Raw genomic sequence first — 216,229 nt, forward strand, 5'->3', positions numbered from 1 at the left:
TGACCGCTAGTAGTGGTTAGCTAGCTGGTAGCCAGCTTCAGTTGAGGTATTCCAGTTCCGATGTAAGTAGAAATACTTTAGAAAAAAACCATATCCACACCACATTGTGTGAAGTGGGTTGCAGGAGAGTATTTTAAAGTTGAGGTTTGGGAAAAATATGAAAATGAATGCGAAGAAAAATATGTAAAAAGATATATAACATAAGACAAAGACATCTGACTGCTACGCCATCTTGGATTATGCATAGGACCACTTTAAGCTGTACACTACACCCAGCTGGGCTTTACGAAAAAGTGGCCAGAAAAAAAGCCATTGCTTAAAGAAAAAAATAAGAAAACAAGTTTGATGTTCGCCAAAAGGCATGTGGGAAACTCCCCAAACATATGGAAGAAGGTACTCTGGTCAGATGAGACAAAAATGGATGTTTTTGTCCATCAAGGTAAGCGCTATGTCTGGCGCAAACCCAACCCACCCAGCATTGTAGTGGCAGCATCATGCTGTGGGGATGTTTTTCATCGGCAGGGACTGGGAAACTGGTCAGAATTGAAGGAATGATGGATTGTGCTAAATACAGACAAATTCTTGAGGGAAACCTGTTTCAGTCTCCCAGAGATTTGAGACTGGGACTGAGGTTCACCTTCCAGCAGGACAATGACCCTAAGCATACTACTAAAGCAACACTCAAGTGGTTTAAGGGGAAACATTTAAACGTCTTGGAATGGCCTAGTCAAAGCCCAGACCTCAATCGAATTGAGAATCTGTGTTATGACTTAAAGATTGCTGTACACCAGCAGAATCCATCCAACTTGAAGGAGCTTGAGCAGCTTTGCCTTGAAGAATGGGAAAAAATCCCAGTGGATAGATGTGCCAAGTTTTACAGAGACATACACTAAGAGACTTGCAACTGTAATTGCTGCAAAAGGTGGCTCAACAAAGTATTGACTTTGGTGGTGGTGAATAGTTATGCTCTGTCAAGTTTTCAGTTTTTTTGTCTTTTTTCATGTTTTTCAAAGTGGTGGGCATGTTATGTAAATCAAATGATACAACCCCCCAAATGTATTTTAATTCCAGATTGTAAGGCAACAAAATAGGAAAAATGCCCAGGTCGTGAATACTTTTGCAAGCCACTGTAGCTAGTGCTCTCAAATTGTATCCTGATGTCGACAGCAGATCATAGCATTGTTAACTTAGCTAGCTACCATACATTTTGAGAAAACAAGTTATTTTAAGTGGCTAGGTAGCTAGCGTCAACAATGTTTGATGGAAAGAGCTCGCTAACCAACCAGCCTGGCAACAAAAAAATGAACAAAAGTATCATTTTGGATTTAAAAAAAATTGGATTAGCCCCAAAAAATACTCCATGAACAGATTCTGTATTTCAGGAAGTACCCCTGGTGCACTGTTCAATTATTTAGCCATTTATTTTTGGATGAAAACTCTAAATTTGTCCCACTGCCCTCACTGCTTTCAAGTGTTTCAAATATGAGCTTGTCCGAAGATTGGGACTTGACGACAGTTGCTATCCATTAGAGGACTGTGATTGGTCGCCCAAATTTCTGGTGTGGGGATGTTTGCAAAATATTCGTAATATCCCTTAATTACTGTAGCTTGCTCAGTCAAACTGAGCCAAAACAATGGATTATATTTTATGTTTTATTACACTCATATAGCAGTCAATAGAAACTGAAATCCATGAACATACAAGATGTTAATATGGGCTATTGTCAGCCCTTTCCTGGGTAGCTTATCAGGTATAGACATAATATGGAAAAGAGCAAACTAAGCAAGAGAAAAACATATGCATTCAGCAATCCATTTAATCAGTTAGTGTGTGTGTGTGCTGAGAGGTTGAAGGTACGAACCCATAGGCTTGACTCTCTCATCACTTCCAGGCTTTTGGGAGTGAGGGTGGACAATGAGCCTGTCATAGCAGATGTAAGCAATGTCCCCACGTGCTCTGGAACTTTCATGGCTGTGATAAGTTCTTTCCTCTTCTGGTGCACAGATTTAGGATAGTGCTCGTTGAGGAAGATTTGTTCCTCTCAAGTTCTTGGCTTTTTCAGCTACCTTGTCCTTGAACCTCAGGAACTTGTGGTCCATCTTCAGTTTCTCTGAGATCATTTCCCTCACTTTGTCTTCAGACTCCGTCCAAATTCTGCAATTCTGTCCACATCCACGTTGTTCCACCTTGATAGTCCCTTGAGATAATTGTATTTCTCTGTCATTGTTGTCATGTATTCAGATACAGATCTGATGTCCTCTCTCAATGACTTACAGATTGCTGTCATCTTGCCGTTCTCCTGTTTAAACTCATCGAGCTGAACCTGGGAGAACTGCAAACTGTTCTTCAGTTCCTGGACCTCTCTGGCCAGGTCGTCCATGCTTTTATTAGTTGACTCCACTAGTATTTGGACAAAACACTTGATGCAATTTTCTTGTTTTCTTGTTGTTGTTACAACTGCTTGTAGAACTATTTTTGTTTGCTTAAAAAATCCTTCACCTGTGATAAAGAGACACCAACAGTCTCTCGCCAGCTTTGGGCTTTGTCATGGTAAAAACGTAGGTTACGCTGTTACTCCTCACAGTTTCAGACAGGGTAGGTCACAGGGAAAATAGAAAACAACAACAAACAGCAGGTGTCTAGACAGCCACAAGCCCGGGACATGGACTGCGTTCAAGCCCTCAAGAAAACCCAACTAGCCCGATAGGCAACTAGCTAGAAGCTAGACTAGATGCTGCACCAAACAACTCCTCAGACCCGGCATTGGTCGGCAGGATCACTGGACAGATAGTAGCGCTTCCATCAAGTTATGCCAACCGCATCATTGGATCCAAACTCAAAAGTTAGCTAGCTAGTAACCAAACCAATTCAATAGACTTTCAAAACATTCCAAAACAACAAACCAAACTCTCTCTCTCGTTTCACATTCAACAGGAAGTGTCTGTATTTACACTTCTAAACAAATGCTATTGGTCACATACACATGTTTAGCAGATGTTATTGCTGGTGTAGGGAAATGCTTGTGTTTCTAGTTCCAACAGTGCAGTAATATCTAACAATTCACAACAATACACACAATACACACACACCTAAAAGTAAAATAATGGAATGAAGGAATATACATTTTTATATTAGGATGAGCAGTGTCGGAGTGGCATAGACTAAAATACAGTAGAATAGCATACAGTATATACATATGAGATGAGTAAAGCAAAAATATGTAAACATTATTAAAGTGGCCAGTGATTTCAAGTCTATGTATATAGGGCATCAGCCTCTAAGGTACAGGGTTACGTAACAAAGTGGAAGCTTGAGATAGAAGCTGTTTTTCAGTCTCTCGGTCCCAGCTTTGATGCATCTTTACTGACCTCGTCTTCTGGATAAGAATGGGGTGAACAGGCAGTTAGTCGGGTGGTTATTGTCCTTGATTATCTTTTTGGCCTTCATGTGACATTGGGTGCTGTAGGTGTCCTGTAGGGAAGGTAGTTTGCCCCCGGTGATGTGTTGGGCAGACCGCACCACCCTCTGGAGAGCCCTGGGCGCACTTGCCATACCAGGCGGTGATACAGCCCAACAGGACGCTCTCAATTGTGCATATGTAGAAGATTGAGTGTTTTAGGTGCCAAGTCAAATTTCTTCAGCCTCCTAAGGTTGAAGAGGCACCTTCTTCACCACACTGTCTGTGTGGGTGGACCATTTTAGATCGTCAGCAAATTGTACAAATATAACGTGAGTAGTGGAATCAATAGCATAGAACATCAGCATTGAACATCAGCATTGACTATGTGTGTTTATGGTTGTGTGTGTAAGCGTTGGATGTGTGGCTAGTCAGTGCAAATCATTTCTAAGGTGCATTTAGTCTCTCCGGTGGAAATAGTCTCTAAGTTGCAGCTTTTTAGCAGTCTGATGGCATGGTGGTAGAAAATGTCTTGGAGGCTGTTGGTCCGAGACCCTATACTCTGATACTGCTTGCCAGATGGTAACAGTCCTTGGCGGTCTTTCAGGCCTTCCTCATACTCGGCCTGATATAGATATCACCAAGTCATTGAATTTAGGTTCAAAGCTGGGTGGGAGAAAAAAAATTCCCTTATGTTAATGACCTTTTTACATTTATTCAACATCATCACATTGAATTATTTTGTTGAAATGACGTGGAAACAATGTTGGTTCAACCAGTTTTTTCCCAGTGGGTTCCTTTGAATATGCCACTTAACTTCACCTTGGCTCAGAGAGCTCTGCCAGAAGTCAATTTGAATGGAGATTCAAATTCACTTTGACACCCTTTTTTACTTACACACTTCTGCACACTTTTTTTATGCACGCTGCATTATGGATGATTTATTATGGATATTTTCCTTTCCCTTTAAGGTTATGGAAAAAGTTGCAGAGTGCACAAAGCGATTCCGCAATATTGCAGCCAAGATAATTTGCCTCTACTCGAACTCTGAATTGTATTCATATTTGATTACATTATGAATTGGATGAGGAATATAATTACCAAAGTAAATACACCTGTCCCGCCAAGCAAGAAATTGAGAAAATCCCACCGAGGTGAGCTTTGGGGACATCCAGCATCTTGGAGAGATTTGCAACGTGATAATCTGCCTTTGTCTTAGATTTGATTCAAGATGCCACCCTTTGAATGTCAAGTGTGTGCAAAGCTGTCATCAAGGAAAAGGGTGGCTACTTTGAAGAATCTCAATGTCGATGTGGATGGGGGTGTGCTCACTCTTCTGTCTCCTGAAGTCCTTCATTTTGTTGACGTTGAGGGAGAGGTTTTTTTCCTGGCACCACTCCGCCAGTGCCCTCACCTCCTCCCTGTAGGCTGTATCGTCATTGTTGGTAATCAGGCCTACTACTGTTGTGTCATCTGAAAACTTGATGATTGAGTTGGAAGCGTGCGTGGCCATGCAGTCATGGGTGAACAGGGAGTACAGGAGTGGGCTGAGAACGGACACTTGTGGGGTTCATGTGTTGAGGATCGGTATGGGTGTTGTTTCCTACCTTCACCACCTGAGGGTGGCCCATCAGGAAGTCCAGGACCCAGTTGCACAAGGCAGGGTTCAGACGCAGGGCCCTGAACTTAATGATGACCTTGGAGTGTACTATGGTGTTGAAGGCTGATCTGTAGTTAATGAACACCTTTTTAGCGTGGCCTTTAATCAATTAATTTAATGGGGGTTTTACCAGACACAATAAATTGTCAATATCTACAGGCTACAGTTACCAGTCAAAATTCAATTATATCCTGTTGTCTGGAGCAGAAACAAAAATGTTTGTGTTAATTAACAAGTATGATAAAGTCACACTCTACAATCTCACCTTGAAAAAACACTAGAATATCTTAACAGTGGAAAACGCAACATACATGCCATCAAAGCATGCCAATTCGTATCATCTGAGATTCCCAAATATTGGAAAGCTGCCGTGGTCATCCCCCTCTTCAAAGAGGGAGACACTCTAGACCCAAACTGCTACAGACCTATATCTATCCTACCCTGCCTTTCTAAGGTCTTCGAAAGCCAAGTTAACAAACAGATTACCGACCATTTAGAATCCCACCGTTATGCAATCTGGTTTCAGAGCTGGTCATGGGTGCACCTCAGCCATGCTCAAGGTCTTAAACGATATCATAACTGCCATCGATAAGAGACATTACTGTGCAGCCATATTCATCGACCTGGCTAAGGCTTTCGACTCTGTCAATCACAACATTCTTATTGGCAGACTCAACAGCCTTGGTTTCTCAAGTGATTGCCTCGCTTGGTTCACCAACTACTTCTCTGATAGAGTTCAGTGTGTCAAATCGAAGAGCCTGTTGTCCGGACCTCTGGCAGCCTCTATGGGGATGCCACAGGGTTCAATGCTTGGGCCGACTCTCTTCTCTGTATACATCAATGTCGCTCTTGCTGCTGGTGATTCTCTGATCCACCTCTACGCAGACGACACCATTCTGTATACATCTGGCCCTTCTTTGGACACTGTGTTAACCTCTTGGATTTAGGGGGAGCTATTTTAATTTTGGGATGAAAAACGTTCCCGTTTTAAACAAGATATTTTGTCACGAAAAGATGCTCGACTATGCATATAATTGACAGCTCTGGAAAGAAGACACTCTGACGTTTCCAAAACTGCAATGATATTGTCTTTAAGTGCCACAAAACTGATGTTACAGGCGAAACCCAGATAAAAATCCAACCAGGAAGTGCCAAAAAAATTTAAACCGCCTCATGCCAATGACTCCTTATATGGCTGTGAAAGAGCTACGAATGAGCTTACGTTTTCCACATTTTCCCCAAGGTGTCTACAGCATTGTGACGTCTTTTTAGGCCTTTCCATTGAAGAATGGCTGCAAGGGACCATATATAGTGGTCACATGGTGTCTCCCGCAGAAAACCTTGCGTAAAATACTGAGGTAGACATTTTTCCAATCGCTTCTTATGAGAAACCAATTGCCTCGATGGATATATTATCGAATATATATGTTAAAAACACCTAGAGGATGGATCCTAAACAACGTTTGCCGTGTTTCTGTCAATATTATGGAGCAAATTCTGAAAAAAGTTTGGCGTTATAGTTGTAGCATTTTACGGTCTATTTCTCAGCCAAGCATGATGAAAAAACGGGAGCTTTTTCCCCTACAAAAATAATATTTTGGGAAAAAAGGAACATTTGCTATCTAACTGGGAGTCTCCTGAGTGAAAGCATCTGAAGTTCTTCAAAGGTAAATTATTTAATTTGGTTGCTTTTCTTAACCTCCAGACAAGCTTCAATGCCATACAACTCTCCTTCCATGGCCTCCAACTGCTCTTAAATGCGAGTAAAACTAAATGCAGGCTCTTCAACCAATCGCTGCACGCACCCGCCCGCCCTTCCAGCATCACAACTCTGACTTAGAGTATGTGGACAACTATAAATACCTAGGTGTCTGGTTCGACTGTAAACTCTCCTTCCAGACTCACATTAAGCATCTCCAATCCAAATTTAATTCTAGAATTGGCATCCTTCATCCATTGCATCCTTCACTCATGCTGCCAAACATACTCACGTAAAACTGACCATCCTACCGATCCTCGACTTCGGCGATGTCATTTACAAAATAGCCTCCAACACTCTACTCAACAAATTGGATGCAGTCGATCACAGTGCCATCCGTTTTGTCACCAAAGCCCCATATGCTACCCACCACTGCGACCTGTACACTCTCGTTGGCTGGCCTTCGCTTCATACCTACTGGCTCCAGGTCATCTACAAGTCTCTGCTGGGTAAAGCCCCACCTTAGACTCTTATCTCCCTAACAAGCTTTAAACACCAGCTGTCAGAGCAGCTCACAAGTCACTGCACCTGTACATAGCCCATCTGTAAATAGCCCTCATCCCCATACTGTATTTATTTATTTATGTTGCTCCTTTTCACCCCAGTATCTCTACTTGCACATTCATCTTCTGCACATTCTACCATTCCAGTGTTTAATTGCTATATTGTAATTACTTCACCACCATGGCCAATTTATTACCTTACCTCCCTTATCCTACCTCATTTGCACATGCTGTATATAAACTTTCTTATGTGTTGTTGTATGTGTCGAACTGCTTTGCTTTATCTTGGCCAGGTCGCAGTTGCAAATGAGAACCTGTTCTCAACTAGCCTACCTGGTTAAATAAAGGTGAATTTAAAAATGTTTTAATAAAAACATTTTTGGATGTCATCATTCCACATGGGAATGGTTGGAAAATCCATGCAATGTTGAAAGTAACACTCAATGTAGACACAGTGTCACAGTGTCACGACCTTTATTTCCTTTGTTTTGTCTTCATTTAGTATGGTCAGGGCGTGAGTTGGGGTGGGCAGTATGTTTGTTTTTCTATGTTGGTTTTTGTGTTCAGCCTAGTATGGTTCTCAATCAGAGGCAGGTGTCGTTAGTTGTCTCTGATTGAGAATCATACTTAGTGTCACGTTCTGACCCTAGTTTTTGTGTTATTTCTTTGTTTTAGTTGGTCATGACGTGATTTGGGTGGGTATTCTATGTTTTGTGTTTCTAGGTTGGGTTTCTTGTTTGGCCTGATATGGTTCTCAATCATAGGCAGGTGTTAGTCATTGTCTCTGATTGGGAACCATATTTAGGTAGCCTGTATTCTGTTGGGGTTTGTGGGTTGTTGGTTTCAGTCTTTGTGTGTCTGCACCAGATAGAACAACTTTTGTTGTTTTGTAATTTGAAGTGTTCAGTTTTTTTTTATTATTATTAAATCAAGATGAACACTAACCACGCTGCGCTTTGGTCCTCTCTATTTCCAGATGACAACCGCTGCGCTTTGGTCCTCTCTATTTCCAGATGACAACCGTTACACTTAGGTAGCCTGGGTTTCACTGTTTGTTTGTGGGTGTTTGTTACCGTGTGAGTGTTTGTCGCCACACGGTACTGTTTCGGTTTTCGTTTTAATCACATCGTTTGTTTTGTATTTCAGTGTTCAGTTTCATTTTTAATAAATCGTCATGAACACTTACCACTCTGCATCTTGGTCCGATCCTTACTCCTCTTCAGACGAAGAGGAAATCTGCCGTTACACACAGTAATCAATTTAATTGGGAGGAAGATGGGAAATTCATGAAAAAAAGTTACACTTGCCCTGTTTGCAACTGTACTAACTTTCACTTATTTTGAACTTTCATATGCCTCACCTTGGTTCATTGTACTCCATTGCTGCATCTAAGAAGCCAACAAGCAGACAAGATATCGCCGAAGAGTTCATCAAGTTCCTATCAAATGCTAGTCAGCGATGGAGCATAGAGGGGAAAAGAGCAAATGTTTATTTTTCTAATTCTTCCAGGTTTGCTCTAGCTGCTCCCATCAGCCCGCCTCTAATCTGTAGGTATCTGGCGTGTACTTGACAAATACATTTGATTATTTTCTATGGGTATAGAAGCCCGAGTTCCGCTCTGAATGCTGCAAGGGGGATGGGGGTCTGTGGATGATCGACTCCAGTGCTGACAATACACTATTCCTGAAAGAGCTGCTGCAAAATGTTACAGTAATTGTAAAGGTTTATGTCAATAGGAAAAAGCTGACTAAGCCTCACGGCTATCAGATCTGGCAGACCATGTGTGTCGGAATGTTGCCTGCCACACTAAAGTCCTGCTTGACCAGGTTTAGCCCAAATGATCTCCGTTGTACTGACCTTAGTCATCATTCCTCCTCTTCCTTATGCAACCTAGGTTTATGTGAGTGTTTACATTCTAGTAAAACAACACGGGCAACACCGCAACAATTCCATCGATGTGCAATCTTAAGAGGTTTTGACATTTTTTAAAGGCATTGCTGTAGGAGTTACATACTGTATGGACTATCAAGCATAGCCTTGAAGAGAAACTCCACTCAACTTATATTTTGGTATTTTCTACATTAGTCCACTGTTGATACAATCCCAAAATGTTTTCCATGTCAGCAGCCAAGTTCTCAAGATATTGGACTTTGAAGAAGAAAGTGTCACCAGCCATATCAGCACGATATGCAAAACATTTTGAGACTGTATCAACAATGGACTAATTTTTTAAAAATACCAGAATATCAAGGTTCCCTTTAAAAACTCCCACACAACTTCAGGTCTTCCTTTTGCATGAAAGGTTGGAAATCTGACAGATCTCACCAGATGTTCGATAGCTTAACTGTTTGCACAGTGTCACAGTGGCCTTAGCCTGTAAAGGTATTGAACAGCATGGTGTGTCAATGTATAATAGTGTGTTAAAGTAAGTTCTACATGGAACAGAGGACCAGGAAATTAACTATTTTCTGTTGATTTGTGTGGGAGCACCATCCTGAGTGTTGTCTATATTTGTGTATTTGCTGTGGTTGCTGTATTTGCTGACGGTTGCATTCACTTGAAAGAGCATTTAGACAGCCAGGCTAGAGCACACATGCTAAAATGTTCACGCCTGCTCTTCCTCATAAAAGATCGTTGAAAAGAAAAATAATTATTTGTATTTTCTCGTACACTTTCAAAAGTTTGCTCGTCCCCCTAGAGTCAGGTAATTGAAAGTAAAATTAGAATAACTATCCCGGGTGTAGTTCAGTATCTCAGAGTTAAACATCTACCTCAGATATTCCATTATTTGAATTTCGAGCAGACTTCGACTGGATACATCTGCTTTTCTTAGAATGGAAATCAGAAGTGTTTAAGTAATTCCATCCCATCCCTCCCCTTTCAGAGCACTCTCAAATTACCAATGGAATGAAGTTTGGACTCTTACTTCTAGAGCCTCAGTAGTTTTACCAGCTAGGACAAGTGAATCTGAAGAAATTCTTCTCTAGGCTTGCATTATGGAAAATAGCTCTCAATCCAGCAGTCAGCAGGCTCTATGGAAAGATGTGAGTCTTAATTTCATTATTTTGTACTAATTGTTCATACTCTACCGACTGTAGAATATGGTTAGGATTAGGAGATGTTGGTAACAAGTGGCAATAAATTCAATATCTTCATTGAATTAATACATATCTTGATGCTTATGGACACATAATCAGTGTTGTAACATGGGGTCATTGGGTGTTATATTATTGGGTGATGAAAAGATAATGAATGCAATTAAAATGACAACAAATGTCAGTATTTTGTCATGCATATTGGGCAAAAACATCCTTTACAGACAAAATAACAATTGCAATTGGTATATTGTGAGTTTTAGGTGGTTTGAAGGGCTAAAAGATCATTGAGATGTTAAGAAAAAAATAAAATACTGATGTATTTCAAATTCCTAGAGTTATATCTGACATTTGCACTTTGAAATAACAATTAGAATGGGACTTGATATTGGTGTCTGCCTCAGTGCTTAGAGTATACTATTTTCCTCATCTTTCCTCTCTACCTTGCCTATCTTCCATACACTTAAGTTGTACAAGTTCACCTGAGCTACGGGACTTGCTAAATTCCTCCATTTTTTATCATCAAGCTATTATTTTGAATTTTAGTACCCTTATATGTACATTTTTGGGGGGGATAAAATATTGAATTTAGCCGTTACTACTACAACCCATAAAAGCACATTGAATTACACATTCATAAATGGAAAAACAGACAGTCCCCCAAAGAATCTCATGTGAAGATTGTGTCAATTGTTACAGCAGACTCACTGAGGGAATTATTATGATTCAAAAACCACCTGTGGCATTACATTTCTGAAGAAAATATTTAATAATAAAAAAGTGTGTATTGAATGTAAAGTGGACCACACTTAGTCCAGTCTTGTGGAATAATGTAAACTAGTCTTGTGGACTCATTCAAATGTTGTGTTCATGTGTGTTACCTTAAGCAAAAATGTCAATCACATTGGATGTACAGTACATTAGCTCTTGCAGTGTTTTCTTTTTTATTTCATTTTTTAAAGAATGCCCTCTATCCATCCCTCTCTCTTTCTGCCTCCTCAGAATAACAAGGGGCTTCAGGCTCCCCTCATCACAGACTGAGTCCTGCCATAGAGGCACCAAATACCTGCCTGATTGTCAACCCTTAAACCCGTTTAACACTGATCGACTGGCAGTTGTCTGTGTGCACACTCCCTACTCCTTTCGCTCTCTTCGCCTCTGCCTCTGCCTCCGCCTCCCCCTCCCCCCACCCCCTCTGTCTTTCTTTGAACAATTTATATTCTGTGCAGACAGAGCTTTGTCGTCAAGTGAAGTTTCCACTACATACCGTATGCAAGCTGTTGGAGAAGAGAGTAGACTTCGGCCACATTTATAAGGCCTTCTGTTTCCTATCCTCATTGTGAGGAGAGCTAGAGCCTTGAATGTTTATTGCTACAGTTATAGTTAATCACATCCAATGCCTTCGGAAAGTATTCAGACCCCTTGACTTTTTCCACACTTTCACGTTAGATAGAGCCTTATTCAAACGTTTATTAAATAGTTTTTTTCCCCTCATCAATCTACAGACAATACCCCATAATAACAAAAGAAACAGATATTTTTGCTAATTTATTAAACAGAGAAAACAGAAATATCACATTTACATAAGTATTCAGACCCTTTAATCAGTACTTTGTTTGTTGAAGGACCTTTTGGCAGCGATTACAGCATTGATTATTTTTGGGTATGACGCTACAAGCTTGGCACATCTGTATTTGGGGAGTTTCTCCCATTCTTCTCTGCAGATCCTCTCAAGGCGTACAGAGGCCCATTATCAGCAAACATCACTCCTGTGTTCCAATGGCATGTTGTGTTAGCTAATCCAAGTTTACAATTTTAAAAGGCTGATATATCATTAGAACACCCTTTTGCAATTATGTTAGCAGACCTGAAAACTGTTGTCCTGATTAGAGGCAATAAAACTGGCCTTCTTTAGACTAGTTGAGTGTCTGGAGCATCAGCATTTGTGGGTTTGATTACAGGCTCAAAATGGCCAGAAACAAAGAACTTTCTTCTGAAACTCGTCAGTCTATTCTTGTTCTGAGAAATTAAGGCTATTCCATGCGAGAAATTGCCAAGAAACTGAAGATCTTGTACAACGCTGTGTACTACTCCATTCACAGAACAGCTCAAACTGGCTATAACCAGAATTGAAAGAGGGGTGGGAGGCCCCGGTGCACAACTGAGAAAAAGCCATATCTCAGACTGGCCAATAAAAAGAAAAGATTAAGATGGGCAGAAGAACACAGACACTGGACAGAGGAACTCTGCATAGGAGGCCAGCATCCCGGAGTCGCCTCTTCACTGTTGACGTTGAGACTGGTGTTTTGCGGGTACTATTTCATGAAGCTGCCAAGGCCCATATCGGCGGATGGGGTGGATTGAGATGCAGTCCATGCAAAAACGTATATCTTAAACAGATTTTTATATTGTATATTATTATGATAATTGATTTCCATGGGGGCATGGACATCAACTCTAGGGGGTATTAATGCACGCAGCTTTTGCTCAATACATTTTTTTTTTATGTACCACACTGTTTAAAGTCCCCACTATTAATAGTATAAACACTATAATAAGAAATCCATTGCATATCAGACTTGGAAAGTCTAAGCTGCCTATCACACACCCCTGATTTTGCGCTTCAGCACCATTGAGAGCAGTTGAATTTGATGTTTTCTTTTTGGTGTCGCCATGGCTAGCAATAACATAATCAAAAAAGTATATTTAATGCACATGACTGTGGAAATATCAGAGCTGTGCCCATGGTAACCTCGTAAACAATTAATGTGCTAATGCCCGGCTATTAAAAGGGACAGGCAACTATTTGAGACTCGCCTTTTAATTGAATTTTGAGTACTTCAGACTCCAGAAATAAACATTTATAATTCTTTCACCCATTAAATCTTCATTCACCCCTCTAATACTTGTCCATGGGACCGGCTGACATTCACTCAGTCACACTACTTCTCTCACTCACATTCATGAACAAGATATTGTGTATGAACTACATATACCTTTTATAAATGGCACCCTTATTTTGTCAAACATTACCCAATCCACTGTAATAATTACAATCACAATAGAGACAACAAAGCTGTTTTATCATAGCCTTGCATGCAAGAAGATGGCCCAATTATTTTAAAGAACAACTTCGCTAATTGAACTTTGCTCCGATATCTTCTTTTCATTGTCCTCGGAGACCTTCGATAGCAGCAGTGTGAATCAGAACATTTCATTCCCTCACCACTGGAGCTTTGTGGGGGAACAAAAGCCCTTTTTTATTAATGTGTGGCCTTGAGCCCAGGGAATTGAGTTTTAATTTGAAGAAAAGTAAAATATACATGACCTTTTAGTATATCCGCAGTTCTGCAGATTTTCAAAATAATCATTATTTACTTTGTGCAGGCAAGTACACTACATAACCAAAAGTATGTGGACACCTGCTCTTCAAAGATCTCATTCCAAAATCATGGGCGTTAATATGGAGTTGGTCCCACATTTTATGCTATAACAGCGTCTACTTTTCTGGGAAGGCTTTCCACTAGATGTTGGAACATTGCTGCGGGAACTTGCTTCCATTCAGCCACAAGAGCATTAGTGAGGTTGAGCACTGATGTTGGGCGATAAGGCCTGGCTCGCAGTAGGTGTTCCAATTCATCCCAAAGGTGTTTGATTGGGTTGAGGTTAAACTCTGTTCAGGCCAGTCCAGTTCTTCCACACCGATCTCGACAAACCATTTCTGTATGGACCTCGCTTTGTGCACAGGACATTGTCATGCTGAAACAGGAAAGGGCCTTCCCCAAACTGTTGCCACAAAGTTGGAAGCACAGAATCGTCTAGAATGTCATTATATCCTGTAGCATTAATATTTGCCTTCAGCCCCAGATCATTATTCCTGGCTATTTGTTTACATAATCCTCCCAGCATTTCTGCAGCTTTATATAGTTTGACAGTTCACACTATGAATAGAGTATGGGTTCTCTTGAGGTCTGGTGACCGAGGCAAATAATTAATAGGAAAACCTTTTGTCATCACTGTGATGTAGTCAGATTGACTTTAGATGTAGGATAGCATCATCTAGCTAGCTAAGAATGATGAGTGCCAAAAGTTAGTTTTGACTAACTTTGCTTGCTAATGACAACATTTCCATCGATCTAAAGTCAATTCAACGACCTAATGATGACAAAATTGTTTCCTACTAATCATTGATTTACCAAGCCACTATAGTGTAATTTAGAAGAAACAGTAATCTGCACTCATTCAGAGTGACTGGGCACCATTTGACTTTTGTGCACCACTATGGCTGAGAGCATCTTGAGAACGTTGATATCAATGGCTTGATGCGACCGAGTGATGGAGGTGAAACCCATAAATAGAGGCTATCTAGAGAATTAACATATTTTTGTATGCAACATTAGGAATCTTGCATCTAATGATTGTCAGACATTATTTCACTTATGTCATGTTATAATGAGGTTATTACAATGTATATCATTGCTAATACCATTAGAATAACATATTTTCTCAGTGCAGCTGTAGTGATTTTAAAGTCATTATAGTTACTTAAAGGACAGTATGATATGTACATGAACCACTCTGAAGTGTGATTGGATAAAAAAATGCTTCTCAATTCATATGTTCTCCTTAGGTGGAGGTGGGGAAAGAGAAGACCATGTACCGGAGCTACCAGCGAGGAGCCCTGATTCTGGGGCTGGTTTTCCTGGTGTTGACCCTGGGCATCTTCAGCCTTAGACACCTCTGGAGCCCAAGTCTGGGGAGGGTAAGGCCTGGCTCAGTAACAGCAGTATTGCTTCACAATCATCTAGTAAACTAGAGTCACTGTAAATGTTTAGTCTAGGGGGGGTAAGACCTGGCTCATGTCAATAACAGGGGGATGTCATGACTGATCATATTGCTTCAAGATCAACCAGTTGACTAGAATCATGGTAAACATGGGTCTGGGCATGGGGAGGGTAAGGCCTATCTTATGTCAATAACTGTGGAATGTTATGATTAGGGCTGTGGTGGTCACAAAATTTCTTCAGCCAGTGTCTGTCAAGTAAATAACTGTCGGTCTCACGGTAATTGAGCATTAATTAACAGAAACACATTTAGCATCTCCTGGCTTTCACACATAGCCTGCTGATGCAGACCTTTGGAACATCTACAAGTCTAATGAATCCATGTAATATAGCCGACAACTTCACAACAAATCTATTTATTTTAGACAGGGTTAAAGAAGCATGATATGAAGAAAATGTAGTCGATTTCAGAAGAACAGAATAGCATACTCCGAGTTGTCCTTATGTTAGGTCCTGATGTGGCTATGCCAAATGGCTTTGGGCTACACTAGTTCATTTAGCAGACAAGATTTCTTTACAAATCTGTGGCATTATTCTATATTTTATTGTATGAATAATACAATTGAACAAAGCTGAGTTGTTATACAAATGTTGGGCTATATGTTTTGATAAATTAACACATTTTAAGGCTGCATGATGCGACTCTAATTGTGATTTGTAAAAAGTTGCTTGAAAGGCATGAGCGCTGCTTTGTTTTTCTTGCTCAGGCTGTACACACTTCATTAGTCTCATTCACAATTTGACAAGCACTTGATAATGCCTCGAATTTGACGGCGACGTTACCTTTGTGGCTGTAATGCACTCCATGTCTTTGTTGTGCCCTTCTCCCTGAGTGTTGCGTGCTCTCCATCACATTATCGGGTCTTTCTCAAAGGCTACAAGTGAAGACAGACATCGGGGACGCAACTGTGCGCGTCCTTATTGGATGAACTGTCCACATTTACTTTGTCAACCAACAAGATGAGTAGGCCTAATGATTAGCAAAAGCACTAGCCTATGTCAATCTACTATCCCCCATAGTACAAAAGTCAACCTATCCCAAATTAATACAACCACTAGCATCCCAAAAAAATTTAAGCAATGTGGCTGACACAACAGATCAGAACATTTAGCTTAAAATATTGATAAACTATTAGGTGTCACGTTCGTCATAAAGAGTAGAACAAGATATGGTATGTTTCTTTATTCATCCTTTATTTTGGAAATGAAAACTTCAAATAACAAAACATGAAGCTGGACTAATGCTCACAGGTCCCACAAAGCACAATGGGAAAATGGCTACCTAAATATGATCCCCCATCAGAGACAACGGAAAACAGCTGCCTCTGATTGGGAACCATATCAGGCCAACATAGATATACAATTCCCCTAGATAACGCACCCTAAATCTCACCCCGACCCAACCCACATAGAGAATAAACAGCTCTCTATGGTCAGGGCGTGACATTAGGCTATTTCTTCACAGTATAAGCGCAGCAATGGACACATGGCAGTAGTGTAACGGGATTCTTCTGTTGAAGGAGAGGACCAAATTGCAGCGTGGTTTAAATTCATGTTTGTTTTTTAATAAGAAAACTATACATGAATAAACTACAAAAACAAGAAACGTGACAACCCGAAACAGTCCCGTGTGGCACAAATACTGACACAGGAGACAACCACCCACAAAACCCAACACAAAACAGGCTACCTAAATATGGTTCCCAATCAGAGACAATGACTAACACCTGCCTCTGATTGAGAACCATATCAGGCCAAACACAGAAACAGACAAACTAGACACACAACATAGAATGCCCACTCAGATCACACCCTGACCAAACAAAACATAGAAACATACAAAGCAAACTATGTTCAGGGTGTGACAAGTAGGCTATAAGCGGGAATGTTCAATTAGCGTGCAAACACCATTTTCAAAAGTGACCGCAAATGTGATTATGCATGTAATGCTTTTATTATAAAGGTGCATTTTTATGGTAAATTATCTTCCCCAAAATTGAAACTCATGTGCTGCTTATGTATGCCAGTTAGGCTCTACACCCTTGTAAAGCGGGTTAATGTGCATAATTTTAAGAAGTTATTTGGCCACTTTAGATGTGATACAAACCTTATCAAAACATAAAGGCCTATGGCCTAGGCTACATGAGATGTGTGACTATTATTCGAAAAAGTTTCTTATTGCTGGGCATCATTCACAAGGGATAGGCTAATATTGTCACTCATCAGACTATTCTTAATTTAATCTTATCTTTACAAATTCTAAATAATGTGTGTAAAATGTATTTTCATTTAGACTGGACCATTATCATGCACCTGTCTTGACACAGGGGTGGTCGGAAAAAATACGTCATCTATGCACTTAAATAGCAAATGGCAGACGCTTTTCCCGTGATTAATTTTCATGCCAGCCAGGTAGGCTATACTCCTGTTGTAAAGATAAGCAATATGCTTAATTTTAGGAAAATTGACAAATAAATATAGCAGGCCTAACCTAATAGAAAGCTGATTGGATCCTCCTATTTTTAGTAGAGGCCATCGCTCTGTTTTCTCACGCAATTGCATAGCCTATAGAAATGTAATGCAACATGAGCACATGGGCTCTCATGAGTGTTTGATTTGATTTTTGATTACATTTGCATTGATGTCAGAGTGATTAGAGAGACAATAGAGTACTAAGTAGCAGGCAGTTAGCAAGTTTCGTAGGCTACTAATGACCATGAGCAGCATCAGAGCTTCCAGAAGCCTAATTACCGTGACTAACCGGTCACATGGAATTTGACTGCCTTTATGACTCGTGACCGCTGGTGTGGCGGTAATATGGTCATCGCAACAGCCCTAGTCATGATGACTCTTCATATTTCTTCACAATCAACCAGTAGACTAGGTTTCCATCGCTCTTATCAAACAAGCTCATGTCCGACGTTGAAACAGGTTAACAGTTACACATCTGCTCATTCTTCTCTACCTGCTCATAAAAAAGCTATATCGATGTCCTGCTACAATGCTGTATGGCCCAGCTTTTAATGGAACATTTGAATTGCTAGGACTCTGGATAAAAGACCCACTGAAGCTTTTCCTGACCAAATCATATCTATGACTTTCATGGAAAATGTGTAAGAAATGGAAAGAGATGGTCACACAAAGAGCCAAAGACAGCCTCAGTCTGCATTCGGTATAATATAACAGAGTATAATAATACACTAAATTAAAAGCTCTATTGGCCATCAAAAAGACAGGCATTTTGAAATGATTATTTCAATGTCTTGGCTGTCAAGTATGTAATTTCAAGAAGCATTTGTGTTAAACGATGACTTCTCTGGTTGACTGCAGCGTCATTTATCATTTTGTCTATTAGCTTCTCTCTACAAGCCGTGTAAATATGTTTAAGCAATTCGTGTTCCTGATACCTCTGTCCAAACAACCTTAATTGCTGTTGACCACATTGGCAGCACTAGAACTCAAGCCTCTTCATGATATAATTGGAGTAAACTCTTGTCCGATCCATTCATCTTGTAAAAATCCAATTCACTCACTTTTGATGGAGAGCATTTTCACTCCGCATCTTTCCCCCAGATTACCCAAGGGGGGTAGAAGCTAATTAACTCAAGACTATGCCCCAAAAAATACATCAATAATTTCTTCTCAAGGACAATTATCCAGTATTTTTGTTCCAGGCGCTACTGTGAATAAGAGAAAATGACTGCAAATGATTTTGTTTCTTAACCAGAAAATTAAGACTGATAATCAAACTACCTATATGCTATATTACTCAAGTTTGGGAATGTCGTCAAATAATTCATATTTATTCAAATAATTCATATTTATTTATAGTACTTATAAAAAATTAAAAAAGACAGCATTAGAGGAAGGGACAACTAATGCAATAATAAACCCCCAAATACAAGGAACTGGAACACAAAAGTACTAAAAAGCCAGAAATTAGGCAGGAATCAATGTGGCTATAGAAACAAAACAAACAGAGGACATATGATCTCCCTCACCAACTTCAAACATCTGTTATCTGAGCAGCTAACCGATCGCTGCCGCTGTACATAGTCTATCGGTAAATAGCCCACCCATTTCTACCTACCTCATCCCCATACTGTTTTTATTCATTTTATTTTATGCTCTTTTGCACACCAATATCTCTACCTGTACATGACCATCTGATCATTTATCACTCCAGTGTTAATCTGCAAAATTGTAATTATTCGCCTACCTCCTCATGCCTTTTGCACACAATGTATATAGACTCTCCTTTTTTTCTACTGTATTATTGACTTGTTAATTGTTTACTCCATGTGTAACTCTGTGTTGTCTGTTCACACTGCTATGCTTTATCTTGGCCAGGTCGCAGTTGCAAATGAGAACTTGTTCTCAACTAGCCTACCTGGTTAAATAAAGGTGAAATAAAAAAATATTTTAAAAAATGAGATACGGTATGTGAGTGAGTATATGTGGCGGAGGAGTACAGGTGTGTTTGAAGATGGGGTGCCTGAGAGTTTGTGGGATTGGAACAGTGTGATGAGTTGAAAGTCAGTGAGCAAAGAAAGTAGTTGCAAATGTCGGAACCCATTTGTGTCTGTGAGCAGAAGTTGTGACGAGTTCAGAGATCCACTAAAGCAGCCCAGTCCCCTCAAGAGTCTGAGCATAATATACAAGGATTTTCTCAAAGATGCTAATGAAAACCTTGACAACTTCATACCTTGCTGATGGTAATTCCGGTGGGGTATCAAGAATGGTCCACCACCTAAAGGACATCCAGCAAACATAACACAACTGTGGGACGCATTAGAGTCAACATGGGCCGGAATGCCAGTAGAATGCTTTCGGCACCTTGTAGAGTCCATGCCCTGAGGAATTTTGAGTCTGTTCTGAGGGTGAAAGCGGGGGATGCAACTCAATATTAGGAAGTTGTTACATAAGTATTCAGACCTTTTACTCAGTACTTTGTTGAAACATCTTTGGCAGTGATAACCGCTTTAAATCTTCTTGGGTATTACGCTACAAGCTTGGCACACCTGTAATTGGGGAGTTTCTCCCATTCTTCTCTGCAGATCCTCTCAAACTCTGTCAGAGTGGATGGGGAGCATCGCTGCACAGCTATTTTTAGGTCTCTCCAGAGATGTTAGATTGGGTTCAAGTCCAGGCTCTGGCTGGGCCACTCAAGGACATTCAAGACAATTCCTGCGTAGTCTTGGTTGTGTCCTTATGATTGTTGTCTTGTTGGAAGGTGAACCTTAGCCCCAGTCTGAGGTCCTGAATGCTCTGGAGCAGGATTTCATCAAGGATCTCTGTACTTTGCTCCATTCATCTTTCCCTCGATCCTGACTAGTCTCCCAGTCCCTCCCGCTAAAAAACATCCCCATAGCATAATGCTGCCACCACCATGCTTCACCATAGGGATGGTGCCAGGGTTTCTCTAGACGTGACGCTTGGCATTCAGGCCAAAGAGCAATCTTGGTTTCATCAGACCAGACAATCTTGTTTCTCATGGTCTGAGAATCCTTTAGGTGCCTTTTACCAAACTCCAAGCGGGCTGTCATGTGCCTTTTACTGAGGAGTGGCTTCTGTCTGGCCACTCTGCCATAAAGGCCTGATTGGTGAAGTACTGCAGAGATGGTTGTCCTTCTGGAAGGTTTTCCCATCTCCACAGAAGAACTCTGCAGCTCTGTCAGAGTGACCATCGGGTTCTTGGTCACTACCCTGACCAAGGCCCTTCTCCCCCGATTGCCTAGTTTGGCTGGGTGGCCAATTCCAGGAAGAGTCTTGGTTCTTCCAAACTTCGTCCATTGAAGAATGATGGAGGCCAGTGTGTTCTTGGGGACCTTCAACATTGCAGAAAAGTGCCTCGACACAACCCTGTCTCAGAACTCTATGGAAAATTCCTTCGACCTCTTGACTTGGTTTTTGCTCTGACATGCACTGTCAACTGTGGAACCTTATAGAGACAGGTGTGTGCCTTGTCCAATCAAATGAATTTACCACAGCTGGACTCCAATCAACTTATAGAAACATCTTGTCGTGACTTGACTTGAACATTAATCTGAGAACTGTTATTTATCTCATCAAGTGACTAACAATTAACTCATTATGATATGGGGCACCACGACAGCGGTTATTTAAAGAGTTACCATCTCCTTAATTAAAATCTAAAAGGTCTTTACCTATCTCATGTATAAACAGTCAACTTATTAATCATGACCTCATATTATATAATAATTCTGAACTGTCAAATACCTCGTTGCATCAGCACATTTGTTTAATTATTTACTTGCTAATTAAATGGTAATACAGGAAAAACATACACACTTAATATGTTAAGAACAGGTCCCTAGCAGACTGACAACAATATGTTTGCTTGTTACAAAAGACATGGAGAGTGAGAGAGAGAGAGAGAGATGGACAGAGACAATTAACGTTGGTACATTTAGAAACTACTCTCATTTATAGAACTCCAATACTTTGCACACTAACCCCAACCCGCTTGTAGTAAGAAATCATTCAATTATTTTGTGAAATTCCTTGGTTCGCCGTGTATCTCTGTCGGAACCGGGCCCTCTTGGAAAGGGGGGTTGGGTCTTTTAGCGGCACGCTTGTAAGGATCTGATGGAGCAAAAATGGTCCCAACAAGTATTCTACTGTTGTTCTTCTCTGCAGTTATCTGGTGTCCGGTGACTTGTCGTGTAGTCCTGAACAGAACTACAGAGTTGATTTTCCTTCCATTCACTCTGAAAGATGCCTCTTGAAGGTAGGCTATCCAGCTGTGTCAGGGCGGCAGGGTAGCCTAGTGTTTAGAGCGTTGGACTACTAACCGGAAGGTTACAAGTTCAAACCCCCGAGCTGACAAGGTACAAAATCTGTCGTTCTGCCCCTGAACAGGCAGTTAACCCACTGTTCCTAGGCAGTCATTGAAAATAAGAATGTGTTCTTAACTGACTTGCCTAGTTAAATAAAGGTCAAATAAATTAAAAATTAAAAAAGTGTTGATGGTTCCCAGTGGGGTGATGAGAGTAGAGTAATATGATGGTTTGAGCAGAGTAGTAGAATGGTCCCACTCAATTAGCTTTTCTAGACACTTTACTTAGGACAGTGATTGTCCGGGAGGTGAGTTTATCGTCAAACCACTTTAAATGTAAAGCTGCAGCTCTATGTCTCCCTGGTTTGATATGTTCATTCTTAACCCATCATTTTATGCAGTTTGTTCAAAATGGGTGGTTCCGTCAGGCTGACACACTCTCTGACCTCACTCAGGGATGTGACTTGTCACTGTGTAAAGCTTATGTAAAACAATTATCTCTTATAGTTTCTCAAAAACAAACAAAACGACATTAGTGTTCTGTAGATCGCCTCTGACCATTCCCCACGTTCTATGTTAGAAATATTGTTTTTGTAGTATAGTTTTGAATGTGTTAGAGTTTGGACGGGAAAAAGTATTCTTGAAACAAAGCACACTCCTTGTGTGAATTTGGAGAGGGAGAACAGAATGTTCTGTCCTTGATATACAACAGGGAGAGAGTTGTTAAACCCCCTGCAGTAAATGTGATATTTGTAATACATTTGCAAAAAATTCTAAAAAGCTGTTCTTGCTTTGTTGTTATTGGACATTGTGTGTAGATTGATGAGTGGGAAAAAAACAATTTAATCAATTTTAAAATAAGGCTGTAACGTAACAAAATGTGGAAAAAGGGAAGGGGTCTGAATATTTTCTGAAAGCACTGTACAGTACAACTGAGGCGATAGCGTTAGAAATGCTGTTGGCTGCTAATCTGGTTCTGTTCTGTAGGTGGCACTTTGTGCTCTTTTCAAAGGTTGGGTCCCGATCTCTGTGAAGCCCTAAGGTCTATGTGTGCAGGGGTGTGTCTGCCAGTCATGGGGACGACAATCCAACTAGGGATGGGGGGAGGTTTTAGCGGGTAGACTATTGGAGGACAATTGGAGTTTTACTCAGTCACAGCTACAGTATGCTTAACATTGCAAATATCATGGTACATCTACATGGACACTAAATCATCATGGTACTTTCTAATGGCAGGTTTACAAATATGTATTATGGTAACTACAATTGAAACTTGTATCTCCTTACGGTAAGCGGTGAAATAAGTATAGCTAGTTAAAATTGACATGGCTTAGCTAAGAAAAGATGTTAAGTCTTTACCTGCCTACAGGAGAAGGAATATAATATCTAATGTTTACAGGAAGCTCATTCTACATTTTTTGATGAAGTTGTGTGGATAAAGGACAGGGGGTGAAATATATTTCTCCCATGGACAAAGTAACTCAAAAGGGGTGATGATATTAATGAACAAACATTTAGATCCGAATGTGCACACTGTCCAAACAGATCCGCAAGGAAGGTGGATCTTTTTAAGTGTGCTATTGGACGATAAATATATTTGTCTCAATCTACTGAGAGAAACGTGGTGGACGCTCCATCAATCTAGTCGTCTTGGCTACTTTCTTATATCATTGTCGCTGGCACCAAAAGTTGTTAATTAATATGGGACAGAATGCGGTCGGGCCATCAAGTAATTGGCATACACATTACTCTTACGGTATTTCCACATAGGTGATGATATTGGAAATATCACAACTCTCTCTCTTGGGTGAGGATCATAGGCGCCAGATCAGCTCACCCTCTCTCACCAGAGTTTTATTACTTAACAATCGGATCGTAAATACTTTGCAGAAACTCTCCCTTCTGCTCCGCAGTATTTGGTTTTAAATATACTTAAGTATCAAAAGTAAAACTATAAATCATTTAAAATTTCTTAAATTAAGCAAACCAGATGGCACGGTTTTCTAGTTTTTAAAAATGTATGGATAGCCAGAGGCACAAACCAACATTGAGATATAATTTACAAACAAAGCATTTGTTTTTAGTAAGTCCGCCAGATCAGTGGCAGTAGGGATTACCAGGAATGTTTCTTTTGATAGGGACGTGAATTGGATCATTTTCCTGTCCTGCTAAGCATTCAAAATGTAACGAGTACTTTTGGATGTTGGGGAAAATGTGTGGAGTAAAAGGTATATTACTTTCTTTAGGAATGTAGTGGAGTAAAAGTAAAAGTTGTCAAATGTAAATACCTCCAAAAACAACTTAAGTATTACTTAAGTACTTTACACCACTGCTTTACCCTACATAACATGGGTGCAGCAGATCTCCTTTTTGTTTGGGACACTTCAAATGTTTCATTAGACCCCATGCAATTCAATACTCATTTTTTAAAATTATGTATTTCCAGTGCCTACAGAAAGCATTCATACCCCTTATCTTATTGCACATTTTGTTGTGTTACAGCCTGAATTCAAAATCATTTAAAAAATAATTCATCCCACCCATCTACGCTACACACAACACCCCATAAAGACGAAGTGAAAATATGTTTTTAGAAATGTTTATTCATTTCTTGAAAATGACATACAGAAATAGCTCATTTACATAAGTATTTACACCCCTGAGTCAATACATGTTAGAATCCCCTTTGACAGCAATTACAGCTGTGAATCTTTCTGGTTAAGTCTCTAAGAGGTTTTCTTACCTGGATTGTACAGCATTATTCTTTAAAACATTCTTCAAGGTCTGTCAAGTTTGTTGTTAGACAGCCATTTTTTTAGTCGTGTCATATTTTCAAACCACTCAGACATTAAAAAAATGTGATGGGGAGCATCCACTCCCAGCCTCTTCAGAGGGCAAAAATAAACTCTGTTTTTACAGCTGTACATTGTACACATTTTACATACATGTCACTTTTTTCTCTTTATTTCTTACAGTAGCTACATAACAAATTCATATAATATTTTAATATACAGTACTGTGCAAAAGTTTTAGGCAGGTGTGAAAAAATGCTGTAAGAATGCTTTCAAAAATAGACTTATTAATAGATTATTTGTATCAATTAACTAAATTCCAAATGAGTGAACAGAAGAAAAATCTAAATCAAATCCATATTTGGTGTGACCATCCTTTGCCTTCAAAACAGCATAAATTGGTGTAGATACACTTGCACAAAGTCAGGGATTTTGTAGGCATATAGTCAGGTGTATGATTAAACAATTATACCAAACAGGTGCTAATGATCATCAATTCAATATGTAGGTTGAAACACAATCATTAACTGAATCAAAAACAGCTGTGTATGAGGAATAAAACTGGGTGAGGAACAGTCAAACTCAGCTAACAAGTTGAGGTTGCTGAAGACCGTTTACTATCAAAAGTCATACACCATGGCAAGACTGAGCACAGCAAGACCCAAGTTAGTTACTGTATCAGCAAGGTCTCTCCCAGGCAGAAATTTCAAATCAGGCAGGGGTTTTCAGAGGTGCTGTCCAAGGTCTTTTGAAGACGCACAAAGAAATGGGCAACGTTCAGGACCGTAGAAGCAGTGTTCGGCCAAGGAAACTTACTGCAGCAGATGAAACACACAGCATGCTTACTTTCCTTTGCAATCGGAAGATGTCCGTCAGTGCCATCAGCTCAGAATTGGCAGAAAACAGCGGGACCCTTGTACACCCATCTACTGTCCGGAGAAGTCTGGTCAGAAGTAGCCTTCATGGAAGACTTCCGGACAAAAAGCCATGCCTCCGACGTGGAAACAAGGCCAAGCGACTCAACTACGCACGAAAACACAGGAACTGGGGTGCAGAAAAATGGCAGCAAGTGCTCTGGACTGATTAGTCAAATTTTTAAATATTTGGCTATAGCAGGAGGCAGTTTGTTCACCGAAGGGCTGGAGAGCGGTACACAAATGATTGTCTGCAGGCAACAGTGAAGCATCGTGGAGGTTCCTTGCAAGTTTGGGGCTGCATGTCTGCAAATGGAGTTGGGAATTTGGTCAGAATTAATCTCCTCAATGCTGAGAAGTAAAGGCAGAGACTTATGCATCATGCAATACCATCAGGGAGGCGTCTGATTGGCCCCAAATGTATTGTGCAGCATGACAACGACCCCAAATGTACAGCGACAGTCATTAAGAACCATCTTCAGCGTAAAGAAGGAGTCCTGGAAGTGATGGTATGGCCCCTACAGAGCCCTGATCTCAACATTGAGTCTATCTGGGATTACATGAAGACAGAGAAGCACCTGAGGCTGCCTAAATCCACAGAAGAACTGTGGTTAGTTCTCCAAGATGTTTGGGCCAACCTACCTGCCGAGTTCCTTCAAAAACTGTGTGCAAGTGTGCCTTTAGAAGAATTGATGCCGTTTTCAAGGCAAAGGGTAGTCACAAATATTGATTTGTCTTCTGTTCACTCACTTTGCATTTTGTTAATTGATAAATATAATCTATTAACATGTCTGTTTTTGAAGCATTCTTACAATACAGCACACCTTGTCACACCTGCCTAAAACTTTAGCACTGTACATTACATCTAGATAGATCGTACATATACATTAAATTGTGTTTTCAGTCAAAACTATTATAGAACATGAGCTTTTAAACCCACCTCTCAGCTACTCTCAGTAAACCACCCTCTTGTGATTTCTCTGTGCTGTTGTAACGGGATTCTTCCGTTGAAGGAGACGCGGACCGAAATGCAGCGTGGTTATAATTCCTGTTTCTTTAATAAAGAAACTATACATGAATAAACTACAAAAAACGTGAAAACCCAAAACAGTCCTGTGTGGTACAAATACTGACACAGGAGACAACCACCCACAAAATAGGCTACCTAAATATGGTTCCCAATCAGAGACAATGACTAACACCTGCCTCTGATTGAGAACCATATCAGGCCAGACATAGAAATAGACAAACTAGACACACAACATAGAATGCCCACTCAGATCACACCCTGACCAAACAAAACATACAAAGCAAACTATGGTCAGGGTGTGACAGCTGTGATGGTTTACATACATTCTGAACCTGTCTAATAGCAAAGTATCTACAGATTCTAAGTTAAAGATACATTTTTTATTGAAAGTATTATTATATTGTTGATGGATTGACACTGGTTTTCCAAATCTCACATTAATGCTATTTGTAGGGTTAATTTTAGATAAATGTTGAGTTTCCTTCCATTCCAGCAACTGAGTTAGGAAGGACGCCTGTATATGTGTAGTGACTGGGTGTATTGGTACACCATCCAAAGTGTAATTAATAACTTCACCATGCTCAAAGGGATATTCAATGTTGCTTTTTTTCACCCATCTACCAATAGGTGCCCTTCTTTGCAAGGCATTGGAAAACCTCCCTGGTCTTTGTGGTTGAATCTGTTTTTGAAATGTACTGCTTGACTGAGGGACCTTACAGATAATTGTATGTCAAAGGTAACCCTGAAGGAGCTGCAAAGCTCCACAGCAGAGATTGGATTATCTGTCCATAGGACCACTTTAAGCCATACACAACATAGAGCTGGGCTTTACGGAAGAGTTGCCAGAAAAAAAGCCATTGCTTAAAGAAAAAAATAAGCAAACACGTTTGGTGTTCTCCAAAAGGCATGTGGGAGATTACAAAACTTATGGAAGAAGGTACTCTGTTCAGATTAGACTAAAATTGAGCTTTTTGGCCATGAAGGAAAATGCTATGTCTGGCGCAAACCCAACCCACCCAGCATGGTGGTGGCAGCATCATGCTGTGGGGATGTTTTTCATCGGCAGGGACTGGGAAACTGGTCAGCATTGAAGGAATGATGGATGGCCCTAAGTACAGGGAAATTCTTGAGGGAAACCTGTTTCAGTCTTCCAGAGATGAGAGACTGGGGAGGAGGTTCACCTTCCAGCAGGACAATGACCCTAAGCATACTGCTAAAGCAACACTCGAGTGGTTTAAGCGGAAACGTCTTGGAATGGCCTAGTCAAAGCCCAGACCTCAATCCAATTGAGAATCTGTGGTATGACTTAAAGATTGCTGTACACCAGCGGAACCCATCCAACTTGAAAGAGCTAGAGCAGTTTTGCCTTGAAAATGGGAAGAAATCCCAGTGGCTAGATCTGCCAAGCTTACAGAGACATGCCCCAAGAGACTTGCAGCTGTAATTGCTGTAAAAGGTGGCTCTACAAAGTATCAACTTTTTTTTGTTGTCTTTTTTTTGTCTTCTTTCTTGTTTGTTTCCCAATAAATCATATTTTGCATCATCGAAGTGGTAGGCATGTTGTGTAAATCAAATGATACAAACCACCAAAATATCCATATTAATTTGAGGTTGTAAGGCAACAAAACAGGAAAAATGCCAATAGGGGTGAATACTTACAAAAGCCACTGTATATATATATATTTTTAATTAAGCAAACTGGATGGAATATGGGAAAAATGAGAATTAATCAAAAATAAATATTATTAAAATTATTCACAGAAATTTCCCTACATTAAGATTACAACCTCTCACTTTCGGTTATTTGATAAATTAATTAATCTACAAAATATCGCTATTTTTAAAATAAACCATGGAAATCTGGTTGAAATTTCAGTTTATTCCACCAGGAAAAAAAACAGAATAAATATTGCAACATATTATTGTTAAACTCGAATATACTAATTGATTTTTTTTAAATACATTACAAATAAGACACAGAAATACAGTTGAAGATTACATACACCTTAGCCAAATACATTTAAACTCAGTTTTTCACAATTCCTGACATTTAATCCTAGAAAATATTCCCTGTTTTAGGTCAGTTAGGATCACCACTTTATTTTAATAATGTAAAATTACAGAATAATGGTAGAGAGAATGACTGATTTATTTCAGCTTTTATTTCTTTCATCACATTCCCAGTGGGTCAGAAGTTTACATACACTCAATTAGTATTTGGTAATATTGCCTTTAAATTGTTTAACTTGGGTCAAACGTTTTGGGTAGCCTTCCACAAGCTTCCCACAATAAATTGGGTGAATTTTGGCCCAATCCTCCTGACAGAGCTGGTGTAAGTGAGTCAGGTTTGTAGGCCTCCTTGCTCGCACATGCTTTTTTCAGTTCTGCCCACACATTTTCTACGATCTTTGCCCCCATGTGCAGTTGCAGAGCAGTGGCTTCTTACTTCCTTTGGAGCAGTGGCTTCTTCCTTACTGAACAGCCTTTCAGGTTATGCCGCTATAGGACTCGTTTCACTGTGGATATAGATACTTTTTTACCTCTTTCCTCCAGCATCTTCACAAGGTATTTTGCTGTTTTTTGGGGATCTATTTACACTTTTCGCACCAGAGTACGTTCATCTCTAGGAGACAGAACGCATCTCCTTCCTGAGCGGTATGACGGCTGCGTGGTCCCATGGTGTTTATACTTCTGTACTATTGTTTGTACAGATGAACGTGGTACCTTCAGGCATTTGGAAATTTCTCCCAAGGATGAACCAGACTTGTGGAGGTCTACAATGTTTTTTCCGAGGTCTTGGCTGATTTCTTTTGATTTTCCCATGATGTCAAGTAAGAGACACTGAGTTTGGAGGTAGGCCTTGAAATACATCCACAGTTACACCTGCAATTGACTCAAATGATGTCAATTAGCCTATCAGAAGCTTCTAAATCCATGACATCATTTTCGGGAATTTTTCAAGCTGTTTAACCTGTTATGGCTGCAATCCCATTATCGGGATCGATATGACAACTACCAGTGAAAATAGAGGGCGCCAAATTCAAAACACAGAAATCTCATAATTACAATTCCTATAACATGCATGTGTCTTATATCATTTTAAAGCTATTCTCATTGTTAATCCCACCAAAGTGTCCGATTTCAAATAGGCTTTTCAGCGAAAGCACTACAAACGATTATGTTAGTTCTCCAACAAACCACATTTGGTGGAGCAATGTAGATGATAATACAAGTTATACACATGGGATTATATATATATACCGCTGTGTCAGATTTCCAAAAAAGTTTACGGAAAAAGCAACCCATGCAATAATCTGAGAAGGCGCTCAGAACAGTAGGCAAATTAGCCTCCATGTTGGAGTCAACAGAAACCAGAAAATACATGATACATGACTATTTCCTGTGTCAATCGACCCCCCTTCACATTAGAGTCATCAGACAGAAGTTCTATTGACTACTGACATCTAGTGGATGGCGTAGGAAGTGAAAACTCATCCATATCTCGCTGTAATTTCAATGAGACCTTGGTTGAAAATCTGCCTCCTCCAGAAAAAAAACAGGAAGTGAAATTTCTCAGGTTTTTGCCTGCTATATGAGTTCTGTTATACTCACAGACATAATTCAAACAGTTTTAGAAACATCAGAGTGTTTTCTATCCAATACTAATAATAATATACAAATATTAGCAACTATGACTGAGGAGCAGGCCGTTTGATACGGGCACCTTTTTTCCAAGCTACTCAATACTGCCCCTGCAGCCATAAAAAGTTAAAGGCACAGTCAACTTATTGTATGTAAACTTCTGACCAACTGGAATTGTGATACAGTTAATTATAATTGAAATAATCTATCTGCAAATAATTGTTGGGAATATTACTTGTGTCATGCACAAAGTAGATGTCGTAACCAACTTGCCAAAACTATACTTTGTTAACAAGAAATTTGTGGAGTGGTTGAAAAACAAGTTTTAATGACTCCAACCTAAGTGTTTGTAAACTTCCAACTTCAACTGTACCTTATTTACATAAGCATTCAGATCCTTTGCTATGATACTCGAAATTGAGCTCAGGTGCATCCTCTTTCGATTGATCATTCTTGAGATGTTTCTACAAATTGATTGTAGTCTCGTGTGTAAATTTGATTTGACATGATTTGGAAAGGCACACACCTGTCTATATAAGGTCCTACAGTTGACAGTGCATGTCATAGCAAAAACCAAGCCTTGAGGTCGAAGGAACCACCAAGACTCTTCCTGGAGCTCGTCACCCAGCCAAACTCAACAGTCAGGGGATAAGAGCCTCTGACAGAGTTCCAGAGTTATTTTGTGGAGATGGGAGAACTTTCCAGAAGCACAACCATGTCTGCAGCACTCCATTAATCAGGCCTTTATGGTAGAGCGGCCAGATGGAAGCCACTCCTTAGTAAAAAGCACATGAAAACCCTCTTGGAGTTTGCCTAAGACTCTGAGACCATGAGAAACACGATTCTCTGGTCTGATGAAACCAACATTGAACTATTTGGCCTGAATGCCAAGCATTATGTCTGAAGGAAACCTGGCACCATTCCTACGGTGAAGCATGGTTGTAACGCTTGTCGTCTGGGGAAGGAGAGGAGGACCAAGGTGCAGCGTGGTAAGTGTTCATATTGTTTAACGAAATATGCAACACTAGACAAAACAACAAACACGACAAACAAACAGCCCTGAAAGGTGAAACAAAAACACTAAACAGGAAACAGTCACGTGTGGCACAGACACTAACACGGAAAATAAACACCCACAACTCCAAAGTGAAACCAGGCTACCTAAGTATGATTCTCAATCAGGGACAACGATTGACAGGTGCCTCTGATTGAGAACCATACTAGGCCGAACACAGAAATCCCAAATTATAGAAAAACGAACACAGACAACCCACCCAACTCACGCCCTGACCATACTAAAACAAAGACATGACAAAGGAACTAAGGTCAGAACGTGACAATGGTGGTGGCAGCATCATGCTGTGGGCATGTATTTCAGTGGCAGGGACTGAGATAAGTCAGGATCGAGGGAAAGATGAACGAAGCAAAGTACTGAGAGATCCTTGATGTAAACTTGCTCCAGAGCGGTCAGGACCTCAGACTGGGGAAAAGGTTCACCTTCCAATAGGACAACGATCCTAAGTACACAACCAAGACAATGCAGGAGTGGCTTCGGGACAAGTCTCTGAATGTCCATGAGTGGCCCAGCCATAGCCCGGATTTGAACCCGATCGAACATCTCTGGAGGGACCTAATAGCTGTGCAGCGACACTCCCCATCCAACCTGACAGAGCTTGAGAGGATCTGCAGAGAAGAATGGGAGAAACTCCCCAAATACAGATGTGCCAAGCTTGTCGTGTCATACCTAAGAAGACTCTAGGCTGTAATCACTGACAAAGGTGCTTCCACAAAGTACTGAGTAATGGATCTGAATACTTATGTAAATGTGAGATTTCAGTTTTTGATTTTTAATAAAACAATTAACATTTAGAATAACCTGTTTTTACTTTGTCATTATGTGGTATTGTGTCAATTTTAGAATAAGGCTGTAACCCAACGAATGTGGAAAAAGTAAATCGGTCTGAATACTTTCTGAATGTACTGTATGTTACACATGCAGCTGACCAAAATATATTGAAATGTCTGCTCTACCAAAAACTACAAACAACTGACTGCAGCATTACAGCAACAAAAATGTAGGAGGAAAGTGGAAGGGGGAGAAGCTAAGGAACTTGTCTGTCGGCCCTGCATTAAAGACCAAAATTGGTTGAAAGAAATGTATGATTAATTTAAAAAAGTATACCAGTTATTTTTAAGGAGCAAAAAATTGACAGCTGCGCCATACAGGTTGCAAAATCGTTGGGTAGAGATTTTCGATGTACCGATTCAATGGCACATAGTTAATGAACTGATTTTACAAAACAACGCCGAGTTGTTCAACTTAAAATATAATACAAAATCTTGTAACCAATAGAAAGTTATATATATGGGGGATAGAACCACTCCAGCCCTGCATATTTTGCTGTGAGGAGACATTATCTTTAGATCACTTGTTTTGGTACTGCCCATATGTACTGTAGCTTGTTTTTGGTCTCAAGTACAGGAATGGCTGAAAAATCACAACATTTTACTTAAAGCTAACTCTGCAAATAGCACTGCTGGGTAATTTGAAAAGCCATAGTCATTTGATCAATAATACAACAATACTCTTACAGAAAAATGTCTTCGTTAATTGACAATCTGTAGAATCTATGAGAATAGAAAGGTTAACGTTTTTGAAACTTCACAACACAGATGAAAAATATATGGCAAGCAGATATCAAAACTGGATAGTTTTCAGAGATAGATGGGAAGAGTTTGAGGGTTGCTGGAGGGTAGGGGAGGGGTGAAGGGTGAAGGGTAGCTGAAGTGTGGGGGAAATGTTCGTAAAATTTATATTTTGTATATTTATCGCTTCAATTAGCGATAAAACAACAATTTGACATACCACGTCTACTACCACACTGTAAAAAATACTGTGCCCCTTTAACTTTAAAAAATGTTGGTCACTATTTGCATCAGCTTTATAAGTAAATCCAACAAGGAGGATCTTTTAAGTGTAATATGCTTCGCTTTTAGTGTATTACAAACTCAAATATATGAAGTGCAAACAACTAACTGGATCTCAAAAATTCCTTCCATTCAACTTAATTTTATCAGGTTTACAACAGTTTTTTGTTGTTTGACCTGCTTACATTCTTCAAGTCCCAGAACTAATGTTATAAGTTTGATATACTTCATGTAATCAGTTACAGACCTAATATTGTACATTTAATTTGCTGAATTTATTCAGTATCGTAATTGATATTCTATGTTTTATCTACAAATGTTTTTTTCTCAGTTACTTATGGTACATCTTGTCGTGTCGTGTCCCTTGTATATATAGTTTTTTTACATATTTTTTACATATTTTTCTTCGCATATCTTTTAAAACATTTTGCTAAACCTCAACTTCTAAATACTCTCCTGCAAAACGCCTCACCCAATGTAGCGGATCTGCTTTTTTTCTAAAGTATTTACATTTACTTCGGATCCGGAACCCCTCAACTGAAGCTAGCCAGCTAACTACCAGCTATCAGTCAGCAAACCATTGCTAGCGGTCTTCAGCTAACCGGTCATCAGCTAACCTTTAACTCGGAAAGCTCTCGCCAGTTCGAACAACGCGACTCTAACCAGAGCATAACGGACCTATTCTTTTTTTATCCCCGGATTCCCACCGCAAACGGAACATTTTCAGCTGGATCTTCACAGCTAGCTAACTAACTAACCGCAACCCCGGATGATTACTCCTGGCTAGCGTTTCCACCCACTTAGCTTGAAGCTAGCCCGGCCAGAGCTCCTGTGCTACCACCGAAGCATACTCCTAGGCTACAATATCCGGACCCACGACCGGTCTATCGATGTCACCGCATGAAGAGGCATAAACAGACTCACCACATCGCAACGTCCCCCAAAGGCTAACTTTCTAGCCCTTGCTATGTCCTTGCTTGCTAATTCGGCCTGCTAACTGCTAGCTTGTTTAGCCCCGGTCCGCTAACTGCTACCTTGTTTAGCCCCGGCCTACTAACTGTTAGCTTGTTAGCACAGGCCTGCTAACCGTCTGAATCGCCGCGTCCCAACCACTCACTGGACCCATATTTACTTTCAATCTCCTTTCGATTTTTAATTCGTTTATACCTTCCGGTAACCTGCATCACCTAATGTGATACGGAATCGCTATTATTTTAAATTTTTACACACTCAAGAACATCCAGAAGCTAACCAGCTAACTAGCTACAAGCTATTTAGTCATTGTTAGCCACTGCTAGCGGCTTTTACCTTTTACCTTCTGCACAGCCAGCCAGTTTTTTTAACCTGGATAATACTCGCCAGTCTAGCTTCCCTGCCCCATCCACCGCTGCCCCCTGGACACTGATCACTTGGCTACATAGCTGATGCATGCTGGACTGTCCATTAATCACGGTACTCCATTCTGGTTGTTTATGTTTTATCTGTCGGCCCCAGCCGCACTCAGGCTCTGTGTGTAGTTAATCCGACCCTCCCTGCCTAGTCAACGCCATTTTACCTGCTGTTGTTGTGCTAGCTGATTAGCTGTTGTTGTCTCAACTACTGTTTTAGCTACTGTTTTAGCTAGCTCTCCCAATTCAACACCTGTGATTACTGTAGGCCTCGCTGTATGTCTCTCTCAAATGTCAATATGCCTTGTATACTGTTGTTCAGGTTAGTTATCATTGTTTTAGTTTACAATGGAGCCCCTAGTTCCACTCTTCATACCCCTGATACCTCCTTTGTCCCACCTCCCACACATGCGGTGACCTCACCCATTACAACCAGCATGTCCAGTGATACAACCTCTCTCATCATCACCCAGTGCCTGGGCTTACCTCCGCTGTACCCGCACCCCACCATACCCCTGTCTGCGCATTATGCCCTGAATATATTCTACCATGCCCAGAAATCTGCTCCTTTTATTCTCTGTCCCCAACGCTCTAGGCGACCAGTTTTGATAGCCTTTAGCCGCACCCTCATTCTACTCCTCTCCTCTGTTCCGCGGGTGATGTGGAGGTAAACCCAGGCCCTGCATGTCCCCAGGCACCCTCATTTGTTGACTTCTGTGATCGAAAAAGCCTTGGTTTCATGCATGTCAACATCAGAAGCCTCCTCCCTAAGTTTGTTTTACTCACTGCTTTAGCACACTCTGCTAACCCTGATGTCCTTGCCGTGTCTGAATCCTGGCTCAGGAAGGCCACCAAAAACTTTGAGATTTCCATACCCAACTATAACATTTTCCGTCAAGATAGAACTGCCAAAGGGGGAGGAGTTGCAGTCTACTGCAGAGATAGCCTGCAAAGTAATGTCATACTTTCCAGGTCCATACCCAAACAGTTCGAACTACTAATTTTGAAAATTACTCTCTCCAGAAATAAGTCTCTCACTGTTGCCGCCTGCTACCGACCCCCCTCAGCTCCCAGCTGTGCCCTGGACACCATTTGTGAATTGATCGCCCCCAATCTAGCTTCAGAGTTTGTTCTGCTAGGTGACCTAAACTGGAATATGCTTAACACCCCGGCAGTCCTACAATCTAAGCTAGATGCCCTCAATCTCACACAAATCATCAAGGAACCCACCAGGTACAACCCTAAATCTGTAAACAAGGGCACCCTCATAGACGTCATCCTGACCAACTGGCCCTCCAAATACACCTCCTCTGTCTTCAACCAGGATCTCAGCGATCACTGCCTCATTGCCTGTATCCGCTACGTAGCCGCAGTCAAACGACCACCCCTCATCACTGTCAAACGCTCCCTAAAACACTTCTGTGAGCAGGCCTTTCTAATCGACCTGGCCCGGGTATCCTAGAAGGACATTGACCTCATCCCATCAGTTGAGGATGCCTGGTCATTCTTTAAAAGTAACGTCCTCACCATTTTAGATAAGCATGCTCCGTTCAAAAAATGCAGAACTAAGAAAAGATATAGCCCTTGGTTCACTCCAGACCTGACTGCCCTCGACCAGCACAAAAACATCCTGTGGCGGACTGCAATAGCATCGAATAGTCCCCGCGATATGCAACTGTTCAGGGAGGTCAGGAACCAATACAAGCAGTCAGTCAGGAATGCTAAGGCCAGCTTCTTCAGGCAGAAATTTGCATCCTGTAGCTCCAACTCCAAAAAGTTCTGGGACACTGTGAAGTCCATGGAGAACAAGAGCACCTCTTCCCAGCTGCCCACTGCACTGAGGCTAGGTAACACGGTCACCACCGATAAATCCATGATTATCGAAAACTTCAACAAGCATTTCTCAACGGCTGGCCATGCCTTCCGCCTGGCTACTCCAACCTCGGCCAACAGCTCCGTCCCCCCCGCAGCTACTCGCCCAAGCCTCTCCAGGTTCTCCTTTACCCAAATCTAGATAGCAGATGTTCTGAAAGAGCTGCAAAACCTGGACCCGTACAAATCAGCTGGGCTTGACAATCTGGACCCTCTATTTCTGAAACTATCCGCCGCCATTGTCGCAACCCCTATTACCAGCCTGTTCAACCTCTCTTTCATATCGTCTGAGATCCCCAAGGATTGGAATGCTGCCGCAGTCATCCCCCTCTTCAAAGGGGGAGACACCCTGGACCCAAACTGTTACAGACCTATATCCATCCTGCCCTGCCTTTCTAAGTTCTTCGAAAGCCAAGTTAACAAACAGATTATCGACCATTTCGAATCCCACCGTACCTTCTCCGCTATGAAATCTGCTTTCATGGGTGCACCTCAGCCACGTAAAGGTCCTAAACGATATCATAACCGCCATCGATAAGATACATTACAGTGCAGCCGTATTCATCGACCTGGCCAAGGCTTTCGACTCTGTCAATCACCACATTCTTATCGGCAGACTAAACAGCCTTGGTTTCTCAAATGACTGCCTTGCCTGGTTCACCAACTACTTCTCTGATAGAGTTAGGTGTGTCAAATCGGAGAGCCTGTTGTCCGGAACTCTGGCAGTCTCTATGGGGGTGTCACGGGTCAATTCTCTGGCGACCCATTTCTCTGTATACATCAATGATGTTGCTCTTGCTGCTGGTGATTCTCTGATCCACCTCTACGCAGACGACACCCTTCTGTATACTTCTGGCCCTTCTTTGGACACTGTGATAGCTAACCTCCAGACGAGCTTCAATGCCATTACAACCCTCCTTCAGTGGCCTCCAACTGCTCTTAAATGCAAGTAAAACTAAATGCATGCTCTTCAACCGCACCTGCCCGCCCATCCAGCATTCCTACTCTGGACGGTTCTGACTTAGAATAAGTGGACAACTACAAATACATAGGTGTCTGGTTAGACTGTAAACTCTTCTTCACCATTGCAACCTGTACACTCTCGTTGGCTGGCCCTCACTTCATACTCGTCGCTAAACCCACTGGCTCCAGGTCATATACAAGTCTCTGCTAGGTAAAGCCTCGCCTTATCTCAGCTCACTGGTCACCATAGCAGCACCCACCCGTTGCATGCACTCCGGCAGGTATATCTCACTTGTCACCCCCAATTCTTCCTTTGGCTGCCTTTCCTTCAGGTTCTCTGCTGCCAATTACTGGAACAAACTGCAAAAATCACTGAAGCTGGAGACTCATATCTCCCTCACTAGCTTTAAGCACCAGCTGTCAGAGCAGCTCACAGATCACTGCACCTGTACATAGCCCATCTGTAAATAGCCCATCCAACTACCTCATCCCCATACTGTATTTATTTATTTATCTTGGTCCTTTGCACCCCAGTATCTCTACTTGCACATTCATCTTCTGCACATCATTCACTCCAGTGTTTAATTGGTATATTGTAATTATTTCGCCACCATGGCCTATTTATTGCCTTACCTCCCTTATCTTACCTCATTTGCACACACTGTATAGAGACTTTTTTTTCCTACTGTATTATTGACTGTTTATTCCATGTGTAACTCTGTGTTGTTGTATGTGTCGAACTGCTTTGCTTTATTCTTGGCCAGGTCTCAGTTGTAAATGAGAACTTGTTCTCAACTAGCCTACCTGGTTAAATAAAGGTGAAATATATATATTTTTTAAGTAAGTCAAGAATTCCTATGTGCATCAAAATGGACCTTTTAACTTCACTTGAGGGATAGTACTGGAAGGTTACAGAGCACAGGCTAATCAAGGTACAGCGAAACTTTTTGTATGGAAGTCCGCCTTCTCTTCCTCCCTGCTCACCAGATATAAATCACCTTTGCGTCCGTCTTCTTTGTCCTTGTTAAGTATTTCATGCCGGAGGTGGAGGAGTCATTATTTCTACTTAAGTAAGCTGTGAACACTCTCACGTGGCACATAATACCTCAATCCCAAATGGCACCCTATCTCATATATAGTGCACTACTTTTGACCAGAGCCCTGAGGGCCTTGGTCAGAAGTAGTGCACTATAAGGTGAATAGGGTGCCTTTTGGGACGCAACCAATGGCAGAGGCTGCCCAGTCATTGGACATCAAACCTGTGGGCCCTCAGTTCCCCTTTAATGGGGTCTTGAGGGGGAGGCCTCGTTCTCTGGCCTCAGTGAGAAAGATGGAGCCACTTCAAAGCCCAATTACCTGTCTGTCTGCCTGATGGGAAGCCCCCTTAGACACACAGCAGTAAAATACACCGAATTGTATCCTCTCCAAGCCCATCTGGGTCCTGAAGGAGAGTTTGCACAGAGGATGGGAACATGTGTGTGTGAGAGAGAGAGTTAATTAATTAATAAATCAAATGTTATTTTCGTGTCAAATCGCCAGCTGGCAACCGATTGATTTATACATAAATAAACATTACAATAATTCACATTGATAATTTAGTCATTCTCCAGTGTTTTGTGCAGTGCGCACCACATAAAGAATGAAAAAGAAATCAATATATAATAGTAAATAAGGTTATTCAAGCAATAATAATTACCCTAGAGCAGTAAAAAGAATATAAAAGCAAATAAATGAAAAGGAAGGCGTTTGAACCCGGTCTGACACAAAGAGAAGTTTCAAGTGTGAGACAGGGCTACACACAATCTATATACATTCGTGGCCTTTGCTACATTTCTGTAGATAAAAATATATATATAATTGAATTATAGGTCGCCCTTTTTTCTTTTATTTCAGTCTTTATCTACAAATTCCCCAAATGGAAATAATCAATGGACAAAAAAAACAAGTACAAGCGTATGCAGTGCATTCAGAAAGTATTCAGACCCCTTCACTTTTTCCACATTTTGTTATGTTACAGCCTTATTCTAAAATGGATTAAAATACTATTTTCCTCATCGATCTACACACAATACCCTATAATGACAAAGTGAAAACAGGTTAAGAAATATTTGCAAATTTATACACATTTAAAAACAGAAATAGCTTATTTACTTCAGTATGCAGACACTTTGTTTTGAATATCGAAATTGAGTTCAGGTGCATCCTGTTTCCATTGGTCTTCCTTAAGATGTTTCTACAACTTGATTGGAGTCCATATGTGGTAAATTCAATTGGATGGACATGATTTGGAAAGTCACACACCTGTCTATATAAGGTCCCACAGTTGACAGTTCATGTCAGAGCAAAACCAAGCCTTGAGGTCGAAGGAATTGTCTGTAGAGCTCCGAGACAGGATTGTGTCTAGACACAATTTTGCAGCATTGAAGGTCCCTAAGAACACAGTGGCCTCCATCATTCTTAAATGGAAGGAGTTTGGAACCACCAAGACTCTTCCTAGAGCTGGCTGTCCAGCCAAACTGAGCAATCGAGGGAGAAGGGCCTTGGTCAGGGAGGTGACCAAGAACCCGATGGTCACTCTGACAGAGTTACTCTGTGGAGATGGGAGAACCTTTCATTAGGACAACCTACCCTGCTGCACTAAACCAATCAGGCCTTTATGTTTTTCAGCGGCAGGGACTGGGTGACTAGTCAGGGTTGAGGGAAAGATTTATGGAGCAAAGTACAGAGAGAACCTTGAAGAACTTGCTCCAGAGCGGTCAGGACCACAGTCTGGGGCGAGGGTTCACCTTCCAACAGGACAACGACCCTAAGTACACAACCAAGACAATGCAGGAGTGTCTTCGGGACAAGTCTCTGAATATCCTTGAGTGGCCAGCCAGAGCCCGGATTTGAACCCGATCAAACATCTCTGGAGAGACCTAATAGCTGTGCAGCAACGCTCCCCATCCAACCTGACAGAGCTTAAGAGGATCTGCAAAGAATGGAGAAACGCCCAAATACATGTGTGCCAAGCTGGTAGCATCATACCCAAGAATACTCTAGGTTGTGATCGCTGCCAAAGGTGCTTCAAAAAAGTTCTGAGTAAAGTGTCTGATATTTCATTTTTTAGTGTTTATATTTTTTGATACATTTTCTAAACTTTTTTTTGCTTTCTCATTATGTGGTATTGTGTGTAGATTGATGAGTGAAACAAACAACAATTGAATCTGTTTTAGAATAAGGCTGTAACGTAACAAAATGTGGGGAAAAAGTTAAGCGGCATGAATATGTTCTAAATGCGCTGTTTATCATGATAGAAATGGAAATAGAGGATAAAATGTATTTCATTCTCTATTTCTTCGAGGTCACAGTACTTACATAGCCTTTCCTCTTCAATTTCACCACAATACCAACCTGCTTCAGCTTCCATAGACAATGACAATAAGACCTGTAAATATGCAGCCGTTACAGCTTTAAGCAGGCACAACTTCACAGCCCCCTATAAATATTTCAACCACAATAATACCTATTTCATGCACAACCTCCTCTGCCTATGTGGATGAGTAATTTTTTTCTTTAGTTTTTTATCATGTCTTAAAAACTAACAGCTTGCCTTTCTGTTACCCTGTTAGCTCTCATTAATTATTACCTTGCTCTAGAAAGCTTTAACCCCTGACAAACGAATTAGAAGTCAGTACATAAATAGGGATGGAGATTTCCTCTGCCACTCCCCACTCTGGCAGGAGGCTCCAACACACTGGTCTCCTGTGCTCCGCTTTACATACACTGCCATGGAAAGAACATTTGTTCGGCACATTCTATTTCAATATGAAATGGGAACGAAATGGGAACATCTTTTAATTACTTGCAAACATACAGAACCAGTCAAAAGTTTGGACACACCTACTTATTCAAAGAATTGTCTTTATTTTTACTATTTTCTACATTGTAGAATAATAGTGAAGACATCAAAATTATGAAATAGCACATATGGAATCATGTAGTAGCCAAAAGAGTGTTAAACAATCAAAATAGGTCTGGGACAGGTAGCACGTCCGGTGAACAGGTCAGGGTTCCATAGCCACAGGCAGAACAGTTGAAACTGGAGCAGCAGCACGGCCAGGTGGACTGGGGACAGCAAGGAGTCATCATGTCAGGTAGTCCTGAGGCATGGTCCTAGGGCTCAGGTCCCCCGAGAGAGGGAGAAAGAAAGAAAGAAAGAAAGAAAGAAAGAAAGAAAGAAAGAAAGAAAGAAAGAAAGAAAGAAAGAAAGAAAGAAAGAAAGAAAGAAAGAAAGAATTAGAGAGAGCATACTTAAATTCACACAGGACACCGGATAAGACAGGAGAAGTACTTCAGATAACAGACTGACCCTAACCCCCTAAAACAAACTACTGCAGCATAAATACTGGAGGCTGAGACAGGAGGGGTCAGGAGACACTGTGGCCCCATCTGATGATACCCCCAGACAGAGCCAAACAGGCAGGATTTAACCCCACCCACTTTGCCAAACAAAGCACAGCCCCCACACCACTAGAGGGATATCTTCAACCACCAACTTACCATCCTGAGACAAGGCCGAGTATAGCCCACAAAGATCTCTGCCACGGCACAACCCAAGGGGGGGCGCCAACCCAACAAGTATAGACCTTACCATGCTTACTTTACAAGCCCTTAACCAACAGTGCAGTTCAAGTGGAGTAAGAAAATATTGACCAAATAAACTAATGTAAAAAATAATAAAAAGTACCACAATAAAATAACAATAATGAGGCTATATATAGGGTGTACCAGTACCGAGTCAGTGTGTGGGGGCACAGGTTAGTTGAGGTAATTTGTGCATGTAGGTAGGGGTGAAGTGACTATGCATAGATAATAAACAGTGAGCAGCAGCACTGTATAAAACAATGTAAATAGTCCGGTGGCCATTTGATTAAAAGTTTATTTGTCACATGCGCCGAATACAACAGGTGTAAACCTTACAGTGAAATGCTTACCATTTTTAGGGCCTTCCTCTGACACCGCCTGGTGTAGAGGTCCTGGATGGCAGGCAGCTTTGCCCCAGTGATGTACTGGGCCGTGCGCACTACCCTTTGAAGTGCTTTGGGGTCGGAGGCCGAGCAATTGCCGTACCAGGCAGTGATGCAACCAGCTTTCGATGTTGCAGCTGTAGAACCTTTTGAGGATCTCAGGACCCATGCCAAATCTTTTTAGTTTCCTGGGGGGGAATAGGCTTTGTTGTGCCCTCTTCACAACTGTCTTGGTGTGTTTGGACCAATCTAGTTTGTTATTGATGTGGACACCAAGGAATTTGAAGCTCTCAACCTGCTACACTACAGCCCCGTCGATGAGAATGGGGACGTGCTCGGTCCTCCTTTTCCTGTAGTCCACAATCATCTCCTTAGTCTTGGTTACATTGAGGGATAGGTTGTTATTCTGGCACACCCCGGCCAGGTCTCTGACCTCCTCCCTATAAGCTGTCTCGTCGTTGTCGGTGATCAGGCCCACCACTGTTGTGTCGTCAGCAAACTTAATGATGGTGTTGGAGTCGTGCCTGGCCATGCAGTCGTGGGTGAACAGGGAGTACAGGAGGGGACTGAGCACGCACCCCTGGGGAGCTCCAGTGTTGAGGATCAGCGTGGCAGATGTGTTGCTACCTACCCTCACCACCTGGGAGCAGCCGGTCAGGAAGTCCAGGATCCAGTTGAAGAGGGAGGTGTTTAGTCCCAGGATCCTTAGCTTGGTAATGAGCTTTGAGGGTACTATGGTGTTGAATGCTGAACTGTAGTCAATGAACAGCATTCTCACATAGGTGTTCCTTTTGTCCAGGTGGGAAAGGGCAGTGTGGAGTGCAATAGAGATTGCATCAACTGTGGGTCTGTTTGGGCGGTATGCAAATTGGAGTGGGTCTAGGGTTTCTGGGATAATGGTGTTGATGTGAGCCATTACGAGCCTTTCAAAGCACTTCATGGCTACGGACGTGAGTGCTAGTAGGTCTGTAGTCATTTAGGCATTTAGAGAGGTTGCCTTTGTGTTCTTGGGCACAGCGACTATGGTTCACAATCAGCTCCTTGTTCAGCAGTCTTATGGCTTGGGGGTATGAGCTGTTAATGAACCTTTTGGTCCTAGACTTGGCGGTACCACTTGCCAGTGATGTACTGGGCCATACACACTAGCCTATGTTTGGCCTTACGGTTAGATGCCGAGAAGTTGCCATACCAGGCGGTGATGCAACCGGTCAGGATGCTCTCGATGGTGCAGCTGTAGAACTTGTTGAGGATCTGTGGACCCATGCCAAATCTTTTCAATCTCCTGAATGGAAAAAGGTTTTGTCGTGCCTTCTTCACAAATGTCTTGGTATGTTTGGACCATGATAGTTAACTGGTGATGTGGGCACCAACGAACTTGAAAATCTCGACCCGCTGCACTACAGCCCCGTCGATGTAAATGGGGGCCTGTTCGGCCCACCTTTTCCTGTAGTCCACAATCAGCTCCTTTATCTTGCTCACATTGAGGGAGAGGTTGTTGTCCTGGCACCGCACTGCCAGTTCTCTTACCTCCTCTCTATATGCCGTCTCATCAATGTCGGTGATCAGGCCTACCACTGTTGTGTCGTCAGCAAACTTAATGATGGTGTTGGAGTCGTGTTTGGCCACGCAGTCGTGGGTGAACAGGGAGGGGGACTCAGGGTGGGACTAAGTACACAGCCTGATACACCCCAGTCTTAAAACCTCTTAAGCCCACCCGACACGCAGGCGTCCCATCTAGCCATCAGGAAATGCAAATGCGCCACGCCAAATGCTAATAGCACTCGTTAAAACTCAAACGTTCATTAAAACACACATGCAGGGTACTGACTTAAAGCTACACTCGTTGTGAATCTAGCCAACAAGTCAGATTTTTAAAATGCTTTTCGGCGAAAGCATGAGAAGCTATTATCTGATAGCATGCAACACCCCGAAATACCTGAAGGGGCCGTAAACAAAATAATTAGCATAGCCGGCGCTACACAAAACGCAGAAATAAAATATAAAACATTCATTACCTTTGACGAGCTTCTTTGTTGGCACTCCTATATGTCCCATAAACATCACTATTGGGTCTTTTTTTTCTTCGATTAAATCGGTCCATATATACCCAAAATATCGATCTATGAAAAGTGTGTGATCCAGAAAAAAACAGCGTTCCTCTCTTCCTCGTTTGACCAAGAAACAACCCCCAGGCAATTGACAAGACTGGCGACATCGTGTGGAAGCTGTAGGACTTGCAATCTCGGCCCCATCTAATTTGCTGTGCCATAGACAATACATGCAAGTGGCGCATTGATATTTTTTCCACTTTTTGGTGATCAGTTTTCCTTGGGCTTTTCGACGAAACGCACGTTCTGTTATAGTCACACCCGTGATTTAACCAGTTTTAGAAACGTCAGAGTGTTTTCTATCCACACATACTAATCATATGCATATACTATATTCCTGGCATGAGTAGCAGGACGCTGAAATGTTGCGCGATTTTTAACAGAATGTTCGAAAAAGTAAGCCCTAAGCTTAAGTGGTATCAGCGTGGCAGATGTGTTGTTGCTTACCCTTACCACCTGGGGGGTGGCCCGTCAGGATGTCCGGGCATCCAGTTGCAGAGGGAGGTGTTTAGTCCCAGGGTCTTTAGCTTAGTGAGGACCCTGGGACTATGGTGTTGAACGCTGAGATGTACTGTAGTCAATAAACAGCATTCTCACATAGGTGTTCCTTTTGTCCAGTTGGGAAAGGGCAGTGTGGAGTTCGATTGAGATTGCGCCATCTGTGGATCTGTTTGGGTGGTATTCAAATTAGAGTGGGTCTAGGGTATCCGGGAGGATGCTGTTGCCATGACCGGCCTTTCAAATCACTTCATGGCTACCGATGTGAGTGCTACGGTGCGGTAATAATTTAGGCAGGTTACCTTCGTCTCCTTGGGCACAGAGACTATGGTGGTCTGCATGAATCATGTAGGTATTACAGACTTGGTCAGGGAGAGGTTGAAAATGTCAGTGAAAACACATGCCAGTTGGTCTCCGCATGCTTTGAGTACACATCCTGGTAATCCGTCTGGCCCCACGGCTTTGTGAATGTTGACCTCTTTAAAGGTCTTGCTCACATCGGCTACTGAGAGCGTTATCACACAGTCATCCAGAACAGCTGGTGCTCTCGTGCATTCTTCAGTTTTGCTTGCCTCGAAGCGAGCATAAAAGGCATTTAGCTCGTCTGGTAGGATCGTGTCTCTGGACAGCTCGCATCTGGGTTTCCCTTTGTAGTCCATAATAGTTTTCAAGCCCTGCCACACCCAACAAGTGTCAGAGCCGGTGTAGTAGGATTCAATCTTAACCTTTCTAGGGCAGGGGTTCCGCTAACATTCCGCTGAAAAGGCAGTGCGCGAAACTCAAAAATATTTTTGAGAAATATGTAACTTTCACACATTAACAAGTCCAATACAGCAAATGAAAGATCTTGTTAACTTCTTATGGCTGGGGGGCAGTATTGAGTAGCTTGGATGAATAAGTTGCCCAAAGTAAATGGCCTGCTCCTCAGTCTCAGTTCTAATATATGCATATTATTATTAGTATTGGATAGAAAACACTCTAAATTTTCTAAAACTGTTTGAATAATGTCTGTGAGTATAACAGAACTCATATGGCAGGCAAAATCCTGAGGAGAAATCAAAACAGGAAGTGAGAAATCTGTGCTTTGTATGTATTCATCACAGTTCCCAATGAAATCCCCTTGAGATATTAATGATGTTGCACTGCCTAGGGGTTCCACTAGATGTCAATCATCTATAGAAATTTGAATGGGACTTCTACTGTGTTGTGGAAGTGAATGAGAGCAGAATCTATCAGGTGTCTGGCAGTCAGCCATTTTCTGATCACGCTTATTCCTCATGGTATCCACTTGCGTTCCATTGCTCATGAAGACACAAAGGAATACTCCGATTGGAACTTTAATGAAGATATATGTTAAAAGCATCCTAATGATTGATTCTGTACTTAGTTTGAAATGTTTCTTCGAACTGTAATATAACTTTTTGAAGTTTTTGTCCGACGTAACGCTGACCAGAATGAGTGTTTGGATATGTATACCAAACGCACTAACAAAAGAAGGTATTTGGACATAAATAACGGACATTATTGAACAAAACAAACATTTATTGTGGACCTGGGATTCCTGGAGTGCTTTCTGATGTAGATCATCAAAGGTAAAGTTATATTTATCATGTAATTTCTTGTTTATGTTGACGCCAACATGGCGGCTATTGTGACTAATTCTTCTGAGTGCCGTCTCAGATTAAGTTTTTTTAATTTTTATCAGACACAGTGGTTGCATTAAGGAGAGGTATATCTATAATTCCATGTGTATCACTTGTATTATCATCTACATTTATGATGAGTATTTCTGTTGAATGATGTGGCTATGCAAAATTTGAAATCGGACACTATGGTGTGATTAACAGCAAGATTAGCTTTAAAATGGTATGAGATACATGTATGTTTGAGAAATTTTAATTATGAGATTTTGATGTTTTGAAATTGGCGCCCTGCACTTTCACTGGCTGTTGACACCCCATCCCGTTAACAGGATTGCAGCCATAAAAAGTTAATCTACCCATTGTGTCTGATTTAAAAAATGCTTTACAGCGAAAGCACAACATATGATTATGTTAGGTCATAGCCAAGTCGAAAAAACACACAGCCATTTTTCCAGCCAAAGATAGGAGTCACAAAAAGCAGAAATATAGATAAATTAATCACAAACCTTTGATGATCTTCATCAGATGACACTCATATGACATTATGTTACACAAAACATGTATGTTTTGTTCGATAATGTGCATATTTATATCCAAAAATCTCAGTTTACATTAACGCCATACGTGCAGTAATGTTTTGATTCCTAAACATCCGGTGATTTTGCAGAAATACCCAAAATAAACATTGATAAAAGATACAAGTGTTATTCACAGAATTAAAGATAGACTTCTCCTTAACGCAACCGCTGTGTCAGATTTCAAAAAAACTTTACGGAATAAGCATAATCTGAGAACGGCGCTCAGAACCCAAAACAGCCAGAGCAATATCCACCATTTTGGAGTCAACAAAGTTAGAAACAACACCATAAATATTCACTTACCTTTGATGAGCTTCATCAGAAGGCACTCCCAGGAATCCCAGTTCCACAAGAAATGACTGATTTGTTCCATAAAGTTCCATCATTTATGTCCAAATAGCCACTTGTTGTTAGCATGTTCAGCCCAGTAATCCATCTTCATGAGGCGCAGGCACTTCGTCCAGACAAAAACTCGAAAAGTTCCGTTACATTCCTTTAGAAACATGTCAAACGATGTATGGAATCAATCTTTAAGATGTGTTTAACATAAAACATCAATAATGTTCCAACCGGAGAATTCCTTTGTCTTCAGAAAAGCATGAGACCAAGGCACTCTGCCAGACCACTGACTCAAAGAGGTCTCATGAGCCCCTCCTTTATAGTAAAATCCTCATTCAAGTTTCTAAAGACGGTTGACATCTAGTGGAAGCCGTAGGAAGTGCAACTTTATCCAAATCGCAATGTGTATTCGGTAGGCCAAGCTTTGAAAAACTACAAACCTCAGATGTCCCACTTCCTGGTTGGATTTTTCTCAGGTTTTCACCTGCCATATGAGTTATGTTATACTCACACATCATTCAAACAGTTTTCTATCCAATACTAATAATAATATGCATATATTAGCATCTGGCAGTTCACTCTGGGCACGCTATTCATCCAAAAGTGAAAATGCTGCCCTATATCCCAAAAAGGTTCATCCTGTATTGACACTTTGCTTGTTTGATTGTTTGTCTGAGGGCATAGAAGGATGTCTTCTAAGCTTCCGGATGAGTGTCCCGCTACTTGAAAGCGTCAGCTCTAGCCTTTAGCTCGATGTGGATGTTGCCTGTAATCCATGGCTTCTGGTTTAAATATGTACGTACGGTCACTGTGGGGATGACATCGATGATGCACTTGTGGTGAAGCCAATGACAGAGGTGGTATACTCCTCCAATGCCATTGGATGAATCCCGGAACCTATTCCAGTCTGTGCTAGCAAAACAGTCTTGTAGCGTAGCATCTGTGTCATCTGACCACTTCCGTATTGAGCAAGTCACTGGTATTTCCTGCTTTAGTTTTTGCTTGTAAGCAGGAGTCAGGAGTATTGAATTATGGTCACATTTGCCAAATGGATGGCGGGGGAGAGCATTGTATGCATCTCTGAGTGTGGAGAAAAGGTGGTCTTGGATTTTTTTTCCCCTGGTTGCACATCTGACATGCATGTAAAAATTTGGTCAAACTGATTTAAGTTTTCCTGCATTAATGCCGCCGGCCACTAAGAGTATACCACCCCTACCTTGTCACAACACAACTGATTGGCTCAAACGCATTAAGAAGGAAAGAAATTCCAAAAATGAACTTTTAACAAGGCACACCTGTGAATTGAAATGCATTCCAGATGAATACCTCATTCATCACATTTCAGGTAAGACCCAAATGCAGACTGTGTTCAAGCAACAATGTTTATTACAGCAACAGGGGCAGGCAAACGACAGGTCAAGACAGGCAGAGGTCAAAAATCCAGAGTGGGGGCAAAGGCACAGGACGGTAGACTCAGGGGCAGGTAGAGTGGTCAGGCAGGCGGGCCCAGAGTCAGGACAGGCAAGGGTCAAAACCAGGAGTGCGAGAAACTGAGAGACTGGGGAAAAACAGGAGCTGAGACAAAACATTGGTTGACTTGTCAAACAAGATGAACTGGCAACAGACAAACAGTGAACACATGTATAAGTACCCAGGGGATAATGGGGAAGATGAGCGACACCTGGAGGGGGCTGGAGACAAGCATAAGGACACGTGAGACAGATCAGGGCGTGACATGAAGCTGGTTGAGAGAATGCCAAGAGTGTGCAAAGCTGTCATCAAGGGTGGCTACTTTGAAGAATCTCAAATATAAAATATATTTTGTTTTGTTTAACACTTTTTTTTTACATATGTGTTATTTAATAGTTTTGATGTCTTCACTATTATTCTACAATGTAGAAAATAGTCCAAATACGTAAAAACCCTTGAGTAGGTGTGTCCAAACTTTTGACTGGTACTGTACAGTATGTTGCAATGGAAGCCTGCCATCGTTCTCTCTGCCAGTGTGCGTTTAAGTGTGCAGGCTGGGCTGCTTCCTACATCCTCTGTTGGCTTCAAGTACATTTCTGTCTCAATGTTTCCTGTGTGCTCATTATTTTTCAGGGGCTCCTAGGATCGCAGGGGATTTTGCTTCCTAATATACTGTTATTACCAATATCCAATGGTTATGCCCATGGATATTCTATAGTGTGCTTTTAGCAACTCATCAAGGGATTAACTGTGGTGAAAGATGTGTGTTTTTGATGCATTACAATGGATTATATCAGTTTTGGTATTGTGCTGTTATTTCTTTGGAAGGACTTATTGCAGATAATTCCTCACTTCTTAGGCAGTATTTTTTATCTTTCGCCTCACGTTGCTCAAGTGATTGCTTTGCTCTCCAAAGCCTCTTCAAGGCATGAAACAATTTGGGGGCAGAATAACTTCTCGGAAGGCAACTAGCCACAGAATAATTGTGAATCGAGAGTCGTTTGTGAACCAGTGACTCCAGGGGGAGCCCAAATAGCTCACAGGTGTTGGTGGCCCGGTATGGTGAAATTGCCTTAGAAACACAGGAGTGTCAGGCCGAAAGGAAGCACTCCATTATTCACGCTCCAATTGCATTGCTCACCTTGATGTCTCGCCCCAGTCCCCGGGCAGTCCCTCACTCGCCTCCCCTGATCGCCTCTTAAAGACTTCAGTGCCAGGCTGGGGTTGCCTAATGAACAGTCTTGCACCTGCTCTTTCTAATGGTCACAGGTGCAGGGCTTTCTACTGCCCTCCTGAGTTTGTTTGTTTACCGCTCGTGTCCTGTGTCTGTTTTGACAATCGCATGTTTTGTATTCAGTGTCATCCTACCAACCTATCATATGGTGACATTTTTTCAAGAAGGGGAGAAATGCTCACTCACTCCAAGTTCTCTTGGACCCAGTGTCTTCATCTCTGTCATGTCGTGTGCATGGAATAATTATTCTAATGGAGCAGTTGAGAACAGCTGCTTTTGGCAGGACCCACTGGGACCTCCTTGCCTTCAGCCTGTAATCTTTTCAGATTTTTACATGTCGAGCTCATTCATTCATTAAAATGTCCTCCCTGTGTCCACTTCTCCTCAAGCTGGCCTGCGAATCTCTCATCCTGAGATGATGCATTATACCCTCCATCAGGCAAAAAGCAGAGGTAGGGTAGGAGAGTTGAGGAGGGAGGGGAAAATGATTTTCCTTAAACCCTGTCCATCGGCGAGCCCAAGATAGTGACTGTGTTGTGATGTGTGAAGGGAGGCACGACGTGGCATGATCCCGCATTAGGGAACTGGGAGCGCTTCAACTGTAGCTTCTGCTGGGAGCATTGAAAACACTGCTACAAAGCATGCTGGGAACACTCGCCGAGGCCGTGTGGCCTTTCAATGCGTGTCTGTGCATCTCCCTCTCCCCAAAGATTTGCATTTCAATGGCCGGTAGTTTACTTCCAAATCTCCAGGCACCTTGTGTGACGTATTGTACAGTCTGTAAACTCAGTCACTGAGGCAAGGCTGGCAGGCTCATTCCCTCCATTCCACTTCTCCCCTACTCTCCCCAAGCTCCCCCATCTCTTACTAGAGCAATGGCAAGCAGGCTTAGTCTCCCCTCTGTTTTACAATTTGGAATCTGATTGAACTTTCACATCTTGTTTGGCTCTCCCAGTGAGTCTGGTCCTCTGCTTCTGTCACAGTGGATTCTCTAGCCGTGTGGAATAAGAGCACACATTCCATACTGTCAAAGTGTTATTACTGCTTTGCCACATCTGCAACAAGTCACAAAGGCCCAGGGTCTTGACATTGACAAATCTAGTTTGACATGGAATGAAATTGTATTCATTACAATGCTTTCCATTGTGGGGTTATACTAAGTAAAACTGAATTAACAATTATTTTTGAGTTTTGCATTGAATATGAACTGCGAATCGAAGCCGACAAAGACTAATGTTACATACATCTGACAGTAGCTCCTTCTCGCCTTATGTGTTGTGTTCCTATCAGGCTCTGTCAACATCCCTGCAATTGTATGCAACGCAGCATCTCAACTGGACTAAGCCAGATGCGGATGCTCTGTGGTTGTTTCATGTGGCGTAACTTATCAAAGGTGGAGTGAAAAAGTCCCCTTTGCCCGCCAGATGCTGGTCGCTTTGTCAGTCAATGTTAATAAAGCTTTGTGAAGATTTATAATTTGCTTCAGAAGCTCAAAGTATGACATTTATATGGCACCTTCCGAAACAAAGTAGACGTCTTGAAAGATAAGCATCAGATCTGGAAATAAATAAAACATCAGACGGCATACACAGAAGCACTCTCGGCAACAAATGTATTTAAATTGATTATTGCATAATTTATGAGCTCCCAAAGACTGAAATAAGATAAATATCTGTTTTTTGAGTGCACTTGAAATATGCAGCTTGCAATACGAATTGTCTTGATCGTATGAAGAGGTAACTATGTTGACTATTTTCGCCAATTTATTGAAAGATATCCAGTGTTCCAGTTTGACTAGACTACAGCTGCATATGCATATTAGCCAACACAGCATATCCCACACATATAGCATACCTTGTAATACAATCTTCTCTAAAAACAGATGGGCAAAATGTATACAATGTGGTCGGCAATCAGATGATCAGAGTTTGATGGAGTTGTCAAATGTCAGCAGCTGCCCAATACCATGTTGTGCGTACATAATGTTGCATGCTTTGCGAATGATGAACAGTCTGCAGGATCATAGAAAAATAATTATGGTAAATGAATGTTTTAGTTTCAATTACTAAATGTTCAGTGAATATAAGTACATGTTAGGTGGTTTAAATGATTAGTCTAACTTTCCAACTTACCTTCTAAAAGTTGACGGTGCCAAATTCTTGCCAGTCCATTATTCTACTACTAACTATGACTATTGCATGTTTTTTAATAATGTATGTTTTATGCATATACATTCGAACAAAGAACACCATCACATATAATATTTCACCATTTACTGAGTACAAAGTCAAATAGCAAAGGTGTCTCAGGCAGTATTTGAAGTAACTAAATATAACCTACCAATCAAAGAGAGAGAAGTGCGATGGCGGGGTCACAATCTTACAATGTTGCAGTCAAGAAATGCGTGCTAAACCATCTATGTCAAAAGCCTGAGCCTCTAATGGTGACAGTAGAACTGTCATCAACGCATGCTTCAGTATTTTCCCCTCTCTCCAGAAACATTTGTGTGCCCATGCCAAGCACTATACAAGTTGCCGAGGCACTATACAAGTTGCCGAGGTACTATACAGGTTGCCGAGGCACTATACAAGTTGCCGAGGTACTATACAGGTTGCCGAGGCACTATACAAGTTGCCGAGGCACTATACAAGTTGCCGAGACACTATACAAGTTGCCGAGGTACTATACAGGTTGCCGAGGTAGCCGAGGTACTATACAGGTTGCCGAGGTACTATACAGGTTGCCGAGGTACTATACAGGTTGCCGAGGTACTATACAGGTTGCCGAGGTACTATACAGGTTGCCGAGGTACTATACAGGTTGCCGAGTTGCCTGCCACCGAGGCAGAGGCAGGGTGTTGCAAAGAAGTATCAGGAGCTTTGGCAATTTCCACACTGCATAAAATCTTTGGACAGGAAACACGTCAGCATCGAACCCCCCCAAACACAGTGGATCCCAATACCACAATTACAAGGGCAACCACTCCATTGTGCTAATGGCTCTAATGGATGCAGACCGCAAATTTACCTATGTGGAAGTTGGCACCAATGGTAGAATGAGTGATGGGGGTCTGGACAACTGTTCCCTCAGCCAAGCACTACAGGAAAGGTCCCTAAAAATCCCTCAGCCATCTGCCCTCCCATCACGGAGTACACCTGTCCTCTATGTGGTGGTAGCCAATGAAGCTTTCGGCTTGAAGAAATCAAATCAAATTTTATTGATCACATACACATGGTTAGCAGATGTTATTGCGAGTGGAGCGATATGCTATTGCTTCTAGATCCGACAGTGCAGCTGTTGTATCTTACAGGTAATATCTAACAAATTCCACAACAGAACCTGATATACACAATCTAGTAAAGGAATGGGATAAGAATATATAAGTATAAAATATATGGATAAGCAGTGACAAAGCGACTAAGATGCAATAGATAGTAAAGAATAGATAGTATACAGTATACATTACATACAGTTGAAGTGAGAAGTTTCCATACACCTTAGCCAAAATCATTTAAATTCAGTTTTTCACAACTCCTAACATTTAATCCTAGTAAAAATTATCTGTCTTAGGTCAGTTAGGATCACCACTTTATTTTAAGAATGTGAAATGTTAGAAAAATAATAGAGAGAATTACTTATTTCAGCTTTCATTTCTTTCATCACATTCCCAGTGGGTCAGATGTTTGCATACACTCAATTAGTATTTGGTAGCATTGCCTTTAAATTGTTTAACTTGGGTCAATCGTTTCGAGTAGCCTTCCACAAGCTTCCCACAATAAGTTGGGTGAATTTTGTCCCATTCCTCCTGACAGAGCTGGTGTAACTGAGTCAGGATTGTAGGCCTCCTTGCTTGCACATGCTTTTTCAGTTCTGCCCACAAATTTTCTATAGGATTGAGGACATACCTTGACTTTGTTGTCCTTAAGCCATTTGGAAGACCCATTTGCAACCAAGCTTTAACTTTCTGACTGATTTTCTAATTTTCCACCCTCATGATGCCATCTATTTTGTAAAGTGCACCAGTCCCTCCTGCAGCAAAGCACCCCACAACATGATGCTGCCACCCCCGTGCTTCACGGTTGGGATGGTGTTCGTCGGCTTGCCAGCCTCCCCCTTTTTCCTCCAGACATAACGATTGTCTGGTCATTATGGAAAAATAGTCCTATTTTTGTTTCATCAGACCAGAGGACAGTTCTCCAAAAAGTATGATCTTTGTCCCCATGTGCAGTTGCAAACCGTGGTCTGGCTTTTTTATGGCGGTTTTGGAGCAGTGGCTTCTTCCTTACTGAGCGACCTTTCAGGTTATGTCGATATAGGGCTCGTTTTACTGTGGATATAGATACTTTTGTACCTGTTTCCTCCAACATCTTCACAAGGTCGTTTGCTGTTGTTCTGGGATATATTTGCGTTTCTCGCACCAAAGTACGTTCATCTCTAGGAGACAGAAGGAGTCTCCTTCCTGAGCTGTATGACGACTGCGTGGTCCCATGGTGTTTATACTTGCGTACTATTGTTTGTACCGATGAACGTGGTACCTTCAGGTGTTTGGAAATTGCTCCCAATGATGATCCAGACTTGTGGGGGTCTACTATTTTTTTCTCAGGTCTTGGCTGATTTATTTTGATTTTCCCATGATGTCAAGCAAAGAGGCACTGAGTTTGAAGGTAAGCTTTGAAATACATCCACAGGTACACCTCCAATTGACTCACATGCTGTCAATTAGCCTATCAGAAGCTTCTAAAGCCATGACATAATTTTCAGGAATTTTCCAAGCTGTTTAAAGGCACAGTCAACTTAGTATATGTAATATTCTGACCTACTGGAATTGTGATACAGTGAATTATACGTGAAATAATCTGTCTGTTAACAATTGTTGGAAAAATGACTTGTGTCATGCACAAAGTAGATGTCCTAACCAACTTGCTAAAACCATAGTTTGTGGAGTGGGTGAAAAGCTAGTTTTAATGACTCCAACCTAAGTGTATGTAAACTTCCGTTTTCAACTGTACGTATGAGATTAGTAATGCGTGGTACTGTATGTAAACAGCCATCAGAGCCAGCAGTGACTCGGATGGTTATCGTCCTTGATTATCTTTTTTGCCTTCCTCAAACCATTTGGAGGAAATATTTATATTTTATTCAGCTTTGTTCGATTGTATTATTCATACAATAAAATATTATAAAATTATGCCACGGATTTGTAAGGAAATCTTGTCTGCTAAATTAACTAGTGTAGCCCAAAGCCATTTGGCATAGCCACATCAGGACCTAACATAAGGACAACTCAGAGTATGCTATTCTGTTCTTCTGAAATAGACTACATTTTCTTCATATCATGCTTCTTTAACCCTGTCTAAAATAAATAGATTTGTTGTGAAGGTGTCGGCTATATTACATGGATTCATTAGACTTTTAAAAATGTAGATGTTCCAAAAGTCTGCATCATTAGGCTATGTGTGAAAGCCAGGAGATGCTAAATGTGTTTCTGTTAATTAATGCTCAATTACCGTGAGACCGACAGCTATTTACTTGACAGACACTGGCTGATGAAATTTCGTGACCACCCCAGCCCTAATCATAACATTCCACAGTTATTGACATAAGACAGGCCTTACCCTCCCCGTGCGCTCTGCTTTACAAGGGGTTTAGAGCCTAACTGGCATACATAAGCACCGTGTGAGTTTCAAATTTGGGGCAAATAATTTTCACCATAAAAATGCACTTTTTGATAATGGTGTTTTCCGCTATTGGAACTTTTGCGCTTATAGCCTACTGACGTGTGCGCTTTGCTGCACTTATTATGTGAAGAAATAGCCTAATAGTTTATCAGCATTTTCACCACCACGGGATGGGTGTCCCTAAACAGGGATGATTGTTGCTAACGTGACTAGAATTACATTGTATACAACAGCCAACTTTCCGGGACGTAGACATGTGTGATACGGGCAAAAGCTGACATTCTTGTTAATCTAACTGCAGTGTCCAATTCACAGTACCTGTTACAGTGAAAACAAATGCTATTGTTTGAGGAGAGCACACAACAACAAAAAACTTTTATCACGGCAACTAGTTTGATCAATTCTGAAGGTAAATAATGTACTTACATTCCGTAATCTTGCTCTGATTTGTCACCCTGAGGGTCCCAGACATAAAATGTAGCATAGTTTTGTTATATAAAATAACTTTATGTTCAAATGTAGGAACGTGTCTCTACAATTTGACCCCACTGCTGTCTCTGGATCCATACCCACGCCACCCAGCCATCTGTGAAAGTTAATGTATAAGCCAATGATCCATCATGTATGACATTCTTGGGAGTGTGTAAGCTGAAATGTTTTATTACCATAGCATGTTTGTATGTTCTCTATAGTTATGTACTTGAAAATGTATCAATTGACCAATTTGGCACATTTGGGCAAACTCCAGCCTGACAAAATATTGTGTATTTATGCCATATTTTACTGAATCTGTCAGAAATTACACTGCTGCCATCTGGTGGCCATAATCTAAATTACACCTAGACTCCTTTCTGAAAGTATGGCCTTTCTCTTGCCTTTCAAAGATGATAATATTTTACCTGATCTAATGTGCTATATTCTCCTGCATTAATTTCACATTTCCACAAACTTCAAAGTGCTTCCTTTCAAATGGTATCGACAATATGCATATCCTTGCTTCAGGTCCTGAGCTACAGGTGGGTAGATGTCATTTTCGGGCGAAAATTGAAAAAAAAAGGGTACGATCCTTTATGCTAAATGTTCTGATCTCATTGCGTAAAAACTTTTTTCCATGCTAGTGGTTGTATTCATTTCGGATCTAACGCATCCCACAACTGTCCCAGACTATGTTTGGAATATTGTGAAGGTGTAGGCTATATTATATGGATTTATTAGACTTTTTAACATGTAGATGTTCCAAAGGTGGAAGCCAGGAGATGCTAAATGTGTTTATGTTAATTAACAGTACAGACAGTTATTTGCTTGACAATCACCGGCTGACAACATTTTCTGACGCCACAGCCCTAGCCAGGTGCACCGGTTTGTGTCAAGAATCGCAACGCTGCTGTATTTTTCACACTCAACAGTTTCTTGTGTTTCAAGAATGGTCCACTACCCAAAGGACATCCAGCCTACTTGACACAACTGTTGGGGGGGGGGGGGGGGGGTGTAACTCAATATTATAATATTTGGAATATTTGTACACTCTGTGTTTAGAGCCACTCAATAAACTCAATGCATTATTAAAAGCTACAGAAATGCATGCAGTAGGTGATTGAGTATTGCTGGGATCAGGTGGGTAGATTTATTCAAACTGATTCTCATATCGTGCTTTCACAATCAACATGGAATCGTGTTAGTCTTTGCATCTGTGAGAGTGGGGCCACTGAGGACCCTTGTATGCCAGACTCTCCCATATGAAGGCCCAAGCTAGTGCTGACAGGTTGTGCCCACACACCCAGGGGCCATGGCAACAGATCAGGGAGTTATCCTCATCATCACCACCAACCATCTGCAGGGCCTCAGTCAATGACTTCCCTTTATTGCATCTTCAAGGCAGCGACTTGGTGTGAACAACTTTTGAACAATTATGAGGCTGTAAATCTCACAGTGGTCACTAAGGTATTGTCCCATACAGTCTACCTTGTTTAAGGGATAGCATGTTATGTAAGTAAGTAATAAGGCAGAAGTGAAGGTAGTGAAATATTCAGCCCTGTGGGGACTGTTGTGCTGAGAATATCGATAGCATTGTGGAACATTAAAGGAGAGAGAGATATTTGCTGAAAAGATGGATAGTCGAGCTGGTGTAGATGTTCAATGGAAAGACATTGGGAAGACAGTGTTTTGATAATCATCCAGTTTCTTTGAAAGTTTGAGATTGCCAAGTCGTGATCACATGTAATGTGTTGTGCTCCTCTGCAACACATGCAGTTGACAAGCTTTGGAGCAAAATATGTAACTCCCCTACCCCTGTGGAGAAATCCCTACTTAAAAGTTACAAACCTGCTTGCTAATGACTGAAGTATCTTTCACGACCTCGCGCTACCATACAGAAACGCTTCATTAATAGTTCCTCCTCTGTGGAGAAAGAATATCCGGTCCTACTTAGCAGCTAATGCTGTTCACCTGGCTGTGGCATGGACAGGTGAAGTCGGAAGTTTACATACACTTAGGTTGGAGTAATTAAAACTCGTTTTTAACCCTTCCACACATTTCTTGTTAACAAACTATAGTTTTGGCAAGTCGGTTAGGACATCTACTTTGTGCCTGACACAAGTCATTTTTTGTTTAAAAACAGATTATTTAACTTATAACTCACTGTACCACAATTCCACTGGGTCAGACATTTACATACACTGTTGACTGTGCCTTTAAACAGCCTGTAAAATGCCCGAAAATGATGTCATGGCTTTAGAAGCTTCTGATAGGCTAATTGACAACATTTGAGTCAATTGGAGGTGTACCTGTGGATGTATTTCAAGGCTTACCTTCAAACTCAGTGCCTCTTTGCTTGACATCATGGGAAAATCAAAAGAAATCTGCCAAGACTTCAGAAAAAAATTGTAGACCTCCACAAGTCTGGTTCATCCTTGGGAGCAATTTCCAAATGCCTGAAGGTACCACGTTCATCTGTACAAACAATAGTACACACGTTTAAACACCATGGGACCACACAGCCATCATACCGCTCAGGAAAGAGACGCATTCTGTCTCCTAGAGATGAACGTACTTTGGTGCATAAAGTGCAAATCAATCCCAGAACAACAGCAAAGGACCTTGTGAAGATGCTGAAGGGAACAGGTACAAAAGTATCTATATCCACAGTAAAATGAGTCCTATATCAACATAACCTGAAAAAGCTGCTCAGCAAGGAAGAAGCCACTGCTCCAAAACCGCAATAAAAAAGCCAGACTACAGTTTGCAACTCCACATGGGGACAAAGAGTGTACTTTTTGGTGTCCTCTGGTCTGATGAAACAAAAATAAAATTGTTTGGCCATAATGACCAGACCATCGTTATGTTTGGAGGAAAAAGGGGGAGGCTTGCAAGCCGAAGAACACCATCCCAATCGTGAAGCACGGGGGTGGCAGCATCATGTTGTGGGGTGCTTTGCTGTAGGAGGGACTGGTGCACTTCACAGAATAGATGGCATCTTGAGGATGGAAAATTATGTGGACATATTGAAGCAACATCTCAATACATCAGTCAGGAAGTTAAAGCTTGGTCGCCAATGGGTATTATAAATGGACAATAACCCCAAGCATGCTTCCAAAGTTGTGGCAAATGGCTTAAGGACAACAAAGTCAAGGTACTGGAGTGGCCATCACAAAGCTCTGACCTCAAGCCTATAGAAAATTTGTGGACAGAACTGAAAAAGCGTGTGCGAGCAAGGAGGCCGACAAACCTGTCAGGATGAATGGGCCAAAATTCACCCAACTTATTGTGGGAAGCTTGTGGAAGGCTACCCGAAACGTTTGACCCAAGTTAAACTATTTAAAGGCAATGCTACCAAATACTAATTGAGTGTATGTAAACTTTTGACCCACTGGGAATGTGATGAAATAAATAAAAGCTGAAATAAATTGTTCTCTCTACTATTATTCTGACATTTCACATTCTTAAAATAAAATGGTGATCCTAACCGACCTAAGACAGGGATTTTTTACTTGGATTAAATGTCAGGAATTGTGACAAAATGAGTTTAAATGTATTTGGCTGTATGTAAACTTCTGACTTCAACTATATTCATGGGCTCCAAGGGAAGTCAGTCTTGTTTTACCCCAAAATGATATAGAATACATAAAATCATTTCTTAAGTCTCTCTGTGTTTCATAATTTTCCTTCAATTCACAAGAGGCTGAATGTATCTCACTGGAGAAAGCATTCAAGTGAGTGAAACAGCGCCTTTCTGTCTCAATATGTGTAGCAGATCTATCTGATGCAGTCTGGTCAAAAAGAGTATGAGAGTGTATTGTTGCCACCCGTAGCATTGGATGCAAGAGAAGCCAGCTGTCAAGCCATGACCTTAGAGAGCCTTTTTTATTCTCTATTTGGTTAGGTCAGGGTGTGACTTGGGTGGGCAAATCTATGTTTCAATTATGGTTCCCAATCAGAGGCAGCTGTTTATCGTTGTCTCTGATTGGGGATCATACTTAGGCAGCCCTTTTTCACACCTTCAGTTGTGGGATCTTGTTTTTGTATAATTACTGTGTAGCCTGCAGAACGTTAAGTTAGTTTATCACACACAGAAATCAGTACCATGGACAGCCACATGATATTTAGCTTACGTTAATTGGACTACATTGTTTTTGGTATATTTTAGCTGTCACTATATTAGACTAAGCATAGGTGATTTGATGACATTGAAATGTTGAAGTTGAAATGGTGCTGGAATAGTGGAGGCAGTTTCTGTTTTCTTTGCTACATCGGTAACTCTCCGGTGTTCTAAATCAATAGTTAAGTAAAAAAAAATATATTAAACCTTTATTTAACTATTAACATTAACTTGATTGAACATGTTGTTGGTCATGTAACTGTTTGTTACATGCAAAACGCTTTGTGGACTTTACCAGACAGATGTTGCTCTCCAGTTTAGTGATGAAACAAAGGTGTGGTTGAATTTATTCTGCCAATGTCTTCTTATTCTCTCAACCTTAGGCCTATACAGTATATCACGGTGGCAAGGCATATGAACTACCACAACACATAGGTTGTAATATGGCTTTTTTTGGCTTCCCCAGTGATTTTAACCACGCACCGCTACTGCATCTGGCCAAATGATCCCATGCATCTAAGCGATCTAGAATACAGACTTACAGCTACTCACAAGCTGTTCCTAAATGCTGTGGGAGAGCAGAGGACACTCTTGTCGATTTATTTAAGATGTGGTGTGGCAAGGAACCAAACCAAAGTGACAGAGAGGCATATCCACTGTAGAGGTGACACCCCCCGATGGCTTTCCTAGGCTTATCATTCAGTGACTCTCGTGGACATTTACCTCAATATTTGGTCTGGCCAAGTTTGTTTGTCATTTATGGAAATGCATCAGTGTGTCAAAATCTTGGGGGGATGCCTTTGATGAATATTTCATGCTACATCAACTGTCCTTTTATTAGCAAAGATTGTAGGCTTTATTCAAAGAGTGGAAATCAGCAACAGTATTCATTCAATATGCTCCTCGTGAGGAAAATGCCACTCGCCGGCCATCACAGGTTAAAAAGAAAGCAAGAGAGAGAAAGAGAAAGTAGAGAAAGATTGTCAGTGAAAAAAAAAAAGAGAGAGAGAGAGAGAGACTGAGGGGGTAGAGAAGAGGAATGAAAGAGAACAGAGAGAGAGAGGATAATAATAAATAGTTGTTTTTTCTTAGATTTTTTGTTAGGATCATAAAAACAAGTAATGCTTTAGACAACTGTGTCACGGTCGCTGAGTTTGCCAAACAATAGTGGGCTGACCATGAAGAGATGGAATTGGTCCCAAAGCCCCCCTTGTTCTACCCACACCTGAACATAGCTCTATTACAGGCACAGTAGCTCGTATCAAGGTGATTTATTGCCAGAGAGGGCTCAAGTTGTTTAAAATGGCTGCTGCGATTAGTCATATATGTTCCAGAGCTGAAAAAATGTGAACATAGGTTCTCGTGAAAATTTAAAGCAGCTGTAAACGGTAGTGGACCACAGCAAACGTGGCAAGCGGCTGAGAGTCACTGGGGAACAAGGAGAAAAAGTGTGTCATTACACTCCTTTCAGGAATTAAGCGGGGAAGAATAGAGTTGCGTTCAACATCTAGAGAACCTGCACACCAGCAGCCAAAACACCCATTTCATTCCAGGAATATAAATACAGTAGAACAACATCATTTCTGAATGATGTTGAAATTGGTGAAATGGCTCTATAATAACCCTACATTTATTCTCTGAAATTGCCACATTTTTATTTGGTATTATATCTACAATTTTTCTTGGGTAAATTCTCAAACTCAATAGCCCTCAGCTCTAATTCCAGTCTAAATGCCACATTGAGCAAATTGAAACATTAGTACTTGTATGACTTCTAAATACACTAAATTTACCAATAATTCGTCTTAGGTACAGGAATGCTTGCAACCTTCATTAAGGATTTAGTACACTTGAGGATACATAGTAAATCACATTGGCTTTCAGGTGTTAGTCCGGATCTCCTCCATTTCTCTAAACAATGTTTGTTTGCTGAGCTTACTCTTAGGGTTTCAGTGGAGTGTTAACCAAAATAGCTAGAATAGACAGTGCTGTTGAAAGAACTTGGAGAGGTGCAACCTCAAGCACAGCCTTTCTTTTGTTAGCCTCCCTATATGTATCACCGCAGTTGGGAAGACCACAGAAAAGGTTATTAATAGAATGGATCTCAAGTGGTTATATTTAGATGATGCTCCTGATTTTGTATCCTTTCATTAAAGAAATGTTGGCAGATTTTTAACTGGTGTCCATTGAAGAATAAATACAATGTTTGATGTATTACTAGAAAGAGTGGAAATGGAACTGTTTGGTACAAATTTGGGTTTTTAATGGTCTAAGTTTGAACTGACTAAAGAACACAATATAGTAGTATAGGTAAATAAAGTTAAAAGACAGAATTACTATTTCAACAATGAGTATATCAAACACAATAAGATGTGTGTGAATAGAAAGACCACACTGGAATAGAAAATTGGCCCTGTAAACTTTCCCTTTGCAAGTTGTGACCATTTTTGCCAGTGGTGACTAAGTAACTATGTAAAAACAAATACTTTGAAGTACTACTTAAGTCGTTTTTGGGGGTTTCTGTACTTTACTTTCCTATTTATATGTTTGACAACATTTACTTCTCTATATTCCTAAAGAAAATATGTACTTTTTACTCCCATTGGCAGCCCCAGAGCATTCACCACTCCATTTATCCATATTCTCCAGGCCTTGGGAGCTGACAGCCCAGTAGGGCAAAACCTGGTATTTTTGACTTCTTATTCTGGTCACAAACTGGTTGAAATTGTTTTACTGATCAGAATATTATGTATTTTTCTGACCCCCATACAACCAGTTGGTCATAATTATGACCTCTATACTGACCAGCGGGTCATAATTCTGACAACTATAATATGTGCTATATTATGTAGCCTACTGGTCATAGTTAAGACCTCATCATAACCTGGTAAAGACCACCCGACTACAGCTTATTCCCTATAAACTCTTAGAAAAAAGGATTCCAAAAGGGTTCTTCAGCTGTCCCCATGGAAGAACCCTTTTTGGTTCCACATTGAACCCTTTTGGTTCCCATGTAGAACCCTCTCTGGAAAGGGTTCTACCTGAAACCAAAAGGGTTCTCCTATGGGGACAGCCGAATAACCCTAATTTTCTAAGAGTGTACTATAAAAAGTATTGCAGAGGATCAAGTTGGATATTGAAAACAGTGTTCATTACATTTCTATTTGTTTCCATAGTAACCAATTAAAGTTAACCTGCAACATATTCTTACATTTAAAATAGATCAAGCAATGGCAAAAACAAATCTGATCAAAAAAATGTATACATCTGCATAGAGTAATTGGTTCATAATTCACCCACAGAAATGACATGCATAGAAATACTGGGAGTATATAATGGCCCTCTTGAAAGGTTGTGTGATGGGTCTGATCTGCAGTTAAAAGAATCAGCGCATTACAACTTTATCTATTTGAGATTTTATAAGTAAACTAGAAAAGGCCAAAAACTTTGTGGAAATGTATTTCCATAGTACTAATTGAAGAATTCTGTGGCAGTTACAGATTAGAGATGTCTTTAAAAAAGAGCAAATTGCTCATATTCATACTTTGCATCCTTCTCCAATACGGCCCAGGAGCCTATTTCAGGACTTTCCAGAGGTCCCGCAACACATCAACCTCCTTAGTATTCTGGCTTTCCATGACATTTACTGTGAGCATAAAACATTTAAAATATACATTTACGCATAATGTGGACATGCAGGACACGACATCACAGTAACGCACAGTAAAATATCTTTAACAGTCAGGATCTACTGAAAGTGGTAGCAAAGGCATGTTTGCTCCTCTGTCCCTTGATATTGAAGTGGGACATTAATTCAATCTGAAAAATGCTAAGAAAGAGGATATCAAAATAAGACAGTAGTTGGTTAATGAAAATGTTTAACTCCTCTCTAAATGGTCAAGTTTAGCTTAAAGCTAATACATGCTGTAATATTCAAAGAACTTTTTATAAACACGCTCTCCATAATTCTGAGGACATTGTCCCGGACAGAGATTCCCCAATTGAGGACAGCGTGGCAGTCTTTACATTTTTTTTGTTAAATGCAAATATTAAATTGTGTGTAAAGAGGCAATAAAGAGACAATCAAATATTGTATTGTTCAAAAGTTGTCTGTCATACCATTCCTGCAACAAACAGTGTTAGAAATGGGTGTAATTGGCAAATCTCTTCCTCTTCTCTGCAACTGCACACGTGTGAGTTTGAGTGAGTGACAGGGAGAATGAGAAAAATAGGAGAAACTTTACATGACTCACCAAGGGAGGTGTTTGTTGAGTCAGGACAAGAGCGTTTTGCAGATGAAAACAAACACAGAATTAAAATAGGAGTTGATTTGCTTTACCACCTTATATTATTAGAAACAGTGCTCGTTCAATTGGATTGACAAAGAAAAAAGGGTTCCAAAAGGGATCTTTGGCTGTCCCCATAGGAACCATTTTAGGTTCCTGGTAGAACCCTTTTAGGTTCCATGTAGAACCACTTTGGGTTCCATGTAGAACCCTCTGTGGAAAGGATTCTACATGGAACCCAAAATAGTTCTACCTTGAACCAAATGGGGATCTTCAAATGGTTCTCCTACGGGGACAGCCATTTAAACCTTTAAGGTCCTAGACACCACCTTTTTTTCTAAGAGTGTAAGATCAGACAATCATGGGTAGCTGAATAGCTGAATAGCATGTTTCTTGGGGAATCCAGTCTCAGTGAGACCTGATCCAGAGAAAAAACGTTAATGATCATCTGCATAGCTAGTACAAGCCTAGCTCTTACAACGCTGGTTAGTAGGAATCAATACACACTGAAATCAGAGTATCAACATTTTGCACACAACTTACTGTCAATGAGTATGGATTTAAGGAGTGGTGGTTCTGGTCTCTCCTTTCCCTGGGATATGGCAGAATAGGTCACTCATAAATGAGTGGGTGGCCAAGAACTGCTATAGAGGCCATACATCGGGTCATTGACATGTTTCAGGAACTGTAAAGACAGAGATTAATCATGATTAACCATTACCTAAGGTCTTCACTAAATTAGACTTAGCCTAGCAAGTACATTGACTATGTTTCCCCTCGTCAATCTGGCAGTGAGACAGACAGATGGAGAGAGATAGAGAGATAGACAGCAAAGCATAGGCTATTTCTTAGTCATCTAGCTGGATCATTTCTGTACTCCTTCCCTTTGTTCCCTCCTCCATCCTTCCAAATCCAAGCTAGAAGATTCTTGCAAAAACAGAGAATCAAGAATTGAAAACTGCAGTTGAGAGGTGTAACATTAGATAGTGTGTTAGTCCAAATGTATGGTATTGTCAAATACAAAATACACATAAATACAAGGATATCTGATGAATCAAGAAAATCTTCACATCCATATTGGGGGTACAAGTTTCAAGAATTAGCCTAGCTTGCTGTCTTACACGCACAAACACTCAATCTCTCTCTCTCTCTTTCATACACACACATCTAGCATGACATGATGTCAATCTTGTGATCATAATCATCATCTCTCTCCCCCTCTCTCTCACACAAATACACAGTTAGCATGACAACGTTGACATTACAATGTTTTCTAAAGTCTCTCTCACCCTCTCACCACACACACACACATTTACTATCATTAACTAAACAGAAATCAAAATGCCAAAATGTTAGTTAGCTAGCTATAACCAACGCCTACAACAGCTAAAAATGAAAATGTACCATGTCCATGGAGGATTAGCCAGAGAGCTAACATTAGCTAGCTAGCTAAAATTAGCCGGTTAACAAGAATAGGGGAGATCTAGGGCTAACGTAAACTCACTCACTTTTGTACATCGCCTTGGTCCGTACAAATGACCTTATTTTAGCACCCAAAAAAACGTAATATTTCCAGATCAACTGTAATGTCAATACCATTGTAAAGCACAATTTCTCCCCTTTCCAACGAATCATTTACATGACCCCCACGCTGCACGTTTCTGCATGATTCAAGAAGGCAATGAGCCCTGTCGGGTCTTTTTTTAAATGGCGGGTGGGGAATCGAAACTAATGCGTGATAGTGAGAAGGAGAGATGTTGCGTGGGAAATTGCTTTTTTTCACTCGATCTGTCCAACTTATCACCTTAGGTGTCATTACATACCTATTTGAAGGTTTGTGTCGAATTTGAATCGGGTTTTTAAGGTGGTGCTAAAGTGATCTTAGAAGTAAACAGTGGCTTTGAGAATGATGATCGCATGCAATGATGACGCAAAAAATTACTAGGTATCCCCCTTATCCCCATCACTGTCCATTTCTTGTTTTTAAACTATGAGAGAAGTGCTCCACCTGGTGGAGAGAGATTGTAAGATAGAAATAGTTGCTTTATGCGTGGTGTACATTACGGCATGACACGTCACGATGTAACGGAGGGTCAGTTTTTTCAACTTTTCTCCAATACCATAGATCCATTACCATGTTGATCAATGCTTGAATAGAAACCTAGTTCACACCCCCGATTTTGAAGTCAACACAGTCGCTACAGTCCCATTACTTTTCTTTGTAGCCTCGTTTGAATGTTGCGGTTGTGCACATTTGTACGGAATGGGGTGAGTTTACGTTACCACTTAGCAGTCAAATATTTGACATTTTTATTTAGCTACTGAAATGAAAATACAATTACTGCATTGTTAATTGCTTAAAACCTTTAAGGAAAAATATAATTTTAATATTTTCAGGGTCAAATTAAAAAATTAAAAAATATATGCGATAAAAAAACTTTTTTGACAACTATTTGACCGCAGAGAAATTTGAGCTTTTAACTATGCATATGTTTATATAGATTGGTTTCTCTTAATTGAGTAGCTTTTAGACAACTGGTCAGTAGTTTAATCAGATTTCAACCAAAAAACAGATATCAACCAAAATAAGATGTATTTTTCATGAAGAAGATGTCTTAATCAAATCAAATCTACATTTATTTGCCACATGCGCCTTATACAACAAGTGTATACTTTACCATGAAATGCTTACTTACAAGCCTTTAATCAACAGTGCAGTTCAAGAAGAAGAAAATATTTACCAAGTAGGCTAAAAATAAAAAAATTAATAATAAAAAGTAACACAATAAGAATAACAATAATGAGGCTATATACAGGGGAGACCGGTCCCGAGTCAGTGTGCAGGGGTACAGGCTAGTTGAGGTAATCTGGTTGTGATCTGGTTGCATGACATCCCGATCAGATTCCAACCAGTAAAATACATCTTTATCACATGTTATGCACACTGGGGAGGCCTTGTAATCAATGTACACAAGCATAGCTCCCCATGTCTCATGACACCTATATGTAACCTGCATCTGGATTTCTCTTCCATATACCCACAAGGGTAATAGAGAGAGACAGCTACTGTGTGGTGTTATCTAAGGCTTTCCTTGAAAGACTGGTGCCATTTGTAGGTCTATCCCTTAGAGAAGAATTCTCTGAGATGGCAAGAAAGAATGTGTGTGTATCTGTCTGATTCATTGTACAATGTATGACAATGAAAATGTGTTTTGAAGAAAGCACCAGCTGTGCTGAAGTGAGTGTGCATTAGTGAGCTGATTTCCAATGGATGATCTGCGGGGACACTTTGAGGATTTACAGGAGTATTATTGCATTTTCAGCATTCTATCCGCCCACGGTAGCTGATTGGGTGGACTTTGACATGCATTCAACACATGTGAATGCCATCTGCACTCCTGTCTCCGCTGGATCTATAATGGTTGAAGTTATTTCCCTTGTGGTTCTTCATTTTCCAGCAATATGTCCATAGGTACCTGGTTCGACTTTTTTTCTATCCATCTCTCTTGACTGTTTAATTTCTTGTGTTTCTCTGAATCTTCTCTGGTTTGTTTTTTCTCCTCTCTCTTCTTGTTTGTCTTGCGGTTTCTACCCACCTTCTGGTTGAACATGCTGAAATCCCCCATGGGAGAGAAGCGGAGCTGTAGATTGAATTCAGTGTCTCTCATTTGAATCATTCTTAACCTCTTATGTCGACCCTCTACTTTTTTGAACATTCTGTTAAAAATCGCGCAACATTTCAGCGCCCTGCTACTCATGCCAGGAATATAGTATATGCATTTGCTTAGTCTGTGTGGATAGAAAACACTCAGACGTTTATAAAACTGGTTAAATCACTGCTGTGGCTTTACCAGAACGGCATTTACATCGAAAAGCACAGGAAAAACTGATCACTGAAAATGGGAAAATATATCCATGCGCTACTTGAACCCATTGATAAAGGTGAACCACAATTAATTGACTGAGGTTGCAGTACCTACAGCTTCCACACGGTGTCTAGAGTCTTGTCATTTCCCTTCGAGTTTTTTCTTGGTCAAACACATGCAGGGCACCGTATCTCCTATGGTCTAGGACCGGATATTTTCGTTGAGTTTCTAGCCGGACATTTTTCCAGACGGACAGCTAATGATCTTTACATCGCCTCCTGATGAATTTTATCGCGTATTAACGTTTACTAATACCTAAAGTTGCATTACAAACGTATTTCGAAGTGTTTTGTGAAAGTTTATCATCGACTTTTTGAATTTTAAAAAATGACGTTACGTTTTGAAACGATGTTTTTTTCGTTTATCACACAGTCTACATATAACGATATCTAGGCTTTATATGGACCGATTTAATCGAAATAAAGACCCAAATAGTGTTTATGGGACATCTAGGAGTGCCAACAAAGAAGATGGTGAAAGGTAATGAATGTTTTCTATTTTATTGTGCGGTTTGTGTAACGCCGTAATGCTAAATATTTTGTTTACGTCCCCTGTGGGTCTTTTTGGGTGTTACATGCTATCAGATAATAGCTTCTCATGCTTTCGCCGAAAAGCATTTTAAAAATCTGACTTGTTGCCTAGATTCACAACGAGTGTAGCTTTAATTCGATACCCTGCATGTGTATTTTAATGAACTTTTGAGTTTTAACTAAGACTATTAGCATTTAGCGTAGCGCATTTGCATTTCCAGAGCTCTAGTTGGGACGCAAGCGTGGAGAGCGGAGGAAGAGTTGGTGGTGTTGGTGGAAGGGGAAAGTGTCGGGTTTCCGTGTATAGAGGTTGTTTAAGTGGTTATTTTCAATGTCTCTAACAGATATGTCCATTTCCATCTGAGGAGGGGAAAACTCTAATAAAACAACATTGTGGAGAAGCGAGTGCAACCCTGGGGAGACATTTTTTAGTTCTCACGTGACTGGCCATGTGAGGCAAGAGTCTTGAGCTCAGCTAAATCACCATGCTGCAGTTTTCTGGAGGACAAGGAGCTAATGGTGGGGCCTCTGTGTGCAAAAGGAGAAAAGAGAAAAGCTATAAGAGAGAGCTCGGGAAGTTTCCATTCCGATAGCTCACTGTTGGCAACCAACAAAGGCTGAACACTAGACTCTCCTCTCTCTCTACTTATACAGCTGTTTTGACTTTACGCTCCACCTTGGAGGAGTCTGACTAATTTATCTACCCAGGAGACCATCTTCCGTAGTAGTAACTGTGTTGCTTATGTAATTTCCCATCCTTTTATACATCCACCCATTAAACTTCCTTCAGTAACAATGAGAGGTTCAAACGGCATGACTTGTAATTGGTGAGCTGCTGCTCACCGCTATCCTTCACAGGTCGGCCCTGTGCCACATGGAAGGCCTGCCCCCTGCGCCCTCTCACCCCTACAAGCCCCCCACACTAAGTGACAGGCGTCACGGTTCTGCTCAAGTGGAAGGAAGCCTGTATCTCACAGCCTTCAAGTACAACTAGGGGACATGTCGTCATCAGCAGCGCATACACACACTCATGCACAACACACACATGCACCCTCTCCATCCTTTGAGTAATGTCCTCTGGTGTCACAGCCAGATAGAAGCCCCATTCACACAGACCTTCTCTGGCCCCTTTTGTGGCTCTACGTTTGAAACCATCTGGGTAGAGGTTGTTGAGGACCACCTCGGAGATAAGGCCTTGCAGTGGTTAAATAAACAAGGCATTGTCAGGAAATGCTTCCACAATTCGCAGTGTCATGTTCATGCATTTCCCGCTGTGGAACTTTGGGTTTTGTATGTCAACTGATGATGGTGAGAGGCATAAGGATATGTGGGAAACCTGAGCCATTCTTAAGGTGAATGGGAGATATTGATGGTGGTTTTTGACAAGTGCAATAGGAGATCTAGCCCTCATACTCTGTAAAACTTTGATTCAGCAGGTTGTATGGAGTAAGGAAGGCATAATAATGTGTACTGTGACATTCATAGAATTAGGGTTAGGGTTAGACCACAAAATAATGTTTATAGAGCTGTTATCTTCCGAATAAACTCTTAAAGACCTAGTAATCTTTTACATCAGTAGCAGTCAATATTTAATCATCACTTTATTTAGTCTCATCTGAAAGTTATAAATTCTTGGTTATCTTCACAAACACTGGCTAACAAGTTGAATCGGCAATACAACATTTGGTTTAATCATTTATTTACTAAATACCTGAATAATCACACATAATTACATCTACACAGAATGGATCATACATTGATTACAAATTATGTCATAAAGGAAAACGTCCCTAGCGGACGGAACAGATATGACGGCTGGTTACACAAAGAAAGAGGGTTGGGTTTTGAATGAAACAAAGGGAGAAGCTATGCTATCGTAAATACAGAATCTTATGCATTCTAAATAACTGACCATTTAGAAAAAGGAAAATGCAATAAATATTTACTCTGCGCTGCGCTTCAATAGGTTGGTCGTAGATGGAAGGCCGGGTTGCCCAGCAGGGATCTCTTGTCCTCTGAAGAATGTCTCTGGTGGTAACCTGGAAAATGTTGTAGTATTGTTGTGTGTGTTAGACTGAATACGTCGTCCGTCCTTTCCTATCCCACGTTTACAGCTGCTGCTAACTCAACGGCTAGGAGGTATCACTTCTGGAGTGAATAAGAGTTCAAAGTTCATACCAATTTGCCATACTTTTAAGCTCCACCAGAGCTGTTGCCAGAAAATGGAATGCTAATTTTTCTACCATAAGCCGCCTCCAAAGCTGTTTTAGAGAATTTGGCAGTACGTCCATCCAGCCTCACAACCACAGACCACATGTATGGCATTGTGTGGGTGAGCAGTTTGCTGATGTCAACGTTGTGAACAATGTGCCCCATGATGGCAATGGGGTTATAGTATGCATGGGTATGGGCATAAGCTACAGACAACGAACACAATTGCATTTTATCGTTGGCAGTTTGAATGCACAGAAATACCGTGACGAGATCCTGAAGCCCATTGTTGTGCCATTCACCCGCCGGCATCACCTCATGTTCCAGCATGATAATGCAAGGCCCCATGTCGCAAGAATCTGTAAACAATTTCTTGAAGCTGAAAATGTCCAAGTTCTTCCATGGCCTGCATACTCACCAGACATGTTACCCATTGAACATGTTGGGGATGCTCTGGACTGACATGTACGACAGCGTGTTCCAGTTCCCGCCAATATAAAGCAACTTCACACAGCATCGAAGAGGAGTGGGACAACTTTCCACAGAACACAATCAACAGCCTAACGTCTAACGTCAGTGCTGAAGATTGCTGAAAGAGTGCTGAAAGATCTGATAGAATGGTTGTTTTTATTGGGGATTTTCAAATGAAACATTTTTTTAGAGGCATAAATAGGTACGTTTTGATTATCTGTTGTCAACACTGTTAGGGGCTTGTCAACTCTGTCACTGATGGAGTCAATCATTTTTTGTCAATATTCAGAAAAAGTATTTGAATCACTGTTCTGCAACATTTGCTTAAACAACTGATGTTTTTTGCTATGCAGACCTAAGGGACAATGTTTGCCTTATAAATATTGTTTTATGTTCTAAATCTAGAAAAACATGCCAAAATGCTAACACAATTATCCCTGGAGCATTTATAAAACAAAACAAAACTATAAAACAAAACAAAAATAAGTTGGAGATTTGTATTACCTATTTGAATAACCTAATCTTAGAAATAAACAATCAAGGCCATTAAACACTTGTTGGTCAATAATTGTAAAAATGAAATTATGTTTATGGTGTCTGACGGAGTTGACATGAATCCAGTTAGTTGCATTTTATGTTAAAAAAATATGTAATTAGGAGGTTGTTCCTTTAGCTGATACTTTGGTAGATCAAAATATACACTGCCGTTCAAAAGTTTGGGGTCACTTAGAAATGTCCTTGTTTTTGAAAGAAAAGCACATTTTGTTGTCCATTAAAATAACATCAAATTGATTTTAAATACTTCGTAGACATTGTTAATGTTGTAAATGACTATGGTGGCTGGAAAAGGCTGATTTTTTAATGGAATATCTACATAGGCATACAGAGGCCCATTATCAGCAAACATCACTCCTGTGTTCCAATGGCACGCAAACTGGCTCTAACCAGAATATAAAGAGGAGTGGGAGGCCCCGGTGCACAACTGAGCAAGAGTTGTGCTTTAGAGTGTGTAGTTTGAGAAACAGACACCTCACAAGTCATCAACTGGCAGCTTCATTAAATAGTACCCGCAAAACACTAGTCTTAACATCAACAGTGAAGAGGTGACTCAGGGATGCTGGCCTTCTAGGCAGGGTTGCAAAGAAAAAGCCATAACTCAGACTGGCCAATAAAAAGAAGATTAAGACGGGCAAAAGAACACAGACACTGGACAGAGGAACTCTGCCTAGAAGGCCAGCATCCCGGAGTCGCCTCTTCCATGCTCAAAGAGATAGTCAGTGTCTGCTTTTTACCCATATACCAATAAGTGCCCTTCTTTGCGAGGCATTGGAAAACCTCCCTGGTCTTTGTGGTGGAATCTGTGTTTGAAATTCACTGCTCGACTGAGGGACCTTACAGATAATTGTATGTGTAGTGTACAAAGATGATGTACTCATTCAAAAATAATGTTGAACAGCCTCCCGGGGGGCGCCGTGGTCTAGGGTACTGCATCGCAGTGCTAGCTGTGCCACCAGAGACTCTGGGTTCTTATTAAACTTATTTAGGCTTGTCATAACAAAAACGTTGAATACTTATTGAATCAATCATTTTATATTCCGAAAAACATAATTCCATTATGGGGTGTGTAGGCCAGTGACAAAAAAAAATCCACATTTCATACATTTTGAATTCAGGCTGTAACACAAGTTGTGGAAAAAGTCAAGGGGTGTGAGTACTTTCTGAAGCTACTGCATTTGATAGCATTTTATAATAACTCCACTTAATAAAACATTTATAATTGGTTAGAAAATAGTTTAGTCATTATCTATTAATTATTACTCCATTCATACGATGTTTAATGTAGGTCCTTATAAACCATTTACTAATCACTAGTTAAGTATTTTTGTGCGGCCTCATCTAAAGGATGGGCTATTTATACTTTATAAATACTTTATGAAAGGTTTTATAAATGTTTTGAGTGACCAGCATAATTTCTCACAAAATGCTAGACATGCCATTGATAGACATTCCAGCAGTACCTGATGCTCCTTAAGGTCTGAAAATGGCCTAGAACATACCAATTGTAAAAGAATAACCACAAAACGCAGGATGTTTAAGGAAATATACATATATTTTTGGACTCTTCAGATGAACTCAGGAATGGGGATGGAGACGGAGAAGTAGTTTTAAATGCAACGAGTTATTTACTGAAAAGTTCTACGCCTTTCAGTACTTTAGGAAGTAATCTAACAATTGACAGTGAACAGGATTGTGTTAATATTAAGGAAAATATTTGTTGGAAAAAAGTTGTCCCGTTTTTCAAGAATCCCTGAGCTCGAAAACAGCAACATTTTCTCTCAGCCTCATGGCAAAATGTGTAAAATAGTATGAAATTGGCGAAACTGTGCTCTACGCCACTGCATACAGTAAATTACAGTGCCTTCAGAAAGTATTCCTACCTCTTGACTTATTACAGGCTGAATTCAAAATTGATAAAAAAAAAAAAATTTGCCAACCCATCTTTACACAATACCACATTATGAAAACTGAAAACATTTTTTTAGAATGTTATGCAAATGTATTGAAACTGAAATATAGAAATATCGCATTTACATACAGTGAGTATTCACACCCTTGAGTCAATACGTTGTAGAAGCATCTTTGGCAGCAATTAGAGCTATTAGCCTTTCTGGATAAGTCACCAAGAGCTTTCCACAACTGGTTTGTGGGACGTTTGCCCATTATTCTTTTCAAAATTTTTGATCATTGCTGCACAATCATTTTCAGGTCTTGCCATAGATTTTCAAGTAGATTTAGGTCAAAACTGTAACTCGGCCACTCAGGAACATTCATTGTCTTGTTGGTAAGTAACTCCAGTGTAGATTTGGCTACATTTGGCAACATCGCTCCATCCACTGGTCTTGCAAAATCCAGGTCTCGGGCTCTCCGGCCAATCCCAGGGAAGCAGTGGTGCTAGGCTTGGCGTGTTTCGGATGGTTTGACATGACGGGCAGGATCTGGCTTGGGCTTCAATGTCATGGTCTAGTCCCAGCCACCAGAAATATCTACGTGCTAACTCCTTCATCCGGACGATAGCACAATGTCCAGAGTGCAGCTCGTTCAGGATAGGTTTCCACAGCTTTGGCGGTATGATGACACCCATACCTCAGAGTCACTGTCAACTCCTTTCCCCGTGAAAGGTAAGGCTGGAACTCCAGTGGCGCGTCAGCGATGCATGACAGAACGCTTCTCATCACTCGGTCAAACACTCTGGACAGTGTTGGAACTCCTCCTGTTTCCTTCTTGATCTGGTGAGCTGTCACAGGTGTGTTCTCCACCATGTTGAAATAGATCATCTTCTGTTCACTGCTCTTAAGGCAGTCATGCGGAGGAGACCTGTCGCGCGCTTCAGACCTCCGGTACTTGATGTCATAGTTATGAGCACTAAGGAGTAGCACCCAACACCGCATTCTGCTTTCTGCCAGAGTTGGTATGCTGGAGTACCAAAGATAGCAAGGTGAACCTCCGTCTGAACAGGTAGGTGTGGAACTTTTTGATCCTGAAGATAATACCCAAGCTTCTTTCTCAATCTGTGGGTAATTTCACCTCCACTTTGCCTCGAATCCAAGACGCAAAGACAATGGGATTCTCTTCTCCTGTTGGTCGGTGTGATATGTGACACGATGGCCCCAACTACATATGGGGAAGCGTCGCAGGCTAGTTGAATTTGCAAGGATGGGTCGAAGTGAGTCAACACTGTCTTGTCAATCAACATTGCCTTTGCTTTCTAGAAAGCAGCGTCACACTCATTTATCCACGATGAGGTATTGTTCTCTCTCTGAAGCTCATGCAAAGGCTTCAGCTGCGTCGCCAGCTGTGGGATTAACTTGCCGTAGTAGTTCCAGAGGCCAAGGAAAGACAGCAGCTGGCTGACATTCTCAGGAGCAGGAGTCTCTGCAGTCGCTGTCATTTTCGATGGGGATGTATGGAGACCGTTGGCCTTAGTACTCCACAGCTGGCTTGAAAAAGTCACACTTGTCTTTGCGAACCGTACTGTTTGTTTAGAGTCTTTTCAAGGTTTATCCGATGCTCCTGTGACTAGGATGTCATCAAGGTAACACTGTACCCCAGGGAGACTGCTCAAGATCTAATCCATGGCCCTCTGGAACAAGTCAGATGCCGACGTGATTCCAAAAGGCAAATGGCACTGTAGACTCCCCTATGGGTAGTGATGTGAGGTACTTCTGTGACTCTTCTTCTACATGAATCTTTCCTATTTTGTTGCATTACAACCTGTAATTTAAAATAATTTTTATTTGGTGAAGTGAAATAAAAATTCAACCCCTTTGCTATGAAGCCCCTAAATAAATCTGGTTCAAACAATTACCTTCAGAAGTCACATAATTAGTTAAATAAACTCCACCTGTGTGCCATCACATGATCTATCACATGATCTCAGTTCATATTTATATATATACACCTGTTCTGAAAGGCCCCAGAGTCTGCAACACCACTAAGCAAGGGGCACCACCAAGCAACCGGCACCATGAAGACCAAGGAGCTCTCCAAACAGGTCAGGGACAAAGTTGTGGAGAAGTACAGATCAGGGTCGGGTTATAAAAAAATATCCGAAACTTTGAACATCCCACAGAGCACCATTAAATGCATTTTTTTTTTAATGAAAGAATATGGCACCACAACAAACCTGCCCCTGCATCTCAATTTGGTTGAGGTTGGGTGATTGTGGAGGCCAGGTCATTTGATTCAGCACTCCATCACTCTACTTCTTGGTAAAATAGTCCTTACACAGCCTGCAGGTGTGTTGGGTCATTGTCCTGTTGAAAAGCAAATGATAGTCCCACTAAGGCCAAACCAGATGCAATGGCGTATTCCTGCAGAATGTGGTGGTAGCCAAGCTGGTTAGGTGTGCCTTGAATTCTAAATAAATCACAGACAGTGTCAACAGCAAAGTACCCCCACACCATAACACCTCCTCCTCCATATTTACAGTGGGAAATACACATGCGGAGGTCAGCCGTTGATCCACAGGTTGGAACCAAAAATCAGATCTAACGTCCACTGCTCGTGTTTCTTGGCAAGTCTCTTATTATTATTGGTGTCCTTTGGTAGTGGATTCTTTGCAGCAATTCGACCATAAAGTCCAAATACACGCAGTCTCCTCTGAACAGTTAATGTTGAGATGTGTATATTACTTGAACTCTGTGAAGTATTTATCTGGGCTGGTAAAGCTAATGAACTTATCCTCTGAAACAGAGGTGTCATGACGCTAGCCCTTTCAGTGAATTGGCTAGCAGAGATTTGAACACCCCCCCATTCTGTTAGTGGGGGCAATTTTCCAACCACGTTGTAAATTCGTTGTAAATTCCTTGCAGACACTCTTGTCTCCCTGACCATACAGTATGGGAGAGAGATGGTCACAGTAGAACAAAGGCACAGCTACAATCCGGTCCATTTTGTTTCATGTTTGTGACCTCATGAAAGACAATACAGCCACATTACCCTTACTATGTTTGTACAGGTTCATCAGTTATGAGGCTTGCATCTAATTCTTGTATAAAATGATTAAGTAAATATGAAACTATTTGCGAAATTATGTAATGTGATGTTAACCTTTAAAATGAGAGAATTGGCCTTCCATGTAAAGTTTAACTAAGTCTGTAGCCATGCCCAAGTGAATAGACATTGGTTGGAAATGATGAACCAACCTATTTTCCACTCTTGAATAAAATCCTCCGTGATGAAAAGTCACCTAAATTCTAAATACCGTGAGGACTTGTCCTCACATTTAAAAAGGGCTAATTCTAATTTCAACCATACAGGCCAGAAAATGTGAGAGCTTGCTCTACATGTGAAATGTTATGAACTCTGAACTATTGATCACTCAAGAAGAAGTCCAAGATTACAAACTAACAGACTGCAGCTGGAAAGGTTGCAAATCTAGTAAGAACATTAACCGATGCAGAAAACCACAACATCTCACTCCATGACAACCCAGAAGAATCCACAAAGGACAATGGCGACCTCGACTGGGCAAACCAGAGCCTCACACCACCAGCTCAACTATCAAAGTCAGCTTCATGCAAATACAATGCATTACCTTTCTCTGAATGAGCTATCGTTAGTGGCATATGTATCTATGTGAGAATAGCTTCCCATGTCCAGTAGAGACCAATTCCTTAGTCTTCCTTCCAAATCCCCCCTTCTCTTCTCTCTGAATATATCGTGTTATAACCAAACTGTTTGTGTTTATAGTCCACTAGGGACGATATTTACTGTATAATGTCATTATGTATTGTATATTCTGTATTTGTTGAATTAGTTAGTAAATTAATAATTGAGCCAATTTGTGTATAGATGATTCATAAGTAAAGGCTGGCTTTGTGCAGATAACCAAGAATTTTACAACTTTCAGATGAGACAGATATTAGGTAAAGAATAATTAATGACTGATTGAGTGCTTTTGATATAAAAGATCTTCAGATCTTTAAGAGTGGATTCGGGTGATAGCCGCTCGATATAAACTAATGCTTCCATTGTGCCATAGGTTATTAATGGTTTAATTCTTGCATGGTTTAATTCAATCATGTAATCAATTAAACGTTAGGTAACCAATTTGATAAAATTGCTTGTCATCACATTAATGAAGTCAGAGACACGACACAGGTAACTCTGGGTCTTCCACTGACCTTCATGTCTTAAAGTAATGATGGACTGTCATTCTCTTTGCTTATTTGAGCTTTTCTTGCCATAATATGGACTTGGTCTTTTACCAAATAGGGCTATCTTCTGTATACCCCCTACTGAATTTCTGCCTGACTGACAGGCCCAAAGTAAACTGCCTGTTACTCAGGCCCAGAAGCCAGGATATGCATATAATTGGTAGCGTTAGCATTGGATAGAAAACACTTTGAAGTTTGTATCCATTTTTTTTAAATGTATGAGACTATAACACAATTGATATGGCTGGCAAAAATCCAAAGAAAAACCAACCAGAATGTTTTTATAATGGAAAGCTATGGGTCCTATGCAATTCTAGCTCCCAGAATGCAATTCCTATGGCTTCCACTAGATGGCAAAAGTTTTTGTTTAAGGTTTCAGGCTTGTTTCTTCCAAAATGAGGAAGAATTTGGAGTTTTGTTACAAAGAGTCCCAGTGGAAAATCAGTCTGTCGGCGCGCCTGCTTATTTTACTTTTCTACTGAACATACTTCTTTCCGTATGAAATATTATAGTTTATTTACATTTTAGGGTACCTGAGGATTAAATTGAAACATAGTTTGACTTGTTTGAACAAAGTTTAGCGATAGCTTTTTGGATTCCTCTGTAATGATCTGCTTGTTTAACGAGTGGATAACTGAAATCGATGGCGCCAACTAAACAGACTTTTTGGGATATAACAAAATGACCATTCATGTTGTAGCTGGGACCCTTGGGATTGCAAACAGAGGAAGATTATTTATTTAATCGCTATTTGTGATTTTATGAAGCTGGTTGAAAGATATATTGATGTGGGGCGCCGTCCTCAAACAATCGCATGGTATGCTTTTGCTGTAATGCCTATTGTAAATCGGACAACGCAGTTAGATTAACAAGAATGTAAGCTGTTAAACTGTAAAGATACTTGTATGTTCAGAAGTGTTTAATATTACGATTATTTATTTGAATTGCTTACCCTTCAATTTCACCGGATGTTGTTGACAAGCCTTAAGAAGGAAATCAATTCCATAAATTAACTTTATAGAAGGTGCACCTGTTAATTGAAATGCATTCCAGGTGACTACCTCATGAAGCTGGTTGAGAGAATGCCAAGAGTGTGCAAAACTGTCATCAAGGCGAAGGATGGTTATTTGAAGAATCTCAAATATAAAATATATTTTGATTTGTTTAACACTTTTTTGGTTACCATGTGATTCCAAATGTGTTATTTCATAGTTTTGATGTCTTCACAATTATTCTACAATGTAGGAAATAGTAAAATAAAGAAAAACCCTTGAATGAGTAGAAGTTCTAAAACTTTGTGTATATCATGAGTAAGTATATAATTTGTATTTATTGTTATTTGTAAACCTTGCCATAAAATAAGCAGCAGCAGTACAAAACCATAGCTAGACTGGTACATTGGACGGCACATTACTCACTCGCCAGAAACAAAATTGTAGACCCGCACCAGGCTGGGAAGACTGAATCTGCAATAGGTAAGCAGCTTGGAAGAAATCAACTGTGGGAGCAATTATTAGGAAATGGAAGACATACAAGACAACTGATAATCTCCCTCGATCTGGGGCTCCATGCAAGATCTCACCCCGTGGGGTCAAAATGATCACAAGAACGGAGAGCAAAATCCAGGAACCACACGGGGTGACCTGCAGAGAGCTGGGACCAAAGTAACAAAGTTTTGAGTGAAAACCTCCTTCCATCAGCAAGGGCATTGAAGATTAAACGTGGCTGGGTCTTTCAGCATGACAATGATCCCAAACACACCGCCCGGGCAACGAAGGAGTGGCTTTGTAAGAAGCGTTTCAAGGTCCTGGAGTGGCCTAGCCAGTCTCCAGGTCTCAACCCCATAGAAAATCTTTGCAGAGAGTTGAAAGTCTGTGTTGCCCAGCAACAGCCCCAAAACATCACTGCTCTAGAGGAGATCTGCATGGAGGAATGGGCCAAAATACCAGCAACAGTGTGTGAAAACCTTGTGAAGACTTACAGAAAACGTTTGACCTCTGTCATTGCCAACAAAGGGTATATAACAAAGTATTGAGATAAACTTTTGTTATTGACCAAATACTTATTTTCCACCATAATTTGCAAATAACTTCATTAAAAATCCTACAATGTGATTTTCTGGATTTTTTTTCTCATTTTGTCTGTCATAGTTGAAGTGTACCTATGATGAAAATTACAGGCCTCTCTCATCTTTTTAAGTGGGAGAACTTGCACAATTGGTGGCTGACTAAATACTTTTTTGCCCCACTGTATATCCCAGACAATCCTGAAGAATATGACAAATAGACAAGTGAATATAAGTCTGTTATTGTGTCTGTAGCAGTTTGTATGAATGAAATACATAAAATACAATGGCTGCGAAACAGAGATAAGGAGTCTCTTGCTGTAATGTCAGGTAAGGTACCACTGAAGGCCCCAGTATTCAGTCTGGCAGCTGGAAGCATATGTGTCCCCATCCAGGTCCATGTCACAGCATGCATAGGCCTGATGGAGAGATGACAATAAATACATGATGTACCTTTCATCACCGAAGCCATGTTAGTATTTACTGCACATGTTGCTGAACAATCACACCATTCTGTTAGTGTCATTGATATAAATGGGCAATTGCCATACAATATCCAGTTCATAAGCATTGACTGTAATACCTCTAGAGATCCTGTGGCTGTCTGGCAGCGTTCTATTTTCTTGTCATCTTACTCCTTCTACCTGAAATGCAATAATAACAAAAACATGAATAACAATAAGCCTAGTCAGTAATTTGGCTAACTAGGCTAATTAGACACTTGTAAATATGCACAAGACTATTCAGCCATAATTATACCAAAACAATGCAGCCTATTTGCAGGAGGGGCAACTTTTTCAATCAATAAACAGGCAGTGTAATTAAGTAGTTTGTCAAAAGAGTTCAAAAGTCATTAAAAAAAGTATTTGAAATATAGCTAGCAAATATATAGTTTTAGTTTTTCTAGAATCCTAACATCATGATGTGATGATGGTGGGAGTTTTTCCCCAATTCTATACTGAACAAAAATATGAACTCAACATGCAACAATTTCAAAGATTTTACTGAGATACAGTTTATAGTGTAAGGAAATCAATCAATTGAAATAAATTCATTAGGCCCTAATCTATGGATTTCACATGACTGGGCAGGGGTGCAGCCATGGGTGGGCCTTGGAGGTCATAGGCTCACCCACTGGGGAGCCAGGTCCAGCCAAGTTTTCCCCCACAAAAGGGCTTTATTACAGACAAAAATACTCCTCAAGGTACACCTGTTCAATCAGCTTATTGATATGCCACACCTGTTAGGTGTGAATTTGTTTTCCCCTCGCATCTAAAGCTGCCTGATGAAGCTAACGGTAGCCAGTTGATAGTAAAGCTAGGATGAATGTCAGAAGCCAGTAGCTAAAGTTAATTAGAAATGTACCATTTATATTTCATATGATGAACAAACTACTGTTATGTGTTTTCACCCAAGAAATCCATGTACACATAAGAGATTATTACCTTCAAGTAGATAGCTTTCTTCTAGTACTTCAGGCCGAGTAGCGTTAACATTACTCTGTTCTTCTTTGACGGGGTTTAACGACGGTTGGCATCCATTGTTAAGGGTGCATTACCGCCACCAGCTGGACGGGGTATTGAATAAGAAATTTAATAAAAACTTTCCGGGAAAGGGGTAAAACGACATCATACATAGTGAAACACGTCAACTAAAAAACATAAAGAATAAGAAGGCTCAGGGGCCTGTGATGGGGCTACATTCACCGGCAGGATTCCTTGGACTGCCTCGGCTGTAAAATCGTGAAGACCCTAAAAAATGTTCAGCTACATTCACAATGATTCCAATTTTCTTAGACTTCTTCTCCGCTTCTGCTGTACAGTCTATGACCATTGCAATAAATAATGCAAAGTCCACCTTTTTAACATGTAACATTTCACTATCCCTCGGTTGATGAAAACCCATCACTGGTCTTGTTGGCTCTACTACCATTGCTTCTTCCCCGCCTCTCGTTCCTTCCAATTTTCTCACCGCCTCCAGATAGGAGACACGCTGGACACTCCTTACCCTTGCCACCTCACAGGGCACTCCAATAATTCAGGTGCATGTTCACCTCCACAGTTGCAACATTTCCCTTCATCTAGCATACGATATTCTTCCCTTCTGCACACACTTGACACATGACCAAATCTTTTACATGTATGACACTGAAGGGGCTTGTGCACAAAAGCTCTTACAGGGTATACAATGAATCCTAACTTGATATGAGAAGGGAGAGACTCTTTATTAAAGAACAGTAGCATGGATGAAGTGAACTTTTTTTCTCCATCCACCATACAGGTCAGTCGACGAGCACCAACCACTCCATCGATGTCTTCAGTTATATCCTCTGCCTTTATTTCTTGCGCCACCCAGGAAATAACCCCCTTTTATTTTTTGACCTTTATTTAACTAGGCAAGCCAGTTAAAAACAAATGTAAAAACGTATTTACAATGACGGCCTACCCCGGCCAAACCCAGATGACGCTGGGCCAATTGTGCGCCGCCCTATGGCGGACTCCCAATCATGGCCGGATGTGTTACGACACTGACTCCACACTTTATTCCAACACATTACAGGAGACGTTAGATGGATTTCTCCAGTAGCATTCATCCAAAACCCTGACCAAAAACGAGTCTAGTGGTTTCCTATTTACCAACATAGCTTTACTTATATGTTTCCCTTTTTCTTCACCACTGTAACCCACTTATTCTCACTTTCTGTACTATTAGCTTCACTCGACTCACTAGCAGTTTCAAAGAAAACCTCAGTTTCCACCATCTTCCGTCAACGAACGTACAGTACACTCTCTACTCTGGTTGCCTTTCATGGGTAGCTTACGACTTCTCCTCTTCAAGCTACTTCCTGAGATTTGATTGATGGGTCAATCCAGCCAATGGTGCAGCAATTGGTGGCTGTGGTTTTGGCTGATTGGTCAGGAGTAAAAGGTCCTGCTACCAACACTGCTCAAACCATTTTTTTTTTACTTGCGAATCTCTTTCTACAAACTTACAAAACTTTCTACAAGCTTTTGAACCTCTAGGTAACGTGACAACAATGGCGGAACTCAGAGCTTGCGCAGATAAAAAAAAGTTATATCTGCACGTTTCTTTTTGATTCACAGCCTAATATTCATAGTCGTAAATGGACTTCACAAGTTTGCGACCGTTTTGTTACATTTTTCACAAAACATCATACAAGCTTGCGAAATTAAATTACACATTTGTGAATCGAATGGTACTTGCAACAACGACGCTCAATGTGCGACCACGAAATTCAAGATACAAACTCACATGTTTCTGTCATTATTATCCCATAGTTTCTAAGGCTGAACCAAGCTCCTTAGCAAGTTAAACATTTTAGCTCTCTTCACACTAACGAATGTTGCCACTTTAATTCATCTTTATTGCCATTGGCTGTCACATCTCAAATGTTCTGTGTAGACACTCCCATTGCTCCACTGTTTCATCAAACTGACCAAATGCTCCTATTAAAGACACTTTATCACATTTCCTTCTTTGCTATCAGGTTTGCTAGTAAATTTCTTATACTATACTACTATACTATACTATACTACTTTATACTAGCTACTTCATCCTCCAGTTTTTTTAATGATTTTCTTCTACTTGTTAGAACTTTTACTAACTTTGACTTCCTGTTTCTCCATTTATTTTCATTCACTCTGTTGCAACTACACTCCACCCCCTTGAGGCTCAAGCACAATGCAGCATTCAGTCAACAAATGGCGGATTCAACGATGAAAGATCTTACTTTTATCACTGTCATCATCCTGGAAAAATGCAGCATAATTCCATCGAACCTCATCGCCAGTTCCTTTGTTAAATTTAGTCTAATTCAGGAATGGGGATGGGGAAGTCACAATATAGTGTGCCTCCCGCCACCTACTGTGCAGGATGGAAACACGATTAGCCCCAAAAATGTAAAACAAAGAAGAAAAATACGAATAAACTAAATCAAAAAATGTTCTGTAAAAAATGTAACCAATCTGATTTCTACACAGGGGGGAGCCTGGGAGTGCGGGCCGTCTTCAGATGTAAAATCCTTAAGTCCCAAAAACCTTTCTGCCGCAGCCACATGAATGTCCAGTTTCTCTTACTTCTTTGAGACTTGAGCCAAACAGTTTATAACCGTGGCAATGGAAGCCACAAAATCCACCTTTTTAACACACATGGTATCTTCTGGCTGGCAGCAAACACTTACTACAGTCTGTGGTGCATCTACTACCATACCTTGTTTTCTCAACTCTTTTAAATCGTCAAACTTTTGCCACCTCAATCTCTTTCACCCTTACAGGGCACTCCAGGAACTTGGGATCACAATTGCAACACCATCGTTGTTCTTCAGTATACTCCGTCCCTCTACACACACTTGAAACACGGCCAAATCCTTTTAAAATTGGTTTGAAGACGAAAGCTCATACAACATATCTTACATAACCGAGCATCACATGTGCAGGTTTATCAAAAAACAACAGAACCAACAAACGTTCATATTTTTCTCCATTCACCCAGCGGTACAGACGCCGGGCACCAACCACAGCACATCCACAACCACATCTCTTCAGGTATTTAACCTGAACACAAAGTTCCAGTCAGAAATTTTGACATAGTACCCCCCCCCCCCCCCCCTAAAGGTGCGAATTCCGGCCGCAAAATCTGAACCTATAGGGGAGGGTCCGTGTGGGCATCTATCTGCGGTGGAGGCTCTGGTGCGGGATGTAGACCATGCCATGGATCATCACTGGAGGCTTCGTGCCATGGATCATCACTGGAGGCTTCTTGCCATGGATCACCACTGGAAGCTTCTTGCCATGGATCATCACTGGAGGCTTCGTGCCATGGATCATCACTGGAGGCTTCGTGCCATGGATCGTCACTGGAGGCTTCGTGTCATGGATCACCACTGGAGGCTTTGGGCCATGGATCCCCACTGGAGGCCGGGTGCGTAGAGTTGGCACAGGGCTTACCGGGCTGGGCAGATGTACAAGAGACCGGGTGCGTGGAGCTGGCACAGGATATACTGATATACTAAGCGACTGTCTTGTTCCAGACTCCAACCCCTCCAAACTCTTTCGTCCCTCTCCATTGCCAACCACTCCTCGCTCAAACGGTCCAAGAATTCCTCCTCGTCTCGGACTCACCCCTCAGCGCCGACGCCCACGTCATCTGCCCCCCCCCCAAAAAAAATATATGTATATTTTGGGGCTGCCTCTCAGGTTTCCGTCGTGTCCTCTCCTCTTGACCACGCTGCTTGGTTCTTTAGTGGTGGGTAGTTCTGTCATGGCCGTCGAATGAAATAGACCAAGGTGCAGCGTGGTGAGCGTACATTTATTTTTATTTAAGATAAATGTCGCCAACAAAACAAGAAAACGACAGTGAAGCTAAACAGGGATAAGTGCCACAAACAATGTTAACTACCCACAATCACAGGTGGGGAAAAGGGCTGCCTAAGTATGGTTCCCAATCAGAGACAACGATAGACAGCTGTCCCTGATTGAGAACCCGGCAAAAACAAAGAAATACAAAACATAGAAAATAGAACATAGAATGCTCACCCCACATCACACCCTGACCTAACCAAATAGAGAAATAAAACAGCTCTCTAAGGTCAGGGCGTGACACACATCTACTCATTCAACGTTTTCTCTTTATTTTTTACTATTTTCTACATTGTAGAATTATAGTGAAGATGTCAAAACTTTGAAATAACACATATGGAGTCATGTGGTAACCAAAAACAAATCCAAATATATTGGATATTCTTCAAAGTAGCTACCCTTTGCCTTGATGACAATTTTCTAATTTCTTTCCTTCTTAATGCATTTGAGACAATCAATTGTGTTGTGACAAGGTACGGGTGGTATACAGGAGAACCACTGTGGCCCGGTGGAAATCTGTCCTTTGGTCTGATGAGTTCACATGATTCAATACGTGTTATTTCATAGTTTTGATGTCTTCACTATTATTCTGGTACTGTACGTCATCATCCCTGAGATGACTCCTTTGATGGGTGCTTTGCTCTGAAGTTCAAAGCACGATACATCTGTTGCCCTATTTGTTTCGAGGCCCATGACAATCTCCTCTGTTCTTCAGAAATACAATTAATCAGAATAAGACCACTCCTGGTCACTCTGATTGACTTCACTTCTCCCAGCGCATACTTCACCATTTCACACCTCAAATGGGTCTCCCACATATGCATCCTTACTCAACAAACTCATCCCAACAACAAACAATCCATTATATCATTCATAAACATATCCTGCACTCCAATTTTATACAATTTTATTTTTGTAAAAATGTTTCACACTACTGTTGTCCGTTCAGGACATTGATCTTCACCAACTTTGCTCAACTCGCTGCTTGATTCAAACTCTGTATCCACTTCCTCCATCTCTTCAGCTCTATCCACTGAGTTCTTGACTGAAAATTGGACTTCTTAAAATACTTCAGGAAGTCATCTAACAATTGACTTCAATACCCATAGGGCATAGCATTAGAACTACTGCTACGGAAAACCCCATGGGACTGTTGCAAGGATGTGAGGAAGAGTTGGAATGTGAGTGTTTTGCTAATTCTTTCAACCTCGCGAACGCAAACTAATCATAAAATAGGGAGATGTAGCCAGCACACAAAAGCTGTCCGGATGAGACAGTTTTTCTCTTGTGGATTTTATTCCTTGATTATTACTGATATGTGTTTGAGTTAGAAATGTTACATGTATGATTTGCAAGTAAGTATGTTCAACCAACTATCACAAATCAAATCTTCAACAAAACAAAGGAGACGTCAACAAAACAAAGGAGATGATCATGGACTTCAGGAAACCGCAGAGGGAGCACCCCCCCTATCCACATCGAAGGGACAGCAATGTAGAATGTGGAAAGTTTGAAGTTCCTCGGCGTACACATCACAGACAAACTGAAATGGTCCACCCACACAGACAGTGTGGTGAAGAAGGCGCAACAGCGCCTCTTCAACCTCAGGAGGCTGAAGAAATTTGGCTTGTCACTCAAAACCCTGACAAACCTTTACAGATGCACAATCGAAAGCATCCTGTCAGGCTGTTTCACAGCTTGGTATGGCAACTGTACCGCCCTGAACCACAAGGCTTTCCACAGTGTGGTGCGGTCTGAACAACGTATAAACGAGGGCAAACTACCTGCCCTCCATGACACCTACAGCACCGATGTCACAGGAAGGCCAAAAAGATAATCAATAACAACAACCAAACGAGCCACTGCCTGTTCACACCGCTATCATCCAGAAGGCGAGGTCAGTACAGGTGCATCAAAGCTGAGACCAAGAGATTGAAAAACAGCTTCTATCTCAAGGCCATCAGACTGCTAAACAGCAATCACTAACTCAGAGAGGCTGCTGCCTGCATTGAGACCCAATCACTGAACACTTTCACAAATGGATAACTAGTCATTTTAACAATGCCACTTTAAATAATGCCACTTCAATAATGTTTGCATATCTTACATTACTCATATCACATGTACAGTTGAAGTCAGAAGTTTACATACAACTTAGCCAAATACATTTAAACTCAGTTTTTCACAATTCCTGACATTTTATCCAAGTAAAAATTCCCTGTTTTAGGTCAGTTAGGATCAGAATGTGAAATGAATGTGAAATGTCAGAATAATAGTACAGAGAATGATTTATTTCAGATTTGATTTCTTTCATCACATTCCCAGTGTGTCAGAAGTTAACATACACTCAATTAGTATTTGGTAGCCTACACCTCCAATTGACTCAAATTATGTCAATTAGCCTATCAGAAGCTTCTAAAGCCATGACATCATTTTCTGGAATTTTCCAAGCTGTTTAAAGGCACAGTCAATTTAGTGTATATAAACTTCTGACCTGCTGGAATTGTGATACAGTGAATTACAAGTGAAATAATCTGTAAACAATTGTTGGAAAAATGACTTGTGTCATGCACAAAGTAGATGTCCTAACCAACTTTCCAAAACTACAGTTTGTTAAATTAACAAGAAATTGTATTTACTGTATTTAATTCCATCTACTGTACCTTGCCTATGCCGCTCGGCCATCGCTCATCCATATACTTATATGTACATATTCACATTCACCCCTTTTGATTTGTGTGTATTAGGTAGTTGTTGGGGAATTGCTAAACGATTATGTCACCAATAAAGTTAGATTTGATTCAATTTGAAATCACAAAACTTATTCAAAATCTGTGACAATTTTCTCGTGTCCACCAGACGTTTAAAATAATTTGTGTGTCTTTCACGATAATCTGTGGATTGTGTGTTGATAATGTTTAACCTTAAATGTTTCCAGTCCTTAGGTCTTCTGCTTTTAACCACACTATTTTCACACATGGCTTTGTTTGGCAGAACTTTAACTGGTCCTTTTAAAGGTAGCAACTCTTTAAACGTAATGGGATAGTTCAGTGAAATGATGTATTCAGATTTGTTTCCTTACCTAAAACAGTCCATGCACTGCTCTAAGGAGTTACTGCAATAAACACTTTTTTTTTTTGGTAGAACATTCACTGCCAAGAAATACTAATGTTAGCATTTTTGGACAACAAGCTTAACGTTACTTAGCATAGAGTGGGTCTGAAGTTACACATCACACTATTACAACAGTGTGACTGGCATTGTGAGACGTTCAGGAGCGTCAGGTACTTCTGGAATGTCTATGGCCTGTCCATCTTTTTGTGAGAAATTACTCTGGTCACTCAAAATATTTTTAAAAGTATATATTTATAAAGTATAAATAGCTCACACTTTATGAGGCCACACAAAAATACTTAACTACTGATTAGTAAATGGTTTATAAGGGGAAAGGGGGATTCCTCAGTCAGTTCTACAACTGAATACATTCAACTGAAATGTGTCTTCCGCATTTAACCCAACCCCTCTGAATCAGAGGTGATGGGGTCTACCTTAAACGACATCCACGTCATCGGCGCCCAGGGAACAGGGTCAGAACGACAGATTCGATCCAGCAACCTTTCGGTTACTGGTCCAACGCTCCTACCCTGCCAGGCTACCTGCCGTCTATAAGGACCTATATTAAACATCTTACGAATGGAGTAAAGATTAATAAATTATTTAACTATTTACTAATACATTATAAATGCTTTATTGCGTGGGGCTATAACTAATTGCTATCCATTTTTTTGCTTGCCTGAAACTGACAAGACTAATTAATTAACTTTTTAAAATTGTTCCTTAAACTTAATTTCATTGTTTTGATAAGTTATATTTCTTATACTTCAAGGATTTTAGGTATGTTATTCAGAACAGTTTCAATTGTTAAAACAGCGTTGAATCTGAACCTTCAAATTAATTATATGGCATTTCTGAATAGCCAACCCGATCGAGTGCTAATCAATATGACATTTCTTCAGGAGATCTCAGGATGTACTGAACAGAACCTTTATAATATGAGAGCCCAACAGTCTTTGTACCTGCATTAGCTACACCTTGAACTAATGTCCTCCCTGAATATTGGCCTCCCCGCCTACGTGAAGTCGCAGAGAAAGCTAATTAACTTTCACTATCATTACTTCCTTGCAACGTCTGGGTCTTTTGTGAGCCTTCGGTTGCCGAGCATGTACATCTGGAAGAATTTGTTTTTTGGTAATTGGTTGTAAAGGCTGAGCAGATAATAAAGTGAAGTTACAAGTGAAGGCCACTCTCGGTTTCTCGTGAAGACACTCAATGGTGGTGAGGATGACAGATACTTGAATATCATCTCCAATCTTCATTTGGCTGCGTCTTACGGTTTTAAAGTTTGGGTTCCTTTCTGAGCCAAGGCCATTGTGATCCATGTTAATGGTTATTTATATTGCAGAGCCATACTTCTGTTAAGAATTATATCCCATTAAATCATTATTGCTCCCCTATTCTAGAGCCTGGTAATAAGTGGGGCAGATCATTTAAAATGTCAAAAGGATTATGTGTTAGTGACCATGTTATAGAGCTTTAACTAGTGTTACTGTAGTCCATAGACCAACATATGAGCATCAGACAGGGACATTGTAGTCATAAACACCAGAAAGAAACTATATTTTTCACAGGGCTTGGGTTATTTTTGTTGATTGGGAATATTAATCTTAATTGATTTCATTGGCCACCTTCTTGTATCCATTAATCAACTCTCTCATTGGTACAGTATGGGGCGCTTTGTTTCACCACCACAACAGACGAAGATGAACTCAGCAACATGTATTTCTCATTATAACACCACACTCAACATAAATATTAATAGCATCGTTTTCAGCTTGTGGGCATGAATCATTTTTGTAGACAGGGAATTTTAACAGCCAGCCATGCATACCCATGAACAGTCCATAAGCAAGGTGTCGTGATAAACAACCAGTGCAAGTTACGTCAAAGTAAAAAATAAAAATAATATCCAAGCCACGTATTCAAAGTGCCATTTATTCGACGTAGCTACTCACAGAGTACTTACGCAGCCTCTATGGATGTGCAAATCTTAATTTGAACTTGCGGTTTGTCAATAGCAATGTATCAACAATGACTCAGTGTTATCTCTGGTCGTGCTTATGAATACTTTGGCACTTTACAAATGTCAGCATGTCGGACGCCGTTCACTGCCGTGGTGTATTTCTTGCATTGGTCATGTGTTGTGTGTTACTTTGGACACGATGCTTTGAAGAATATGACAGAAATCAATGTGATTGCATCAAGTGTGTATTGGCCTCAAATCTTTGTACTACAGTATTTATCTTTGGCTTATAACACCCTTGCCACCTATTTTAAAGGGGGGGTGACGGTGTATTTAGCCTGGTTAAATGCTATTGGAAGGCTACAGGTATATGAAGCAGTAGCGGTGCGTGGGTAAAATCCCTTTGGAAGCCAAGCCAGGGGAGGAAAAGCAATATTGCAACCTACAGTGGGGAGAACAAGTATTTGATACACTACCGATTTTGCAGGTTTTCCTACTTACAAAGCATGTAGAGGTCTGTAATTTTTATCATAGGTACACTTCAACTGTGAGAGACGGAATCTAAAACAAAAATCCAGAAAATCACATTGTATGATTTTTAAGTAATTAATTTGCATTTTATTGCATAACATAAGTATTTGATCACCTACCAATCAGTTAGAATTCCGGCTCTCACAGACCTGTTAGTTTTTCTTTAAGAAGCCCTCATGTTCTCCACTCATTACCTGTATTAACTGCACCTGTTTGAACTCGTTACCTGTTTAAAAGACACCTGTCCACACACTCAATCAAACAGACTCCAACCTCTCCACAATGGCCAAGACCAGAGAGCTGTGTAAGGACATCAGGAATAAAATTGTAGACCTGCACAAGGCTGGGATGGGCTACAGGACAATAGACAAGTAGCTTGGTGAGAAGGCAACATCTGTTGGCACAATTATTAGAAAATGGAAGAAGTTCAATATGACGGTCAATCACCCTCGGTCTGGGGCTCCATGCAAGATCTCACCTCGTGGGGCATCAATGATCATGAGGAAGGTGAGGGATCAGCCCAGAACTACACGGCAGGACCTGGTCAATGATCTGAAGAGAGGTGTTTGAGGTCAGGGCAGGGCTCTGTGCAGGCCAGTCAAGTTCTTCAACACCAATCTCAACAAACTATTTCTGTATGGACCTCACTTTGTGCACGGTGGCATTGTCATGCTGAAACAGGAAAGGGTCTTCCCCAAAATGTTGCCACAAAGTTGGAAACACATAATTGTCTAGAATGTCATTGTATGCTAGAATTCCCTTCACTGGAACTGAGGAGCCTAGCCCAAACTATGAAAAACAGCCCTAGACCATTATTCCTGCTCCACCAAACTTTACAGTTGGCACTATGTATTGGGGCAAGTAGCGTTCTCCTGGCATCCACCAGGATGTCGTACTGTCAGATGGTGAAGTGTGATTCATCACTCCAGAGAACGCATTTCCACAGTCCAATGGTGGCGAGCTTTACACCACTCTAGCCCGACGCTTAGCATTACGTTTGGTGATCTTAGGCTGCTCGGCCATGGAAACCTATTTCATGAAGCTCCCGACTAACAGTTCTTCTGCTGACGTTGCTTCCAGGCAGTTGGGAACTTGGTGGTGAGTGTTGCAACTGAGGACAGACAATTGTTACGCGCTGCAGCACTCTGTGGTTCCATTCTGTGAGCTTGTGTGGTCTACCACTTCGCGGCTGAGTCGCGGCTCCTAGATGTTTCCACTTCAAAATAACAGCACTTACAGTTGACCGGGGCAGCTCTAGCAGGGCAGAAATTTGATGAACTGACTTATTGGAAAGACAGCATCCTATGATGGTGCCACATGAAAGTGACTGAGCTCTTCAGTAAGGCCATTCTACTGCCAATGTTTTCCTATGGAGATTGTATGGGTGTGTGCTCGATTTGATACACCTGTCAGCAACGGGTGTCACTGAAATAGCCGAATCCACTCATTTGAAGGGGTGTCCACATAATTATATATATATACTGTATGCTTAGTCTAATATAGTGACAAATAAAAGATACCAAAAACTATTTCGTCTAATCAACGTAAGCTAAATATTTGGCTGTCTGTGGTACTGATTTCTCTGTGTGTGTGTGTGTGCGAAAGTAAAAAAAACATGTTGACTCACCAATCCTATCCTCGTCTCTTTCATGTTGCCAAAACAGTGTAGGACTCTGTCATACAGTAGGCTACACACTTTTAGTTTTTGTTGTCCTGGCTAAAATGTTTGCTCGCTAGCCTAACTTCCTTTCATGGGCAATGATGAGCCCCTACATATTGAACTTCAGACCAGGGACACAAAGTAGGAATTCATGGTTGGATCAGAATCACTGTTATAATCATTGCCCAGTATCGAGAATTAAGTAGAACCAGAAGTCCAAATCTCCATCTATGTATAAAGGGACAATTTTAGCAAGCTAGCTAGCCACTGGAGGACAACAAAATTAGATACAACAATTCATTTTTTTTCTGTCAATGACGTTTTGCTTTTGTTGTGTTGTGAGTGGTGTGAAGCCAAATCCAACCTGCGCCAGGACCATTCACAGTTGAGCTCGCTCAGATCCTTTCAATGCTGATTGGCTATTATTTTACTGTTTTTATCAAAGGGAGGCCAAATGCTCGCTGGCTTCCCTTGCATTCAATGCTACGGCGGCAACAATATCATACTCTTTTTGATCAGACCTCAATAGATAGATGGGCTACACATAGAGACAGATGGGTGCTGTTTTGCTCGCTCACATGCTTTCTCCGGTGAGATACATTCAGCCTCTTGCGAATTGAAAGAAAATGATGAAACACAGAGACGAAAGATAAATTATTTAGGTTTATATATCTTTATTGGTAAAGTTTTTGGGGAAGCCTGGCTTCCCTTGGCATCCATGAATACACGTCACTGATATTAAGCCTATTGAAATGCTGTAGATTTGAGCTAATCAGTTAAGTTGCCCCACCCTCATGTATTATTGGTTAAATGACCTGTCAGCTAGGTTGAGGATGTTTCTGATTGGTCCTGTGTCTCCAGGTGTACAACCAACATTATCAGGCCGTGCTGGATGGCATGGAAACAGACAGCATCATGGAGATTGACCCCACCCACCGCATTGAGATCTTCAGGATGGGCAACGGTAGCAATGAGGTCCTCGAGGTCCACGACTTCAAACATGTAAGTATTTACAAAATACACATTACGTACAGCATACTTTATGCATACTTCATTTACCGTCTCTTTTTTATTATTATTATAGTTTTTGTGCAGAATGATTGAATTTGTGTTTGAGCACTTTCGAAATTGTTCTTATATTGTGTAAAAGCATTTCTGTTCTCCTGAAATCATATCTTCTTCGACAATACCCTGCACTCTCTCCTATTTTTTTCTCTCTCTCACACAGAAAAAGCTGATGTGAAAATGTGTGTCATAAATAATACAAAATATCATAACAAGAGCTTTCAATTCCCTCTCATACACAATCCCTTACCCAACGTGCACACATACACACAAAAAAGTGCTTTCTAGAACCTAAAAGGGTTATTCGGCTGCATGTAGATTGTAGAACCCTCTTGAAAAGGGGTCTACATGGACCCCAAAAGGCCCAAAAGGGTTCTACCTGGAACCAAAACAATTTATCCTATGGGAACAGCTGAAAAACGTTTTTGGAACACTTTTTTTCTATATAAAACTAAATATCTAATAACAAGAGGTCTCAGTTACTTCTCATACTCACACGCAAGCACTTGCGTGCGCACACACACACACACACACACACACACACACACACACACACACACACACACCGATAGCATGCATATTGCTGGTTCCTCCTCCATTCCATCCAGTCTGAATTATTGACTTCTGTCAGTGAAGCAAATTCACCAAGAAAATGTGTTTGATTCCGGGCACTGCCACGGGAGATGGCGAAACAAGTGAGAGAGCAGAATAATTCCAGTGTGATTACAACAGAAAAGAAGAGAGTGGAGGAAAACACAAACCTGATTATAAGTTATACTAAGTGTTTAAAATAAAGGATGTTTCAGGTCATTCAAATTCAAAAGCCACCTTAAAAACTATCTCCGTCAAGCTCAAGGGCTGTGAATGAGGAATTGAAATGGGCAAGTAATGCCGCTTCTTTTGTTTCAGGTTAATACAGGGAACATGCTGCATGAAGAACCTAGGGAACAAGAAGTGGAGATAAGAATACCAGTAGAGACAGGACTGGCATTCAAGCATATTCAACAGTCTTTTGTATGAGAATAATTATGGTCACATAGTGCAACTACCACCAACACATCTAATGTGTTTCAATGTAGCTCTTCTAAAAAATATATATTTTGATGCAAAAGACAGCATCTATGTATTTTGAAGGTTACTCTCTTTTGTTAAACATGATATCTGGAACTAGAGTAAAAGCTCTAAATCATTCCTATTACACAATCAATTACTTTCAAACCATATCAAAATAAGCAATAATACAAGAATACATTTCAAATAATGATGTAGAATTAATTTGGGGGAAAGAGTACAGATGAGAGTAGGCCTACCTCAATTCCAGTTTTCCAGAACCTTGCGCTTGACATCAACACAAACTTGCGTTCTACAAATTGATTCAATCTAAGACACGGATCCCTTTTTTATGTGAAGTCTTCCAGGTTACCTTTATGAGCAACACACAGTACCTCGTCATATCAATCCAGATTCTATACTGCAATTATCTGCTTTACATTTAGTCATGAAATAATCTATATTTTCCTTACTGTTTCTCAGATATTCCAATATCCAAAGATTACATTGTTTATTGTTTACGGCAAGTGACATTAATCCTAGGTTGTGTCCATTAGGCTCAAAACAGAGGGAAATGGACTGAAAGAGGAAGGCACTACCTTTAGTTGTCCAAAAACAAACAATCATTTATATTTTCCATTGTGAAATGTTTTTTTCCAGTTTTGTGCCTTAAATGTCCACGACCCTGAACACGACTGTGAATGAAAGGAAATCACAAACAGAGGTTCAGCGACTCAGAGATAATATTTCATGGCATGGGTTTTAGGGCCCCCTTTAACAGGAGCTGAGGGGAGAGCGTGGAGTTAATAACTGATAAAAAAAATTCCTCAACACATTACCTGGGCTGACACTCACAAGATGCTAGATGCGGGAAGAGATGGTAATATAGAGCCCAAGTGACAATGAATCGTTCAGCGTCCCCTAACCTTTCTCTGCAATGGCAATGCAATGAGCCCTCCAATCAAATCATTGTTCAGTTGGAAAGCTTAAAGCTATCAGTATACGTGTAGCATGTTTAATCAGGGGGTGAATAGCGAGCCGGTATTCTGACATTATTTTATAAACCTTGCATCCTTTTCCCATTTATTATCCCCATAATGATGTGTATTTTCTTTCTTTTCTGGTTGACCAACTCTGTTAATTATTGCATCACATCCCGAGATTGTCCTTTTCCTCTCTCTGTAGTGGTGCTCGCCATTACAGTAAAATAAACAGGGGCTCATCACAATAAAGTCAGGCGTAAACATTATACTTCTGTGTCGGCGACAGTTTTTGTAGCGTTTTAAAGACAATTACAGACGAGGATTATGACAGGCTTCATATCGTGTCGTGGTGTGTGACCTCTAAAGACAATTACAGACGAGGATTATGACAGGCTTCATATCGTGTCGTGGTGTGTGACCTCTAAAGACAATTACAGATGAGGATTATGACAGGCTTCATATCGTGTCGTGGTGTGTGACCTCTAAAGACAATTACAGACAAGAGGATTATGACAGGCTCCATATCGTGTCGTGGTGTGTGACCTCTAAAGACAAGTGGAAGAGAACTTCCGTATTTCCCAGTTAAATGCTCATTTAAAGACGTCAGAAAGGTATTAGAGCTCTGCGCCATGTCGATGTAATTCAATTACGATTTGAATCGAGTCCATTTTCATGCCACCACTTATCGTGATACAATGTTAAGGCGAGCGTGGCCGGTGAAGATCCGGCACTCTATTCTCATATGCACATGACTCTGGTAGCCCTAGAGACGGCACGAGTTACAATCTCATATGCTTTCAGACTTATTCCAGCAGAACTACTTAGTCAAACAGATAATTGCACACAAAGATAATTAACAGATATGTCTGCTTTGTTGAAATAGGCTTTCTCCTGTCGTCGTCAAACTGAAAAGGCCCTGCATTCCACAAGTTGGGGGGGGTCATCAATGGAGCTGAAAAGAGTGGCTCTTCACTAGGCTGCACAGATTAAGAGAGTGACAGGAACCTATGACTGACTAATTCAGCGGGGGCAGCCTCCATAGAAACACTGGATGCATTCCAAATATCACCCTATGCCATATACAGTAACCTCAGAAAGTATTCACACCCCTTGACCTTTTCCACATTTTGTTGTGTTACAAAGTGGGATTCAAATGGACTTGCATGTATTTTTTTGTGTGAACAATGTACAAGAAAAAGAAGAAAAAAATATGAATCATAAAACACTGACTATATCTTGACTCGTTTTTTACTCAATCTCTTCTAAAAGTGAGGCTTGTGTTGTAGGAGATAAATTGTCTTGAATGTGCTGTAATCTAGAAGGAGGTAGAAAAAAGGTAGAAGGAGAAAAACAAAGCAAGAAACTCAAAAGGCACCCTCATTAGGTTCTAACTTCTGTTAGTTATTAAGAGCATAGGTTTTTCTTCAAGAGACTAAAGAAACATTTTGAAAAATGATATCGCCCCATCGCCATGCTGTTCCACATCACAGACAAAGTAATGAACGATACATATCAGAATTTTGTATTATTCCATCTCGCTTTTTCCGCTCAAAGGGAATCACAGGTATCCGGTTCGCCAAACATCAGAGGTGTTACATCAAGACCCAGACCAGGGAGCTTCCCAAAGTGACAGAGATGGCGACCTTGAACACAGAGATACCGGTACAGTATGAATATCTGCATCTCTCTGACTCAATGTGTGTGTGTGTGTGTGTCTGTGTGTGTGTGGAGGAAAATATGTATTTTGCAGGGGTAGGTATAAAACAGAGAAGATGAGTCGGAGAGCTGCGCTCAAACACTCACCCTGACCTCTGCCCTCTCCCGCTGAAGTATAATCTCTGTCTCCAGCACACAGGAAACCGTCTGAAAGCTGCCCGCAAACCCACCAAACCCCCTTTGTGGATCACATCAAATGGTGTTTGCTGTCAATCTTGAACTAATATACATTTGTAAACATACTCCTCCAAAGGCTTGACCAAAATAGCCTAAAGGGGTAAGTGTGAACGAGAACGTAAGAGAGGGATCTGAGGAAGAGGTATAAGCCATTAAAGGGTGCGTGCATTTCTTCGAGCGATTCATTTCACTTCTCCTGGCCTAAGAGCCGTATATGAAGTTCGGCAGATGAATGCCTCACAAAATATTTTCAGCCTCTACCATCCTCCACTCTCATTTACATTTTACAGATGGCAATTACCAGCTACATCATTAAAAAAAATGTTTTTAAATGTTGCTCCATCGTCATGCCAAGTAAATCCCAGATATCCCTTTCTGACTTTAGGAACACAAGCTGTTTAGACGGAGAACCAGACTGCATCCCCTTCTCTGTCATCTTTTGAATGTCTGGTCCCTGTTTACAGATAGTAATTGTCCAGCCTGCACCATATTCCCTTTCGTTGTTGTCTTCTTTTGCACATTGTGAAACCTAATTAAACTTCTGTGGAATCAATTAGATAGGGGCGTTGGCTTTGGTGAGGAGTAGACTGGGAAGAGAGAGGAGGAAGAGGGGCTCCAAAGGATAGTGAAAGATACTTGGTGTGTGATTAGAGCAAGGATGCACACACGCTTAATCTCACACACACACATAAGCGTGCAGACACACGTATGCTCACACACAGGGTTAGCTCACAATCACACTGGATTAGTCAAGAACAAGTCCCCATAATAATATTATACTGGTACGTAGCCTTTCTGCTGTGGAAATGTCAAGTTATGACACCCTACAGTACTGTGTATATGACACCCTTAAGTACACTGTGCAGTGCATTTCTCAATCCAATTATGTGTTCATGGACTTAACTATTAACACATTGTATATCTTATCAATGTATTTAGTCATAATTTACTCATATTAACTACTAAATTAGCTCATACTAATTCATATACAGTTGAAGTCGGAAGTTTACATACACATAGGTTGGAGTCATTAAAACTTGTTTTTCAACCACTCCACAAATTTATTGACAACAAACTATAGTTTTGGTAAGTCGTTCAGGACATCTACTTTGTGTATGACACAATAATTTTTTCAACAATTGTTTACAGACAGATTATTTCACTTATAATTCACTGTATCACAATTCCAGTGGGTCAGAAGTTTACATACACTAAATTGACTGTGCCTTTAAAACCTGTTAAGTCTACCCCCTACTTTTTCAAACATTCTGTTAAAAATCGCGCAACATTTCAGCGTCCTGCTACTCATGCCAGGAATATAGTATGTGCATATGATTAGTATGTGTGGATAGAAAACACTCTGACGTTTCTAAAACTGGTTAAATCACGGCTGTGACTATAACATAACGTGTGTTTCATCGAAAAGCGGAAGAAAAACTGATCACCAAAATCTGAAAAATATATCAATGCGCCACTTGCATGTATTGTCTATTGGAAAGCAAATTAGATGGGGCTGAGATTGCAAGTCCTACAGCTTCCACACGATGTCGCCAGTCTTGTCAATTGCCTGCGCTTTGTTTCTTGGTCAAACGAGTAAGAGAGAGCCCATTCCTTCCGGTCTCCGACAGGATGTTTTGGAGTAGAAATTTCTGAACATGATTTCAAGACGTGGAGCTATTGAATACACATCGCCCCGTGATCAATTTGATAGATTATTAACGTTTACTAATACCTCAAGTTGGATTACAAAAGTATTTCGAAGTGTTTTGTGAAAGTTTATCGTCGACTTTTTAAATTTTAAAAAATGACGTTGTGTTTTAAAACTGTGTTTTTTCCTTGATCACACACTCTTCATAGATCGATATTTAGGGTATATATGGACCGATTTAATCGGAAAAAAAGACCCAATAGTGATGTTTATGGGACATCTAGGAGTGCCAACAAAGAAGATGTTAATGAATGTTTTATATTTTATTTCTGGGTTTTGCGTAGTGCCGGCTATGCTAATTATTTTGTTTATGTCCCCTTCGGGTATTTCGGGGTGTTGCATGCTATCAGATAATAGCTTCTCATGCTTTCGCCGAAAAGCATTTTAAAAATCGGACTTGTTGGCTGGATTCACAACGAGTGTAGCTTTAATTCAGTACCCTGCATGTGTGTTTTAATGAACGTTTGAGTTTTAACGAGTCCTATTAGCATTTAGCGTAGCGCATTTGCATTTCCAGATGGCTAGATGGGACGCATGCGTGTCGGGTCGACGTAAGAGGTTAAACAGCTTGGAAAATTCCAGAAAATGATGTCATGGCTTTAGAAGCTTCTGATAAGCTTATTGACATAATTTGATTTATTTCAAGGCCTACCTTCAAACTCAGTGCCTCTTTGCTTGACATCATGGGGAAATCAAAAGAAATCAGTCAAGACGTCAGAAAAACAATTGTAGACCTCCACAAGTCTGGCAAGTCTGGTTCATCCTTGGGAGCAATTTCCAAATGCCTGAAGGTACTACGTTCATCTGTACAAACAATAGCATAAACAAGCATAAAAAAGCAAGCATAAACACCATGGGACCACGCAGCCGTCATACTGCTCAGGAAGGAGACGCGTTCTGTCTCCTAGAGATGAACGTACTTTGGTGGGAAAAGTGCAAATCAATTCCAGAACAACAGCAAAGGACCTTGTGAAGATGCTGGAGGAAACAGGTACAAAGTATCTATATCCAAAGTAAAACGAGTCCTATATCATCAGAACCTGAAAGGCCGCTCAGCAAGGAAGAAGCCACTGCTCCAAAACCCGCCATAATAAAGTCAGACTACGATTTGCAACTGCACATGTGGACAAAGATCGTATTTTTTGGAGAAATGTCCTCTGGTCTGATGAAACAAATATAACTGTTTGGCCATAATGACCATCGTTAATGTTTGGAGGAAAAAGGGGGAGGCTTGCAAGCCGAAGAACACCATCGGAACCATAAAGCATGGTGGTGGCAGCATCATGTTGTGGGGGTGCTTTGCTGCAGAACGGACTGGTGCACTTCACAAAATAGATGGCATCATGACAAAGGAAAATGATGTGGATATATTGAAGCAACATCTCAAGACATCAGTCAGGAAGTTAAAGCTTGGTCGCAAATGGGTCTTCCAAATGGACAATGACCCCAAGCATACTTCCAAAGTTGTAGCAAAATGGCTTAAGAACATCAAAGTCAAGGAATTGGAGTGGCCATCACAAAGTCCTGACCTCAAATCCAATAGAAAATGTGTGGGAAGAACTGAAAAAGCATGTGAGAGCAATGAGGCCTACAAACCTGACTCAGTTACACCAGCTCTGTCAGGAGGAAAACATGTATAAAAACAATATGGGGATGAAGTAGGTAGATTGGGTGGGATATTTACAGATGGGCTATGAAATATAAATCTCAGGCTTCAGCGATTTTTGCCATTCGTTCCAGTCATTGGCGGCAGAGAACTGGAAGGAAAGGCGGCCAAAGGAGGTGTTGGCTTTGGGGATGACCAGTGAGATATACCTGCTGGAGCGCGTGCTACGGGTGGGTGTTGTTATCGTGACCAGTGAGCTGAGATAAGGCGGGGCTTTACCAAGCATAGACTCATAGATGACCTGGAGCCAGTGGGTTTGGTGACGAATATGTAGCGAGTGCCAGCCGACTAGAGCATACAAGTCGCAGTGGTGGGTGGTATAAGGGGCTTTGGTGACAAAACGGATGGCACTGTGATAGACTGCATCCAGTTTGCTGAGTAGAGTATTGGAAGCTATTTTGTAAATGACATCGCCGAATTCGAGGATTGGTAGGATAGTCAGTTTTATAGAGGGTATGTTTAGCGGCGTGAGTGAAGGAGGCTTTGTTGCGAAATAGAAAGTCGATTCTAGATTTAATTTTGGATTGGAGATGTTTAGTATGAGTCTGGAAGGAGAGTTTAAAGTCCAGCCAGAGACTTAGGTATTTGTAGTTGTCCACATATTCTAAGTCAGAACCGTCCAGAGTAGTGATGCTAGTCGGGCGGGCGGGTGCGGGCAGCGAACGGTTGAAAAGCATGCATTTGGTTTTACTAGCGTCTAAGAGCAGTTGGAGGCCACGGAAGGGGTGTTGTATGGCATTGAAGCTCTTTTGGAGGTTAGTTAACAGTGTCCAAAGAAGGGCCAGATGTATACAGAATGGTGTCGTCTGCGTAGAGGTGGATCAGGGAATCACTCGCAGCAAGAACGACATCGTTGATATATACAGAGAAAAGAGTCATCCCAAGAATTGAACCCTGTGGTACCCCCATAGAGACTGCCAGAGGTCCGGACAACAGGCCCTCCGATTTGACACACTGAACTCTGTCTGAGAAGTAGTTGGTGAACCAGGCGAGGCAGTCATTTGAGAAATGTTACAACCGTGTGAACCACAGAGTGGTTCATTAAAAACAAAACAGCTTATGCTGCTGCTCAGCTCATCCAAGCTGCGGGCTATGTGAATGTGGGCTCAGTGGTGGACGTCTGGGGCCTCAGATTCTCAGAGGTGAGGTGAAAACAATGTCGCCGGTGAGGGATCTGCGAGTGGCTGATAAGGAAATAAAGCACCCGGGGAGAAGAACAAGGTGACAAACATGAATTGTTTGCCGCCGGTATCTTCGGCCATTTTCACTTTGCTCCTCGTATGAAATGATGGGAGGCTGTAATCCCTGAGCCTCCCCTAGTTTCCCTCCAGTCTTGAAGCTGATGAAATTCCCGTTGTCCTCCTCCTTCAGACAGTCGAATAGTGTGTTATTGGATATCTTCTTCCTCCTCAGGGTAACCACTTAATATGTATTGCCACAACCAACCTAGCTGGCAAGGAAACCTCCCACTCAGATAAAACACAAACAAATGCCAAACAATGCATGGAAAAACAACACATTCTTGGAATTATATGTAGGTAGGTAAATGTCATTTGACTAAAACAAAAAGTTGTGTGTCATTTTGAACATGCGGAGCATTCACATTATTAAACGTGTGGGTAACACTTTACTTGACACCCAGCGTCATAACACATTATGACACGGTCATAACCATGTCATGTGTCATAGCTGCTGACTTGTTATAATATGGTCATAAAACACTGTCATGACAGATATATTTACACCTGTTGTGACATATAGTGTTATTTTACGGCTGGTTATGACACCTACATAAGAGTGTCAAAATCCACAAAACCTACCACACATAACAAAACATTACATTACACCATAGCTTATGTCGCAACATTGTTATACAATTATTTATTTTTTGACCATGTGAAATTATCATTGTAATTGGCACACATTGTTGTCAGACATGCACCTACCCCAATGCTCTGTTGCTAATGACTGGGTTAAATGCAGGAGCAGATATCAGGAGCAGGTCAAGACACACTCTTTCTGACTGCTGACTGATATACGGTTGAAGTCGGAAGTTTACATACACCTTAGCCAAATACATTTAAACTCAGTTTTTCACAATTCATGACATTTAATCCTAGTATAAAGTCCCTGTCTTAGGTCAGTTAGGATCACCACTTTACTTTAAGAATGTGACATTTCAGAATAACAGTAGAGAGAATGATTTATGTCAGCTTTTATTTATTTCATCACATTCCCAGTGGGTCAGAAGTTTACATACACTCAATTATTATTTGCTAGTATTGCCTTTAAATTGTTTAACTTGGGTCAAACGTTTCGGGTAGCCTTCCACAAGCTTCCCACAATAAGTTGGGTTAATTTTGGCCCATTCCTCCTGACAGAGCTGGTGTAACTGAGTCAGGGTTGTAGCCTCCTTGCTCGCACATGCTTTTGCAGTTCTGTCCACACATTTTCTATAGGATTGAGGTCAGGGCTTTGTGATGGACACTCCAACCCTAACCCTAACCCTTAAGCCATTTTGCCACAACTTTGGAAGTATGCTTGGGGTCATTGTCCATTTGGAAGACCCATTTGCGACCAAGCTTTAACTTCCTGACTGATGTCTTGAGATGTTGCTTCAATATGTCCACATCATTTTCCTACCTCATGATGATCTATTTTGTGAAGTGCACCAGTCCCTCCTGCAGCAAAGCACCCCCACAACATGATGCTGCCACTCCCGTGCTTCACGGTTGGGATGGTTTTCTTCAGCATGCAAGCCTCCTCCTTTGCCCTCCAAACGTAACGATGGTCATTATGGCCAAGCAGTTCTATTTTTGTTACATCAGACCAGAGACATTTCTCCAAAAAGTACCATCTTTGTCCCCATGTGGAGTTGCAAACTGTAGTCTGGCTTTTTTATAGTTGGTTTGGAGCAGTGGCTTCTTACTTGCTGAGTGGCATTTCAGGTTCTGTCGATATAGGGCTCATTTTCCTCCAGGATCTTCACAAGGTCCTTTCCTGTTGTTCTGGAATTGATTTGCACTTTTCGCACCAAAGTACGTTCATCTCTAGGAGACAGAATGCGTCTCCTTCCTAAGCAGTATGACGGCTGCGTGGTCCCATGGTGTTTATGCTTGCGCACTATTGTTTGTACAGATAAACGTGGTACCTACAGGAATTTGGAAATTGCTCCCAAGGATGAACCAGACTTGTTGAGGTCTACAATTCTTTTTTGACTTCTTGGCTGATTTCTTTTGATTTTCCCATGATGTCAAGCAAAGAGGCACTGAGTTTGAAGGTAGGCCTTGAAATACATCCACAAGTACACCTCCAATTGACTCAAATGATGTCAATTAACCTATCAGAAGCTTCTAAAGCCATGACATCATTTTCGGGAATTTTCCAAGCTGTTTAAAGGCACAGGCAATTTAGTGTATGTAAACTTCTGACCCACTGGAATTGTGATTCAGTGAATTATAAGTGAAATCTGTCGGTAACAATTGTTGGAAAATTACTTGTGTCATACACAAAGTAGATGTCCTAACCCACTTGCCAAAACTATAGTTTGTTAACAAGAAATGTGTGGAGTGGTTGAAAAACGGGTTTTAATGACTCCAACCTAAGTGTATGTAAACTTCCGACTTCAACTGTAAGGGCATGCATGTGATAGGCATATCTGGCTTATATGATTATAATGGTCAAAATGCCTCTTGATCGTCTCAAAGTGTATGTTCATCACAGCATGACACCTAATGTGGCTCCGATCTATAGTAAATAAATAATTAGTCTGACATCTAATACAAAATATCTTTACTTAAGCAATGTCCAATATTAGATACAAGACAGCTTCATTTATGATATAACTGCATCATAAAATCATTATCGTCTTTGTACTTGTCAATTTGTATTTTTAAATCACTATTCCACACTAGCCGTGATAAACTTAAATATTTCCCAGAGAGCGGTCTCCCTTTGCAACTTATTGGTCTTGTGTCTCAGCTGCAAAGTAAAAGTCCTATTACAGTGCTCTGTGTCGTGACCTCCATTTCCTAATTTCGGGAAGGTTTCCTTAGTTGCTCCTCTTCAGCGGTTCTGCAGTCCAATTAGAGAGGTCTGTTTGTGTTTCCTGGCCTTCATTTTAATATCTGTAGTTCAGGAGGAGCAAACGCCGCCAAAGTCCCCCTAGTCCTCCTCTGAGTCGTCATTAGCTTAGCCCCACCCAGACCAGGCTAAAAATGAGCTGGGAAAAAAAAGAGTGAGAGCAAACTGTCAAAGGCTTGACTGCTTGTCTAAGCACAAACTAGCACTTGAGTGGCCACGCCGCTAAGCTAGGTATTCTTTCATCTGGCCGGAATGGGGTGCGAGTTCATCTCCGGAAGGTTCATTGATGTCATGTCACTTCACAACAAACAGTTACAGCGAGACTGTAGCGCAGACCGTAAATTAGAATAAAGCGAGAATCAGCGAGGGGTGAAAAGGGAAAGGAGGGAGAGTCGAGAGTGCACAACCTAATATAAATGATACCGGCTCCAACCATAGCCCGGGGATCCTACATCAAGATCAACTAATGTGCAATTAAGCTTCAGACTAGGAGAGAATCACCTTGTAAAAACATTTGTCAAGTAAACTGTTTTGCTGTTCTCTCCAGCTGCTAATTAACGAGGCACTGGGAAGAGGGGTTTGTTTGCCGACGTATTTACATATACATAAAGAAACACATCAGGCACGGTAGTGGAATGCGCCATTGCCAAAGCCCCTTTTATACATCTCTTAGATAGCAGTGACACGTATTCCCTGTCATTAAGCACTAATAGTTTACTTTACAGCTCATGAACTACAGTATAAACAAATTAAGCATGTCGCTAGTGCTGTGAGCTGAATGCGGTATTAAGGGGATGTGTGAGGGAAGAGGACGCTATGCTTTATTGTTGTGTCTGTCGGATTTAACGATATTGCAGCCTTTCGTGGCACAATAAAGTAGAAAGCACTACAAAGTCGTTTTCAAAGTCAAATCTATGCCCGTTGTTGGATTCTTGTGTTGTTGTTGTCAGGGAGAAAGGGCGAGGAGGAAGTCCAGGCTAGTGGGAGTCAGCAGGAAGCAGGAAGTGGCGGTACTCCCGGTGGGCAATAAGGACCGGGGTGGTGAATAAAAGGACGTGGCCAGGGCTTGTGTGCTGTGGCTCTGGGAAGAGGGGGCTGAGAATGCAGAGGGCATAGAACTGAGAGCTTGTGTGTGTGTGTGTGTGTGTGTGTGTGTGTGTGTGTGTGTGTGTGTGTGTGTGTGTGTGTGCGTGCGTGCGTGCGTGCGTGCGTGCGTGCGTGCGTGCGTGCGTGCGTGCGTGCGTGCGTGCGTGTGTTTCCTCTCCCTGGCAGGTGGGCAACATGGAGGGCATAGACATGCAGGTAGTGGGGGACTCCCAGGTGTGGGTGCCTGCTGAAGAGCCCATCGCTAACCCAGCTTTCCTCTTCAACTCCAAGATCTGGGAGATATGCCAGGAGCTACCCATCTACTGGATCCATCCCTCCCCCATGACAGGTACAGGGTCACCGGTGTCTCTCCACCCCTCTCCTCTCTCATTCTCGCAGCACTTTATAAATGGTGGGATGAGAGATTTGTTTTTGTAAAGTTGTATACTGATTGTAAAAATATGTTTTAGGCTTCTTTTTAGCGACCAGAAAAAGATGTCTACCTGGTTGTAATCTGGTTATCTGACCGTATAACAACCAAAATATGACATTGTTCCCAAGCACCTTGACGTTATTATTAAAATAAATTTTACCTGGTTGTAATCTAGTTATATGCTCTATTCAACCAGAATGGCATCATTATGACATCCCATGCCAGATTCTCTGTACTTTGTACACTGCAGCAGTTTAAAGAATGGTAAGCCTCTCAGAAAAACAGCCAGATTCATTTACAGTAGAAGGCAAGCTATTTTCCTTCAGATCGCCTCAAACAGGAGAAAAAAGTATGTTTCTGCTGTGATCTGGTAAAGTACATCAACAGCTGTTCTGTGTACTTCCTCCTTTTGGTGCAGATGCTGAGTTCCACGAGGTGGAGGATGATGAGGACATTCCTGATGCTGAGGTCGGAGGTCACCGCGTCGCCCGTGACATCCTGGACCAGGTTCCTGTCAATGACTATGTACGTACTGTACAGGGGCTGCATCTGAATTGGAACCATATTCCCTACTGTATATCATGCACTTGGTCAAATGTATACTGAACAAAAATATAAACGCAACATGCAGCAATTTCAAAGATTTTGCTGAGTTACTGTTCATATAAGGAAATCAGTCAATTGCAATAAATGTATTATGCCATAATCTATGGGTTTCACATGACTGGGCATTGACACTGCCTGGGAGGGCATAGGCCCACCCACTTGGGAGTCAGGCCGACCCACTGGGGAGTCAAGCCCAGCCAATCACAATGAGTTTTTCCCCACAAAAGGGCTTTATCACAGACAGAAATAAAACATTGGTGGCGGCTTATGATAGAGAAATGAACATTCAATTATCTGGCAACAGCTCTGGTGGACATCTCTGAAGTCAGCATGCCAATTGTACGCTCCCTCAAAACTCCCTCTGTGGTGTTGTGTGACAAAACAGCACATTTTAGAGTGGCCTTTTATTGTCCCCAACACAAGGTCCACCTGTGTAATGATCATGGTATTTAATCAGCTTCTTGATATGCCACACCTGTCAGGTGGATGGATTATCTTGGCAAAGGAGAAATGCTCACTAACAGGGATGTAAACAAATATTTGCACAAAATCTGAGATATAAGCTTTTTTGTGTATGGAACATTTCTGTTGATCTTTTATTTCAGCTCATGAAACATGGGACCAACACTTTACATGTTGCATTTATATTTTTGTTCAGTGTATATATAGGGCCTATACATTGAGATTACAACAATTAAAACTTCTTATGGTATAGGGGACGCTTGCGTCCCACTCTGCCAAAAGCCAGGGAAAATGCAGCGCGGCAAATTCAAATAAATGATATAAAAATCTAACTTTCATTAAATCACACATGTAAGATCCTCAATTAAAGCTACACTCGGTGTGAATCCAGCCAACATATCAGATTTTAAAAAGGCTTTTTGGTGAAAGCATAAGAAGCTATTATCTGATGATACCACAACAGTAAACAAAGAGGGTAGCATATTTCAACCCTGCAGGCGCTACACAAAATGCAGAAATAAAATATAAAACATGCCTTACCTTTGACGAGCTTCGTTTGTTGGCACTCCAATATGTCCCATAAACATCACAATTGGTCCTTTTGTTTGATTAATTCCGTCCATATACACTGCTCAAAAAAATAAAGGGAACACTTAAACAACACAATGTAACTCCAAGTCAATCACACTTCTGTGAAATCAAACTGTCCACTTAGGAAGCAACACTGATTGACAATAAATTTCACATGCTGTTGTGCAAATGGAATAGACAACAGGTGGAAATTATAGGCATCCCCAATAAAGGAGTGGTTCTGCAGGTGGTGACCAGACCACTTCTCAGTTCCTATGCTTCCTGGCTGTTGTTTTGGTCACTTTTGAATGCTGGCGGTGCTTTCACTCTAGTGGTAGCATGAGACGGAGTCTACAATCCACACAAGTGGCTCAGGTAGTGCAGCTCATTCAGAATGGCACATCAATGCGATCTGTGGCAAGAAGGTTTGCTGTGTCTGTCAGCGTAGTGTCCAGAGCATGGAGGCGCTACCAGGAGACAGGCCAGTACATCAGGAGACGTGGAGGAGGCCGTAGGAGGGCAACAACCCAGCAGCAGGACCGCTACCTCCGCCTTTGTGCAAGGAGGAGCAGGAGGAGCACTGCCAGAGCCCTGCAAAATGACCTCCAGCAGGCTCAAACGGTCAGAAACAGACTCCATGAGGGTGGTATGAGGGCCCGACGTCCACAGGTGGGGGTTGTGCTTACAGCCCAACACCGTGCAGGACGTTTGGCATTTGCCAGAGAAAACCAAGATTGGCAAATTCGCCACTGGCGCCCTGTGCTCTTCACAGATGAAAGCAGGTTCACACTGAGCACGTGACAGACGTGATAGAGTCTGGAGACGCTGTGGAGAACGTTCTGCTGCCTGCAACATCCTCCAGCATGACCGGTTTGGCAGTGGGTCAGTCATGGTGTGGGGTGGCATTTCTTTGGGGGGGCCACACAGCCCTCCATGTGCTCGCCAGAGGTAGCCTGACTGCCATTAGGTACCGAGATGAGATCCTCAGACCCCTTGTGAGACCATATGCTGGTGCGGTTGGCCCTGGGTTCCTCCTAATGCAAGACAATGCTAGACCTCATGTGGCTGGAGTGTGTCAGCAGTTCCTGCAAGAGGAAGGCATTGATGCTATGGACTGGCCCGCCCATTCCCCAGACCTGAATCCAATTGAGCACATCTGGGACATCATGTCTCGCTCCATCCACCACAGACTGTCCAGGAGTTGGCGGATGCTTTAGTCCAGGTCTGGGAGGAGATCACTCAGGAGACCATCCGCCACCTCATCAGGAGCATGCCCAGCCGTTGTAGGGAGGTCATACAGGCACGTGGAGGCCACACACACTACTGAGCCTCATTTTGACTTGTTTTAAGGACATTACATCAAAGTTGGATCAGCCTGTAGTGTGGTTTTCCACTTTAATTTTCACTTTAACTACAAATCCAGACCTCCATGGGTTGATAAATTTGATTTCCATTGATCATTTTTGTGTGATTTTGTTGTCAGCACATTCAACTATGTAAAGAAATAAGTATTTAATAAGAATATTTCATTCATTCAGATCTAGGATGTGTTATTGTAGTGTTCCCTTTATTCTTTTGAGCAGTGTATATCCAAAATGTCCATTTATTTGGCGCGTTTGTTCCAGAAAAAAACAGCTTCCAAATTGTGCAACGTCACTACAAAATATTTCAAAAGTTGCCTATAAACTTTGCCAAAATATTTCAATCTACTTTTGTAATACAACTTTAGATATTTTTAAACGTTAATAATCGATCAAATTGAAGACAGGTCTATCTGTGTTCAATACAGGAACACAACAAACCAAGCTACTTTTCAAGCCTTGCGCAACTCTCAACAATGTTACGCAGTTCCTAGATAGCCGTACTTCTTCATTGCACAAATGAATAACCTCAACCAAATTCCAAAGACTGGTGACATCCAGTGGAAGCGGTAGGAACTGAAAACACGTTCCTAAGAAATATCGTTTGCCAATGAGAACTCACTGAACAGACAGAGACCTAAAAAAAAGAAATTCTGAACGGTTAGTCCTCAGGGTTTTCCTTGCATAAGTTCTGTTATACTCACATACATGATTCAAACAGTTTTAGAAACTTCAGAGTGTTTTCTATCCAAATCTACTAATAATATGCATATCTTATATTCTTGGCATGAGTAGCAGGAAGTTGAAATTGGGCACGCTATTTATCCAAAAGTGAAAATGCTGCCCCCTATACCTTAAGAAGTTAATAACACCTGCTCTTTCCATGACTTAGACCGACAAGGTGATTCCAGGTGAATGCTATGATCCCTTATTGATGTCACTCGCTAAAATCCCATATTGATTACAGGTTAAAGAAGGATTTTTATGCCTTGAGACAATTGAGACATGGGTTGTGTATGTGTACCATTCATGGGCAAAAGAAAAGATTTAATTGCCTTTTGAACGGGTTATGGTAGTAGGTGCCAGGCGCAACGGTTTGTGTCAAGAACTGCAACGCTGTTGGGTTTCTCATGCTCAACAGTTTCCCATGTGTCAAGAATGGTCCACCACCGAAAGGACATCCAGCGAACTTAACACAACTGTGGAGCATTGGAGTCAACATGTGCCAGCATCCCTGTGGAATGCTTTTGATACCTTGTAGAGTCCATGCCCCGCCGAACTGAGGGCAAATGGGGGGGTGCAACTCAATATTAGGAAGGTTTTTCTAATGTTTGATATACTCTGTGTATACAGTAGTTCACTACTTTTGACCTAGTGGATGCACACCAAGACCACACTAGGAGATACGAGCCACGGTGGTGCCTGGTTCTCCTTCGTTTCTTTGTGCATGGAAATCGCTCGTTAATTGATGCTGACTTTCATGGCATCAAACGGACTTGTGTTTGTGTACCGCAGGGCATAGAAATTGCTCTATATATCTGTTTAAATGCACTTGCCTTGCTTAAGACTCCCTTAATGTCTCTCCATTACTGGAGAGGAATATCTAGCCTTCAAAGGCAGCAACTTTTTCCCTACAGTCTCAGCTGGAGCCTTTCTTGTCTTTTCTCGGGCGAAGGCAGGCATCTAGCGACGTACAAAGCAGCGCTCCCAAGGACACTCATTGCTGAATAGATAGCCTACATTTATTAATTATGCCTTAATTATCAAGTCAAGAAAGAAGAGTCTAGAGGCCAAAATGCCATATTTTTGTGCATGTGAGCGGCTTAGTAGTCTATGATTAATTACCCTTGACACACACGTACACGCAAAGGTAAACATACATACTGGACACACGCACAGACATCACAGTCAGGTGGGCCAGCATGCACGCACACACACCACAGCCATAATAGTAACCTTTATCAGGCTGGGCCCCGAAATACCTGCCTGCCTCCATGCACTCTCCTCCTATCCACCTCTCCTCCTCTATTCCTCTCCTCATCTCTGCTCATCCTCTATGGCTGCAGCTGCAATGCTATGTCCTGTAATTAAAGCATACCAGGAGATGAAACTCGCTCCCACTTTTTAAGGTAATACTGTACATAGCTAAAGCTCACCCATATTATGGCCACAGCCAGTCAGTGTTTGTGGGCCCGGAAAATAACAAAGACCTTTGTGACCAACGGAGGGGAGGCGATTCTGACCCCAGCACCCCTCCACCTGATCTGGCCTCCACCGTGGCCCCTTGCCTGTCCGCCAATGGAGCCCCTGATTTCGTATTTACACGAGTTATTTCGGTGCGGCATGACTTTTTATTTTTCAACCTGAATAATCATTCGAGTATCAGTCACAGAGTTGGGTAGATATATGGGGCCAACCTATAGCCAGGGCTGCCACGGTGGAGCATCCGCATGGCGCTGAGGCAGCGGCCCTGGATATCTCTCCAACTGAATAACTATCATCCAACATCGCTGGAGGAGCCGCATCACTGTCCTTGACCTAGATAGGGGAAGGATAAGTCTTCAAATATGATTGGGCAGCGGGGCTCAGTCGGTCAACCCGGCACTCACATGTTCTGGGACGGTTTTGGGCCAGTTGGAGGTTGGTGGTGGGCCATCGTGTGACACTGTACCTCTGCCCAGCCCTCTTTGGCATCCAAAGCTAGCATTGAAACAACACAGCTTCCCATGCATGAGTGGGCAGTGATGGTTCACAGGAAACCGAGGGTAAACAGAGGCTGTAAATACCTCCTCTGCTCCCTGACCGTAAGCTACACCAAACCGTAAACAGTTACTGCCTGGGCCTGTGTGGTTCAGCTGGTAAGAGCATGGCGAGTGGTGCGAATGATGCCAAGGTCGTGGGTTCATGTCCTACATACTGTACTCCTACTAAAAATGTATGCAAGTTGCTTTGGATAAAAGCTAAGTGGCATATTTTACTAATATGTTTAATATTACATTTCCCCTTGAGTTTAACCATTAGAGGTTTCACCCTTGCCTGCATAATGAGAAAATGTGGCTTTTCATGTGGATGATGAGACCACACAATTAGCGTTGGGAGTACAAAGCAGTACCTGCTTCATATTCGTCGTCGCGTCTTGATTCTCTTCCTCCTTATTATTGAATAACTGACTGAAAGTTTTCAACTTGACAGACTGATCAAACCTCTGATATGATGTTATGTGTGAGGTGCCGTTTCGGTGTGTGTCAAAAATCCGACGGAGTCGAGGGTAATGACTTTTACCCATGGTTAATGCTGCTTGATTGTGACGAGCGCAGATTTCCCAGGGTGCCCCATTCCGAACACCGTTGAAGAGGGGAATTTAAAGCCAAAATTATTAATATACGCTTTAAAAAAGGATGCCTCTGATTAATTTGTCTCAGACGTACAATACCAACCGATTGTCTGTTTGTTTTTGTAATCACCCATTATTTGAATAAATATATTTCGCTTCATTTTCCCTAACTGAAGCTCTGGATTTGGATTTCATACCGTCACAGTTTTAGCTGTGAGGTGGCTGACAAGATTATTGTCTATGTTGTTTCCATAATAGATTGTTGCCTCGCAGCTGATGACTCTAAACTTGACTAAAATCATCCATCAGTAATTGCCCACCAGCCTTTGTCAGAGTCGTAAATCAAACACACCTTTTGCATATCATCTTTTTTTTCTGAGTTGTTAGTCCCCCATGTTAAGAGTATGCAGTGTTAGTCCATTTATCATCTGTGACAGCAGTTGTGATGGCTGATTCGTGATTTGAATCCTACTTACTGCACTGTTTGTGTTGTGTATTTAAAGTGCTGGCTCCAAAAGTTATGGGAGCCTGAATGTAGCTTAACGCCAGCCACAAACACTACAGTCCACAACATCTGTGAGACCCTGGGCTATTTAGTGCCCTATAAACTATTTCCTGTGACTAATACTGCTTTTCTAGGGAAGTAGCCAAACAACTTCCAGTCCACACTGCCCATAGTTTATAGTAGAGGAGAAATTAGGGTCAGAGCTATGTGTTCCTATGGGTCCCAGGCCTTTTCAAGACTGGGGTGAAACAATGACCTTGCATTGTTCCCCCTCTCAATGGATTTCTGTGAAATTTTGTTTGTCTTCTGTTATGAAAGGCTGACTCATAAGGAAAGCATCAGGTAAAGTCCAAAGGGGGGACAATTGGTCTCTTTCATCAAAGCTATTTAACCAGACAGTGCTGGATTGTCTCTGAAGTTTTAGTCAAATTCACTCAATACAGGAGATTGAAAACGTTGTCAAATGCATGTATCTGTGCAGCTCTGGGAGGGCTTTAAGTGGCACTTCTCTGAGTCCAATTCAGAATTGCCCTCGATCAAAGGCATGGCACTCAGCCCTAACTCCGTCTGGAGAGGGCATGGGCCCGGGGGACTGGCACAATGGAAAAAGCTAAGGGCCATTAATTCTTCCCAATTTACCTTTCGTTTGGGTTTCATTTGGCCCTTATATTAATTCACACCCATTCAGCGCGAGCAAATAAAAGAATCCTTGTTAGTCGATCATTACTTTCCTAATTGCTTTAGGAATGTGCCATCCACTTAAAGTCAAGGTCAGGGGGAGGGTGCCCAAGATGAAGAGCCTCTAATTTGTAGGCTCTAATGGAGGGGTGGCGGCCATTTTGACTCAGCTCGCATGGGTCACAGCAGGGGGAGTGGGGGGTCAGAGATGAAAAAAATACTGTAAATTTCCCAGTAAACGGCAGTGTCAGTCACTTTGATTGAATATAGCCCTGGGACAAAGGGGCCGAGGACTCTTGGATGTGAGATGGAGCTTGGAAAGAGTAATGCTACCACTGACATAACAGAAAGGTCAAGGATATTATATCATGTTTTATGCTTCCTGATCGAGGCGGCCCCGCTTTCCAATGCTATCTTGATCCGTGTGTCACGGTCGAGCGTGGAACCATTTTGACCGTTCATTTCCTTGGACATCCATTTTAATCTTTCTCTTCTGTTTAGTTGCTTCATAGCTTTTTTCTGACCAACGACCGAAGCGAGAACATCGAGTCACCCAATCAAATCCTCTGTCCTGACTGTCCCTGCTCTGGGAGTGCTGCTATTCATCATGTGTGTGACCCTACTTTTGTGTTCTTCACAGGGAAAAGAAAAGGAGATTGATTTTGCTTGATAAATATTTAATTTAAAGTATAAGTGCAGACCTTACTGAACAGAAAATTCTGAAGCCAAAAGAAAGAGAAACATTTAGCACTTAATTTTCGAATAAGGAGCTACCGCAGAAGAATAAACCTTGCCAGTGCGGTGTAGACATTCCACACTCCACCTATACTTCCAATTAAATGTTCTCAAGATCGCTGTGTGTCTTTCTCTTTCCCTGGCTCTCCTTTCTTTCTATCACCTGCCCTTTGAAGCACTTCATTTCTTTCCTTCCTTTCATCGACTTGCCACTTGTCCTTCACAGAGAGACATTGGAGTTGAGCTGGATAACCGTCTAGATGACCGTGGCTACTGCTGCCAGCACTGTCGTCGTGGTTACCGCTATTGCCAGCGCTACTATGAGCCACTGGGGGGTTTTAACCCCTACCCGTACTACTACCAAGGAGGACGTGTCATCTGTCAGATCATTATGCCCTGCAACTGGTGGATCGCCCGTATGCTCGGGAGAATATGATTGGATGGTCAAACTGGATTCACTATGTTTCAGCTCACATGATAGGTGCATTCATGTTAGGCTGGATTTACACCACACGAGGCGTAGCGTCCCAGCAACCACTTTGTGACTTCACCATGTACAACACAGACTTTGGTGCTTGCCAGAATTTGTAATAAACGAATGCAACCCTTGCTACTCCCCAATCGCTATTCCAAAGCCTTTGTGATAGCAAAACATTTATAGTACACAATTGTAATCCATCCTGTCTCAAAAATAAGCAAATTGACTGGCAGTCTTGCCTTCGGTCTAAATTGAGTTTTGGGAGCGTCTGGGCGATATCTCTAAGATCTCCCGAGCTGTTACATTGTGAATGTTTACCTAGCCATCAAATTCTGGTTGTGTGGCCTTGTTGTGTCTGTGCACTGAAGTGCAATTTTGCTTTCAACATGTTTTCAATCAAAGTGCTACGTTTGGCTGTTTCTCTCATTGCTGCATTTCTTTCTCATTTAATTTTCCTCTATATGTTTATTATAGGTGGCATGTAACCGACATTCTCTTGCTTGTGGAGCAGACCTGGGTTTAAATAGTATTCGATTTTTATCAAATACTTTGAGCGCTTGATTGAGCCTTCCTCGAGTGACAAATAGGGAATGGTTTGCACTTTTTGGACTATCCCAGTGGTGCGCACTATAATCTCAGTCAAACTCAGCTTAAGTATTTAACAAAAAATTATATTTTAACCCAGGTCTGCTTTGAAATATGATAACCAATAATGTATATAGAACTGTAGCCTGCTCACTCTGTCAACCCTTTCTAGACTTTATCGGTTGAACAAAAATAACATAAGTCCTTTTTTTGTGAATTATGTATTTTGACTATTGTTACCACAGTTAGCATGTTACCTTGAAATAGTGTTTTTACTATCAGAATGAGTCTACTAATTATAATAAAGCAATAGCTATATACATGTATATGTGTCACAAACGTGTGTAGAGGAGGACCAAGGCACAGCGGAGGACAATATCCCACAAACACAGGTGTGAAACAGCTACTTAAATATGATCCCCAATTAGAGACAACGATTACCAGCTGCCTCTAATTGGAAATCATACAAATCACCAACATAGAAAATAAACTTAGAACACCACATTGAAATAAATAAACTAGATCACCCCCAGTGACAATATGCTGCATTCTTCTAATTTAACTTGATCATATTTATTTGATGTAAACACATTTTTGTTATTTTATGCAGCATTGTTTTAACTACAATGGCTGTAAATGACTGTAATAGTACCACAGTTCAATTACCATACAGTAATATAATCTTTGCTAATTTTCCCATTTGCTCAAGCTCACGATAAGTATGCTCTGAACAGTGATTCTACCAGCATGGTTAAGCCTACAAGAATAAGAAAGATTTCATGGCTTGACATGCTTAAGTGATCAACAAGTACATACAATTAAAATGTATCTTGAAACTAAATTACATCTAATACCCACTCATATCAAGATAAAGAACTGATTTTTACAGTCACCGTGAGTATGGCGATACGGCATCCATATTAAGACATTTTATCCAGTGACTATTGGAGTTTCGCCTGACAATTGAGGAACTTCCTAACTTCCTAATAAGGATGCCAAAGTAAGGTTTCAACTTGCTGAAATTCCAACATTGGTTGATAAAGGTCAAATGCTATACATTCAAATGGTCCAGTTCTGCAGTTCAAATAACCTTTTGATCTATCAGTTACTGTATGTCCTGAATCGAAAATTGAAAATATTCCACTTTGCTTCATAAAGCATTATACACCCTGTGCTCTATGGAAGTAGTTATAGATGTTTATGAGCGCTGTTATTAGCACCGATGTTATAATGTATTATAGAGGTAGTTCATAAGAAGTGTTACTGATATCCTTCCTCAAAAATAAACCTAAGTAGATGTTTTTTTAATCAAAACAATAAAAGAGGTAAACATGCAAACTTAAAAAGGCAGATGAGAAACGATAGAACCGGTTTCACTTTGATTCATGTTTTTTTGAAGTACATCCAATGCCTTTCTCTGTACCCTCCCTTCCAGGAATGTTGCTTTAAACATAGGTTCTCTTGATTATATCTCTACATTTACAATGTTGAGAAGAAAGTTAAAAAAAAACAATAAACCTCAAACTAATTATAGGTACAATCATCCCGTAGTCATGCAAAGATCCGCCATAAACTTGTCTCCTCTTCCCACACCTGCTCATAATCACAAAGTAGAATTCACCTGGGCTGTGTTCGTTAGGCACCAAAGGGAAGAAAACCGACTCAAACAGGGAGGAACTACCTGGACTTCTCCAATAAGAAACAGTCATTTTGGTTTTACTGCAGAGTGCCCTGCTGAACATGACCCTGGCCATACATATGTGGAGTGGATTTCATCTCGATCTCATCATTTGTTGAACAACAGATGTTATAAAATATTTTTTAAACAATCTAACCACTGATCACTTAAACCTTATTCATTACAGGTTAAATATTAGAAACTAGTAGAAATATGAAAAAGTGCAAAACTCACCTTAATTATGCAAATGTTTTAACAGGTGGAAGCAAAGAACTTGGAGTTCAAGCTGCAAACACATCGTATTTTCAAATCGGTTAACAAATCAGATAATTGCAAACATACTTCAAATGTGCTGACAGGCAGCTCCACCATGCCCCAAGGCGGTTCTGAAAAGTGCATGAAATCTGTGTTGATATATATTTTGTTTCTCCCTATATTTTTTCCCTTATCACGTCAAATGCTGCTGTGTTTACTGAAGCTGACACAATCACTATATTCTAGCAACAGACACGCCAAATGACTAAGAGAGAAGGGAAAGGAGAGGGGGGAGAGAGAGGCAGAGCTGTAGAGGGAGACTGAGAGACAGAGCAAGTCAAACAGAGAGAGGATGGCCTGACGGACTGACTGTGTATGAAATGATTAGGTCATCTGAGCACTAGCATTTAATTTTTTCCCCTTTTTCGTGATATCGAATTGGTAGTTAGTCTTGTCCCATCACTGCAACTCCTGTACGGACTCGTTAGAGACGGAGGTCAAGAGCCATGCGTCCTCTGAAACATGACCCTGCCAAGCCGCACAGCTTCTTGACATGCTACTCGCTTAAGCCGGAAAGCCAGCCGCACCAATGTGTCGGAGGAAACAACGTACAACTGGTCAGTGTGCATGCGCCAAACCCTCCTCTAACCCGGACAACGCTGGGCCAATTGTGCGCCGCCTCATATGGGTCTTGCATTGACGGCCGGCTGTGACACAGCCCGGATTCGAACCCGGGTCTGTAGTGATACCTCAAGAACTATGATGCAGTTCCTTTCGATTGCTTAGGCACTCGAGAGGCACCTGAGCACTCGAGAGGCCCCTGAACACCCCTGAGCACTTGGCTATTGTGCGGTTGTGAGAGTATATTGCCCATGGGAGCCTGGAGAGACATTTTCAATTGGCCGCCTCAACCAGACGGTGGAAGGTGATACAGATAGTACAGCGATAGTGTTACCAAGAACGTTCCACGCCTACTTGGGAGCCTTGGCCAATGAATAAAGAAGACCATGAAAGTCAATCTGTATTATTCACCTCACAATTCATCTTTCTGTTGTCCTCCCCTCATAAATTAGGATTTCTGAAGGTAAACAAGAAAGGTGAAGGTTGTTCTATTAGACAATGATTTGGTACATTTTCCCCAACTAATAATGAGTGTCTCGATGTGAATTTGGTCCATAACTGTCAAATTGGCCAAGAATAAAACCTCAGTTGTTCTCCATCTTGCTATGAGAGAAATACATTCGGATTAATACCTGATTCGTGAGTGATGATGGAAGAAGTTAACATTTTGAGAAGAGAGACCGTAGGCAAACTTTGTTCGGCTGTTGAAATTCATATGAAATGTGAATCTTCCAATTTGTGAGTAGGTGTATCGTTACTCAACAGATACCCACTCCAAATGACTACAAGCTACACATTAAAATGTGTATCTATGACTTTGCTCATACTGTAGTAAACATCAGAATCGGTAGTTTCAAAGGCAAACCCTCATGCCCATGGTCCTCATGCAAATTATTCAGCATCTAGGAAGAAAATCCCTGTGAGCTTGTTTAGCATTGCGAGCAGAGCAGGCATACAAAAGAGAAACAGTGCTCTAGGACCCATGCAACCAATAAATTCAGTCCACTAGGTTAACAGTGTCGAGAGGGATTTGCTTCGCATGACTGGCCCAAAGATTAGTAACAGGTACTGTAGCCCACTAACCCACACTTGTGAATTCTCTCCTTTTGTTATCTCAGAGCTAAATTCAGTCATTTTGCTACTTCAAAGCTGTTTATTTTGGTTTCAAGCATTACTTGTCCATTCATTTAGTTGTGCTGGGTTGTTCTTGGGGAAATTGATTGTAAACTTAAAGGCTATGCGGACATTATGAGAGAGGGGGAGAGCCGTATTTGGCTTGTCAGGTGGATAGTGTTACAGATGTATTGCTAGTGCCATCTTGTGGTGTCATGGCCATTTTAAGACATTACCAGTGTTGCTTTTATGTTATGACTACCTATAGGGGCCCTATGCTTTCACTTGTCATCTTGAGTACATAAATGCCTTTCTTTGCCCTTTCTAAATCAAACTTTAAAGCATCAGTAAAACTCAAACATATGTTAGTCTATGGCCACTGTGCTCTAAATCCTTTCATATATTCAGAGCCCAGTGGTCCCTCAGATGGCTATCAATATTACAGTCAATGCGGGTTGCTTGGCAGAGCACAGTGCATGGCAGTAGTACTACTAGGCCATGAGACAACAGATAAACACTACTATGCTTGGGCTGTATTGTGAGGTCAGTGCCCAAGGTCCGTGATGTACTGACGGTCTGGTGTTTGAATAATCTCTCCGCCATGGTTCCCAACACAGGCTGGAGGCTCTTCCATGTCAGTTGTCATCCTTCAACAGCTCCACACTCCGCTTGAGAGAGGCATGCGGAACGGCAGTGAACACTCACTAGCGCTAGCTAACTCGTCTCACACTGTCACTTGCTGCAGGTGACGCAGGAAATAGCCTTCTCCCCTCCCAGGACCCGGCTGGGCTGGATGGCTCTCTCTCTGGGCCTGTCTGACTCACTGCCAACACACACACACACACTAGCTCGCCTTTCATTAGCTTTATAATCCCACTAGATTCTTGCTGGGTTTGAATTATAGACACCACCACAAGTCTATTCAGGTACAGTGAAAAGGTAGGTAGCAACTCACTCTGTGAGATAGCATGAGACATGTAAAAGGGGACGGTTTTGAAGTATCACATCGATATGGACAACCTCCTTCCCTCAGTAAGAGCATTGAAGATGGGTCGTGGCTGGGTCTTCCAACATGACAACGACCCGAAACACACAGCCAGGCTAACTAAGGAGTGGCTCCGTAAGAAGCATCTCAAGGTCCTGGAGTGGCCTAGCCAGTCTCCAGACCTGAACCTAATAGAAAATCTTTGGAGGGAGCTGAAAGTCTGTATTGCCCAGCGACAGCCCCGAAACCTGAAGGATCTGGAGAAGGTCTGTATGGAGGAGTGGGCCAAAATCCATGCTGCAGTGCAAACCTGGTCAAGAACTACAGGAAATGTATGATCTCTGTAATTGCAAACAAAGGTTTCTGTACCAAATATTAAGTTCTGCTTTTATGATGTATCAAATACTTATGTCATGCAATAAAATGCAAATGAATTACTTAAAAATCATACAATGTGATTTTCTGGATTTTGTTTTATATTTCGTCTCTCACAGTTGAAGTGTACCTATGATAAAAAAATAACAGACCTAGTTTCCTGAAACAAGTCACCTATGGCTTTGCAGGAGTGTGTGGTCCACAGCTTTCTGGGGAGAGGGTGTGGGTGTCGTGCAAGTGTGTGCAGCAGCCAAACCCAGCTGCAGTAGGCCACAGCCACCGCTGTCCCCCAGCACAACTGGACTAGCCGCATCACACACATACTAATGTATTCATCTGCCAACAGCAACTGGAGGAGGACTTTGAGGTACAGTCCAATCAGTCCCTTCAGCCTGCTAAAGGCTTCATTCCAGTTTCATGTAAAAGGCCTTTTATTATCCTCTTCTTCAAATGCCATGTTACAGATTGTCCCCCTACTACACAGCACAGCACTATGTCTCTCTAACTTCAAAGCTTCGAGCCACTTCAATACCATTATGTGTACAATAAAATAGCTTTAGAAACCAGCAGCTCAGCTGCTTCTGCTATTATCTGGAACATACGTTTTCTGTCTGTCTGTCTGTCTGTCTGTCCGTCTGTCTGTCTGTCTGTCTGTCTGTCTGTCTGTCTGTCTCCTGAGAAAATCAAATCAAATGTTATTGATCACATACTCATGGTTAGCAGATGTTACTGCAAGTGTAGCAAAATGCTTATGATTCTAGTTCCGACCCTTCAGCAATATCAATAAGTAATCCAGCAATTCCACAACAGCTACCTAATACACATAAATCAAAGTAAAGGGATGGAATAAGAATATGTACATATAAATATATGGATGGGCAATGACCGACCTGCATAGGCAAGATGCAATAGATGGTATAAAATACAGTATACTGTATACATATGGGATGAGTAATGCAAGATATGTAAACATCATTATTAAAGTAGCATTAATAAAGTGACTAGTGATCCAATTTGTTAGTGGACAATAATTTAAGTCTGTATGTAGGCAGCAGCCTCTCTGTGTTAGTGGTGGCTGTTTAACAGTCTGATGGCCTTGAGATAGAAGCTATTTTTCAGTCTGTTGATCCCAGCGTTGATGCACCTGTACTGACCTCGCCTTCTGGATGGTATCCGGCTGAACAGGCACTGTTTTCGGTGGATGTTGTCCTTTTTGGCCTTCTTGTGACACTGGGTGCTCTAGGTGTCCTGGAGGGCAGGTAGTCTGCCCCCTGTGATCCGTTGTGCAGACCGCACCAGCCTCTGGAGAGCCCTGCGGTTGTGGGCGGTGAAGTTTCCGTACCAGGCGGTGATACAGCCTGACAGGATGCTCTCAATTGTGGATCTGTAAAGGTTTTTGAGGGTTTTAGGTAACAAGCTAAATTTCTTCAGCCTCCTGAGGTTGAAGAGGCTCTGTTGGGCCTTCCACACCACGCTGTCTGTTTGGGTGGACCATTTCAGTTTGTCCGTGATGTGTACGCCGAGAAACTTAAAACTTTCCACCTCCTCCAATGCTGTCCCGTTGATGTGGATAGGTGCGTGCTCCCTTTGCTGTTTCCTGAAGTCCAAAATTATCTCCTTTGTTTTGTTGACGTTGAGTGAAAGGTTGTTTTCCTGACACCGAGTGCCCTCACCTCCTCCCTATAGGCTGTCTCGTCGTTGTTGGTGATCAAGCCTACTACTATTGTGTCGTCTGCAAACTTGATGATCGAGCTGGAGGCGTGCATGGCCACGCAGTCATGGGTGAACAGGAAGCACAGGAGGGGGCTAAGCACGCACCCCTGTGGGGGCCCCTGTGTTAAGGATCAGCGAAGTGGAGATGTTGTTTCCTACCTTCACCACCTGGGGGCAGCCCGTCAGGAAGTCCAGCACCCAATCGCACAGGGTGGGGTTCAGAACCAGGGCCTCAAGCTTAATGATGGTCTTGGAGGGAACTATTTTGTTGAATGCTGAGCTGTAGTCAATGAACAGCATTCTTACATAGGTATTCCTCTTGTCGAGATGGGATAGGGCAGTATGCAGTGTGATGGCGATTGATTCGTCTGTGGACCTATTGTGGTGGTATGCAAATTGCAGTGGGTCTAGGGTGACAGGTAAGGTGGAGGTGAGATCATCCTTGACAAGTCTCTCAAAGCACTTCATGATGACAGAAGTGTGGGATAGTCATTCAGTTCAGTTACCTTTGCCTTCTTGGGTACAGCAACAATGGTGGCCATCTTGAAGCATGTGGGGACAGCAGACTGGGATAGGGATAGATTGAATGTGTCCGTAAACACACCAGCTAGCTGGTCTACGCATGCTCTGAGGACGCGGCTAGGGATGCCATCTGGGCCGGCAACCTTGCAAGGGTTAACACGTATAAATGTCTTACTCACGTTGGCCATGAAGAAGGATAGCCCACAGTCCTTGGTAGCGGGCCGCGTCGGTGGCACTGTATTATCCTCAAAGCAAGCAAAGAAGGTGTTAAGTTTGTCTGGAAGCAAGACGTCAGTGTCCGTGACGTGGCTGATTTTCTTTTTGTAGTCTGTGATTGTCTGTAGACCCTGCCACATATGTCTCATGTCTGACCCATTGAATTGCGACTCCACTTAGACCCTAAACTGACATTTGGCTTGTTTGATTGCTTTGGTTCGGGCTTTCAGTTTTGCGCGGATGCCGCCATCTATCTATGGTTTCTGGTTAGGGTAGGTTTTCAAAGTCACAATGGGTACAACATCTCCTATACACTTCCTTGTAAACTCGCTCACCGAGAGTATAAATCTATATTATTCTCTAAGGCTACCCGGAACATCAAAACTATCTTGAAGCCTGGATTCCGATTGGCCAGACCAGCGTTGAAGGGTCCTTGTCATGGGTACATCCTGTTTGAGTTTCTGCCTATAGGAGGGGAGAACCAAAATGGAGTTGTGGTCAGATTTGCAGAACGGAGGGCGGGGAAGGGCCTTGTATGCATTGCGGAAGTTAGAGTAGCAGTGATCCAGTGTTATGCCAGACTGTGTACTACAATCAATATGCTGATAGAATTTAGGTAGCCTTGTTCTCAAATTTGCTTTGTTAACATCCCCAGCTACAATAAATGCAGCCTCAGGATATATGGTTTCCAGATTGCATAGAGTCCAGTGAAGTTCATTTAGGGCCGTCGTGGTGTCCGCTTGAGGGGGATATACAGTGGGGCAAAAAAGTATTTAGTCAGCCACCAATTGTGCAAGTTCTCCAACTTAAAAAGATGAGAGAGGCCTGTAATTTTCATCATAGGTACACTTCAACTATGACAGACAAAATGAGAAAAAAAATCCAAAAAATCACATTGTAGGGTTTTTGTGAATTTATTTGCAAATTATGGTGGAAAATAAGTATTTGGTCACCAACAAACAAGCAAGATTTCTGGCTCTCACAGACCAAAGTAACAAAGCAAATCCTGCAGTGCCAGACGTGTCCCCCTGCTTAAGCCAGTACATGTCCAGGCCCGTCTGAAGTTTGCTAGAGAGCATTTGGATGATCCAGAAGAAGATTGGGAGAATGTCATATGGTCAGATGAAACCAAAATATAACTTTTTGGTAAAACTCAACTTGTCATGTTTGGAGGACAAAGAATGCTGAGTTGCATCCAAAGAACACCATACCTACTGTGAAGCATGGGGGTGGAAACATAATGCTTTTGGGCTGTTTTTCTGAAAAGGGACCAGGACGACTGATCCGTGTAAAGGAAAGAATGAATGGGGCCATGTATCGTAAGATTTTGAGTGAAAACCTCCTTCCATCAGCAAGGGCATTGAAGATGAAACGTGGCTTGGTCTTTCAGCATGACAATGATCCCAAACACACCGCCCGGGTAACGAAGGAGTGGCTTCGTAAGAAGCATTTCAAGGTCTCCAGATCTCAACCCCATAGAAAATCTTTGGAGGGAGTTGAAAGTCCGTGTTGCCCAGCAACAGCCCCAAAACATCACTGCCAACAAAGGGTATATAACAAAGTATTGAGATAAGTATTTGGTCAATAACAAAAGTTTATTTTCCACCATAATTTGCAAATAAATTCATTTGAAATCCTACAATGTGATTTTCTGGATTCTTTTCTCTCTCATTTTGTCTGCCATAGTTGAAGTGTACCTATGATGAAAATCACAGGCCTCTCTCATCTTTTTAAGTGGGAGAACTTGCACAATTGGTGACTGACTAAATACTTTTTTGCCCCACTGTACACAGCTGTGACAATTACCAACGATAATTCTCTTGGGAGATAATACGGTCGGCATTTGATTGTGAGGAATTCTAGATCAGGTGAACAGAAGGACTTGAGTTCCTGTATATTGTTACAATTACTGTTATTATTGTTACAAAATCCTTAGTTTCCTAAGGACTAGATCTAACGTGACTCTCTCTGTCAGCGCCGTCATACTTTCAGAAGGTACCAATTGGTTCCAAGCACGAATCATAGCCATTAGTTGCACCAAAGAACAGCTTATTGTGACACACCCAGTCCCTCATCAGAGCTCCCTTTAAGCAAGATGTTGATGGGCGAAAACTGGGAGAGTGTTTGGGGTAGTGTTAAGAATGTGCCGTAAGCTCATTCCACAGCAACCTTGAAATGTAGCCGATGGAGCTATCCAATTGGTACCTTCTGTATAGCTCAAACGGTTGGAACGTTGTCAAGGTGGATGGTCACGTGTGCTTGTGAGCAGAGGATCACTCGTTTGAGCCTGGTACAGGGACAGTGAAGGAAGATATACTTTAAACCCGTTTGGATGCCGGGATATCATATTGATAGCCTGCTTTAAAAAGACTGAGTCCCGGGCTGATGTTGAAAGTAAAGATCAGTTTGGATTCCAGTGTATTATATTGAATAAACACTGAAGTGAAATTGAAGCAAAATTTGTTTTATTATTATATTTTCTTTCTTTAAAAAAATCTAGTTTCAGCATAGGAGGAAGCCATGGAAAACCCAAGACAAAGGAAAACAATCCAGCACAATGATCGGACAGACAGAGTGGACATACCCCAACATCTCACATACAACAGTGCTTACAAGGAAAATGTTGGCCAGAACATACTTACATACTTACCTCCAATCACCCCCACCCACAGCTGTCAATGCAGTCAATTATCAACACTAAGACAGTTTTGGTCCTCTTTGTAACCCTAGAGAGCATTGATTGTCATAACTTGGCATCGCATTTGTACTGTACAGCGTTCAGATTGTCAATGCAGACACAGAGAACTCTGATTGACATAAGACTGATGCTCTGCAAAGTTTGTCTTCAGGTCCTGAGCTAGAGTGCGTCAGGTGGTCTGTTGTTCACTCCAGCTAGAGGTATGTCCACTGTTAAATGGGATGATAAAAACCAAAGCACATACAATACAATCTTTAAAAATTACACAGGTCAGGTGATATCTATAGAGATGATCATTTGCTTCAGGGCAAATCACTTTGAGTACAAAACAGAGAAAATGTCATCGTCAACACTGCACTGATTATATGGAATGCTAAAAAAAAATTAATATCAGCTTTTTGGAAGAAAAAAAATGACACCTGGTTATTTCATTTCATATACTTTGTATATTTTCCCTCGGGTTTTGCATATGTAAATAATAAAGAATTTAGACATTCACAAAATAAATACATTTGTGGCCTTAAATTGAACCTCAATTATATATATACAGTGTATATATATATATATATATATATATATATATATATATAGAGAGAGAGAGAGAGAGAGAGAGAGAAAGAGAGAGAACAAAACATGTTGGTCCCATGTTTCATGAGCTGAAATAAAAGATCCCAGAAATGTTTCATTGGCACAAAAAGCTTATTCCTCTTAAATTCTGTGCACAAATTTGCTTACATCCCTGTTAGTGAGCATTTCTCCTTTGTCAAGATAATCCATCCACTTGACAGGTGTGGCATATCAAGAAGCAGATTAAACAGCAAGATCATTACACAGGTGCACCTTGTGCTGGGGACAACTTTTTTTTAAAGGTATCTGTGACCAACAGATGCATATCTGTATTCCCAGTCATGTGAAATCCATAGATGAGTGCCTAATTTATTTATTTAATATGAACTGTAACTGAGTAAAATCAATGAAATTGTTGCATGTTGCGTTTATATTTTTGTTCAGTATATACTACATATATAATCAGGATTAAACGCCTTAATGGGGAGATAGGAGGCTAGTAAAATATGTTATATTTTTCCTCCGTATCTCTTTCTCTCTCCCTGCATCAATTCTGCGGCTATATACAAACAGGTTTGTGATTGGATTGTCCAAGGGAACAGGAAAGTGCACATTTCCATAGTAACACATTGCTGTAAGGCCATGTGTAATGAAGGGAATGCACACCTAATCAACAATGTGATAATAAGGGTGGAATCTGGAAGAAATTCCAGACAAGTCTAAACAATCTGAACTGTCATTTATTCTTCTCACAGACTTTACCAATCAAGAGTTTGAACCATTGTACCTTTCCGTATAAGGCACTCTTCAGAAAAGGTCTGTGAGGTACATTTCCATTGATCGTCCTTAGAAAAAGAAAGTGGAGACGACGTGCAGACAATTACACATTTTCTACTCAACCAGTCTGATTTCATTGCATTCTCCCACATGAGTTCCCATCTCCTGTTTTTAGGTTGCTGTTTTTGTCTCTGTTATAATTGATACAAGTCTGATGAGATGTACTAGTAGGTAGAGAATGGAGTAGTCTAACTGGCACGTGTGGTAGGGGAGATTCCTGGTTATCCAATGGCTATTCTCCTGGTGGGGCGGGGTTTAGGAAGGGGGCAGGACTACTGACAGTAGCAAGGTAGGTAGATAGTTCGATAGGACCTCAATAGAGTACCACAGTATGAGTCATAATACCCATAAAAGCTAGCGGTAAAACAAGGAAATGGTTCCAATCGTTTTTCCACCATACATCTTTCCCATAGGGAATTTTAGATACTTAAAATAAGGGCTGTGTTTTATGTAGGCTTACCCTGGCATGACGTTTTGCTAACTGTGTAAATCTCTCTATGACATGGTGACTTTTATCAATATATATGCCTGTATTTGCCCAATAAAAATGTAATGCTAATTAGCTGCTAATGTGGCTGTCATAAAGAACTACAAATTCCATGATGATCTGGACGAGACTGCCGAATCGAGGCAAAGGTAACATGTAGTAATGAATAAATTGCCAAAATGTATTTAATTTGATAATTCTGTGAACTGCCTTGTGCAAGTTTTAAATTGACACAATACCTGTAAGCAAAGTGTCAGCTAGAGATGACATGTAGGAGCTTGCAGGGATTTGTAGTCTTGCATGATGTCTACTTTGATGCAAATGAGCATTTTCAAGTCTGAGAGTAAATAGAACCGACTATATTGATAAAAGTCAACTTGTCCAAGAGATATTTACATGGTTATCAAATGTAACGCCACAGTACGCCTATACGAAACAGCCCTCATTTTAAGTGTTTCTAAAATTCACTATGGGAAAAATGGATGGTGGAAAAATGTTTGACTGCTAGGTTTTATGGGTATTATGACACCTCCACTGTGGAACTCTATCAGATCAATGGAGCCTTCAACAACACATCACAAAACAATCCCTTGAAGTTCAAATGTAGGCTCGTCACCAGAACAGCTGTGAGTATACAAAAATATCCTGCAGGGGCCAACATTTGGCCTGTTTGTCGCTCCATATTTTAAAAATCCATCACTTTTCAAAATCAGATTATCATTGGGATAAGGAAAAGGAAACTTAGTTAAGAAGTCTTTTTATGTTGATTCCAATAGTCCAGCTTTGGTGGGAGAGTCCAGTCCTACTAGGCCTCCGTGGGCTCTGTCTTGATCTGGATGAAGGAGGCCGGGAGGTGGACAGTGATCTCCGGCAGCTCCTGGAGCCCCTTGACCCCCAGCATGTGCTCTGGCTGCAGAGCCATCTCCCCACGCACCTCCAGCTCCTCCACAGGGGTGAGGCCCTCGCTGGGGCTGCTTCCCTGGGCAAGGTGTCCGTTCACTGGAGACTCGCTGCCAGTCTCCCCCTGGCTCTGCCCAAGACTTTGATTCGTCCCAATGATCACAGTCCTGTAGGTGAGCTCTGCTTCCCCTGCCTCCATCCCAAAGGAAGGGTCTCCATTAACCCACGACTGCAGGTAGTAAGGGTCCAACATCTCCTCCTTGATGCCGTGCAGGCCATGGAGGAGCTCGTCACCGCTCGAGGACTTCAGCAAGGTGGCGATGACTGTTCCTGGTTGCTGGGCCACCATGGGCTGACCAGTGGCCGTGTTGAGGGTAACTAGGCGGGGGAGACCATTGAGGGAAGCCGTGGTGGTGTTGATGACCCCCGTGGTGGCAGTGGTGGAGCCCAGACTGGTGACCAGAAACTGGGGTTGCTGGTGTTGATGGTGGTGGTCCTGGAGGTTGCCCGTCCCGGTGGCCAAGGAGGCAGTCTGGATGGTGAGGACATCCTTGCCCCCCGCAGTGGTGGAGGGGACAGTGTGGAGGATGATCCTGGGCGGGGAAGAGTTGCTGGAGGAGTCACCGTTGGACAGGAGGGGCTGTAACTGGCCGGACGATGTCAGAACCATGGGAACGGAGGTAGCCATGTTGATGTTCCTGAGGAGTAAGAGGAGATCAGGTCAATCAAATGTATACAATAAAACCCTTTTTGCATCAGCAGTTGACACAAAGAGCTTAACAGTCAGGTTCAGACTCCATTGGACACAGAATTAAATAGAACACTATTCTAGTATAATCTACTATAGTATAGAACATACTATGTTTAGGCACACAAGTAGCTTCCAGCATGTTACATACTGTCATTCTATATGAGCTTTCCAAGCTGTTTAAAGGCACAGTCAATTTAGTGTACATAAACTTTTGACCCACTGGAATTGTGATACAGTGAATTATAAGTGAAATAATCTGTCTGTAAACAATTGTTGGAAAAATTACTTGTGTCATGCACAAATGAAATTTCCTAACCGACTTGCCAAAACTATGTGCACGTACACCCAGGCCCATCTACTGTTGCTAGCCCCAATTCTGACTTGTGCTCTGACTGCTCTGCTTCACTGATTTCTGCTCTCGTAAAAGCCCGGATTTTCTGCACGTTAACCCGAGAAGCTTATTACCTAAAATGAACCAATTGAAAGTGTTGGTTCACAGCTCCAATCCAGATGTGTTGGTCATTACTGAGATGTGGTTAAGGAAGAGTGTTTTAAATACTGATGTTAACCTTTCTGGTTATAAACATTTTCAGCAAGACAGATCTTCCAAAGGTGGGGGAGTGGCAATCTTAACCAAGGATCACCTTCAGTGCTCGGTGGTCTCCACCAAGTCTGTCCCCAAACAATTGTATGTGCTGGTTTTAAACATTAAACTTTTAAATAGCTCTTTGTTGACTGTTGCTGGGTGCTATCATCCTCCATCAGCACCGGCCTGTACCCTACCTGCCCTAAGCTCTCTCCTGGCCCCTTACACTAAGTCTGAATTTGTCATGCTAGGTGACCTAAACCGGGACATGCTTAAACCACCTGACCAAGTCCTAAAGCAATGGGACTCCATAAATCTTTCTCAGACTATTACCAATCCCACAATGTATGACTCCAGACACCCAGAAAAGGCTACTCTCCTTGATGTTATCCTCACAAATAATCCTGTTAAGTATCAGTCGGATGTTTGCTGTAATGACCTTAGTGATCACTGTTTTACAGCCTGTGTTCGTAATGGCTGCTCAGTGAAAAGACCGGTCCTGATTTGTTATAGATGCTTGCCAAAAAAACAATAATGAGCAAGCCTTCCTTCATGAACTGGCCTCTGTAAAATGGTATAGAATCAGCTTGATCCCCTTTGTCGAAGAAGCGTGGACCTTTTTTAAAATATTTTCAGTGGTATTGTTAACAAACACGCCCCCATAAAGAAATTGAGAATTAAAAACAGGTTCAGCCCCTGGTATGATCAAGAATTGCATTTGGTGAAAGGCTCGGCACACGCATACTCAGGCTGACTGTCTCTTGTTCAGGCAAATGAGAAATAAGTGCACTCAGGCTATCCGGAAGGCCAAGTTAGTTACTTTAAGGAGCAGTTGTCTCTCTGTGGGTCTAACCCCAAGAAGTTCTGGAAAACGGTTAAAGACCTGAAGAATAAACCCTCCTCCTCACAGCTGCTCATGTCCCTTAATGTTGATTATGTGGTTGTGACTGACAAGAAGCATATGGCTGAGCTCTTTAATCACCACTTCATTAAGTCAGGATTCCTATATGACTCAGTCATGCCTCCTTGCCGTCCAACATTTCCTCATCTCCCACCCCTTCTAATGTGACTATTACCGATGCTTCTCCCTCTTTATCCCCTGCCCCGCTACAAAGTTTCTCCCTGCAGGCAGTCACTGAGTCCAAGGTGCTAAAGGACCTCCTGAAACTTAACCCCCAAAAAACATTTGGGTCAGATGGTTTAGACCCTTTCTTCTTTAAGGTTGCTTCCCCTATCATCACTAAGCCTATCTCTGACCTTTTTAACCTGTCTCTCCTTTCTGGGGAGGTTCCCATTGCTTGGACGGCAGCCACAGTTCATCCTTTATTTAAAGCGGGAGATCAAACATATCCTAACTGTTATAGGCCTATTTCTATTTTGCCCTGTTTATCAAAAGTGTTGGAAAAACTTGTCAATAATCAACTGACTGGCTTTCCTGATGTCTGTAGTATTCTCTCTGGTATGCAATCTGGTTTCTGCTCAAGTTATGGATGTGTCACTGCAACCTTCATGGTCCTCAATGATGTCACCATTGCCCTTAATTATAAGCAATGTTGTGCTGCTATTTTTATTGACTTGGCCAAAGATTTTGATACGGTAGAACCTTCCATTCTTGTGGGCCGGCTAAGGAGTATTGGTATCTCTGAGGGATCTTTGGCCTGGTTTGCTAACTACCTCTCTCAAAGAGTGCAGTGTATAAAGTCAGAAAATCTGCTGTCTCATCCACTGCCTGTCACCAAGGGAGTACCCCAAGGCTCAATCCTAAGCCCCATGCTCTTCTCAATTTACATCAACAACATAGCTCAAGCAATAGGAAAATCTCTCATCCATTTATATGCAGATGATACAGTCTTATACTCAGCTGGCCCCTCCTCGGATTTTGTGTTAAATGCTCTATAACAAAGCTTTCTTAGCGTCCATCAGGCTTCCTCTGCCCTTAACCTTTTTCTAAACACCTCCAAAACAAAGGTCATGTGGTTTGGTAGGAAGAATGCCCCTCTCCCCACAGGTGTGATTACTACCTCTGAGGGTTTGGAGCTTGAGGTAGTCACATCATACAAGTACTTGGGAGTATGGCTAGACGGTACACTGTCCTTCTCTCAGCACATATCAAAGCTGCAGGCTAAAGTTAAATCTAGACTTGGTTTCCTCTCTCGTAATCGCTCCTCTTTCACCCCAGTTGCCAAACTAACCCTGATTCAGATGACCATCCTAACCATGCTAGATTACGGAGACATCATTTATAGATCGGCAGGTAAGGGTGCGCTCGAGCGGCTAGATGTCCTTTACCATTCGGCCATAAGATCTTCCACCAATACTCCTCATAGGACACATCACTGCACTCCTCTGTAAACTGGTCATCTCTGTATACCCATCGCAAGACCCACTGGTTGATGCGTATTTATAAAACCCTCTTAGACCTCACTCCCCCCTAGCTGAGATATCTACTGCAGCCCTCATCCTCCACATACAACACCCGTTATGCCAGTCACATTCTGTTAAAGGTCCCCAAAGCACACACATCCCTGGGTCGCTCCTCTTTTCAGTTCTCTGCAGCTAGCGACTGAAACGAGCTGCAACAAACAGTTTCATCTCAATCTCTTCATTCAATGACTCAATCATTCAATCATGGACACTCTTACTGACAGTTGTGGCTGCTTTGCGTAATGTATTGTTGTCTCTACCTTCTTGTCCTTTGTGCTGTTGTCTGTGCCCAATAATGTGTGTACCATGTTTTGTGCTGCTACCATGTTGCGTTGCTACAATGTTGTTGTCATGTTGTGTTGCTACCATGCTGTGTTGTCATATGTTGCTGCCTTGCTACGTTGTTGTCTTAGGTCTCTCTTTATATAGTGTTGTGTTGTCTCTCTTGCCGTGATGTGTGTTTTGTCCTATATTTAGGAGGCCATTTGCCTTTTAGTAGGCCATCATTGTAAGTAAGATTTTGTTCTTAACTGACGTGCCTAGTTAAATAAAGGTTAAAAAAAGATATAAAAAATAAAAGATAGCAAAGAATATATCAAATTTTTCTGGAAACAATGTTCATATACTATTTTAGCCTTAGTGCTTAGAATAGCCAATTAATCATTTCATTTGTTTGGCCTCTTTTTTTAAGGCCTTGGGATCAACTTGAGGGTTAAATTAATACATTCTGGAAAATGTAGCATTTTCCTCATTTTTAACAAAATTTAAGTGATTCATGAAAATTTGAATACAGGTTTTGTTTTCCTTGATCATTCATTTGATGATTTTGTCCTGAAAATCAATTGTTTCATCATGGTCGTTCCACCTCAAAAAGCATGAGAAAGAGGATTTGACATCCATCTCAGACTGTTCTGAAATCCTTTCTGTTGTTAGTTAGATAAGATTACCATTCCTGCAACATTATTTTGTTGAAATATAATTTGATCTCCAGATCTCCTCTAGTGGTCAGGACCTGGTAATATCAGGATGTCGGACGGGACATAAACCTAAAAACCTAACAAACTCTCTGAACAGCGGGGGGGGGAAAACAAATTCACTGAGAATACATTACATAGAATAAAGAAACAATATTCTGAGTCGCAGCTCCATCCTACTTGTCAATAGAGAACTGATACTGTATACTAGTTGTTGGGTTGGTGGCTTTTGACCATTTCTTTGGATTACTCGTGTCAAACTCATTGTTAGAAAAATGGTTGGTCCAAATCGGATGTAATGTACTATATTTACTAAATATTTTATGAATCCTATAAATTAAAATGGCCAATTTGGGTGCAATCAATTTGCTTAACTTCTCAGAAATAATTTTGCAGGAATGCTATTCGTATCTGTTTCTAACCACAGAAAGGATTTTAGAACAATCTGAGATGGTGGGTGTCATGGCTTCCTGAAATGGCATGGAATGACCCAACAATATTTTATTTGCATGCATATAACAACATGTTTGATGCACAATATGTATATTTGTATAGACTATACTTCATGTAGAATAGACATTTGAATTTCACAGAATTCAATTATATTTACTTTATAACTCAAATTTCAATTATGTATCCTGTTTACTACTTCAATTCAAAAGGAATTTATTATGAGGAATTCTCAATTGAGCCCAACCCTGGTGTGAAACATTGTTGCATTTAAACTTTAGATCACTGGTTAGTTTGTATGCTGAACATTTTACATTTGAATAATTTAGCAGATGCTCTTATCCAGAGCAACTTAAAGTAGTGAGGGCATACATTTTACATGCTGGTCCCTCATGGGAATCGAACACACAACCCTGGTGTTGGGACACTATGTTTGCAATGGGAAATAATAGTTGTATTATGATTTGGAAATGATTAACCTAATGGTTCTGTTTTTGTATTCTTAGGATTTGAACCTACTGGCTTATTATGTCATAGTGAATGGGCTGCTTCTTCTTTAACATAATACTGTGTTTGTGTGACTGCTGTCTTTCCATTTGTCTGTGTTTTACAAAAAGTATATTCTCCTAAATGACGTGCGCAGGTACTGTATTACAGGCCCTGTCCTCTCAGCATCACGAGCCTGCCAAGCTCACATCCTTTGATGAGTCACTGTTGTTGTTTTGGTGATAGTGTGATAGTGGTGGCGTTAGGCTACCATAAGGTCTGTAAGCAATGAGGTTGTTGTCGCTGGTAATGCTAGTGCGGGTGCGGTCTCTGTTTTTCGAGATTTGGGAGTTTGGTACACTGTTTTTGGAAGATATTTTCCCAGGCCTAGGTCCAATAACCACGGTTCACTATGTTTCCTGTGTTTGTGTGTGCAGGGTTGCATGTTTGCATCTGCGTGTGTATGGATATGCGTGCGAGTGTATGCATGTGTGTGTGTGTACATATGTCCATCCATCTGTTACCTCGTGTTGTACGAGGAGGCCGGCACAGCCGCCCCCTGGTTGGGCTGCAGCACGTGGACTGTCTGGATCATCTGTTCTGTATGTGTCCCGTTGACCTCATGGTACAGCCTTCCATCCATATCAATGGGCTCTCTCTTCACTTGTTTTACCGATATAGGATGGCGCCCGTCAGCATGGTTTTTTCCGTGACCGCCTCTGGGGCCTCCACGGCCCCCCATTCCCCGGCCGTGATGGCTGGGGCGCTGACCCCCATAGCCAGCGCTGAGTTCGGGGCACGTGTCCTCATCATCGATTACCACTAGGTCAGGAGGCATCTCTTTAAACTGGTAGACCAGCCGCTGGCCCTCCACCTTAGCCAGGATACCGCGCTGGTAGTAATACCTTAGGAGGGAGAGTAGTCACCGTTAAGGTAAGATCATGATTTAGTTGTCCCTTTTGGAGGACATTTTGTCTGTGGTATTGAGTAAACATGTAACATTACAGACAGAATAATAATGGGCTAGGTTTTGAATAAGGTCCACCTTGAATACCTTGAATAAGGTGACACTGGAATAGATGATTGCTTTGCTCTATTTCTTTTATAACCTGGTCCTTGATAATGTTGACCTCATATGGGACTTAAAGTCCTGGTACAAAGGATGTCTGGGGTCCATAATAACCTTTTGTGTGGGCTCTTCTATTTATAGATGTCAGCCAGACTTGTCTGCCTGACACCCAGTGCCTTGCTCACTGTATTAAAACAAATTCTCAGTGTGTTTCATTGATGTTATAATACTGCCTTCGAGATGGGGGCGAGTTGAGATTTTGTTATTTCTGCACTTGAGGACGACACTATGTCGGTACAACACAATATACTGTACAGTATGTGCGGTTTGGCATCTATGTGATCTAGGAGCACTTATTATATTTTTTACTTTTTGTAGTGCTTTTTACTGCAACAGCTGCACGGGCATTTTAGCATGATACCCTTCTTAACTGTGCAGGCCAATTATGTATTTCTATTGTTATGATATGAGGGGTAGTTTTGTACAAAAGGCTGTGAAGTATCATACCAGAGCTGGTGCTCCGCCCTCCGTCAAGTGGGCGGAGCATTGAGAAGAAGATCAGCTCGAGAGAAGTCAAGTGAGAGAAAGCTCCAGTCATCCTTGTGTTTTCCCACCAGTTAGCTTTCATTGTGTTAGCCAAGGCCAGTGTGCGTCCTTGTTGATATACCACACACACACACACACACTTTGGTTGAAGCTAGTTAGTTGCCTACATACACTGTGCGGTGCTGTTCCATGCCTGTGCATCTTCAGCATTATTAAACCACCTCAACTGGAATCCTACCCGCCAGTCATCTGTGCCCTTACCAGCACACGGGAGCGAACACATAAAGTAACACTTTACCTAAAGAATATACAGTCCACTAAGTCCTCACTTACAAGTTTAGTGTTAGGATATAAACAAACACAATACCATGCACTTTCACAATGCATCCTCAGATGGCAGCACGAACTAGAGTCCAGAGCTGAAGTTAGAGATAGCGTTAGCGCAATGACTGGAAGTCTATGGGTATCTGCTAGCATGCTAGTAGATACCCATAGACTTTCAGTCATTGTGTGAATGCTAGTGAGCTTTGGCTCGCAAAACTACCTCTAACTTCCTTCATAATGGACACAAAGACATACAAATGTTATCCACGAGTTCATCTGACTCTGGGGAAGTAGATAAAGGGCATCATTGCCAAAATCCCGAAGTATCCCATTAAGTCCAGAGAGCTGTCAGGATGATTGGCAATCTGTAGGCCAGAGAACTTGGCCTACCAGTGTTTGATGCGGTTTTGTGTTTGTTAGCCTCTTTAGTTTAGGAATGATTCTTTGTAAGGAACGGCAGGTAGCCTAGTGGTTAAGAGTATTGTGCCAATAACTGAAAGATTGCTGGTTTGAATCCCCAAGGTGGGAAAGTCTGTGTAGGACACATTTCGTTTGAATGCATCCAGTTGTGCAACTGACTAGGTTTTACCTTGTAGTGTTCTTTTTGTATATATTTATTTTGGGATCACCACTTTAAACAAATACTAACCTGGTGGACGATCATGGGAGTCATGACTGTGCTGGCCCTGGGCCTAAGGTAAGGTGGCTGTCTCCCTGGGCACATGCATTCAATACCTGGTTGCATATGCTTACTTCTCACATTTATGATCACATCAAAATCAGGTTACAGACCATGTAGCTAGGCCTAAGACCCCCTAAACTTAACGAGTGCAGCAAAATCAGTAGGCTGGTTTCCTGAACACTATGATGTAGGCCAACACCATGTGTGTAATAACACTCCTCTCACCTGAGTGCCCTGCCCATGGTTTCATAGTTCATGTCAGGTTTGTTCTTGTGCTTTCCCCACAGTTTGGACACGGCCTTTGAGTCCACCAGCTTAAAGATGCCCTTCTCCCTCTGCGTCCACTTAATGTACTTGGGACAGGTGTTCTTGTCCTGCAACAGGGCCAGGAGGAACTCCCATAGGTAGATGGTGTTCCCTACGTAGGGGGGAGAAAAGAGGAATTTGCCATTTTAACATGTGAGCCTAATACTGTACATGTGAGCTTGGAGCTCTGCTACACCCATCCATAATTCATTAGGTTTTACCTAAAAAATGAAAAAAGAAGGCAGAGACGCAATTACAGCACTCCCTCCCCATAACCTAAATCAATTAATTTGCCATTCTCATTGTGTGTGTGTGTGTGTGTGTGTGTGTGTGTGTGTGTGTGTGTGTGTGTGTGTGTGTGTGTGTGTGTGTGTGTGTGTGTGTGTGTGTGTCTAGGGTTGGAAAATTGGATGGGGCTCTGAAAGTAGATTACTCATGTTTGGGAAATGGTTAGGACCAGAAGTGTTTAGAAACAGCGACCCCTCCAGCAGCCACTTGTATACGTGTCCGGCTGAACCAACCCCCTCTCCCCATCCCCTCTCTGTGCTGTGCAAGGGAACACACAGCCGCAATTACAGTTATTTCCCAGGGAGACACGCAGAGAGTACCCGATCAATTAGCAAGCTAAGGTCCAACCCAACTAGACTACATGGGCTGCTGGTTGCTGATTGCACCACTCTACAGGCAGAAACGTGCACATTAGCCCACAGAATAGGCCAAGAGAGAGACCTTGATTTCGATTGGCTGTTTTTTCAAGAGGCGAGTCAGTTGAGACAGGGCCAGGAGAGACCATGATTTCAATTGGCTGTTTTTCGAGAAGTGAGCTGGTTGAGAAGAACGCTCACCTTTGCCCTCCTTGCTCTTCTTCTTGAGTGGCAGGCTGGGAGTGGTGATGGGGGAGTATGGACGCACCGCCCGCGGCTTGCGCACTAAGACGGGAGAAGCGTTCAGGTCAAAACTGTGACACCAAATTAAGCACATCACTGTCAGTGGCTAAATAAAAACACAGTGAGCTAATAAGTCTGTAAGCTGTGGCTAATAAGCACATATATTTACCAATGCACTCCTGTGTTAACTCGTAAAAAATCTCTTTGAAGCATGAGTGTAAATTGAATATTTTAATCTAGAACGTTAAAAACAAGACTAAATAACATTGTTTGACAACCTAATGTTTTGTAACACTACAGTCCATGAGGACTCCCATGTGGTACCTTTAGTTTTCCTCTGTGGTTTGGACATGCTCTTCTGAGGGATCTCGTCCATGGAGGATGTTTCCTCGTCCAGCGATACATCAATGCAGCCATTGGCCTCCGGCCGAAGAGGGATGTAGGTGTAGTCAGACTCCAACATGGTCCCATAGGTGTGAACTACAACAATGGAGAAAAGTAGTACAGTCAATTTTACTCCCAGTTATGTAATATTATGAGACTGTGAACTAAAGCAACAGCCAGAGATAATTATGGGAATTAATGAAAATACTACAAATGAAACTGCCTACAAATAGCCTTCATCAAAAACTTAGACGTTTTAACAATGTTTTGAAAGTGGTAAATGCTTTGAGGTAGAAATTGGATTCAGTTAACAAACAAGTGGTACCAAAAGATTTTAAAAAATACTCCTTCCCCTATCCTCCCTCCTAGCAAGTAGCAACAACAAAACAACACAAATCGTACTCATGCGCTTCTCATCCAGGATGTTGTTTGGTGACTCCATGTTGAGAAGGGCTGCCGCAGCCTCGTTGGTCTCCATGCTGTCCTCTGTGCCCGACACCGTCGTTTCTATTGGCCAATCAGACAGGGATTGTCATCAGAACATGAAACAGACAGATTTTAAGACAAACTTGAAAGGATGTTACAATCACTAGGGGCGAATTCTAGGTAATACCAGGCCCTGTCTGGAAAAAACCCCTAGCCCCTATCCCTTAGGCATGCATGTGTAAAGTATAATCTCCTCCTCACCTGAGAGGCCCACGTCTCCGACCATAATGGGCTCCTCCACCACGTGTAGAGTGGTGTCCACCATGATGCCGTTGGCCACCTCGTCCGATTCCATGCCCGAGTAGACCTGCATCAGGTCAGTGGCGGGCACCTGCTCTACGATGACAGCTGGAAACACGGACGGGTCATCCAGCTGGACACACAGAGAGACCAACAGACAGACAGAGACCACAGACGTTAGATCACAGAATTACATGTGTATGTCTATTGCTTCGTTTTTATCTTATGGGCAATTACACGATAACAATATTACGCGGAGACTGATTTTTCAATTTAAAATGTATGCCAAACAAAAACCATTGATTTCAAAGTTTTACAAACCATACAGCTCTGTGCACAACAACTACTACAAACAATTTTCACAGGAAAAATAAAATAAAATCCTGGAAAAACTGTGCAGATGCAAAGTTTATTACAGTAACCGAATTACGGTAAAATATCCATCCATTTTATTCTGATACCAAATGTTATATCTGCACAGTTCTTCTGGTAAATGTGTTTTTGTTCAATTTTCAGTGGAGATTTGTAAAAGTTGTCCTTGTGCATAGAGTTATATTGTTTGTTAAACTTTGAAATCAATGGTTTTGTTTGGTATACATTTTAAAATGAAAAATCGGAGTCTTAACCATGGTAAAGTTCATGTAGGCCTACACACTGTGCTTTTACGGTTGTTCTGATATATCTCACACATTGGCTTTGTCCACATGCAGGTGAACAAAAAGGTACGACTTACTTGTAAATTATTCATACTCGTTTCACATACAGGGAGACAGACATGAGACATGGCAAGAAAACGTATGTGAACCCTTTGGAATTATCTGGATTTCTGCATAAACTGGTCATAAAAGTAGATCTGATCTTCATCTAAGTCACAACAACAGACAAACACAGTCTGCTTAAACTAATAACACACAAATTATTGTATTTTTATTGAATACATCATTTAAATATTCACAGTTTAGGTTGGAAAAAGTATGTGAACCCCTAGGCTAATGACTTCTCCAAAACCTAATTGGAGTCAGGAGTCAGCTAACCTGGAGTGCAATCACTGAGACGAGATTGGAGATGTTGGTTAGAGTTGCCCTGCCCTATTAAAAACACACACAAAATTTAAATTTGCTATTCACAAGAAGCATTGCCTGATGTGAACCGCGAACAAAAGAGATCTCCAAAGACCCAAGATTAAGAATTGTTGACTTGCATAAAGCTGGAAAGGGTTACAAAAGTATCTCTAAAAGCCTTGATGTTCATCAGTCCACGGTAAGACAAATTGTCTATAAATGCTGTCCAGGCCCTGAGGCTGCTTTGCTGCCTCAGGGCCTGGACAGCTTGCTATCATCGCCGGGAAAAATGTATTCCCAAGTTTATCAAGACATTTTGCATGAGAATGTAAGGCTATCTGTCCGCCAATTGAAGATCAACAGAAGTTGGATGATGCAACATGAAAACGACCCAAAACACAGAAGTAAAACAACAACAGAATGGCTTCAACAGAAGAAAATACACCTTCTGGAGTGGCCCAGTCAGAGTTCTGACCTCAACCCGATTGAGATGCTGTAGCATGACCTCAAGAAAAAGGTTCACACCAGACATCCAAAGAATATTTCTGAACTGAAACAGTTTTGTGAAGAGGAATGGTCCAAAATTCCTCCTGACTGTGGTGCAGGTGCAATCCGTAACTAGAGAAAATGTCTGGTTGAGGTTATTGCTGTCTAAGGAGGGTCAACCTGTTATTAAATACAAGGGTTTACATACTTTTTCCAACCTGCACTGTGAATGTTTACATGGTGTGTTAAATAAATACATTAAAAATGATAATTGTTTGTGTGTTATTAGTTTAAGATGACTGTGTTTGTCTATTGTTGTGACTTAGATGAATATCAGATAACATTTTATGACCAATTTATACAGAAATCCAGGTAATTCTAAAGCGTTCACATACTTTTTCTTCCCACTGTATCTACGTAAACCCATAATTCTCATTGGACCAACCTAGCAAGAATTGACGTCAACTGCTGGTAATCACGCTAGATCATTTTCAACTGATTTTGCACAAGACTGAGTGTTAAAAACATTATGAACACCTTCCTAATATTGAGTTGCACACTATTTTGCCCTGAGAACAGCCGCAATTTGTCGTGGCATGGAAAGTGTTCCACAGGGATGCTGACACATGTTGACTCCAATGCTTCCAACAGTTGTGTCAAGTTGGCTGGATGTCCTTTGGGTGGCGGACCATTCTTGATACACATGGAAAACTGTTGAGTGTGAAAAATCCAGCAGCGTTGCAGTTTGTTAATATATTTTTTTACTTTTAGCCCTTTTTTCTGCCCAATTTCTTGATATTCAATTGGTAGTCAGTCTTGTCCCATCGCTGCAACTCCACTACTGACTTGAGAGGTGAAGGTCGAGAGCCACGCGTCCCACGAAACACTGCTCGCTTAACTTGGAAGCCAGCCGCACCAATGTGTCGGAAGAAAATGCTGTACATCAGCTTGCAGGTGCCCGGCCCACCACAAAGAGCCACTAGAGCACGATGGGACAAGGAAATTCCATCAGGCCAAACCCTCCCCTAACCCAGACGATGCTAGGTCAATTGTGCACCGCCTCATGGGTCTCCCGGTCACGGCCGGCTGTGACACAGCCTGGGATCGAACCCGGGTCTATAGTGATGCCTCAAGCACTGCAATCCGGTGCGCCTGGCACATACTACCATATACCATTCAAAGGCACTTAAATATTTTGTCTTGACCCTTCCCTCTCAATGGCACACATACACAAGCCATGTCTCAATTGTGTCAAGGCTTAAAAAAACATCTTTAACCTGTCTCCTCCCCTTAATCTGTAGATTATTTTATTTATTTTTTCACCTTTATTTAACCAGGTAGGCTAGTTGAGAACAGGTTCTCATTTACAACTGCGACCTGGCCAAGATAAAGCAAAGCAGTGCGACACAAACAACAGCACAGAGTTACACAAACAAACATACAGTCAATAACACCACAGAGAAAGTCTACATACAGTGTGTGCAAATGAGGTAGGATAAGGGGGGTGAGGTAATAAATAGGCCATAGTGGCAAAATTATTGCAGTATGGCAAATTAAACACTGGGGTGATAGATGTGCAGAAGATGAGTGTGCAAGTAGCAGTACTGGGGTGCAAAGGAGCAAAATAATTCAAAGAAATAACAATATGGCGAGGAGATAGTTGGATGGGCTATTTACAGATTGGCTATGTACAGGTGCAGTTATCTGTGAGCTGCTCTGACAGCTTGTGCTTAAAGCTAGTTGGGGAGATATGAGTCTCCAGCTTCAGTGATTTTTGCATTTCGTTCCAGTTATTGGCAGCAGAGAACTGGAAGGAAAGGCGGCCGAAGGAGGAATTTGCTTTGGGGGTGACCAGTGAAATATACCTCCTGGAGCGAGTGCTCGGGTGGGTGCTGCTATGGTGACCAGTGAGCTGAGGTAATGCGGAGCTTTACCTAGCAACAACTTGATGACTTGGAGCCAGTGGGTTTGGCGAAGGATATGAAGCGAGGGCCAGCCAACGAGAGAATACAGGTCGCATTGGTGGGTAGTATATAGGGCTTTGGTGACAAAATGGATGGCACTGTGATAGACTGCATCCAATTTGCTGAGTAGAGTGTTGGAGGCTATTTATTAAATGACATCGCCGAAATCAATGATCGGTAGGATGGTCAGATTTACTAGGGTATGTTTGGCAGCATAAGTTAAGGATGCTTTGTTGCGAAATAGGAAGTCAATTATAGATTTAATTTTGGATTGGAGATGCTTAATGTGAGTCTGGAAGGAGAGTTTACAGTTTAACCAGACATCTAGGTATTTGTAGTTGTCCACATATTCTAAGTCAGAACCGTATAGAGTAGTGATGCTGAATGGGTGGGTATGTGTGGGCAGCGATAGGATGAAAAGCATGCATTTAGTTTTGCTTGCATTTAAGAGCCACGGAAGGAGAGTTTTATGGCATTGAAGCTCGTCTGGAGGTTAGTTAACACAGCGTCCAAAGAAGGGCCAGAAGTAAACAGAATGGTGTCGTCTGCGTAGAGGTGGATCAGAGAATCACCAACAGCAAGAGTGACATCATTGATGTATACAGAGAAAAGAGTCGGCCCGAGGATTGAACCCTGTGGCACCGCCATAGAGACTTCCAGAGGTCCGGACAACAGGCCCTCTGATTTGACACACTGAACACACTGAAGAGAAGTAGTTGGTGATCCAGGCGAAGCAGTCTGCCCGATAAGAATGTGGTGATTGACAGAGTCAAAAGCCTTGGCCAGGTCGATGAATACAGCTGCACAGTATTGTCTCTTATCGATGGAGGTTATGATGTAATTTGGGACCTTGAGCGTGGCTGAGGTGCACCCATGACCAGCTCGGAAACCAGATTGCATAGCGGAGAAGGTACGGTGGGATTCGAAATGGTCGGCAATCTGTTTGTTAACTTTGCTTTCGAAGACCTTAGAAAGGCAGGGTAGAATAGATATAGGTCTGTAGCAGTTTGAGTCTAGAGTGTCTCCCCCTATGAAGAGGGGGATGGCCGCGGCAGCTTTCCAATCTTTGGGGATCTCAGACGATATGAAAGAGAGGTGGAACAAGCTAGTAATAGGGGTTGTAACAATTTCGGCGGATAATTTTAGGAAGAGAGGGTCCAGATTGTCTAGCCCTGCTGATTTGTAGGGGTCCAGATTTTGCAGATCTTTTAGAACATCAGCTATCTGGATTTTGGTGAAGGAGAAATGGGGGAGGCTTGGGCAAGTTGCAGAGGGGTAGAGGGCTGTTGACCGGGGTAGGGGTAGCCAGGTGGAAAGCATGGCCAGCCGTAGAAAAATACTTATTGAAATGCTCAATTATCGCATATTTATCCGTGGTGACAGTGTTTCCTAGCCTCAGTGCAGTGGGCAGCTGGGAGGAGGTGCTCTTATTCTCCATGGACTTTACAGTGTCCCAGAACTTTTTGGAGTTAGTGCTACAGAATGTAAATTTATGTTTGAAAAAGCTAGCCTTTGCTTTCCTAACTGCCTGTGTAGTTGCATATCGCGGGGGTTATTCGATGCTAACGCAGTACGCCACATGATGTTTTTGTGCTTGTCAAGGGCAGTCAGGTCTGGAGTGAACCAAGGGCTATGTCTGTTCCTGATTTTAAAAAATGGAATGGGGCATGCTTATTTAAGATGGTGAGGAAAGCACTTTTAAAGAATTTAACAGGTGACATCAATAAGGGATCAAAGCTTTCAACTGGATTCACCTGGTCAGTCAGTCATGGAAAGAGCAGGTGTTCTTAATATTTTGTACACTCATTGTACAACAGATTAAAACCTACCCAAAACAGAAACCGTGAATAGATGGCAGCATTCGCACAAAATCGAAAGCACGAACCATCGCATTTAACCATGGCAAGGTGACTGGGAATATGGCCAAATACAAAAAGTGTAGTTATTCCCTCTGTAAGTCAATCAAACAGGCAAAACGTCAGTACAGAGACAAAATGGAGTCGCAATTCAACAGCTCAGACACGAGATGTATGTGGCAGGGTCTACAGACAATCACGGACTACAAAGGGAAAACCAGCCACGTCACGGACACCCTGGTCTTGCTACCGGACAAGCTAAACACCTTCTTCGCCCGCTTTGAGGACAATAGAGTGTTTACGGACATATTCAATCTCTCCCTATCCCAGTTTGCTGTCCCTACTTGCTTCAATATGTCCACTATTGATCCTGTACCCAAGAAAGCAAGGCAACTGAACTAAATGACTATCGCCCCGTAGCACTCACTTCTGTTATCATAAAGTGCTTTGAAAGGCTAGTTAAGAATCATATCACCTCCAACTTACCTGACACCCTAGATCCACTTCAATTTGCTTACCGCCCCAATAGATCTACAGATGATGCAATCGCCATCGCAATGCACACTGCCCTATCCCATCTGGACAAGAGGAATACCTATGTAAGAATGCTGTTCATTGACTATGGCTCAGCATTCAACACCATAGTCATCATTAAAGTCGGGGCCCTGGGTTTGAACCCCACCCTCTGCAACTGGGTCCTGGACTTCCTGGCGGGCCGCCTCCAAGGTGGTGAAGGTAGGAAACAACACCTCCACTTCGCTGATCCTCAACACAGGGGCCCCACAAGAGTGCGTGCTCAGCCCCCTCCTGTACTCCGTGTTCACCCATGAATGCGTGGCCAGGCACGCCTCCAACTCAATCATCAAGTTTGTAGATGACACAACAGTAAGAATGCCTGATTACCAACAATGACGAGACAGCCTACAGGGAGGAGGTGAGGTTCCTGGGACAGTGGTGCCAGGAAAATAACCTCTCACTCAACGTCAACAAAACAAAGGAGCTGATCGTGGACTTCAGGATATTGCAAAGGGAGCATGCACCTATCCACATTGACGGGACCACCATGGAGGAGGTGGAAAGCTTCAAGTTCCTCGGCATACACATCACTGACGATCTGAAATGGTCCACGCACACAGACAGTGTTGTGAAGAAGGCACAACAGCACCTCTTCAACCTCAGATGGGTGAAGAAATGTGGCTTGGCCCCGAAAACCAAACTTTTACTGATGCACAATTGAGAGCATCCTGTCGGGCTATATCACTGCTTGGTACGGCAACTGCACAGACCGCAACCGCAGGGCTCTCCAGAGGGTGTTGGGGTCTGTCCAACGCATCACCGGGGGCAAACTACCTGCCCTCCAGGACACTTACAGCATCTGATGTCACAGGAAAGCCAAAAAATCATCAAGGACATCAACCACACAAGCCAAGGCCTGTTTACACCGCTATCATCCAGAAGGCAAGGTCAGTACAGCTGCATTAAAGCTGGGACAGAGAGACTGAAAAACAGCTTCTATCTCAAGGCCATCAGACTGTTAAAGAGGCATCACTTAATAATGGAACACGAGTCACTTTAATAATGTTTAAATAATGTTTACATACTGCTTTACTCATCTCATATGTATATACTGTATTCTATTCTACTGTATTTTAGTCAATGCCACTCCGGCATTGCTCAATCTAATATTTCTATATTTCTTTATTCCATTCTTTTACTTTTAGATTGGTGTGTATTGTTGTGAAATGTTAGATACTACTGCAGTGTTGGAGCTAGGATCACAAGCATTTCACTTACACCCGCAATAACATGTGCTAAGGCCTCCCGAGTGACGCAGTGGTCTAAGGCATTGCATCGTATTGCTAGCTGTGCCACTAGAGATTATGGGTCTGAGTCCAGGCTCTGTCGCAGCTGGCTGCGACCAGGAGACCCATGGGGCGGCGCACAATTGGCCCAGCGTTGTCTGGGTTAGGGAAGGATTTGGCTGGCAGGGTTGTCCTTGTCCCATTGTGAGCTAGTGACTCCTGTGGCGGGCAGTGCACACTGACACGGTTACCAGGTGTGCGGTGATTCCTCTGACACATTGGTGCTTCTGGGTTAAGTGGGCATTGTGTCAAGAAGCAGTGAGGCTTTCTTTGGGGTGTGTTTCAGAGGACACATGGCTCTTGACATTCACCTCTCCCGAGTCCATACGGGACTTGCAGTGATGAGACAAGACTGTAACTACCAATTGGAAATTGGGGAGAACTTTTAATATATATATAAATAACATCTATTAAATATGTGAATGTGACCAGTAAAATGTTGTTTGCATTGGTTTGATTTGAGGGAGAGCTCATTTCAACAGTGTTTTAGTGGCCCACTGGGACATTCTTATTGCTGGGAATTCCAGACACACCCCCTCATTTCCAGCACAACATTTCTCAACACAGGAAGAGCTGAGGACATTTCTCAACTAAGGAAATTGCCAGAGCTCTGGCCAAACCGTATGAGGACCATATGAGAAACTGTTGCGTGTGGCAACAAAGCTCACTTGGCAACACTTTTCAACACTTACTGCGTCCACCAGTGTTACCTCTATCTTATTTTCCAGAGGGGTTGCAAACAAACATTCAGGGTCTATTTAAATATAAACATTTTTGTGAACAGGCCTATAGGTGGGGGTTCCCACTTGGCTCTATATAATGGTAGGGGAAACACTCTCTACAGTAGGTCCACCAATGTGTCATGGCAGTTTGTTTCCCAGATAAGCTTCTCTTATCTCTCATTCTGTGAATCCTTGTGGAGTAAAGACATAGATTTTATTTTCGGTCAGCACACTGTTATTTTCCTATCTTCAATAGCACCACAAAAGGAGGCTGTGTGTATGGCACCTCTTTCTGTTTGTTTTTCCCATAACATGCCCAAAAGACTCCAGATCCAAAAGGACATGGAGCAGGCAGGACTCATAGCTTTTGCAGGTCCTTTACCGTTAGGTTAAGTTATTCTAAATATCAAACAACCCAAAATGCTCTAATGAAATGGTGCAAAGTATTTTGGCCTGCACTCATAGCCAGAGGAAGAAAAGGAAATTCAGTGTCAGTTTCTGAAAATTACCAGGAGATGGAGACAGACTACAGCTCTTTGCCTGATTGTCATCTATGTGCTGCTTTGTACTACCCCCCCCCAAAAAAAAAACATTAGTAGCCAAATACCTTGTCACATTGAAAGTCCAGTAACAACAGTTTGACTTAAAATTCCAAAATGGTGTAATGAACAACAAATAGGTATAAAAGTAATAACAAACAACGTTCTGAGTTTTTTTTACATTTACTGATGATTTTACGAGCCCCTAACCATCAATGCAGTACAAATAAGAATAATATATAAAAGTAACGAGTAATTAAAGAGCAGCAGTAAAATAACAATAGCGAGACTACAGTATATATACAGCGGGGTACCGGTACAGGGTCAATGTGCTGTGGCACCGGTTTGTCAAGGTAATTGAGGTAATATGTACATGTAAGTAGAGTTATTAAAGTGACTATGCATAGATGATAACGAGAGAGAGTAGCAGTGGTGTAAACTAACAGTACACTAACAGCACCCTGCCACAGACAACTGCATTATGTGGAATCATTCAACCTTTAGGAGTCATTACCAAACAATTAGACTATGTAAACATAGCTAGGAGTTCAGGGACTGTTCAATTAACTTCACAAACAATATCTTAGGTTTCAGAACACTGTCCATCAAACAAACTGCTTTTCCATGATGTCAGTATCAATGGTCAACAGTGGGCCACGAGACCATTTGGGACCTCCACTTGGGAAATATAAAAGATAAAGAATGCAGTTTGTTGTGTCCTTTGACTGTAAAAGCTGACATTTCATTGACACAACAGCATGCTGTCTATTGTTCTCAGACTGTGGTAGCTAGACACAATACCAGATATCTCGGTCGGTCGGGAGCCTGTGACCTTGTGTATGTGCATGTTTTAGTGACCAGGCAATGAGAGCACCAGTAATTCTGCTGAGTTCACTCGTCTGTGCATTAACACCACACTGTCTCCCCTCCCTAGCAGAACCAGACCAGACCAACTGAAACCAACACAGATTCTGCTGAGGGGGCAGAAGATGTCTGTGTCTGTCTGTTGTTGTTGTTTTGACATAATGGGACTCAGATTCAACAAAGCACCTGCGGGGTTTGGCACAAAGCAGGACCAAAGAGTTGCCTATTGAGCACAGATGTCATTTCTAGCTTTGATTTGCATGTGGTTGTCAACTAACATGAATTCAACATAAAATCAGTGAAACGTTTCACCATGTCATTTGATTTATTTTAAAGTTGGGTGAAATAAATACAAAACTCCCTTACGTTTATTACTTTTGGCAAATCTAATAAGTTTTCCAAGTTGATTCAGTGTCATCACATTGAATTTTGTTTAAATTACGTGGAAACCACACCAACCAGTTTTTGCCCAGTGGGTAGCCAGCTAGCTAACTTTCCTATTAGCCAAAAGACACTCAACTATCTCAACAAGATAATGAAAGGTGCAAAACAGAGTATGGTATTTAGTACGATTTACACAAAGGCCATATTGGCTGCATCTTCCTCTTTGTTGCTCTCAACCAGATATAACGATCACTGGAGTATTTGCATCTCAGAGTTCCCAGTTTTGGCTATGAAAGCAAGCCCCTGTGTGTGAGAGGTTCCCCTATAATCAACCCGGTTCTGCTTTACCTTCCCATGTCGCAATTTTTAGCACCACCTCTATACTTTTAACATCCCCTAATAGGGCTGATAGAGGAAGTTAATGGAAAATATCCCATAGTCACAGGGGTGTCATGCACCTATTATTTTAGACGGGGCACGGAGTTCATGAAGATGGAGGTGGGGTGACAGTTGAAGTTGAAGAATTTTGCATTTTTCAAACACTCGTCTGTGCATTCAGCTTTTTCCTGCAATCAAGAGCCAAAAAATGTATATATTTTTCTGCATAGGTTATATCTTAGCTGCAGTGCATTCAGAAAATATTCACACCCATTGACTTTTTACACACTTTGTTGTTACAGCCTGAATGTAAAATGGATTAAATGTTGATTTTGTGTCACTGGCCTACACACCATAATGTTGAAGTGGAATTGTGTTTTGTTTATTTTTTTTCTACAAAAAAACTAAAAGCTGAAATGTCTTGAGTCTACAACTATTCAACCCTTTTGTTATGGCAAGCCTAAATCAGTTCAGGAGTAAAAATGTGCTTAACAAGTCACATTAACAGACTCACATTAAGCATTAAATATAGAATTGGCTTCCTATATCGCAACAAAGCATCCTTCACTCATGCTGCCAAACATGCCCTCGTAAAACTGACCATCCTACCGATCCTCGACTTCGGTGATGTCATCTATAAAATAGCCTCCAACACTCTACTCAACAAATTGGATGCAGTCTATCACAGTGCCATCCGTTTTGTCACCAAAGCCCCATACACTACACACCATTGCGACCTGTATGCTCTTGTTGGTTGGCCCTCGCTTCATACTCGTCGCCAAACCCACTGGGTACAGGTTATCTACAAGTCTCTGCTAGGTAAAGCCCCGCCTTATCTCAGCTCACTTGTCACCATAGCAGCACCCACTCGTAGCACGCGCTCCAGCAGGTATATCTCACTGGTCACCCCCAAAGCCAATTCCTCCTTTGGTCGTCTTTCCTTCCAGTTCTCTGCTGCCAATGACTGGAACGACCTGCAAAAATCTCTGAAGCTGGAGACTCATATCTCCCTCACTAGCTTTAAGCACCAGCTGTCAGAGCAGATCACAGGTTACTGCACCTGTACATAGCCCATATAGAACAGGGCTCCGGGCAGCCGAGCGGAAATGGAGGAAAACTCGCCTCCCTGCGGACCTGACATCCTTTCACTCCCTCCTCTCTACATTTTCCTCTTCTCTCTCTGCTGCTAAAGCCACTTTCTACCACTCTAAATTCCAAGCATCTGCCTCTAACCCTAGGAAGCTCTTTGCAACCTTCTCCTCCCTCCTGAATCCTCCTCCCCCTCCCCCCCCCTCCTCCCTCTCTGCAGATGACTTCGTCAACCATTTTGAAAAGAAGGTCGACGACATCCGATCCTCGTTTGCTAAGTCAAACGACACCGCTGGTTCTGCTCACACTGCCCTACCCTGTGCTCTGACCTCTTTCTCCCTCTCTCTCCAGATGAAATCTCGCGTCTTGTGACGGCCGGCCGCCCTACAACCTGCCCGCTTGACCCTATCCCCTCCTCTCTTCTCCAGACCATTTCCGGAGACCTCCTCCCTTACCTCACCTCGCTCATCAACTCATCCCTGACCGCTGGCTACGTCCCTTCCGTCTTCAAGAGAGCGAGAGTTGCACCCCTTCTGAAAAACCTACACTCGATCCCTCCGATGTCAACAACTACAGACCAGTATCCCTTCTTTCTTTTCTCTCCAAAACTCTTGAACGTGCCGTCCTTGGCCAGCTCTCCCGCTATCTCTCTCAGAATGACCTTCTTGATCCAAATCAGTCAGGTTTCAAGACTAGTCATTCAACTGAGACTGCTCTTCTCTGTATCACGGAGGCGCTCCGCACTGCTAAAGCTAACTCTCTCTCCTCTGCTCTCATCCTTCTAGACCTATCGGCTGCCTTCGATACTGTGAACCATCAGATCCTCCTCTCCACCCTCTCCGAGTTGGGCATCTCCGGCGCGGCCCACGCTTGGATTGCGTCCTACCTGACAGGTCGCTCCTACCAGGTGGCGTGGCGAGAATCCGTCTCCACACCACGTGCTCTCACCACTGGTGTCCCCCAGGGCTCTGTTCTAGGCCCTCTCCTATTCTCGCTATACACCAAGTCACTTGGCTCTGTCATAACCTCACATGGTCTCTCCTATCATTGCTATGCAGACGACACACAATTAATCTTCTCCTTTCCCCCTTCTGATGACCAGGTGGCGAATCACATCTCTGCATGTCTGGCAGACATATCCGTGTGGATGACGGATCACCACCTCAAGCTGAACCTCGGCAAGACGGAGCTGCTCTTCCTCCCGGGGAAGGACTGCCCGTTCCATGATCTCGCCATCACGGTTGACAACTCCATTGTGTCCTCCTCCCAGAGCGCTAAGAACCTTGGCGTGATCCTGGACAACACCCTGTCATTCTCAACTAACATCAAGGCGGTGGCCCGTTCCTGTAGGTTCATGCTCCACAACATCCGCAGAGTACGACCCTGCCTCACACAGGAAGCGGCGCAGGTCCTAATCCAGGCACTTGTCATCTCCCGTCTGGATTACTGCAACTCGCTGTTGGCTGGGCTCCCTGCCTGTGCCATTAAACCCCTACAACTCATCCAGAACGCCGCAGCCCGTCTGGTGTTCAACCTTCCCAAGTTCTCTCACGTCACCCCGCTCCTCCGCTCCCTCCACTGGCTTCCAGTTGAAGCTCGCATCCGCTACAAGACCATGGTGCTTGCCTACGGAGCTGTGAGGGGAACGGCACCTCAGTACCTCCAGGCTCTGATCAGGCCCTACACCCAAACAAGGGCACTGCGTTCATCCACCTCTGGCCTGCTCGCCTCCCTACCACTGAGGAAGTACAGTTCCCGCTCAGCCCAGTCAAAACTGTTCGCTGCTCTGGCCCCCAATGGTGGAACAAACTCCCTCACGACGCCAGGACAGCGGAGTCAATCACCACCTTCCGGAGACACCTGAAACCCCACCTCTTTAAGGAATACCTAGGATAGGATAAAGTAATCCCTCTCACCCCCCCTCCCCCTGAAAAGATTTAGATGCACTACTGTTCCACTGGAGGTCATAAGGTGAATGCACCAATTTGTAAGTCGCTCTGGATAAGAGCGTCTGCTAAATGACTTAAATGTAAATGTAAATATCAACCTACCTCATCCCCATACAGTATTTATTTATTTATCTTGCTCCTTTACACCACAGTGTTTCTACTTGCACATTCATCTTCTGCACATCTACCATTCCAGTGTTTAATTTCTATATTGTAATTACTTTGCCACCATGGCCTATTTATTGCCTTAACTGCCTTATCTTACCTCATTTGCACTCACTGTATATAGACTTTTTGTTTTCTTTTGTTCTACTGTATTATTGACTATGTTTTGTTTATTCCATGTGTAACTCTGTGTTGTTGTATGTGTTGAATTGCTATGCTTTATCTTGGCCAGGTCACAGTTGTAAATGAGAACTTGTTCTCAACTAGCCTACCTGGTTAAATAAAGGTGAAAAAATAATAATAATAATAATAAAAATAATAATAAGTTGCATTGTCTCACTCTGTGTGCAATAACAGTGTTTAACATGATTTTTGAATGACTACCTCATCTCTGTACCACAAGCATACAGTTGAGCAGTGAATTTCAAACACAGATTCACCCACAAAGACCAGGGAGATTTTCCAAAGAAGGGGAAACTATTGGTTAAAAAAAAAGCAGTCATTGAATATCCCTTTGAGCAAGTTGAAGTAATTCAGTGGAGGCTGCTGAGGGGTGGACGACTCAAAATAATGTCGGGAACGGAGCGTATGGAATGGCATCAAACCATGGGTTTGATGTAGTTGATACCATTTCACCACAAGCCTGTCCTCCCCAATTAAGGTGCCACCAACCTCTTGTGGTAGAGTTATTAATTACACTTTGGATGGTGAATTAATACATCCAATCACTACAAAGATACAGGCGTCCTTCCTAAGTCAGATCCCGGAGAGGAAGGAAACCGGTCAGGGATTTCACCATGAGGCCAATAGTGTCCTTAAAACACTTACAGAGTTTAATGGCTGTGATAGGAGAAAACTGAGCATGGATCAACAACATTGTAGTTTTCCCACAATACTAACTTAATTGACAGTGATAAGTGAAAAGAAGGAAGCCTGTATGGAATAAAAACATGCATCCTGTTTGCAACAAGGCACTAAAGTAATACTGCTAAAAATGTGGTAAAGCAATTCACTTTTTGTCCTGAATACGAAGTGTTATGTTTGGGGCAAATCCAATACAACCCATTACTGAGTAGCACTCTCCATATTTTCAAGCATAGTGGTGGCTGCATCATGTTATGGGTATGCTTGTAAACGTTAAGGACTGGAGAGTTTTTTTTCAGGATAGAAAAAAAAGGGAATAAAGCTAAGCACATACAAAATCCTAGAGGAAAACCTGGTTCAGTCTGCTTTCCAACAGGCACTGGGAGATGAAATCACCTTTCAGCAGGAGAACCTAAAACACAAGGCCAAATTTTAACTGGAGTTGCTTACCAAGAAGAAAGTGAATATTCCTGAGTGGCCGAGTTAGAGTTTTTACTTAAATCAACTTAAGCATCTATGTCAAGACCTGAAAACTGTCGAGCAATGATCAACAACCAATTTGACAGAGCTTGAAGAATTTTGAAAAGAATAATGGGCAAATGTTGTACAATCCAGGTGTGGAAAGCTCTTAGAGAGCTTGCTGCCAAAGGTTATTCTAGAAGGTATTGACTCAGGAGTGTGAATACTTATGTAAATTAGATTGTTCTATTTTACATTTTTATACATTTGCTAAAATTTCTAAAAACATGTTTCACTTTGTCAGTAAATGAGATTTTTTTAAAACAATTTAATCAATTTTGAATTCAGGGTGTAAAAACAAAATGTGGAATAAGTCATTGGAATAAGTCAGCTTGTCTAAATGTAAGATAGTTAGACAAGCTATTCTAACTTGATTGATAGCCTGAAATGCCTTGGTATCTAGCTATGAGGTTGTGAGATTGTGAAACTATCTAGCTGGCTAGTTTAAGCCATCTTCATAAAATTGCTAGGCGGCTAGAATTACAGAGAAACAAAAAAATAGGTTTTATTTATTCATCAAGAAGGAATCAATGGGCTACATAGCTTGATCAAATTCATTTACAAACTTACCTCCTGCCCATCACTGGCAGCCAAAATCAAATAAAATGCTGTGTGAGTCACTCTACACTCTCTCTCCTCCTCCACTGACAATATATCTAGCCTCCTGCCTAGGGACTATTTTCTCCATGCACCTTGAAAGGAACCACTTACTAGGGAGAATGAGGTGGGGGGGCTGGTCCAGTCAGTGTGCCCCCAATGCAAAATACCGCTGACAGATCTTTATATAAATAATTATGATAAAACGTTTAGTAATTAATTTAACATCTGAAGAATTCTAAAACAGGACAAATCTGAGGGGGCACATGCATTTTCCACATATGGGCATGACACCACTGCATAGCCACACCCCAGATAACAACTGAAATACTTAAAATGGGGTGCTGTAATTGTGCTGTAATTGAATTACTATTCAGTAAAAAATGTGAGTGGGTGTAAATGTGTATGACCACACCAGGCTTCCATAGAACTCTATAATAGAAGCTTTCAGATACTAAACTGAGCTAAATATAATTCTGAAGTCATTACACCATGGCCCTGACTCAGGGAGCTACTTATTGACTGTAAAATCCAATATAACAAGGCTAATCATTACAGTCCAGCAGTCTAGGCTAGCTGTGGCTTTCTTTGATTCCAACAGCCCCCATACAGAAAGATAAACCCTTCAGACAAGCTAGCTCCAGCGAAAACAAAATAGCCACCTTCATTAGCATTAGTGCTAAATGTGAATAAGTTATCCCAGTGCTATTTTAAGATATTTTGTCCGGCTACCACGTGGACAGGCAATGTAATCCTCAGGTAATTGACTGAGTGGGCACAGGGAGGAACCCAAGAGCAGGCCTGTGTTATTTCCAAACAATGGTAGGCTTTTCAGTGAAATTAGCACATCACCTCACAAACAGCCTCCCACAACAGGTCTGTCTGGTTAGGCCTGAACCAGTGCTATTCAGGCAAGAGGATCCAATGACGACTCGTCTCTCCACATCTACATACATACACACACAGAGACACACAAAGCACACACAGAGTAACCTTTGTACCCTAAATTGACAGGTCCTGGCAAAGCCCCACCGTCTCCTCCCACGCATACTAAAAGAGTCCAAACTCTTGGGCCCGGTTTCCCATTGGTTCTAACGATGAATTTAAGTCTTAAGATGCTTTTGGGAAACCGGGCTCAGGTCCCTCACACTTTCCGTCTCTGTCCTGCCAACAGCCCACACTCCATTTCCCAGTCCTCTCCCTGCCATCCCTTCCTCCTCCACTCCTTCTCTCAATCTCTCCATCACGTCACGAAGACAGTAAAGCCTCTGACCCGCTGGCTTGCTGACTTCCCTGTTCAAATCCCTCTGACCATGTTGTTTATCAAAAGTTACATTTAGAAGTCAGTTTTGGTTTCAATAATCTTTGTTTCGCAAATCCTTTCAGTATTTTTCTCAATATTATCTGTAAAATTTTCCTGGAAAAGCTGGAGTCCTTAATGGTGAAACAGCCACATCTGTTTGCGATATTACAACAACAAAGTTACTGCAAACAATGAACAAACAATCTTTTGTCCCCTATGATATCATTGCAGTGCCATAGATGAGCACAATATGTACTGCAATTTTTTTACCATGCTTCTCAGCTCGGCAACAAAAACAATAACAACAATGGTGGTGGGGCAGCCAAGGACACGGTTTCTCCCTACTGCATTGGTGGTGGTACATATTGATAACACTACTGTCATTGACTACTGCTTATTTCCAATGTAATGACAGGTACCTGATTGATCTCATCCATTCCATTGCTGGCAAACTCAAACACTAGCTCATTGGGCTGCACTGCTGTTGCCATGGTGATGAAGAAGAGGGTAGGACACTGATGGGTAGGGTGTTTTCCTACCCCTCCAGGGACTGTCCAGAAAATCCACCAGACTGAACCCAAGGTTCAAATGTCAATGTCACTGCTGAAGAGTCACTGTGGGTCACAACAAAATGGCTTCCCTTCTTGAGATTCTCCAGTGGCCTCTTCACACTTGTTTGAGAGAAGAGCCTCGCTGAGCCTGGATGGAGGCAGCCTCTTCCTGGGGCCTGCTGTGTCTGGAGCATCTACACCTGCCTGAGAGAAGGGAACATGTCAGTAACCACAGTTATTCAATCAAATCAAAATCAAATCTTATTAGTCACATGCGCAGAATACAACAGATGTAGACCTTTAGTGAAATGCTTACTTACGAGCCCCTAACCAACAATGCAGTTTAAAAAAAATACTAAATACGAGTAAGAATAAGAAATAACAGTAACAAGTAATTAAAGAGCAGCAGTAAAACAACAATAGCGAAACTACAGTATATACAGCGTTTCTTTGGGACCATCGGGCAATGTCCTGACAATTGATACACAGAAATGTTCTGTTTGACATTAAGGCAATGTTCTCTTAACCCTAATGCCGCAACATGCTAAATTGTTCTCAGAAGGTTTTTGCTAACTCAGATAGAATGGTCCCATAACTAATGGAAAACTGTACACTCAAACATTAGGTAAACATTACAAAAACATTCTCTTTCCATAGAATTCTTAGCTGGGTTGACATGCACTCTCACAGTCTTCCAAAGTAGAATAAAGACCAGCACGGAGCACATGGAAAAATGCAACCACACTTTCCAATACATCCATTGCCCAGCTTCACATTCAGTTTCTATTGTAGTCACTTGAAAAAGTGTGTGATTATAGCTGTCACCTCAGTGAGAAGCTACAGTGCATTCGGAAAGTATTCAGACCCCATGACCTTTTCCACATTTTGTTACGTTACATCCTTATTCTTAAATTGATTAAATAAAAATGTTTCCTCATCAATCTACACACAACACCCAATAATAACAAAGCAAAAACAGGTCTTTCAAAATGTTTGCTAATTTATAAAAATGTAAAACATAAATAAATATTTACAAAAGTATTCAGACCCTTTGCTATGAGACGCAAAAAATATTGCTCAGATTCAACATGATTTGGAAAGGCACACACCTGTCTATATAAGGTCCCACAGTTGACAGTTCATGTCAGAGCAAAAACCAGGCCATGAGGTCGAGAGAAGATTATGTTGAGGCACAGATCTGGGAAGGGTACCAAAAAATGCCTGCAGCATTGAAGATCCCCAAGAACACAGTGGCCTCCATCATTCTTAAATGGAAAAACCACCAAAACCCTTTGTAGAGCTGGCCGCCCAGCCAAACTAAGCAATCGAGGGTTCTTCTGTGGAGATCAAATAAACTTCCAAAAGGAAAACCATCTCTGCAGCACTCTACCAATCAGGACATTATGGTAGAGTGGCCAGACGGAAGCCCCACCTCAGTAAAAGGCACATGACAACACGCTTGGAGTTTGCCAAAAGGCACCTAAAGGACTCTCAGACCATGAGAAACAAGATTCTCTGGTCTGATGAAATCAAGATTAAACTCTGGCCTGAATGCCAATCTGGAGTAAACCTGACACCATCCCTACTGTGAAGCGGGTTTTCAGTGGCAGGGACTGGGAGACTAGTCCGGATTGAGGGAAAGATGAACAGAGCAAAGTACAGAGAGATGCTTGATGAAAACCTGCTCCAGAGTGCTCAGGACGTCAGTCTGGGGCGAAGGTTCACCTTCCAACAGGACAACGACCCTGAATGTCCTTGAGTGGCCCAGCCAGAGCCTGGACTTGAACCCGATCGAACATATCTGGAGAGATCTAAAAAATAGCTGTACAGCGACACTCCCCATCCAACCTGACAGAGCTAGAGAGGATCTGCAGAGAAGAATGGGAGAAACTCCCCAAATACAGGTGTGCCAAGCTTCTAGCGTCATACCCAAGAAGACTCGAGGCAGTAATCACTGCTAACATTGAAAGTCAATATATATCAAATTAAAAAATTAAAAAATAAAAGTTCTTAACAGGGCTCTTTTTTTTTACTCTCGCAGGGTAAAAGTTCTGAGTAAAGTGTCTGAATACTTATGTAAATGTGAAATTTCAGTTGTTTTTTTAAACATTTGAAAAAAGAGAAACAAAACATGTTTTTGCTTTGTCATTACAGGGTATTGTGTGTAGATTGATGAGGGGAAAAAAATATTTGAATCAATTTAAAAATGTAGATCCATTTTAGACATGACTACACGGATCACGAAGATGCTTTTTGGGGTTTTAGGCTGGGTTTCAGTATAGGCACTTGATTGATTGAAGACATTTGTTTGATTGCTTTTTGCATAAACTCAGAAGAGTTTCGTCTGGTTTGTGTTGCTCCACTTTCAGAAGCACATGGTTCCCTTTACTCCATCAAAGCCCAGTAGCGGTAAGTAGACTAGTCCCCCTTTGACGTCACATCTGTAGTACCTTGGGAGGGGGGATGTGAGCTCACCCCTGGTCATGAGAGCCAGTGTAAATGATGGGGGGAAACATGGGTGGGGTGGAAGAACAGGAAACAAGTTCTGGAAAAAGAACACAGTTATTTTGATGGTCTCTGCCCAAGCCCCCTTCGGGAGGGAGGAAGAGATGGGTGGATGGAGGGATAGGGGGATTGTAGTGAGAGTGTAGCCCGCATCCCACATGCTGGTCGAAAGGGGTGTGGATGGGATGGGAAGGGGCCGGGGGTCTGGTTAAAGATTAAATCGGGAGGTGGAGGGTGGAGGAGATGAAAGCTGGCAACAGTAGAGAGGGGAGAGAGAAAGATAAAGATAGAGATGTCAGCAGTACTTAGAACCCCCCCCCGATACCACCACACGCCCAGCCGCCCCTACCTACCCCCTTTCCTTCACCACTGCTGCAGGGTGGGGCCTGTTTGCTTTGAAATGCCTGTGTGACTGACGAAGCGCATTCCTAGTTCAATTGTGTCTCTGGGGGGGTGGTGAAAGGGGAGAGGGTGAGAGAGTGAAGACGGGGGGTTCAAACTGGGGGAGTAAAGTGGTGGGGGGGGGGTCAAACATATGTGTGATTAAAAGTCTCTTGTTTCTTTCCCCTGCCTGCTTCTGGTAAATGCATAACGTGAAGCTCAGAGGAGGGAGAGGGGGACTGGAGAGGAGAAGAGGAGTGGAAAGGAAGAGTAGGAAGAGTACTGAAGGCTAGCCTTTCATTTCACACAGCCTCTCCCTCCCTCTTTCTCGCTCTCTCTTTCACTCTGCCCATGGATAGTTTCCATGCCCACCTCTGCCACCCACTGCTGGGCATTATAAGCTGGAGCCCTATGACTGCCAGTGCCCTTGGCATCTGCTGGGAGGGAGATTTGCCCCTCCCAGTGGAATGGACCTCCTGGTGGGGTTAAATGGGAGGTGGAGCAGATGGAGCCTTCAGTTCCAGGCACCACATTAAACTACCTCCGTGGGCAGACAGACAACTAAGTGACTCCCCGCACTCAGTAGTCACACAGGCTAGAGGCCACACATGGAGCAGACAGCACGCATAAGCCTGGACTAAGCAGAATCCACTCTCTCTGCTTCTCTGGGAAGAAAGTAAACATCTAGAGGTCAGGTTCATATGGGAGCCCATTCCTGGCTGCATATATTTATTTCAGTCTATGGGCATGCCTAGATTCCCATAGACATCATACAGTATATGACTTCATTGGTACTGCCCAACTCCAATGTTCCCTTCTAGACTTAAAGGGACAGTTCACTTCAAAGTCAAGGTCAATCAATTAAAATATGTGAGTGTTTTGTGAATATAGGCCCTGAAAAGGGTAGATTTTTGAATGAACTGTGCCTTTTAGAGAGGACAGAATATGATATGACCCCTACAATCCTGTCTCATTTCTCTCTTCAATTTCTCTTTACTCCTCATGCCATCCACCATAACTGTCAGTAGTATGGTTGTTCCATGGCACTTTCAAATTCTATTACATTTGTTGCCAGAGTTTACAGATAGGCTTGTGACTGAATGAATAATTTGCACAGATGCCAGAAAAGGCCTGTTATCAAATCAATAGAAATATCACTATAGGACGGCCTGGCTTTTTATCAGAGGGTTTAATGCAAGGTAGGTGTGTGTGTGTGTGTGTGTGTGTGTGTGTGTGTGTGTGTGTGTGTGTGTGTGTGTGTGTGTTCTATATCCCTCCTGCTATCACATCATTGATCTGGGTGACCCAGTTGGCAGAGTGCTGAGGGTAGACAGATTACTACAGACAGTCAGCCATTAGAGAGACCTGTACAGTGTCCCAGAGCACACGACAGATGACATGGCTGAGATCACTCTACAGTACGTCAGTCAGAGGAGACGACAGGGGAAAAAAGCAAATCAGCGTGCACTGCGCCCAGAACACCACAGGAGTCACTAGTGCGCGATGAGACAAGGATATCCCTGCCAGCCAAACCCTCCCTAACCCGGACGAAGCTGGGCTAATTGTGTGTCGCCCCATGGACCTCCCAGTCGCGGCCGGCTGCGACAGAGCCTGGGCTTAGACCACTGCGCCACTCGGGAGGCCCACTAAAATGTAATCTAAATTGTAATCTACATAATCCCCTAAGTAATATTATATATATATATATATTATCATGAGAGGGCCATAAACAATAACTAGTAATGCTGCATACTCCAACAAAGGTTAACATACTTTTCTGGTAAATATTGTTATAAATTGCTGAGGTGCATTCACTTTTGAGGACACAAGCTCACAAGTACACAGTACAAATATGATATAAATCTGAAAATCTGAAATATTTTATGATGTATTTCCTATTCAACAAAACTGCATGAATAAGGCTTGCAATGACATATGCTTTCTAAATGTAGGATAATCAAATTATAAAATGACTAACTATAAGATTTCACCTTCCTTGTACGTGTAAAATACATATTTGTATGATTAGTGTTAGAGAAAATATGCATATTTTCTAAAGATCTCTCTATCAAAATGACTGCCCCCATCGCCGTGAACATCACACAGAGCTCTAGATTGGCTTCTTGACCTCGTTAGGAACTTGTCTTTCATCTCATATTAATATTTTCTGTCTACAACAAACAAAGTATTTTTTGTTCAAAATATATGAATGATTTTATATTACTTTGTTAAAGTTGACAAAAATCGATCTCTGAATGTGCTAGAGTGACCACTTCGCAGGCATGTATGTGCTTTGTCTGTGGCTGTGATGGTGGGCTCAGCCAGGAGTTGATGGACAGTCAGAAGAGCAAATGAAATGGTACATCCCAGCATCAAGTGGTGCCAGATTTCCCATCCTACTTCAAACAGGCGGAAGAGTGTCCGTTACGGTGTCCACAGATCGATTCATAAGCGAAAATGTCAGTCGGAACCAGTACCAGAACCACGCAGGTCCACTAAACAGGGGACTTTATATCTAAAAGTGTTATTCAATTTCCCAAGCCTCCACAGAGCAAATAAAGCAGAGTGTGACTTTAGCCTGCATGGGGCCACTCTTGGCCAGCCTCAGGCTACATGAGTACTGGGACATACTCTTTTCAGGCCACTTCAATATAAAGTGATTTTCATAGCAGGTTAGAAAAGCATTTTCGCTAACCCTTACCCTTTTCCTAACCTTAATTTAGCAGTTTAGGAGACTGAGGTTAACTCTCGTAACCTGCTGCGTAAGTTCTCCTAACCTGTTACGAAAAAGTTACTTTAGTATCGAAGTGGCTTTCCTCTTGAGTACTACTGGAGTTAGTAGAAGGAATTACCACTCCACTGTGGCACATGTCATGTGACTGATGGTTGATGTGCTCCACGCTCTCCCATCCTCAAACAAACGTTTGTTGTAGCGTGTTCTCGTGTCAGTTCTACCTGCTGTGTATTGAGGAGTAGAAAAGAACAAACAGCAGAAGACTACTCCACCTCTCCTGGCGCAAAGTGACTGGCAGTCGCAATAACAACCAATTAGAGGCCTGGGGTCTGTACGGAAGGGAGCGACGTCACAGAGCGTTGTATTGTGTAGAACAGACATGACTGTCTGTCCGGTGGAATAGAGAATAGTGTTAGCTGTATTTGTTAGCCCTACCTTTCTATCTGCAATGTTCCGAACGCTTCACGGAATTGAATACAGCCCTGGCTTCATGAACAAACGTACAGCTTCCAGCAGGCCATTATTTCCCCGTCTTCGCTCTCCTCGGCTGAGCTCATTGTTAACGATGAAAGGAGGTAATTTTGCCAATTAAATAACTAGGCAATGTGTCAGCCTACATGTGGCGACCACGTAAACATTGTGAGATATGAGAAAACGTACCAAGAACCATATATTCTTATCAACCCCAGTTCCTTTCTCTAATAATTTTTTTTAACGTTCAAAGAGGTGATGTTATAGGGTGGTTGGAGCATGCTCCGGTGGTTCTGGTATGACTATGTGATTGGCGGTTGTAGTACGGGTGGTAATGCTTGCTCAAACACTCACTCGCCCTGTGTCGAGAGATTGAGTTCAGAGTCTCAGAATAGCTCTTGATCTGATGAGCGCTTTCGGGGAAAAATGGGAGAAATGAGAGAGAGAGGACACGTGTGGCGTTCTTTCCTGCTTGGCGATAATAGCGAGGAAACGGACTTAAGACTGGCATTTCAGGCAGTACACGCTTGATTTTCCAAATGCGATTTTAGACGGAGATGATAGACAATGGGCATAAAGTCCTCTCTTCACTATCCAAACACTGCAAAGGTTAGGAAAACTGACCCACTGCAGTCAATTAGTACAGCTCATCACAAAGGGAATATATGCCTCCACTCGAGTGGTTAAGTCTAAGTCTGAGAGAGACTGACAGAAAAGCTTAGCCTCCAATGTACACAACCGTTCAGGGGTTTTTCTTAATTTTTACTATTTTCTACATCGTATAATAATAGTGAAGACATTAAAATTATGAAATAACACATGTGGAATCATTTAGTAACGAAAAAAGTTAAATCAAAATATATTTTATATTTGAGATTCTTCAAATAGCCACCCTTTGCCTTGATGTCAACTTTGCACACTCTTGGCATTCTCTCAACCAGCTTCACCTGGAATGCTTTTCCAACAGTCTTGAAGGTGTTCCCACATATGCACTTGTTGGCTGCTTTTCCTTCACTCTGTGGTCTGACTCATCCCAAACCATCTCAATTTGGTTGAGGTCAGGGGATTGTGGAGGCCAGGTCATCTGATGCAGCACTCCATCACTCTCTTTCTTGGTAAAATAGTCCTTACACAGCTTGGAGGTGTGTTGGGTCATTGTCCTGTTGAAAAACAAATGATAGTCCCACTAAACCCAAACCAGATGGGATGGTGTATCGCTGTGATAGACATGCTGGTTAAGTGTTCCTTAAATTCTAAACAAATCACAGACAGTGTCACCAGCAAAGTACCCCCCACACCATAACACCTCCTCCTCCATACTTTACGGTGGGAAATACACATGCGGAGACCATCCGTTCACCCACACAGTATCTCACAAAGACACGGTGTTTGGAACCAAAAATCTCCAATTTGGACTCCAGACCAAAGGACTAATTTCCACCCGTCTAATGTACATTGCTTGTGTTTCTTGGCCCAAGCAAGTTTCTCTCTCCTTATTATTGGTGTTATTAGTACTGTAGTGGTTTCTTTGCAGCAATTCAACCATGAAGGCCTGATTCACAGTCTCGTCTGAACAGCTGATGTTGAGATGTGTCTGTTACTTGAACTCTGTGAAGCAATTATTTGGGCTGCAATTTCTGAGACTGGTAACTCTAATGAACTTATCCTCTGCAGCAGAGGTAACTCTGGGTCTTCCTTTCCTGTGGCGGTCCTCATGAGAGCCAGTTTCATCATAGCACTTGATGGTTTTTAAGACTGTACTTGAAGAAACTTTCCAAGTCCTTGAAATGTTCCGTATTGACTGACCTTCAAGTCTTAAAGTAATGCTGGACTGTTGTTTCTCTTTGAGCTGTTCTTGCCATAATATGGACTTGGTATACCCCCCTACCTTGTCACAACACAACTGGGGGGGGGTCCCTAATGCTGGAAGGGGGGTCTGAATGAAAAAGTTTGTGAACCCCTGCTCTAGTTCCCATAAACTGCTAGCTATTAGCCTGGCAAAAGTGAGGCTACATTGAAGGTAACCCAATTCAGCTGTATTTACTGAGACCTGACCTAAGAGAGCAAAGCAAAATACCAATGTACATGTTGGCAGAAAAACTGAGGACAACATCAATTTTTTGTGGTCATCAAGTGTAGTCAGCAGAGAAGTGCTGTTTTGCAGGAATGCTTCTGGGTTCCTGTTGAGGAAATGACTCAGTGGTATTAGGCTGGTGTCAAGTCAGTCCTGGAGCCCTGCTATAGTAGAATCCTCTCTGGCTAATAGTTTGCCTGTACTGTTTGGCCTCGTGCACATCAATAGGGGGAAAAAACACATGATTTTAGCAGACTAGAGGCTAAGACATTTATCTTATTCAACAACAACAGCACACCCCTACTGAGTGAGAGAATGAAGTAGCCACTGCCTTGACATGGTAACAGACAATTCAACTTTAAAAGAGTCTTTAAGACATGCAAGTTGGCAAAGATACAGTTTTTCAGAGGCATCATCTCACACGGGCGAAAGAACAGACAACCTTTCAAGGCAAACTAGCCGGTTGATTGGGAATTATCCAAAGGTCATAGTCCTATGAGGTGACTGTTTGCTAATTCGACAGAGTGAAGGGACAGCAATTAAGAGGCTGCTACCTCCATGCCAGGCAAAGAACAGAGCATACACAGACACAGAAGGTACTTTCACTGCCACCACAACCTACACCAGTGTGTGTTTGTATAAAAACTGGTAGAAGTATTCTCAGCTCTGCTCAGCACATGTACATGTCCATGCATGGGCTATGGAATGGGCTATGGCACAATGCTCACAGTCACGGCATGTTTAAACTGACAAAACTTTATTGGGTAATAGGGGGTTGCAAGTTGCCATGCCGGGGCGAGATATATGGCCAGAAAGGAAGGCAGTGGACATAGGAATCCTATAATAACAGCCAGTAAGAGAGAGTGGGGCCGGTAAAACAACAAAACATGCTGCTGTTATGTCTGCACTCTGATATATCTGAGTTTGTGGTGTTGCATTAAGAGTAACATTAACACACAGTTCAACAGTGCTGTTATTGTTCTGTTATGCCTGACGTCTGTGATATTGGATTGATTACTCTATTCTGTATGAGTTGACATTAAACAACATCAAGTTGATAATGGAGTTGTCATTCTAAACACAACAGCTGCCTCCAAAACAACAGTGATGTCTGTCTGTTGTAGAAATGCACGGCATCGGCTGGTCATGCCACGGCCAAATGAAGACAGCGATAAAAACAAGGTCGAAGGCAGCAGCACCCACACCCTCACCCAGACAGGTGCCGCTAGTGCTAACTTACTATGGCAAACCCGAAAGAACTATAGCATTCTTTGGTGCGTGACAACAGGCTGGAGATAATAGTGCTAACTCGCACAGGCTAAATCTGAAGAGCTAGCTGTTGCTAGCTGTTGCTAGCATTCTGTGGGGTGTGAAAACACAGACTGGTGCTGTTAGTGCTAACCCGCAGCTCATAGAGTCACATGAGTGCCTGTTAATCCATGATCATTTGCATGGTAATTTACTACTTTTTAAAGCAGAAATATCAGCTATGTGTGTAGTCTCAGCCATGATTAATTTATTGATCACAGTGAGATGACCAACATTCACATGACTTCTGCATTGAGTCTTCATATGGATGTTAAATCATACTAATCTTTAAATAATCAATTGTAGCTTACTTGTAGCCTACACAAGTATCCTGATGTTATAATATATTGACACACACCCCTCATATCATGGCAGAGCATACCATGCATGAGGAAACAGAGAGAAGAGGGAGTGTAGTGAAAATAGAGGCGGCAAATATAATTGAGAGAATTGAAACAGCAGCCACAAACTGACCTGTAAAGCTTGCACTGACAGGAAATGCATCACTGGGTTTCAGCGACTTCCTGTCTGTTAGACCACATTCAGTAGAAAACGTCTCTCTCGGTGCAAGAGTGGAAAGTTCTTTCGCACAACTCCCCCTCCTTCCTTCTAACCAACTGATTCGGCCTTTGATGTGTTTCTACCCCTTCTCTGTGCCTTCCAAAGTCCAAAACTCATGTGTATAGAAAATTCCTGTATTGCGATTGCAGATCTGATTCAATAAATGTATCTCCTCAGAAAGACCAACCTTGAACAAGGACTTATTCCTCGACCTCCATCGCACCTTTTTACATGTCAGCGAGTAATACTAAGTTTACTGTTCATAATGGCCGTGTTAGTGAATGGAAATGGAATCAGTGGGCCTCTTCTTGTTAACCTTGATATGCTACACGTGCCCTTTCAAAACTCACACTCACATCTAACAATCCCACATTTAGACACACACACACATAGAAACCCTCATGTGTTCCTGAGCAAGGTGTTGCCTTCCACTGCAACACACCATACCGCACCACCAAGCTGGCCCCTTTCGTCACTGGTTTCACGCCAATTCTAACCATGTTCCTGTAACACTGTCCTGCCAGTAGTTCTAAAAATCAACTCTATAGTTCCTCTCCACGACAGTTAATACCCACTGGGCACAGACGTCAGTTCAATGTCTAGTTTTAATTTACATTTGGATGAGTTGTCAACTGATCTGGACTCAATGTGAAATCAACCAAAAAATGTCACCCTGTCATTGGATTTATGTTAGAAGTTTGGTAAAGGAAATATGAAATACCCTTACAGCTTGCGAGATCAGGATGGTTCATATGAGGCCCCTCAAAGTATTTTATGAGTTGTTAGCCCAGCTGTTCTGGCAACAAATTTCCATTCGAAGCTTACCAAATATAAACATTCAAGGGTGACCCTTTAGAACAACTTCTTCTTAAAGTGCAATAGAGGATAAAGTCAGAGGCAGCCACAAAAAACGCAGAGAACATGAAACAGCCCTATGCACATTTCCTCTCTCCTCATACATGCAACGGGGTTTAGATAGTCCCTTATTTAACCTGAACTGATATTTCAGGATACCTAAAAGATTAGCAGAATATGACACAAAGGCCTAAAACTTTAACCAAATATCCACAGAGGTAGGACCAGATCAGCATGTCCCTTGACTTTTTCCACATTTTGTTACCTTACAGCCTTATTCGAAAATTGATTGAGTTCATTTTTTCCTCATCAATCTACACACAATACCCTGTAATGACAATGCAAAAACATGTTTTTAGAATTTAAAAAAGCAGTAATACCTTATTTACATAAGTATTCAGACCTTTTGCTATGAGACAAAAAATTGAGCTCAGGTGCATCCTGTTTCCATTGATCATTCTTGAGATGTTTCTACAAATTGATTGCAGTCCACCTGTGGTAAATTAAATTGATTGGACATGATTTGGAAAGGCACACACCTGTCTATATAAGGTCCCACAGTTGACAGTGCATGTCAGAGAAAAAACCAAGCCATGAGGTCGAAGGAATTGTCCGTAGAGCTACGAGACAAGATTGTGTCGAGGCACAGATCTGAGGAAGGGTACCAAAACATTTCTGCAGCATCGAAAGTCCCCAAGAACATAGTGGCCTCATTCTTAAATGGAAGAAGTTTGGAACCACCAAGACTCTTCCCTGAGCTGGCCACTCAGATGGTCACTCTGACAGAGCTCTAAGAGTTCCTCTGTGGAGATGAGAGAACCTTCCAAAAAGACAACCATCTCTACAGCACTCCACAAATCAGGCCTTTATGGTAGAGTGGCCAGACGGAAGCCACTCCTCAGTAAAAGGCACATGACAACACGCTTGGAGTTTTCCAAAAGGCACCTAAAGGACTCTCGGACCATGAGAAACAAGATTCTCTGGTCTGATGAAATCAAGATTGAATTCTTTGGCCTGAATGCCAAGCTTCATGTATGGAGGAAACCTGGCACCATCCCTACTGTGAAGCATGGTGGTGGCAGCATCATGCTGTGGGGATGGTTTTCAGAGGCAGGAACTGGAAGACTAGTCAGGATCGAGGGAAAGATGAACAGAGCAAAGTACAGAGAGATCCTTGATGAAAACCTGCTCCAGATCACTGAGGACGTCAGACTGGGGGTGAAGGTTCATCTTCCGACAGGACAACGACCCTAAGCACATAGCAGGAGTGTCTCTGAATGTCCTTGAGTGGCCCAGCCAGAGCCCGGACTTGAACCCGATCAAACATCTCTGGATAGACCTGAAAATAGCTGTGCAGCAATGCTCCCCATCCAACCTGAGCTTGAGAGGATCTGCAGAGAATAATGGGAGAAACTCCCCAAATACAGGTGTGCCAAGCTTTTAGCGTCAAATTTAAGAAGCCTCAAGGCTTTAATCGCTGCCAAAGGTGATTCAACAAAGAACTGAGTAAAGGGTCTGAATACTTATGTAAATGTAACGGCTTTCTAATGGTGAAGGAGAGTCGGACCAAACTGCAGCGTGTCTATTTCTATTCATCTTTAATAAACAAACGTAACACGACAAAACACTAACACTACAAAACAATAAACGAAACCCGAAAACAGCCTATACAAGTGTCTACTAACCTCTAACAAGGACATCAAGACACACAGGACAATCACCCACAATACAACCAAAGAATATGGCTGCCTAAATATGGTTCCCAATCAGAGACAACGGTAAACACCTGCCTCTGATTGAGAACCACTTCAGACAGCCATAGACTCTCCTAGAACACCCCACTAAGCTACAATCCCACTATACACACATACCAAAATCCCAAGACAAAACACACCACAATACAAAAACTCTATGCCACACCCTGGCCTGACCCAATACATGAAGAAAACACAAAATACTTAGACCAGGGCGTGACAGTAAATGTGATATTTTTATTTTTTAAACATTTGCAAAAAATTCCAAACCAATATTTGCTTCGTCATTATGGGGTATTGTGTGTACATTCATGAGAGAGAAATAAAATATTTAATCAATTTTAGAATAAGACTATAACGAAACAAATGTGGAAAAACTGAGTACTTTCTGAATGCACTGTATATTCCGTAATATATTATATTTTACCAGCAGCAAATGGGCCCACTGTCTAAACCATGGATTCTAAAAATAAAAAATAAAAATTTGAACTACCACCCCACCACCAGCAATCTATTTATATTATGTAGCAACAGGCCACACGCCATAGATAGGAAGAGCCATTAGAGTTGTGAAAGCAGGACAGGAAATTGCAGCAAGGGACACTAAAAACATATGTCCCCTTATCTCTTAAGTAAAGCTAGTAGCTACTTGATCGCTACTAGAAGCTACTCATTCAAATGTCCATTTGGCCATTTTACCTGTTCACAAAATATCAAGAATGATTAGCATCTGGAAACTGCGAAGGTGCCTATTGGTCATATGTGACCAAACAAATGGTATATGAGTATATAAAATGATGTGCTGAAGAGCAGCAATACACATCTCACATGGGAGATGCTTGTTTGCTCATCATCATTGCCCCCATCTCCAACCTGCTTCATGTGCACTGAGGTGAAATAATTAGCTTGGGGCCAATTCGCAGGATCCAATAGCAAACTGACATGATTGCAAAATGTAAGTGTAGACGGATGACTCACTTGCTGAAGAATCTCCACATTTGTCCTTGGTCCAAGAATTACTTCCCTACTTCTCAAGGCACGTCAACAGAAAGTTTGAGGTTTATGTATGATTTTGATAGAATATCTAATGGTTTTGAAATCTGTGATATGATCTTGGGTGGGTGTTAGTCGTTTATGTCTCTCTCTCTCTCTCGGGGCTTTTAGGACCTTATGTGTTTGAGTGACAAAATGGGTTGAAATGGAAAAACACAGACACAAGACAGAGACGACTAAAGTATGTCTCTCTTTCAGCCTCAGTTCAGCTGCCTCTTACGCATTGACAATTATACTCTCTTGGAAATATTTGAAATGCTTTGTTTTGAAGACTCTCCTGTTGTTTTGGCTGCCGAGTGGGAAGAATTTGGTACGTGACCAAACTGGAATAGCAAAAACACATTCAACTCCATCCAGTATCCCAACCTATCCCCACCTATCTCCTAAGCAACAGCTGCCTAAACGCTAACATCCCACTGGGCACACCACATCATTTCAATGTGACAATTTTATTCATATTTGGTTGAGATGTTGATCAATTCACCCACTCCAAAAGAAAGCCAGAAGTTTGTTGAATTCCTAATGTATGCTTTCAACCATTTAAAAGCACAACAAAGTTCAAATAGGAATACAATGTCAGATATTTTGTATTCATACAACACATTCCAATGAGATTTCAACCTTCATTCACCCACTCCAAAAGAAAGCCAGAAGTTTGTTGAATTCCTAATGTATGCTTTCAACAAGATTATTTTTCTAAAAGCACAACCTAACAATGTTGGATTTTTGGTTTAGTAGTCATCCAAAAGTGGTATCACAGCGCTTTCAACCATTTAAAAGCGCAACAAAGTTAAAATGGGAATACAATGTCAGATATTTTGTATTTATAAAACAACTTAATGTGTTATCACTGTGCTTCCTCTAATAGTGCAACCAAGTGACCTGGATTGCAGATCAGATTACAATAAAAGTACATAGTGCAATGACGTTGAAAGTTTGACATTATTTCAAAGGTACAAATTCTACATATTTTATGCAAGGTTTGTCTATGTTGAAAATTGGTTACAATGATGACATAATCCTGTGACTGAAATTTCACCCTCAAAACAACAGTTGATGATATTCAAATCCAATGTATTTTCCACGTAGATTCCACGTCACAGTACATTGACAAATTACATTGAAATAACATTGATTCTACCAGTTTGTGCCCAAATGAACTGGAAACTACTGCTAAAACATGGCCCTCTGAAGCTAATTCCAAGTCCAATGGCCCTCACATGGACTTTTTAAAACTATGCTCCATGGTATGGTTATGAAATAGCACTGTCCTCGCCATCTCGCTCTTTCTCTCTCACACACACACACACACATCCCTGATCTGTTTACATGTGTGCTAATACCAACATGTCACAGCACAGGTCGGCAAGAGGAGAGAAAAACCATGCCTTAAACATACCAGCAGCACAACACCCATGCTTCACAACACAGCCACTCATGCAGCAGCAACCTTGAACTAAAAAAAAAGTTGACAGCGAGATTCCTGCTTTTTAGCCTCATCAGACGACCACTGCACCTTGAAACTTGCTCTGCATTCTCCAACTGGTAATACATGCAAGTTGGCAAGGCTCACCCTAAGAATCATGGTTCCATAGAGAGGGGCTATCAAACGGGGAGGAAAATGCAGTCAAGATTCTTTTGTTTCTCCAGTAGTTGCTTGAGGCAGAGATTACAGCATACCGAGCCTTTATTGAAATTGTGCCCTCAAATCTTGGAGTACTATCAGAACACTGAGGCTTTGGCTCCTTCTGGGAGTGGGGACATGGCTGCTAAGAGCGGTACATACCAAAACAGGTCTGGACACAAGCGGGCTGGTGCGTCCACCCATCGTCAGGCATGCTGCAAATCAGCAACACACACACAGTCAGCACACCTACAGAAAGAGGAGCTTAACTCTGCTTCATTGGCCTCAATCTTATCGCAGGCTTGGCCAAAGTTTGGGGTCAAATGCTATAAAATAAAGCTACCACAGCTGTGTTTCTTATAGCTTGGTGAGTGCGTGGTTGTCTTATGGTTATTTTTCATTCAACCTTCCCACAACATTCTGGGAATGATGCAGGATACCCAGCTAGCACATAACGTTCTGAGAACCATGTGTATTTTCTGTGGGAATTTCAGTACTTCAGCATAACATTTTCTGCAGGTTTCTTCGTGGTTCTATTTATAGTCATGTTCTCAGAGCGTTCAGAGAATGTTAAGAAACAATGTTCTTCTGTGGGAATTTCAGTACTTCAGCACAACATTTTCTGCAGGTTTCCTCATGGTTCTGTTTAAAGTCATGTTCTTAGAACATCAATCAATCAGTCAAATGTATTTATAAAGTCCTTTTTCCATCAGCCGATGTCACAAAGTGCTGTAAAGAAATCCAGCCTAAAACCCCAAACAGCAAGCAATGCAGATGTAGAAGCAAGAAAAAGTTCCATAAAAACCACAAGAAAACAGTAGTGTTCGAAGAACATTAAAATAATGTTATTTAAAAACATTATTTTGTTCTCTGCGTCAACACAACTCTCTCTATCCGCCATCTTGTTAAGTGTGTTCAGGTGTTTTGGCCGCACCCGCTAATTGGCTACACCTAAACTTAATGAGTGCTTATTTCCTTTGAAATGGGGTCTGTTTAAATGGAATATAAATAACAAATTTGTATGCATTAAAAAAAACATGGAATGCTAGCTCTATCCTGGTGGTGCAGTGGACTAATTCCATGGCTAGAGAACATATGATTATAGTTTCAAATCTCACTGATGCTGTACCACAATAAAAAAATAAGTGTGTTTGCATGATTAATGCCTAAGCAAATGAATTTCTGGTTGTGCTTGGTTTTCAAAACAGTTAACCTAAAAACTTTCAGGGACTATAGTAAATTGTTCGCAGAACCTCCCTGCAACCAAAAACGTACGTTCCCAGAACAGGCAACATTTTAATTTCCGTTTAAAAAACGTTCTGTTTTACCGTTCCGGAAACGTATGGCTTCGTTCTCAGAATCAATTGGAGACCAAAAACAGACGTTCCCACAACTTCCAAGAAACCAAATGTGCTAGATAGGACTTGTCTGTGGGCGAAGGAGTTTTTTGCATGCATCCAGAGGCATTGAAACTGAGGACATGGGGAAACTGAAGTGAGCACATGTCCTGTGTCCCCTCAATTTGATGCATTTGTAGATTTCTTCAGTTTTTTTAAAACAATCAATTCAAAGACACTGAATTTGGTAATCAGTGCCGATTCAAACAAATCACTTGCATGACGCCTCTGCCTGCATCTATAGTACTGCATTGAGTAGAATCGTACATTAGGTTCTGAAATTGTGGCATATCTCCTTTGGGTAAATCACTTCAGTTAGAAATCCCACAGATTAGGAGCGAAATTACTTAATTTGCAGCTTTAGCAGAAATGTAAAGACTAAGAGTGAGATGTCTGTAAACAGCTAAACAACCACAAAATCAGCTCTTACAATCTGATACCCTCTAAAACCCTGACAGCCAGGACCACTCACACCCTAGACAACTGAGAGAACACTATCTCTTCTTCAAATGAGTTTATCACACTTCAGACAATGAAATACCAGCATAACAGTCTTCACATGAGAACTGGGTCATCACTAAGAAAAAAGTAAGACAAATTATCAGTGAAAAGCAGCAGATGGCTCATATGAAGACTGAGGGGGAGCACGCCTACAGGTCTGGAAAACATGTAACCAGCCCAGGTGAGATATCCAGGCCGATAGTGGTCAAGTTCCTGAGTTTTAAGGACAAGATGGTTGTTCTGGAGAGAGCAAAGAACTTAAGAGGGACTAACATCTTCCTCAACAGGAACTTATCTGCAGCTGTGCGCCAGAGGCAGAAAGAACTTATCCCAGCCAGGAAAGCTGCCACAGAGCATGAGAACATTGCTTACATCCGCTACGACATGCTCATTGTCCACCTTCCCTCCTAAAAGCCTGGGAGGAATGAGAGCGCCAAGCCTCAGGGTCAGTAGCTTCAGCCCCACATCACACGCACACACATATCTCTAATAAGCTATCAAGGAAAGGGCTAAGAATAGCCCATATTAATATTTGTAGCTTTAGAAATAAGGTTAATGAAATTAATATCTTGCTGACATCGGATAAGATTCATATACTGGCCATCTCTGAAATTTACTTAGATAATTCCTTTGATGATACAGCAGTAGCAATACACGGATATAACATCTACAGAAAAGACAGGAATGCCTATGGGGGAGGTGTTGCTGTATATGTTCAGAGCCATATTACCGTACACTTTGAGAGGATCTCATGTCAAATGTTGTTGAAGTTTTGTGGTTGCAAGTTCACCTGCCTCATCTAAAGCCTCTTCTTTTGGGGTGCTGCTATATGCCACCGAGTGCTAACAGTCAGTATTTGGATAATATGTGTTGCAATGCTTGATAATGTGTGTGATGTTAACAGAGAGGTCTATTTTCTGGGTGACCTGAACATTGACTGGTTAGCAACTATCTGTCCTCTCAAGAGGAAGATTATAACTGTGACTAATGCCTGTAATATGACAGAGGTTATCACTCAACAAACTAGAGTGCATATCAATAGTGTTGGATCTGTGACATTCACATATATTGATCATAACTTCACTAATGCTGCCGAGCTTTGCTCCAAAGCAATATCAGTTTCCATTGGCTGTAGTGACCATAACATTGTGGCAATAACAAGAACAAAGATTCTTGTTGAAGATGTAAAAATGTTTGTTGGTCTGATGTGTATGAGGAAGTGAATCCAGATGCAGTACTGGAAGTATTTGTAAAATGATTCATGCCAATTGTCGACAAGCATGCACCTGTTAAGAAACTAACTGTGAGAACTGTTGGAGCCACTCGGATTGATGATGAATTGAAAAAATTGTATGGTTCAAATAAATTATGCAAAAGAGGTGGCAAACAAGTCAGGCTGCTCACTGATAGGTTGACATACTGTAAATTGAGAAATTATGTGAATAAACTTAACAAAAAAGGAGAAATTATATTACCAAACAAGAATAAATTACATAAAACACAATGGAAAAAGAGTACCTGAAATGTACATCATGAGCAGAAAACTCAATTCATCGTTCATTGAAGTTGGTGGGTCATTTTCAACCCAAAAAATTGATATTTCCAATCATTTCAATGACTATTTCACTAGTAAAGTGGAAAAACTCAGAAGTTAAATAACATTTAACAGTACCATCATATGGTTCAAATAAATAAATAAAATGTCTAATAATGAAAGAGAAGGATTACAGTTTTGAATTTGGCCAAGATAGTGTTGGAGAGGTGGAAAAACTATTGTTATCCATAAATATTGATAAGCCACCAGGTATAGACAATCTTGATGGTAAAATATTGAGAATGGTAGCAGACTGTTTTGCCACCCCTATATGCCTTGTCTTTAACCAAAGCATAAAGGAGTGTGTGTGTCCACAGGTGTGTAAGGAATCTATAGTAATTCCACTGCCTAAAAATAGTAAAGCACCCTTTGCTGACTCTAACAGCCGCCCAATCAGTTTGCTGACTGTTCTTGGTAAACTGATAGAGAATAATACAATGTAATTTTTCAGAGAACAAGTTACCTATTGACTTTCACCATGTAACTAGAAAAGGGCAGTCAACTTGTACTGACTCAGATGACTGATGATTGGTTAAAAGAAATGGATAATAAGATGATAGTTGGAGCTGTGTTGTTAGATTTCAAATTCCGGCTGTAACACAACAAATGTGTAATAAGTATAGGGGTATGAGTACCTTGTGAAAGCACTGTACATCTAAAACTAAAAGCATCGTATTTGGTTCAAAACCAATTTTAAGACATAAACCTCAACTAGTGTTGTGCATAAAGAGTGTGACCATTGAGCAAGTTGAGGAAGTTAAAGTCCTAGGTATAGCACTGGATGGGCAATTATCATGGCAAAGTTGTTGTGGATATGAGGAGGGGATGTCTGTTATAAAAAGATGTTCTGTGTTTTTTACACAAAAATCAACAGTACTAGTTGTTCAGGCGCTGGTCTTGTCCCATCTTGATTACTGTCCAGTAACATGGTTAAGTGCTGCAAAGAAGACCTAGCAAAGAAGCAGCTGGCTCAAAACAGAGAAACACGCCTTTCCCTTAACGGCACATACACAGCTAACATAAACAGCATGCACGCAAGTCTTTCCTTTTTGAGGGTTGACGAGAGATGAACTGCTTCTCACAGTTTTTATGAAAAAACAACAACATTACTGTGATGAAAATGATGTGTCGGAAGTGAGGTGTGCCTAATTATATGACACGTGTGTTTGTTTTTCTCTGATTTCAAGACTTGCCACATAAAACAAACGAAATATCTCCCAAATGAACTGTTACTGAGGTTTATATAATGTAAAATGACAGGGGGATTTGTTCATTTGTTTGTTGTTGTTGTTTTTTAAAGTGGAACACAAATTGCATCATTCAAGTCATGAATGTGTCCCAAAGTTGATGGGTTTATTGATCCCCTCGCCACTGGAAGTCTGGAAATCACCCTCTGAGCTTCATAAGCAACACATGACAATGGAGGGCCCTCCAAGTGAGTTGGTAGGGGCGAGGGACAAGCTTGGCACCAATTGTGTTCAGAATCATAGAATATAATTACTAAAATCTACATCCATCAAATTGCTGTAGCTCTTCATGTTCTAGTGATTACGTTTTGTCATGTGGTTTCCCTGCAGGGTATTGTATGGTGTGAGGCTGGGTGCAGGTAGGAGAGAGGGAGCCAAGCCGGTACAGGTCAATATTTGTGGAGCAGCACCAACCGGCCAGGCTTTATAAAGCAGGCCATTTGTTTATGATAGCAGAGGGGAAGGTGCATCATTGATGCAGGAGATGAGGACAATAAACCACATGGCCATAGAGACAAACATGCATTGTTCTATAAGAGGGGCAGAATGGCGATGTGTTGTTGTTCAACCATAGGAGGTGAAATGAATGTAGTCGGCCTACTTTACCGCTGAGTGATCAGTGTGTATGATTCTAGGTGGGAAACCTATATGACACTGTGCGCACACAACATTGCCAAAAAGGTGTTTGAGTATCATGTCATTTTAAAGTACCATCCCGTAATTTCTAAGAAACATGATAGCCTTGACACTGAGGCTACTTTGAATGAAGGGAATAGACAAAAATCTCTTGGGGGCCTGTGACTTCTCCTGATGAGAATCACAATAATACATTTAAAAAATGCATAGGTAAACAAGGAGTGTTGCTTAGGAACAAAGAGACAGAGAGTGAGTGAGTGAGTGAGTGAGTGAGTGAGTGAGTGAGTGAGTGAGTGAGTGAGTGAGTGAGTGAGTGAGAGAGAGAGAGAGAGAGAGAGAGAGAGAGAGAGAATATACATGTATATTCAAACACACACTCCCAGAGCCGTGAACAAGTATTTCAATCACACAACCCTCAAAGAGCTACTCTCCGTGAGTAACTCATTTACTTACTGGCATGCATTTCTAAACGTAATCTTTCTGCAAGGAGGATAATGATGTAAATGTTGCCATCCTTCACAATGATGGAAGCTCAAACACTCAATTTAACAAGTTGAAGGGAAAAAATATAGAATTACTGTTTTGAGTCAATGGAACAGAACTAATGAGCAGCACTTGAGAGAGTAGGTAGTGATTAAGGTAAACATGAGTTAGAGAGGACAAAGACTCTTTAAATTTCCACTCGAATCGAAGTTGATTGGCAATTTGCCAAGGGAAAGCATCATATTGGAATAATGCTCAAAAACTTGACTGATTTAACTTCCCCAGAGCATCTAAGTGTAACACAACCCAATTTGAAATACAAACAATTAAGAAATCTTAAATAACCTAAATTAAAGAATGTGAAATGTCAGAATAATAGTAGAGAGAATTATTTATTTCAGCTATTATTTCTTTCATCACATTCCCAGTGGGTCAGAAGTATACATACACTCAATTAGTATTTGGGAGCATTGCCTTTAAATTGTTTATCTTGGGTCAAACGTTTCGGGTAGCCTTGCACAAGCTTCCCACAATAAGTTGGATGAATTTTGGCCCATTACTCCTGACAGAGCTGGTGTAACTGAGTCAGGATTGTAGGCCTCTTTGCTCTCACACGCTTTTTCAGTTCTGCCCACAACAATCTTCTACAGGATTACGGTCAGGGCTTTGTGATGGCCACTCCAAAATCTTGACTTTGTTGTCCTTAAGCCATTTTGCCACAACTTTGGAAGTATGCTTGGAGTCATTGTCCATTTGGAAGACCCATTTGCGACCAAGCTTTAACATCCTGACTGATGTCTTGAGATGTTGCTTCAATATATCCACATAATTGTCCTTTCTCATGATGCCATCTATTCTGTGAAGTGCACCAGTCCCTCCTGCAGCAAAGCACCACCACAACATGATGCTGCCACCCCCGTGACTCACGGTTGGGATGGTGTTCTTCAGCTTCAAAGCCTTCCCCTTTGTCCTCCAAACATAATGATGGTCATTATGGCCAAACATTTCAGATCAGAGACATTTCTTCAGAAAGTATGATCTTTGTCCCCATGTGCAGTTGCAAACTGTAGTCTGGCTTTTTTATGGCTGGTTTGGGATCAGTGGCTTCTTCCTTGCTGAGCGGCCTTTCAGGTTATGTCGATATAGGACTCCCCATGATGTCAAGCAAAGAGGCACTGAGTTTGAAGGTAGGCCTTGAAATACATCCACCAGTACACCTCCAATTGACTCAAATTATGTCAATTAGCCCATCAGAAGCTTCTAAAGCCATGACATAATTTTCTGGAATTTTACAAGCCGTTTAAAGGCACAGTTACCTTAGTGTATGTAAACTTCTGACCCATTGGAATTGTGATACAGTGAATTATAAGTGAAATAATCTGTCTGTAAACAATTGTTGGAAATATGACTTGTGTCATGCACAAAGTAGATGTCCTAACCGACTTGCCAAAACTATAGTTTGTTAACAAGAAATTTGTGGAGTGATTGAAAAACAAGTTTAAATGACTCCAACCTAAGTGTATGTAAACTTCCGACTTCAACTGTATGTACTATCCTGTCCTGGATACATACAAGCCATGTATTGGTAAGGAGACAGGCATTATGGGTACTGTAGTACATCATGCCCTAAGCCACAGACAGCATTCCCTGTCATCCTCACTCTCATCTCAGCTCAGTCTGTATTGATCCAAGCTGATCTCCGCTACATTACTGTATTAGAGAGGCTGCTTTGGGAGAGCTTAATGGCTGGCAACTTACACTCATCCACTGGCAGCCATTCTCAACCAGGCTCTGTGATGCCATTTTGTGACTGCATTAACATTGAACTTCGATATGGCCAGGGCAGCGTGGATCATTTTAGGAGACATTCTAGCTCAGAAATAAGAGCTGGCTTCTTATGGCATCAGATTATTTTTAGACATGTTTTCTGTGGCAATTTTGGGTACAGTGAGAGTTCCTCCATGAATTAAGTGAATTGTGAGTACATAATTATCAACATACTTTACATTCTACAGAACTATCTCCATCCTTGGTTGCAACCTTTTAGAACCCAAGCCATTAGTAGCTTCAAAACGGCACGATACAGACCAATCCGCATGCAGAATATTTATAATTTCATGATAGCATCATGGTTGTTGTCTAACACATGTGAAGCCACTTTCTCACAACATCAGTCCAAGCAGCCATCCTGTATCTGGTTTTGCCCTTCATACCTCACACTGTTCTCATGTCCTCCCCACTGGCCTTGGCTCTATTCACAACTGTGACATTATTATTCTCAGCTTCTGAAGTTCTGAGCTTGTCTTCTAAAGCATTGAGCAAGGCATTTTGATTAATGTTCTGATCTTGTCTCTGTAATTGTGGGCTATTGCATATGTCTGAGTCAGAAGCCTAGCAGACAAGATCCGTCTCTGTACCGGAGTCATGGAAGGTATGGACAGTTTTAATGACGAACAAGGCTTTGACATTTGAACAGAGGTTCTGAGATAGTCTTTGTAACTGTGGGCACATGCATGTGTCTGGGTGAGGACTCAGAGCATAGCAGACACAGGAGTAAGTAGTCTGTGTTCCTGGAGTCATGAAAGGCATAAAAGGCAGGGCACAGTTTTCCACACCACTGACTGCAGAGGCCCACTTCACTCCCGTCCAACCACAGACAACAGTGCAACTGGGCCGTCTGGGAGCCAAGGATCCGAAAACCGTAAAGAAAAATCCTTATCTCCCAGCGTCAGAATGGCTGATTGTATTACATGGCGCTGCATTGCAGGCCCAGATGCTATTGAAGACGGCAGTGTAACAGATTGTATTAAGCCAGCTGTGAGCGATACTCTATAAGGAGAAGAAGTAGAAGTTAGAGTTGGATTCAAATTACTGGTTGGTGGTCATTTGAATCCAGGTGTCCTCTCAGCAACTATTTTGCTGCTGAGAGTTTTCCTGCGCTGCAGGAAGTCCAGATGAGCTTCATGATTTACATAAATTCACTGAAAATCTGCGCTAACACAATGCTATATTAACAGTGTGTTATACTTTTCGTGAGGCCTACTTTTGTCCTGTTGCTGCAGGATTCTTTTTGCCACGACAACACTGGTCAAATTAAGATCCGACATCTGTAGTATTAGGCTTGATGTGTCCCGCAGTCAAAGCACTGTAATGTCTTTTTAAGGCATGTTACCTCATTAAGGGTGGGTCTGGGCCAATGCAGCTGGAAAGAAAAACATGATGCTGTAGATGCATGTGCAGAGGCCACATAATTATACTGTGCTCTTCTGAGATGTCAGTTGAAGTTGGTGGAAACGTTGCTACTCCACCTACCATCTCTTCACTAAACAAGAAAAGTTGCAAGTAGCACTGTTTCATCTGAATGAAGAAGCCATCATTGCTGAAATGAATACATTTCGGAAGAAAACTCTAGATTTCTCTTGCCGCCCACATACATGTGATGTTTCCATGATAGACACAGACATTTAACAAGAGGCGCTACTGAACCATTGATGGTTTTTATGGGAAATTACAATAACTTTTATCTTTAAAGACGTGCAACATACTCCTGCAGTGCTGACTTACTTGACAAGCCTGAGCATATTTGTTGTCCTTACTAAGAAAGGATCCTAATTTTCAAGATGATGGATTCTGTTGAAGTTCCATTGTATTTCAGTAAATAGCCTTGCTATGGCACCAATAACCCAAGGCACCCTGTTGACACTGCCAACCCTATTCCCAGAGCTGTAAAGATTCCACCTCCTCAGCTAACAGGCCTGATGTTGCATTAACCGAGAACGTTATTAATAGGAAGGTGTGACTTCATCTTCCACACAAACCACACTTTTTTAAATTACCATAACGGGCTGGCTGGGGGCATGGTGGTGGGAATCGAGTGCACCTGCCCATTCGTCAGGGCTAGTGTAGGAGGGAAGGAGGGAGAGAGGGAGGGAGGTAGGGAGAGATAGAGGGGGCTCTGGTGGGCATTTGGTTATGAGCTGGCTAAAGATCCCGCGAGGCAGAGGAAAAAGAGATTTGGTAGGGAGGTAGATGGGAGCGTGCCGCTCAGAGTGTTCCCCAAACATGAGTCAGATGTGGTCTTGATCACCCTGGTTCACAAACCAAACAAGCCAGTGAGACTGACTATCTTGCATCCCAAAACGTCTCATGATTCTTTGTAAGGCATTTGAACTAGGGATGATAATCATGCCGATATTAACAGTGACTTGAAAATACTGACATGGCCTGTGCATTTTTAAATAATTTGTCACCTCAAGCAGATGGAACTGATTAGTGACAGAGGTAACTGCCAAAATAAAGGAAACACCAGTATAAAGCGTATTAACAGGGTATTGGGTCCCCACGAACCAGAACAGCTTCAATGCACTTTCGCATGGATTCTACAAGTGCCTGGAACTCTATTGGAGGGATTCGATACCATTCTTCTGCAAGAAATTCCATCATTTGGTGTTTTGTTGATGGTGGAGGAAAACACTGTCTCAGGGGCCAGTCCAGAATCTCCCATAAGTGTTCAATTGGGTTGAGTCTGATGACTGTGACGGACATGGCATATGGTTACATCGTTTTCATGCTCATCAAACCATTCATCGACCACTCGTGCCCTGTGGATCGGGCCATTGTCATTCTATGGGGGCATAGTCATGGTAGCCAAAATAATGGCCTGCCCAGCATTTTTTACCCTAACCATGATGGGATGTTAATTGCTTAATTAACTCAGGAATCACATCTGTGTGGAAACACGTGCTTTCAATATACTTTGTATCCCTCATTTACTCAAGAGTTTCCATTATTTTGTCAGTTACCTGTATATAGCTCTGTATTATAGATAGCTCACATAGTGCAGTGGCCGAACAAGATCACATCAGCATCATCAGTCACTGTAATGAAATTCACATCATTATTCCATTGCGAGCAGAAATTCTGCCCTATGTTTCTGCTTCCAGTAATGAGACACCCAGCTCACAGCTCTGGTTCCCCCGTACCTCAGAACAATGGCCTGCCAGTCTCAGCTTGTTTGTGTGTGTGTCAGACAGTTGCGACATTGGGAGAGCTGCGGGTTGCTCAATGGAAATGGAGAGACGAGTATGGAAACGTGATGCAAATCCACCCCTGGGTCAACACAAAGGACCCTCAGCCAGGCAATGCAACGCAAGAAACACAGGGTACTAAACTCTTTCAAATGTGGCCAATGTCCACCATGCACTTTTAGCATGAACAGTCAGAAACGCACAGTTACTGTTAGCCGACTCAACTCAGTTCCACGATTTACGATGGAATTGAGGGTGACTAGTGTGAGCTCCGATGTCATATAAAATGTTTTTGTTTTTTTTTTTAACTACGGATTTCACACAGCACCCACTTTTACCATCAACATGATATATTGCTGAAGGCTATTGATACTGAATGGGTCCATGTATGGTTCTTCATCCTGTTCATCCGGCTAGCTAGAGCCTGCAGCATCCCCCACAATAAAGGAGGGGTTGGGGGGAGTTTCAAACCAGAGGTGTAGAGTTCAGATAACCTCAAGCACATTGTGACCTGTTTCAGCCCATCTTCCCATCATTAAGGCCCTGAGATGTGTGTGTGAAGCCGCTAAAACCCTAAACATTTACATTTTAGTCATTTAGTAGACACTCTTTTCCAGAGCGTCTTAAAGTAGTGAGCAATGTTCCCTTTTTTTCAGCACTAAGCAAATGTCAGGTCTGCTGAGTGCAAACTTGAAAGTTGTGAAAGTTCTGTGCCAGTTCCGGCACGTGTTTGCTGTGAACACTGAGGCTGTACCCACAGTAGGCTACTGTGGCTATTTGAACATAATGTAAGCCTACCAAGAGTGGCCTACCATCAAAAACAATGGAGAAAAACACATCCCATAACATTTTAACATGGAAATAGATGTTCATCATTCAGCCTACAGTAGCAGCCAATGTGTGGTGTTCATCAATGCCTACGTTCCATTAGTTTTAAAGAAAAAAAACACATTAACCTGTTTATCCACTTGTCCTTCAGACAAGGAGGTGACTGAAAATGTTGTGTTTGATGCAAGAAACCACTTTACAAAATGAAATTAATTATTATTCCCATACAATTATTACAGCGAATCAGACAAATTATGCTATGCTCTGTCTATTAGCTACTTAGCTTATTCAATACCGCCTCAAAATACAACACTTCCCCTTTAAAGACAAAAAAGCTCTTTACTTGACTCGCTTTTCAAAGATGGCTAGAAATGCACACATTTTGTGCCCTTGTTGGAAGCAACCACTCCCCCATTGTTGACTATTGGCTATAACTGGGTAAATAACTCACTAACTAGCAAACAAACAAACTAACAAATGTGCACTACATGCAGCTCTCACTTTGATCTCCAAACTTGAAACCGCTCATACTTTATGCTAAACACAGTCCAGTTCATAGTGAATGGCACAGATCCATATATGGGAATGACTATTTGCATATAGGCCTACTGCAGCTCTGATTCATTATGCCGCACTGGTCTGTGTAGAGTACTGGCCTGAGTCGTGCCTGTCAATGCAATACAATCCTACTCCAACAAGCTCTGCCTACAAGAAAATCTCTTGCACAGTTAGTTTTGCATACTAAATCTTGCATAGTTTGTTTTGTTTATGTCTATTACATCGAAAGTGGCTAATATTGCATTGATTCGATCACAATTCCCACAGTAGAGCGAAACGTTGATAGTGTTAACTAAATTTGTAGAAAGTTGAGTAAAGTTCAATTTTGTTCTTATTTGTGCAGGCTCATATTTCTTCTGTGCGGCAGTCTGAGGGAAGCTGTGTGCAGTTTACAGGGAACATTGGTAGTGAGCGCATATATTTTCATACTGGTCCCCCATGGTAATCGAATCTACAACTCTGGCATTGCAAGCGCCATGCTCTACCAACTGAGCCACACGGGACATCGAGGAAAGGGACCATAACCCAACCTAGAATTGCCAACCCAAACAGGTTCCTGTCACACCCATTACCTGAGACCATGTCATCCCCGTTACCAGAGATCGCCTGATAGACTATGTGAGAAAGAACATTGTTAATGTGTCATAACAACACTGATGACAAGCCAACAGCATGACACAGAGTGTGCTTATTTACCCATCAACCGCAATACAGCTCAAACAAACTGCTGCCCTTGGGTCATTCAAAGCCAGCCACAGGCTGGATTGTGAAAGGAGAAAACGTGAACCAGAACAAACCCAAACCTCGATTGTTCCATATGCAGGCATGCCAAGCCTGGTCTGATTAAATCCACCCCTCCTCCTCCTCCTCGGCCAGGCCTAATGACCTAATTACAGGCTAAGACTTGTTGACTCTGTATTGTGTGAGGAGCCAACCTGACACTACTGCTTCCCTCCTTCCTTTCCTCCCTCTCTTTATCTCTCTGACTCTCCCTCCCTTGTGACAGAAACTCTCTACAGTCCCTCAATAAGCCAACAATGGGCTGCTCTGGTGTGTTGTGTGTTTGTCTCATGTCATGGCCAACCCTCAGGTACTGTGCCTCATTTACAAGCCAAATCAAGAGGCCAGGGTGAGCACGAGGCAAGATTTGGGTCAGATGCAAATTTGGGATTGGTACGGGGCACAACTGAGCTATTCACCAATGTTCAAACTGGGTTATTGACTAATGGGATTAAATCTAACATTTTCCAGGTGTAGACCCTGATGACCTAGGCCAAAACAGTGACCTCATAACTAGGACTTTTCATGAGCGAGATATAGAGAGGGGTAAGGGGGCAGCCTGGTTTTGTCTCGTTGCCATGATCATCAGCCTGACATAGCCTGCATGAATCAGGACAACAATCATAGAGGGCTGATTTGGTAACATCAGATCTACAAGGTAGAATGTAAGCTTCACAAATGATATGTGAGAAGATTATTGAGCCAACATTAAGTTAAACTGCTTTATTTTGGGTCTTTCGAGGTCTGTTGGATCCATACAACAAAATATATGGGGCACTTTATTATTAGTGTGTCACAGAGACATTTCCAACTGCCAACTTCAATAAAGGCTCCGTTTGCATGTATGAATGTTGTTTAAACAGTCCCATGTTTGCTCAGTGGCGTGTGCACAATGTGTTGTTTGGACCATTTCTGAAGCTCATGAGCAGTTTGTCAGTGCAGAGCATGTTTCTGGTGAAACAGGAAGCAGGCTTTTATCTCTGCTGCAATTTTTAGCAACAGAAACCTACCACAACTGCATAGAAGATAATGGTGGCACAACACCAGCTTTTTTGTCATCCCCCGTGAGTTGCATTGAGTACCTGCTGATCCTCATCTGCCTTACAGAATGAGCAACATTCGTGCAGGGCTCCAGTGGCCTGATTAAGTCCTGATACGCAAGCCTGAAATCAAACAGGAGGGAGTGGGGAGGAGCACCTTCTAGAATCTAGATACTATAAGCAATGAATTACTTTTTAAAATAAAATATTCTAGTGGTAGGCTAGAGCCAGACCAAAGCAAAGTCGGTGCAAAGAATGCATAACCTTTTCAGAATAATGGCCTAAGGTCTACTCAGAGTTGCCATGAAAGATATTTACAAGTTTTTCTACACCATGACCAACTGTAAACTCTCATGTGGGCTTGGTCGGGGGGGACATGCAAAACATGCTTCCCTCCCTAGCTAAAGCGCGCCATATATGGCAATGACTCGAAGACGTGACAAGGAACATACAAATTATCATTCTCACAAACAATATATCTTTCGTTGCAATTAAACCTCGATAGAATCAAAGCATACATTTATAAAAACACTGCTTGAATCTACTTGGCATACCTCAACAAGCATATTGTATCTAAGGTGTGTCAAGAACATTGAGCATCACGCAATCCACCCTTTAGCCAGAATAGATTCCAACCCTACGCTCGCTTACAACTGCACTGGGGTCAGACAGGCTGGGGTCGGACGACTCGTTCAATCTTCTCGGTATAACAGTTGGGATAATGGGACAATTCAGAGTACAATGCATTTCTCATCCCTGGATTGAGGTACGTTTTCTGAGCCATATCTGGCGCCACTGTGTCTTAATCTAAACAGAATCCTGTCCGACCCCAGTGCAGCTGTAAGCAAGCATAGGGTCAGAATCTATTCTGGCTATCCACCCTTTAACATCTGAACGACGTCTTTTAAGTCTGAGCTCAATGTCGGTCTACATTTTTACTGGAAAAGGATGAAAGGGTATAAAGTACGTTGTAATAGTGTTATAAATGATTACCCGGTTTTATGAAAGGTGTTTGATAAAGTTTTAGTGCTGCCCAAAACAAAATTGTCACTGACAGCAATGGGTACATGTCTTGGTTGGTGTCTTTAAGAAAGCGTGTTATGAAATGTGTCATGTATGAAAACACACAAAACATGCCACAAAAGCGGAGCATTGAATTGTATCAACATGACATTTTCTTGCCGTTGACTTGCCATCTTACTTTTACATTTTCTTGTGACACATTTGCAATGTAGAAAACCAAATGAGGAACACATATGGTAAACACATAAACCACATAAACAACTCTAATTGGTTTGAACCACCTATTCACCCATAAAGAAGCAAAATAGCATCAGAAATGCAAAGAAACAGCTCAGTCACTAACCTCAAAGACAAGGGGCTTGGGTGTCGAACTCCATGTTAACAGTAGAACACATGACAGATCTAAGTGACTTCAAAAAACTGAAGGGGAAAAAGTGATACCACTGCAATTTAGAAAAATAATCCAAGTTAGGAAGTGCCTCCAGAGAGCAGAGGGACACAGTGCTGTACAGAACGTGTGGAACACTGACCTGCCCTCTACCTGAAAAAGCGAGGCAATGGCTGCTGTTTGAAATTTTAAAAAGGAGAAGTGTAGTGAAGCAACTTGCCTTGGCTCTCCCTGTGAGTCATGTAGCTCGACATCCATTGGTGGGTGAGCCTTCACGCAGAGTGGCTGCTCCTGGCCAATCGCAAGTCAGGGTGGGCCCTGTATGCAAATCCTTTCAGGTGAGTCACGGCAGGTGTTGGGGATTGGCTGAGGGATGGATGTGGGGGAGGTGAGAGCGAGGACGGACCAACCAGTAAGCCACACCTTGAGCAAAGTTTTTCCTGCGGAGGAGTGCTGGGGTGGAAGAAGGGTGCTGTAAATGCATAGTTTAGTTTACCATTGCTGGTATGCATTCGTTTGAGGACACTTGGACTTTGACCAACCACTATAAAGCAGTCTTGTCTTCATCTGTAAGGAAAATGGTTCAAGGCATACACAAGACATGGGACACACTTGAATGTAAAAATATGGCTCAGAGAAGAATACAAGCTCATTTTCATCCTTAAGTTTTCAAAGCAGAGTTAGAAATGAGTTTTGAGGTCATTAAGGCAGAGTAAATGAGACAGTAAGAGGGAAATCCAGGGGAGTTGCTCTTGTGGCAATAGAGGCCACCATAAAACCAACTTTTTATGGGGCTTCACTGGAAGGTACAAGAATAGTGGGCTATAAAGACCAAAGCAGTCTCACCTGACCACAATTAGACATCAGAGGCAGGCCACTGGTCTTAGCTAATGCCTCAGCACAAGTGGGTCTATAGACCCCCTCCTCCCCCCTTGTACCCACCTGGATGATATAATGCTAATGCATATGAGAGGCCGTACTCGCGTACACACAAATACAGACACACACACACACACCATGCCCCAACTTATCCTGCGCTGTGCTCTGATGTATGGGCCTTGAGATAGCTTGACAAGCATCTTTATTTAATCAGACTGACAAACAGGAAGTTGAGTAGTTCTGTGATGTGTGTGTGTGTGTGTGTGTGTGTGTGTGTGTGTGTGTGTGTGTGTAGAGGTGAGACATCTCAGCTACAGTCTTTCCATTAAAAGGAGCTGCATTTGATGTGGTCAACTTTTCACTAACTTGTTTTTTTATTTTTTTCACTAACCCCTCTCTCCTTGATCTGCCGCCACTCCCCCAGAACTCTCTCCCTCTCCCTCTCTCCCTCTGTGTGTGGGTGATTGTGTGGGCAGAGACAGGTGGAGTCAGAGCTGGAGTCAGAGCAGATCCCCACCAGCTGCAACCTGTTCTATAATCAAGACATCTACAAATACTCAGCCCTGCCACTTCCATGCTGCCAGATCGTAATCTCTGCTCAGTCAGTCTACGTTTCTAGTCATTTGGTACTATTCAGATCCTGTTGTGCCTGTTTTCCTTGCCTGTTTTGCTCTCCGCTACAGTTCTGCCCGCTCTGACTCTGGTCCCTGTCTCCAGTCCCACGTCTCGTCATCCTGCTACTCTGTCCTGGATTCCCCACACTACCCTGTCTCAACCCCTCTCGCTCCAACCTCAGCCTCCGCACCTGGTTTCCAGCGACCCGCCCGAGCTTCCCCTGACCTGCACTACATCTCCCCCCTGTGTTTCAATAAATACCTTGGTTACTTCATCCCAGTCTCCTCATCTGAGTCAGCTCTTGGGTTCCCCTGTTTCACTCTGCTTAACAAACCCCAATCTGAGAGCATTGTGCTCTGGTCTCGCATCTATTAAGACTGTGACTCCAAGGTTTAAAAAACCCCAGGGTTGTTAGATGGTGAGAGATGCAAACACACCAACACACACCACACACACATGAACAAGAGATCATTATCTAAACCCTGAAGATAAACAATTATCTTTGTGTCAACACTAATTGATCTCAGGACCATGGCTGGAGCCTGGTGAAAAGTTGCTTTAATAATTTTGCAGTAAATAGTGTGGATGTGCTGATTATTTTCATTAATCTGTGAATAGTGTCTGGTGGTGCGTTTCAATTAGGATTTTTTGATGGCAACGTGACTAAGAGAACATGGGGTTAAGGTCTCTCATTGAGAAAGTTGCATTGTCTTACCAAATATGAATCAACATATAGGTTACAGTGTACAAGCAAACTTAAGTCTTGGTAGTATCTGGGTGTGATACTACAGCTTGGATTGATATCTATAGTACTTCTGTGAGAAGTCCCAGTAATCCATTCCCTCTAACTTCCCCCCAACAAAGATGCCAGTTCAGATAGTAGACAATTACCTTGACTTTTTAATTGGCTGTTAATTGAAGTCATTTGCATAAACAAAGCAACACACTAGTAACAGGTGGTGGGATAATTGACTTCGCTGACAAAAAAATGTATGTTAAAAGGAGAGAAAAGTAAACAGATGAGAGGGAAGGTTCAATAGACACTGAGCTCATGGTTGGCACAGATCGCAGCACTCCATTATTCTCTACCGCAGTCTCAATAATGCACATTTTTTTCCACTTTCTGCCAGCACCCATGCCAAAGACTACATTATCCACCACTGCAGTCCCCACTGTAGTCCCCTTCATCTGCAGAGGGAATACGATGATAGCTCGGCAGACGTAGGTCTCAGAAACTATTCCATTCCATCTCTTCGTGTCAGAGGACTGTCACTCTGTCTCTGTCTCTGGTGGCTATTTTCCTCAGTTCAGCTGTAGGCCGATATTACTTGCACCGAATCTTGGGTCTGGTTGTACTTTCGCCGTGGAGAAAAAGAAAGTATTTAAGCTAGATATGGACGCCAATATATCAAGCCTCTTGGTGTGTGTTTCGTTATTAGCTTGTGAAATGTCATATGTGTGCCATATTTTATATTAAGCACGGTAGCTAAACGTGCACAATCATATAATGAAGGCTAGGACGTGAAACATATGTATACAGCAAGGTCACAGGGGAAAGGTGACCCACAGAAAAGGCTATAGGGAGGGAAAAGCTACAAATGGAACAAAAAGTTTAAAAATCCAAAACGAGCTCATTGGAGTAAAAGTAAGCTGAAACGGCAATCAAGCCAAGACACAAAAAGGAGAGTGTAGAGGGTAAGAGAGAGCTGCAGCCTTTATGTGAACAGAACGCAACCATGTGACCTCGCTGACTAAGTGAAGAGACACATTTTTCCTTTGTAGGCTAAAAAATAAAAATGGCTAAGAGTCATATTGCTGCTGTTGCATATCAGAGTCCAACTAAAACAGAGAATAGCCACAAAAAGGCCACATTTTCTGCAGCATGTCCTGTTAAAAAGCAGACACAGCAACACTTCGCCTGAAGATCTGTTTGTTTCAAGTTGTTTCCCTCTCTTTCAAGCAAAATAATTCAAAGAGAGGCAGAGAAATAAAGACCTGAATCACAATAATGTGGGTCAAAGATTAAACTGAGTCTGTTTTCGCAGAGCTAGGTCTAGTGCATTTTCGACCTTGTTTTGTCCACTTGAACATTAATCAGCTGACATAACTTATCTAGACATGGGCAAATGCCTTGCACATATAGGCACTCACTACCCAATAACGTCAGCCGACACAGCTATATGTGGTACACCCTGGCTCTGACATTTTCTTTTTTACATTGGCCAGTCCTTTCCAGCAGTTCCAGCAGCTATGGTGGGTGTGTACCAAGGCCAGTAGAACACAGTACTTCTCATCTCAGCTCAGTACTATGAAGAGTATAAATCTGAGTTCAGGGCCTGATTGAAGACTGGAAATAAGCCTAACCTTGAAGGCCTGAGATGTGGAGCCTTGTGAAGGACAGGCAGTGCTGTTTGTGCAGCTCCGAGGTCAGCTGATGGCCGTTCCGTGAGTGACTCAGAGTTGGAGGGGTGTGTCCTCTTTGGGCCCTGGTCAAAAGTAGTCCACTAAAAAGGGAATAGGGTGCCATTTGGGACATAACCAAGGAAAGTCCTCAGCCAAGGCTAACAGGGCCAAGATAGCAGCCCTCACGGGACAAACCGGTTAAGGTGGAGCAGGAGGAACAGGCAGGGATGCATTCCAATGAGCCCAACTGACATGGACAAAGAGGTACAAGTGCTGTAAACACCACAACACACTTGTGTTGGAATATTTTCATACGAACACCAGACAGTTTGTTTGAGGCCAATCACCCTTAGGAGACAATCAATTCTCGTCCACTAACTCTTTCAACCTTCAGCTAATTGGAAGATAATAAATTGTCAAAAAGATTATGCTGCTTTGGTCATTGCTACGAACATCCTCACACTGTGACCAACCAGGACTGGGAATGGTCAACTCTGACTCACAGCAGTGACTGTGGATGATTGCAATGACTGCAGCCACACAGAACCAACAAAGAGAGGGGTGTAGGCATTTAGCTGAATGGTAATGCATTAAATCCACATAGCCTACAGCTGAGTCACTCACTCTCTCATAGACCAGTACGGGAATTGAGCTCTATTTATCCAGGTTATTGCGACATCAGAATATTCCGCTCATGTGATAACATGTAACAAGTCCTGGGACTTCCTGGTGATGTTTACATGTTATTTTGTGCGGTACTGCAGCCGTACACAAATAAAGTGGACAACAAACATAAATCTTCTGTTCATAGCTGTGCATATTTGGAGTACATAAGAGCAGAGCGGAAGGAGTTAAATTATTTTTTACAGGAAGGACCAGACACATTACCGTTAAGGTATCACATTAAACATTAAACACACATGGCAAGGCCAACATTCCAGACAGTCCGCATCACACCTCTGTCAACAGAATCCGCTACCTGTAGTCGGGAAAAACACCTAGAGCTGTCTCCACTGAGGCTAACTGACTGACTTTCCCATGTTTAACCGCTTGTCTAATGTAATATACACGGAGTATACTACAATTAAGAACACCTGCTCTTTCCATGACTAACCAGGCGAATCCAGGTGAAAGCTATGATCCCAGTATCGATGGCACTTATTAAACCCACTTCAATCAGTGTAGATGAAGGGGTGAGAACAGGTTGAAGAAGGATTTTTAAGTCTTGAGAGAATTGAGACATGGATTGTGTATGTGTGCCATTCAGAGGGTGAACTGACTGACTGAAATATTTAAGTGCCTTTGAACGGGGTAGTAGGTGCCAGGAGCTCCAGTTTGAATGTGTCAAGACCAGCAATGCTGTTGGATTTTTCATACTCAACAGTTTCCTGTGTGTATCAAGAGCGGTCCACCACCCAAAGAACATCCAGCCAACTTGACACAACTGTGGGAAGCATTGGAGTCAACATGGTCCAGCATCCCCGTGGAATGCTTTTGACACCTTGTACAGTCCACAGAGTCCTGTTCTGAGGGGAGGTGCAACTCAATATTAGGAAGGTGTTCCTAATGTTTGGTATACTCAGTGTATACCAAGGGCATAGTGATTGACAGCTGGAAGGACTCAAGTTTCTTCTCGTATATACAGGGGCTTTGCCGTTAAGAGAACTAAGCATTTTTGTTTACAGTCTTTGAAAGCGTACTGTTGAATGAATACCCAATAGTAGAGTGTTGATATTAAATCATTCAAATATCAGGCCCGAAGAAGGGACAGTCTGTGACTCTAGAATTCACCACATTAGCCTATATGATGTGGTGACAGACACAGGCTACATACTGTAAATGCTTCTCAGTGTCGGTGATGAGCTGCTAACTGGCTAACAGATGCTGTAAGCTCTCTATTTAAGATGCCATTACATTTTACACATTAACTTGTTGACGCTGTGGATCAGCTGAGTGAGGCGAGATTATTCTCTCTCCTGGGAGGCAGCTCATCAAACACACGGTCACAGACACACACTGATAATACTCTGCATGTCAAGCTTTCATGACAGACATATTAGCACTCCTCTGACCAGCATACATCCCAACACAAAGCACCAATTCAAATGACAGTGTAGGCAAAGAGAGGGCGACAGGCTGCTATGGTCAGTGCCGTTTAAGATGAGGGAGGACAATTATAATTTTTTGTGAGCATGGCCTTATTTCTACAGCATATTGGATGACTGTCATTCATATTCCATTCACCCAGCTCAATGTAATATCGATAGGTTTATGCTACTACATGACACAACATTTTTCCCTATACCCATCATGAGGTTGCTACAACCTAGGTCATGGATGGAAGTTTACAATGTAGTTGCACAGGTTGAGAGAAATTTGAGTAATCAAGGTGACAGACAGTGACACATTCAATACTGCCTTGCACACTCTTGTCTGCACCTATCTGATCTAGGGTGTAATCATTAGTCTGTTCCGTTTTCTTCCGTTTAAGAAAGTTTTTCAACAGAATCGGCGGAATGAATAGACCACTGATCACACGCACATACAGTTCACTTTCATAGCAGCCACATACAAACAGCATGATCACTTTGATCATTGTAGTTATAATTCCTTCTTGCATCTACGCTCTCTCCTCCTCTTACATTTTCCCTTTGCGGACTTCAGCGCACAACATATCAGCTGTCTGTGACAGTGACCAGGCAAAACTTTCCAAGCCAAACCTTCATATCATAAGCTCTACACACAGCCTACATCGTTGTCACCATATTAGCTAACGTGAAAGTCAACATAGCTACTAGAACTAACGCATAGGTAAACCCGCTACAATCATGCAGTACAGTCAGCAAGCAGTTTAGCAGTTACACTGGCGGGCCCCGGTGGCAATAAATGAGTTAAATGAAAAGCTTACCTTGACTTGGAAGTGTTCCAGTGTTGGATATTCATCGCCAGCTAGCTAACATAGCATCCCTTTCTGTTTGAGCCGGGTGTTTGAGTAGGCTAAACTAGCTAGTTGATTTTGCTAGCTAAGTCAAAATGAAAGTGGTAAAAAATACAAAAACTATAGCTAGCTCTCTCCAACTTGCTTCTCCTTAATTTTTTTAAGAAATTAATTTGTTCAAAATTGTTCAACTATTGTCTTTCTCTCTCTTGAGTCAAATCCTCACCACATTTTATGCACTGCAGTGCTATCTATCTGTAGCTTATGCTTTCAGTACGAGATTCATTCTCTGATCAATTGATTGTGTGTACAATATGTAAGCTCATGCTGCAAGAGCACTGATAGGTTGGAGGATGTCCTCCGAAAGTTGTCATAATTACTGTGTAAGTCTATGGAAGGGGGTGAGAACCATGAGCCTCCTTGGTTTTGTATTGAAGGTAATGTACTCAGAGGACAGAAACTAGCTGTCCTCCGGCTAAACCATGCTGCTACCCTACAGAGTGATGTTGAGGCTACTGTAGACCTTCATTGCAAAATAGTGTTTTAATCAATTATTGGTGACGTGAATATACTTAGTATAGTTGTATCTAAAAAATAAATATAAAAAAATATATATATTTTTTAATGAAATTCCCAGAGGATGATCCTCCCCTTCCTCCTCTGAGGAGCCGCCACTGCTATTAATTTGGTTAGTTTAGCTGGCTGTTGCTTGAGGATCACCCTAGTAGTCAAACCACCACCCAGAAACCCCCCAATCTATTCAAGCATCGGATACACACTGTGCCTGCTACATTGACTAAAAATACCCAAGCTACCTATGCATGGATCACATCAGTATCAACAAAAAAGTAACAGGCTGAGTGATTCTACCTTGAATTTGCACGAATCAAATACAAATAGTGTAAAACAGTGGCGTGTATTCATGGATGCCAAGGGAAGCCAGGTTTCCTCGAATTGTATTTTTATTTTGTATCTTTCATCTTTATGTGTTTCATAAATGTCCTTCAATTCACAAGAGGCTGAATGTATCTCACCGGAGAAAGCATCCAAGTGAACGAAACAGCGCCCATCTATGCTGTCTGGTCAAAAAGCGCATGAGATTGTTGCCACCTGTAGCACTGAATGCAAGGGTAGCCAGCGAGCATTTGGCCTCCCTTGATAATTTTTTAAATACAATAATAGCCAATCAGCGTTGAGCTAAACTGAGTGAGCTCAGCTGTGAATGGCCCTGGCGCAACAAAAAAAAGTGTAAAGGGAAGCCAGTTTGGATTTGGCTTCACATCAATCACATTGATTACAAGCCAAACGTCATTGACAGAAAAATTGAATTGTTGCATCTCGTTGTGTTATTGTCCTCCAGTAGCCCTTTCCTAAATTATCCATTGATGGAGATAGGGATATGGATTTGTGGTTTTACTTAATTCTCCGTATTGGCCAATGATTATAATGGCAATTCTGATCGAACCATAAATTCATATATTGTGCCCATGGCCTGAGAGGATGGAAGTTCAACAGATGTAGTAACATTAGGCTAACGTTAACTAGCTGGCCTGGCGCATCGTTGCCCATGAAAGGAAATTAAGCTAGCGAGCAAATGTCTTGGCCAGGTAGCATAGGACAACAAAAACTAAATGCATGTACTGTATGACAGAGTCATAGACCATTTAGGCAACATGAAAGAGGAAGATGGCATTGGCGTTTCTACTGACACGCACGCACATACAGGTGAAGTCTGAAGTTTACATACACTTAGGTTGGAGTCATTAAAACTCCTTTTTCAACCACTCCACAAATTTCTTGTTAACAAACTATAGTTTTGGAAAGTCGGTTAGGACATCTACTTTGTGCATAAGTCATTTTTCCAACAATTGTTTACAGACAGATTATTTCAGTTACTTCACTTGTATCACAATTCCAGTGGGTCAGAAGTTTACATACACTAAGATAACTGTGCATTTAAACAGCTTGGAAAATTCCAGAAAATTATGTCATGGCTTTAGAAGCTTCTGATGGGCTAATTGACATAATTTGAGTCAATTGGAGGTGTACTTGTGGATGTATTTCAAGGCCTACCTTCAAACTCAGTGCCTCTTTGCTTGACATAATGGGAAAATCAAAAGAAATCAGCCAAGACCTCCACAAGTTTGGTTCATCCCTGGGAGCAATTTCCAAACACCTGAAGGTACCACTTTCATCTGTACAAACAATAGTACGCAAGTATAAACACCATGGGACCACACAGCACGTTCTGTTTCCTAGAGATGAACGTACTTTGGTGCGAAAAGTGTAAATCAATCCCAGAACAACAGCAAAGGACCATGTGAAGATGCTGGAGGAAACAGGTACAAAGTATCTATATCCACAGTAAAACGAGTCCTATATCGACACAACCTGAAAGGCCGCTCAGCAAGGAAGAAGCCAGTTCTCCAAAACAGTCATAAAAAAGCCAGACTACGGTTTGCAACTGCACATGGGGACAAACATCGTACTTTCTGGAAAAATGTCCTCTGGTCTGATGAAACAACAATAGAAATTTTGGCCATAATGACCATTATTATGTTTGGAGGACAAAGGGGGAGGCTTGCAAGCCGAAGAACACACTCCCAACCGTGAAGCACGGGGGTGGCAGCATCATGTTGTAGGATTGCTTTGCTGCAGGAGTTACTGGTGCACTTCACAGATGGCATTATGAGAGAGGAAAATTATGTGGATATATTGAAGCAACATCAAGACATCAGTCAGGATGTTAAAGCTTGATCACAAATGGGTCTTCCAAATAGACAATGACCCCAAGCATACTTCTGTATGTACTAATGTAAATGTAAATGTAATACTTCCAAAGTTGTGGCAAAATGGTTTAAGAACAACAAAGTCAAGGTAATGGAGTGGCCAACACAAACCCTGACCTCAATCCTATAGAAAATGTGTGGGCAGAACAAAAAAAGCATGTGCGAGGAAGGAGGCCTACAAACCTGACTCAGTTACACCAGCTCTGTCAAGGAGGAATGAGCCAAAATTCACTCAACGTATTGTGGGAAGCTTGTGGAAGGCTACCCAAAATGTTTGACCCAACTTAAACAATTAAAAGGCAATGCTACCAAATACTAATTGAGTGTATGTAAACTTCTGACCCACTGGGAGTGTGATGAAAGATATCAAAGCTTAAATAAATAATTCTCTCTACTATTATTCTGACATTTCACATTCTTAAAATAAAGTTGTGATCCTAACTGACCTAAAACAGGGGATTTTTACTAGGATTAAATGTCAGGAATTGTGAAAAACTGAGTTTAAATGTATTTGGCTAAGGTGTATGTAAACTTCCGACTTCAACTGTACATACACACATAAATCAGAACGATCGATTTAGCTTACGTTGATTGGACTAAATAATTGTTGGTATCTTTTAGTTGTCACTGTATAACAATAAGCATAAGTGAATAGATCATGTTGAAATGGTGCTGGAATAGTGGAGGCATCGCCTGTTTTCTTTGCGACTTGTGGTAACTCTCCGTGGATCTAAATCAAGAGTTGTTTTGTCGTCCGAAAATGTCAAAAACATATTAACTTGCCTGACCATGATGTAGGTCATGTTAACTGTTTGTTACATGCAATATGTTTTGTGGACTTCACCGGACAGATGATGCTCTCCGGTTTTGTAATCAAACAAATGTGTTTATTTTGCCACTGCGTTTTCTGATTGTCTCAGCCTTAGGCCTATATATCACGGTGTCAAGGCATACGAACTAACAGGTTATAGAGCAAACAATGCAATTATCAAAAGACATAGGATGTAATGTGCCTTTTTCTGGCTTCCCCGGTGATTTTGCCCACGCAAAAAACGAGATGGCAACAAAACCACTGGGTCAGTCCAGCCTGATTGTCAATCTCTAGTGGTTGGTCATCTTTTGCCACCATACCATTGCAACAGCGTAATAACTGAGTAATAGCCTATATGGGTCATGGGAAGAAAAACAATATATTGTTAGTTAAACCTAACTGAGACATTGCATTGTTGTTTTGGAGCTTGTTTTTAGTTGTTCAAGGCTGCCTCTGGAGAAAAGGGAACACAGAGTCTAAAATCTATGACCTCTTAAGTTCTCGGGGGAAAACAAGACAAGTTATGTAGTTTACAAGACATCAAAACCGAGGTTAACATGATGACATTACAAATGACAGTAAGTACGTATGGAGACATGGAGTCCATGTGTATAGTTTGGACTGGAGTCACATGCTTCACAGTGTGAGAGGCAGCATGCAGGCGGGATGGGGTTACAGGTGGAATTTCCCCTGGCTCCCCTTTCTCTTTGATGTCACGTTGGCCGCTTGGCCGTAGCGCTGCCTAGTGATCGAACGGATATATCAGAGGACGTGAAACTCAGGTGACAGAGCCTCGGTTGTTGAAACAAACTCACAGTGAACTAAGTAACTTTACAGAGCAAGATCCCTACTGTCTTCCGACAAAAAATAGGGGGAGCCACCATGAAATATCTTTAGGGCAGGCACAATTAGCATGTCACAGACGATTATGGATGAAGACCATCATGAAAATAAAATAACTGTCATGACTGTTTTTGTGTGGGACGAACAGCTGACTGAAGACGGGGCATTTGTATGGTTGAGTGAGTTTCTTCCGTACCTTGGACTCTTAACAACGTGATGAAACTCTGTTGCTCTTTGCTGAACTGTAGAATATTCATTCAAATTAAATGGAATGTATTTTTTGTTATGTCAGTTAACAAATCACAGCACATACTGATGGGTACATTTCCTGTGGTGCTTTAACTTCTTGCTTTGCTCCTATGGGTACACTCGCTATGACAGCCAGTCCACCCATTATGACATCATTGACTTGAATGGGGATGCCCGGTCTATTCATTCCATTTCTATGGCGGTCAGGAGCTGAGGAGAGGAGAAAATGTGTGCCCCAAAACAGTTATATCGGTGACGACGGTCAAATTTTCAGTGGAAATTGTTCAAAATCATCCTTGTACATAGAGTTGTACTTTGCAATCTTTACAATCATTGTTTTTTGTTTGACATACATTTAAAAGTGAAAAATATGAGTCAGACTTCTGTTAACACTTGAACTGCCAAAAATGGTCAATCTGACCATTTCAATGTTGTAATTTCAATAACTTAATTTCAATAAAAACCTTGAATCCACCTGTCTCTGACGTTTCCTAAATACGAGTATTTTACATTCTAGTAGTACTTTCTGAGAAATATCATAAAAGACAAAAGAATTCTGAGAATTTCATCCTCAAAGAGCCATTATGGTCAAAATGACCTTATGCATATTTAACAGTAGAATAGCCAGGCCTACCAATAGCCACCTGTCTAATAAATACATTTAACTAGAAAATAAGCCTGGACTCAAACCCAGAGTCTCTGGTGGCATAGCTAGCACTGTGATGCAGTGCCTTAGACCACTGCGCCACCCAGGGGTACCTTAACTTTATTTTTATTTGGATTTCATGTAATGGACATTCAAAAATAGTCCAAATTGGTGAAGTGAAATTTTAAAAATCTAAAAAAGAAAAACGGGAAAGTGGTGCATGCATATGTATTCACCCCCTTTGCTATGAAGACCCTAAATTAGATCTGGTGCAACCAATTACCTTCAGAAGTCACATAATTAGTTAAATAAAGTCCACATGTGTGCAATCTAAGTGTCACATGATCTCAGTATATAAACACCTGTTCTGAAAGGCCCCAGAGTTTGCAACACCACAAAGCAAGGGGCACCACCAAGCAAGCGGCACCATGAAGACCAAGGAGCTCCTCAAACAGGTCAGGGACAAAGTTGTGGAGAAGTACAGATCAGGGTTGGGTTATAAAAAAGTATCAGAAACTTTGAACATCCCAAGGAACACCATTAATAAAAAATGTAAAGAATATTGAGAGGGGCGCCCACCAAAACTCACGGACCAGGAAAGGAGGGCATTAATCCGAGAGACCAAAGACAACCCTGAAGGAGCTGCAACGCTCCACAACGGCGATTGAAGTATCTGTCCATAGGACCACTTTAAGCCGTACACTCCGCAGAGCTGGGCTTTACGGAAGAGTGGCCAGAAAAAAAGCCATTGCTTTCCAACTATAAAATCTATTTCATTCGTGGAGTGCCTTTGTAACAACTATGAAGCAGAAAGCTTGTGCATTGAAACAAAGTAAAAGCTTATTTTTCTACTGAGAAAACAAATGAAAATACCCAAACCACAAGACACGCACTGTCAACTAAGAAAATATCTGAAAATACTAGTAGCCTAAATATCAGTATAGGTGCCAAGCGTGCTTGTGAATAGAGAAAATCAGCACAAAAAGAATGTTGGCATTATAATGAATATGTGTCGATATACTGTAACTGTGGTCAAAAATAGCATATTATTGTCAGTTATTGGACACATTATTTGTGGCCTTGCTTGTGCTTAAAGTATTGTGTGCAGTTGGATCTCATTTAGCTGTTATCCCTTGTCCGAACAGTCACCACAAATCTTTGTCACTTTCACTTGATTGCTACACTTCCCCCACTTGCAGCGGAAGCAAGTGTCCAGGTTCTGTTTCCGAGTGAATCTGATCACCTTGCAGCTTCTCCTCCCCCGGGAGCTGTGTGCAATTTGGCTCGCGCAATGGCTCTTTGGAATCTTTGCTGCTGCCTTGGCCCTCATATGTCTCTCACGTAGCCCGTGTGCCAGACTCATGGTGACGTCTCTCCCGCTCATGGGTGTTGTTCATGCACTGCTTGAACAACATGTGTTTGTTGATAGCAGCCAAGTCAAGCATATTGTAGAACACAGCAACAGGCCAGCGGCAAGTTCCTCCTTTCACCTAGTACAGCCGTGCCTCCTGATCAAAAACATTATCCAACACTCGCTCACCTGCTGCCCGATATGGATCTTTTCCCAGATATGGAAAGCCGTTCAGCATGAATCAGAATCATCATCAGATACGGTCCATTTCTTCCCCGCCATCCATTTGTCTTGGTCTTACCATTGTCATTTATGCACGTTCTCACTGTGTAGCCTACCCCAAGTAGACTAATAAAACTGCTTTGATTCGGTGGACTGATATAGGGTACATACCATTTTAAGATTAGAATTAGAATGGATCAATACAACAGAATGGCCCTCCCCACAGACTTCTGTGTTAATACAAGGCTTTTGATTGGGGAAGCAGCGAACCTTCACCGTGGGGATGATGTCGGCGATGCATTTCCTGATGAAGCTGGTTGCGGAGGTGGTTAGCTCGTCAATGTTATCGGCAGAGTCCTAGAACATATTCCAGTCAGCACTAGCAAAGCAGTCCAGCAGCATAGCCTCTGATACGGTAGACCATTTTTCTATGCAGTTTGTCACGGGTACTTCCTGTATGAGATTCTGTTTGTAAACAGGAAGCATGAGTATGGAATCATGATCTGATTTCCCGAAGGGGGGAAGTGGGGGGGGCTTGTATGCTTGCTTGTGGGTTGAGTAACAGTGGTTTAGGACTTTATTGGCCCTAGTGACAAAGGAGACGTGTTGCTAGAAGTTGGGCATCACGTGTTTTAGTGGCGCTGAATTTTAATCACCGGCAATAAGAAAAGTAGTATCTGGGTGCATGATTTCCTGCTTGTTTATAGCCTTGTACCATTTGTCAAGTGTCAGCTTGTTGTTGTTGTTGTCCTGAGGTGCAGCAGTCACGATAACAGATGAAAACTCTCTTGGGAGGTAGAAGGGTCTGCATTTGACCATATGGTATTCCAAGATGGGTGAACAATAGGTCGAGACTTCCACTGCACACCATTTGCTGTTGATGCAGAAACATAGCCCTTTCCCTCTGGTTTTCCCTGAATCCAATGTCCTGTTCGCTTGGTGAATGGAGAATCCATTGCATTGGGTAGCCATGGGGGGTATCTTGTCCGAAAGCCATGTTTCAGAAAAACAGAGAGTATTGCAGTTATGAGAGTCCCGTTGACAGCAAATCCACAATCAGAGGTCATCCATTTTATTATCAAGTGACTGTACAATGGCCAATAGCATGGAGGGAAGTGTTGGCTGATTTTCACATCACCTTAGACTCACCAAGATGCCCACTCTCCTGCTTTTTTTTCACCTGTGTTTCCTCTTGGGTAGCCAAAGATTTGGTCGGAGGTACACAAAGAGCCAAGGGCAGATCCAAGAGCTCATTAGGGCAGCTCTTGGCCAGTTAGAAAAGACTCAAGACTGAGGCCAGGACATTGATAGCAGCCCTCAATATTATGAAGCACAAATGAGAACAGCTCTCCCATTGTCTGCAGTCTTCGTCACCCAGTCACAATCCTCAGCTGCTCTGGCTGCTGTGCCCTGCTGATGGTGACATCACGGTCACGCGATAAGTACCAGGCATGTCACTAGCCCCAGATAGGCATAGGCTAGTGTTCGCAGTCAGTGTGCATAAACTGACTATTAACTGAAACCTGATGCCTGGCCTGTTCTCATCCTCCATCATGTTAATCCAGGCCCTGTCTCATGAAAGGGAGGTTACTACCTCAAAGTCCCTTTGTGAGGGAGAAATCCCTCCAGCAACAAAGTTCAAAGGCGGAGAAGGCAGGGTCATTAATGCACATGACTGTCAAGACCAAGAGAGAGAGGGAAGGAGGGAAAGAGGGTGGGAAGTGTGCAGTGAGGCAGGCACCATGGGATTTTTTTTTAAGTATGCATGGAGTCTGGGGCTTGAAACATATGCAAGAGACCACTACACTGCAGACGAGTATATTTAGAGGCTCTTGTTAGGGGATAATTGGTTTCAGAAGACTGAGATTTCCAATTATCTACTGGGCCTCTGAGATAGGCGGGCTGTGTTGCGGGGGGAGAGGTGGGGTGTTTGGACAGTGGAGGAGGAGTGGGGGTCAGCAGGACCAGCTGATCTCTGTTGCTGACAAGCTGAGCTGAGTCGCGCAAACATCCCCCTAACCCTCCAAATAAGGAGAGCACAATTATTCCCCTGTCTCGCCCCTACTTTTCTCCGGACAACAGTAGGCACGGAAGACCAATGAGATTTCTCAGCTCGCAAAGTCCCACAAGGCCAGCATCTTAAACCAAAAATGTAAACATCTGGCAAACGTTTATATTGACCACAGATGGGTTGAGGAGATCAGGTCATTTGAGAAAACACAGTTTAATGTAGATCCAAGCCATCACATTTTTCTGGCAGTTGGAAGTAGTTAATTACATGAAAATAAGAATATTTTAACTGATGAACATGTTAGATGAACATGATGAGTAGACATGGTTCATACAAGTGGCCAATAAAGAGCGGGGGGTCTTTCTCAACCTCTTGAACTAAATGGCCAACTTCATGATAGAGCAGCAGAACATTGGTAATGGTACCATTTGTCATTTCTACAACTCAGAGGGAAATACAAGCACTGGTGCAATAATACAGAATATTCTCCAATAGTATATTCAGAGACTGAAGAGATATTGGGTATGCTTATTAATGTGACGTCTAATACCTGTGGAAGCTGCAACAGTAGGGTGCAGTTGAACTCCTCTTTACTTAACAGATAAAACATTAACAATCTATTTCTTTCAGGGCTGTATAATTGATCCCTCACACTCACATGAAGCACAAATGGCAACTGGAACCTAGAGACACTGCAGACAGGCTAGCTCTGTCAGCAGCACACAACAGCCTCTCACATTTACCACACAGCACCCCTGTCACATGGAAGGCATGGTACACTCTTAGAAAAAAACGTTTCCAAAATGGTTATTTGGCTGTCCCCATAGAAGAACCCTTTTTGGTTCCAGGGAGTACCCTTTTTTTGGAAAGGTAAGACCCTCTGTGGAAAGGGTTCACATGGCACCCAAAATGGTTCTACCTGGAACCAAAAAGGGTTCTTCAAAGGGTTCTTCTATGGGGACAGCCAAAGAACCCATTAGGGTTCTATATAGCACCTTTTTTTCTAAGGGTGTATCACACAATGACACAGCTTTTCAATAGGAGGGTTAATAAACCAGAGCAGTGGGTCATACATCTCTGTGATTTCTCATGTCAAATGTTCAGTATTGTGGGTCAGTGGCAGAACATTTGTGTATAGAACTCTTTTGAATTTAAGAAATTAAAGTAGTCCATGTTTGTTCTAGTCTACAAGGTGAATATATGCAGTACAGTAAATAAACTTGCATTTTATGTGTTGTGGATTTACAAGTGGAGTACTCAATCCATACATTTATTGAATGGGAGAGCATTCTACGATATGAAAAGGACTGCTTGCGCGGGGGTAAACACAACTGTTTCATACACATTCCAGACTAATAGTCAAGACAACGTAAAAAACAAAAACAAATTAGAAGTACATCATTAGCAATTCGAATTGCAAAGACTCACCTTAAATCCTTATTTTATAGTGTCAGACATTTAAAATGACAATGTCTTCATCAAAATCGTCCAGTAGCATAATATCTTCAGTAGGCACTCATCAGCATCTTGTTATTATCCCCAAAAAATAATCCCATTTGTGAGATGAAGCTCGACATTATCAGTACAGTAAATATGCCAACTCTACTTTCACTACGTTCGCGTGGCTGACATAAGGTTACACTGTTAATTTTCTTATTTTTTTTCTTACCGAAAACCGATGCGTGGGGAATTCCTAGCAGTCACATTTTCCCTAAGAAATGATTGGCCAGCATTAGGGATTCGGTTGAAAAAAAACAGGATGTTGTGAAAAATAATGTAATGTTGGTTACTCATACTGAGACATTTACTGGGATAGGCTAGAATAAACTACGTATCGAACTTTTTAACTGGAATGCAATCTTAATCATTATCTTTAGCAGATTGTTTTAACACCAACTGGATTTACAATCACGAACAAAAAATGCATTGAATATACAACTTCAAGGATGTGGATAACGTTGATACATTGAAACCAAATGCACACTGTCCCGTGTGGTATAAACAGCCCTGGCTACACTTTCAAACCCGCCCACTTAAGGGATCGCAGTTTTGGTACATTGCCTATTTTGGAAATGTATTTTATGTTATAAATATGACCGTGTGGATAGGTTTCTATTGGTTGTCCAGTTGAACAGTAAGATACATTTCAGACTTCATCAGTAAGGCTGATCACACATGGGTCCTGCGAAACAATTGCAAGTTCGCGACAACATTAAAAACATTGCATTCCCATACCGGGAGTCGAACCCGGGCCGCCTGGGTGAAAACCAGGAATCCTAACCGCTAGACCATATGGGAACCGATGTATTTGCAGCACTCAACTATATCTCAAATCTATGGGGATCCTTTTTTTAGGGCTTTCAAACATGTCAGTTACGGTTGGCTGGCCCTTCTACACGAGCCCTCCTCCGTTCCATGATTCTTTTCTAGATTATTACAGATAGACTGTACTTGTTTTAAGGCCTGAATTTAACAAATTGCTGCTATTCATGGCAATTCACCCCCACCTAGTGTCGACTTCGTGTAACTTGTGTCATGCACTGGGAAAAAAAGTGTCTGTAACTGCTTTCCAACGATGTGTTTATTGCTTCCCTTTTTGTACGTGCTTGCCATTGAGCAAATAACCCTTTTTCTTGAAAAAACATGCAGACCCCCCACCCTTAAAATAATACTACTTACAAAGTCAAATAAGAACTTCCATTTGTTTCTTTTCCCAGTTTGATTATTTTGGAAATTACAGAGCTTTACCAAGTGGTTGAGAAATAAAAAGGAATTTCATAACAGCAATGCAATATTAGAATGAAAATTCGAATAGTATTTTTACTCATGTCAACAATATTACATAAATGACTTTAGATATACACTGAGTGTACAAAACATAAAGAACACCTTCCCTCTTTGCCCTCAGAAAAGCCTCAATTCGTTTGAGTATGGACTCTACAAGGTGTCGAATGCGTTCCACAAGGATGTTGGCCCATGACGACTCCAATGCTTCACATTGGTGGAGCATTCTTGATACACTTGATACTTAACAGTTAAGCTGAAAAACCCAGCAGGGTTGCAGTTCTTGACAAAAACCGGTGCACCTGGCACCTACTACCAGGCAATTAAATTGTTTGTGTTGCCCATTCACCCACATACACAACCCATGTCTCAATTATCTAAAGGCTTAAAAATCCTTCTTTAACCTGTCTCCCCTTCATCTTCACCGATTGAAGTGGCATCAATAAGGGATCATAGCTTTCACCTGGACTCAACTGGTGAGTATGTCATGGAAAGAGCAGGTGTTCATAATGTTTTGTACACTCAGTGTACGCTTCAATGGCTTTTATAGGATCCAAAGGTAAGCATTGTTAAATAAGGACAATGTCATATTTGAACAAATAATTAATAATAATTACATTGAAATGTATGTGTTTTCAGGTGGTGTATAGTGCAATTTCCCCTAAAACGGTTCCACAATGTTTCATAGACTACCTTTTTTTTAAATAATATTTAACAAAGTGCAGTTTTTATTACTATTATATGCATTATTTTATAGGCGACCTTTAGTCTGAAAATGGATTATAATATAATAAGAAAATATGCCATTTAACAGACACTTTTAGGCAAACGCGACTTATCCAAAGCTGGCGAACAATAGTATGTTAAGGGAGGAAGAATGGGGAGAAGAAAAAAAGAGCAAATAAAACGTTGTTTCTTCTTCATAATATAAATGTTTATTAATCATTGTTCATTATGAAAAACAATGAAAATGTTGTTTTTTCCTGTTTGAGAAAGGGCAAGAGTAGCCCCGAAAGACCCTGTTCGAATCCTGCCTTGGCCAGAAATAACATTTCTAAACATCCACTATAGTGTCTAAAAGTGTTATTTTTCACATCGGTGAATTTAAGATCACCTGAGTTAATGGAACATTTAAGGGTAGCATAATCATAACATATAGAAGAAGTGTTGTTCTAATGAGGTTGGTTTATTACTGGTTGGTTTATACTCCCTTGTTTATGCAATTATTATCTAAAATTATCAGTTCTGTTTCTTTGTGGACTGCATATTTATTGATGTAATTATTATTATACATTCCTGTGAGAGCAAAACATTTTTGTTATTAGAAGTGAATAATGATTTACCTACAATCAAAAGTCATTCTAAGAATTGGTCGAAATAAAGAAACATGTTTATTAATGACAAATGTCAAATGTGACACACATACGTGTCCCTTAGGGGCCCAAGGTAATGAGTGGGTATGGCAACTGACTGATTCTGAGTGAATAACACAGCAGGATCCAAACATATGACAACATCCTTGCAAACAGAGAAAAAATCTCCACCTGAAACTTCTAGGGCTCGATTTAATCAGAATAATGCTATGATTGTTTTGGCGGTATCGGAGGTGGAACTGTGTTAGAGCTGTCAAATCCACAAGCGGCTCCTTGTGTTACCTCATCGCCTACACTGCCATTGGATGTCACAAAACTACCAAACGTTCTATTTGATAAAACCCATGCAGCCATGTTAGAAGTTCGTGCAGCCGTGTTACAAATTCAAACACTGTGTGATGTTCTATTGTAGGCTATAGACCCTACTCTTGATTAGACTGACAGGCTTTAAATTCCCCCATCCAAACAGCCTACACTTTCTATCACTGATTTGAACTTCTAACGTGGTAGGAAGGGAGTGGTTTGTGACACACAAGAGCAACCGCAGGTTAACTATGTATCTGATTGAATTGAGACCTTCATTTTAGAAACAAGACCAAAAGGGCTGGAGTACAGCAGTCTATATGGAAACTAGTGATGAGTTGCTACTTATCAAACCACTCAACTTTTTTGCATGGGTGGAGTTGGCTGGCAGCAGACTGAGCTGTGGGTGAAACAGGCCAGATACTGGTGGCAGCAGACTTGGCACTGAAGGAAGCAGGTTGGACTGTAGATGGAGCAGCCTGGGTGGGAATGTCAGCAGTGAAGTCAGCAGTGGTGGTGGTGGTGGTGATGAACTCATCCAGAAGCATACAATCTGTGGGGTCCATTACATACTCCTCAAAATGAGTCTCCGGGTCAGAGTTCATGTTCTGCATGGCCTTCCCAGTCTTCATCATATCAAAACACTGACTCATAGTTTGGTTTCTGACATTAGTTAAGAAATGACAGTGTTATGTAATGTAGTTTACGAAAAGTTTAATCGGGAAAGCTCATCTGAATGCACGTTTAACTTCATCAAGCAGCTTAATATAGTTCACTCTGTTTCCAATTATACGGGCATAGTGGGAATGAATACAAATGTATCATCAGCATAGTATCCTGTTCTTCTCCTCTTCATACCATCCATGTGCTGAATGTCATTCACCTGCAGTGTATTTGGAAAGTATTCAGACCAATTTCCTTTTTCAATATTTTGTTAAGTTACAGCCTTATTCTAAAATTGATAAAAACATATTTTTCCCTCACAATACCCCATAATGGCAAAGCGAAAACAGGGTTTGTAGAAATGTTTGCTAATTTATAAAAAATTAAAAACAGAAATACTTATTTACATAAGTACTTAGACCCTTTGCTATGAGCCTCAGGTGCATCCTGTTTCCATTGATCATCCTTGAGATGCTTCTACAACTTGATTGCAGTCCACCTGTGGTAAATTCAATTGATTTGACATGATTTGGAAAGGCACACACCTGTCTATATACGGTCCCACAGTTGACAGTGCATGTCAGAGCAAAAGCCAAGCCATGAGGTCGAAGGAATTGCCCTTAGAGCTCAGAGACAGGATTGTGTCAAGGCGCAGATTTGGGTAAGGGTACCAAAAACTGTCTGCAGCATTGAAGGTCCCCAAGAACACAGTGGCATCCATCATTCTTAAATGGAAGAAGATTGGAACCACCAAGAAGTTTGTAACCACCTCTTCCTGGAGCTGCCCGCCCAGCCAAACTGAGCAATCAGGGGAGAAGAGCCTTGGTCAGGGAAGTGACCAAGAACCCGATGGTCACTCTGACAGAGCTCCAGTTCCTCTGTGGAGATGAGAGAACCTTCCAGAAGGACAACCATCTCTGCAGCACTCCACCAATCAAGCCTTTATGGTAGAGTGGCCAGACGGAAGCCACTCCTCAGTAAAAAGGCACATGACAGCCCGCTTGGAGTTTGCCAAAAGGCACCTAAAGGACTCTCAGATCATGAGAAACAATATTCTCTTGTCTGATGAAACCAATGTTGAACTCTTTTGACCTGAATGCCAAGGGTCACGTCTAGAGGAAACCTGGCACCCTCCCTACGAAGAAGCATGGTGGTGGCAGCATCATTCTGTGGTGATGTTTTTCGGCACAAGGATCAAAGGAGATCCTTGATGAAAACCTGCTCCAGAGTGCTCAGGACCTCAGACTGGGGGAGAAGGTTCACCTTTCAACAGGACAATGACCCTAAGCACACAACCAAGACAACGCAGGAGTGACTTCGGTACAAGTTTTTGAATGTCCTTGAGTGGCCCAGCCAGAGCCCAGACTTGAACCTGATTGAACATCTCTGGAGAGACCTGAAAATAGCTGTGCAGCGACGATCCCCATCCAACCTGACAGAGCTTGAAAGGATCTGCAAAGAAGAATGGGAGAAACTCCCCAAATACAGGTGTGCCAAGCTTGTAGAATCTTTCCCAGGAAGACTCGAGGTTGTAATCGCTGCCAAAGGTGCTAAAACAAAGTACTGAGTAAAGGGTCTGAATACTTACGTAAATGTGATATTTCGGGGGGGGTATATTATAAATTAGCCAACATTTCCAAAAACTATTCTTTGCTTTTGTCATTATGTGGTATTGAGTGTAGATTGAGAAACAAAACATATATATTTTATCCATTTCAGAATAAGGCTTTAAAACCTCTACAGGACTAACGTGTGCTAATGTGATTAGCATGACATTGTATGTAACAAGAACATTTCCCAGGACATAGACATGTCTTATATGGGCAGAAAGCTTAAATTCTTGTTAATCTGACTGCACTGTCCAATTTACAGTAGCTGTTACAGTGAAATAATACAATACTATTGTTTGAGGAGAGTGCACAGTTATGAACTTGGAAATGTAGCCCATCCCAACAAGGCTGGGATGGGCTACAGGACAATATGCAAGCCATAATTCCACCATAATTTGCAAATAAATTCATTAAAAATCCTACAATGTTATTTTCTGGATTTTTTTCCCTCATTTTGTCTGTCATAGTTGAAGTGTACCTATGATTACAGACCTCACTCATCTTTTTAAGTGGGAGAACTTGCAAAATTGGTGGCTGACTAAATACTTTTTTGCCCCACTGTATGAGATGAGTAATGTTAGGGTATGTAAACATTCTATTAAGTGGCATTGTGATACAGTTTTACATCAATTTCCATCAATTTCTATTATTAAAGTGGCTGGAGTTGAGTCAGTATGTTGGCAGCAGCCACTCAATGTTAGTGGTGGCTGTTTAACAGTCTGATGGCCTTGAGATAGAAGCTGTTTTTCAGTCTCTCAGTCCCTGCTTTGATGCACCTGTACTGACCTCGCCTTCTGGATGATAGCGGGGTGAACAGGCAGTGGCTCGGGTGGTTGTTGTCCTTGATGATCTTTATGGCCTTCCTGTGATATCGGGTGGTGTAGGTGTCCTGGAGGGCAGGTAGTTTGCCCCAGGTGATGCGTTGTGCAGACCTCACTACCCTCTGGAGAGCCTTACAGTTGTGGGCAGAGCAGTTGCCGTACCACGCAGTGATACAGCCCGACAATATGCTCTCGATTGTGCATCTATAGAAGTTTGTGAGTGCTTTTGGTGACAAGCTGAATTTCTTCAGCCTCCTGAGGTTGAAGAGGCGCTGCTGCGCCTTCTTCACAACTATATCTATGTGGGTGGACCAATTCAGTTTGTCCGTGATGTGTACACCAAGGAACTTAAAACTTACTACCCTCTCCACTACTGTCCCGTCGATGTGGATAGGGGGGTGCTCCCTCTGCTGTTTTCTGAAGTCCACAATCATCTCCTTTGTTTTGTTGACGTTGAGTGTGAGGTTATTTTCCTGACACCACACTCCGAGGGCCCTCACCTACTCCCTGTAGGCCGTCTCGTCGTTGTTGGTAATCAAGCCTACCACTGTAGTGTCGTCCGCAAACTTGATGATTGAGTTGGAGGCGTGCATGGCCACGCAGTCGTAGGTGAACAGGGAGTACAGGAGAGGGCTCAGAACGCACCCTTGTGGGGCCCCAGTATTGAGGATCAGTAGGGTGGAGATGTTGTTACCTACCCTCACCACCTGGGGGCGGCCCGTCAGGAAGTCCAGTACCCAGTTGCACAGGGCGGGGTCGAGACCCGGGGTCTCGAGCTTGGTGACGGGTTTGGAGGGTACTATGGTGTTAAATGCTGAGCTGTAGTCGATGAACAGCATTCTCACATAGGTATTCCTCTTGTCTAGATGGGTTAGGGCAGTGTGTAGTGTGGTTGCGATTGTGTCGTCTGTGGACCTATTGGGACGGTAAGCAAATTGGAGTGGGTCTAGGGTGTCAGGTAGGGTGGAGGTGATATGGTCCTTGACTCATCTCTCAACCCTCATCAAATATTTTAAAAAACATTACAATAATGAGATGTATCCACCAATCCAAAGAAAGGATAGGCGGGCGCTAGACAGCCGCCATGCCGCTTTGTGGACAATGACTCCCATTGTTAGCGTGGAGAGACATGTATATCTTGTCAGTATATCCATCATCTTTGACTTAACTCACATAAGGCTGTAAAACATGTCCAATCACCATACAGTTGTCCATGTTTCATAAGCCAAGCATGTATAACTTCTCCTTCTTTGAAAGAAGGACACAACTAATAGCGTCTCACCATCTTTCGAAAGATGGAGGGGAGCGAAGCTATTGGTTGACACAGCCAACCACCTTAAAAAAAAAGACTTCCAGGCAGTGCATGATGGAAACAGAACTGTAGCTCGCTAATTAGCCAACCTTTTCCATTTTCTCCTGGACTATCACCTTTTCACACCACAAGGTAAGATCAAAAACATGAATTATACTGCAATGGTGATAGTAATCAGAGCCAACTTGTTTTCCAACAGTACGTGCAAAAACACTGCTTTTGTGTTCACTGCTGTAAGAGGATTTAAAGGACACATATTTCTTGTTTCAGATTTAGCACTTTGTGTGCTCTTTTTGTTCACTTGGTTGAGAATTCGCTGTAAGAAACACGGAAGCCCAACTAGCCTAGCTAGCCGACAGTCTCAAATGGAGGTCGCAGTTGAATGTTTTCAATGCTGCAGGAGCTGTGTTTATTTTGCTCGATTGTCATGTGACCTCCCGGACTTTCAATGTAGCAACTGTTTGCTTGCAGAGGACTACAGGGGAGAAGTGGCTACTCTTACATGCTGAACACACCGCTCACCTCGTGTGCGAGAGCGTTACAAAATAAATGTACACATACATGTTATTCAATCATTGCACCCACACTGCCCGTGGGCATGAGCGAGCATCTGCGTGGCCAGGCGCTAAAATAGAAATTGGTTTGTGACGCTCAATGCGCTGCAAGTATTGGCCTCTCCCATATCCTCATTGGTTTTTAGGGGCATATACCGACGTGCCATCTCCTCATTGTTTTTTAGGAGCATATACCCATGTGGGTGATTGAAAGATGAATTTAGGTCCACAGTCCGGTAGGTTGTAGTAATACTGTAAAGTTGCTTGCCAACCGCCATATTAAGTCCAAAGAAGAAAAATAAGTCTTAAGGAAGGAGGAGATATGACGAGAAACAAATTCCATTTACCGTTTTATCTGTGGATTAATTGTCGGAGTTGAGGACCTTGTGCGCATCCAGTTTGGTCAGCATGTCCGGGTTTCCTCAGCATGTTAGCAAACAAACAGCGAATTTACACAAGCTACTGGGGAATCCAGACCTGCCTACGTTTTCTTTCTCCTCTACTCCAGTAGCTGGGCGCCACTCTGGGCCGGTACAGCCAACTGGCCGGTGCTCAGCAGAGATCCCTCCCCGAATGTATCTCCCTCTTCCCTGGAGAATGGAGTCAGTAAGCTGCTTCTGGATGACTTGGTGGATGTTCTTGTTCTTGATCCTATCAACCAGCCATAAAGATACGTCACTCACTGTTGATGTCGAAAGCAGCGGCATCTGGCAATGGGGGCCTCCTTGGCGATGGGAAGCCCGGACCAGACACAGACGAAGTCAGAACTGCAACTAGGCCATTCAGTAACATGTAGGCACTGTCATAGCGAAGTTGGCTATCTAAGCTCATGTTCAGAAACACATCATCGGGTCTAAAGGCACTAAAAGGTACTTCTTAGATATAAAGTTGCTTTTGACGAAAATTAAAACCTCTCAGTTTGTCACTTTCAAGAGATTGGCATAATAACATGTTCTACTACTTAAAGAGATTCTCTGGTACTTTTGTGTACTTTTTAGCCAGTAGTTCTGAAAGTAGTGCTCACAAGCAAAAAGTGGTCCCCGGACATTGCATACTACGTCACATATGTGCAGATTTTTGCTCCACGTCATTGCTCTCTCTCTTGCTTTGCTGTGTGTGCATGATGTGCCTCTTGCTAGCTGTCACTCAAATGGTGAGGGTCTGAAGCTCATTGGTTGAACTGAAATTGCTTGAGGGCTGGTCCATGTTGGGGGAAATGTAGGGAAAATGATGCAGCATAGCTTCCAGAAAAACAGTCGCTTTTAAACTAGGGGTTTCATGGCTAAATGAGATAAGACAGTAATTATGCATGTATGAACTATACATTGGTTTTTAAAAAGTAGTTAGTAGTCACCAAAGTTAAAGAGCATTTGTAAAAAATAAAAATACATAATTTTTTTATTTAACTAGGCAAGTCAGTTGAGAACAAATTCTTATTTACAATGACGGCCTACACTGACCAAACCAAACTAATTTGTGTAGTTTTTCTCTTGTTATGTCAGACACAGACAGTGATCCAATTAACCCATTTCAGCTAAAAAACATTGATTGGTAAATTACTCTAGCCAGCTATCTAAGCTTCTAGTAATCATGGCCGAATTACTGTCTGGGTGGGGGCCCCATTAATTTTGTTAGTCACTCACACTCAGATATCATATTAAAAACTCCAAACATTTCTCTCCACCCTATGAAAAATATGTAGAATTGCAGGAAATCATCTGTAAAACTGCTAATTTTTCTCTCTGCCTCATGGAAAAATGAGTAGAATTGCATGAAATTAGTTATAAAATGCACAAATCTTCTGTCCATCCATGGGAAAATGTGTAGTATTGCAGCAAACTTGCTTTAAAACGGCTGTATGTTCTCTACACCCCATGGCAAAAAAAAGTCTAAAACATCATTTTTTTCTACCCACTGTCAATAGTGTTTTTCTCACAAGGTGGCTGTGACTGCATGTGTGGGTATGGATGTGGGTATACAGACATTTACATTTGAGTCATTTCGCAGTTTATCCAGAGTGACTTACAGGAGCAATTAGGGTTAAGTGCCTTACTCAAGGGCACATCGACCATTTTGTTTTATAAAGTCTGACCCGGGGATTCGAACGAGCAACCTTTCGGTTACTGGCCCAACACAAGCCACTGCAGCTATAAACTGCTGCTAGCATCTCTGGCATAGCATCTTGGTCATAACCTGTCACTAGGTTCACATAATAATACCCCATAATACTCATTGGTGGATCACCAATGATTATCACCAACTGCTTTTAAGAGTAGGCTAAATTAATGTGACTGCACATTTGCCACCCAGATTTGATTTACAGTTCACAATAACTGTTACACACATTCTGGAATTTACCTTGAACACCCATGCTAAGGTCGTCACTAGTTATCACAGCCACAAAGTCATAATTATGGTTTAACCCGACTATTTACAATTTCTCTTCTTAAATCAGATTTTAAACCAGTGGTATTCGGGGGTCACGGAGGACCTGCAGTTGGGTCACCAATATTTTGCCAAAATAATAATAATAATTATTATTATTTATTTTTAGGAACAAAAAATGAAGAAAAGGCTACACAATTTTGATAAGAGATAACCTTCAATAATAATTGCATTTTCATTTGTTGATTTTAAAA

The 216,229-nt window shown here is 41.9% G+C and overlaps 2 protein-coding genes, 2 long non-coding RNA genes and 1 other non-coding gene across 8 annotated transcripts; 2 read left to right on the forward strand and 3 right to left on the reverse strand.

Annotated features, from left to right (window-relative positions):
- The first annotated feature begins 10,205 nt into the window (after window positions 1–10,205).
- Window positions 10,206–150,064, forward strand: LOC115129595 (tenomodulin-like). Of its 2 annotated transcripts, none has more exons than XM_065018696.1 (7): window positions 10,206–10,364; window positions 15,046–15,177; window positions 94,457–94,597; window positions 98,248–98,355; window positions 107,316–107,478; window positions 107,981–108,087; window positions 149,863–150,064. In XM_065018696.1, the coding sequence occupies exons 1-7, from the start codon at window positions 10,317–10,319 to the stop codon at window positions 149,947–149,949; spliced, it is 786 nt and encodes a 261-aa protein (XP_064874768.1). In that variant the 5' UTR covers window positions 10,206–10,316; the 3' UTR covers window positions 149,950–150,064. The 2 variants fall into 2 exon arrangements, with proteins under 2 accessions (XP_064874768.1, XP_029515993.1); XM_029660133.2 differs by lacking the exon at window positions 149,863–150,064 and adding an exon at window positions 116,040–117,202 and having other exon boundaries at window positions 10,213–10,364.
- On the reverse strand, window positions 81,196–82,462 carry LOC135571734 (uncharacterized). The gene is made up of 3 exons (XR_010463884.1): window positions 82,392–82,462; window positions 81,530–81,590; window positions 81,196–81,365 (listed from the first exon to the last, which is right to left on the reverse strand). It is a non-coding gene; the product is annotated as an uncharacterized LOC135571734 (long non-coding RNA).
- Window positions 126,803–205,835, reverse strand: LOC115129594 (ETS-related transcription factor Elf-1-like). 2 transcript variants are annotated; one of them, XM_065018695.1, is made up of 9 exons: window positions 205,599–205,835; window positions 157,460–157,795; window positions 140,400–140,571; window positions 140,115–140,219; window positions 139,653–139,808; window positions 139,287–139,370; window positions 138,361–138,553; window positions 136,039–136,419; window positions 126,803–130,541 (listed from the first exon to the last, which is right to left on the reverse strand). In XM_065018695.1, the coding sequence occupies exons 2-9, from the start codon at window positions 157,529–157,531 to the stop codon at window positions 129,749–129,751; spliced, it is 1,956 nt and encodes a 651-aa protein (XP_064874767.1). In that variant the 5' UTR covers window positions 157,532–157,795; window positions 205,599–205,835; the 3' UTR covers window positions 126,803–129,748. The 2 variants fall into 2 exon arrangements, with proteins under 2 accessions (XP_064874767.1, XP_029515992.2); XM_029660132.2 differs by lacking the exon at window positions 205,599–205,835 and adding an exon at window positions 188,369–188,612.
- Window positions 187,357–190,181, forward strand: LOC135571801 (uncharacterized). 2 transcript variants are annotated; one of them, XR_010463963.1, is made up of 2 exons: window positions 187,357–187,965; window positions 189,717–190,181. It is a non-coding gene; the product is annotated as an uncharacterized LOC135571801 (long non-coding RNA). The 2 variants fall into 2 exon arrangements; XR_010463962.1 differs by having other exon boundaries at window positions 187,357–187,768.
- A 561-nt stretch (window positions 205,836–206,396) lies between the features above and the next one.
- Window positions 206,397–206,468, reverse strand: trnae-uuc (transfer RNA glutamic acid (anticodon UUC)). The gene has a single exon. It is a non-coding gene; the product is annotated as a tRNA-Glu (tRNA).
- Window positions 206,469–216,229: the final 9,761 nt, after the last annotated feature.

The sequence above is a fragment of the Oncorhynchus nerka genome, linkage group LG5, assembly GCF_034236695.1.
Source record: "Oncorhynchus nerka isolate Pitt River linkage group LG5, Oner_Uvic_2.0, whole genome shotgun sequence".
Taxonomy (NCBI): domain Eukaryota; kingdom Metazoa; phylum Chordata; class Actinopteri; order Salmoniformes; family Salmonidae; genus Oncorhynchus; species Oncorhynchus nerka.

Coding starts and splice junctions, on each gene's coding strand:
- LOC115129594 (XM_065018695.1), bottom strand. CDS start 157,531: ATGGCAACAGCAGTGCAGCCCAATGAGCTAGTGTTTGAGTTTGCCAGC. Junction 139,809..140,114: donor CCTGGATGAGAAGCGCATGA/GTACGATTTGTG, acceptor CCATTGTTGTAG/TTCACACCTATGGGACCATG. Junction 138,554..139,286: donor GAAGAGCAAGGAGGGCAAAG/GTGAGCGTTCTT, acceptor CCCCCTACGTAG/GGAACACCATCTACCTATGG.
- LOC115129595 (XM_029660133.2), top strand. CDS start 10,317: ATGGAAAATAGCTCTCAATCCAGCAGTCAGCAGGCTCTATGGAAAGAT. Junction 15,178..94,456: donor GGAGCCCAAGTCTGGGGAGG/GTAAGGCCTGGC, acceptor CTGTGTCTCCAG/GTGTACAACCAACATTATCA. Junction 98,356..107,315: donor CCTTGAACACAGAGATACCG/GTACAGTATGAA, acceptor TCTCCCTGGCAG/GTGGGCAACATGGAGGGCAT.